Source organism: Engraulis encrasicolus, chromosome 20, assembly GCF_034702125.1.
Source record: "Engraulis encrasicolus isolate BLACKSEA-1 chromosome 20, IST_EnEncr_1.0, whole genome shotgun sequence".
In the NCBI taxonomy this organism is placed as follows: domain Eukaryota; kingdom Metazoa; phylum Chordata; class Actinopteri; order Clupeiformes; family Engraulidae; genus Engraulis; species Engraulis encrasicolus.
This window is the reverse complement of record NC_085876.1, coordinates 222,905-511,262: the sequence shown is the minus strand read 5'-3', so window position 1 is coordinate 511,262 and position 288,358 is coordinate 222,905. Positions and strand designations below refer to the sequence as shown.

Sequence of the window (288,358 nt, the reverse complement as noted above, 5' to 3'; positions counted from 1 at the left end):
GAGAAAACGTAATTTCATTTTTCCTTGTATGTCTTGTGCATATGATGAAAGTGACAATAAAAGCTGACTTGACTTGACCTGTAAGACATAAAAAGAATTAAAAAAATCTAGACCATAAAGATAATCAGATCACCCCAACATTCTGTTACGGACTTGTACAACAAATCCTACTGCTTACAAGAAAGCCATCAATACCATGCCCACTTTGTACATAAATTGACTCGCCCTCAAACCATCTGACAAACGCTATCACAGCATGGCACAGCTTGGAGGAGAAAAAAAATGTAAACAGAGAGAGGGAGAGAGAGAGAGAGTGTGTGTGTGTGTGTGTGCGCCTGCGTGCGTGCGTGCATGCGTACGTGTGTGTATGTGAGAGAGGGGGGGGGGGTGTTGTCTCTCTCTCTGTGTGAGAGAAGAGCCAGAGCCAGACAGTGAGAGAAATACAATCACCGTAGGTTGGTCTCCAGGTGGAAAAATTAGGCCTTTCATCCTACTGACATTTTCTCTGTGGATTACTGACCAGAAGGCTTATTGGAAGAGTATAAAACATGGGGCCACCTCAATTTTTGCCCAAAATTCAAAATGGTTGCCGTTTTCCAAAAGTTTTCCAAGAGTTTTCATGCATTATTTTAAGGTGATATTCATGAAAGATTAACTACTTGCGGCACTATTCTTTCCTATCTGCTTACACAAATGTTTACAAAGGTTGACTGAGCTAAAAATGAAAATAAAGTTGGCCTCCTTGAAATATCCAAAGGAAAGTGCTCAGAATAATGGTTGAATTGCATATAGAGAGTCCATGGCTATTAAAATAAGGCCTATTCTCCTACCAAGGTCTTTGCAGTGGATTACAGACTGGAAGGCCTATTGGAAGAGATTAAAACTCGTGGCCATCTCAATTTTTGTCCAAACTTTAATATGGCCGCCGTTTTCCAAAATGGCTTATTTTCATGCACTTCATACTGTAAAGATATATTCGTAAAACATTACCTATATCCAGTACTATTTTGTCCTATTTCCACACTTGTACAAAGGTTGACTAAACTGAAAAAGTGAAAATAAAGTTGGCCACCTTGCAATATCCAAAGGAAAGTGCTGAAATGAATGATTGAAATGCACAATAGAGAGTGGTAGGCAAATATCCCTTTTCTAAGGCCTCATAGTATATGTCAGTTAACACAGGGGCCAAAGTGTCAATAAATTGCTTGTAATACTCAACAGGAAACCCGTCTACCCCAGGAGCTTTGCCTGACTGCATTGACAATATGGCCTTTCTCCCTTCCTCCTCTGTAATATGAGTTTCCAGGAGCAGTGCCTGTTCCCGGGATAAGCTTGGGAGTTTAAATGGAGAAAACCAGTTTTCCAGTTTTTCTTCGTTTGAACATGTTTCTGATGTGTAAAGAGTTTTGTAAAAGTTTTTGAACACCTGGTTAATTTCTTTTGCTGTGGTAACCACTTTCCCATGGATATCTTTAACACACGATATGACATGTGAGGCTTCCTGCTTTTTTAATTGCAGTGCTAACAGTCTACCTGCTTTCTTAACACTTTCATAGAAACTACATTTAAGTCGAAACATGGCATACTCAGCCTTCTTACTGTATACAGTACAGTACCTGACCAAGCTAGTGTCTTACAAAGGCAAAATGCAGTAAGTACATCACCATTGAAACTGAGAAAAGGGCCTTCAAAGTATGGGTATTAGGTTGGATATTGTACTTACAGCAAATTTGATATAGCAATATCTGGACACATTTGCACCAGAAGGTTTTGCTCACAACATATAAGAGGTGACCATTTTCAGTCTTTTAACTCAATGTTGACAAAATACTGTATGTAGCTACTGCATTTTGCCGGAGTACAGTATACTTGACCAAGTTAGTGCCTTGTAAGGTAAGAAAGAGATGTGTTCTGGTAGTTTTGTCCTCTGTCTTTTGTGTTTTTCTTTTGTAACTTTTAACATACTGCCTCTTGGCCAGGACTCCCTAGAAGAGTCACTGTGACTCATTGGGACCTTTCCTGGTAAAATAAAGGTTACATTTTAAAAAGGAGAAAAAAACGGGTGGGGTGAGGATGAAGATGGCAAGAGGAGGTCTTGATTAGAGAAAAAAACCTCCTGGCCATGAACAACACATCGTCCATGAATCTCATCACTCAGGTTCAATAGGTTTGATCTCTGACCCTCTGAAGTGGTTCCAGGTGTCTCTCTCTTGCTCTCTTGCACTGCCCTGGTCCTGTAGCCTAGACCGTTGCCTATATACACAGAGTGTCCAAAAAGAAAAAAAGTTGGCAACAAAAAAGGTCACACACTAATATGTCGTTAGACTGTGTTTAGCCTTTGTTACACATTTGTTGTTGTATTGTTTCAATGAACCTCTGCAATGTATCACCCTCCAGTGCTGTATTAAGTTTTCACCAAGATATTGATCATGGTAAAGTATGTCCAGCATGTCCCAACATCTTTTCCATGGCGATACACCTTTTGACATTGTTGTTTAAAAATGAGAAGTGAGTCATTGCAAAAGTATAGAAATGTTAAGTAGGTATGGTGTCATTTTCCAATTTTCAAAGACATCATTGTTATTTTATCAGCACCTGTTCTTAAACTGGTCCAGGTACTGCTGCCAACACAAATCACTCACAATCTTCTGGAATTTTTTTGTGCTTTCACTTTCAACGGATGCATTCACTTTCAGTGATTATTGCAGACTGTTTGTCTTTATAGGACGGTGAAGGTGGTGGGAGAAAGAGAAGGGGAAAGGTTGAGCCAAGCCGGATTCAAACCTCCCAATTTATTATTTATTGGGTCCCAATTTACAGAGGTGTCACAAGTCAAAGTGAACGTGCATTTGTGGTGTAATTAAAACACTAGCACATGACATTACACACAACATGTGTTGTGAAATCCTGTCAAGGAACCACCACAAACATGATCCAAGAGTTAGCTGATCGTAAGCCAAGTATACGGGTCTACTGGTTACTCAGATAAGTTACTTGTGTTGGAAGGAAACTTTTTTTACTTTTACTTTTACTTTTGACACCTCTGCCAATTCATATCCTCCATTTTGGCCACGTTTAGCCTGTTGTTAGCCCATGTTCCAAACTGAAATATTTGATTTTACATTACACTTTCATTTAACTCCAAATTGGGAAGTGTTTACATGATGCGGAATTAAGTTTTATTCGGAATTCAATAGAATTCATTCGGAATCAAATCTCTCATGTAACCTAAACGAGGCCTATGTCAGTTGATGTGTTCTTTTGCAAATTGTGTAGGCCTATTTCAGGGGGTGATAAGGTTTGGTCGGGGAGGGAACAAAAAATTGCATTGTTAGGAACGCATTTTAGGGCTGGAACATGAATGTAAACAGAACTGAAATGCCTGGGGTTGGATGCAATTAACACGGGGATAATTAATACCCCATAGAGCCATACAGGAGGAGAGTTACACAAATGGAGGACCAGGAAATAAATTGCAGCCCCGCCTTTCAACGAGATCGAGGTCGTGCCTAAAGCGGCTGTCTTTCCATAGACTCAACATAGAACCACCACATAAAAAGCCAAAAATAAGGACTAACGAACTATACTGCGGGGTAATCACCACAAACATGTAAACTATCAACTGTCTCGGTAATGATAATCACAACAGTTTTACCATCTGTGATGTTTATCTGAAGTTATTACTACGAACAGCAAGTCTTGTCATATTCCCTGCATTGCATCGCATTGCATTTGCTGTGTGCTATGCCCACTTCTAGGCACTAACTTTCGCAACGCTAAGCAGTTGGGAGTCACTAGTTCGACGCCGTGTCGCCCAGAATGGGCAGAATTTGGGTTGTGCGTACTCGTCCATGAGAGCACTCGTGCACTTCGGGATTTGGGTTGTGCGTAGTCGTTCATGAGAGCGCTCGTGCACTTCACCACGAAACCGCGGTTTATGAGACGCTGTCAAGTGTCAAATGAACAATGACGAATAATGACGATAGTGAGTACTACTTTAAATTTAATCCATGTCTTTTGTTAGATCACATTATCAGGGCTCTAAATAAGCATCCACCAAAAAAACAAAAACAAAACATCTTGCGTAGGCCTATTCCGGCTATCAACCTCTCTGCACCAGAGATTGTTTAAATATATACTCTGCACCGTCTCCAGAGCCGTCAGCTGTCTGCGGGGACGGCGCGCACATCTTTGCTCTGCTCTAAATGACGTAAGACGTAAGTACAACCCCTCGGGCGACACGGCGTCGAACTAGTGAGTCCCCTAAGGAGTTCTGAGACGCTAAATTAGCTAATTTTGCTAATGCGGAAGTCGGCCCTAGGACACAGTGGAGATTGCCCGACTCTCCTTCTGTATGGCTCTGATTTAGACTTTTGATTACAGGTGTGGGGCGGGAAGAGGGGAATTGTGATTGGGCCACATGGGTTGGGGCAATGTTTTTATTTTCAGAGAGAACACTGAAGGAGAGGGCCTGTGGAGGAAGGAGACAGCGAGAGACAATGAGAGAGGGAGGCCCGGGAGAGTGAGCCATCCATAATGGGAAGCTGCTGCCGTTTTGAGGGGTGGAAAGCCCTTCGCAGTACCCCTACCCCTCTGTCTTAACGTGAATCGAGACGCCTACCCCTACACGTGGACGCGCAAAACGGAGGGGAAGTGGAAAGGCGTAGGGCTAAGGGGTGTAATGGGATTTAGCCATAGACAAAGCTTTTTGACTGATATGACAAAAGCAATTGATAACGTACGAAAAAAACTGAGAATTGTACACAACCATGGCATGGTGGATGAAAGCATTTGCTATATGCTGAAAACAAGGAACACCAGAAAGTGACTGAACAAAAACTTTTGAGAATTATTATTCTGTTGCGAGAAATGTACCGACCCCAGTGTTGAAAAACACTGCCTGTATGTTCATGACGGGAAAAATGTGTGCTTTGAGTTTTTCCCTGTGTGAAGCTGAGCGGTCATATTTGGTACGCCTCTGCTTGTGTTAAAGTAGGTAGCTGCTACATGACTGATAAATACCTTGACCAGACACAACAATGATCTGATACCTCCGGTGCAAGCTCTCCTTTGCACTTTAGCATTTTGTCCTAGATCAGGTTTCCTCCTCCTGCCATCCCACATTCCTCTGTGGCGGGACCTCGTTTGATCCTCTCTGCATCCTCTTGGCAGGCAAACAGCAGACAGCTCACCTGTCTGACTGACAAAAGGCTGCCTCCCCCCGTTAGGAGAGTGATCACTCGGATGTCCTCAATTGTTCTTCCTGACAGTCACTCTTAATGTGCGGACAGAGCGGAGCTCCCCCTAGACTCTTAGAGCTCAAAGGTCAAAGGTCAGCACCACTGGCGGCTGTTTGTGCTCCAGTGGCAAACGTTGCCTACATTATGATTTCACTCCATGCACAAATATTAATTCAAGCATAATATGCACAAATCACAATAAAACCTGAAGGTTAGCACCTCTGGTGTCTGTGAAACATGTTGATAATTTTAGTCTCTATACACATCTGTTTGTTCTTTCGTTTTTTCGTTCATTCATTCATTCATTCATTCATTCATTCATTCATTCATTCAATTCAATTCAAGTTTATTAGGACCATGTACAATTAAAACATAAATGTTTCCATTCCATGCACTATACCAGATTTAGCCTTTGGCTAGTTTGCATCTGTAGTCCCTGACATTGAAATTAAATAATACACAATAGAATTCTAAAGTAAAGCTGTCAAAAATAAATGAAAATACACATACAAACAATAAGCAAATCACTAATGTGGCATGTCCCCTGCCCTCCCCTTTTAGGGGCTCCTTGGTCATTTTTTCTGCTCCATTAGGGGTCCTGAAAAAGTTTGAGAAGGTCTGACAGAAATATAAATACATATATTATGTATAGTATAGTAATAAGTGACTCCAGCTTAGTTGTTTAAATGTTGTTTGAAACCTGACAACTGACAGATGTGGCATGGCTGTCGGTGATGGCATCCGTGTGTTTGTTTGGAGTAGCAAATTACATGTTGGTTGGCCTTGATGTTTGTGAATGTAGAGGTCAACTGCTCTGACCCTCAAGCTTCCTTTGTAGTTCTGACAACTAATGGGGGAGAGAGGGATTAATGTCGCCTTTCCAGACCCAATCCAAACTAGTGGGACAAGGGTGTGTGTGTGTGTAGTGGTTCACATGACGTGGCCTTTTTTGGTACCCTATGTCAAAGTTAAGTATTTTTTATAAAAATGTGCCAAAAACTGTGTTTATGTTGTTCAGAAAGTGCAGTTGTATATGTCCTTACAAATCACTTACAACATTAATCTTCAGCTCATATGGTGTGACAGTTCCAATTCATGTCCCAAAGTTTGATTTTGAATAAAAAACGGAAAATGTACTCCTTTTCTGTATATTCAGTCAAGTAATCATTGCTAAGACATACATTTCTTAGCCTATTTAGTGAAGATTTCAGGCATTATAAATTTGAAACCACCATTAACTGAAACATTTTGTGCCCAAAATTGATATCATATGGTGTGACACCAGATTTCAATATTTTTTTCATTTTTTCAAGTATCTTTTGGGGGCTTTTCAGCCTGTATTGGTTTTTGTGAGACAGGATAGTGGACTAGAGACAGGAAGTGAGCTGGGAGAGAGAGACGGGAAGGACCGGCAAAGGACCCGGACCGGGAATCGAACCCAGGTCGGCCGAGTGGTAAATGTGTGCCCTACCATATCAGCCACGGAAGGGCCCAGATTTCAATTTTTGAACAGGCAATTGTCTCGACACCTTTGCCAAGTGTGTGTGTGTGTGTGTGTGTGGGGGGGGGGAGTCCTCATTCTTTCAGGAAGAACAATATCACCTCAGAAGGAAATTTACAGCTACAAGATGAGTTTTAGCTCTTCATACTGTAATCAGGCTCATCCAACAGCGCTGCTCCAGTTCCATGTTGTATGTCTTTTGGTGTGACATTTGGTGTGATTTTACGCAAAAATAAAGACAATAGATTATTTTTAGTCAACAACCTTGAAAACTATCTTGTCACATTGCATTTGGCATGGTTTTACATGGATAACATGAATACACATTGCTTAATCTCATGAAATACAGCATGAAACCTCATGTGTGACAAAATATCATAAGATGTAATGGTTTTCATGTCACACTATATTACCATTTTGTCACACCATATGAGATGAGCTTCATTTGAATACATAAATAAAACCTCCATTGCATTTTTCATGGCTAATATTCAGATTTGTGTGATATTTTGATGCTCTTAAAAAATGTCAGTGTTGTATATGTATTATTCAGTCACCAATATATCCATAATATCCATGCATGAACATGAATTCATGATAACATGCTTCTTTTTATAATTTAAATGCTTTCCCTTTCTTTCATTTGTTTATTTATTTACTTTTCAACTTGATTAAAATTGTAGAAGGTGGATAGAGCTGGCAAGTAAAGAAAGAATAAGGAAATACAGGGAGAAATTGACTACTGATCCTATAAAGAGAGAGGCGGTATTAAAGAAAAAAAATAGTGAGAAGAAAATGCAAATATTTAACTTATTTATGGTAATGTATGCCTTAATACAGTATTTCTCAACCAGGGTGCCGAGGCACCCTGAGGTGCCCCACGCTCCCCTAAATGAAATTGACCTAAATAAATAAATAAATGATGCACTAATATACATATTAGTCTAAATTAATAAATTAATGCTTGTTGAAAAATGTACTAAGTTCTGTAAATAGCCACAAAAATAAAGAGGATAAATGAAATGAGAAGGTGAGTCCACACTTTTGGCCTGTACTGTATATGGACACAGAGTGTACTGTGGAGTAATTCATCATATGGCGTGACGCCATGTCATTCGGTGTGACATTCGGAATTAAGAAAATAAATAGGATATTTTGGTTATGAATCGTAAAACAATAGGTGTGATGGGTGGATACAAGCCGCATCTAATATTTGAAGTATTTTGGTATATTGCAACAAAGTATTCCCATTTTAATTTGAAGTACAAAGCGGATTCCAAAAAAGTTGGGGCACTTTCAAACATTCAATATGTTAATAAGGTAGAACATTGTGTACAGACAATATATCAGTTGTTAAAGTCAAGCAGAATTATTGTTTTGAGGTAGGCTAATTATGTGATCATTTAAAATGTTACCCTTGCAACAAATCCCCCCAAAATTGGGACAGGGCCAATTAAATGCTTTTTATGTTGGATAAGACTAAACACAAGGGATGGGACTTAACCCTCTATTGCATGGCGTTGCCATATGGCAATACATTCTTTTTTGGGGGTTTTAAAATAGAGTATAACAAATATCCTCCACTTTTCCCATTGAGAGTGAACATGGGACTTTAATTTTGAAATATTTATCAGTTTGAAGACATTACCTTATTAGGAAATCCTGTTTTCCCACCACTTTCATGTGGATGCGCCACACTATGAAGGTCACGTCATAGTGGGAATCTTAACATAGTTAGTTTTCAAACTTCAAGACATATTTTCATCATAATAATTCAACATTAATCTAGGATGTGTAAACTTTCATTCTTCATCATTTAATCCAAATATAAAGTTATACTTTCTCTGTAAAAGGCGAAAATTAATTTGTTGTCATATGGCAACAACATGCATACAGTGACACTCCTTCTATACATGCATCCCAATGGGCTCCCATTGAGTTACATAGGGCAGGGCTCCCATTGACTTACATAGTGCTCTATTTGCACTTATTATATAATTTTAACTTGAAAGCATGAACCTTCTTAATATTATGCTATTTGTATACCTCAATTCACAAGTTATATGATATAATATCAACAAATAAATTAATTTTCACATGCATACAGTGACACTCCTTCTATACATGCATTCCAATGGGCTCCCAATGGGCTCCGGGTTTTTATGTCAGTTTCGTCCACTTCTGATGCTATTAGCCATTCCCGTAATATGGCTGGTTTAGACAGTGGCAGTCGGTGAAAACGGTATCACGGCGGGGCCAATTATAGGCCTATTATTTTCTGATGTTTCCCCGCTATAAACAACTTCAAAAACGCTACACACTTCTCTGTGCCTCGGTTTGATTGACGAGACCTTTGTGATGAAGTGTGTAGCGGTTCTTACACCGGCTGCGACCGTAAAATGAAAAGCGTTTTTCGCCAAAAAGCTTAAAATTAGCTAACTCCATAACGGCGCGGCATTGCCCGGAATGGCTCATCATTAGATACATTATGTGGCATGGGAAATCGATGGTGAAACTTTCATTTTACGCCGGAACTATCCTTTAAGCTCTATGATGTTCGTGAATATGTCACGTTGGGGTTAAGAAAGGTTCTATAACGACACTTTCACTGAAACTATATGGCGACTTGCTGGGAAGAAGATGTGGAGGACCTGGCAAACACATTCAATAGAAATATTGGGCCAACGGCATACAATTTTGAACCGGTCAGACACAACATCAACAACAACACAACAACATCATGCCAAAGACCACCATCAAAGCCATATAGAGAAATGGCCAGAGGAGAATGAGTGGAGAGTTGCCGTAACGTCCTGGTGAGAGCCTTATTTCTAGGCTACTCATTTTAATGCTCTACATGAGTACCCAGACCATAACCAAGGCACCTCTGCACCCCCTTACCGTCATATATGCTGTCTTTCAGACTGACCACTAAATCAAGCTGAAGTATTCATTTTCTATATAGCCTGGAGGGTGCATGACTCCATGATTTAAAAAAAGGATGAAATATTTTCCATTCTGTAATCAGAGGACAGTTTCACATGTGTCCTCCATCTAGAATGAGTTTTGCTGCATGCAACACTGTTTAGAATAATGTCTGCATCATGTGCATTAATCAAGTGTTGTGTTTATGGTCATTTTTTTCAACAGCTCTCATTACTGCAGTGTCCGTTATCGAAAATTATTATATGGTGTGACGTCATCGGTCGAATGCTCCATTCATTTCAACTGGGCTCCCCAACGTTTGCACGTCTGTTATTTTTCGATAACGGACGGGTTGGTCTATAACAGACCGCTGTCAATGGCAACAAGACTTTTCACTGCTAAAGCGACTTTTCAACAAGACTCTAATCAGCTGCTGTGATAGACAACACCTGTTGTCCTGGCTACCTAGCTGTTGCCTAGCGGTGTTCCACAACGGCACTGTTTTGTTTTGCGCAGCAACAATCTTAACATTAAATAGGCCTAAAGAAATGTCCCCGCCATGTGTGAATCATTTAAGTATATCCATATATTAAGCGGGTTAACTTTCGGCGAGTCGGTCGCTTTGTGGAATAGCAGCACTTCAGAGAGAACAAGACCCCTCCGCTCCGCGTCGGGGTCTAAAGATTCTCTCTGTCGTGCTGCTATTCCACGGTAGCGACCTTCTCGCCGAACGTTAACCCTTACATAACAGACGTGCGAACGTTGGGGAGCCCCATTGAAATGAATGGAGCATTCGACCGATGACGTCACACCATATAATAACCATAGTTAAACCATGGGCAAATCATAGTCAAACCATGGTTGAACTATAGTCAATCAGTGGTTAACCCAGTCATAAGGACTATGAACTATGAGTAACTAAAAACCATGGTTCAGTTCTCATAGTAAAACCATGGTCCATTTTCGTCAGGGCTTATTGAATAATACTAAAACTTGGGTTGGGGGCATCTCAAATTTCCCCTATAATTCCATATGCCTGCCTTTTTCCAAAATAGATTTTTCAAATACATTAATTCTGCAAGGCCATTGTCAATAAAGAGGATTTTTTTTCACCAAAGTTCTGTCCTATTCCTTCAATGACATGTTCACATTAGCAATGGTTGATTAAAGAAGAAAAGATTTCAGATTGTTCCATGTCTTTTGGTTTGGGTTATTCTATTTTCTTCCATGTACAATAGTGTTGTGTGTGTGCATGAGAATAAGGAACAGCTATTTAATTCTTATTAGGACATATTGTATATGAAGTGACACACTCTAGAGAAAGGGAAAATGAGTTTAAGGAGAAATGATTACCTTTTAAATAAAGGCATACAGTAAGTGTCACTCAGGCTACAGAGAAAGAAAAAAAATGTCACAGGTTGTCTCACCATTTCGGCTATTCCACACCTCCCACTGCTTCAGCCCCCGAACACGGCAGTGTGCCGCCTACAGAAGGCACACTCAGGCACATGCACTACCCACTCTTCTGCACACACACACACACACACACACACACACACACACACACACACACACACACACACACACACACACACACACACACACACACACACACACACACACACACACACACACACACACACACACACACACACACACACACTGGTGCACACCACCTACGCAAACTTGACACATACACACATGCCTCCAGTGTGCACACACATCTAGCCAAGATAGGCTACATAATTTCACAAGCCAGACAAATAGAAGAAGAGCAGGGTGAAGAGGCAACCGCATGCCAAAGACAAAGGCTGTGAAGAGAGCAAGAGCAAGGCAAATATTTTGCCCTCAATCATGACCATCTACTAAATAGTTGCCTATCTCAGAATTTCAAGGAAAAGTGAACCTACAGTGTACAGCAGGGCTATTCAATTAGTTTTTCAATTGGGCCACATTTTGAAACCAACTGAAGGTGAAGCCGCACATGTCAGCGGCCGGTCACTAACAGATGGTAAAGGAACTTTTCAAACAATAAAAGCTTTTAATTAATCTTCACATTGAATGTTCAATGTAGCCTACAAGTTAAACCAGAGATCCACAACACAAGAGAATAATTTGTTGTCCTGCAATATCCAAACTGTAGTGTTGCCACAGCATTACTGCAATAAACTGCAGGGGGGCTATCATACACTGTGCAATGCAAGTCTAAAAACAATATTTCAGTATTTTACTACAGAAAAATACCCTCTTTAGTAAGTAGAACACTGAAGAAAATAAGTTTCTACTGTGTTTCAAGTTGAGTATAGAGTTTTACCTTGTGCATGTTAGTGTTCAATGGTTCACATAAGAGTGTATTAAAATGACTGCTTGTGTGTGTCATTTGAGAACAAAATGACCTTTTTAGAAGAGAGTACATTGTTTTGAGACAAGACGTACATTTTTCAGAGGTAGTGAGGCGTTTTGCCCGTTGTGTGTGAGGTTTGGAGATTTGTGTGTAGAGTTTTGAGAATTCGAGAACTGATTCCGAAAAATCTGTGTAAGCAATCGAGAAAAACTGTAAAGGGACACCGTGCAGGAAATGGTCAAAAAAGGTACTGCAACTATGCTGTTCATTGAAACTAGGCTCCCTATTGCCAAATTTGATCTTTACATGAACGTTTACTAAATAATAAACAAATATTAACTAGTATGGTCCAATTACAGTCATTTTTGCAGCTTAAAATGGCTGTTTTAGGACATTCAAAATGGCGGACCATGGAGAAGATCCCCCTTTTCATGTATGAAAAGTGAAAATTTTCCCGTCATAATGAATACTTAGAATTTCATGGTGGTGGTAAATATTCATGAAAAAGGTAACATTAGTGAATGGGTAGCATGAATTCTGGAAATAAACAACTAAAAATCTCACACAGTGTCCCTTTAAATTACACTTAGGCGACTTTTTACCCAACACGCATATTGGTGACAGTCCTTGGAGCAATATGGGGTTAGATGCCTTACTCAAGGGCACTTCAGCCATGGATGGAGGTGTAGGGAGAGGAAAATGTGGGATTCGAACCTGCAACTCTGTGATCTTCAGTCCAACTCCCTAACCATTACATACAGATGCCCACAAGTAGCTTTTTCATGTTTATTGGGTAACCATGAAACCCACAATTAACCATGGTTATTCACGGTCACAAACCATACAAAAAAACATGAAAACCATGAATAACCATGATCCATGGTTAGTTTCATTGTAAAACAATGGTAAAACCGGAGAGTAGAGGAACCATGACATAACATGAGGTCATCTTGCACCTGTTCACCCCCCTCGGGGATCGAACGTGCGACCTCGTCAACTACAACGGTTCGGCAATGGGAGACACAGTACGATACCGCTGGGCCAAGAGACTAGTCTCTCGGCCCAACGGCACGAGACTGTATGAGGCTATCGGAGGGAGGTTTTACCAACGTTCCACGCCAACTCTGTGCTAGTTAGCCTCCGTTACACTCTCCCCCTTAAACCTCACTCCCATCCCGGGTCATACGGCACCACTGTGACGGAGGTCATCTTGCACCTGTTCACCCCCCTCGGGGATCGAACGTGCGACCTCGTCAACTACAACGGTTCGGCAATGGGAGACACAGTACGATACCGCTGGGCCAAGAGACTAGTCTCTCGGCCCAACGGCACGAGACTGTATGAGGCTATCGGAGGGAGGTTTTACCAACGTTCCACGCCAACTCTGTGCTAGTTAGCCTCCGTTACACATGGTTGAACCATGGTTACAATAAAACCATGGTCGGTTTTTGTAAGGGAATTTTAAATATCTGTGACATGGTTGGAGCAAAAATATAACACAGCCGTTGCAAAAAGTTTTGTCGCCTATCCATGTGTTTGCAACAACAAATAACTTTCAATTAATCGCTAGGCAACGGCTGTATTCCTGACACACAATAAAATAGTTTGTAATATCGAAGCAATTTTGTCCTTTTTCCATTAACATTGCATGCGTTTTGACCCCCCCCCCCCCCCAACCCCCCCCACACACACACACACACTTCAATCATTAAGAAATGGTAATGAAATAAAATGACCAAAACATTGCAGTGAAGCTGATGCAGCTAAATCTACATGCAGACAAATTAAAAAACTTAAATAACATAATTTCTCCATAAGATAATCGGACACCTGTTTATCTGTGAGAACTGGCAGACTGTCATCGTGGAACAAAGCAGTGCGTGTGTGTGTGTGTGTGTGTGTGAGCGCGCGTGTGTGCATGTGCATGTGCGTGTGCGTTCCGCTCATACGTCAGAGGGGGATGGTATTTAAGAACCTTACCTCTCAATACTCAGAAGAGGTCTCTGAATCCAGCCTCAAGTGTTTGTGCATCATAAGACGCAAGGTAAGAAATCAAGATATTTTTATTCTATTGTCTGAATTTAAAGGAGACCTATTCCCACTTGTTGAGTAGAAATGCGTACAAATGTATTACCACTGGATTTGTGTTAATGATTCTTCTCTGTACCATTTACCAATGTGGTCACAGATTGTTTATTCCATCAAATGTGGGCTTTATGTAATGCATCTTTCTTCTGCATTAGGCTATTGGATAAAAACTAAACATTATCTTGAGGTGAGCAGGTGAATATAGATGGAACTGCCTTTTTTTACCCTTAAATGTTAATAACATCCTCTTAAACTGTAACCACGCCGAAAAAAAACATTCAATAACTCACACAATTTACTAATAATTAATAATTTAGTAATTAGTAATTAAAATAGTAATTTACTTGTACATTTCTTCGCCATGTGCCAGTGTCCCTGCTGTCTAGACCATGCGTATGCTCTGCATCTTATGTATATGCACGTTTTTTCGTTTCTCTTTGTCAACTAATGACTAACCAATTAATTAATTCTCCATAAGAAGCGCCCACATACTTTCTGATATTTCCTGTCTCTCACTTCACATTTTGTGTGGGTGTGTGTGTGTGTGTGAGAGAGAGAGAGAGAGAGAGAGAGAGAGAGAGAGAGAGAGAGAGAGAGAGAGAGAGAGAGAGAGAGAGAGAGAGATTATTTATTGTTGATGCCTGTATCCGTATGTTGTTTTTTTTAAAAATGCACTGGAGTCTGGTCAAACGCAATTTCAATCTTCTGTGCTAAAGCCTGTCACATAGCTTTTTGACAATGAATATACTTCTATCTAGACTTTGATTTTGACTTCTTCTCCATCATGACAGATGAAGGGCGGGATCTGCATGTGTGTACTTCTGATGACTCTGTGGACATTATGCGTCCAGCGCACACTGTGCACTGTGCAGCAGCATGAGGGATCTTTGTGCTGCCTCCCCTCTCACCGTGCCCGTGTGTCCCACCACGTACTCTCTGGGGATGCCACCGGCGCCACAGCAGCCACCAAATCATCCAATGAGCTGCTTGCCAAAATCATGTCTAGAAAAGGTTAGAATGCACAAGTCATAAAAACTGCTTGACTTACAAGGTATTTTATATTATTGTTGTTACACTGGGGACGCCACCGGCGCCACAGCAGCCACCAAATCCAACGAGCTGCTTGCCAAAATCATGTCTAGAAAAGGTTACAATGGACAAGTCATAAAAACTGCTTGACTTAGCCTACAAGGTATTTTATATTATTGTTGTTTCACAGGGGACGCCACCAGTGCCACAGCAGCCACCAAATCCAACGAGCTGCTTGCCAAAATCATGTCTAGAAAAGGTTAGAATGCACTCATAAAAACTGCTTGACTTACAAGGTATTTCATATTATTGCTGTTACTGTTAAAAAAAAAACCCTCTAAGAATATATGATTCGATGTCAGTGTTAAATTAAATCTCATAGTGTTGAATTAACACTGTGCAAAGTCATATATGCTCTAAAAATGGGTTAAATCCATATTTTCAGTGTTAAATTAACATGTATAGAGAGTTGGATTTAACACTGATTGGGACCATTCTGTATACAGTATTCTCAGAACAGACACGGCATAGACCGTCTCTGACACTGCATTTTTTACTGTGTAGATTTACTCTGTCATTTGCCAGTGTAGAATATATTTGTTGCTATGACGACAGTGGGCAAGCATTTGGGCTGGTGTCAATCCAGAGACGGCAAAAAGGCTTGAACCTAGATAATCTTTGCTTAAACCATCTCCGAACACCAGAGGTATTTCCATGGTAAGTTGGGGCCTTGAGCAAAAATTCAAAGGAATGAATATTCACAACAAATCGCTCATACTGTAGTTTAAAGTCTTAGGTGTTATTCACCATCTATCAGCTTGGGGGCCCCAAGCGGCTGCCTGCCTAGCCTTGTGACAAGATGTGCCTTTGCCGAAGACACACACACACACACACACACACACACACACACACACACACACACACACACACACACACACACACACACACACACACACACACACACACACACACACACACACACACACACACACACACACACACACACACACACAAATCTACACAAATGTTCTCTCTCCATCTATCTTTGTCCAATTGATTCACAAATTAGCTCATGTGGTTGGCTGCCAGTGTATTGCCCCTCCTCACAACACTGTGTTTATAAACAAAACAAAAAAACATGCATTGATGTTATTTCCTTTTTGTTTTCACAAATGCTCACCTGCTTAGGCTCAATAAACAGGAAAAAATCAAGAACAAATGGGATCCACAGCAGCAAGCACCAGCTGGAGGACAGAGATTACCTTGGCTGGATGGATTTTGGACGGCGCAGTACAGAAGAGTACACCTCCTGAAGGACAGTGGACATTATGGCTGGCCCTAAGGCACACAGGGCATTTGCCCGGTTGACTGTTGATGTTTCTGGCCTATTCCTCCCCTTAATGTAGTGGTATACATGTAAGTCCTCAGGCTGCCACAGCTGACCTCTCCTAGTCAGAATTAAATATTCATTTTGGCTGTTGTGTACAAAGTTACTTATAATATTGGACTACAAATGTTGTCATGGGCTTCATTGTCTCCCTAAAAACTTGGCGGACCGGTCTTGGCGGGAAATGCCGAGCCTGACTTTTTGTCCCAGTCCAACCCTGGTGGACATCCTTGGAACAATATAGAACTCAACCCTTTCATTAGTCTGTTTGCAGTGAAGGCTTATTTATTTAAAACACGCACATCGAGACAGACTACAGGTTTTTTTTATTGTAAAACAAAGACAAACTGATGATTTTTTTGAGAGAGAATACTTTACAGTATATAAACCATTGTATATCACACAAGATATGAGGAGAAAACACATTTTGACAGCAAATATGAAAATATAGCACCACTGCTGATTTACCCTCATGATGATGTATGTCAATAAAGATACAATGCAGACTTTTGTTGATTCAATGGAACTGAATAACACAACCTTACTGTAAGTTTGTCATAGGGTCCACTGTGGTAAATAAAAAATGTCTGAATAATCAATTATAGACCCAATTTAGGCTACACATAATATACTACATTGATGATTTTGTAAACATTCTTTTTCATCCGCTTGGGCCCTTCGTTAACACATTAACAGGTTATGTTAGGTCCTTAAAAAAATATTTATTTAAATCAAAGGTCGCAGGTTGAAAATTGCAGGTTGCAGATTTTTTTTTTAAAAATGCCTGAAATTATTTGTAGGCCTGAACAAGAAAAATGCTAGATATCTGCACGTTTTTAATAAACTGCCAATCCCATCACAAGTGAATCCATATTACCCCCTGATTTCTTTCTTTAACAGTTCTGATATCTCTTATCCACATCATGTCATGAAAACATTATCAGCAGAGCTTCAATGAGCAGCACAGTACAGCAGCAGCAATACCTACTCCACCATCCTACACAGTGCACCTTTAACAATAAGTCGTCGGCGGTGCAGTGAGGCAACGCTCTAATGCACCCCTCCATGAACAGGCTCACGGCTTGTGGGGACCCAGGTTGGAATTCGAATTCGGGGGCATTGCACAACCCTTATCTCTCTTGCCTGCACTCTTGTCAATTTTTGTCCTATGTTGTGTCCTATCTAATAAAAGCATTAAAACCCCATTAGGAATATATATATTGTTTATAAAGGTGTGCTGAAAATAATAGCAGTGTCTTTACAAAGGTGATTAAATGTCAAATTTCTTCAAATAAATTGTTCTTTCATGAGCTAAAAGGCATTGGGGACACTGCACATTCACTGCACATTCTACTGTATGTCCGCCCACAAGTTTTCGATGGGATTAAGGTCCAGGAATTGTTCCATGAGTTGGATGCTGTTTGTATGGAACCATGATTCTGCTCACTTGTTGGTGTGCTTGGGGTCATTGTCCCGTTGAAAAATCCACGTCAAAGGCATGTTCTCTTCAGTATAAGGCAAAATGACTTACTCGAGTATCCTGATGTACTCTAACTGATCCATGATCCCTGGTCTGCAGTAAGTAGGACCAACATCATAGTAAAAACGTAGTACATAAAACATAGGCTACCCATCATGATACTTGCACCACCATTAGATAAGATTAGATAAGTTGGTCTTTTTGGGTCTGGGTCACAGATAGTTTGTTGGACATACTGCAAACAAAGAATTCAAGCCATAGTGAAGACGGTTAGGCATGATGGTGCAAGCATCATGATATGTGGATGTTTTCGCACTACGGTGTTGGTTCGATTTTCTACATGCCGGGGATCATGGATCAGTTTGAGTACATCAGGTTATTGGAAGAAGTAATGTTGCCCTATTCTGAAGAGAAAATGCCTTTGAAGTGGATGCCTCAACAAGGTAATGACCCCAAACACACCAGCAAGCAAGCAAATTCATGTTTCCAGACAAACAGCCTGCAACTTATAGAGTGGCCAGCACAATTTCTGGACCTTAATCCCTCAGAAAATTTGTGGACTGACGTAGCCCCTTAATGCGCGCCGTACCTCCAGTGGCACGCTGTAATAGTCATTGAAATGTACCTACCATAGCACTACAATACTATGACACAACACAGGCCCTTTAGTAATGCACCACGACTTGGTCATTACCATACTGGTAACAACAAATGTATAAAGCCGCGTCTTAAGGGGATAAAAAAGGCCGTTGCACCACAGATGCCAAAGGGTTATGCAACAAAATATTACTTTAGGATGCTCAGCAAAAGGTTAATTGTCAAAAATGTGTTAGTTTGTACGGAACATGGGGCAGCTGTGGCCTAGTAGAGAGTTGATCTTTCAATCTAGGGGTTGCAGGTTCAAATCCCCCCTGACCTCTCCCTACATCTCCATCCATGACTGAAGTTCCCTTGAGCAAGGCACCTAACCCCACATTGCTCCAGGGCCTGTAACCAATACCCTGAAAAGTAATAAATGTAAGTCGCTTTGAATAAATGAAAGCGTCAGCTAAGTGTAATGTAATGTAATGTAATGTAATAATGTAACATCTTTGAGTTTCCAAAGACAGATTTACATCTTTTTGAACATGACATTTCTCCACTTTCTATGAAATACTATAAACTTGAATTACTTTTCCCAATTTTTTTTGCTTTGAAATAGAATGTGCAGTGGATGCATGTCCCTGAAGCATTTTTGGTGACAAAAGTGCAATTTATTTTGACATTTACTCATCTTTGTGAAGGCACTGCTATTTTTATGAGCACAACTGTATACGTATATTAAATATACTGGGCTGGAAACTAGGCAGGAAACAACTCAAATGAATTATAATCACTGCTCACCCTTTATTGAAAAATAAATTTGTCAGCATATTGCATATTAGTATAGGCTACAGTGAGTTGCATGGAAGATCTTCCTGAGGAAAAAAAGGTAATAACATCCATAAACAGGTCAGTAGAATAGGAAATTGACTGTTTTTGAGCAAAGAGTGGTGACAAGGGAGGTGTTATGTTACCTATTTTGAGGGTTGCTGTTGATTTAATTCCAACTCCTCAGATAAAATGTTCCCGGGGTATGCTTACTGTGAGACTTATGTGTGCAACCGTGTGCGACTGCGAACGAGTCGAGTGCACATACTTCTCTTCATCTTCAGAACAGTCAGAGCAGTATGTATGGTACTGATGGAGGCAGGGAAGCTGACAGACGGGGACAAAGGGGACAGTTGACCCAGGCCCAGGGACAGAGAGGGCCCAGAATTGGGTGCTCATTACATTGTATATGTATTGGGTGGGGGCCCTTTCAGATAACTTGTCCTGGGCCCGGCCAAAGTTGTCAGTAACTGTGGCTGGAGGGATCATGAAGAAGGCAGATAGCCAATGGGGCTCTCATGAATATTTTCCACTATTGTTTGGTTTTACCGAAACTTTAACATAGAAATTCAGAAGATAGCTCATCGCGGTTGTGTCAATATTTCACAGTGCGCACGCGTCTGCGTACCTCGTTTACAGTGTCTTACCGTGCTCAAAACTGACGCATGGCACTGCATTCGTGCAAGCAATGTGCATGTGTATCCTGCAGCAAGCATATCCCTGGCCAAAAACCAAAATATATTAAATTATATTGAATATTTCAGATAGTAGAAAAGTGAAAACAAATGCATCTACAGAGAGGACCACATATGGGACACACTTTAAATGCATAAATCTTGGAATTTACACCTGATAAGAGAGTAACAAATATAGTTGTTTTAAAAACTCTTTTAAAAATAAAATACAGAGAGGAACAATGGAAACAACACAGCAAAAGTAGACTTAAAATTGAGTTGGTTGTTAATGGTCAATAGACAAAATCCAATGAATAAATGAAATTACAGGGAACTACAGTGAGAGGAAAAAGTTTGCTTTGAAATTTCTTAAATTTCTGTCAAACTTGGTCTGATCTTCCTGAATATCAAAGGGAAGAACAAACATTGTCTGCTTTAACGAATGGCACTGAAATAATTCCATTTTTTTTTACTGACGATAAGAAAAAATATTGTCAAGAGAGGGAGGAAGAAGTACTGTACGTACAGCCTTGGCTAAGGATCCCTCAGAAGCTGATTGGAGAAGAGCAAGGAAACGTCTGGTTAAAGTGATACCACGCCAAATTTGGAAATAAGCTCATATTACACATCCCCTTGAGTTAAATGACTGAGTTTTACCTTTCTCCTGTACTTCCAACCATTCTCTGAGTATGGCAGTGCAAATTTTACCTCCAAGCCATCAATTAACATTGAATCCTATGAGACCAGATAGCTGCCAGCTGGTCTCATAGGAATCAATGTCATTTGCTAGCATGGAGGTAAAATTTGCATGATTGAAAGTACAGGAGAAAGGTAATACTCAGTAATTTACCTGAAGGAGAGGTGTACAATAAGCTTATTTCCAAAAATGGTGAAGTATCGGTTTAACCCAGACCGGGGTTTTTTGGCATTCCTGGGACCGGGACCTCATTATAATATTATAATATTGGTCATTATAATATTGGTGTGTATTAAAACCCTGTTCTCTGTGCTTAACAACATCCTTAAACCACCTGACTCTCTCCCTGCTCATATGTACTCAGTTGAGACTTGCAACTCATTACTGGACTTTTTTAATGAAAAAATCCATAAAATCCACCAACATCTTATCTGCAACCCCTCTCTTCCCTCCCCCACTGATCTCTTCCCTCTCCACCAGTTATTTTCTAGTTTTCATCTCCCGGACTCCTCTGAAATATCTGACCTCATCTCCAAATCCACGCCCTCCACCTGTCAGCTTGATCCCCTCCCCACAACCCTTGTCAAATCCTGCCTCCCCTCTCTCCTCCCCTTCATTTCTGCCATCATCCACTCCTCACTCTCTACTGGTACTGTACCCTCTCTGTTCAAAGTTGCTGCTGTCACTCCTATACTCAAAAAACCTGGCTCTGATCCCTCTGACTACAACAACCTCCGCCCAATCTCCAACCTTCCATTCATCTCCAAAATTCTAGAAAAAATTGTAGCCTCTCAACTCCATTCCCATCTAACTCATAACTCCCTCTATGAGCACTTCCAGTCTGGTTTTCGCCCCCGACATAGCACTGAAACCGCCCTGGTTAAAATCACTAATGACCTGCTCATGGCTGCTGACTCTGGACTACTCTCTATTGTCATTCTCCTTGACCTCAGTGCAGCCTTTGACACCATCTCTCATTCTATCCTTCTCCACAGACTCTCCTCAATTGGCATTAGTAACACACCCCTTGACTGGTTCCATTCTTATCTCTCTGGCCGTTCTCAATTTATTCAAATGAAGTCTTTTAAATCTAAGCCCTCCCCTGTCACCTCTGGTGTCCCTCAAGGTTCTGTTCTGGGCCCCCTCCTCTTCATCACCTACCTCCTTCCCCTTGGTAATATCTTCCGCAAATTCAAAATTAATTTCCATTGCTATGCTGATGACACCCAGCTCTATTTATCTGGCAAACCCTCTGACACTCTCCCTCCCCCCTCCCTCACCACCTGTCTCTCTGAAATCAAATCCTGGTTCACCTCCAATTTTTTGAAACTCAATTCTAACAAAACTGAAGTCCTACTAGTAGGCACCAAATCCACCTTATCCAAAGCAGATAGTTTTTCCTTCTCTATTGATAACTCTCCTGTCTCCCCCTCCCCTCAAGTTAAGAGTCTGCGCGTCATGCTTGATGGCTCTCTATCCTTCCTCTCCCACATTAACATGTTGTACACACGGTCTGCTTATTTCCACCTACGCAACATTAACCGTCTCCGCCCCTCTCTCACTTCCCATTCTACCTCCATTCTTGTACACAGTCTTGTCACCTCCCGCATTGATTACTGTAATTCTCTCCTCTGTGGTCTCCCTCAAAAATCTCTCCACAAGCTTCAACTGGTCCAGAACTCAGCTGCCCGCATCATTACTAAAACCCCTTCCTGTCACCATATTACCCCTGCACTGCAACATCTCCACTGGCTCCCTATCAAATATAGAATTCATTTTAAAATACTTCTCCACACCTTCAAGGCTATCCACAATCTTGCTCCCCCTTATCTATCTAATCTTATTCACATTGCTGTTCCCTCCCGCCCCCTCCGTTCCTCTTCCTCCATTCTCCTCTCTGTCCCCTCTGCCCGTCTTAATTCCATGGGGAATAGAGCTTTTAGCTGCTCTGCTCCTAAGCTGTGGAATGCCCTTCCCCCTGACATCCGCAATATTGACTCTTTGCCCCTCTTCAAATCCAGGCTAAAAACCCATCTGTTTCAGATAGCCTTTTCTTTATGACTCTTAAACTCTGTTTTATTTTATTTTATTTTATTTCATTTTTCAAAAAAATCATATTCATTTATTTATTTTTGTTTAAAATTCTGTTTATGTGTCTTGTTTTTATTTTTGTTTCTCTCTGTACAGTGTCCTTGAGAGTTTTGAAAGGCGCTTTTAAATAAAATGCATTATTATTATTATTATTATTATTATTATGACATCATTATGACATCCTCATCTGATTTTATTGCCCAAAATGTCACAATAATGTATTTTCCAACCAATTTAGACAATAAACATGATTTTTTGTGATTATGTGCATCAGACTTTTTAAATATTCACAAGGTGGTCTGATGCTAACGGAAATAACAAAAAATATGAAAAATTACCAAATGACGTTATAGATATGGCAAAATGGCTTCAGTTTCTTATAATAATGCAGCAAACATATGTCCTCACGAAGATGGCATAATATACATAAGACATGTAAGCAAAGAGAAACAAAAATAAAAAATTAAGTTGGGGTGAAATGTGCATTGGTAAAGATAAAGTCCGCCATTACATTGTAAATGTGATGACGTCTTCAAATTAGCATAAATTAGCATAAGTTAATGATAATTCATGAAGCTAATATTAGTATTGGGGCAGTCATGGGTGAGCGGTTAGGGTGTCAGACTTGTATCCCAGAGGTTGCCGGTTCGACTCCCGACCCGCCAGGTTGGTGGGGGGAGTAATCAACCAGTGCTCTCCCCCATCCTCCTCCATGACTGAGGTACCCTGAGCATGGTACCGTCCCACCGCACTGCTCCCCATGGGGCGCCACTGAGGGCTGCCCCCTTGCACGGGTGAGGCATAAATGCAATTTCGTTGTGTGCAGTGTTCACTTGTGTGCTGTGGAGTGCTGTGTCACAATGACAATGGGAGTTGGAGTTTCCCAATGGGCTTTCACTTTCACTTCTAGTTAAGGTTAAGTTATGCTCATGTAGCCTAATAGAATAACTATACTTTAAGTAGTATGCTATAAGGAAAGTTGTTGGAATAAGGTGAGTACATTGACCTCCATGAGGGGGTGGGGGGTGTAGTCTCCGGGCTGTAGTCATTTCTGATCGAGAAAAAAAAAAAAAATCCCACATGTGTCCACAGGGTGCCCCAGCGAAAAGCACATTGCCTTGGCTTGAAGAGCCACAACACCTCGCACAATAAGCACAATAGCTCCAGCTATGATGACCGCCACAGCCAGGACCGGGTATTCGAGGACCGTCAGTCCGAAATTGTGTGCTATAGATCGGCCTTGTGATGTGACTGGTCTCGGTAGGATGCAAGACATCCACATTTTTGCTGTTTTTACGTCTTTTCAGTGGATCCTTTGTCCTGGACTTTTAATAAGACTTGAGGCAAGGTTTTTTTTCTTCCTGTTTCATCGGGAGAACTGCTTTCAGAGTGACATTTATTTGTATTAACATTCATTTTCTCCTTTTTTTCAAGAAATGTTGTGTTTTATTCCAAGTAGATTTGTAACAAAACATAAGGTTGCTCTTTTGACTATACAGTGACAAACTCCAGAGTCGTAGCTTTCAAACAAAAGCACGGGTGTTAGTGTAGCACAAACAGGCGTAAAAGAAGCCAAAAATGTATAAAATGTGTTTGACGGTTAAGTGGTTAATATAAAAAATATGACACAATTTTCATGATGTTAGTCAAAGCAGACACTGTTTGTTCATTCAAGCAATCCTGGGTGAAGATCAGACAATTTAATGACCAAATTACATAAAAATGTAAGAAATTCTAAAGGGTGTACAAACGTATTCCTCTCATTGTATACAGTTGAGGACGATATTATTAGCTGGAATTCCTGAAATTAGACATTTCTCTTGATTTCTCAGTGAGAATGACCATTATTATTATTATGTTATTCTGGAAACAAATACACTGATGGAGATAATGTCCAATGAGTTTAAGTTGGATTTTTCTATTGTTACAATGAGTTAACACAAAAAAGGTAAAAAAAAATGACAAGGACAAAATTATTAGCCCCATGATCATTTAAAGTCAATATGGCGTCATTTATGAACCAAAACTGACAACAGGCTGTGATAAGTTGTTACCTAGGTTGTCACATGCCCCACTAGGGATTTTGGACCATTTCGTCACTGCAAAGTCTTCTAGCTGGTCCAAATTGCATGGATGCTGAGCATAGACATTTGCCACAGACTCTCAGTGGGATTGAGGACTGGACTATGAGCGGGTCATTCCAGTATCATGGTTTTAGTGTCCTTGAAGAACCTCTTAACTAATTTAAATGTATGCTTTGGGTTAGGCCTACAATGTTGTTGGAAGACCCAGCAATCCAGTTCCAGACCCAGACTCCCTGTGTCTGAGGCTAAATAACAGACTAAAAACGTGATGCCCTCACCACTATGTGTAACTGTGGAAACTGCTTAACTGCACCATAAAAACAGAAGATTATGATAGAATGTGGAAGGTGACCATGCAAAAATATGCTCATAGAGGAAGCTAAGATCTCCACTGCATCTTTCAATAAGATGATAACCCCAAACTTACATCCAAAATGGGTTCAAATGTCCTTCAAGGATACTAAAACCATGGTCATGGAGTGGTTCAGACCTCAATCCTTTAGATAGTCTTAGAAGAGTGCTGAAAATGAATGTCCATTCTTAACATCCATGTAATTTGGACCAGCTCAACTAATTGCAATGAAAAAATGGGGCAAAATCCCTGGTAGGACATGTGCCAACATAGTTAACAACTAATCAAAGTGCCTGGTGTCAATGTGGGTTAATAAATGGCACTGTATTGACTATTAATGATAAGGGGGGCAATAATTTTGTCCTTGCAATTTTTACCCTTTTTTGTTTAAACTCATTGTAAAAGTGGAAAAGTCCAAATTCAACTTATTGGATACTATCACCTTGGTGTATTAGTTTCCAGAATAACATAGATGTATTAATAATGATCATTCTCAATGATTAATCAAGAGAGATGTTTAATTTTAGGAGGTGGGCTAATAATATCGTCCTCAACTGTATGTCGATATCAACAGTCATTGACTTAAAATGTGAAAAGGGGGGGGGGAGCAGCATCCTTGTTCTGTGGGAGAAATCGCATTGGCAACAGATTAAAACTCTGTAACAATCATTTTATTCCAGAATTCCATTCTGTTCCCAAATTTTAATTCAACACATTTATTTATCTTACTCTGTCATTTGCCAAGCATTTAAAAATGTCCCATATTTTGGTCCACTGTATATTAAAGTGCTGATACCGTCCTAACATATTTTGTTTAGATCTATGGACATTACAGTACATTACATTAAGCGATTTAGGGTTATCACAGGGTATTGGTTACAGTCCCTGGAGCAATATAAGGGAACCTCAGCCAAGAATGAAGGTGAATTCTTTGAATAACATTTGTTGAATAGTAATAGAGTTTTTTATGTACAATGGACTACAATTTATAAACATTTGATTGTTATGATGATGTCTGCTTCATCAGTAATGGGTAAGCCGTTAGGGCCTCAGACTTGAAGCCCAAAGGGTGCTGGTTTGAAGCCCGACTCGCCAGGTTGGTGGAGAGAGTAATTAACCAGTGCTCTCTCCACCCTCCTCCATGACTGAGGTACCCTGAGCATGGTACCGTCCCTCCGCACTGCTCCCTTGGGGTGCCATTGGGTGCTGCCCCCTTGCACGGGTGAGACATAAATGCAATTTCATTGTGTGCAGTGAAAACGTGTATGCTGTGGAGTGCTGTGTCACAATGAGAATGGGAGTTTCCCACATGGGCTCAAAAAAGATAAAATAAAAAATAGGCCTAATAATCCAGCTTCTTGTACTACACTGCATGTACAACACAGAGAGCCTGGGCTTTGGCGCACAGAGAAACATTTTTTTCTCTTCTTCTGACAATTTTGTTTTGACTTAAACTAAAGGTGCTAAAACTTTTTTTAACAAGAAGTTTTTATGTAGTCAAATAGCTAATTGTTAATTACCACCACATCTCTCCGCCCAGACATAGTGGCGTGGTCCATAAAGGCAAGAGCTCACCGTGCCAATGGAGGAAGTGATCGAGGCTGCCTTCGAGCAGAAAAAGGCCAAGTACTCTGAGCTGGCTGCTGAGTGCCGAGAGGCGGGTTGGAAGACTACCATCTACCGAGTGGAGAAGGCAACAAAGAAGGCAACAAAGGAACTGGCAGAGGAGGCGGAGAAAGGGAGCTTTTGGCTCTGGCTGCGGAGGAAGGACTGAAACTGGGGGAAGAACACCTAACCCCCAGACAAGCAGCTGCAGGGAACAGCAAGCCTATCTCACAACCAATGTTGCCGCCCCAGCAACCAACGCACCCGAGCACAGCTGCTTGGAAGGGGTTAAAGCCAGCAGCCAACGAACACCAAACAGCTCAACTGCCTCACAAACAACTCGTCAGTAAGCCGGAGGAGGTGCGACAGGCAGCAATGCCCAGCAGGTATTAACAGCTATTTGTACAATCCTGCTAAAACCTAGTTTAGCGTCAGTTCTAGCCAGCTCATTGGAGTCAAGAGCTTGCCTTGCTCCTTATAATTAGTGTCAGGTGTTCTAGATCAGCTAATCAACTCTCCACGCTCATCATTGGTCAGTTTCAAAATTTGGCGCCTTTAAAAAGTTTTCTGTTTTGTTCCCAACTCTTGGCTGAGTGCTCGCTTCTTGACAACCCACCACCTCACCAGCTCCACCTTATCGTGTATGACATGGCATGAGCTACTCCTTGTCTTTTTGCCTGCTCTGTTCATGGGGGAATTGCTCTTCTAATCTTAAATTGGGTGAGCATATCCCTATGATGCTGCTGCCCCCTGAATCTCTGCTTTCCTTGGTGCTCATGAAAAACCAGGACTCCTCTGAACAGAGCCAAACCGCCAAATCTATAACTATTCATCAATAAAGAAATTGCATCCAGAATTCCTTGACCATAATGGACCTTACAGAAATGAGGGTTTAAATGGACAATTTCGTGGGATGAGAAAGTGCAAAGTAAAATTTTCTGTGTTAATTCAGCACATAGTCAACGTTAACCCTCATAGTGTTATTGTACTCCTTAAGTGTTGAATGAACACTGCAAGATCTAACTGTGTGAGAACTGTACAAGACTCCACGCATGATGAGCACAATGACATCTAGAAGCACAGCAGCAAGTACTACAAAATATGTTACATAGGGGGTATTTGCACAACACTTACCTCGAGATATTTAATTCGCAATTAACTCACTTTAATTCTGAATAAAACTTAATTCCACTTTAAAAACATCATGTAAACACTTACCCAACCGGAATTAAGTTTATTCGGAAAAAAACTCAATTCCTAAATAAAGTGGGTGGTTTACTGTATTCCTCTTTTAATTCCAAATAAACACTTTCCTCTGTCATGTAGCCTTTTATTCAGAATTACCAACAATTCCGGTTGTTCCACGAATGCTCATTGGCCACACGATGGCGCAAGACCCCATGTTCTTTGCTTCCGTGAGAAAAAATGTTGGACTTTCCTTAGATTAAAGTTTTTGCTCAATTTAAAGTCCCTAAGTGACTATAAATGTTGTGGCTTCCATATTTTGATTTAAAGATGCACTACTGATGTAGCACAACAAAGTTACTCCACATTACTCTTTGACCATTCGTTTTTTAAGCTAGCCGGGTAAGATAACGTTAGCATTGTAAATGATCCAGGGCCATAGAGCCATGTCCTAAGAATTGACCCAGGCTGAGGTAAATATTTGGGGACTGAAGATGACCAGCATCCCGGTGGTACTGGAGGTTGATGACCACGCCCCCATGCCTTATTTGGCTCGCTCAGCACTTGTGTCCTCTATCCCAGTGTTTCCCAACCAGGGGTACGTGTACCACTAGGGGTACGCAAGCACACTGCAGGGGGTACTTGGATAAATATAATTTTAACAAATGTATGGGGTTTAGTTACATTGGGACAGAGAAAGTGATATAGAACTTGACTTGGGGGGTACTCATGGCACAACAAAAATGCTTAGGGGGTAACACAAGACAAAAAAGGTTGGGAAACACTGCTCTATCCAATTGAAATGCTTTCTTTTTCCCAGTTGTTTATTCAGAATTAAGTGAAAGTGCCATGTATACACGTCGCAAAATAACTTTAATTCCGATCTATTTAATACCGATCTAATAATTTGGATTTAAAAACATCATGTAACCATAGCCATTTTGTTACCTGAAGTTACCTGGCTGTTACCGTACATATGAACCAAATTCTGAATAAAACACTTCACATAGTGCAATGGCAACTCCCAGTGAAAAACAATTTCCATTTGTTTTTAAGCGACAACTGGTAATAAGGACTTCATTTGAATCTCAATTAACTTGTCTTCGTTGTCTGTAGATGACAACAAACAAACAAATTTCATCAGATGGCATAATGACATAATTAGTATTAATCAAAATTGAAGACATTAAAAGCATTTAAGATTTTCAATTGTTTGACAGTCTATACAACTTACAATTGCTCAGACAGGGGGAAGCCCAACGACTTCACGCAAGCAAACTCAGGAAATCTTTGAATATATCTTTGTATACTAATGAATCTTAGTACAGTATGTGCAGCAATCCAGTCCGTTTAAACATTGTTTTTTGTTGTTCTCGTTGTTATTGTGCCGCATAATAAAATGGCTAAATGTGGAAATGCTGTAACGTTATCAAGACAACCTCTGGAGACATACTGGGATATTGCATGCATAGGATGTGTTCTTCAGAACATGGTGTGAAACATTAAATTTAGTAGTCAAAGTCCAAACATTAAAAATTCACAGGATAATCTGTAATTTGTGAACGTGACGCCAGTCCTGTGTAGTTTCTATATTGGCAGAGTTATGCACCTGTTGATTAATGCAGATTTCAGGTTAGTATTCCAAGCACCTGGCTAAGTAGTAAACCAGGTTAAGTAAACCATTAGGTAGTGGGAAATCATCCAACAAAAGAGCCTTGAGTCCTCCTTTTCTTAACTAAATGACACCTGCGGGCAATCTATTAGCAGGTTTACCTATAGGATAACATAACCAGATTTATCACTTCACCATGTTCTTGGAATGCACCCCCCCCCCCCAGTCATACAGCTAACATACAGGACTGAGTGAGTGTGTTGAAACTGTTGGGTTACAGCAGAGAGGAATGAATAAATTAAAAATAAATAAAAATAAAAGTATTTCCTCTCTGTTTACAGTACACACACAGTGGATTTATACCTACAGTACATTTAGTGGAAAAATCATGTGGCTGGGTGGTGACTTCAGGCTACTCTGGGCAGTTTGGGCTCCAGAAGCATATTCTTAGTACGAGTACTTGTGAGTGATATATCCAGCTTTCATGTCATACAGGAATCATTCAGGAGTTTGATACTGTGTTGAGGTACATTATGTGTGTTTATACTGCTATGCACTACATACACAGTGGATCTATACAGTTCTCTATACATGTGGGTGGATTGGTTCCTTTAGGCTACTCTTTTTGGATAGTTTGGGCTCCAGAAGCATATTTTCAGTACTTTAGGCTACTCTGTTTGGGCAATTTGGGCTCCATAAGCATATTCCGATTACTTTAGGCTGCTCTGTTTGGGTAGTTTGGGTTCCAGAAGCATGCTGTCATTCTCATTCTGGGGCCCAGGTCCCTTCATGGCCATGCTGGCGCCCACCATGACTGGGTAACTGCGGTTCCTCCGCATGCCCTCGTTCAACGAGAAGGGTGAACCGGAGCGCCGGAGCCCGCCGAGGGCCCCCAGGATGGGAGGAGCAGCCCGATGGCCACCGCCGCCCCCGGGCGACTGACCTCTGACGGGGCTGGCCAGGCCCAGACGCTTCAGCTTGTCCACCAGGTTGAGGTTGTAGACGGTGACGTCCGTCTGGCTCTCGCAGTCGCGCGCCGCCTGTGATGCCCCTCCTGCTCCTCCTCCTCCAGCCGCTACGTCCATGAGTATGGAGCGAGCGGGCCGCGATGCCAGGAAGTTCTCGCCCAGAGGGCTTTTGAACGAGAAGTCAGATGATCCGTCCTGCGAGCCAGGACTTTGAGAATCGTGCTCAGGAGAGTTGGGTGGCGTGGTCGGCCTCTGGGAGTCCACAGGGGCTACAACAGGAGCCACAGATGTAGAGAAGAGGACACCCCCTCCCCCTCCGGCACTGCGGTCCCAGCTCTGGTGCTGGTAGACGGCTGCCGAGATGCCCCTCTCCTGTAGGAGGCGCACCAGGCCCAGGGAGGTGCTGGTGGTCTTGGTGGAGTCGCGGAGGTTTGTGAAGGACTGCGATTGCGAGAGGCTCATGCGGCGCGGGGTGCAGGGTGTGGCGGCGGGGGTGGAGCGCAAGCTGGCGCTGCAGGGGCCGAAGGAGGAGGTGGGGATGGGATTCAAACTGAAATCACAAGGTCAGAATCACAATCATTATTAACATTAAATAACAATAAAAAAACTGTTTTATAAAGAATAAAAGTTAGGCATTAGACATTTTCTGGCAAAAAAGTGTCTTTTATTCTCCTAGGACAAAGGGGCTCGGTTTTGATCGAACTTGAATGCTTTTGCAGAAAGGAGCCCAAGAGTTCTTAAAGGAGCCGCTGCCCTTTTAAAGTCAGTGACAGATTGAGTCTCTCTCTCTCTCTCTGTCTCTGTCTCTCTGTCTCTCTCTGTCTCTCTCTGTCTCTCTCTCTCTCTCTCTCCCCATGTTGTCCAGGCCCATTAGAAATGCTTAGTCGTTGAAGCAATTTTTACATGTAGCCTACCACTTATAGCACTGTTCATTTTGGAAAAAGGATATGAGCCCTGGTCTAGTGTGCCACCTGGCTTAAGAAATAGCCTTCCCAAGACTTTGAAGTTGTCCCACCAAAGCTCAAATCAAACCTACGCATTGGAATACTGCACACAGCTGATGTAGGATAAAATTCTGGTAAATGACGTAAAATGACGTCTCATGCTCTGCGCATAAGCAGTGGGGCTTTGTAGGATGAAATTTCATTTAGGATAGTTTTACAGAACACCGACTCCCGCGCCGCTGACGCCTGACTACCGCCGGTTGGTGTGGAAGGACAGATATAGGGCTGTAGGGCTGGGACTCGATTAATTTTTTAAATCAAATTAATCTATAGGCTTTGAAATTAATTAATCACACTTTAATCACATTTAAATATCTGACTTGAGAACAGTGAAAAATATTTGTTTTCACATGGAATTTGAATAACTACAATAAATAAGCTTAATCTAAAAATATTATTCATTTTTAAAAGAAGAGAGAACTCTTATCAATTTCAGCAGGCTGTTCACCATCATTCATAATACTGCCCTCCACTGGTCTAATCCAGAACTGTAGCTACAGTATATTATACTGCGATTCATTTTTAAAATCTAATTAATTAATCGAATCGTGTGATTAATTAATCAAAATTAACTAGTTAATGTCCCAGCCCTAGTTTCCATGTATTTTCGCCACCACCGGTAAAAGTCGCTTCCATCCCACGATGCTTCAACGCTTTGGTGTGAAAGTGGCCTAAGAAGTGGTGGATAATGCTCACACTCACTCGCCTACAGTCGGTCCCCCTACAATGCACACCCTTTACCGAGGTAATGCCACGTCATCCACCTGTAATGATTCTCACAGTGGGTCCCACATAACCCACAAACCATAAATGAATGAAGGAAGCGAAGGACACCACTCTTCAATTTTTTTCTTAGTTTATTCACCAAAGAATGTTTCAGGCAGAGCCCTTCTTCAGCGTGTAATGGCGAATGGCAAGAAAAAATCTAAAGAGTGCCGTTCTTTGCTTCCTCAGTCAATGTGCAAATATTAAAAAAATGTTTAGATGCAAGTGCGCCGATATTTGTTCAATTGGCGAGTAATGACCAATATACTGTATGAATAATGTAACCTTGCAGACTTTGTGGGCTGGGAGGCTGGCTTTTTTGTGTGTTTGTGGTTTTCTGCTGTTGAAAGTCTTAATTCAACTACATTTTTTTCATTTAACCCATTGATGTCTGATGTTGCATTGCGCAACATTGGCCCTGGCGCCTGGAGCTGCATTACCAAACATTCAGGCTCATGAGATTTGAGACAACTTCATTAAAAATACATGTTTGTTTGAGATGAATGAACACAATCTAATGAAAGAAGATGAGGGTCTTAGCGGTTAAATGCATCTTAGTGCATATTTTTATGTGCTTCAGAAGCTGAGATATTTAGGTTTTTATAGACTTTTTTATAGAGGTCATTCAGCACCCTTTTTTGCAGGTGCCTTAGGCGTCAATGGGTTAAGCATCATCTGGCTTGTTGAGGTGATTAGTTGACTTGTACATATTGCATAGTGTCACTTTAAACAATGCATGAACTGCTCTGCCCTACAAAGGCAAAGTGCAGTAACTATGCCAACACTGAAACAGAGAAAAATGCCTTAAAAGTTTTGGCATTAGCTTGGATATTGAAGTCACAGCAAATTTGACATTCTCTAGCAATATCTCTAAAACAGGACGCATTTGGAATATAAAACTTGTCATAAGATAGAGGTGTTAGGCTGAGCATTCTCAGTATAAACTCAATTTTGACAAAATAGGTAGTTACTGCGCTTTGCCTTTGTACTGTATGGCAGTGGTGCTGCACCATTAGGGACAGTACAATTCCGACGTGATGTTGGTAATTGTGTAACCAAATTGCACACCAATTTTGGGACACAGGAGACCAGGGGTAAGACCACAGTCAGATAAGGTGCTGCATGCCCCTCTAGCTATGTGGTGCTGTTGATACTCAATGCACCTCAGGCAGAGAGAATACTGGAACAAAATGTAAAACAACATTGCTTTAGCCTTCGCTCTGAGGTGCAGTTGGAATCTATATTCAATTTTCTGAGCACACAACTGTTTCAACGGCTAAGAAGTGGTGATCAGATCTACTTAAGATATGGGCTAAAAGAAGGAAAGAAGCAAATCATTATGCGGCAACAAAAATCTATTGACTGACAGGAACACAGAAAAGCAGCGCAACATAGAAAAAAGAAGTGTACCCTAAAGAAATGGATCACAGAGAACAAAGCAAGACCACGCCATACCCAGATGTTACATACACTATAAGCTTGTGTTTCTCAGCTGTTTTACAGCTCCTCCAAGTGACGTTAGGGAGCACTGGCTGTAGCAAAGCTGTAATCAAACAGTTATTATTTGAAGCAAATGTATAATTCTAGTAATTGAAAAAAAACATCATCTGTCACGGGTAATGTAATGTGTCCCTATCAAATAAACGTGTTGATTGATTGAACCCTTTTCACATACAGTAGCAGATGGGGACATCTACATTGTTGACTGGATATTTGTAATTTAGTATTTTATGCCTATTCCCTTTTCATTAAATCCTGTGAAATGAAATGTATTTGTTTTTGTTTGTTTGGCTGGCAAGCTGGTAAAATAATAATAATAATGATAACAACAACAACAACAACTATATATACAGTTGAGGTCGATATTATTAGCCCCCCTCCTGAAATTAGACATCTCTCTTGATTTTTCAGTGAGAATGACCATTATGAACCGTTTCTGTTATTTTGGAAACAAATGCACTGATGGAGATCATGTCCAATGAGCTGAATTTGGATTTTTCCATTTTTATAATGAGTTTAAACAAAAATGGGTAAAAATGGCAAGGACAAAATTATTAGCCCCCTTATTAATAGTCAATAGAGTGCCATTTATGAACCAAAACTGACATCAGGCACTTTGATTAGTTGTTAACTATGTAAGCACATGCCCTGCCAGGGATTTTGGTCCATTTTTTCATTGCAAATAATTAAGCTGGTCCAAATTGCATGAGGATGGACATTCATTTTCAGCACTCCTCATACACTATCTAAAAGATTGAGATCTGAACCACACCATGACCATGGTTTTAGTATCCTTGAAGAACATTTGAACAATTTTGGATGAAAGTTTTGGGTTATTATCTTATTGAAAGATCCAGTGAAGATCTTAGCTTCCTCTATGAGCATATTTTTGCATGGTCACCTTCCACATTCTATCATAATCTTCTGTTTTTATGGTGCCGTACACCCAAACAAGGTTTCCTGTGGCTGAGGCTGCCACAGAATGATACTTCCACCATCATGTTTAATTGTGGAAACCATGTTATAAAATGTTAAGGACTATCCCTTTATTCACCTGAATTCATGCATCAAAGCAGGTGCAATTGAATCTCACCAAATGAATGCAGATACTTTTAAAACTCATTTTTGACTTTCAAATGTTCATTGGCAAAGCTCAATAACACTCTGATATCCACCGCCTTTAGTAAAAGGGTTCTTCTGTGATGATGGCCCCAAAGCCCAATATGATGCCAAGCCCTAACAGCTGTCTTTCTTGAAATAAAAACTCCAGGTGAGGCCAGGTCAATAACAATCATCTAGGCAGGTATCCAATGCTTATTTGGTCTAATGAGACTGAGCAGTTTCCACAGTTACACATAGTGGTGGGGGCATCAAGTTTTTAGACTGTTATTCAGCCTCAGACACAGGGATTCTGGGTCTGGATCTGGATTGCTGGGTCCTCCAACAACATTGTAACCCAAAGTAAACATTTAAATTAGTTCAGAGGTTCTTCAAGTACACTAAAACCATGATACTAGAATGACCTGCTCATAGTCCAGTCCTCAATCCCACTGAGAGTCTGTGGCAAATGTCTATGCTCAGCATCCATGCAATTTGGACCAGCTAGAACACTTTGCAGTGAAGAAATGGGCCAAAATCCATAGTGGGGCATGTGCCAACCTAGGTAACAACTGATCAAAGTGCCTGTTGTCAGTTTTAGTTCATAAATGGCGTCATATGGACTATTAATGATCAGGGGGCTAATAATTTAATCCTTGTCATTTTTGCCCTTTTTTGTTTAAAGTCATTGTAACGATAGAAAACTGCAAATTCAAACTCATTGGCCATTGTCTCCATCAGTATATTTGTTTCTGGAATAACAGAAACGGTTCATAATGGTCATTCTCACTGAGAAATCAAGAGAAATGTCTAATTTCAGGAGGGAGGCTAATAATATTGTCCTCAACTGTATATACACTGTTGGGAAAGGTACTCAAAAACTGTAATGCACTACTTATTACATGTTACTGTCATTTAAAAGTAATGCCTTACATTACAACATTACTTTTTTTAGAAGTAAGGCATTACACTACTTTTGCATTACTTTTAGTTACTTTAGCCAAAATGACTGGAAATAAGGATTTGGCAATCTACAGTGCAAATCTATGAGGTGGCATGACTTTCACCTGCTATCCACAAGTCGTTTTGGAAGCCTGCAGACTGAAAACCAACATTTTCAGGAATTGCGTCTTACCCACATACAATAAGGCCAAAGAAAAATAAAAGTTTGGTTCCGGTTGGTTGTCAGGTTTGGTCATCGTCCGGTCTGATTTTTTTTTTTTTAAATCCAATTTTTTTTTCAATTTCTTTTTTTTTTTTATGTCCGACCCCCCAAACCCCCCACATGCGCCAGATTTTGTCATAAACGTTGTTGAACAATGCCAAGGACGATAGTGGAGTTGAGGCTTGATAAGTAGGCCTACAGCTGAAGCTACAATGAAATATAATAAGCATTAATGAGCCAAGAGGCCTATAATATTTTAATTTCAAATTGATTTATTTCAATTTTAGTGAAAAGTGAGGGGGGTGCAACGTACTCATCCCCCCGTCGGATAGCCTACCCTGCCGTGTCCCTGTCTCGTGCGAATGGACCGTCAAATTGTTTGTAGGCTACTGTTTTCGACGTGGAAAGCGGTTTGGGTTTCAAGTACAGTGTGCATTTAACTTAAATGTTCTTGGCGTCCTTATTTTCAATGGAATCAAAGTAGTGGGCATATATCCATCTTGAAAACGAGCAAGCTGGATCTTCTGGATCGGTCATCCTTTGTCAGCCTGCCATTTCGAGAGACGAAGCGTGAAAGAGGAAGCAATGTTCTGCGTGAAACTTTAAAATCTCTGCGCGGACGTAGGCTATCATAGGCAATAGCTGATCTCACGGTGATCCGCGAACATTGTATAAAGAAAACAAAATACCCACACAAAATGTAGGTGAAAAAAATGCGTTGTAATGTGCAAGTTACTTGCATTGTAACGAGGACATATTACCGATTTTTTCCCCTGTAATCAGTTACATTACTGCGTTACTCAAAAAGGTAATGCATTACAGTAATTAGTTACTTTTGTAACGAGTTACTCCCAACACTGTGTATATATATATATACAGTATATATATATATATATATATATATATACACTGTGTGCAGAATTATTAGGCAAACAAGTTTTTTGACAATATCGTCCATTTTATGCATATTGTCCGCCACCACCCTTTATGTACATGAACACCTATTGGATTTAAGCATTCCAGGTCATGCATATTGGTATAATAAGAGACAATGTGATCGAAGGAGCCCAATACCCTATATCAGGGTAAAATTAGTGTGCATAATTATTAGGCAACCTTGTTTTCCTCTGGGAAAATGAGCCACAAAAGAGATCTAACAAACTCTATAAAGACGATAAACAATTTTGAAGTCTTCTAGAGGGGTGTGGCTGTCTTGAAATATTGGTCACATCCATCTAATGCACCGTTACAAGCCATCAGTGTCACATGACATGTGCTCACAAAGTAACTGCCAGATTGAGAAGAATTGAAGATGAAACTACCACAAAACTATTACCCTGCAGTGGTGGTATATTCCAGAACTGAAACCTACATCGACTGTCCACAATAACATTGTATTCAGCACTCAGAAACATGGCCAAGGTAAAACAGGCTGAAACCTGAAGACCACTCAACAAGTAACTTAAGTCAAGACTGGGTCAAGAAATATCTTTAGACAGTTTTTTTCAATGATTTTATGAACTAGTGAAAGTGACTATTAATGGACCAGGTTGATGAGCCTATGGCTAGATCAGTAATGTGCACACTCAGATCAGTTGCTGAGTTCCACTTAAATACCAGCAGATTACTGCATAAATACCATTGTCTTCGTAAAAGATGCAATTTTCTCCCTCTAAAAGATCCAGCCATGGGTTCATCCACCCTGCCTGTCAAGAGTCACTTTCCCAAGTCCATAAAACCTTTGAAAATTTTGTCCCCAGGTATTTTTGCCCCCGTTTTGACTTGATTAACTTGTTGAATGGTTGTCTGGTGTCATCCCTTCTTACCTTGGCCATGTCTCTGAGCGCTCAATACCCTGTTCTTCTGGACACTTTGTGTTGGTGCCTGTTCTGGAATATGATAGGACTGCAGGGTGATACTTTTTTTGTAGTTTCATGTTAAATTCTTCTCAATGTTTGGCAGTGACATTTCTTAAGAGACTGATGACTTTGTAACGGTGCATCTGATAGTTCTGTGCGAACGTGACCAACATCTTGCAAATTTCAAGACAGCCACATCCCTCTAGAACACTTCAAAATTGTTTATAGACATTTCAGAGTTTGTTACATCTATTTTCTGGCCCATTTTCCTAGAAGAAAACAAAGTTGCCTAATAATTATGCACACCTGATATAAGGTGTTAGGCACCTTCGACCACACCCCCATCTTATTATACAAATATACATGACCTGGAATGCTTAAATCAAATAGGTTTTCATGTTCATATAGATTGCTGTTGGAAAATATGCATAAAAAAGACAAAATGTTCAAAAAACATGTTTGCCTAATAATTCTGCACACAGTGTATATATATATATATATATATAATTATGATAGCCTATGTGTGTGCACACGTTTGTACCATGTAAGACTGACACAAGATAAGCAAGGAGCAAGGAGCAATGAACAGGACTTACATATTACAGTAAGTGGGACTTGCTGTGGCGAGCCCACTTGATAATAAAAATACTACTACTAACTAGAAGCACTCAGAGAGTGCAGACCTCCCGCCAAGGAAGCTGCTTGATACATTTGACTATGTTACGCCCTAAGTCTTTCTGCCTTGTTTTTGTGGTTTAATTTAATATATTTATTGTTTATTTAGCACAATATACAATTGAGTCAGATTATAGCCACACAGCGAATTTTCATCTGTAGTCTCTGGACAGTGGTGTTCCTGCAATTCAATTTCTGGTCACCAGGAGGCATCTAGATGGTGAAGAATCTTTTGAAAAGTCCTGGGGCCTCATTTATCATTTGTTCGTAGAATGCCTTCTAAATTGTTTCCTACGAGTGAAATATAGAATGGTCGAAAGTATAGAAAAATCGGGATTTATCAAACGTGCGTTGGCTACTCCTGCGCACACCTCTGCATGATAAATCCCACACCTTCCAAATCACTGTGCACGCACGCATTCGGGGTAATTTGCATCCCGAAACGCCTCCAAGTAACCATATATGGCATTATAATATATTCAAATGCCATGTTAATTCGAAGGCGCCACCCTGTTTGGACACACACACGATTTCCGCAGCAGAAATGGAGGTGCTTTCGACGGGGAGGACAGTGTCTCAAAATAAGTAAAAGAAGGAGACACACATGGAAGAAAACACTGTCAAATAGCACACTGTCATACTCCATTGCCATTCAAAGCAAACTGTACCTTGCACTGTCAATATTATTTGCAATTTCATGCGTTTCTTCCACTCGCACACTTGGTCTGAGGTGTGCGTAGATTTAGGCACATTTCTATGTTCAAGTACATGTTCATAAATCCCACACTTTGCTCAGGAATGATCGCACACATGCTTTACGCACAGATCTGTGCCTAAGAACGCTTGATAAATGAGGCCCCAGGTTCCGGTTTGTGATCCAGATCACCATCAGAATTTAATCACTTGTTCATTGGGTCATTACTAACAGCTCCACAAAGTTTCGTCCAAATCAGTTGATTAGTTTTTGAGCTATCCTGCTGACAGAATCTTTAAAAAAGTCCTGGTTCCGGTTTGTGATCCGGATCACCACCAGAATTTAATCACTTGTTCCTTGGGTCATTATCAACAAACCCACAAAGTTTCATCGAATTCCGTTGATTAGTTTTTGAGTTATGCTGCTTGGCGGAGGTAATAATAATAATAATAGATATAATTATGATAGCCTATGTGTGTGCACACGTGTGTACTGTACCTTGGTGTGACTGTAGTCAGCTCATCGGATGGGTGAAGAATTCGGCAGGTTGTGAAAGTGTAAGTGGAGCTGGTGTGGGCCATGCACTTGCCAGGATAGTAGACTGCCAGTTGTAACACACAGACGTAGGGCGAGAGAGAGAGAGGGAGAGGGAGAGAGAGACAGAGAGAGAGAGAGAGAGAGAGAGAGAGAGAGAGAGAGAGAGAGAGAGAGAGAGAGAACACCATGTTAATATGTTTTGTGCAACTTCTGACATACTGACGATCTGTTATAAGTGAGTAGATAAGAAGGACCATCCTCCTCCATGACTTCGTTATGTGAAGTGTGCACTGTGTGGTAGGCTACGGTATGTCACATTGAATATGGGAGTTTCCCATGTTGGCTTCCACTATATAAGTTCACAATTGTCAAAATGTGATTTGGGTACAGAATGTGTATCAAACATGTTTGATAAAAAATAATTTCTGTTATGTTTCATCACCTGACCAAACAATCTAAAAACCCCAACTCCGGTGAAGTTGGGACGTTTGGTAAACTGTGAATAAAATCAAAATGCTATCATTTTCAAAACATTCAATCCATTCATTAAATGGAGAATAGTGAAAAGACAACATATTAAGTGTTAAAATCGAGAAAAAATATTGTTTTGGGGGACATATGTACTCATTTCTAATTTGATAACTGCAACACGTCTCAAATAATTTGGGACGGGGATCAGTGAAATGTAATAAACATCCAAATAAGATAAAATGACAAAGAAGAACATTTAAAAATGAATTGTACTGATGGACAATATGACTGTTAAGGTATAAGACCATCACAGAGGGGCTGAGTCACTCAGAATTAAAAATGCAGAGGGAATAATTACTATAGTTGTTACATACATTTTTAATTCCCTTTGATTTACCATGATTGAGTGTATATAAGACATATTTTTGTCATTAAAATCATTGTTTAAGTTCATGACATCAAGAAATATATATTGGCTGTAGTCTCACTCTAGCACTCCAAGAATTACAGCTATTGAAAATTGACCATATTAAGAACACTTCATGTGTGCAAATGATAGAGGGGTTTAATATTCTCCCATGCATCCGAGCTCACTTGAAGTAGACCCAGAAGACATGGGAAACTGCCATTTGCTTACAGAAGTCAGCAGAAGTTGCAGAAGTCAATTCTTTTTGAAAATAATATAGTTTTGCACATCCTGTGCTACAGTGAAAATGGGCCATCCAACTTGTGTTAGTGCTAACTTCAAAAGTCAGCCTCCATGATGGCATGGGGATGCAGTAGTGCATTGGTTAAGTTGTTCTCACTCATTTGTAGAGTCAAATGCAGTGCAACAGCATGAAAAGCCACTCGTGCATTATATTGTGAAGGGAGATCTTCAATGAATGCCACATAGTAAGGACAAATTGCATTATCTACTATGTTTTGACAGTTTAACTCCATCATAAGGACCAGCAGGTGATAAAATGGTGGGCTTTTGGTCAAGACCTGTCACACTGTAAGCACTACAGAAAGGACAATACTGCAAAACAGGACAAGGAATACACCCACCATTTAAGATGGTGAAATCATGTCCAAGATAGGAATTAACACTGTTTTTAATATAAAATCATCTCATCGGTTAATGTAATTAACTGTGTAGCCCCTTAATGCACGCCATACCTCCAGTGGTACGATGTAATAGTCATTGAAATGTAACTACGATAGCACTACAATATTGTGACACAACACAGGCCCTTTAGTAATGCACCACGACTTGGTCATTACCATACTGCTGACAACAAATTTATGAAGCTGTGTCTTAAGGGGTTAAGTGTTGTCTTTTCTTTTGTTTTTAGTCTTCCTCAACATTTGCTGCCTTTTATTGTCCCCGTCCCAACTCTTTTGAGACATGTTGTTTTTACATAATCATGAATATCCCCACCAAAAATAATTTTGGTCAGTTTTGATAACTGATATGTCTTCTTTGTACCATTCTCCATCTAATGTAAGAATCAGACGTTTTGAAAATGGCAGTATTTTGTTATTATCCACAATTTACCTTGTGTCCCAACTTCTATGGAGTTGGGGTTTGTAGGTCAACAAACACTGTTGTATACCATTGTATTGACTGAGACAGGAAAAATGCAACTCTGCAGCTCAGCGCCTAACAATTAATCCTACCCCTTTGGTAACTGACAATTAAGTTCACCTGTAAAGCCATGATTAAAGGCATTATGAAATCTAATTTAACTGGGGCACATGTCTCAACAGTGTCGTTGCTAACTGTAAGAGCCAGTTAATGGGGAATTCATGTAGAGTAATAATTTAGGTTAAAAATGTTTAAAAATGCTTAATTTAATTTTAAGAAATTCATGATGATTATATTTTCTACAATGCATATATAAGTTAGTATAAAAAGATAGATAAAAGCATACTTTTATTGTGAAATGTAATTTTGTCTTCCACTACGTAATATGAATAATTGCCCGTATGCACTTTCTAGGTCAGATTGCAGCTGGATACGGTGGAAGCAACACAGTTTTTTGACAGATCTGAACCGAGCCTTTTAATTTCATGTAACTGTATTTTTTTGTTATTTTACTAAACATCTTAAAAGAAAACTTGAGTGATTCAAATACTGGTTGTTGACAAGCTGCAAAGGTGGGACAACGAACTTTGTAGACACGATGTGCCACTACTCTAACTAAGTTAGCAACTTACTTGGTTGCTATGCAATTTCCCATTGGCAACCTATAAAGTTGCTAAATGGTTAGCAACAAAACTTTTGAGAAACGGGTTCCTGATCACAACAGATGATTTTCTGAGCAATTACACCAACTTTAACTTAGCATACAGTAGAAGACCTGTGCCAGAGCAGTAAGAATAATGTAAAAGAAATAGAAATGCAATTCTACAGAATTTCACCTGAGATATCGGTGTTCAAGGCTGGCCCAGTGCTTGGGCAAAGAGAAGGCGAAGCCGAGGGAATGGTGGCGGTGGCATGGCTGTAGGTCGAAGAGTTGGAGGGCGTGGAGGTAGTTGGAAGGTTCTGGAAGTACTGCTCCCCGGGCTCGTCCTCGTCAAAGTCTCCGTAGTGGCACACCTCCTCCAGATCGAGGTTGAGTGGACGGAATCCCTTGGTGACCACACCTGGCCGAGCGTCAAGGATGCCGCCCAGGTTGGGCTGCGCCAATTGCTGCCAGTGCTGCAGTGTCATGGAGCCTGCCGGCCAGTTAGAGAACAGTGGTGCATTTCTCAAAACCACAGTTGCTATGTTAGCTACTTTGTTGTTTGCAATGCAATTTCCCATTGAAAACTATTCAAGTTGCTAACTGCTAACAACTACGCTTTCGAGAAACGCACCCCAGATGAGGTAGCGAACAGAGAAAGTATACTTGACACCAGGGTTCTGAATTAACGTTTTTCATCAACAGGCAAAATGGATTGCAGATGCTGATCTTACTAGTCAAACACACATTCACTAATGCGTTGGTCTTTTCCACCAGCCAAACTGAAATTTTATCAGCATTTGGCCGTTTGGCTGGTGTTGTTTCAGTGCCCTGCTTGACACCAATATAATTAATTCAATGTGCATTCAGGGGCATGCATCAATAAATTAAACAGTTGCACTGCAGTTTCTCTGACACCACAGACAAAGCATAGTATATGAATATGTGACACAAGAACAATTCAATGTGCTGTGGGTGAAGTGGTAGGTTACTGCATGCTACTACACCCCTACCATGTACAGTACACAGAGCTGGTCTGGGGGAGAAATCGGGCCCGGGCACTTTTGGATTAAAGGGGCCCCTCAAAATTAGTGGAGCAGAACTGACTCACCAGTGGGACTCAAACCCTTGTGGGTGTGTTATCACAGATAATGTATCCTCATTTTGCATTTTACATGAGAAAAATAAAGTAATTTGCATTATTGTGTTTAATTTAATACAATTCTGTGCTGAACCGCGATTGTCAAAGCTATTTTAACGTACTCAGTTAACCAGAATGCGGGCCGTTGTCAGGTTAACATGTCACTGATCTCAGCGTGAAAATTAATCTATTATTTTCGTGAAGACTTTACGAAAGGTGGGCAATAACGTGAATGCACCACGAAAATTAATCTATTTTTTTCGTGAATACTTCACGAAATGAGCGAGATACGGTTGGAGCACTGATAGGGGCCCTTAAGGGGGCCCAAGCACTGAGAGGGGCCCTTAAGGGGGCCCAAAATTCGAATCTTTCATGGGGCCCAACATTTCTGGCAGCGCCCCTGAGTGGCAGCATAATCTCCTGTGGTAATGTGGTCTAATACAGAGATAGAGCACAATATTGTTTGAAAGATGAATTCCGCTTTAAGTCACAGCTTAAATATGCTCTTAAAAAGAACCAAACATGTAACCACTAATATATAGTGATAGCAATGTCTTATGGTAAATGTTTTATTTCTTTAAAAAATAAATACATTTTTACATTTTATTTGGATGGGTGCGGGTGGGTGTGGGGGGTGGGGTACAGAGGACATGCCATATGAATGATGTTACAGTCCCAGGAAAAAGTTTGTACACCCTTTGAAATTTCTTACATTTTTGTCAAAATTGATCATAAAACATGGTCAGATCTTCCCGGAAATCTCAAGAAGGAACAATCAGAGTCTGCTTTAATTAATTCCACCCAAACATTGATATGTTATCATACTTTTATTGGTCATAAGGCCATTATATTCACAGGAGAGCAGGGCATAAGTAAGTACACCCTTGCATTAAGTAGGTTTTAACCCTCAGTTAGTTGCAATATCATCAACCAGACTTGTCCTGTAGTTGCAGATCAGATTAACAAAACAATCTGTTTGTATCTTGTCTCCCTCTTCTTTAGAGAACTGCCTCTCGTCAGCAAGGTTTGTGGGATGTCTGGAGTGCATAGCTTTCTTGACTTCATGCCATTTAATCTCAATTGTTTTTTGTCAGGGCTTTGACTGGGCTATTTCAGAATGTGTATTTCATTATTATGAAGCCATTCTAAAGTCGATTTGCTTCTAAAGTATGGGTTGTTGTCACATTTCAGGACCCATACTCTTGTGTGCTTCAACTGTGTGACAGACTTCCTCACGTTTTTTTCTGTAAAATATCACAATAAACTTAAGTTCATTGTTCCACTGATAATAGCAAACTGTCAAGGGCCTGAGGCAGCAAGGTAGCCGCATATAATGATGCTCCCGCCACCATACTCAGAAGAGGAGATGTAACCAAGAATAGCTAAAAATGGGATTCATTCTGCCAATCTAAAATAAATGGGGTTTCTGTCCAAAAAAATATTGCTGCACCTTTGAGGTTTGCGAAAAAGCATTTATATGCTTCATAGAATTACTGCAAAATATTCTGTAGACCAACGTTGAAACCAAAGTTGCATTTTTTCAGGGGAACACACAATGTCATATTTGGAGGAGAACTGGAGAACCACACCTTCACCAAAACATCATCTCCACCTTTGAGTATGGTGGCGGGAGCATCATTATATGCGGCTACCTTGCTGCCTCAGGCCCTTTTGAGTTTGCTATCATCAGTGGAACAATGAACTCAGAAGTTTATCGAGATATTTTACAGAAAAAAAGTGAGGTAGTCTGTCACACAGTTGAAGCACACAAGAGGATGGGTGCTGAAATGTGACAACAACCCATACTTTAGAAGCAAATCGACATTAGAATGGCTTCATAATAATGAAATACACATTCTGGAATAGCCCAGTCAAAGCCCTGACAAAAAAACATTGAGATATATGGCATGAAGTCAAGAAACCTATGCACTCCAGACATCCTACAAACCTTGCTGACGAGAGGCAGTTTTCTAAAGAAGAGGGAGACCAGATACATTAAGATTGTTTAGTTAATCTGATCTGCAACTACAGAAACATCTGGTTGAGGTTATTGTGACTAATTTAGGGTTAAAACCTATTGAATGCAAGGGTGTACTTACTTATGCCTTGCTGTCCTGTGAATGTTTACATCTTATGGCCAATGAAAATATGAAAACTTGTAAATGTTTGGGTTGAATTAATTAAAGCAGACTCTGGTTGTTCCTTCTTGCGATTTCCGGGAAGATCAAACCATGTTTTATGACCAATTTTGACAGAAAGGTAAGAAATTTCAAAGGGTGTACAAACTTTTTCCTGGGACTGTATATTGCTTTTACGTGTATTTTCTATTGTACTATACTATACTATAACCACTTGTAAACTTGTAACCACTAACATATAGTGATAGCAATGTCTTTTATTTCTTAAAAAAATAAATAAAAATCTTTTATATTTTATTTGGGTGGGTGAGGGTGGGTGTGTGGGTGTGGGGGGGTGGGGGTGGTTACAGGGGACATGCCATATGAATGATTTGTTTATTGTTTTTATGTGTATTTTCATTTGTTTTTGACTGCTTTACTTTATTTATATCCCCGAAACGCGGAGCGTAATGGTTTTGCGTGCACCGCCGCGTCCGCCGCGTCCGCCGCGTCCGCCGCGTCCGCCGCGTCCGCCGCGTCCGCCGTGTCCGCCGCGTCCGCCGCCACCGCCGCCGCGTAAGGTCTTTCGTGTTAACGCGATAACTTTTGAACGGATGTTTGGATTTGTCCCAGATTTGGTGTGTGAATGCTCTAGGCAGGTTCATGAACTGATTCGAGTTTGGAGGTCAACAATTTCAAGATGGCCGAATTCAAGATGGCCGAATTTTTGTTTGGCCCATTACTTCTGACCGGGTGGATGGATTTGTCCCAGATTTGGTGTGTGAATGCTCTAGGGTGGGTTCATGAACTGATTACAGTTTGGAGGTTAACACTTTCAAGATGGCCGAATTCAAGATGGCCGAATTTTTTGTTTGGTCCATAACTTCTGACCGGGTGGATGGATTTGTCCCAGATTTGGTGTGTGAATGTTCTAGGGTAGGTTCATGAACTGATTCGAGTTTGGAGGTCAACAATTTCAAGATGGCCGAATTCAAGATGGCCGAATTTTTGTTTGGCCCATTACTTCTGACCGGGTGGATGGATTTGTCCCAGATTTGGTGTGTGAATGCTCTAGGGTGGGTTCATGAACTGATTACAGTTTGGAGGTTAACACTTTCAAGATGGCCGAATTCAAGATGGCCGAATTTTTGTTTGGTCCATAACTTCTGACCGGGTGGATGGATTTGTCCCAGATTTGGTGTGTGAATGTTCTAGGGTAGGTACATGAACTGATTCGAGTTTGGAGGTCAACAATTTCAAGATGGCCGAATTCAAGATGGCCAAATTTTTGTTTGGCCCATTACTTCTGACCCGGTGGATGGATTTGTCCCAGATTTGGTGTGTGAATGCTGCAGGGTAGGTTCATGAACTGATTCGAGTTTGGAGGTCAACACTTTCAAAATGGTGGAATTTTTATTTGGCCCATAACTTCTGACTGGGTGGATTGATTTGCCCGGTAACTCCTTAATTTAATGGTTCACCATTTCAGTGAATCTACCATATCAGGTAGGTCTACAGTGTAATAACCAGTGTAACAATATTTAATACCATGTAATACTAGTGTAATACCAGTGTAAAATAGGCAATACCAGGTACAGACTAATAACCAGTGTAACAATATGTAATACCATGTAATACTAGTGTAATACCAGTGTACAAATATGCAATACCATGTAATACCACTTACACACAAATAGCCTACATGATATAAGTACAAAATTGGTACATGGTGTCACACTGGTATGACGTGGTATTAAATATTGTTACACTGGTTATTACACTGTACCTAATGTGGTATATCCACTGTAATAGTGAACCATTAAAACAGTGTTACCCTTTGCCCCATTTTTTCCTTCATTTTCACAATAGTCATTTGGTTTTAAGCCTATGCACGTCATTGATCTATGTATAGATATTAAATATATTGATTTTATATTTTGTATTTATCATCAACGTTCATGAAAAGGTGGACGGGAGTGGTAGAAATGATTGGGGACTGGAAGCGTCGCGTTTCGGGGATATACCTTAAGCAGTCGAAGGCGACTGCACAGGCAGTCTAGTTATTCTATTGCATATTTTTTAATTTTAATGTCAGGGACTACAGATGAAAACTAAATCTGGTGCAATGCATGAAATGGAAACATTTATGTTTTAATTGTACATGGTCCTAATAAACTTGAATTGAATTGAATTGAAAATGCATTGAGTTGCCACTATGTGATTGGCTGATCAGAAATTTGCCTCAATGAGCAGTTGTACCAGGTGTTCCTAATATAGTGGCCGGCGATGCAATGCACAATGCAAAAATGTCAATTTCCCAAACTATGGGATGTCATGGATGTCATTTTGCAACAAAACTCTTCAAATCCAAGGGCAGTTTAATTAAATCCCTCGCTAAACTGCATGTATTCAATACCATGCTAAGGCATCTACTGTCAGCAATTGGTAGAATGGGATAGAGATGGTTAAGGAGATGCTCTCTGAGTGATTGAGTTTTGTATGGTTATTTTGCTTTCTTCCCCCTTTCAGCTCAATTTTCATTTAATTTTTTGATATGACTGTTTTCTGTCAGTATGAACGGTCCCCCCTTTCATGTATGAAAAATGCAATTTTCCCAGTCATAATGAATACAGAATTTGATGGTGGTGGTAAGTATTCATGAAAAAGGTAACATTTGTGAATGGGCAGCATGAATTCTGGAAATAACCTACTACAAATATACTACAACTTAATTCAACTGATCCCAATATCCTGTAGGTAATGTCTTTGTCAATTCTTGCATACCTGCTCTAGATCTGTAAATCTTGGTTTACCACACTCAAGGGTGCCAGAACGAGTTGGCCTACCACAAATACTTTGGGGCGAGGGCTTTCATCTTCACAATATCCTGATGTAATGAGTGCAACAGGTAACAATTAATGTAAACTCACATTGTCACATTATCTCAGAAATGAATGAATCACAAAAAATAGTGTACTTGGATTTAAATGCGTTCTCCAGAGGACTTGACTTTGACTTTTTTGCTCACCGACCACTGTGGCTAGTGGTTTTAGCGAGCCACTAGCCGTTAAGTCTTTCTGCTAGCCAGGGTTTTGTTGCCAGTTTTTTTTCTTAGGAATATTCTTGCATACAAAACAATTGATGCAACTACTGTGATTTGTCACACCAAAGAACAAACTAGCTTTCAAAGTGGCTAGTGAGACTGAAATTTTTACTTCTCAGAGCCTAATTTTACCAGCATTTGGCCAGTTGACTGGTGCCAATGTCAAGCCTTGGTTCTCCATAAGGAATTCCTTTATGCAGATATATTCAGCCACAGCGCTGACTTTTAGTAAATATCTACTGTCTGATTTTAGAGTATATTTGATTTTTTTAAATAGCAGTAATGTGATGGGCCATCCCATGTGAACAGCCTTCATTCCTGTGCTGTGCAGCTTACACACAGCATTAATGAAATTCAATCAACCCCAACCGTCTAAATGGCAGAATCAGTTAAAATGTTCGCAATACTTGAATATTAAAGAGTAAGTCCAATAGAAGATGGCAACCTGGCCAAACGCTGTGGGCGACTTTGTTAATGTGCGTTTGTGTGTGTGATAATTAGGTATTGCCAATACATCAACAGGTGGAAAAACCTTGAGAAATTCAATCGTCATGTCTAGAGTGGGAAAAATCCAGGACAAAGGATTTTTTCCAGGACATTTAGTGAATTTCCAGGACATTTCCAGTACTGGAAAACAAACCTCTACATTTCCAGGTTTTCCAGGACAAGTGGTAACCCTGTTCATGTTTTCATGGCACGGTTTGTTTTCATGGCACAGTTGTTTCAACTGTTAAAGTGTTTCACAAGGCCTCACCCTGCCCGTCACTACTTGCTGGTATGCTGAAGTCAGGTCAATGTTTGAGAATATTTTCCCTCCACTTAGGGTCGCCATCAGCTCCTCAATGCGGGACAGGGGGTACATTTCAGTATTGGCAGATTGATTAAAGGTGCACCGTGTAATATTTTTTTGTAGTTTATTTCCAGAATTCATGCTGCCCATTCACAAATGTTACCTTTTTCATGAATACTTACCACCACCACCAAATTCTTATTTAGGCACAGCCTGTCTTTCGCAGACAGCGGGCAGACCGAGGGAGATTGCAAACGGCAAACGGACGTTTGCACACATTACTCACCCAATATCACAACACAGTGCACATGGCTTAAATACGATTGTGTTTTGGTCCTAGATAACATTTAATAATAATAATAATAATAATACATTTTATTTTGAGCGCCTTTCAAAATACCCAAGGACACTAGGGAAAATATAACAAAGCTTCAGTGAATTAACAATAGGAGAGTAATGAGAGTAATTAAAATGCAAAAATAAAATAAAAGTACAATAAAAATAAATGTTTTAAAATAACAAAAAGAAGTAGAATGCAAATTGAAAATAAACTAAAAATGAGGGAAAAAAATAGATAAAATATGTAAAATAGAAAATAAACTGATAATTAAAATGAAGTGGAAGTGCCTGTCAGTGAAATTGAAAAGCAGAAGTGAAAAGGTGTGTCTTCAGCTGAGATTTGAAAGTGGGCAGTGTAGAACACTGTCGAAGTGACAGTGGGAGAGCATTCCAGAGTTTGGGGCCAACAACACTAAATGCCCTGTCGCCCATGGTGCGCAGGTGTGTGGAGGGAACTGTAAGGAGGAGTGAGTCAGTGGAGCGTAGTGTGCGGGTGGGATTGTAAGGGGTGAGGAGACTTGTGATGTAGGAGGGTGCTGGGCCTTGTATACGGGGAGGAGAATTTTTTTAAAATGGATACGTGAACGGATAGGAAGCCAGTGTAATTGATAGAGGATAGGGGTAATGTGATGCCAGGGTCTGGTGTGTGTAAGTAATCTAGCTGCTGAGTTTTGAATGTATTGAAGACGGTTAATCAATTTAGTAGGGAGACCAGTGAGCCCCGCTATATCATTATAGAAGCACAGACGTAGTCTAATTTAAGCTTGTAGCTGCCTGGTTCTGGTAAAATGCTAACGTTAGCTTACCCAGTTAGCTCAAAACATTGAGTGATCAAATGGCAATGTGGGGTAACTTCTTTGTATTACATAAGTTCGTGGTGCATTTTTACATCAATCTATGGTAGTCATGACATTTATAAGCATTTAGGGTCTTTATATTAAGCAAAAACGTGATGTTGGAAATCACAGAAATCGCCGCACGCTTTTCTTAAAATTTTGTAACTCCCGCCCTTGCAACCCATACGCCCATCTGATTGGTTATTGGACCATCAAATTTGCATGATATAAAGAGCTCGTCTATATCAAATCGCGCCCCGCTGTCATTGACTTTGAATGGGGGCGATATCGCTTCACCTCCGCGCTGTTAAGCGCGATATCGCCCCCATTCAAAGTCAATGACAGCGGAGCGGAATTTGTCTGTGTGGGTACGGGCCATTAGACGAGACGCTGTTTTTTTTTTTTTCCCTCCGCTGCGACCAATCGACCAATGGGATTCGGTCGAATAGATTTTTTTTTTGGTCGACCAACGATTAGTCGATTATTTGCGGACAGCCCTAATACTCTATGTTATGCAAGGGTGAGATGAAGTGGGATATGCAATGAACTTAATGATGAATGATAAAAGGATGAGAGGTGAAATAATACTTTTTATTGACAACAAACAAGATACGGTATAACTGAGATAATACCAAATGAAAAAAAAAAAAGATTTAAGGTTTTTTTTTTAAAAAAGGAAACGGATGGCAACAACAAAACAACAGAATGAAGAAAATGTATGAACTAAAAACAAAACATGCAGGAAATGAATATTACAGTATACATATAGTATGTGTACAGTTGAAATCACAAGTTTAAATACGCTGTATGTACATAATGAACATAAAGACACACAATCATATTTTTGTGTCATTATTTCAAAATGCCAAAATCATTTCCAAATCCAAGGAAAATGACAAAGAAAATGTACAGATTTTGTTTTAGCATTTACATCAAAAGTTAAAGTTAAGTCAAAAGTTTACATACACTTCATTAGAATTTGGTCTAAATGCCTTTCAATTTACATTCTAATGAAGTGTATGTAATTTTTGATTTACATGAAAATACAAAAAACGTGTCTTCATTTTATGATTTAGGAATAATTTTGACATTTCTATATATTTTTAATAATCGCACATGACCTTAAACTGGCCTGGCTTAATCTCATTTCAAGTTAGATGAGTGAAAAAGCAGAGGGGGGAAATGACCATGTGTCTTTGCACACATTACACACAGTACAATGTATGTAAACTTCTAGAGGTAACTTGCAACAGATCTTACATGCCACGTAGTCAAGCACACACTCTGCGTACCGGTTATCATCCATACATGTTACACCATCCTTTTCTAATTTTTCATATACTTCCCAAAACACATTGGACCTCATTTATTAAAATAGCGTAAGCCGAAAAACATGCATACGTGATGCGTACATTCTTTTCTACGAAAGGTTGGCATTTATCAAATCTCATCATAAGGGCAAGAAAGATGAAATCACCACGACAGGTCTGAGACCGTGTACGCAGTCTTCAAGTTTGACTTGAGATGACTATGATCGCCAACTTAAGCGGCAGCTGTAGCGCAACAAGTCATTAATGTAAATACACACAATTAATGTAAATACACAGATTCACACAAATGCAGTTCTGGGGTGCTACCTTGCTACTAAACAGGCACAGCAAGTATGATTGAAATCCGTGTCGGTTGGGTCCCAAAGTGTCTGAATTCACGTGAAATGACCCTAAACCAGAAACGTAGACGCTTTAACCAGTTTGCGTCTCTCCCTGTCATTAACTCAGGGGTGCGGTCTCCTTCATGCCGTTTTAGAGAAGGTGTGATTATGTTCATTACGATGGTTTTCAGACGCTGGATTTATCAACAGCTGCTCATTCTCATGATGGGATTGGTGTGGTACGCATGTTTAGTAAATCTCACGTGAGCCTTGTCGTGCGACGAATTCTGTGCTCATGTCTACGATGGTTTCTACCATAGCTTGAAAAATGAGATCCATTATGTTCACTCCAGTCCTCACTTTGTAATTCTATGCATGTGACAAATAAACTCCTTGTACCCCATGTACTTCTTAATTTCCCCCCGGGGATCAATAAAGTTACTCTACTACTCTGTATCCTTCAAACAATCATACTTCATGCTAAGGAGGGGGTCTCAAACCCCAAATCACAGTGGCCCAAAATTTGGGACAAAGTTGTGGTCCAAACTCAATACTTTTTTATTTATTTATTTATTTATTTTTAATGGATGGATATTGTGCCTACACGCACTTCGTACTTAAATTTCGCAAACATTTGTTTGAATAGTACATGTATGGTTCAAATGTGCCTGCACACATTCTGTTCTATGTGGGTAGGAAATATCACTATGCACATGCTGTTACACTACGCCTGGACCTACTCACATTTCCTGAGTCTCATAACATTTTGTATTCAACTCATATTACTGTATACTAACTAGGCAAGTAAAAGTAAGGTTTAACCCCCTAAAAAATGATACAAATGACATACAAATAAAATACTACAAATCTAGTAAAATCTGAGATTGAGAAATGGGTTATTCTCAACATGGCTGCCAGAGGCTTATAAATAAGGGTCTGGAGACACTACAGGTGAATAGGGCAAACTTTTTAACTTGCAGGGCTTGATTTTGACATTCCTGTCCCTAAGGCATCTCCAGCCATCTACGGCCCTGTTTGTGCGCAACGTGTGTGTGTTTGCCATGGTGCATGGCAGACCAGAGGGAATTGAAGAGCACAAGAGAAAGGGGACGCTTTTGTGTCCAGTGAGGGTACCTTGTGGACCTTTGTCGAGGCCTATGGTTGGACCTCAGGTCCAGCTCCTTCAGAGCATTAAGAGATGGTCTGATATTTGGTTTCATACTCGGACTGCCAACATAAGTATTGACGTCAGTATTCCTACTAGGGTTCACGTTAGGACTGTTAACACAAATTTTGGTATCAGTGTTGTTACAACTGATATTAGCTTTGCCAGCAGTGCTGAGAACAGTGTTAGGAGGGTTATGAGAAGAATCACAGTCTGACACAGAACATGATTCAGATGGCCAGTGTTTACTTTTAACATGAGGAACATAAGGACTGTTGTTGTCAGCATTGTGACAACTGGTGTTAGCTTTGCTGGCAGTTTTGCCACGTGAAGTGTTGTTAGGAGGCTTAGGAGAAGAATCACCTTCTGACACAGAACATGATTCAGACGGCCAGTGTTGACTTTTATCATAAGGAGCACAAGGACTCTTGTCAGCATTGTTACAACTAGCATTAGCTTTGCTGGCAGTTGTGGGATGTTTGGCAGTGTTAGGAGGAGAGTTAAGAGAAGAATCATCACCTTCCAGGGGCTTCACGATCTGCAGTTTGTCGGGCAGGTAGGAGCGTCCGGCCCAGGACTGGTGGGAGCCCAGGGACATGATGCTGTCGCTGTGGACCAGACCATTGACGTAATGGGGGCCGTCCTGGGAGTAGAGACCACCGATACCGCAGCGTTCACGCTCCTCTTCAAAGAAGCGGCGCTCACTCAGGCAGTTCTGTCGCCTCAGAGACAGCCGACGCAATGCCAGTTTCAGGTCCTCGGAGCTCGAGCGTTTCTCTGGATTGTCCAGGCTACTGAACAATAGTAAAAAAAGGGACAATACGATAGAGGACAACCATGTTTTTACTGTGTTCTATTGAAGGCAACTGTTTCATACATTTTATTTTCATAGTGTTTTCTACAGACAAGTCACAAAGTGCTTTATAATAAGCTGTGGTAAGATTAGGATATATATACGGTGTATATATGAAGAGCTTCGTTTCAAAATGATGTATATCCATTTTGGAACATTTTTGGGAAATTGACATTTTTGTATTGGGCATTGTATTGCAAACTCTGAAGATTTTATTTTTCAGCTGGGCAATGCTCCAAGCCATGCAGCTCTGTCAATTAGTGTGAGTATAGAGGACCACCAGATCAAGACCCTGTCATGGCCAGTCGAATCTCCAGGCCTGATTCACATTGAAAACTTCTGAAATGTGATGAAAAGGAAGAGGGATGATCACAAGCAATCAAATAAAGCTCAGCAACTTGAATTTTTACACCATGAGTGGAATGAAATCATCCAAGAACAATGTGAAAGACAGGTGGAGAGCAAACCAAGATGCATGAAAGATGTGATTAAAATCCAGTGTTATTCAACCAAATATAGATTTCTGAACTCTTCCATTATGTTTGTATTGTATGTTTGTTATTTGTTTGTTTTCTTTGCCTTTTTGAGGTTGGAGAACATTGCCTCTTTTGTGTTAGTTACACAAAACACCTACACACATACACAGCTGTACTGTATATTAACAATAGTATACACTGAAAAAATCAAAATCAGGCCCTGCCGTGGCCAACCGGTAGGGTACTCATCTGCCATGCGGCCGACCCGGGTTCAATTCCCGGCCCGGGTCCTTGGCCGACCCCTCCCCATCTCTCTCCCCATTCGCTTCCTGTCCACCTCTCAAACTGTCCTATTATCAATACAGTTGAAAAGACCAAAACAATATCTTAAAAAAGTCAAAATCAAACTGTACGTACTTGATTGTTAAAAATATACAGGTATATACTGTATGAGGCATTAGGAACAGGCAGAAGGAACATCTGACAGGACTTGAACTTTTTCAACCCATTTGGTCCACCCCTCCATATATCCAGCGCAGTCCCATGCCATTTCGTAGTATGGTCACAAATATAATCTATAATATTATTTTCGTGACCATACTACGAAATGCACGAGACAGGGTTGATATCAGACCTACCTGAGTGGAGTGGACTCTCCCTCCTGAAGGAGACTCTGTGTACGGTTGTCCAGGGCAACAGTGCTACCACAAGAAGTCTTTGAGTCCCCCAAGCCAGACAGAGGGGTGGCTAGACCACTGGAGAAAGAAGCATTTAGAGGGGACCACAGCATCTGATTGGAGCCCGGGATGTTGGAGAGAGGAGGAGCTGGACTGCGCTGTCGAACGCTCAGATTGACGTTTTTCACCGTCTCAAAGACTCTTCTCTGATGCACCCTGGGAAAAAAATGAAAGGACTGTCGTGTGAAACGTCAAATGTATTTACATATCAGTTATGTGAGGGATAACGGCCAACGAGGTGACTGGTTCCACAAAGTTAATGGCGAGGTAGGGGCTTAGACCAGTTGCCTCCAACACTGATTCTGTCACTTTAACTGACTTTAACTGAATTGATTCTGGAGTTTTAACTAATTTTCAAATATGTGAGTAGTTAACGTAACAGCTGCTTAAAACAAGTGTTTCCCCTATCACGTGCAAGGATTTATGATAAAACCATGCCCTTGGAGACCTACGCCTATGGCAGGGCTCCAGATGGTTGTTGTGAAGCAAAGCGGAAATCAACCATTTGGGGAGAGTCAGTGTACCTTATTCCTATCTTCCATGATACCTTGCATGAAACTTCTGGTCAGTTATGCCCTGGTTACACTACTGAGTCCATACCACTGCTGTCTATGCTTACGGATTTGGGAGGATCATATGAAAAAGTGGTCTTGGGTAACATATATGTCATAATAAGAGATAAATAATAAAATAAATGTAAATAATAATCAAAATGTATCGATGCATCGATCCAACGGCCGACGATTTAATCAAATTGCATCGTATCATAGGGCATTCTTAAGAACCGAAAATAATCCAATGCCAAACCCAATGCCCTAGTTCCATAACATAATAGAAATGGAAAAATCATTGGAAAACTCGAATCAAATCGAATCGCATCGTATTGTGGGGAATTCTTTAGTATCGAAAATAATAGAATCCCTGCTTTAAAAAATCGATACTATATCCATATCGTATAGGCATGGAGGCTGTGATTCAAACCCCTCGTCATAATAAACACAGTTTTGTTTATTTCTACAGCCAAGGGATCAACTTTTTCTGAGCTCCTTAATGCCATTAATATTAAAATCATTGTGTTTAAACAGCTCATGGTTCACACAAAGGTGCTCATTTATTTTATGTTATAAGAGGAACAGCATTTAGTTTTGATTGGCTAAGGATAACCATTTGTAGAGCCCAATAAATGGCTATGGACAATCCCCTTATGCACACCATGATGTGCATATGAGAAAATCAATAGATGCTTCCTAGATAATCTCAATTGTGATTTTGCCTGACAATAGAATAGGCGAACAGTCTCATCATATGCATTTGGTTAGCTTTGTTGCAGCAGTCATGGGTAACTGGTTTGGGCGTCAGACTTGTAGCCCAAAGGCTAGCGGTTCGACTCCTGACCCGCTAGGTTGTTGTGGGCAGTAATTAACCGGTGCTCTCCCCCATCCTCCTCAATGATACCATCCCACCTTACTGCTCCCTTGCTGTGCTGCTTGGGGCTGTCGCCTTGCATGGGTGAGGCATTAATGCAATTTCATTTTGTGCACAGAGTGCTGTGTCACAATGACAATTGGAGTTTCCCAGGTGGACTTTCACCTCAGACCATTTGCACGAAGTGACACTGGGAAAACGCCTCAGGCAATTTGCTTTTTTTTTTTTTTTTTTTTTTTAAAGGCTGCCTACAACTACTGAACACAAAAAGACAATGTTTGGAAACGGTTGGTTACAAACGACGAGACTGAATGATGGCATGAAACACTGATCATCAAAAAAACTGATTCCAAGACAAACCAATGCCCATTAAAGTCTTGCATTTGGCTAAAGGCACCGGAAGTTGTTGAAAACACAAGCTGTTCAGGACAAAGTAGTATTTTGTGTGTTATGTCATGGTACAGCATGTAATCTTTCATTTGGAGAAAAAGAAAAAAGGTAAAAGTGTGTGTGTGTGTGTGTGTGTGTGTGTGTGTGTGTGTGTGTGTGTGTGTGTGTGTGTGTGTGTGCGTGCGTGCGCGATCCGCACTTTCTCTCTTTACACTCGGGGTCATCCTGGCTCATCTCCTTCCTCATGGATCCTTCAATCTCAGCAGCCAAGGAGTCCTGTTTATTAGTCAAAGGCACGCACGCACGCACGCACGCACGCGCGCGCACACACGCACGCACGCACGCACGCACGCACGCACGCACGCACGCACGCACGCACGCACGCACGCACGCACGCACGCACGCACACGCACACGCACACGCACACGCACACACACACACACACACACACACAAAGATAGTCAGACAGACTGTTTATTGAGCCAACATGCGCACACATTGCGCTATGTAAGGTGGTGAACTGCCTTTTCACAAAATCTGAATCCTAAGAGTTGGGGTTCAGCTCGCTCAATGTCACACGTTGTCACACACCTTTTCATCACCTCAGTGCAGCCTGCCACACCATGAAACCACGCAATGTCCGCCACAATGTCCTATTCACTTTAGAACATTACGTATTGCTCCACGCTACAGATCTTGCTCAACTGCTTCATGAATTGTCCATTTGGTCAGATGCAAATCTGATGTGTAAATAATAAATAACTAAATAGATCCAATACTTACTTTAAATTAAGTTAAAATCGAAGAATATAATTGGAGCTTGCGGTCATTCTCAATTCCATACTGAATTTTCTACAAACACAGTGTTTGTGTTTGTATATGTGTGCTTGTATTGTATCGGATTGTATTGCATTGAATGCACCATGTTTTATTGGATGCTGGGCTATACAGCAGAATTTAGTGCCATTGTCTGTTCAGTAGGTGCAAGGAAGGCAACTTTTGGATGCTGGCTGCCTTAACCCATTTTAGTCTAAGGCACCTGCAAAAAACATCTGCTGAATGCCTAAGCCCTTTTTGGGAAGAGGTGCCCTCTGCCTATTAAAACCTAAATATCTCAGCCTCCAAAGCACATAAAAGCGTGAAATAAGTTGCATTTAAACGCTCATCTTTAACATACCAAGATTTTTAATAAAATTGTCTCAAATCTCATGAGCCTGAATGTTGCTTCATGCAGCTCCAGGCACCAGGGTCAATGTTGTGCATTGCAACATCCAGCATCAATGAGTTAAAAACCTGAAGAAGAAGAAAATGAGCTCACCATGGGAAAGAGTCCAAGGGGATGGTATCGGCGAGGGGTTCCAGCAGACACACTCCTGTTCCTGAGGTTCTTCAGCTCCTCCTGTGCCTCGTGGAGCATCTCAATGCACTCCATGTACTTTTCTTCCAGATCCACCAGCTGTGTGTCCGTATGTGAAGGAAAGAGGACACAATCATTGTAAATATTAATCGATATGTATCCTAGGGATGACGACCAAATGGAATCGAACCATATTCTTTAGTTCTTCAGTATCGGAAATAATCGAATCGCTGGACCCTGTCCAATACCCTAGTCCATAACCTAATAGCAGTGGAAGAGTAATTGGAACAAAAGCGAGTCGAGTCCCATCGTGGAGCATTCTCAAATACTGTATTGAAAACAATCGAATCGCTGCCTTAGGAAATCGATATTGAATTGTATCGTCAGGGAGGCTGTGATCTACACCCCTAATAATCATAGCATAATCATAGCATACAACACTTGCAGATACAAAGTGCACAGGAAAGATACGGGTCATTTCACGTGAAATCAGACACTTTGGGACCCGACCGACCCGGATTTCAATCATACTTGGTGTGCCTTTTTAGTAGCAAGGTAGCACCCCAGAACTGCATTGGTTTTAATCTGACACTAATATTAAGGGAGAAACAGACTAGGAAAGGTTCACATGTGAGGGTAGGACACTATACATTCAGCCTTGAATATATCAGTCAGTGTTAGTCACAAAAAGATGCCTGTGGTGTTATTTGAAAGCTCTTTTCTGGCTCTACATATTACACAATCAGCTTGGAATACAACAACTCTCAGAATATGAATTATGATAAATTGAAAAATTAAAAATTGAATATCTAAAAAACCTATATTTTAAAATGGCCAGTTCCTTGTCCAAACGTAGCCGGCAATGTCATTAGCAACACCTCAAATGCTGGTGTTCGGTTCTTTATTCATTTCAGAGAGAATTTGACTCATAAATATGGCATCATACAGACCACTTACTAATAATATGGTAATACCATAGTAGCATCACATGACAAAACAAAAACAAAACAAAAACGGTCAGTTTCCATGGTCCCAGGTTTCAGAAACTAAGGCAGATGTCCATTTATACACACCAAATGATGATATGTGAATGTTTGAACATTCCTTCTCTGTGTACCTGTACTGTACCGTACTTTAAAGAGATAATCAATGGCTACACTCTCATTTTGTACTCTACCAGTGCATTTGAAGCAGCAGCTGTGTCTTTTGTAGATAATGTATAAGTACGTCCCGTTGCAGTTACAGGTTCCACTACCAGAAGCGCATCCTGATGATCCATGACAAGTCTATCTGGTCTGAAGGGAAAAGTGAAGGATGGAGATGGTCCATGAGGATGCAGGAAGTTCAGTTTCACCTCTCCAGTGCTCGACATACATTCCTCAACACATGCTAGCCACCAGTTGCCATCATATACAGCTACAACATACCCTTTGATGCTTGAAAATGTAACACATTCCTTTACTGAGCTCACTCTTGTAGAGCCAGAAAAGAGCTTTCAAATAACACCACAGGCATCTTTTTGTGACTAACACTGACTGATATATTCAAGGCTGAATGTATAGTGTCCTACCCTAAAATGTGAACCTTTCCTAGTCTGTTTCTCCCTTAATATTAGTGTCAGATTCAAACCAATGCAGTTCTGGGGTGCTACCTTGCTACTAAAAAGGCACACCAAGTATGATTGAAATCCGGATCGGTCGGGTCCCAAAGCGTCTGATTTCACGTGAAATGACCCATACAGAACAATACTAAGGCCCTCAATAAGCTTGCCGCGAGCCTTAAAGGGACACTGTGTGAGATTTTTAGTTGTTCATTTCCAGAATTCATGCTGCCTACTCTCTAATGTTAACTTTTTCATGAATACTTACCACCACCATCAAATTCTAAGTATTCATGACTGGAAATATTGCACTTTTCATACATGAAAATAGGGATCTTCTCCATGGTCCGCCATTTTGAATTTCCTAAAATAGCCATTTTTAGCTGCAAAAATGACTGTAATTGGACCATACTTGTTAATATTTGTTTATTACTTAGTACACTTTCATGTAAATATCAAATTTGGCAATAGGGAGCCTAGTTTCAATGAGCAGCATAGTTGCAATACCTTTTTTGACCATTTCCTGCACAGTGTCCCTTTAAATTACGCACGACACCGCATGCGACCGACTGCACAGGCTTGCTTGCGTACTGGCCACACGGAAATGTTTTTCTAAGCAAATGAGATCGTTCGCCTGGCCTAGCCATATGAAATCGGCGTTCTGGGTAGCCCAAAACGCGTTGCCATTGTTCCAGCCAAAACGGATTTGTTTACATCTGCGTCACAGCCACATGGCCAAAATCAGTGACGTATACACATACAATCCTGTTTGGAGGATTTTGATTGGCTGTCACGGCCAAACGGTACAAGATGTGATAAAACCCTTTTACAGATCTCTTCAGAGTGCTCCAGGGATGTGTTTCAAGTTTTGTGAAAATCCGACTAAATTTGAAGGATAAGGAGCATTTTATTGATTTTCACCAAATCCAAAATGACGGACATTCTATAACTGCAGATATGACGTCATATAGTGCGTTGGTTTCGTCTTGGCCCAAGGATTCCAACGGTCGACCAGATTTAATATAGGGCGTGCGGTTCAAAAGTTACAGGCAGAAATGTAGTTTTTTTTTTTTTTTAGACAGTATGTTTATTTAAGTTTTCAACGAAGTTATATAGGAACAGACAAGTTTTAAAAAAAAAAGAAAAAAAAGACAATGATTAGAAAATGAGTTGCAGGAAAATTGAAATGGCAATATAGAAACAAACACAAAACAGACAGGGCGTACAAACTAAGGCAATGACTTTTCTTGACTAGTGCAAAGACAACATTAACAGCAAAAATAAAAGAAAGAAAGAGGTGGTTAGCTTATCACATAAGTTCAAGGTCCCCTTCAAAGTCTTCAAGATGGTCTAAGAATGGCTGCCATATCTTATAAAATTCTCTCAGATTGCCAGACAGACTGTACTTGATTTTTTCCATATGCAATAGAGACGTGAGCTCAGACAGCCACGTCTTTAAGAGGGGCACTGCCTCTGATTTCCAAAGCATTAAAATTAGTCTTTTTGCTATCACCATTCCATACATTATGGTGTGCTGCACACGCATGCTTTGAGGCAACAGAAACATTGAGTATCCAAACAGTGCCACCTGTGGGTAAACTGAATGAGGTGGTGTCTAGCATTGATGGAGCAGTATTGTATTCTGTTGAGACCTTCCCCCCAGACAATATCATCAATCTGGATATTCAACTCCTCTTCCCATGCATTCTTCAGAGACTGGGTGACACAGTCCACTTGTTCAGAGAATATCTTAACAAAGTTTGAAATAAGGCCTTTTGAATCGGCTGCGCCAAGCAAGAGATTATGAACCTTACTTTCCTCAGGAAGGTTTTCAAAATTATCTATGTTCTGGCGTACATAGTTCCTGACCTGAAGGTACCTAAAAAAATGTGTTGCTGGGAGAGAGAACTTTTGTTGCAGTTGAGTGAATGAAGCAAAATGCTTATTAATGTACAAGTCTTTTAAAGCAACTATACCTTTTTGTTTCCAACTGCGAAAAGTTGCGTCAGACAATGAAGGTGGAAATGCATGATTATGACACACAGGGGTATAAACAGAGGTACCAGGTAGCTCACAACACTTCTTAATCTGTTGCCATATTCTCAAACAGTTCCGAATTATTTGGTTATTCACTTTGGAGTTGGGAAGACTGGGTGTAGAGAAGAGAAGAGCTGGGAGTGAAGAGTCTTTAACATCATCCTTATCAATGGCAACCCAGGCTGGAGTTTCTACTGTAACACCAGGTTTACAATCTTCAACCCAGTAAGCAAGAGCTCTAAGGTTTGCTGCCCAATAGTAATGTTGGAAGCATGGCAGTCCAAATCCCCCCTTCTCTCTTGGTTTTTGAAGATGCTTTTTGGATATCCTATGAGCTTTAAAACCCCATATAAATGGCATGACTATGGAGTCCAATAACTTCAAGAAAGACTTAGTTAAAAAAATCGGAAGGTTTTGAAACAAATAGAGAAATCTTGACAAAGAAACCATCTTTATAGCATTTATACGGCCCACCATTGAAATAGGGAGTGTGCGCCACTTCCCAATGTCCCCTTTTAGTTTTTCCACCTTTTCATGGAAATTCAATTTAAAAATTAATTTTGGGTCTTTTGGAAGGGTTACTCCTAGGTATTTCAACTTGTCCGTAACTTTAAATGGGAGACTATGCAAAAACTCTGGTTTAGTGTTTTTCCCAAGAGGCATGAACTCACTTTTTTGCCAGTTGATTGTGTACCCAGAAATGTCTCCAAAAGACTTAATGAGATCTAACAGAATAGGAATGGACAACTCAGGCTTTGACATGAATATAGCCACATCGTCAGCATATAAAGACAGATGGTGGTCCACACCTCCTAGATGGATGGGGCTAAAAGTTTCGTGTTGTCTAATACGGACTGCAAGGGGTTCAATACATATTGCAAAGAGGAGCGGGCTAAGGGGACACCCCTGGCGCGTCCCTCGCTGTAGCTGAAATGAAGTAGACCTATCTTGATTTGTAAGAATGGATAGAGGACGGTTTTGCATAGACAGTTTGAATCCAAGAGATAAAACGTTGACCAAGCCCAAATTCTTCCAACACCCTAAACATATATGGCATTTCTATTTGGTCAAACGCCTTTTCAGCATCCAGGCACAATACCGCGACCTCCTGGACATTTTTGTAATTATGGTACATTATATTCATTAATCTACGAACATTAAAGAATGAAAACCTACCAGGAATAAAACCTGTTTGGTCTTTATGAATAATGGAGGTGATATGTTTATTTAGCCTATTTGCCATCAGTTTTGTAAAGATTTTTAAATCAGAGTTCAGCAATGCTATTGGGCGATAAGATGAGGGTTCAGTCTCATCTCTACCCTCTTTTGGAATAAGTGAGATGTTAGCTTCATATAAGGAATTAGGAAAGGTTTGGTTTTCAAATGAGTGCTCAAACATCCTAAGCAGGAGTGGGACTAACTGTTTGTGGAATGTCTTGTACCATTCCATACCAAAACCATCCGGCCCAGAGGTTTTTCCATTGGGGAAAGATTTTATTGCCTCTAGGATTTCTTCACCTGTGATATCAGCATTAAGTGCTTCACAGGCCTCCTCACTTAATTTGGGGAGGTTCAAGTTCTCTAGCCATTTAGAAGTGTCACCTGTAGCTTTGGATGTGTAAAGTTGTTCATAATATTCCCTGAAGCGTTTGTTTATATCCATAGGGTTAGTAATAAGATCTCCTGTTTTAGATTTTATCTTGTGTATGGCTCTGCTAGCCTGCAGTCCCCTCAACTGTCGCGCCAGAAGTTTCTGGGGTTTATCTCCCAGTTCGAATTGTTTTTGTTTCAGTTTAAATAGTTGGTTCTGAACCTGGGCAGATAATATGTCATTATATTCATATTTAAGCTTAATTATGTTTTGTAAAGTGACTGAGTCAGGAGACGATTTATAAATAGTGTCTAGTCGTGTTAAATCTTTTTCAATTTCTACCAGGCGCTGTTTCTTTTCTCTTCTCATTGAATTTTCAAACGAAATAATGTGCCCTCTAATCACAGCCTTGAAAGCTTCCCATAAAGTTGAGTCTGTGACCTCATGGTTGTCATTTGTTACAAAAAAATCAGATATTTTAGAAGAGATAAACTGAGAAAAAGAGGGGTCAGAGAGAAGTGAAGGATGAAAGCACCAGCTATACTGTCGTTTCATATGGTTGAGGTCAAGCACCAATGATGTTGGGGAGTGATCTGAGATGAGGATATTGTGATATTTCGTGGAGATCACATTTGAGATCAGGTTTGAATCTAGCAGGAAATAGTCAATTCTAGAGAAGGATTTATGACGCTGTGAGAAAAAAGAATAATCCCTATCTGCAGGGTGCTGAAGCCTCCATATGTCAACTAGATGAGTAGACAACATCAAATTATTTAAAGTGACAGAAGCAGCAGAAGGTAACTGAGTTGGTTGAGAAGATCGGTCCAAATAGTTGTCCAACACAAGGTTCAGGTCGCCGGCTGCAATTACCTTTGTGTCTGAGAGATTAGGCAGTAAATTAAAGACCTTGTTAAAGAAATGTGGGTCATCGAAGTTGGGACCGTATATATTTAAAAGTGTAACATGGTGTGTATAAATATGCCCTGTCACTAAAATATACAGTATCTACCATTTGGGTCACAAATAGTAGATTCATGTCTAAATGGAATATTTTTGCTAATTAGGATGGCCACACCACGCGCTTTACTTGAAAATGTGGACTGAAAAATTTGATTGACCCATCTGCACTTCAGCAAATTTGCTCTAGTTGGCTTTATATGAGTTTCCTGCAGAAACATGATGTCTGCAGCTAAAGACTTCAAGTGAGCAAACACTTTTGCTCTTTTAATGGCGTGCCCTAAGCCACGGACATTCCAACTAGTAAAAGTAATCCCAGTGCCACCACCTCTTAAAGAAGAGCTATGCATATCTAAGCACAGTGAAATGTACAAATGACGCCCTTAAACATTGAACATAACATAAAAAGGAACTACATAAAAAACACACACGCAAACCCCCCCTACCCCCGTTCCACTTTCCCAAACAAAGTGAAAGCACTTTCCCTTGAAATAAGCATCGAGGCTGCCGGACCATATCAAAGCAAAACGAAAGTAAAGAGCCCTAAGCCCTCTCTCCAAAAAGCAATAATAGCGTCCATTAGGAGACAAAAATAAAATGTCCCGACCTGTAGAATTGTAAGATGTTACATACCAGGAGATCAATTTAAAACGCAGTACACACTCAAGCCAATGTCATTGCAAACTGCTCGGCTTCTTCCGGAGTGGAGAAAAAACGCACCGATTTTCCCACGGTAACCTTGAGCTTGGCAGGGTAGCGAAAGACGGCCTTGGCACCAGCCTCCTTCAGCTTGTCACGAACTCCTTCAAATGCCTGCCGTTGTTTGTTCACCTCAGCAGGGTAATCAGGGAAAATATGAATTGCTCTATCGTTGTGTGACAGAGGAAACTGCTGTTGGGATAGCTGTAGTATCTTCTCCTTGGTTCGGAAGTAATGGAGCTTGGCTATCATTACGCGCGGCCGTGCCTCGTCGTCATCCTCTGATATACCTCCCAGGCGATGCGCTCGATCCACCACCACAGGCTTTGGGAAATTACCGGCACCTAACAGTTCAGGGATAAACTTCTCCAAGAAATCCACAGCACTTGATCCCTCGATTTTCTCAGGTAGGCCCACAATTTTGATATTTTGACGTCTAGAGCGAGCTTCTAGGTCGATTACTTTGGCACGCAATGCGCGGTTTTCCTTCTGCAGTTCCATGCAAATTTGCTCAACTTTAGTGAGCCGTGTGTCTTGGCTGGAATTAGCCTCCTCGACCGAGGTTACTCTGTCATCAAGACTCACCAAAGATGCTTGGGTGGATGCCAAGGTTGCCTCTAATGCATCGAACCTGTCAGTCATCGTCTTGTTCATGTGCTTTATTGCCAAAAGAATGCTGCGGGGATCAGTGTCGTTATCTCCGGAACCCGCGGGGTCCTCGGCATCGGTTGTCGTTGATGTTAGCACGGTTAGCTGTGGTGAAGCACGGCTTGCACTTGCAGTCTCATCTTTTTCCTGTTTTCCACGTTCTGGCTTCGTTTTTCCCATCTTACTGCTCTTAATGGTCGATCAAATCAACAAAAAGTCTGGTAATCTGAAATAAATTTAAATTAAATGTCGAATTACATTACAATATGGAGAGGAGCTCAGAAAAACGTGTCTACTCCATCTGGTGCTCACTAGCGCCCCCCGGCAGAAATGTAGTTAAAACTTTGACCAGCTGGTGGCGCTAAAGAGTTTGGGCTAGCAACCTCAAATTGTTTTTGGTGGGTCATGGGATGGACAAGAATGTCTGCGACAATTTGCAGACGATTGTGACCATGGGTTGCCAAGATATGACTTCACTTCCTGTTTGGCGACTTTTAGGCCGTTTTTGATTGGCTGTCACGGCCAAACGATAAAAGATATAAAACATTGAATGCAAACATTTTGTGAGGCTCAGTCCAGAGATGCTATATACCGATTTCCAGAAAAAATGGTGAGAAATTGAAGGAGTAGATACATTTTTAGTGTTTTTCACAAAATTTAAAATGGAGGGAAAACTATTCAGGTGGAAAATGACATCATAGGCTGCGTTGGATTTGCCTTGGTACAAGGATTCTCTAGGGGTACCAAGTTTTTGAAAATTGACCCAGCGGTTGAAAAGTTACAAGCAGAAATGTACTTGCAACTTTGGCCTGCTGGTGGCGCAAGAGGGTTTGGGCTGGGAACCTGTAAATTGCTGTGGGTAATGCTGAGACGGTCCTGAACGCGTGTGCCGATTTTCAGCATTTTCGGCCATAGACATCCCTAAGGAGAAGAACGGTAAATAATAATAAGAAACAGTAGAAACACTATAAGGTGCCAGGCAGCTTCGCTGCTTGGCCCCTAAAGAAGGACTGCCAGGACGAGGAGACGATAATGCTACTGCTCCTGTATTTGCACGCTCCTTTATCAAAGTGCAATGGGTAAGTATGATCGCACAAATGCTTGTAATTTCAGACAAGCTCAATAAGAAGCTCTTGAAAAGTTGCCACCATCGCTGTTTCCACTGGAAACACTCGTGTGGAACTCTGCAGTCTTTCTTAAGACCGACCCCCCCAGTGATTTGATATCGCATGGAAGGCACGTGTATGGATGCAGTATATAACACTCGCAAAATTGACTTGAAATACACATGTTAACACGTTCCTACATGAAACGTGACCGCGCACGCGTATCCTGCAGCAAGCGTATTGCGGGCCAAAGTGCAAATGCCAAGTAGGATTGGAATATTTTTTATCTTAAGTATAGTACACCCCCTATGTTAAACTCCCATAGAGATGATCATGATCCACTTCAATAGTCATAGTGCATGTTTACAAGCATGTTTCTTTTGGTGAAATTCAGCCTCCTACTGTTGATGGCGCTAATACAGTCCCAAACCATGTCAGTCCCATTGCCTTGACTGTAAGCATTGGGCACTTTTCTTGTACAAATCACTTTTTACCACCACAGATGCTTGGCACCAGCATAATTTCACAGAATGGAAAAATATGCAATTTACATTATATTATTAAACTTAAAGTAACCTTACTATTAACCTAACATTACAGATGTAGTATTAAACTTACTCTTTTTTCCAGATAACTTTTGTGCTTACTGAAATATTGTTCAAAATGTTACTTTTCAACAGGGGTGTACTCATTATTGCAGAGCACTGTACATTAGCACAGAGTTAAGTGGAGTGGAAACACCCACACACAAACGCACGTCTTACTTTTCAGAAAAGACATGTCCTGTCTGCAAGTTGTTGAACAATCTTTTTTTGAGGGTGCTGATTCTGAATATTGCATTTACCAAGCTGGATTTTGAGTGCTAAGTGGTGATGATGTGTGTACAGACAAACCCTAAGTTAAGTTAAATAAATGAAAGGTAATCATGCTGAATGAAGGAATTAACTTAATGGTAAAATGAGTGACTCAATAATGTGGAAGTACTTTATATTATTCTCTTAAATTAATCCAACAAATCCTTTTTTGAGTGATACCAGGCGCTTATTGACAGATTGGGTGGGATTCGGCTGCTTGTTGCCAGCAAGAGTGTTACAAATTGTTAAAATGTTTCAATCATTCACCATTTCGTCACTTTCTTCAGAGACTTAAACTTTGTTAAAACAACTAGTGTACCCTTTGCCTTCTACAAGATACTTATTTGTACCCTACAGAGTGTCTACCCCAAAGTCATTCCTCCGTACTCACAAAACACAAAAGGGCCTTTGATCTATTGAGCAAGTTGTCACAAGCGTACAGCTAAGTTAGATGCCCTTAGAATGTTCGTTTGAAATACTGACAGTATGATTGTATAGCATTTTTGGTAGTTCATGCACATGATTCCTACAACTTTAATGTACAAATATGTCTTCTTCCTATTTCATTATAATTATGAGAACAGTTACCACCTAGGGACTGCAAATTTTGTGCAGTCCAGCAGTTTTCCAAGTGTCAAAATCAGCTGATGTCCCCATCCCACATTTTGTCCATGGCCATTGACAGCGTGCTGTTATAGATCAACATGCTGTTATTCCGAAATAACAGATGTGCGAACGTTGGGGAGCCAAATTCAAGTGAACGCTGCATTCTACAGAACGACATCGAGCCATGTAATAAAAAACAATATTATAGTGGTGGTGGACATAGATTATTATTTTGAATCTAAATTAATCTATCTGAAATCATGAAATTAATCTAGATGAATCTTGATTAAAATGGCTCATTCAGAATATGCTCGCTACCGAAATGATGACTTAAAGTGGGAGAGTGTGTCTTAAACCAGGTGGTGCATTAGGCCCGGGTCAATCTCCTGTTTGCAAAATGCATTTCTCATTGCATGAGAAAGCTACTTTGATATAGCCTCGCGACGCCATCCTCTGTACTCCACCCAAAGATTTTGGCTCCGCACATCGTCTGGCAAAAGCCTCGAGCTCGGTTCTCTCAGTGTTTCGCCAATCAGCAAACAGTTGAGAGTGGTGACGTAGAACTCACCCGCGAGATCCGTTTCTGATTGGTTAAGGTAACTATATTCACACTTTCGTTTTGTTAATTGTATGCTTTTGCGACGCTATAACGCAACAGGCATGCTAATAAAGTACAATATGGGTTTTAATATGAGTTTGGAACTTCAATTAATTTAAATGATAGAGTAAGATCAGACCATCTCCCATCGTCCACAGAGACGGATTCCTCATGGCTTTTGCCAGACTGATTGACGGTCTGTATCACCACAATATTTTTTAGTGTGTGTCGAATATGTTATTTACCATTTACTAAGTGCACGAGAGAGAGAGAGAGAGAGAGAGAGCGAAAGAGAGAGAGAGAGAGAGAGAGAGAGAGAGAGAGAGAGAGAGAGAGAGAGAGAGAGAGAGAGAGAGTAGAGAATCAATCAGCCGTTGACTGTTTTTAAAAAAGGGTGGCTGCTCCTTTAAGAAGATCTGCTTTCTTTTTTTGCCCTGCGAGAATCTGAAGATAGTGGGACATGAGAGTTTACTATCCACTAAATATCTAACTTGTGGACATGATTGTCCTTCTCAGAATGTCAGAATTAATTTCAAGTTGTAACTCCTCTTGCTGTTTGCCAAACTTTTTACCACACGCTGCAACCATTATACACGTTACCCAACATGGACCTTTTCACTCCGTGGTATAAGTGCTGTTACTCAACCAATTGCCACACAAACATTTAGGGAGAGTAGATCCGGGTTTGACAGTCTTCAAACTTTAGGAACAACACTGTGTTCGATGCAATGTGTGATGTGATGTGTTTGAAATTTTGCCAGGCTCTAGTCAATATCGCAGTGTGGGAGTCATGCATCCCTATCAAAATGCAATCGAAAACACCTACCATGGTGGAGATTGTTCAATGTTAATGTTTAATGCTAAAGCGGACTGGAGGAAAGTCTGCAAGCGTCTCTCGGAAGCCACTCGGAATCGGGTGCAGTGGTGACGCATGGAAGTCATAGTTTGCATACCCAACTCCCAACCAAACTTTGAGTATAGATTAACGGTGGTATTTTCTTTATCACCCGATAAGAGTCTCGCCATAACGCAGCATGTTAACCCAGATAGTGGCCCAACACTATCTGTGTTCTGTTTTACAGTATCATGACAGTGATGACTTACCTCGGAGGTGAGCTGCCTCTGGGCATCTTTGGCTGCACTCAGGTGCTGAGACAACTCCTCATTTTCCACTGCATGCTGTTACAGAGAGAGAGAGAGAGAGAGAGAGAGAGAGAGAGAGAGAGAGAGAGAGAGAGAGAGAGAGAAAACACACACACACGCACACGCGCGCGCACACACACACGCACAACAGAGGCCATATAAGACAATGAAGAGCACTATGATTTAGGGTGTGATAAGAGCCAATTGTGGTTCTAAACCGATTCACTCCCTGGGCAAGATGCTGTCCAGAATCTCCCACCACCCCGAAGAGCTCAGAGCGCCATGCAGTGTTGGGCAAGCTACTTGTAAAATGTAGTGAGCTAAGCTATCAGCTACTCAACCATAAAATAAGCTTCACTACACTAAAGCTACCACCATCAGAAATGTAGTGAGCTAAGCTTCAAAAATGTGGAAATGTAGTTCACTACACCAGAAGCTACATTTTCCCGACATATTGTCAGCTTGATTTAAAATAAAAGATAGGCCTACCTTCATTAAACAAAACTTTATTGATCTCATTATACTTAATTGATATTTATTATACATTCAGTGTGTTTTGAATATCATTATAGGACACAGGATAGGGTGATCCCAAGTCTAAGGGGGGACATGGATATGTTTTTGAGGGACAGTGTGGGGCACTCCCTGGCGTGCCCCCCCCCCACCCCCCCCCCCCCCCCCCCCCCCCCCCCCCCCCCCCCCCCCCCCCCCCCCCCCCCCCCCCCCCCCCCCCCCCCCCCCCCCCCCCCCCCCACACACACACACACACAATTCACTAACATTTTTCCTTCGTATAGGCCTACCTTACATGAGCTTGCGTTACTATCTGCGCATCGCATCGCAATTGAGAACTGCCGCTACTTGCGGTTAACTTGCATAATATAGAACGTAGGCCTAGCAAGGAAAAAACAGGTTTTCTGCTAAGGCGACGTGTTAAAAAGTAGCATGGAACAAAGTTACAAGTATATACCACCTCTGACTTCATTTCATGCAGGTGGGTCTTGGAAGGAACCCCTGTGTGACTGCCTAGATCTCGGGAAAGACAGTCATTTTTTTCTTCAAGCAACAAAATGTAGCTTTTGTGGAAGCTACGTCGCTACTTGAGACAAATGATAGCTTAACTACAGGGAAGTTACTCGATACATAAAGTAGGGGCGCTACGACCAAGCTACTGGGGAATGTAGTTAAACTAGTAGCTTGTAGCGAAGCTACTGCCCATCACTGGCGCCATGCATGCATACACGGATGTCTGCTCCGGTCCTGTTACACATATCATTTGACAGGGGACAATAAAGCTTTCCAACAATGTACGGCTTCCTTGTACACTAAAACATGGTTGAAACATAGAGACCATAAATTCATATTAACAGGTCCCATGAGGTTCATTCTTTCTGATGGCTAGAAATTCATGCGGCTACTTTGACTTGAATTTGTTGCCGAGGTGGCAAGGCAACAAATGCCATACACCAACTTATACCATTAGCTAGTCTCACACAAAATCTAAAGTAACATTTGCTGCCTGCTGAAAAGTATGGAACGCGAAATGAGCCACGCTTAATCAAATAAAGACACCAACAAATAACTAATTAAATGTGTCATTAATTAATTATAGAGAGTAGAATTAAGTACTTAAAAGGGGCATTAAATACATAATTTATGAATTAAATGGCAATTTAAATAATGTAATGTTAAATATTTCTTTCGCAATTCAATTAATTATTTAATTTTTCTTTTTTAAATAGTTCATGTTACGTGTGTTTCTTCACATCATTAATTAAATGAATCTGCCAATCTCACCCATCAAAGTCAGTGGGTGGAACCACTGACGCAAACGGGCGGGACTAGTGCCAATCTGGTGGAATCGACTGATTTGGTCTGAAGAGTAACACCTCCTACATGACATGAATAGATCAAGGAGGAAAGCTGCTTCTATTCGAAATATGACCGAAAAGGGTTGTGATTGGGACTGCAGCACTGTCAACATTTCAAGTCAAAGGCTTAGAGTTTTATCTTTAGGAAAATGTATTTGTAAAATTAGCTTGTTGGCAATGAAGTTTTAAAAGGAGTGGATGCATGTTGTCGAGATACATTGAGGATGACAGCTGCCTTCAAGTTCTTCCTGGCTTCCTGGCGGCCTATCCACTATAAGGGCTCCGGGAACCAAATCTCCTCCATCATCGTGTTTGTTGTTTGACACACTTTCTCACAGATAATGTAGAAAATGTTGAAAGGCATTTGCCGTTGTGTAACCTGACAAAACGTGGGAACTAGCTGACTACGAGGTCTCATTTTCACCGTGGTAATGCTAGTTGCATTTGTCTTAAGTAGCACAGAGTGACCGCAGACAACGAGTCATTTGTTGGCAAAACAAAGTAGATGGCATGCTAAGAAACATTACCAACGTTGTTCAATAACAATGTTGGTGGACGCTCCAGTTTTTGAATGGGTCGAGATGTCAACCAGCAATACTCTTCTAGGAGGGTGCTAGTGCTAGAAAAATAGTATTAGCAGGCATCACTAGACAACAAATTACCAGTTACTTATCACACCATAGAAAGCAAGCAAGTATGAAGTGATTTGTTTACGAGTTCAAGGTGGATAGCTTGGTCAATAGCAAATGGTATGAATATCAAGAATACATTAAAGGTAGAGTACCTAGTGCTTGGCTTACTAGTTCAACTTCAGAACATTCTGGGACTAGATCTGTCCAGTTACGTTCATGAGCGGTCCGAGACTATTTTCGCTCTCTTGAATATGTATGAATCCTGTATTGTCACGTAATGCAGTTAAATACGTTAAACTGATTTGGTATGTTAAGCACGTTTTAAAAATGTTGCATTTTGCCTTTGTAGGGCAGTAGGCCTACTGATGTTATCAATGTCATAGTATTCCACAATGTAACCTCACATGAGTAGCCTCAATTATTGTTTTATGTACTTAATGTGTTTATGTCTGTCATGTGTATACTAAAAAGTGCTATAGCGTTCCACACACACCTCCACCTTTTCCATGTTTTTCTTTTAAAGTTCTTTATCTGTTAAATGTTTTGTGTGTGCGGGTGTGAGACATGTACCACCCACTGCAAAACAATTGCCCATACTGGGACATATAAAGGCTACTACTACTATACTACTGTGCTATTTTTGGAAATAAGCTCATACACCTCTCCGTGAGTTAAATGATTGAGTTTTACCTTTCTCTAGCTGCCAGCTGGTGTCATAGGATTCAATGTTTATCACTAGCATGGAGCATGGAGGTAGCCATACGCTGAAAACGATTGAAAGTACAGGAGGAAGGTAAACCTCGATCATTTAACTCAAGGGGAGGCGAAATATGAGTTTATTTCCACAAATGGCACAGTATCAATTTAGCTGAGATTGCAACCTTGCACTGATCATGGATCATCTGACGTTATGTGTATTATTTACGCATACACTGTAACGATTTTTCGCAATTCTGGCAGTAACTTACTTTAAACCCTGCAACAATCTACTGTATATGAGTATACAGTACACTACTGGGCAGAGCAAAGTATTGTGGGTAATAAACGGATACTTATGTACAGTACTGATGTACTGTAAATTAATTTACAGTAGTACAATCCCCGGGAAAAAATTGACCAACCACAACGTAACTCTGCTTCTCAATTTTCTGACAAAGCCGCCATCTTTGTGCTGCAGGAAAGCCGTTTGAGATATTGGTGAAATTCAAACACTTTGTGAGGTAAGTTCGTTTCAATGTTTCGTTAATAATGTCAAGACAATGCCATATATACAGTGAATAACGAAACAGTTTCTTGTTCAGGATGGTAATTTGCAATGAATTTGTCTTCAGACCATACCTCCGCTAACAGGCCACTATTATAACTACCGGTATGCTAACTTAGCCCTAGGTTGTTTTCACAACTTTGTTGGAAAGTTTGTGTTTTGTTAGAAACAAACTCTACGAAATTTACAATATATATTTGCTCCGAAAGAGCTATAAACTTGTCCAGTGGTGCCAAAACACCCATGTCAGAGTCAAGACCTAGCTAAATGTCCGCTAGCAACATAGCTATCAGTGGTTTCTGGAGGAGGGCCGAAGGGAGTGCTTCCCCGCCGGCCAGAGATTGTTTGCGCCGGCCTCTTCACCTGAAAGAGCTAGCGCTGCATGATGAGGTGGTTCGCTAGCAACAATTAGCTATAGTCTAACGGTTAAATCATGTTGCCTTTGTTGAGGGATGTTTGAAATAGCCCGATGTATTCATAACTTAATATTGGTTTCTTGTTAGAAACGAACACATTTTGAATATAATTTTGTTCTGAAGTTACAACATGCCAAGTTAGTGTTGTAAGCCTGCTGGCGCCAAAGTTAAGAGCTAGCTAAATGTCCGCTAGCAACATTAGAGCTAGCCAAACTGAATAATGAATCTCTTGTCCGCTAGCAACATTAGCTAGCTAAAGTCTTTTTTTGTGTGTTAAAAACGAACTCCCTTTGAGTATAATTATGCTCTGAAGATATACAGTTAATGTACTTGAGTCAAAGTAAAACACAAATACCATAGAGAAGAGCTATCTAGAACTTCGTTAGCAACATCAGCTTATCTTTTCGCTGACTCAGAAGCTTGAAGTAGCCACAACTTATGCCTGATTTTTATTGTTAGAAACGAACTCATTTTGACTATACACTTGCTCTAAAGTATGTTTTAACACATGTGCCTTTCCCTGTTCGTTGTGTAAAGGAAGTGAGTAAGTAAACTGATTCTGAACTTGTTATTGTGCACAGTGTGCTGTTTTGTCCCATTCTGTTACTGCCAACTCTGGACTGTTCTCTCTGTTCAGGGAGAAACCACTGTCAGCCATCAGATCGTGTTCTTTTCAATAAATAGGCATTACCTATTTGACAGATTTCTCCTGAAATAATGAGCCCAGAAACACCCAGATGTGTAGGGTGCTTAATTTTTGGCTTGATCAAAGATACTTAGTTTGTATGTTACTGCAATAAATATTTAGATTGATTTGCCCATCCTTTTTGGATCTACTAGTAGGCCTGTGATGTTAGAGGTCTTAACAAGTGGGCTATGCATCAGATTTCATTTCAAGTGATGAGTAAAATATCCAGAGATATATATAATCTGTTCTTTGTGCCCTCTAGCTTAGCACACTGAATTCTTTGAGCCATCTGGTGTCAATCCGTGTGGCAAAATGATCAATGAAAACAATTTAAGAAATGCATCTTATAGATGTTTCATATTGTAGGTCTACAGCCTATTGTGTCATGGTGGTGTTATCATTTTTCAAACTTTATTTTTGTGTAATAATTAGGCATATTGATACATAATCATGTTCATGTTTTGTGCTGTCTTGCTTTGCAGATGACAGAATATTGCTGAAGGATCCTACATGGAAGCTGGCTGATTACACGGAGTGATTCCTCTGGTGTGGTGTACCTCAGAGAAATAAACACTGTTGCAAGAGGTGAGTTCAAGTTTATAAAGTCACACAAAACCTATCCATGTATTTTTAAAAAGTCAAAGTTCTAACTTGCTCTGTATTTCATGCTGTCAATATGAGATGCATTCTAATGTTGTGTGTTATTATTGCAGCTGAGAAGATGGCCAAGATATCCTTATTGCTGGATGGTAGCTCTGGTCGTAGTGGACCATATCTGCAAATGCTAAGTTCTGAACATTGACAGAATTTCTAAAGGTTAGCAACCATTCACAAATTTACACCACATGTATGTGTGTTTCAAATGTCTTAACAGTTTGAAGCACACACTGTTAATCAGAGATGCGTCCTGTTCATGCCGTGTGTTATTTTGACAGGATAGTTAAGGAATAATGGCAGCTGCCTGGTTACAGTACATTAATCCCCTTTGTAGCACCATGTCTAAAAATGCTGAGAAAAATCAGTTTGTAAATGTAAGCATTTTTTTATAACTCTGCACCAAATGTGTGTTTCAAATGTCTACTATCTAACAGTCTGAATAACACACTCATACATGACATGACCAATATGTTATGTGCTCGGAGCGGCCGTTTACAAACGCACCCTTAGTGCCTTCTGCTGTTAGGCCAATGACACTGAGCCCACCGTTTCATTGATTGGAGTATTTGGGTTACATTTTGTCAATTTGTTGTATTTTCCAGGATCGTTGAGGACTCCTCCTCTATGTTTGACATCTTAGATTAGATTTAGATTTAGATTTAATTTCAAGTGATGAGTAAAATATCCAGAAAGAGAGATAATCTGCTCTTTTTGCCCTCCAGTTTAGCACACTGAATTCTTTGAGCCATCTGTTGTCAATCCGTCTGGGAAAATGATCAATGATATAAAACAAACAAACAAAAAAAAACATTTTACATGTATACAGACATGTATCTTTTAGATGTTTCATACTCTAGGCCTATTCATCATCATATTGTGTCGTGGTGGTGACGGTGTTATCATTTTTTATTATTTTCTTGTAATAATTAGACCTATAAATGCATAATCATGTTCACGTTTTGTGCTGTCATGCTTTGCAGATGACTGAGAATATTACTGAAGGATCCTACATGGAAGCTGTCTGATTACACTGAGTGATTCCTCTGGTGTGGTGTACCTCAGAGAAAATAAACACTGTTGCAAGAGGTGAGTTTAAGTTCATGAATTCACACAAAACCAATCCATGTATTTTATAAAAGTCAAAGTGCTAAACATGCTATGTATTTCATGCTGTCAATATGAGATGCAAATTAATGTTGTGTGTTAATGTTGTGTGCAGCTGAGAAGATATCCTTATTGCTGGATGGTTGCTCTCTGGTCGTACTTGAGCCCCCTGGACCATGCAAATGACTGTGTTTGATATGAAGTACTATTTGTACATAGTTTGTTTGCACAGGCAAAACTCCTTCTTCTTGTGGACTTAGTTTTCGTTTTTGGAATATGACAGAACTGTAGGGTCATGCTTTTCTGGTAGTTTCATCAATAATTTTGGTTTCACTTTTATGATTGTATGTGAAGTAACTTGCTGTATATTTGTATATAGTTCGCTTGCAGAGACAAGACTCCTTGCTCTTGTGGATTTGTTCTTGACATAGGTTTCAGTTTTGGAATATGACAGAACTGTAGGGTCATGCTTTTCTGTATATTTGTATATAGTTCGTTTGCACAGACAAGACTCCTTGGTCTGGTCTTGTGGACTTGTTCTTGACGTAGGTTTCAGGTTTGGAATATGACAGAACTGTAGGGTCATGCTTTTCTGGTAGTTTCATCAATATATTTTTTTTTGTTCTGTGATTGCATGTGAAGTACAACTTCCTGTATGTTTGTATGTAGTTCGCTTGCACAAATAAGACTCCTTGCTCTTCTGGAAACTTGACGTAGGTTTTAATTTTGGAATCTGAGGATTATATATGGATTATAGAATATGAAAATGGATTTTTGACATAGGACTCTATTTCCTAGTTAACAAGGGTATTGTAGATTTGTGGGGACACTAAATATGTAGACATGCTTGTGTGTTGTGCAGTCATTCAGATAGCATAAAGAAAGTGTACAAATCATCCACTAGATGGCACTGTCAAACCACAAATGGAAGAGCAGAGACGAATGATCCTAAGAATTAATTCTGATTGGGAAAATTGCACTTTTCATACATGAAAAGGGAGATCTTATCCATGGTCCACCATTTTGTATTTCCAGAAATAGACATTTTTAGCTGAAAAGCTTAATATACCGGTAATAATTTGGTCATACTAGTAAACATTACTTCATTACCGGTATTTAGTAAATATTAATGAAAACCAAGATAGAATTTGGCAGTAGACGGCACAGTTTCACTGAGCAACATAGTTGCAATACCTATTCTGGCCATCTTTTTAGAGCTTCTTATCTACTAAAGATGTACCGTAGACATGCTTGTGTGTTCTGCAGTCATTCAGATAACATAAAGACATTGTACAAATCATCCACTAGATGGCACTCTAAGACCACAAATGGAAGAGCAATGACGAATGATGAATTAGGCCAGGGGTTCCCTTACATGGCAAGGTCCCCAGTATACTAGTGGATCTTAGCTGAGTCCCTCACCCTTAAAGGTGCACTGAGTAATATTTTAGTAGGTTCTTTTCAGAAGTTATACTGCCCATACACAAATGTTGCCTTTTTCGTGACTACTTGCCACCCCCATCACATTGTAAGAATTCATTGTGACTGGGAAAATGGCACTTTTCATACATGAAAAGGGAGATCTTATCCATGGTCCGCCATTTTTGAATTTCCAGAAATAGACATTTTAGCTGAAAAGCTTAACATAATTTGGTCATATTAGTAAATATTAGTTCATTATTTAGTAAATACTAATGAAAACCAAGATAGAATTTGGCATTAGACGGCACAGTTTCACTGAGCAGTATAGTTGCAATACCTATTCTGGCCACCATCCTACACAGTGCACCGTTAATATGGAATATTACTGCCAATAGGCCATCTTTTCCGCCCTTCACATCTCTATTGGCACATTCCTAAATCGTGGAAACATACTGTAAGACACATGGGTCTAAGAGGGTAGGCTATGCCTTTTCCCCCACACATATAGGCGTACACATTCTACATGAGGGGTGCTGCTCACAGGGCCAGTTTTTCAAAATTCCTTCCATTAAAAGGACTGAACAACATATTACACATTTATGTCTATATTCACATTCATTACACATTCATTTCTATATGCAGCCCGATGTCTCCTCTGCTGTGTCAAGGAAGGCCTGTCACCTAACTCATTACAACTGTAAAACAAAGCCTGGGGAATATTAGTACACTCATCCCAACTGTCCCTTCTCTTAATGTTTTTTTTGTATTGCTCCCAAACCCAAGTTAACTACAACAACTTGACTAGGCTTTTGATCCCTCTGTCTTTCAAGCACTTGTGGTTGTGGTTCAAGCACTTGATGTATTTACTCCAGGAGGAAAATGCGAAGGAAATTGTAATTCAAATCGTTTGTAACAAAAACGGAAATTGGTTAAAAAAAAATAATAATAATATTTTTTTTCCTTCTTTTTTTTTACTTTCTTTTTTTCGTAAACTATGGCGGCCAAATTTAAACTATGGCGGGCAGCCATAGTTTACTCACTGTAAGGGAAACACTGGTAGTGTGAATTCGTAGAGGGATGCGATTTGACATTGGTGAAACCCCAACATCATACAAATTAGATGGTCCCAAAGCTTTCACGAAAAGATCAAATTTGGCAGCACAGTTTCAATGAGAATCATAGTTGCAATACCTACTCTGGCCACAAACGTACATGGTGCACCTTTAAAACAACTGTGAATCCCAGTGTAATGTAATGTAATGCTGCAAGATGCTAAGTGTGTCTGTCTTTTTTTTTTAGGTCACTGCTACTGCAGCAGATGTCGCAAGTCTTTCTCTGCCCAACGCCCCAAGGCTGTTTGCACTTGGTAAGGTGAACACAATGGAATGAGTAATTAAGCTTAGTCAGATACTTTTGTCAGATACTGACTTAAGTCAGCACAGACTTTAGCCAACAATGAAACCAGTTGGAATGTCACACTTTTTTCCAGGTCAAAGTTGGAGCGTTCCTATTCATTTTTTTCTAGAGGGAGACATTAAAAGAGATACTAGGTGAATAGGCTAAAATTTGAGTAGTTTGAGTAAAACTTCAGTAGCTAATTCAAACTTTGACAAAGATTTTTTTTGTAGCCTATTGCAAGTTGTCTGAAAATGATGATTAAATATGCATGAGATGACAACCAGGCAAGTGTTGAGGGGGTGTTAGGAGACTGATGAGAGGAGGGGTGCTTAGTGTCATTTGGGGGCATTTTGGCCTATTTTATTTTTAATAGGCCTACTAAGGGTTTTGATGAGGTCAATGGGGTGTTGGGGAAACTTACTATGAGAACCACTGCTCTATCATGATAAAAACCTATTTTATCAAGCTATCTACCCAACCCGCCATCAGACATGACAGCTAAGTCATGGAGTAAGGTTGGCAGTTCTCATGTTCACTGTCCCTTGGTCGCTAATAACTACAGTATGCTCAAAATTCACCATTTATGACTTTTTTTTAGCTAAATCCTCTCCCCCCTAGTCTGAGACTGTTATACAAGATCATCCACTGCGCACAACACACACGTGTGCACCTGCGTTTGCGCGCTTGCACTGCGCCGCGCCGCCCCGCGCCGCGCCCTTGTCACCTTTTTCACCCCTGACCTGTTTGCATGCCTGCAGTTTCTACATGGCGCTTCGCGTGCATAGTAGGCTGTATCAACATGGTATAATTTCGCAACATCGGCAACCTCGTATGCATTTAAGATAGTGTTAGTCATGTCAACGTTATTGTTTTGAAACTGAAAGATGTAATTGCTGTCAATACCAACAGACAGTCAATTAGTTTCTAGTCGCTGAAACACCTTAAATAACAGCGACAGATAAGAGAGAAGGTGGGAGTCTTTGACAGTGAGAGAAGGCGGGACATATCTCATGCCTGGTTTTTTTTAATTGACAAGTTTTTTTTTCTTCTTGTAGGCCCATGTAGACCATCCTAATTTGAGTTTCTAATTTCTAATATATTCGTTTCAGTAGCCTACAATCTTAAATAGCCCTAGTGTAATATTGTATGCAATAATTTGTTTCAGTAGGCCTACATTGGATAGGCATAGCCTACTACTGTAGGCCTATACAATTTAGACTGATAGGTTGGCAAATAGCCTACATTTCCATTGTGGAATATTATATTGGACCTACATAGGTTATCTACACAGTACATATGCAAATTATAATTAATTATTTTATTTTATTAATTTATAAAATATTTTTATTTTATTTATTATTTATTATTATTATTTTTGGATTTCGCGCGCTATGCGATTAATCACAGAAAGTCATTGAGTTAATGCGATTAAAGATTTTCATTTTTGCCCACCCCTAATTGAAAGAAAAATGTCTGCACACTTAAATCCCCTTTGTGTTCTTTTTAATAGGCCAAGCTTTCGGTCTACTGACCTTCCTCAGGGCTCAGTCCGGCTAAACACAGATGCCCACCCCTAATTAAAAGTAATCCGTTATGTTACTACGTTACCCATAAATAACAGTAACGCGTCTACTCGTGCGTTACCAACAATTAAAACTCGTTTGGGATGCGTCTCCGCCTTCAGCAGCCGCCTGCAGCAGCCTCCTTTAGATGCACCGGAAGTGCTGCATGTTAATCAATCATTGTAACTGTGGGATGATGACAGGACATTGTCAGCATATTGCACGTTTGATTTGACATTGGACATTGGATAACAACAGGCATTCCCTAAACAAGACCGGAACTTGAATTTAAACTCGACAGTATATGTTTTTTGAAATTGTCCCTCCCTCCCCCGGCTCCGTGTGTGTGTGTGTGTGTGTGTGTGTGTGTGTGTGTGTGTGTGTGTGTGTGTGTGTGTGTGCTTGGTGAACAATGTCTGTCTGATCCCAGAATCATTGCATTCGTGGATAGGCAGCTAGCCGCATCACCGGGGGCTGAATGGAGGGAGCGCTTATACTGTGTTTACGCAGCATGCATCAAGCATAGAAATAGGAACAACATGAAATATCACTTCAATAAGACTAACCAAAATTGGGTGTGAAAAAGGCTGGATAGTGTAAGACTCACGAGAATTAAACTTTTTTCAGAATTCCTAATTGTATCCTATTGTGATTACAGGTTCATTCTCAGAATAAACCCAGAGGGCTCCAAATGCCAGGCCAAGTCCATCACCAGCAAGAAGACCGGTAAAAAGGTGCGAAGGAAGAGCAGCAGTGTCAACCCTGTTGTTGCTTCATTCATCAGGGAACTTGTTGATTTTGACTGGCTGAATTATTAATGCTTGACCTTTTGAAGTTCCAATCACTTGTTTCTTTTAAGTAGTTCAGTCCGAGCATTGCACCAAAGGCTCGAGGCCCTGTTGTTCTTGCTGTGTTTTCCCCCCTTCTCCCCGTTTCAAAACTTATTTGGCACAGTTTTTCGATATTGTGTCATGTATAAGACTTTTAAAAGAGTGACTCTATTGCGCACCCTAGCACAGAGATGTTCGGGGCTGGAATATAGTTATAGTTATAGAATATAGTTGAAGCTACGGACTCTGGACCTTCTTTGTGGTATGTACTTATCTCGTTAAGATGAACAAAAAAAGGTCAATACGAGCATATGGCCACGCCCAACAGGAAATGAGATATTGGACTGTTTTCCATTTTGCATACATTGGAATTTGAAGCACCCACCACAAACCATACAACAGTTTTGTCTTGATTAATGTTTGGGGTATCTCATTTTAATAGAATAGAATCTTTTTATTTGTCAATGTGAATGAAATAAAAAAAAGAAAAATATGTATACAACTGAAGAGTTCAGATGCAAAACCCCCTAACTCCATTTCTGAAGACCTGCACTTTTATATTTTTAGAGAACCCCATTGTTGGTTTGGTTTACATTCATGTACTTGATAATACATATGAATAGTTATATTACATAAATAAAATTTTAAAAATGTGGAATTTTGATAGCTTTGTATTAAATAAAAATGAAACAAGATTATGTTCTGAAATGGCACTTATGGGGTTTTGCATCTAAACTCTTCAACTATATACAAAGGTTATGGATTGTGCATTTGTGAGAAGCAGGACCCCCTTCCTACTGGAGTATGTTGTTAAATTGTTAACCAGTTTTAATTAAACATTTTGATTGCATCTCTTGCATTTGCAGCATTTCTTTACCTTGTAGCTTTTAAAAACTTTTTAATGTGTTTTTGATCTGACTGGTAACTAGAATATCTGAATTATAGGAGAATGTGATGCCTTTGTAGAGCTCCCTGACATTCTCTTGCGGAATGTTGTAAATTAAAATACAACAAAAATACTGTAAACAAACTACAGTAGTTGAAAAAGTTACTGGCAGCTGGATGCCATTAAAGTACTGTACTCCTTACAATAATTTGGATCAGTACTGTAAATCGATATACAGTAATTGGAATTGGTACTGTAAACTGATATACAGTAATTTGAATGTTACTGGCAGCTGGATGCCAGTAAAGTACTGTACTCCTTACAGTAGTTTGGATTGGTACTGTAAACTGACATACAGTACTTTAGATTGGTACTGTAACTGGATTAACAGTAGTGCTGATTGGTACTGTAAACCAATATACAGTAAGGGTACTGTAAATTATATTACAGTAATTTATTGGCATCCAGCTGCCAGTAAGTTACTGTAAAAACTACAATAATGTTTTTACAGTGTATAATCAACAAAGCCTGACTGCCCACAACACCTGGATCAGAGAGCCAGTCCAATGAAAACAGCAGATAAACAAGGCCTGTATCATCATTGTAGTCTAGTACTACACTTTTATTATACACGAAGACAGAACACGTCATGCTTGTATCATTGCAAAAAAACCTAACTATACAATCAGTCATGCACTCTCAGACACACTCACTTACTATACAACTCACCACACACATGCTTTCCATTACAATGTGTTCATTCAGCTCTAACATACCCACATTTTTAATTTGTAGAGTGAGTGCACTCATTCTCAAACTGGGCGCAATGTGGACAGTGTTCCAAGTGCGCCTTTAAATAATATTGGTTTGTGGGTTTTGTGATGTTTATTGGGTCAGAGGTGGGCCCCAAGGTTCAGTTACACCATTACGTGTAAGTGATCACCATTCTTAGTTACACCATGATTTTCCTAAATGTATGTATATTCCAGTTCAGTCTTGTTTATATAATTCTGCACAACTTGGTTTATCTTTCTTCCCATGTTTAACTGCAGTCAACCTGCCATCCAGGCCGATGCCAAACACATCATAGCACTGAGGTGGTCAACCAAGGTTGCAGATAGGGATGAGTTCCACGACGTGTCCACAAAAACCAGAGGAGGCTGCTGCGGACAGCTCCCCTGCGAGAAACCTTGCTACGCCCAGTATAGGCACACAACTCTAATTTCACTGCATGTTTTAGTATTTCTATGCATGCAACCTATAAATCCTTAAAATCCTTTAAATCTTGCAATTGATGTAGACTTGTAAGCCATCTTTATGCAACTACTGTAATACGTTATTCTAACCTCTTCACATTGATACACATTTTGTGCACTTCAGATCAATTTCCTGTATTTTGTTCTTTCACTTTCCCTGCAGAAACACGATTGAACAGATTTAATAAATGTTCCTCTTTGTAAAGAATTGTATCTTCTTTTCAGCATGAACTGAGCCAAGTTAACGTTCTAGTCAAAGTATCTATTGGAGGCATAAATAACAAGAGGAAAACTAGCCATCAATAATTATTAATGATATTTACAAGCAGTGAAAGAGGCATGGACTATCCAAATATCAGTCCCTCCAGGATTTTGCACTGGGATTTTGTGATTTTTGCGGTCAAAATGTCTGATTTTGTGGCGGCATTTTCTCATTTTTTGCAAAGATTTTGCGCCCCTTTCTGGGATTTACAGAATTAAAATTGGCCAAAACAATATCAAAATACATATACTTTACACCCCCACCAATGACATGTCATAATACCATAACCAAAAATACAAAGAAAGAACTAAATGGCAAAAATAACAAACAATATCGATCGCAAACTGCACGAGGGTTTGATTGACAGTTGAATATGACAGAAAAGATGCGCTCTCCCAGCGGAAGAGCTTTCGCTGTGGATGGAGGCGGAGCTGGTGTGTGCAGTGGACTGATGCTGAAAGTTTGTGCCGAGTGAATGAGTGGACTGGCGGGGAAACTGTGGTGCGTTGGGTAGTAGAACATGCTAGCAGGCGCCTCGCTAGATGCTGTGGATGTTATGGAGGGACTGTTTTAACGGCAAAGTGTGTGGAACATGAAATGCGCTAGCCTATATGAAATAACCTCGTGGTTAATGGCGTCGCCCGCGACGACCAAAACCGTCCAAACTTTCCCCCCTTAAGTTCCAAACCTTCCCCCCAACAAAACCCGACACAACAAAGTTAATTTTAGCCATGCTCAAGTCCAGAATCAGTATTGTATGCGTGTGCGTCTATGTGTGTGTGTCAACGAATGCGAGTGCTCCGTTTGCGCACCCCAAAGAGAGAGAGAGAGAGAGAGAGAGAGTCACTTTATGCGCTTGCTGTTGCCAATGCTGTCCGTGCGCATTCACAAACGGAGCGGTGAAGAGGGGAAGAGAATTCACATCCTCACAGGGACAAAGGGGAAAATTTGCGGGGAAAATGCGGCTTTACAGGAATTACGTGGCATCGTGAAATTATGCGGAATATCATTGAATTTGCATGAATCCACGCGATCGCTGAATCGCGAAAAACTGGAGGGACTGAAATATGCCACATATTTGTTACAGTGAAGAAGTTGTGATGCTGTACATGTTTACTCCATCTACAGGCTGCTATAGACTGTTAGTTTTCCACAAAGAAGCCTAGAGACTAGAGACCTTTGTTCAATCTTCTGACATGCTCTTACTCTTGATATATGGGTACTATATCAGCTTTATTACTTTATTGAATCCTAAAATTGTCCAGCACGTATGAATTGGACGTCGTATCTTGGATTAAATAAGATACTATCCTGAGTTAAAGATCAATGTGAGCTGAAAGATTTTTTTCACGTCCCTGCGCAAGAGGCCGAGAAGGTTTGTCAAAGGTAAATCTCTTTTTTTTCCACGACTAATCGTAAGTAGATCTATCGATTAGTTCAGTGTTTCTCAACAGGGGTGCCGGGGCACCCTGGGGTGCCGCGGGCCCCCCTCAGGGGTGCCACAGAAAAGTGGCTGATAAATAAATTATGTAATATAATACATATTTGTCTAAATTGATAAGTTAATGCTAGTCAGTGGAATCTTTCATCTGCCATTTACGCACAATAAAGTAAATTTAGGTCACCCCAGTAAGCTGCAACTTCGAACGTAGGTCGTGTGACCAAATGTGTTACTTTTCTAAGCTTGTGTGGTATCGGATGCGATGCCATGTTACTGCTTGTTGGTTTGGGGTGCCTTGACATTTTTCATGAATTGAAAGGGTGCCTCGCCTAAAAAAAGGTTGAGAAACACTGGATTAGTCGACTATTAAAATTATCGTTAGCTGCAGCCCTAGTAGGTTCTATGAATATCATCAATACAATATAGCTGGTATGCTACAGCTGCTGATAATAATTTGCCCCCTATAGGGCCTAGGGCCTACAGTATTTTCACTTCGATAAACCCTTAACTGTCATAGTAAGGGTTTGATAATCATTATTGGTCAACTGTTAAACAATTGAGACATTTATTGTTATATTATGTGTAACAATTTTGAGCAGAGGCGATTCTCTTAAGACTTCAAGGGAAGCTGAGAGTCCCTTGTCCTGCCGACGTGTTCATATTAAATGTTATATGTGTTCAAACGACATGAAAACGAGAGGTTCATTCATAATCAGTCGTTATCCTACTTTAGGTCTGGTCAGTGTGGGCTACCGCTTTCTGGTCAATGCATTTCCTCATAGACGCTTGAAGTCTCTGGGACTGCAAGGAGCATATTTTCCCTCGCCGCTAAACTCGACAGGCATTGGATGAAAATGCCAAAATTATGTCCCACCCAGACGCTTAGCTTCCCTTGGGGTGAATGAGCCTCGGCTGGACTGGACGCTGAGCGGCACGCAGGGTGATTGGAGAAATATGAATATGAATATGATTGACAGGAGAGTTGACGAATGCTAACCACCCACTAGCACTGTACTTCCACGAGCCATCATCATCATCATGACAAGGGCTTCAGTTGAATGAGTTTCACATCAAGTTATTGAGATGCTATTTATTTTACGTATTTATTTTATTTATTTTAAGTGTCAACACAAACATTTGGATTTAATCATAACGACAGGATCCCCACACGGACGTTTCCTTATAACTTTGCTTCAGTAAACTGGTGTAGGCTACCGTTTCAGAAAATGAATCGGTTTGATGTGGACCCATCTACTGTCAAAGACCGTAAAAAGTGCTCTGTTGTTTACCTGCAGTGCTACCACCAATCTGAACAAACTGGTAGACCAATGTATTACATTCAGAAGTTTTCAATTTGTCTGTCTGTGTAATCTGACGTAGTTTTGCTTGTGCATCTTGCTTTCGCTATAGAGCTCTGCTAGCTTCTTGTTGTTAGCGAAACTCCTGCCATGGGCAGAGTAGCTCACTAGTGACGGTGGGGACCAGCAGGATCATTTTTATGTCGAAACGAAAATAATTTCTGATGTGTTACAAACTCATGATTAAATCACTGTAGAGGTTTCATGAATTATCTTGACTTAGCACGTTGAGACGAGCTGTGCGTTCTATTTCATGATGGATGGGCGACAAAAGCATCTTCCAAGTTTGTCTGTCTGTCTGCCCTGCCCCGTTCCTTGTGCTTGAAGACGTGGTCGGAATTGCACAAACCACTCATTCATTGTTGGCGAACAAATTCACAAAGATGACTGACAAGTACTGCTTTCTTGCCAATTGTTTACATTTAGCCTACTGACAGTTTTTGGTCCGCTACTGGTAGCCTACTGGCTTTGGCTGCGGTGCCCTGCAGCTTCTATTCAGCATGTTGTGCTTGGAAATACACTGCATATCGAACTAGTGCGGATGATGTGGGAGAGTTGACGGTTCTTTGGATGAAGCGACATCTGTATGATGTGCCATAACCGAGGCGTGCATGTGTTTAGTCTACTCTAGCCTTCTCTACCGGCACACCACAAGTGGTTGGCAGCATCCTAGTTCTATCATGGGCACGTAACTTTTGTGTCTAAAATGATCATCCCAGTGGGGTATTCTGTTGTTGAGTGCATTACGGTAATTATGTGAACTGTTGCTGTAAGAGGTATCCTATTACAACGCAAACATTTGGATCTTATTTTATATTATAGATTAAATTAAGTGATGGAGTGAGTAAGGATGCAATTAACGCAGCATGGTAAAGACTGAGACCAGCAAGGAGTTTGTCTGAAGAGCTCAAAATTCACCACTTAGGGCGTTTTTGTAAAAAAAGAATCTCGTAAGCTATGACACGAGGTTCAGCGTCCCTTATTTCAAAGACCAGAAATCGCCACTGACTTTGAGTAACAGTGTCTGCCAAAGGGAGTGTGTCATTATGTTGTCTATGCTGTCTTTATCCACCATTCTATTTCCTACTATTCAGGGTTTTTTTTTTACTATTCAGCATTCTTATATTCAGCATTTTTTACTTTTCAGCATTTTCTTACCATTCTTTCAATGCCTCTATATATTAATTCTTTGTGAGTTTTACAATATGAACGTGTTTATACCTGACCCATGTGACTTCTGAAAGTTTATTTATTTGGCATCTACTACACTCAAGTATTTTGAAAATGGTGGCTTAGTTGATTTTTTCTGATTATTTTTCCATAAAATATGCTTATGATTGTGTCCTGTTTCAGAGTCATGTGACCTATGCACTAAATTTGACCTGTAGTACTTGGGCCCATTTATTTGGCATCTACTTCACTCAAGTATTTGGAAAATGGTGGCTTAGTTGATTTTTTTGTGATTATTTTTCCATAAAATATGCTTATTAAGGTCAGATTAGACTTCTGCAACTGCGCTCGTCAAAAGTAGTGTGGGAGTGGCCACAAACCAACATTGTATTCATGCATCTGCGAGTTCTGCGAGGTCCGAGGTCTCGTCGCGAGACACATTTGAAATTGTGTGATTACTTTAACTGCATTGTAAGCACTGCGGTCATTATTAAGCAATGTTGCTTTCTAGCCCGGTTAGCTAGGTATTTTCATACAAATTGCAAAGGCAATACACTGGTATCATTATTTGACATACCCAGTCTGTTTTCACGAGCAGAAAATGCAAGCATGTAAAGACAGTTGATTCTGCCGATGTGTGTTTACATTCGGTGGAGGAATCTACGGTAGTAAAACCACAGGCATTGTGCCACAAGTGTTCAACTGATGCATTGTTTGTTACTTAGCTTGTAGCTTCGTGTATTTACACACATTTACGCACAAGGCATTAATATAGTTTTTAACAGAATACAGCTCTGCTATCGCAAACTACTGGCATTGTGCTGCCACAAGAACAGAACAAGGAAGTGGCGAGACGACCAATCATAGCGCCTTTTTGTCTGCGTCCTCCGCGTCCGTCCGACGGATAGTTAGAATTTTTTCGAGGCGCTCAACGACGGGCGCAGAGCCTCTGCGAGGGGGGCGTGGACTCGCACAGACAGAAGACGGACGGACGCAGAGGCTCTGCGTCCGAAGCATAAATCTAGCTTTATTGTGTCCTGTTTCAGAGTCATGTGACCTATGCACTAATTTGTATTATGTACTGTTTCACAGTCATGTGACCTATGAGCTAATTGTGTACCTGCAGTAGCTAGGCCCATTTATTTGGCATCCACTACAACTATTTGGATAATGGTGGTTTGGATGAGTTTTTGTTTTTTTCCCCCCAAATAAATATGCTCATTGTCATGTACTGTTTCACAGTCATGTGACCTATGAGCTAAATCTGATCTCTAGTCAGGGCCATTTATTTTGCCATCTACCACACCGGTCTACGCTATTATGATTGCGCTTTGGTTGCTTTGTGGTGATAGTGCACAATTGATGTGATATTTGTTGACGGTCCCTTACATAGACCTTAGAGGAAGTGCAGCGGTCGAGTCACTTAACAGCGATTTTGAGCCAGAATTCGGCAACGGCGAAAGGTGTAAAATTGTGCATTGATACATCCGAGCAGTGAAAAGTAGGTAAGACTACATCAAGCAGTTTTGTCGTATTCGTGTGTGTAACCGAATACGGAAACATTTTTTCAGAATATCAAATCGAATATCGAACGTCCAGCTAAACAAACCGCATTTTGCTAAACAACATATCATGGGCTTTTAGTGAAAAAACCAAAAAAACAGATGAATATACTATCTGCCATAGCCCATTATATCTCAATAGTAGCACAACCACTATCTGGGAACACAGTAAGCTAGCTGGTATACAGCTGCTTGCTAAGGTTAGCCCTTCCGTTCAAATTGAACTTGCTTAACCTAGGTTAAAACATTAACCATGTGTAAATGTACACATTTTTATAAAAATGGACTTACCAGTTGAAATGTTGATCGCGGTGAATGAATGCTGGCAGGTCACCTTTTACCTCACCGATCTGGGTGATTCGCGTTACACACCCATTTCAATCTTTATGACAGAACGTCCGACAAAATCTTTCCTATGATCAGCTCTACGCTCTATCTGTTTTGACTTGATAGGCAGTGCAACCACTCAGATTTTAGGATACGCCCACAGTAGGGTGCATCAGTTGCCCCCTATGAAAAGATATTGCCTTGGCCCTATAGTAAAAATGTTCTACACCCAGTAAAAACACACTGTGTAAAATATTTTGAAATTTGGATGAAGTCTACCGGGGCCACCAGCCCCATGAAAATACAAAATAATGGTGATAGTCAGAATCTTGGAATAGAAATGGACATTTTGCTGCATAAAGCTACCCAATAAAAAACATATTGTCTCAGCTCTGTGATAAAAATGTTCTATGCACAGTAAAATCACTCTGTGTAAAATATTTTGAAATTCGGATGAAGTCTACCGGGGCCACCAGCCCCATGAAAATAGAAAATAATGGTGATAGTCAAAATCTTGGATAGAAACAGGGCTGGACTGGCCATCTGGCATGGCGGGCATTTCCCGGTGAGCCCCGCACCCTCGTGGACCCCATTTTTTTTTTGTTTACATTACTGAAAATAGGGGCCCATGAGGGTGCGGGGCCCACCGGTGAGTCAGTTCTCCGGCACTAATAATAATGAGGGGGGCCCCCTTAAATCCAAAAGTGCCCGGGCCCTATTTATCGCCCAGTCCAGCCCTGAATAGAAATTGACATTTTGCTGCATATTGTCTCAGCTGTGTGATAAAAAATGTTCTATGCACAGTAAAATCACTCTGTGGAAAATGTGTTGAAATTTAGATTAATTCTACTGGGTCCACCAGGCCCATGAAAATACAAAACAATGGTGATAGTGATGGGCAACCTGGATTCCAAAGTCCAGTGCCACATATTCCAAATATAGCCAATATAATGAACCAGCTGACCCACTGCCAGTATCAAGCAAGAGATTACGAAGTTGTATGACTTTTGTGTGCTTCACCTGTGGGCCTACAGGATTGTACAGGTAGCTGTTAATACCCGGTGGAGCATCTGTACTAAAGCTGTGAATGCTCCTTGGAATGACTTGTGTTTTTTTAAGAAATCCCTGCAGTAGTTCAATAGAGTACATACAATACAACTGTATGTGATGTTGGAAAGAGTGGCTTCCCAAAACCTGTACTTAAGTGGCTTCTAGGTATGTCATGGGTATCACCAGGTCCAGAGTCCATTGCCAAGGGCCTCTCAGGTAAGTTATGGTACTCATCTGATGGAGTAAAGTGAAATACTACCATAGGCAATGGGATAAAGAAGTAATGGCACTCTTCAATACAGTAGCACTGACTGCTTTGTAGCCTAGGCATTCCAAGGAACATTCACAGCTTTAGTACAGATGTTCCTCCATGAATTGTAGGCCCACAGGTGAAACACACAAATACAACAGTCATGCAGCTTTGCAATCTCTTGCTTGATACTAGCAGTGGTCCAAGGCAGCAGCAAGGAATTGATATTGTGTTGCAAAATAGCAAATTTGCCTAAATATAGCAGTTTGACCATCAGTCTGTCCTGAGACTGAAGTCTGTGTAAGTGGATCGACTGAATACACAACCTGCTTAGATATTCCTTCTGTTTGTGCTCCCAATACAGGTGATCTCACTAATTACCTCATCATCCTGGCTTAAGTGGTAATTAGGCTCAGCTGGTTCATTATATTGGCTGGGGCAAATGTGTCACGCGGTTTGTCCACCTCTGTTTTAAGACAATGGCAAACCTAGATTCAAAAGCTACAATCCAGTGCCACAGATTTCAAATTACCTGGTTTTACCTGTCCAATTGCCCTAACTGGAAAGGTAAAACTAGGTATGTCATTTGGAATATGTGGCACTGAACTTTTGGAATCCAGGTTGCCCATCACCATCACCATTATTTTGTATTTTCATGGGCCTGGTGGACCCAGTAGAATTCATCTAAATTTCAACATATTTTACACAGAGTGACTTTACTGTGCATAGAAAATTTTTATCACAGAGCTGAGACAATATGTTTTTTATTGGGTAGCTTTATGCAGCAAAATGTCCATTTCTATTCCAAGATTCTGACTATCACCATTATTTTGTATTTTCATGGGGCTGGTGGCCCCGGTAGACTTCATCCAAATTTCAAAATATTTTACACAGTGTGTTTCTACTGGGTGTAGAACATTTTTACTATAGGGCCAAGGCAATATCTTTTCATAGGGGGCATCTGATGCACCCTAGCCCACAGACTTTAATGGGTGAGTTTGATAGATAAAATTATTTCATGATGTGCTGAAACACACGGGTCATGAAATAATTAAATGAATATAATTCAATAATTACTTAAATGGTGAAAGGAATACTTTAATGAATTATATATTTAATGCCACTTTTAAGTATTTAATTCTACTTTAAATAAATGAATGACACATTTAATTAATTATTTGTTGGCGTATTTATTTGGCTCATTTAGCGTTCCATAGAAAAGGAGTGGTCTTCCCGCAAATCAAATCTTTAAAGGTGCACTGTGTAAGATTGTGGCCAGAGTAGGTATTGCAACTATGCTGCTCATTGAAACTGTGCTGCTGCCTATTGAATATTCACAAAGTAACAAACTAGTATGACCAAAGTACAGAAAGTTTTGCAGCTAAAAACGCCCATTTCTGAAAATTTAAAATGACGGACCATGCAAAAGATCCATCTTTTCATGTGTGAAAAGTGCAACTTTCCCACTCATAATGAGTCGTTAGAATTTGATGGTGGTGTTAAGTATTCATGAAAAAGGTAACATTAATGAATGGGCAGCATGAATTCTGGAATTAAACTGCAAAAAATATTACACAGCGCACCTTTCTAGTTCACTGCTCATATGTGAAATCCTTGTCAAACAGAATCAGGATTTAGACTCTCTCCATTCACTTCCATTCAAAATCTTGGCGAAATGTGACCCATCGTGCGGAAAGTAGCAGGCAATGGGTTTCTATGAATGTGTGGGACATTCTCACCATGTTCTAGACAGGGGCCAGGGTTTGTCAGGGCCCCTGTAGATTTCCTCCTGGCCCCTGTTGTGGCCCCTGTGCTGAACAGCCAATGACCCCGACATGATAAACATTTTTGTATATTATATATTTACAACATTAAAAAATGATTGATAAATATCAATTTATGTGCCCCTCTGAAAAAATAATGGCCCACCTCGCCCTCCCCTGTACTTTCGGTCAAGAACCGCCCCCAATTCTCACCATTTTTGCTTTCTTTTGCAAGTCCACAATTTGGGACAGCAGGTAGGTGATCTCTTCTTGCTGACGAGAGGCATCCTCAGTCTTCTTTGCAAGCTCCTCAGCTATTGTGGAGATCTGAAGGCTGGATTGCTCTGGTAATAAATACACACAAAACAAAACAAATCATTTGCTTGCTGCCAGTCAGCCAAAAGAGGTGACCGGAGTACTGAGATTCTTCAAGCCACATCCGTTCTGGCTTCTAATAGGGTTTTCACACTTGGTCCCTTTCAGCCATTTAAGCGAACTCAGACCTGTGACTCAGCATTTTCTGTGCATATGTGAACGTTCCAAATAAAAGTGTACCCAGACCACTTGGAAGTGAACCTTCATTGACGTGGTCTCAGTACGATTCGCTTATGAGTCCTGACAAGTTGCACTTGTGACTAGGTGCAATCAATTAAGGAGAGCTCTAGAGCAGAGGTTCTCAACCTTTTCCAACCTGGGGCCCACTTGAAATTTGCGTTTGGGGGCCCACAACAGGACCAATAAACAGTACAACTCAAAAAAATTCACAGGAACACACATGCAAAAATATGACTTTGATTTTTAGAAAATGATTTCAAGGCCCACTTGGAATATCTTCAGGGCCCATCAGTGGGCCCCGGCCCAGAGTTTGAGAATCACTGCTCTAGAGGACCGGGTGTGAGGACAGACACACCATAAAAGCCAGAAAGAGCAGTCAATTATTTTTGTAATACACTCACAATATGAGCAAAAAACAGAATTGAGTCCGTTCACCTTTTGGTCCACTTAAAGCGGACCAAGAGATTCACTTAAAGGGGACTAGAAGTGAAAATGCCCTTAATATATTTTTCGTGTCTGTATTCCATCATCAGAGCAGAATGTCAAACTTCATATTTTTACACTTTTAACATTTCCTGATGTTCATGGGGAAATCACAATGGAACTTAGGTGGGGCAGCCCGGGCAGCCGTGGCCTAGTGGTTAGAGAGTTGGTCTTTCAATCTAGGGGTTGCAGGTTCGAATCCCCCCTGACCTCTCCCTACATCTCCATCCATGGCTGAAGTGTCTTCACACTCTTCACACGGTATACCCATGACCTTCTCTCAAGCCATTACAACACCATCATCATCAAATATGCTGATGATACTACCATCCTGGGGCTCATCAACGAAGGGGACGAGTCAGGATACAGGTCTGTTGTGAACTACATCATTGACTATGGGGAGACAAACGACCTCATCCTCAACACAGACAAGACGAGGGAAATTATAGTGGACTTTAGAAAACATCCTCCTCCCCTACAGGCTCTGCATATTAAAGGGACAGAGGTGGTGAGCGCTAAAAGTCATAAATTCCTAGGCATGCAAGTAACATCAAACCTGAGCTGGAGTCTGAACACCACATCCATCGTGAAAAAAGCCCAGCAAAGGCTGTACTTTATTAGGATGCTTAGGAAGGCTGGTCTGAATTACTGCCCTCTTACCCAGGCCTACAGAGGACTTATAGAGAGCATCCTCACAACAGGCATCACTGTATGGTATGGCAACATCACTCAGGCTGAAAGAAAGTCTTTGCAAAGAATAATCCAGACTGCTTTATAGGCACTTATAGACTGCTTTATAGGATTATAGGCACAGCACTTCCCTCCATGGACTCCATATATGTACAGCGCAGCCATAGTAGAGCAGAGAGAATCATTAAAGACCCACTCTATCCAGCTAACTCTCTGCTCAAACACAAGAACTGCACATACAAACTGAGACACAGTAGAGCGGACAGCATTCCTACCAGAAAAGCAAGGTTTTTCAACAGTTTCTTCCCAGCAACAGTGAGGCTGATGGCAAAAAAAAGAACATTTGATCCTCATTTTTTATTATTCTTTTGATCTCTTTGATTTTTATCACTTTTTAATGTATTTTGTCTTCCTATTTTTCGATTTAATTCTATTCATTAACTCAGAGGGCCTGCACAAGAGTTCCTATGTGCTTGGACTACTAGTTTATGCACAAATGGCAAATAAAGTACTTTGAACTTTTGAACTTTGAAGAGCCCTTGAGCAAGGCACCTAACCCCACATTGCTCCAGGGACTGTAACCAATACCCTGAAAAATAATAACTGTAAGTGCAATGTATTGTAAGTATGTAATGTAATGTAATAATGTAACTTTACTCAATACCAGATTGAGTTGTACCTCCAACAAATCATATGTGTGCACGTACCAGAGGCTTGGCGGCCATACTGTATTTACAAGTACATATTGGCCCTCATTTAAGTTCAAGTTCAAGTTTAGTTAGCCATATCAACAGTATAAAAATACAGTTGTTAGGAATGTTACTTGGTGTGCTCACACAACAACACAACAAAAGACACTAAACGGGGGGGGGGGGGGGGGTATGAAACAGGGGGGTACATAAATAAATAAACAGGGAATGGCATACAGAACATTGGAGATGTAGAAAAATGCAATGGAATATTTAAAGTGCATGGTATGTACAGAACAGTAGTAGCATTGTGCACAGTAACAAAGGAGGTAGGAAGGCCAGGTAGTGGAGTAGCTGTAAAGTGCTAGTGCGTATTTAAGTGACGGATGGCTTGTGGGTAGGTACTGTCCCTAGAGCGTGTGGTGTTGCTTGGGATACTGCGGTACCTTTTCCCTGAAGGCAAGAGTGTGAATAGGTGGTGTGCTGGGTGTGTAGGGTCAGAGGTGATGTTTTTGGCTTTCCTAGCAAGTCTGGTGTTGTAGAGTGAGGCTTATCAAACTAGCGTAGAAACCATCATAGAAATGAGCGCCGAACTCGTCGTATGACAAGGCTTACGTGAGATTTACTAAGCATGCGTACCATGTCGTGCTCCACTGTGTCATGCGCACACAGCTTCTCTCCTGCGCTACCTGGGGTTGTGTGCACACCACCGTTGTGCAGTCCTCCGGCCCTTTTGCCACCTAAATGGACGACTATTAATTGTTTTACTTACAGTATGTGTGTATTTGGATACTAGCCTAGTTGCGTGCGAAATGCAGCCAGGAGATTATTATGTATTGCTTTGCCTTTGTCACTGGAATGCTGTGTTAAACATTGAAATCAATGACAGTGGCATTGCATGGATTTATGGAAGCCCAGATTTCCTTCATGCTTTGCTGTCAGCTGTTTTCGTTTGTTTGATCCGGTGACCCACACTTAACTCTTCAATATACCCGTAGATTTACATGCCACAATAAGGTGCTTTGGTGGTATCGACATTCTAACTCACCAGACATAACATCCCATTCATTTTCAATGGGGTTTTTAGAATGGAAATCTACAGGTATATTGAAGAGTTAAGTGTGGGTCATTGATCCTTTCCTAATAATTTTCCAGCAAGTGATTGTTCTTTTCCAATCTACTTTCTCTGGTCATGCCGTACTAGGCAAGACATGAGTGAAACGTTCTCTCTATCGTCTTTGCTGGTAACGAAGACTAGCCTGGGCGAAAGCCGAATTAAAACTCATACTGTGCTTCATTAGCATGACTGTTCCGATAAAGGTGTCGCAAAAGCATACAAATAACAAAACAAAAGTGAGAATAGTGTTAGACTGCGTCCCATTACTACCACTTCCACTTCCACTTGAACTTCACCTCGTTTGGAGTGAAATTAAAAAGCAAGTTATTCCCTCGAGAATAAAGAGAAGTCAAATTTTCCACTATAGATTGGGACAGACTTCAGGTGATGACGTAGAGCTACTCAAGTGCACATTATCTCATAAAATATCTTCCTCCAATAGGACTACTGTTTCGGTCGTTAGGGGGGGTCCTACCCCCACTCGGTGAAAGTGAAATTTTAAGTGTATTTTTTGCACTTTCACTCTCCTCCCTAAAGAAACGGGACACCCTACACTTTCACGGGAACGCGCAAAAGCGAGTGTTAGGGGTCAAAACGAGTGGAAGTGGTAGTAATGGGACGCAGCTTTACCTTAACCAATCAGTAATGGGTTTCGCCAGACTATGTGCGGAGCCAAAATCTTTGGGTGGAGGACATAGGATGGTGTTGCCAGGATAAACCAAGACACACACGCACACACGCACACACGCACACACGCACACACGCACACACGCACACACGCGCACACGCGCACACGCGCACACACACACACACACACACACACACACACACGCACACACGCACACACACAAAAACTCACTGAGCTCCTTCACACAGTCCTGAACCAGCTGCTGCTCCTTTTCTTCGTAGCTCTCTGTCTCTGTTTTCAAATGGGATGCCTAGCACAGAGAGAGAGAGAGAGAGAGAGAGAGAGAGAGAGAGAGAGAGAGAGAGAGAGAGAGAGAGAGAGAGAGAGAGAGAGAGAGAAAGAGATCTTTAGAAACGCCTAATTAAAAAAACTCAAAAATATAATATAATATAATAAAATATAATATAATATAAATATAATTCTTCCAATGAGATAATAAGTGTACCTCTGTTCTGAGTGACAGGTTTTCCTCCTCCAGTTCTTTGAGCTTCCGCTGCATTGTGTCCATGGCAGAGCCACTGGGAGCTGCCACACCACCGTGGCCATGCCTACTTGGTGCAGATAGCGGAAACAGCAACAGTTTGATCAATCAAACAATCAATCAATCTGAAATATAAGAATGTTATAGTCCATACAGTATTTTTTCACAAAACACGCATATACTAAGTTTAAAACAATATCTGTTGACTTTACAACAAATAAGTAAGGTTAATAGCATAACTTGAATGATATTTGTCAAATTACGGTGGTGTAGAAATGAGCGCATCCCAGAGTGATGTTCAATTTGTATCTTGACAACTTCCCATGGATGTTTAAATGAGTTCATAATACTTTATCACTGAATCACTCTCACATCTTTAGAAACGAACAAATGGCCTTAGTTGTGTCTTTATGGTTATTGTCCATTGCCCCGAGCTGGTGTGTGAATGTGGGAAAGTGTATTTGCATGTGTTTTTTAAAAGCGCTTTGAGACAACTTTAGTTGTGATATTGCGCTATATACAGCGCCAGGCCACTTTATTAGAATAGCGTGAAAAGTTGATCTATTTCCATAATTCCATCAATAATGTTAAACTGTCATGGATTATAGATTCATGGCCCAGTTTTTTAACAATTCCAATCATTCAATTGTTTATTTTTACATATTTTGGCCTTCCAGCTCAAAAAACCCATGAATTGGGGAATTCGCATCATTAGAATATTGTAATAAAATCAAAATTTTCTTCGGCAAAATTCGGGTCACATCAAATCAGTTGAAATTTGGTACTGTCCACATAACATGCAATGTTCAATACTTGGTTGGTACTTTCTCTGTCTTAATAACTGCCATGATGCGTCTAACATTGAATTCAATGGCAAAAACAGTGCATGGGAGTTATGGAAGCCCAGATATCCTTGATGCTTTGCTGTCAGCTGTTCTTGTTTGCTGACCTGGTGACCCACACTTCACTCTTCAATATACCCCGTAGATTTCCATATCACGTTTTGGTGTTAACTCACCAGTTTAATTCTAAATCACCAGAAATGAAACCCTATTGAAAATGAAATGAAATTAAATGAAGAGGACTGACACACCATAAAAGCCTAACAAGACCAGAAAGATCAGCCGATTCTTTATTCAATCGCAAAAACAGAACTGAGTCATTTTGCTGTTGGTTCACTTGTTGGTCTTCGTAGCTCTTTGAGTGCCATGGACTTGAAAATGAGTCTTTTCAGAATGTATGGCACAGTGCCAAAGACTTGATATCAAGTCAATTGCGTTTTTTTATGGGGGGTGGGGCCTAACACGTTGATCTGGTATGTTTGTTGTTCACATGGACAAAGAACTCAATTTTTTATGGCTCTTGAAAAATCACTCAAACGTTGAAAAAAGCCTGGCAACCCCCCGGTCTGAATTTGAAAATGGCTGGCACTCAATGAGTTAAAGATGACTGAGTCTGGTTCACTTAAAGGTGACTCAACATGATCTCCAAAAATTCCGTGCTCCTGGACACGGAATTATTTTCCGTGATGGACACACAGAAGTGCTCTCTCTATACTCCCACAGCTCTGTTTCCACAGTCTTGTGTTTTCTCAGGATTTTTCTAATTTCAAATATTTTTTCTAAAAAAAAAAACATTTCTTACTGACAGGTTAGGGTTAGGGATTGTTTTGGTCTGGGCACAGCTAATTTTCTTTCATCCATTATATGAATTTGATAGCCTAGCAACCAACTGGAAAAGGTATTTCTCAAAAATATGTCTTTAATGACAGGTTAAGGTAAGGGAATGTTTTGGTCAGGGCACAACTTAAATTGCTATAGCATTATTTTGTTTAGGATTAACATTTGGTGTATTTTCTAAGGATAGAGTTAACACAGTGCTGTGGTAATAGCCTATAGAAAGCACTTCCGTGTGCCCATCACGGAAACAATTCTGTGTCCAGGAGCACAGACACGGATTTCCTGGACACGGATTTCGTGTCCTTAACATCTGTGTCCAGGAGCACGGAATTTTTGGAGATCAGGCTGGGGGACTAGGTGTGAAAATACACATAGATTGTTTTAAGTTTTGTGTGTGTTGTTCCTACTTTGGCGAGCCACTGTCCTCCTCACTTTCTTCCGCTGCATTGGTGTAAAACTGCAAGAGCTCATCCTTCAGGTTTAACTCGTGATGCAGCTGAGCAACCTGAGATCAAATGATGGAGAGAGGTGGATAGGACAAATCAGAGAAGGGGGATGGCCACAGATGGCAAAAGAGAGAGAGGAATGGAAATTATACTTGTGCGCTGTGCCTGAAAATGTGACATCACTATGCAGCACTATAGATTTCAAACATCACATTAGATCGCATTTGAGTAATAGTAGTGTGTGTGTGTGTGTGTGTGTGTGTGTGTGTGTGTGTGTGTGTGTGTGTGTGTGTGTGTGTGTGTGTGTGTGTGCCTCACCTCTTCCCGTATTGCTAGCACCTGCTCCTCCAGGTAATCATTCTGTTCGGTCAGTCTCCGGTTCTTCTTCAAGAGGGACTGGCCAATACGGGCTGCTAACTCTAGATCTCGTTCCTTCTGTTAGTTCCCATAGAGAAAACATGAAAGAGCTTCGTTGGAAAGGAGGGAGTGAAACATCTATAACCCTCATCATCCTTTATAAACACCATGCGTTACATTACATTACATTGCTACATTTAGCTGATGCTTTTATCCAGAGCGACTTACATTTTTTATTACATTATTATTACATTACATTACATTACATTGCATTTGGCAGACGCTTTATAACCAAAGCGACTTTCAAAAGAGGACATAATCAAGCCAACATCACAAGCAAATACAAAGTGTACAGGAGATATACAGAACAACAAGTGCAGTTGCAAAGAGGGGTTAGTTGTTTTTTTTGTTTTGTTTTTTTTTTAAATATAAAGAGTAAATAACGAGTACACACACACACACACACAAACACACACTCACAAACTAAACTAAACTAAACTAAACTAAACATCATGTCAGGAGTCTGCCCTGGGGCAAGGCCAGTTCAAGCATTAGTCTAGTAGATTCTCTCGAAAGAGGAATGTCTTTAGTTGTTTCTTGAAAGCTGCAAGAGATGTGCTCAGTCTTGCTGCCTCTGGGAGACTCTGGGAGACACTTAGACATTTACTATTACTAAGTGGTTACAGTGCCTCAGCCATGGATGAGGGCACCTCAGCCATGGATTTAGGGAGGTGTAGGGAGAGGTCAGGTGGGATTCGAACCTACAACCCCCTGATTGAAAGACCAACTCCCTAACCACTAGGATACGGCTGCCCTCAGTATGTGCTGAATGAGTACATGCATGCTCATTACAAATGGCTTCCTCTCTTACCTCTTCAAGTAGTCGTGTTACAGCATCAATATCATTGTAGGTTTTAGTCATCTGTCCAACTCTGTCAGCACATAGCACTGTACAAAGATACAAAGAGATTAGAGGTTACTTTTCACCTCACCTGGCACTGCTGTGTATACAGTGAGAATAAGTATTTGATCCTTTGCTGACTTTGTTGATTTGCCCAATCGTCTATTTGCATGGGGTTGCCATATGGCAACTGTAAACTTTCTCCAGGTTTTCTAATAGATGGTACACTATGACCTGTTTATTTCTACTTATTTGTGATAAGACAGCCTTTTACATTGCAACCAAAAAACTTTTCAGGTTACATGATTAAGAAATAAACACAGGAAGCCCTTTTTCATCACCTACTTTGGTGCTCAAGGTTTCCATAAACCAATGTTTTACTAACATTTCAGCCCAAGATATTGTTATAAAAAATAAAAGCACTATCTGTAATATGTAAACTGTTCTTTTTCATCTTTAAAACAACTTAAAATGCAAAGATTTTTTGTAAAGCGGTAAAATATTGTGGTTGCCATATGGCAACTACATGCAGTTATGGAACAAAATTGTTGGCCATTCACCCCAATCAACCCCATTGGAATGACTTAGAATTAGATTAGTATGAGGCTATTTTTACGGATATTTCTTATAACTTTTGTGCCAAATTAATCATTTTACTTATATTTGTAATATTAGACAAGTTTAATGTGAAAATGGATTGTAAATGTTTGCAAGTAAGTGTAAACAACCTTTTCGGAAACTTTCATGTAAATGTGTGTACATGTCTATGGGCCGTATTGTAGACCATTGTTCTGATTGGCTGACAGCCGTGGTATATCGGGCGTAAACCCACACCTTCCAACTGAAGATTCTATGCGCGTATAAGTTAGACCCGACGCGCATCTACATAGGTAATGAGAATATGTTGCAGTTGGGGTAGGGAGTCCGCAAGAGTAGCACATCTTTGCACCATCTGTGGCTGGGGTATCAGTGTGATCACGTTTCATTCCTGCGGAGTTTTTGTAGCGAAGTGTGTGTCTGGCAGCGTGACGAACACATGCACGCTCAGTAGTGGTTTACGCCACTCCGCTTCGCATCATGCCCCACTCTTGTTAGGGCCAAAACATACCAAAACATACCGGAACGGAACGGTCGCGGGACGAACGCAGTCTTTCTGCTTAGTTTCGGCCGGTGTGTTTTTCTCTGCCTTTCACACTGACAGCGTCGGCGTGCGCGGCCAGTCCTGTTCAAAACCCTCTCCACAGCCAAAGCTAGCATGCTACTTTGCCATTCATTTGAATGAAACACCGCCGGTCGCTGGCGTGAAAAATACGCTCGAGTTCTATTTTCCAAATGCAGCGCGGCGCGGAGCCAGCTCCCACGCCGCTGACGCTCGACTACCGCCGGTTGGTGTGTAAGGGGACAGATATGTTTCAATGTATTTTCACAGACGCCGGTAAAAAACGCGGCTGTTCCGCGACACTTTATCGCCCTGGTATGTAAGACCCCTTACCCGTGGTAAATGGAGCACAACCCACTGCCTCTCTTGGCTTATTGCTTAAATACCCATAAGAAAAAGACATACAGTATCAAAACATAAATAGCTATAACAAATCTTGTAATTTGCTGTTTCCATCTGGAACTAGAAGCACTCAGAGAGCGCCAACTCCGCCAAGGAAGCTGCTTGAACATTTGACTATGCTTCACCCCAAGTCTTTCTGCCTTCTTTTTGTGGAGTTTCTGCAATTCAATTTCTGGTCACTAGAGGTGTCTAGATATAAAGGCCATCAATGGTGAAGAATATTTTAAAAAGTCCTGGTTCCGGTTCGTGATCCGGATCACCACCAGAATTTAATCATTTGTTCCTTGGGTCATTACTAACAACTCCACAAAGGTTCGTCCAAATCAGATTAGTTTTTGAGTTATCCTGCTGACAGATTCTTTTTAAAAGTCCTGGTTCTGGTTCGTGATCCAGATCACCACCAGAATTTAATCACTTGTTCCTTGGGTCATTATCAACAACTCCACAAAGTTTCTTCCAAATCCCGTTGATTAGCTTTTGAGTTATGCTGCTGACAAACAGACAAACAGACAAACAGACAGACAGACCAACATGAGCGAAAACATTTCCTCCTTGTCAGAGGTAATGAATCAGTGTTCCTTAAATGAGAAAATGAGAAATGGGCCACATTGTAAGTGGTATGTTCCATATTGTAAGAAATGTATAGTCCACATGAACAATTTTGTAAGTTTTGTATACAGTGTATCTTTCACCTGTGCCTGTGGGTCACACAAATATATATTCCACCAATACTCAGCACCTAGCCGGTGTCTTCAACCATCCCTTACTGTTAACTTCACATTGGCCACTTTTACATTACGTTTTTAATTCCCGATTAATAATTCCAAATTAATTAGCTCGGAATTAAAATTATTCTCTGAAGCGATTTCATTTCATTCTGAATAAATCTCTGGAGATCAGAGAGCATTTCGATTGGACAGAAGATGCTCGTGCTGGGTCTAGTCTGCGTCGTAGCAACGAGCATGCATCGAACGACCAGAGTTGTTCAAAGCGGATTAACTGAATTAAAAGTGGAATAAACCACCCAATGCATTCGGAAAACAACGTTTAATTCTAAATAACTTCAATTCAAAATTGTGAAGTATTTACATGATGTTTTCAAAGTGGAATTAAGTTCTATTTTCAATGAAATTGAGTTAATTCAGAATTAAATGTCCCATGTAAAGGAGACCACTGTAGACCAGTAAGGCAAAAAGAACAGAACTTATGTAATAACAACATGAAACCACACACACACATTTAGCAGTCAGTAAAAAAATACACAATTGTATGAGTTAAACTTCATTTCATCAAAGTATACTGTGTACCACAACAATACATCGTATACTTTGCCCATTACTACCATGTCACTCAAAAACATAACAACAAAAGTCACCAGACAAATACTCCCACCTCCTTTGTGCGCACTTCCATGTGCACGCACGCACGCACACACACTTTCAAGCTAAAGAACACAGCACACAGCACAACACCACAAAAAAGACCTGTGAAATTCACTGAACCTGGAAGTTCACTGCCATCGCTGCACTGCGACTGCTCCAGCGGAAAGTAGTCCATCCCAAAGACACAATGCATTCTGACTGTTATACTCTCATTGGAAGAAACCTCAGTCTCTCAGGACACACTTGCAGCACAGGGAGTAGTGAAGTGAAGAGATGGCGAAAACAACAAAGAGTGTACACTCCAACCCAGTCTCATGCCATTTTGTAGTGCGGTCACGAAAATAGTATAAAATAAGATAGAATAAAATATAGAAAAAGCCTGTATACTCTCACACTTTGCAGCACAGGGAGTAGCGAGGTGCAGATATGGCGAAAACAAAGTAGAGTAGACAGAGAAAGAGCGTGTGCATTCATGAGGAAGAGGGAGACCAATAGCGTGTGTGCATTTACAGTATGAGGGAGGGAGAAGTGACCAATCAGGAGAGCTGTGGTCATTATGTATGACAGTAATGGGTGGATACCTCATGTTTGTAAACAAGATTGTTTATGAAACTGTTTTCACTGCTATTTGTTAACAGTAAATAAGACTGGAGATGGATGTTATTATGGTGAATGCCTTTGCAGACAAAATCCATTAAATCTCCCTTCACATATGGTCTGGTGGCAACAAATTACTCGTCTTTTGTCTGCCACTTAAAAAAAAACAGGATCAATAGAACATGAAAAAGATCAATTTTTTACTTTAAGCCGCAGGCACATACAGAGATCACGTGGGCAGGCAATAATCGACCAAGGTCAACATTTGTACAACACCATGCTCTTTTAGGTTTGATAAATTAATCTGCAAGCGTAGAAATAGCACTACAATATTGTGCTATGCTGTTATATTTCAGGGAAGATTATAGTGAACAAAAAATATACTGGACTGAATTATGCAATATTTAAGTTATCTAATACTCAAGTATTAGACTATTCTCGACAAACAGAGGGTTGTTTTTCAGGTTGTTGTTAATTTAGTTTTTCCATTACTGTATAAAATAACCATTACCTGGCTGGATCTGAAGAAAGATTCTGCATAGATTGTAGTAGAGTGAGAAACAACACTCACGTGCACAGGTACGCACAGGTAGTAGCCTATGCCACTATTCTGCGGGTGCACTACAGACTTCTGTTGGCAGAGGCTGAGACATTAATGGCCATATTTGGAAGTATTTTGAGTTGCCAATAAATGTTAACAGTTGTATAACCTGTACATTGACTACTTTGCATTGTGTCAAAGTTGAATTTATTTGGTGTTGTCCAATGACAAGATATTCTTAAAAGGTGCACTGTGTAGGATGGTGACTTGCCAGAGAAGGTATTGCAACTGTATGCTGCTCATTGAAACGGTGCTGCCTATTGCCAAATTTGATCTTTTCATGAATATTTGCTAAATAAGGAACTAATATTTAGTAGTATGACCAAAGTACAGTATGTTTTGCAGCTAAAAATGTCTATTTCTCGAAAAACTAAAAAACTAAAAATGGCGGACATGGAGAAGATCCACCTTTTCATGTGTGATTTCATACAATTTTCCCAGTCATAATGAATACTTGGAAATCGATGGTGGTGGTAAGTATTGAAAAAATGAAAAAACTAACATTTGTGAAAGGGCAGCATGAATTCTGGAAACAAACTGCTGAAAAAAACATTACAGTGCACATTTAAAATTCTGCAGAAATGTGAGAGGTGTACTCACTTTTGTGATACACTTTTGTCACAGACCGGGGTGTGACTGCGCCCGCTAATACCTGGATAACCTAGTTGACGTGTGTTTTTTGTGCCACAAAGGTCATCACCATTTCAGACCCATGCATTTTCTATTTTCAAGTTGCAGCACGGGTTTCAGACGGCTGCCCAGATGGACAATGTGGTTGGTGTGCAAGGATCAATCTGTGTACAAGAATTCTAAAGTGTAGCAGACACATCCCACAGAGATAATGCATGCGATTGAGGTGTATGCAGGGCTCTAAATTAACGCCCGCAAACACGCCAAATGCGGGTGAAAATTCATTTTGGCTGGTAGAAAAAATCATCCACTAGCCAAATTGGCCGGTAGCGCGCGCCCGACTGAACGTTAAACAGCTGCCCGCACAGATCTGTAGCTGCCATCTGATGAACGTCAAAACGACGCCTACATTACCCATGAACATTAGTCCTACTGTCATGATGTAGCCCACACCCATTGGCTGACCGTTAATCACAATAACCAGCCTCACATCCATTGGCTGCGTGTTTGATACCCGCGCGCTGGAACTAGTGTTGCTAAAAATATTTTCAATGAGCGGACTAGCGCGGATTACTTCGGTTTTGTAGGTTTTGGTCAGGTGAAAAAGAATGTGGCAGTGGTTAAAGCAAGGTTATGTGCCGTAATAGCAGCGTAACTGTTGTGACGGTGAAATAGAGTATTGGTGGAGTGAAAACGGCGCGAGTGAGTGGAGGAACAGGACAGCTGTCTGTCAAAACAGTGTCGTTGCCGTCAGAAGCCGTCTGATATTTGCGAGGTCCTCGCAACTACAAACGATGGAGTTGTCGTTTCCTAATAACGCCCACGCCATCGCAAAGACCCTGCACGAGTTTGACATGGGTATACGAGTAAGTTAAAAAAAAGATAACTAAATAAATAGATAAAACTAGCGACGAAAGTAACAAAGTAAGCATGGTCTCCGTGGTGTTATTGGATGTCTAGTTGACATAGCGTACCGGTAATTGTCATTCCCAGCGCATCGCAAATAAAGCTAATCTGACCTGGAAGAACTTGAAGGTGTCATGCAGCAGCAGCAGCAGCATAAACACACAATGCAGACATCATTCACGCACTGTGTAGGTGTGTGTGTGTGTGTGCGCATGCGTGCGCGGGTGTTCTCTCCTGTCCTTCTCCTCTCCGTCTCCTTCTCCTTCCTTCATCTCTTCTCCCCTTCCCCTCTCTTCTGTGCATTGTCCATGGTATTTGGCTCACTGTGTGTGAAGTGATGCTGTGTAGGGGATATGAGGTTTTGCAGTGTTTGTTTGTGTGTGTGTTTGGCTAGTGTATGTTGAAAGTCTGGTATGTGTGTGACATTAGTGTTGAAGGCATGCTGTGTTGTAGTTGTAAAGGGCCGTACACACACGTCGCTGCTATTTACTCGCTACTTGCTCACTCGCCTACTTGCCACTCGCTCTGGGTGATTTTGTTTACTGGTTGTCATGGTTCCCGCTGTCCGCGCCAATAACGTCCGTACGAAACAAAATGTAGGCCTACGCTATTTAACGTTGATCGTGTGCTGTGCACAACCATGCATATGAGCCTTTGATTGGTGTACACTGTATGTATTTTCCTCAACACCTATAACCAAAGTGTGATGGCGTGCAGAAGTTGGGTGGTCAGAACACCACAGGGGCAACGTCACCTGTCAATAATCTGTATTCTGCATTCCAATTGGTTACTCGCTTAACTCGCGTCGCTCGAAGATAAAATAAGTTTATCTCGGAACCCGCCCACATAGCATCGCTTGTACTCTCCTCGCCTACTCGCCAGCGAGACTCGCTGGAACACGTAGACATTCTATTGACTTCATCCGCTGAGCGAGTAACTAGCAGCGACGTGTGTGTACGGCCCTTTAGCCTATACTGTATGTGAGGTTTGGGTGATGGTGTGTGAGGTAGTAGGCTAGTGTTTGGCTGTCTGTACAGTATATGGAAATGGAATGAAAAATAATGAAATGCAGGTAATAAAAATATAATTACTAAATAATTATAGAATAGACTGAATTATATTGAGTATAATATTTATATTGTTTATCGGTGTTGAGGACATGAAATAATTAAAAGCAACGCATGGTTTATTTTGGTGAGAAAAAAAATGGCTAATTGACCTTCCATTTGGCTAGTAAGAAAAAATGTCTACTAGCCAAATTGACTGGTGGTGGAAAAAGTTAATTTAGAGCCCTGGGTGTATGAAATATTTTCTTAGTCCCAATAGAACGTCTCTGCTTAAACCACATCACTGCCTTGAACACGCCTCTACCCAGGGCCATTGGAGCTGCTCAAAGTTGATTGCTTCCCGACAAAGTGGGTGGAGTTCCTGAATTTTTCGGAGCACAGAAATTATATTTGTATTGCTCCTGGCCTGACAGGAAGCAACACCGAAGGTGCTGCGTCACTAGGAGGGCCTGGCCTGGCTAGTCAGGGACAACAACCAAAGCTTTCCTGTTCAGACTGTCAAAACAGAATGCGAATAGAAGTAGAGTGATGAGTCACGGTTGAATGTGTTCATTCTCTCTTGCTGTCTGTCCCGCACCACGTTGACATTGATATTGATAAACGTCTGGCATTCATAATGTAACAAGGATTGAATGTGCAAATATTAGGTGTTTTGGCATTTTTGTGATGGATGATGGCGTAATTCATTCTGGTTGAGTCACACCATCATTTTTGCCGGTATTTTTACAAGTCCATGAACAGAAGACGACCTCCATTTTTGAAGCCCATCTTAGATTCGGACCAATACGGTATGCGTGTGTGTGTGTGTGTGTGTGTGTGTGTGTGTGTGTGTGTGTGTGTGTGTGTTAGAGTGTGGCTTGGGCCGTTTTTTCCTGTCCGAGCCCGGCCCTCAGCCGACAGAAAAGTGATCGACAGCGACCCGAGACCGAGACTAATTAAAATGTTTGTGTCCGAAGCCCGAGACCACTGAAATAACAACAGAACCTGTGCGCAAGCAAGATTTTCTATGTGGGCTCCTCCATACTCAAAATAGCACGTGATAAATAGCCAGGATAGGCAAAGACGTTAGGATGAGGCAATTTGCAGTAGCCTAATTTAGTTACACACGCATAGTAAGTATAAACAGACACACACGGCGCACCTTAAGTTTCTTTCGGTTAGACTAACCAGAGGTGTTGGGTGCAGTGATCGAATGCATGGGAGGGGTGTGAGAAGATAAGAAATGCGAAAACTAACAAATACGTTTTGGATGCAGTCAGCGCGGCTACTGAAACATTTGTTACGTTACTGTTAGTGCAAATAAATACCCGCGAGCTGACAACTGTTGATTTGGCGCTTATTAAGAAAGCAAGTTGACTCGGCATCCCTGCTGACTCGGAGTGGGCGTCCAAATGCTGCCACTGGTAACTGGCGCGTGCATACAGCCAATAATAATAACTCGCACGAGTAGCCTACCAACATTTTCATTTATGCATCTTCAATTACTTATTTTTTAATCACAAAACTGCCGTTTGCATGAACTGAAACGTTTCCTCTGGTTGCTTACAATTTTCACAATGTCTGTTTGCTTCAAGCCCGAGTCCGACCCGATAATAAGGTTTTTGTGAACCAAGCGCTGTTTCAGAATGTCACGCTTTTAGAAGGGGATTAGTTGGTATTGATATGAAATATAGCTGGCACAAAAGCTCAGCTTCGTGTTGTCCTGCTCAGCTGTCTTGACACACCTCCTGTCTGACTACCTTGGCCAATCAAAACACGCATTTACGTCCAGGGCTTCACAGGCTCACAGCAAAGTTTGCTCTGCAAGTTATAGCCGAATGCCTTTGCATGAAAGTGCCGCGGTCTTCAGTAACACGCAGAAAGATGAACAAGGAACAAGTTCCGAAAGTAATTTAACCCAAGCTCGGTAACAAAATCCAATAACCCAATGCCTGATCCATAACTGGTGATCCATATGGGATGCAGTGTTTACGTAGCCACATAGCTAGTAGGCTAGCATCTGGCTGACGGCAAGCTCCAGAAAATTCATTTTCATGGGGGAGAAAACATAAACAGGATTACAATTCAACTTATCTTGCCGGCGATCAAACTTCAAAATCCCAGGGTATTGGATCCGATCACAGTTTGGGGGTCATTTGTAAGGATCTAGCCAAGGATCTGGGTAAGGATGTTAGCCTACTCAGGCTGCCAGACACGACTATTATCTTCCTGTGTGTTTATTGCGTGAAGGACACTATAAAAAGCGACAGAGTGGACGCCGATCATAAACGTAAGTACACAACTGGCACGATTCTTGACGACAGCATCATAGTCCACCACCATAGAGAATCACAAGTTGTGATTCTCTATGGTGGATTCACAAGGCTAACAGGGCTGCAAGCTGAGCTGGATCAGCATGGTGTACACACAAGGCAATGCGGGTTACTTTACCCAAAGGTTCTTGTAATTCATAATAGACCGTCTGCTTTACCTACGGTTGCTGCTCTGGTGTTGTGATTAAAATGAAAATGTCCAAATCATGACACAAGCTTTTGACTACCATTTTTGTCACTTGTATTAGTCACAGACCTCCCGAAATCACAAATACTATGTATTGAAGGATGTAGATTCCAAATATGACCAAAAACGTATTTTTACGTTGTTGGTATACAACGCATGGGCGTGAAAAACATTATTACGTTGTTGGTACTCAATGTGTTAACAGGGGTGGGGAACCTTTTTCATTCGAGGGGCCACTTCAAATTACTCCAAGGGCTGTACTATGAACACAAACCAGGATTTCCTCCTGCACTTTAGGCCTATATTGAAGGCAACCACCTTTAAAACAGACCCCACCTTCTGTAGGTGCCCTGAATATAACTTAATTGTATTCCAAAAGTAATTTCCAAGATTCCTTTACAAAATATGTCATATTTCATGTCAAGCTGAATAACAGGGTCGCAAATGGCCCTCCAGACATAGGTTCCCCACCCTGATTTAGAGGGATGATTTCATGGGTGCTGAAGCTCACAGAAATAGCTGAGGGTCTCCTCTATCTGCTCGACGGTTAGTTCAACGTGTGCCTGCGGAGAGATGATGGGCGTGTGGATCCAGTCGTCATGCTCGTAGCCGTACAGCGTGTCGGCTCGCAGACGATACACTGGAAGCTGCTCGTCCAGAAGACTGATGATCTCCACCTCATCGAGCTCCGTGCTGTTGCACACATCTGAAACAAAGTCATGGGTAAGTGGTTAGGGCGTCAGACGTGCTGCCCCAGAGGTTTCTAGTTTGACTCCGGTTGGTAAAGGGAGTACGTGATTAACCATGTGCTCTCCCCCATCCTCCTCCATGACTGAGGTACCCCTGAGCATGGTACTGTCCCATTGGAGGTTTCCCCCTTGCATGGGTGAGGCATAAATGCAATTTCATTGTGTGCAGTGTGCACTTGTGTACTGTGGAGTGCTGTGCCAAAATGGCAATGGGAGTTGGAGTTTCCCAGTTGGGCTTTCACTTTGAAATAAGCAGAATAATTCATTAATCCACATTATTATACTCAGTTGTCTTTCAATATGCTTGCAATACATACAGTATATCACGAAAGTGAATAGACCCCTCACAGTTTTGCAGATTTTTGAGTATATCTTTTCATAGGAAAGCATTACAGAGATGTAACTTTGACACAATGATTAGTGACCTTTTAACAACATATTTAACCGCTTAAATTTCTTGTTCACTCAGAAAAAAACAAAATACAGCCATTAATGTTTGAACATGTACTCACAAAAGTGAGTACACCCCTGATTAAAATCCGGTAGAGAAGGGGCTATGTTGGCTCGAATCGTCTCGAAATGAAAAGGGATGACAAGGGAGGTCATCAGTGTGCGTTTCAACCTTTCTTTGCATTGAACTTTTAAATTTTGAGTCTGCATCTGGCTTAAATAGATTGGTGTGAGATTTGAATGCAATCCTATGGAGAATATCATGATCTGCTTCAGTAGTCACAGTGCATGTTGACATGCATGTTTCTTTTAGGTGTATTTCAGATTGCCAATGTTGACAGCATTCATGCATCCCCAAACCATGTCAGTCCCACTACCATGCTTGGCTTATGAGAGGATACACCTTTTTTGTAAAACTCACTTGTTTACCACCACACATGCTTGACACCATCTAAAGCAAATGTGTTTATCTTGGTCTCTTCAGATCACACAACATGGTTCCAGTGATCCATATCCTTGGTCTGTTCATCTCTCTTGAGACCAAGATAAACAAATTTGCTTTAGATGGTGTCAAGCATGTGTGGTGGTAAACAAGTGAGTTGTACAAAAAAGGTGTATCCTCTCATGAGCCAAGCATGGTAGTGGGACTGACATGGTTTGGGCATGCATGAATGCTGTCAACATTGGCAATCTGAAATACACCTAAAAGAAACATACATGTCAACATGCACTGTGACTACTGAAGCAGATCATGATATTCTCCATAGGATTGCATTCAAATCTCACACCAATCTATTTAAGCCAGATGCAGACTCAAAATGTAGAAGTTCAATGCAAAGAAAGGTTGAAACGCACACTGATGACCTCCCTTGTCATCCCTTTTCATTTCGTTTCATTTCGAGACGATTCGAGCCAACATAGCCCCTTCTCTACCGGATTTTAATCAGGGGTGTACTCACTTTTGTGAGTACATGTTCAAACATTAATGGCTGTATTTTGTTTTTTCTGAGTGAACAAGAAATTTAAGCGGTTAAATATGTTGTTAAAAGGTCACTAATCATTGTGTCAAAGTTACATTTCTGTAATGCTTTCCTATGAAAAGATATACTCAAACATCTGCAAAACTGTGAGGGGTGTATTCACTTTCGTGATATACTGTATGGGTGGTTGACGCGGCGCCTTGTTTTTACGTAACATTGGTTAAAAACCTACAAAACTGTTATTTTTCCTCTCAAACAACAAATGTAAATGAAAGAAGATGTGGTACATAATGTTTCATATTAGTCCTAGATGAGAAGAAACATTTCTGTTAAGGTTTATATGTCAAATGTCCTGCGGAGTGACTGTAACATTAATGAAACCTGGAATATAATATATATCAAACTAATCAACAACATTTTGAATAATATACAGGTCCTTCTAAAAAAAATAGCATATTCTGATAAAGTTCATCTTTTTCCATAGGCCTAATGTAAAGATACAAAAATATCTTTCATGTATTTTAGATTTGTTGCACACCAACTGAAATATTTCAGGCCTTTGATTGTTTTGATACTGATGATTTTGGCATACAGCTCATGAAAACCCAAAATTCCTATCTAAAAAAAATAGCAGATCAAGAAAAGGTTGTCTAAACAAGCTAATAACCTAATAAAAGCCTGAGGAATCTTTTACCAGTGTTTAAAGTTAATTCGTTGATTCAGCTTGATTACTGTAGGTTAATAGCTTGTTTAGACAACCTTTTCATGATATGCTACTTTTTTGAGATAGGAATTTTGGGTTTTCATGAGCTGTAAGCCAAAACATCAGTATTAAAACAATAAAAGACCTGAAATATTTGAGTTGGTGTGCAATGAATCTAAAAGATATGGGGAAAATTTGAACTTTAACACAATGTGCTAATATTTTGAGAAGGACCTGTATGAAGCATTTGGCATGATTGCATATTAACCTTATATTAAAATATATAAATGTGAAAAAAAAAAACTCAAGACAGTAATATTAACTACAAGTTCAAATCGCAAAACACAAATTGCATCCTGCGGGGTGACATGTATGTCAGGTTTGTGGACGGGCAGCTGCAAGGCCAACTACAAGGGTCTTAAAAACAGGCTCCTAACCAGTCAGTACCTCAGTTATTGGAGAGTGGTGTGGAAGTTTAAGGTGACTATCAAACTCTTATTATGTATACATATTGCAAAGTTTCTGTCACACAATGCTTAGGTTCATTTTATGGTATGGTATGTCCTGTGGTGTGACAGCTCTTATAGAAGGAAAAAAGAGTTTCTTTTTAAATAAATGAAAACACTTAAGATTAAACACAATATCATTATATCTGTATACCCACCACTGATAATCAGTTTGGCTTTAATCCCAAACATAGCACTGACCAATGTATCTATGCACTGAAAGAGGTTGTTGAGGCATATAGAAGTCAGGGCTCTACTATGCTTGTAGGCTTCATCGATGCGTCCAAGGTGTTTGACCGCATTAATCATTTTAAATTGTTTAATAAACTCATGTGCAAGGGTGTTCCTAGCAGTCTGGTATGAATCTTAGCCTTTTGGTACTCTAACCAAAGTGTGCAGGTTAAGTCGGGGTTAACACTATCTAAACCTTTTTATGTTGGTAATGGGGTACAGCAGGGGGGAATTTTATCTCCAGCTTTATTTAATGCCTACATGGATGACCTGTCTAGACAGTTGGGGGCATGCCAAACAGGCTGTATGGTTGGTATGATATTAAATACAATGCTAAGAAATGTGTGGTTATGATCTGTAGAACAAAAGATGATTTGAAATTAAATTCCCTTCTTTTTATCTATCTGGAGAAGAGCTGGGAGTAGCTAACACAACTAAATATCTGGGGCACACCTTAACAGATAAGCTGGAGGATGATGCTGACATGAGCAGACAGATGAGGGTACTTTATGTTCAAGCCAACATGCTGGCTAGAAAATTACATCACTGTACTACAGATGTTAAAGTCAATCTGTTTCGAACCTACTGCTCCACCCTTTACATGGCTCCAATCTGGGTCAGATACAAAAAGGAGAGCCTGCTCAAGCTGAAAGTAGCTTATAATGACTGTTTTAGGATTCTCCTGAAGAAACCAAGGAGTACCAGGGAAAGCCAGCTGTTCTGCAGGTTGGGTTTAACTACTTTTATGGCTCTGGTGAGAAATCTCAATTTTAAGTTCATGAATAGGCTGGACCGATCCACAAATGAGCTTATGGCTCATATAGTAGATCCAAGTTGTAGCTCTGTGAGGTACATGTCTAAAATATGGGAACATTGGTATATGTGCCTTCAGTAGCTTTCTTTTTCTTTTTGTATTGCTGTATAAAGTGTGTGTACATAAATGTGTGATGTATTTCTTACTGATCTGTGTATTGTATTGTCTCTTTTGGGCCTTGAGCCTGTAATAAAGTTTATATATTATCTAGTTAGCATGAGCTAAGAGTCATGTATACAAAAGGGTTAAAATGGCCACAATGCAGTGAATTTCCTATGGTGTGACTTCATGTCCTTCGGTGTGACATGCTTATACAATGTGTTACTCAATCCTTACTTGTTTTTCATGTATCATGCAAGGATATAAGGATACTATACCAGGAGATGAAGCCATGCAGTGAAACACAGTTGTCTGGCTGTACAATGACGTGTGTGGGTGGGGGTGAGGGTGCGTAGTAGTGTGTGTGTGGGGTGGGGGTTAAAGGAACAATAGTACAAAGAGCATGGGGGATATAATAATAATTAAAATAATAAATAATTTTATTGTATCTTACATAAATATCACACCAAGTATGTCACACCACAGGGCACATTTTCCCAAGAATGGCAAAAATTAGGCGAAATTCCACGGACCACCAAGAGCTCTATTTTCTTCATTTTTCCCTCCAATTTTTCCCATCCTTTTTTTCAGGAATTCGCATAACTTTTTTTGTTTTTTAGTTGCGTTACGCCCTTAAACGTCAACTACCCATAATATACATGCAAGGTTTATTTCTATCTAGTCTTGCAGTAATGTTTCATCAAGATCTTGCATTGATGATGTTAGAGTCTAACCACTGTGTAAAGCCGTCTCCAGCACATAATGTAATACATAGCATGATAGTATCCTAGTAGATCAGTAGTTTCTGAAATATTCAAACTAAGCCCTTCTGGCACCAACAGCCATGCCATATTCAAAGTCATTTTAATAACCTTTCTTCCCCGTTCTGAGGCTGGAATTGAACTGCAACAGATCATCTCGACCATGTCTACATCACTGTTGGGAAAGTTACTCAAAAACTGTAATTCACTACTTATTACATGTTACTTTCATTTAAAAGTAATGCCTTACATTACAGCATTCCTTTTTTTTTATAAAGTAAGGCATTACACTACTTTTGCATTACTTTTAGTTACTTTAGCCAAAATGACTGGAAATAAGGATTTGGCAATCTACAGTGCAAATCTATAAGGTGGCATGACTTTCACCTGCCATCCACAAGTCGTTTTGGAAGCCTGCAGACTGAAAACCAACATTTTCAGGAATTGCGTCTTACCCACATACAATAAGGCCTAAGAAAAATAAAAGTGTGGTTCCGGTTGGTTGTCAGGTTTGGTCATCGTCCGGTCGGATTTTTTTTTTTTTTTTAATTTTTTTTTTTTAATTTTTTTTTTTTATGTCCGACCCCCCAACCCCCCACATGCGCCAGATTTTGTCATAAACGTTGTTGAACAATGACAAGGACGATAGTGGAGTTGAGGCTTGATAAGTACAGCTGAAGCTACAATGAAATATAATAAGCATTAATGAGCCAAGAGGCCTATAATATTTTATTTCAAATTGATTTATTTCAATTTTAGTTATGTTTAGTTGAACAAAAGTGAGGGGGGTGCAACGTACTCATCCCCCCCGTCGGATAGCCTACCCTGCCGTGTCCCTGTCTCGTGCGAATGGGATGCATCCCCTCCTTTCCTGACTAATTTGGTGGTGCTATGGCACCTCTTCAAATCGTCAAATTGTTTATAGGCTACTGTTTTTCGACGTGGAAAGCGGTTTGGGTTTCAAGTACAGTGTGCCTTTAACTTTATGTTCTTGCCGTCCTTATTTTCAATGGAGTCAAAGTAGTGGGCATATACCCATCTTGAAAACGAGCAAGCTGGATCTTCTGGATCGGTCATCCTTTGTCAGCCTGCCATTTCGAGAGACGAAGCGTGAAAGAGGAAGCAATGTTCTGCGTGAAACTTTAAAATCTCTGCGCGGACGTAGGCTATCGTAGGCAATAGCTGATATCGCGGTGATCCGCGAACATTGTATAAAGAAAACAAAACACCCACACAAAATTTAGGTGAAAAAAATGTGTTGTAATGTGCAAGTTACTTGCATTGTAACGAGGACATATTACCGATTTTTCCCCCTGTAATCAGTTACATTACTGCGTTACTCAAAAAGGTAATGCATTACAGTAATTAGTTACTTTTGTAACGAGTTACTCCCAACACTGGTCTACATGCACAAATGCACGCACAAATTCAGTTGCGCCCATCTGCCAGAGGTATGCCCAGGGTGCGATTTGTCAAAAAAACAGAGGGGGGGATGTTTTTTTTCTTCATGAAACGTGACGTCACAAAATGAAGTTAACACGACTAACAGCTCAATATTGGATGATACCAAATGAATAGCACTTAATGCAGTCAAAAACAAGGGGGCAAGGTGTTTTTGTTTTGTTTTTTCCCAACACGGACACTAAGACAACATCTTCATTGAGAGGTTTTTTGTAATGCAGTTGGACATCTCTTGCGCAAAAATGTTACACTGAAATCGCCATGGGGGAATATTTGTAGGCTACAATTCATGTGCCAAAGACACTTCAGCGCACTAACCCTAGAAATACCCACCGAGTGTAAGAGGGGGCTACTTCAACGTGTCGTCCTCATGCGTTGCAACTTTCTACAAACTTTTAGTCGGGTCATACAAATTCATTGCATGTTCAGGCGCTACTCCACCCAATCCGTCTGCCTTGACACTCGCCAGATTTACGATCAAGGCCCAACGGTTTCATAGTCTAACGTGCAGACAGAAATAGCCTACTTGAAAAATGTCAGTTTTCCTGATGGCAACTACGCACGTTTGCACACAGGTTTCCTACCGTAGTCTTAATTCAAGTAGCTTAGTTCATGCCTACCTGTTGGGGTCTTCCATTTGCTAGTGGTGCACGTACAATCCTTTTATGCTCCGTTTTCAAGCATCTCCCTTCCTAAACAGCGTAGCCTATATTCGGTTGGGTTCGGATTAGAGGATGACATTTTTCAGGAATTCCCGCGGGTCCTGCGGGATTCCCGCGGGATGGGAGTCAAAATTTTAAAGATGAACGGGAGCGGGCAGGAGCAGGAATAAAGATGAATGGGAGCGGGCAGGAGCGGGAATAAAAATGAATGAGAGCGGGAATGCTCGCTTATATTTTCATTAAAAAAGCCTATGAAACGGGAGTGGGATTGATTTTGAGTGGGAGTGGGCAGGATTGGGAAACATTCTTTTCAGGACGGGACGGGATGGGATTTGTTTCTTTTACTCCAGTCCGGGATGGGATTTTTTTTCTGGGACCGGGATGGGACGGGAGTGAAAATCCACTCCCGTGTCATGCTCTAGTTCGGATCACATTTGCCAGGACGCACTTTTGCACACAGATGACTTTTGGTTTAGTTCCAGTGGCTTAGTTAATTCCGACCTTTTGCAGTCTTTTATTTCATTGTGATGCATTAATTCAACTTTTCTGCTCCGTTTTAAAGCACCTCCTGAGCACCTGCTTTTTAGCCATTTGCATTCTGCATCCAAATACAGCACCTCATCAATTAGTGAGAGGGCGCAAGGCGCATCTCCTCAACTCCGAGAAAAGTGATCAGTACAGGACGCCTGTCGCAACATCTGTCTACTGTTGGTGTGTCTTTTTGCATAGCCACTCAAAGAACAGTCGGGAGTGGAAGCAAAAGTATTTCAAACCGAATGTCTTTTTTAACGTTTTCATTTGCTGCCCCACTGACGATGTGCTTGCAATGCGCCTAGGCACTAGCCTAGCCTACTAGTTGGGGGTCAGTTATTTTTTATTTATTATATGGTGTGACGTCATCGGTCGAATGCTCCATTCATTTCAACGGGGCTCCCCAACGTTCGCACGTCTGTTATTTTTCGATAACGGACGGGTTGGTCTATAACAGACTGCTGTCAATGGCAACAAGACTTTTCACTGCTAAAGCGACTTTTCAACAAGACTCTAATCAGCTGCTGTGATAGACAACACCTGTTGTCCTGGCTACCTAGCTGTTGCCTAGCGGTGTTCCACAACGGCACTGTTTTGTTTTGCGCAGCAACAATCTTAACATTAAATAGGCCTAAAGAAATGTCCCCGCCATGTGTGAATCATTTAAGTATATCCATATAATAAGCGGGTTAACTTTCGGCGAGTCGGTCGCTTTGTGGAATAGCAGCACTTCAGAGAGAACAAGACCCCTCCGCTCCGCGTCGGGGTCTAAAGATTCTCTCTGTCGTGCTGCTATTCCACGGTAGCGACCTTCTCGCCGAACGTTAACCCTTAGGCCTACTTGATGGTCCACCAAAAAAGGAAGAAATGCTGCTTTGGCGTTTCATTTTCGCAGGTCGTTTGCATTAGCGATAGGTGAGTAATTCCCGTAGAACTTTGTTGCATAGGCTATTTGCCGGAGTCGGGGACTTCCGTGAACATGAAAGATTCCACCACGTCGGGCAATTTTGAAAGTGAGTGCAATGTAGACTGCAAAAAACGGTCACAACATGCCTGTCATGTCAACATTTTTGTTAGTTTATTTTGATAGGCCTATTGGCGATGATATTTTTCCAGCAGAGATAAAAACCAGAGATAATCCCTCCCATCCCCCCCGGCAAATCGCACCGACACTCCCCAAAGACCTGGCCAAGACATCAAGTGGACTAACCAGTGATGGTCTCCGCGTCCCGGTAGCCGTGGTCCGGCAAGGGATCCGGTTCCGGTTCCGCCGCCTCACTCACATACTGTTCCTCGAGGGTGGAGCTCAGCTGGGGTGGTTCTGCAAGGGACGTTCTTCGCTCAGAATCATGTGCAGCCAGCTTGGCCCCTTCTCAAATCATATCCTAGAGGTGTGTGAGGAAAGAAGAACAGAAAGACAGGCTGGCATACAGTACTGACTTGTGGGTGTGCTGTGCTCTGAATGGGCCAATGAGCCTGGCTCTTTGGTGTCGTGGTCAGGGCAAGTTTGGCGCCTTAGGATCAGGAAGCCTGGATTCAAGTTGCAGTTCCCATCAACAGCACCAACAAAATTGCATACCACTATACATACAGTAGACATCCCATGCTGCTTTTGGGAGGCTAACTAGCAGAGTGTGACGTGGAATGTTAGTAGGCCTAACCCACCCCATGGATTGGATACAGTACAAGAAGGTTAACTTGTACTTGTACTAGGCCTACAAGGCATTCGTCTACTAGGATCACTCCCTCATGAAAGTGAAAGCCCATTGGGAAACTCCAACTCCCATTGTCATTGTGACACAGCACTCCACAGCACACAAGTGAACACTGCACACTGCACACAACGAAATTGCATTTATGCCTCACCCGCAAGGGGGCAGCCCTCAGTGGCACCCCATGGGGAGCAGTGCGGTGGGACGGTACCATGCTCAGGGTACCTCAGTCATGGAGGAGGATGGGGGAGAGCACTGGTTGATTACTCCCCCCACCAACCTGGCGGGCCGGGAGTCGAACCGGCAACCTCTGGGATGCAAGTCTGACGCCCTAACCGCTCACCCATGACTCATCTCATATCATTCACATGAACATTCACATTACCAGGACTCCCTGGCAGAAGAGACTCTAGTCTCAATGGGACAATCCTGACTAAATAAAGGATGAATGAAAAAAATGAAAATAAGAGCTGGGATCTCATAGCACAGCAAGAACTTATAAACACTTCACGATTTAAAAGTAGCGTTCCTGACACGGAGCCCAGAGACAGACAGGTCATTTTGGATGAGAGATGATCAGGACCGTAACTAGGCCAACCACAGCCACAACCACTCAAACCAGAGGTGTGTCTAAAATGCCTCATGTAGCCTACGGTCAGTGACGATGCGATCGGAATGGGTGTGTCTAAAATGCGCGTTGATGCCTTTCATCATAGTAATTATCATTAAGGCAATTCTCACAAGAAATGTAGCCTAGGTCTAAAATGGAAGTTCAGACATCACACAATCCAAAAGCGTTATCGAATGGTTTTTGCTATTGTAGCTTACACACTAAAGGGAATCATCAGGCCCACTCAATTGTCCTTCATCATCACAGGTAAAACAACATAGCCTGCCGCGGTTATGCTTACTTAGAATTAGCCGGTCTGTTGTTCTCTATTGATCCGGTTGCACTCAGATTGTCATCTTATCAAATGCAGACAAACAGCAGTTTGGTGATGTAAACTACGATACCACCTCCTTTACAACGTGATCGCGCGATTGTCCTTTGCAAGGTTGAGATGATGCCTGGTGCCAGAATGTCCTCTCGCTTGGCACAACCACGGTGTTGCACAACTTGTCAGGACGGAGAACGGGTACAGCTGCAGCATCAGGCTATTTGGTCCACCACTGATACAGTTCATCCTGTGGTTTTGAATTTTTTTCCCCCCCTGCACATCGCTCGGCGCAGCTGTAAAGAAATTCCGCACTGACCTCTTTGACGTCGCTCGAGAAGGTATGATGTCAGCGTGACCCGTTGCTCCTGCGCTCTCGGGCAACCTGGGACTGGGGATGTACCAGCGCCGGCCGCCATATTGGTACAGTAATGGGTCGCTAAACAGAGAGGGTCTTAAGAAAATGAGGACTCCAGCCTCTGCTATTTGATGATTTACCCTTTAACTTTACCTGGTTGACTCCTGAACCTGTGTCTTAGTATAGGCCTAGGCCCCCGGTTTGATGTTGTAGGCCTAAAATAAAAGGCGGAGGGGGGGGGGAGAGACAATGCTGTGTGTGGATGTTCATTAACATCAGAGAACACAGGGCCATCCCAAGCCTTTATGGGGGCCCCAAGCGAAATTTCAATACCCCCCCAAATACCATCACCTCAGCATTAGATGCTTAATCATCTTATAGGCTGCATAGCGTGTGTACCATAGGTTATCCATTATCATGATCATAACACATTGGATGTAATGTGGTGAAAAAATATATACCTTTGGCTTTAAAGGGACACTGTGTGAGATTTTTAGTTGTTTATTTCCAGAATGCATGCTGCCCATTCACTAATGTTACCTTTTTCATGAATACTTACCACCACCATCAAATTCTAAGTATTCATTATGACTGGAAAAATTACACTTTTCATACATAAAAAGGGGGATCTTCTCCATGGTCCGCCATTTTGAATTACCAAAAATAGCCATTTTTAGCTGCAAAAATGGCTGAACTTGGAACATACTAGAAAATATTTGTTTAACACTTAGTAAACTTTCATGTAAAACTCTCAAATTTGGCAATAGATAGCCCAATTTCAATAAGCAGCATAGTTGCAGTACCTTTTTTGACCATTTCCTGCACAGTGTCCCTTTAACTATTCCCAAAAATCACATTTTGTATGCCTGATCAAACAATCGTTTGTGGCAGATATTAATTTGCCTTTTTGGCACAATATTGACTATATTGAACATCTGTCAGAACCAGCCTAGTTGGTGTAATATAATTTATAAATTGGCCGTCATTTTTAATTCACTTACTTATGCTGTAAACATGTCTGCAAGACGAGCTTTATCTTTTGCCAAAAAGCAATCTATGTTTTAAAACTAAAAATAATCAGTTATTTGTTTAATACATTTTGAATATTATATACCTTCAGTAAGACCTGTATAGCCTACTTAATAGTGGTATTAAACTGAAGCTTTTGTTCAGTCCACTTGAGGGCAGTGCATACCAGTCAATGACGCAGCTCTAGTGCAGGTAGGAAAAGGCTACAGCCCATAAACAGGTTGTTAAACCTGCAATATGCAATCAACTAGTCATTATGGACATTGTTTAGCTTCTCACAATCTCACAGTTAGCAAGAAGGCACTTTGAGATGTTAATGTGCTTTAAAAAATGTTGAGGCAAACAGCTATATCAAAAAATAAAACTTACAGCTTCATTTAGAATTTGGATGGAATTGTCCATTTCGGCTATTTGTTGTTGTTTATAGTGCAATATCACCATACACCATGGTCTCAAAACACGTGAAAACAATAAAATAAAATAAATACAAATAATTAGATCAAATGAGTTAAGTAAAATTGATTGGGAAATTAACCAACAAGGAAGGCTAAATTAAGTGAGCTAAATAATAAAATAGTATAGCAAAAACAGAAGAACAACAAAAAAAGATTTGGCAACTTAAGAATGAATAATTAACAATCAGACCACAGTAGTCCTGCAGTAATAAATTGAAAACAAAAATCTGTATTTGAAAATCTCAACAGAGATTGCCCAACATGCAGAGGAAGATTATTCCACAGGTAGGGTAACACAGAGTCTGAGCTGGTATATACGTTTATTTGATAGGACAGTGTGAGAGGTGAACAGGAAGCGAATTGGGAGAGAGACGGGGAGGGGTCGGCAAAGGACCCGGGCCGGGAATCGAACCCGGGTCAGCCGCATAGCAGGCGAGTGCCCTACAGGTGGTTGGCCACGGCAGGGCCAGCTGGTATATACACAGGTTCACAATGTTTGTAAACATGATGTTGTGAGGAGGGGCAAGACACTGGCAGCCAAACGTATGAGCTAATTTTTTGACCGACAGCGGTTTTCAATAATCAGAGGTTGAGTTGTGTCGCGCTAGAACCCATGTATAAGGTGTAAGAAGCTCAGAAACACAAAATAAAACATTAAAAACAAAAATCTATAAATGAAAATCTCAGAGATTGCCTAACATTCAGGGGAAGATTATTCCACAGGGAGGGTAACGCCTAAGGCGAAAGCCCTCTGGCCAACTGACTTCTTCTGCGCCTCTGGGATGGCCAGGAGACCAGCATGCATGGACCGCATAGTCTGAGCTGGTATATAAGGTGTAAGAAGCTCAGAAAGACATGTATGTGCTACTCCATGTAGGGGTCTGTAAGCGAACAACACAATTTAAAAAGTCAGGTCTAGCTTAGGAGGGCGAGATGTGTTCAAACTTCTTGCCCTTTGTCAAAACCCAAGCTGAAGCGTTTTTGCACTGGCTGAAGCCTACTTGTAGTGCTAGATGTAGCAAATGCATTAATTAAGGTTTCAGATTTTTGCAATATTACACAGATGATAAAAGGCTGATTTCGTTACTGCCTTGATATAGTGCTGAAATGAGTTCGCATTGGAGACGACGCCAAGGTTTGGTTCTCAGTGATGGTGCCGTTACCAAAGGCGAGAGACAGATGTTACATTTAGGTGGTCTCGCTATGAGGAGCTCTGTAGTATAGGTGTCAGCAGTGATTTGAATGTCTTAAATTGAACAGCGTCCATTCAGCACTTATGATTAGATGCAAAACTGCATCCTTACTATGTACTCTTACCTATGCTAGCATGGTAAGAGGTGGTGAGTCTAAACTAAAGATGGTCACATTTGTAAAAGAAAAGATGAAGTGGGCCCTGCCGTGTCCTGATGGTAGGGCACTGGGTTGATACGCCGGCGACCTAGGTTCCATTCCAACCCGGGTCATTTGCCCATCTTTCCCCATCTCCCTCCCCCCACTCATTTCCTGTCTCTCCTCCACTGTCCTGCCCTATATATAAAGAAAGAAAAGATGGAGTGGACACTCAAAATATATCTGGAATAAAAGTGTCTTTATTGTTATGACGACGTGTCAAGGACCCATTGTTGGCACAATAGAGTTGAAACAAGGTACAACAATGTTGTATCAGTTAATAGTCTACATCAGTGAATATAAAAGAATAACTTTCCCCATTTTTTTTATACCCTTAACTATTCCTACCCCCTCATCACCCATAGACTTGGTGAAACGAGACTTACAGAGTCTCATACTCAACTCCAGTGGTAAAGCAGAATGAACAGAACTTAAATCTTTCTGTGGATTTATTGCATGTTTATAAAAGCTACACATAATTACACATTTTTAAGTCAGAATACAGAAAACCGATGTTAGAATTCTATAGTGTTACTTGATATCATGTAAGAAAAACAACAACAAATAATTCACATACCTTGATTGGAACATAAGATACAAAAAATATACTAAGAAATAGGAAGGTGGACGTAAAAGAAAGGAAGAGGCTATGAGAGTTAGTATGAATTGTCATCAAAGGGGTGTTTTAAAAAGAAAGGAATATACATATAAAGCATAAAAAATAAAAGACCAGGCAAGGATAAAATGTTTTATAAATCCATCTTATATATCCATCTTTTTCTCACTCATCCTTTTGGCAACCGCTCCAAATATCCTTTTATTTGTACCTCTAAACTTTGCCAGAACATGAGCCCGTGTACATATTCTTCATCCGACGTGTCCGGGCTTATCGACCGTTTTCCAGCGGTGTTGAATACAATGTCGTCAGGCACTTTCTGATCCCTCCACTCCACTCTCATCACCCTCATCCAACCTTCATCTACTGTACTGAACCGTTAATTCTTCAATAGCTCACCACACTCCCTCAGATTATCCAGCTGGAGAGGAGGATAGAAAAAAATGAAATAAAATAATTGAAAAATGAGAAAGAGAGACATAGAGAATGAATACAAATGCCTTCATAGATAGGACTTAACTTTGCCTGGTTACCACCAGACCTAATCACAAGTGAGATCTTTGAGATCGTAACGATTGTGTAGAACTTAAGGCAGTGTGGGAGTTCCCAGGTTGGACTCAACTATATACAGACACTGCATTGGAACAGCAGTGAATGGGCACCACCATGTACAGACACTGCATTGGAACAGCAGTGAATGGGCACAGGCATGTTTCCTACACTTCAAATCAAGGAATTATTCATTTTTTTCATTGGAATATCTAATTTCATTTATCCCCAATGAATTTATTCCCCCCCCCCCCCAAACAAACAGCGAAAAGTTCAAATCTACTGTTCCAACTCTTCCAAATAATTATGCAAAACAGTTATAGTGTTGTTAAGTCCTGAATAAAAAAAAGACCATTAGCTGATATTAATTAATGAGATCAAAAGCCATTTCTATCCAAGAAAATCATACAATTCATGTTACATTACTAGACTTGTAGTTGATTCAGAGCTTACACAGGTTTATGCTGATGAAGGCAAATTAAGAAAACATTTTAGTCTTCTATAACTGAGAATGGTCCTTTGTGAAATTAAAATTATTAGCAGGTCTTAATTAAAGGTACACTGTGCAGGAAATGGTCAAAAAAGGTACTGCAACTATGCTGCTCATTGAAACTGGGTTGCCTATTGCCAAACTCGATCTTTTGATGAAAGTTTACGAAGTAATTAACTAATATTTTCTAGTTTGGCCCAAGTACAGTCATTTTTGCAGCTAAAAATGTCCATTTCTGGAAATTCCAAATGGCGGACCATGGAGAAGATCCCCCCTTTTAATCTATGAAAAGTGCAATTTTCCCAGTCATAATGAATACTTAGAATTTGATGGTGGTGGTAAGTATTCATGAAAAAGGTAACATTAGTGAATGGGTAGCATGAATTCTGGAAATAAACAACTAAAAATCTTGCACAGTGTACCTTTAACAAAATCAAAAGCCATTTCAAAAATAAAAAAATCTTATGGTCAAGTTGTATTACTAGATTTGTAACAGTTTCAGAGTACACACAGGTTTGTGCAGATTAAGACATTTCTGCCAAAAAAATAAATTGGAATAAGGGAACGTATGCTAAATACCATTACAAAGACACAAACTCAAACATATGACATTTGAAGCTGCTGGTAGCTCTGGAATCCCTCAAACCGTGGTTAAGGAGATGGGCTTTAGATCAGAGGGTTGCCGGTTCAAATCCCACCCTTCCACTACCCATCTCACTCGATGGCTCAGGTGCCCTTCAGCAAGGCACCGACCTAACCCCACACTGCTCCAGGGACTGTAACCAATGACTGTAAGCAAGTCGCTTTGTTTTAAAAAGTGTCTGCTGGCTGTAATGTAATGTAATGGTTGGTGAATGGGTACCATGTCCTATTAAGGCTTCGTCATTAGCAAAGAGGTGGCAGGTGGAATCGTAGATGATGTTTGATGACTGATCACTTTCCTCCATGACAGAAAAATCAGGACCATACTTTCTATGACATCCTCTTCATGCATGGCAATGCATCATCTCATACTTCAAATACCTGGCACCTATGCACATGGTTTTCATGTATTTCTAGACCAACAAGAGTCGTTTCTCCATGTGGGCATTGGCCAAGGTTGGCAGAATGCCTTGTTCACACCAACGCTACCAGAGCGAATTCACCCGGAGCGAAGTGAACTGAGCGTCCAGAGCGAATTTTAACAATAAAAAGTCAGCTAATATTATGGTAATGAGCTATGACGCGGTTCGGCAAAAAACCAATTGGAATGTTCATAACAAAGCCGTTATGTGCTTAGCTAAATCAAACATGTCAATGCCGCGTCCAGAGCCAATAAAGCGAATTAGAGACGAAACTTTCTTCTACTAACTCCGCTACTAGGCAGCATAGTTCGCTCTTGATGTGGGCAAGGCATAACTGCATACACCTTGGTGTTTGTTGGACTCCAGAGGTACCAGCAGCTTCCAACGTCACCTGCTTCACCCATTAGCATAAGCCCTCTTAATCTGATGTATTTGTTGCAAAAAAAAAAATCTTATTGTGCCTTTATCTCGGTGGTTCAACCTTTTTTGAACAAATGCCCCCTGCACCTCACCCTAAGCCGGTCAACAAAACACTTAAATGGACTATTGCCCCCAATGACAACTAAGCACCACATCCTCTCAACTGTATCCTTCTCACTGCCCCCTGCCCACCTGTGTGTACTCTGAAGCAGCTTCAAATGTAGTACGGTAATAAAACTTCACCAATTCGATTTAAAAAAAAAAAAAAAAAAAGCTTTTAATTTCATTAAGAAGTGCAAATAATTCTAATGTCAGAGGACCATTTTCAGATATGTTGTACACACAAGACTAATAAGTTTTAAAACTCTGTTTTGCCTAATTATTTGGAACAGACCATTATTAGTTTTTGACTTATTCATATTTTATCACTGGAAGGTTCATTTAAAACATTTGATTTGTACTCAAATGCCTGATGACATGAAAAATGACATTTGCATCATAATTTGGAACACTGCATTATTATTAGATACATTGAAATTAATATCATTACCTGCCGTCACCCAGATATTGCAATGGGCCAGGTATTGCAAGGAGCCTGTGTGTATATTTGCGCACCCGCATATTGGAGTCTCTTATGGAGGGGACGCCAAACACACGCACACCATAACATGCATACAGTATAGTGTCGGCCAGGAGGGCCAGGTTGTCATCTCAGAGTGCTCATGATCATTATAGAGCTCGAAAGCGGACGTGATGTAGTTTCGTGTTCACGGGACCTTAGCCGACTATCCAACAGCACAGTAGTGAGTAAATATCATGATTTCAGTCATTATATGCGCTGGGTTACAAATATGCTGTTTTAGGAACTTAACATTATTCATGCAAAAATATTGATATTTTGTTCAGATGTCGTCTGCATGAAAAATGTGAAAAAACACGTCCAGCTAAATCGTTTGGTGTTTGGTACAAAAAACAGTGGTACCATTCTTTTGTATCTTTAAAGTATTTTTAGGGGCCTTTGCTATATTATTACAGGACAGTACAATATGAGAGTGGACAGGAAACAATTGGGAGAGAGAACAATTGGGAGAGTCCCCGTGGGCATGCAAGCCCAAATGTGGGGGGGCTTAGCGTGCTGCGCCACAGCGCCCCACACCCGTGACAATTCAATGGGGAGAGAAGTATTTTAATACCGCCATTGGATTACATGCTAATTTTTTCAGCTAAAATGTCCTGATGTCCCATGAAAACGGAGGAGATGACGTCACTTTCAAGCTCTATACCCACTTACCGGTATGAGCCCCCCCTGTCATTTAGAGAACCGTGTCAAACCACGCCACCCACATGTGTGCGTCTCTTATGGCGGGGAGACCAAACACATGCACACAATAACAAGCATTTAGTGTTGTTGGCCAGGAGGGCCAGGTTGTAATCTCAGAGTGCTCGTCATCATTATACACACTTACCGGTATGAGTTCACCCCCGCCCCATATCGTTTAGAGATCCGTGTCGAACCACGCCAGCTGGTTGGAGTCCTGGGGTGGCAAGCCGTCCATCAGCTCGGGGTTGTGGCTGAGGTCTGGGAGGCCGTCCACGGGGTAGTCGGCCGGGTGGGGCACAGCCAAGTCGTGCTCCAGCATGGCGTCCATGCCCAGGCTGTCCTGACCGTAGCCGGGGTAGCCACGGAAGCTGGGATCTGGACGGACAGACAGACAGATGTGTAACAGCGACCAACTAGCAGTGTGGCGAGGAATGTTAAGTTAATGTTAAGTAAAAAAGTTTGCGAGGCCAACTAGCAGTATGGCGTGGAAAATTAGTAAACCTCCCTCCCGAAGCCTCATACAGTGCGGTAGTAATGTGCTATCGGACCGGCCCTTTAGCTCAGCGGTATCGTACTGTGCCTCCCATTCCGAACCGATGCGTTGACTAGGAGGTGGCAAGTTTGCAGCCTTGAGGGGGACGAATTGTGCTGGAACACCACAGTTACATATTTCATGCGTTTGGAAAATTGGCACTGTACTGTGCAATAAAATACAGTACGTCCAAGGGTGAAAGTAGTTGTCTTGTCTTACGGGTACCACCCCCAAAACCCTGTAGTAACTAAGATGCTTTGGATAAAAGTGTAGTGTAACGTAATATCATGCAACCCCCACCCCCACACACCTTCAATCAAAAGACAATTTTCAAATATGGCAACATATTACACTATAAAAGCTTCAATAAACATGAAGAAAGCAGATTCTACTCTGCCTCTTACCGTCAGGTCTGTAGGCCAGTGGGTCCCCTTGGGCCCCCATCTCGAGAGTCATGTCACCAGTCTAAGACACAAACACATTGGCCTCGGTTACATGGAACATTCAATTCCAACTTAAAACCCTTTGAGGAGTACTATCATAAATATGTGATTAGAATTTTGCCAAAATGTTGTGTTCTCATTATTACCAAAGTCACTTACAATAAGTCCTTTCACTGAGCGGCCATCTTGGCTACGCCTCAGGGTTGCAATTTCAGATTAGTAAGACCATGGGCGTCCCAAAAAGAAAGATTACACAGAATTGGAACAACGGGGCGACCCACAACCCATATGGTTGGAATCGCAATGAAAACTAGTTTATAATGGCTCTCTCAGATTGGCCGTATATATGAAAGCAATGCTGCAAATCATCATTTTCTTACTGATGTGTTGAACTGTACATGCACCGAATTTCTTGACACGTTCTGCGTCGCAGTCTGTGGGATCAAGTGGGCGCGGATTCTGTTGCAACCTGACGAGTAGCTACCCGATGTGAAATGCTAATGTCATCAGCAACCGACCAGCGGAAGCAGATTCTGAGGGCATACCGATTGGGTTTGGGCACTCATAAAAGCTTACGCGTTGAGGCGTTAGATGATTTGATAATTGACAGCGCAGCTCAGCAAGCAATTCGATCTTGTTGCCGGAGAGGTGGGATATGTGCAAGCACGCACCATATTAGTGTAGCGAATTGCCCCAGTTCACTCCTATGGGCGCCTTCTGAAGTTTTCCGTGTCCTTATACAGACTGTCTCTTATGATGTCATAAGGACATTGCAACATTTTTAACACCGACTTCTATGGGGTCTGTAGAGTGAGTAAAATTTAAGAAGATCTGGAGGAAAATCCTTATTCCTCAAAGGGTTAACTCCATTAAATTCTGAATAAAGCTCAATTCCCCTTTGAAAACATCATGTAAACACTTAACAATTCGGAATTAAATGAAAGTGCAATGCAAGTGGAACTATTTAATTCAGAATTACTAATTCGAAATTAAAAACATTGTAGTATTCTATGCACTCATTCAAGAAAATAATTCAAATGAAAATGGTTCCGATAACATATAGGCTAGTGAAAAATGTTGGACACATGCTTGTTATTGTAAGGATTTAAAAAAGCATTTACATTATTTGAACATATTGACATTTCTTTGAGTCATTGAATGGTTCAATGTCATTTAGTATCGTCTTTTTACACGTTTGTCATCAGATAACTGAATGGATGCAATACAGAATTAGTTTTTGTTTTCAAAATTGCTAATAATTAATTTTAGCTGTTAATGTTGATGTATGCCCAATTTACAAACTTGTTCTTTTCATGAATATGTCCCAAACAATAAACTAATATTTACTATATTTAAGCACAGTGGGTTTTGCACCCAAAGATGTCTATATGACTATCAATTCAAAATGGTGGACATGGAGGAGATCCCCCTGTTCATACACGAAAAGTGTACATTTCCAAGTCAAAGAATACTTTGAAATTGATGATGGTGGCAAATATTGATCAAAAAGAAAACATCTGAATAAGCAGCTTACATTCTGGAAACAAACTACTGAAAAACCCTCCAGAACAGTCCACCCCTGTTTCTCATATTTGCAGTATTTCCAAGCGTTAAACATTAATGTGCATATCATTTTATTCTCAGTGTGTTCAGTAATTTAGCATTGGCATTACAGTATTAGCATAGTGCAGCACAATCACTCGAATTAAATGGTGCCATTAGCATCAAGTTTCAAGTGATCAATGGACAGAATGAAATGGACTTCTTGCACTCTGGTGAACTTTACATTAATTCTAAAAGTGCTTTATAAGCACATTTGATAATGTTTTGTTTGGAACCATAGACTTCTATTGCTATGGCTATACTATAGGCATTGTAAACACATACAGAAAAAAACGATGTATTTTCATATTACATGTGTGACTGCAACAACAACAATATCTGCAAGCAGCGAAACGGGGCCAAGCAGGCAAGTCAGTCTGTCCCAGCCCAAGTCGCCACGGCAACAGACAGATCTGACAAGGCAAAATGTCATAGGCACGCACAGTAAGGATTCTAGGCATACCAAGACTTTGACAATCGGCTGTACGGTTCACAAGATACAGGCATAAATATAGTTAAAACTTTGACCTGCTGGTGGCGCTAGAGAGTTAGAGCTAGAGACCTGCATTTTTTGTGCACCAAGTATGCACCAAATAGGCTTTAGTAAATAATCAATGTCCATATGCTGAAATGCATGACATGTGTATGCCTTGCTGAAATGCATGAAATGTGTAGGCCTATGTGTGATGGGCATATGGAGACAATGAGCCATCGCTATATGCTCCAGAGTGTCTCATTGCCCTCTCCCCCAGCCTCCCAGCCCCTCCCAACCCCATTACAACTTTAAGGGGTGGGGGACCTGGATTTTTTTGTGGGAGGTCATGGGATGGACCTCTGTGTGTGTTAGAAATCTTAGCAGATTCCAAAAAAAGTTGCTGAGATACTTGTATGACCTCACTTCCTGTTTGACGTGTTTTAGGATGCGTTTAATTTGCTCTTATTGCCAAACGATTTAAGATAATAAAAAAAAGCATACATTTTGTGAGGCTCAGTCCAGAGATGCTATACACCGACGTCATAGGGTGCGTTGGATTCGACTTAGCCCAAGGATTTTAGGAATACCACAGTTTTGAAAGTCGGAGCTACGGTTACAATTTGCAAGCAGAAATTGTTTGGCCTGCTGGTGGCGTTAGAGGGTTGGGGTGGAGACCTGGATTTTTTTGTGGGAGATCATGGGATGGACCTCTACATGTGTTAGAAATCTTAGCAGAATCCAACAAACAGTTGCTGAGACATGACCTCAATTACTGTTTCACAACTTTTAGGATGCATTTGATTGACTGTCACGGCCAAACAATAAAAGATATTAAACATTAAGGGCATGACTTTTGTGAGGCTCAGTCCAGATATGCTATATACAGACTTTCAGAAAAATTGGTGAGAAATTGAGGGAAGAGATCCATTTTTAGTGTTTTTCACAAAATTCAAAATGGCAGAAAATCAACATAGCGGAAAATGACGTCATAGGGTGGGTTGGATTCGTCTTGGTTTTGAAAATTGGACCTACGGTTCAAATGTTACTGACAGCGATGTACCTGCAACTTTGGCCTGCTGGTGGCGCTAGAGGGTTCAGGATGGGGGGCTATAAATTATTGTGGGGGATGCTGAGGCTGTCTAGAATCTGTTTGCCGATTTTCAGCATTTTCCTATGTACAGTTCTATGGGCTGCCATAGACTCCCTAAGGAGAAGAAAAAAACTAATAAGATAAGAAAAAGGTACAAACACTAAAGTGGCCTTCGCCAGCTTCGCTGCTTGGCCCCTAAAAAAACACTCAAAATGGGGCTGCCCCTGTCCCACTCCCAACGTTGCAGATATGAACTGTCAAGTAAAATTATTACAGTGAACAGGAGACATTCGATGTGTGACCACGCCCCCTGCCCTGTCAAAGGTCCATTGGCGGACACTGAAATGTCCTGGTTTACACAAAACATGATCAAAATGTCCTGGTTTCAGACATTCCATAACCATTGTCAAGGTGTTGTACCTTACAATTGAATATAGCTTCCATTAATCAGCATGTGTCTGAAGTTGGTGTACACACGTGGCCTATGAACCGCAACCCAAGCGTGTGCCGAAAGAATCATATAGGAGAGAAAGATACTTCCGGCTCGTTCTTTTCCGTTATCCATGTGATGTCGGGTAAACACCCCTTTAGAGGAATTTCGGTTAGGAGACCTTCGGAGTCTTGAGGTTGAGAATAAATGGGAGTTCCCTTGCCGAGGTAGCTGGCGGTAGCACACTTCTTGTGCAAACACCACACAAAAAAAGTAGTAGTAGTAAGGGACAACTAGCCTGGTACTGACCATCCCATAATACTACCATTTCATTTCGTATTTATGGTCTGGCATTTGTTTGCTCTGAAGCGATTGCAGGAAACAGGAAGTTTGCACTCAGTTATGGACTTATTGGAATTATTGGACATTATTGGACACCTCTCACCCAATTGCCGGCAGTGACTCAACAACAACATAGCGCAGACCAATGGCTCTGGCGCAGATGTGTACATCATTGTCACGGGGGGGGGGGCGGGGGGGGGGGGGGGGGGGGGGGGGGGGGGGGGGGGGGGGGGGGGGGGGGGTGTTTGCGATCAAAATCCTACAGCTCCAGGCACTCCACAGAGAAGCACAGCCAGACTACCGTAGTGGAGCCAATCCTTTGCCGGAAGTACGTAGGATGGCTCGCGAGGCTAGGGGACAACACCCCCTTAGGAGACCGAATTTGAGCACACTCCTTTGCATTAGACGGGCAGAGTATGGGATATCTTTCTCTCCTATACGATTATTTGGTGTGCCTAGTTCTAAGTTTTTAAATGGACGACGTAGCAACAATAACTAGGGGGCGTGGCTTTTGCCAACGGTCAATTACCTCGTTCCATGTCATGGGTTCCGTCCTGAAGAGGGAGCTTGTGAGCTCTACTGACAGCCTCTTCTTGTAGTCTTGAGGTTTGTCTTCGGACATGCGGAACAACACGGCAGCTGCATAGGTGGCTATAAAACATACAAACACATAAAAACATGACAAACTTGTTCAAAACTCTGCAGCACGAATCACCCCCTGGACAAAATGCTCCTCCCATTTTACACCTCTGCTGCGTCAATTACACTGGCTTCCAATAACTTAAAGGATTAACTTTAATATGCTCTGTTTGACTTAAAAAATCTTTTTGACTTAAAAATAGTCATTTCTACAATAAGATGGTACGGTAAGAATATCATATTTACAGTCATACGTATATATAGACAGCTCAACATGAGCTCGGCCTCGACACTATTTACACATCAATGCCTGACAGAATCAATCTATTGCTGAGTCAATTATTTTTTTGTAAAAAACGGTGTCTGTGCCTATTGGCCAACGCGTTGTCTTCACTCTCTCAAAACCCTGTCCGCTTTGCATCCAAAGATGGAAAACAAAATCAAGAAGAAAAAAAAAGTCTCCCGTGTTGTGATTAGCCAGCCAGTTTCAGGGCCTGGGGCATTGTCCGAGGCTAGACCCACTCACAAGCAAAAATAATTTTGGCCGCTGGCAGGTGGGGCTAGTTTACTAGGCTAATTGTATACAAGAATCAGCTCTTGTAATATAATGCTATGTATAGGGCTGTAACTATACACTCAACTCACAATTCGGTTTGTACCACGATTTATGACCTACGGTTCGATATACCCCACGTTTGCCAACAATAGAATATTAAAATGATGAATGAAAACTGATAATTAACTGGCAGAATAGGTGACAAGAGTCCACTAATAATTTTCAAAAGTTGGAATATACAGGTACTGGCCATATAATTAGAATAAGTAGAAAAGTTGATTTATTTCAACAATTCCATCAAGAATGTTGAACTTTCATGGCTTGTAGATGCATTGCCCACATTTTGAACTATTCCAATCATTCATTTGTTTATTTTTTACATATTTTGGCCTTCCAGCTCCAAAAAAATCATGAATTGAGGAATTCACATCATTAGAATATTGTAATAAAGTCACAATTTTCTTCAGAAAAAAACAAAACAAAATTGTGTCACATCAAATCAGTTGAAATTTGGTACTTTCTACATAACATGTCAATGTTCAATACTTGGTTAGGATCGTCTTTGTCTTAATCACTGCCATGGTGTGTTTAACATTGAGGTCAATGGCAGAGGCATTGCATGGGCATTATGGAAGGCCAGACATCCTTGATGCTTTGCTGTCAGCTGTTTGATCTGGTGACCCACACTTCACTCTTCAATATATCCCGTAGATTTCCATGCCACGTTTTGGTGCTAAGTCACCAGCTTAATTCTAACTTAACAGAATTGAAACCCCATTGAAAATGAAGGGGTTTTTATTTCTGGTAAGTTAGAAATAAACTGGTGAGTTGGCACCAAAATGTGGCATGGAAATCTACAGGGTACATTGAAGAGTGAAGTGCAGGGATTAAAGTTAAAAAAAAAGTCATCTGACTGAAGTTTTTTACCGGTTAGGCACCTGATCCGAGTATCACCCCGTAATTCTACGAAAACCAGTACCCAGGCTCTGCCCTCATAATGAAACATACACTGGTTCTATGCAAGAAATGGTGGCAGGGCCAGCGCTAGGCATAGGCAGACAGGGTAGTCGCCTAAAGCAGAATATGTATTGGGGGCACCAGTAATACCAAAAACTCACACAAAATTAAAATTTCAACTAACATAAAACCTTACACTTCACATTAACAATGAATATTCATTATATACTCAGTAGGCCTATACACTTAGTATGAATGTAGGTAGTAGACCAGATGTGCTCAATCAGATGTAACATGCTATGTTTACAGATGCCAATTTCTAAATACAAAAAAGGACAGAGGGAAAGGGAGTGCAAGCCTAGGACACCAGATTGACTAGAACTGGACGAGAATGGAGGGATAATGTAGATACTAGATCAGACTGCAAACACTGGACTGCAATTTGGGGCATGTTTTGGTTATTTCCTCATATTTCTACCCATTGCTTATTAAATGTTCACAGCAGTATGCAGAATAGATTCACAATGAGTGTTACTTCAAAATGGACAAGCTGATATCACATAATTATTGACTTGGAATTGCATTGGGTTGATACAGTGTTCCCTTTGTGCTTTTTTGTAGTAGTATATTTTATCTTTCACATCAGAATGGGCAAACACTGTTCTGGTGAAAGCACTGGTGCGCATTGTATGCAGTTGCATTTCTGATATTTTTTAAAATAATGCACTGGTGATAGCAATCAGAGGGAGAAAACTACTTGTTGGTTATTTGTAGTGTGTTTCACCCTTCAGCATATTCATCCTGTTACAAACAGGGTGCTGTAGTTTTTTACTCTTAGCCTTCTGTGTTCTACCGTTTTGAAAACCTATTGCACTTGCTTCTCGATTTGCATGCAAGACGTGGCATAAAATATTGGCTCCCTCATAGCCTATTCGTGACCCCGTGAAACCTTTTTTTTTTTTTTTTTTTACTTATTTTAAAATATACATCTGCAACAACAAAGTTAATCTGCTATGATTGCAGGTCAGATTGTAAATTATCCGCCACCAGAAAGACAATGTGGTTGTTTTCTGGGCTAATGGGTAACAAAACTTTAAAAGGGCGTATCACGATACTGCCTCCTTGTATCGTGATGCATAATGTTAAGTAATGGACACCATACCGACTCCTTCGTTCCTTGAGTGGAGCAGCTCTGTCAGGGGGGCGGTGGCTCCCTCTGCCTCAATGGCTTCGGCGGCCTCCTTGTCCTGCGCCAGCTCACACAGCACGCCGGCCGCCACACGCTGGATGTTCTCAATGGGGGAGTACAGAAGCTGGTGAGCAGAAGGGGGCAAAAATGGGTCTCAACATCTCTCTACATATTTAGTAATGCGTTTGTGTTATTGGCAAACACAGTTTTGCAAAAAAAATAAGACCCTGCAGTAATTAGACCTGCAAACTCGTCAAAGAAAAAAAAGTGACAGTCTAAGCGCCTCGAAAGTTTACCGCTGGCAGCACACACAAACTAGCGCTCTGATTGGTCTACATTTAGGCCTATATAATAAAATCTGAAAATCAATTTGGACCAGAGTGGGATTCGAACTCACAACCTCCTAGGGATGCACCGATACAGATACTGCTCATTATACTCGTACTCGTACTCGTCAAACACTTGTCGATACCAGGCACGATACTGCTATTACACGAAACAATGCAAAATCTCATCACTTTTTGTGGACTTGAAAGCAGCATGAAAAAAAGTGCCACCTCATACATTTACTAACATTTAAATCTACATAGAAATGGACAATAAAAAATATCACAGGTAGAAAAAAAACAAGGCCATGCATTTATTTTCGTTGTATTTGGTGGTAATAGGTATCGGTACTCTGTATCGGCAAGTACATACATTAATGTATCGGTTTTCAAAAAAAGTGGTATCGGTGCATCCCTACAACCAAATGAGATTTAGATAGATCGGATTAAGAGTTATTTTGCGACGTATACATGGCACTTTCACTTAAATCTGATTAAACGTCTGGGGAAAAGAATCACTCTCACCTCTTCAAAAAAATCAACTTTGGCCTTAGGTGTATGTTTAGGGTCATTGTAATCATGTAAAGCAACACAATGAAAAACAATCAAGATCAATGAGAGATGGTGACATATTCGCTATTCGTAGAGCAATACATGTTTAACTTAATGATTTATACAATGATAAAAGCCCTCAAACACCATGCATGCAGCTCCTCATAAGAGCTATATCAATACCATGTTTCACTTTATGCACCATTTTTCTTTTTTTCATATTCTTCACCCCCAACACCATACAGTTAAACATGTATTGCTCTACGAATAGCAAATGTCACCATCTCTCATTGACCTTCATTGTTTTTCATTGTGTTGCTTTCCATGACCCTAAACGACCCTAAACATACACCTAAGGCCAAAGCTGATTTTCTGAAGAGGTGAGAGTGATTCAGTGATTAAGAATGACAACCGATCTGCGTATTTGAAGTGTTTTGATGTGACTTATCTGCTCATTTTCACATTATGTTCGATAGGCGACAAAACTTTTGTCCATGAAAATATGCCCTGTGTTTATTAAAGATGGCCTCTCAACGTCATTTAATTAATATTGCTGTGTTCCCCATTGTTTTTGAATGTGTTACGCGTTGGTCCTGTTTTAAAAAATGTTCTGGTTACTTTGTTTCAAGCCGTTTTTGCAAGCCAGCAAGGTGGCTTGTGGAGAAACGAGAGGGTGTTCCGTGTTTCTCGTGGAAATGCGTCTCTGATTGGCTCACTCTTCCTGCTCTAGTGGAAATGAGTCTCTGATTGGCTCAGTCCTCCTGATCTTGGAGAGAATGTAATGGAAAACGCCATTTCCCCGGGTGGTACTGCACTATAGGGGCGCCAACGGAGGCGTGCATGCTCCATTCAGGTCTGTGCTCTTTCGACAGCGACCCCTAGGCGAGCTGCAGGCACGGAGCAACCAGAGTGGGCTTGCTGTATGGATGAGGCTTTGTACTGTGTGTGTACCTGAGAGTAGCAACCAGCTGATAGCTAAGCTAAGCTAGGTTTCGGGCCACCAGACGTTGCTTGTATTGAAAACAAGCAGGAAAAAATTACTCAACATGTTTTTAGAAAAATGGGTCGACATTAACCTTTGTGGGCAACGCCTTCTTTCGAAGTGACGAAACTCAGAAAGGCTTTCATGATTCGCTCGTTTCTCTGCATTATTTATGTCAATTGGGAAACACCGGGAAACACAGCCAGGCGAGGTGACGCACCGCTATGAGAGCCTTGCAAGTGAGTTTAACTTGGGGTGACCGTCCGATCTTCAAAAGGAGTGAGTAAAACTGTGTTTTATCGGAAGTTGGCCTTTAAAGGGTAAATCTTTCTTTGGTGTATGAAATTTATTTTTGTACATACATTTTCATTCGGGAGGGTTGTAGCTTTCATATGAGTGACTTCTGAAGCCAAGTGCAGTGTTTCCCATACATTGAGGAAACTATGGCCGCCATAGTTTCCGAAAATGTAATTTTTTTTTTTTAACTTTTTTTTTTTTTTACGATTTCCGTGTTTGTTTAAAGGCGATTTCAATTACGATTTCCTTCGCATTTTCCTCCTGGAGTAAATACATCCTATAGAGAAAACCACAAGTGCTTGAAAGAGAGAGGGATCAAAAGCCTCGTCAAGTTGTTGTAGTTAACTTGGGTTTGGGAGCAATAAAAAAAAAAAAAACCTTCCGAGAAGGGACAGTTGGGATGAGTTTACTAACACTCCCCAGGCTTTGTTTTACAGTTGTAATGAGTTAGGTGACAGGCCTTCATTGACAAGGCAGAGGAGACATCGGGCTGCATATAGAAATGAATGTGTAATGAATGTGAATATAGACATAAATGTGTAATATGTTGTTCAGCCCTTTTAATGAGAGGAATTTTGAAAAACTGGCCCTGTGACCAGCACCCCTCATGTAGAATGTGTGTGTGGGGAAAAGGCATAGCCTACCCTCTTAGCCCCTTGTTGTTTATGCGTTAACAATTTCACAGCAATCTTAAATTCTTATCTCTGCTCCTATTTTGTTTTATTATTTTTTTCATTACATAGACCCCTGCATGTGTATTATGTAGCCTTATTTCTCAAAATATAAATGGCTGAAATGTAGGCGTAGGCCTATAGTTTCTCCATGCGCCAATGTCATACTGTAGTCATTGTTTTGCCATTTTGCATTTACACTGCGTGAATAACCCCCCCCCCAAAGGCCCGTGAAAAGACACCCCCCCCCCCGGAACAAAAAAAAAATCCCGGCTGCCCCCATAGTTTCCAAAATTTCTGTGGGAAACACTGAAGTGATTAATTGAAAGTCAGGTTATTAGCTGTTATTCCAAACAAATGGATAGGTGACAACACTTTTGGAGACGGCTGTATTTAACATGCCCATGGAGGTAGATGCTCATCCTACCCAAGTAATTTAGAAAACATTGAGTCTACCTCTACACCTGCCTAAGCACAACAGTCCAAAGTGCCTGTAAGAATGTTTATTGTAATTTGTTGTGGTCGTTGATGGAGCCAAAAAAGGTGGAGAGAGTGCACTGCTCGTGGCATAGTGTGACGCCCACTCAACGAGATGCGACAGTGAGCATCGTTTTGTGTTGCAACAATCTGACTGAAAAGTTATGTGGCTTTGTTTCAAATCAAACTGTTTTGGAGCTGCCTCTTATATTTCAAAACATTCGCGTCATGCCGACATTGGCAATTGTTTGGCTCGCGGTCATCCACACATACTGTACGGATTCCATTAACCTCTCAGCGCAGCGGACAAATTCAGTCGCACCTTTGCTTCTCAATATCAATATGTCGGGGCTTACCGAAAACATAAAAAGTTCACTTGGAGCTCTATCTGGCACATTAGCGCACCATACATGTCTTAGGGTTGTATTCCTTTTGGCATTAGCTAAGTTTTTGTGGAACCGCTAATATACCGCTAAAACGCTTATAATTGCTAACCTGTTTGTAGCTGGAGGCAACTGTATCTCGCCCTTCAGGTGGCTGACAAGTGGCACTTCACAGTCGGACACATGAAAATGTTCGTCCTCCTCTTGTTAGCCATTGTTGATAATCTTTAGAAAGTCATGCGTTGTTGAAGTTACAGTTCACGGCAAGCCGTAACATCGTTATTAGAAGTTTAGAACTCAGCTCTCACCACGCCTCACATAGCCTACTACATCTAGCTCGTGCGTAATGAGGAGTACTGTTGCCAGATGTGACTGATTTCCAGTACCAAAAATGTATGAAAACCGCGTGGAGCCACTACAACCTGCCTTATTTGAAAAACACTCAATTTGGCAACAAAGGGTTATGCATGCGCAAACTGCGCAAGACAACATTTCCATGACAACTCATGGCTATTTATATTTTATTACGGCGCGGCATCAAGTTCATAAAGATAATTGATGAAACATAACTTTTCTAGGCCTGGAAATTTGAATTTTTAAATTCCATAACTTTTCCAGGTTTTCCATGACCATACGAACCCTGTATGAGCTTTTCTAATGGGGGCAAGTTTTGTTTACATTTTTAAAAAAAATGAGTATAGGCCTACTCCAAATATTTTCCCAAAAGGTATCGCTGTTTGCTAGCTGTCTGCTGATGTTGCATAACCTTTTGGATGTTTTTTTGAAATGTAAACAAAACTTGCCCCCATTAGAAGAGCTCATATCTCGGAAAGAGCTGAGCCAAAAAATGCAGCGTCACCGGGTACTGTCAAGTCAAGGGTAGCTTGAGCAATACAAAAGCACATTGAAATTGGCAGGAGTTTAAAATATTGTTCAAAATGTTACTTTTCAACAGGGGTGTACTCATTATTGCTGTGCACTGTATGCACACCCTATATCAGACAAATGGGCTTTATGTTTGAACAAAAGTAAACCAATCATTAAAAATAAAAGGACTCACATACAAGACAAAAAAGAACAACATGCACATTACCTGCACAAAGAGTGGAATGGTGTTGAGGCCTCTGATGACTATCCTGTTGTGTACATCCCTGGCCAGGATGTGGAGCGCTCCAGTGCAGCCTTCAACAATCTCCTCCATACGTACACCTTCCTGCAGGCAACAACACAGACAAATCCCATCTTGAGCCATCTTTCTCATATGCCCATATGCCATAGGCCCATGGTGGCACGCACAGGGATGCGGATAGTTTTGCAGCAGGGCGCACGCGGTTGGGGGGGTAGATAGATAGCTAGATAGATGGCAAGCCATTTTGTTTAATATTAGGATGGGTTCTGTACAGTCTCACGGTTAACTAGCCACAATCACTATCAATTACCGTATTTTTCGGACCATAAGGCGCAAATAAAATCATAAAATTATGTCAAAAACTGCCAGAGCGTCTTTTAAGCCAGTGCGTCTAATGTGTAAAAAAAAAAATCATGGCCGCGACACTGTCAATATTTGTCGATATTTTAGAACGACTTCGGGGAAAAACGGGACTGCACGTTCTGAAAAAAATACTTGTGGGTAATAAAGAGCGTTGCGGGCTACAGTAGCCAGGTAACTGTATGCAAGCGCTACAATGGCACCTGTTAAGAAGACCTCTCTCTCGCTCTCGTGCGCGCATTGCAAGCTGTTGCATATTATTTGATCGATGCAGAGTTGTGATGGAGTACGCGCTCTCGTTGACATGGTTGTGTGCATGGTTGCATGCATTCGCAAGACGTTATTGCAGTAACGCACGTGGAAGGGCCGTTGAATTCCATTTCAGTGTCCTTGACTGAAACAAGTTGCAAGACTCCACACTTCAAAATCCTTTGCGAAATAGCCTCAGCAATACAGTGATTCTTATCAGAAGGCTACTTGTGCCTACGCATAGACCCTGTAGTTAAATTACAAACATTAGCGAACATTGAAAAAAGATCAGACAATGACCGTCGGGTAGTTATGAAAGCGATAAGTGGAGAAGTTCCGCGAAAATGCATCGTCAGAGGAAGATGTTTGCTACTGTGCGACAGCACCACCACTAGGGCTGTTCGATATTGGGAAATCAATATCACAATATTTTCATTCAATATTGATATCACGATATGTCCAAACGATATTTAAAAATATATATATATATTGTTGCACGAAGTTGAAATATTTTTCATTAAACTGAAGTCATCCTATAACGAGGCAGTGACTGAGGCGCGAGGCGTAAGATCCTTTGTCATGTCGCAAACATCAGGAAAGCAGAGCTGAATGTGACAATAATTTTTCACTTGAGAAAAAAGTGGGCTATTCGTTGACAGCCGAGCTTGCTGAGCCGAAGTAGAGCTCTGCGTTGCAAATTGAAACAGCTGCCTGTGTGGTTGGTGATGCTGGCTAGGCCAATGTTTCGAGACGGGCTATCGTCTTTTTATTTTCATGATAAATCCGAACACTGTGAGGAGTGGGTGAAGTCGCCACTGCAGGGCTTATTGTGTGCATGGTGAAAGAGGCGGCATGTATTTTCCTGTATTGATGATTACACTTGCGAATGGAAGTCAAAGCAAGGAACATTACATTACATTACATTACATTACATTGCATTTGGCAGACGCTTTATAACCAAAGCGACTTTCAGAAGAGGACATAATCAAGCCAACATCACAAGCAAATAAAGTGCACAGGAGATATACAGAACAACAAGTGCAGTTGCAAAGAGGGTTAGTTTTTTTTTGTTTTTTTTTCTTCTTTTTTATCATAAAGAGTAAATAACGAGTACACACACACACAAACACATACACACACACACACACACAAACTAAACTAAACTAAACTAAACTAAACATCATGTCAGGAGTCTGCCCTGGGGCAAGGCCAGTTCAAGCATTAGTCTAGTAGATTCTCTCGAAAGAGGAATGTCTTTAGTTGTTTCTTGAAGGCTGCAAGAGATGTGCTTAGTCTTGCTGCCTCTGGGAGACTGTTCCACCACTTGGGTACCACAACGGAGAACAATCTTGACTGGGAGTACCTAGAGCGACTGGATGGCAGAGCCAGGCGGCTTGTGCTGGATGAGCGCAGTTCTCGTCCAGTAACATAAGGCGTTAGTAGGTCCTTCAGATAAGCTGGGGCCGTTCCTGTGATGGTTTTGTAGGCAAGGGTCAATGCCTTGTTACCTGTCCTTGTTTTAGATTCAAAAGCGGGAGGAGGCGTCTTCAGTGGATTATGCATGATGCTATTATATTATGCATGATGCTGAATGCAGGTGATACAAAGTTGTGACTGTGCTGTGTTTGTTAATGACTTTTATCCATGATTATATTATATTCATAGCCTACGTTTTTGTGTTGCATTGTAGCCTATAGAAGATTGTTATGGAGATAAGGTTAAGGAGATAAGGTTAGCTATGGTTTGGTTCCAACCAACGAAACTATAGCCTATTAAGGACACGGAGAGCCCGTGACTGAAATGAAAAGGAGTTAGATCGGCAGCAGAGCTTAAAAATGAAAGCAGGCAGGCACACACTATATACAGCTCCAGGCCTTTTTATTAGAATACCATGAAAAAGTTGATTTATTTCCATAATTCCATCAATAATGTTAAACTGTCATGGATTGTAGATTCATGGCCCAGTTTTTTAACTATTCCAATCATTATTTTTTTTCTTTTTATATACGTTGACCTTCCAGCTCAAAAAACCCATGAATTGGGGAATTCGCATTATTAGAATATTGTTATAAAATCACTTTTTTCTTCATCAAAATTTGGGTCACATTAAATCAGTTGAAATGTGATACTTTCTACATAACATGCAATGGTCAATACTTGGTTAGGACATTCTCTGTCTTCATAATGGTCATGATGCGTTTAACATTGAAGTCAATGGCAAAAACAGTGCATGGGAGTTATGGAAGCCCAGATATCCTTGATGCTTTGCTGTCAGCTGTTCTTGTTTGTTGACCTGGTGCCCCACACTTCCCTATTCAATATACCCGAAGATTTCCATGCCACGTTTTGGTGTTAACTCACCAGTTTAATTCTAACTCAACAGAAATAAAACCCCATTCATTTTCAATGGGGTTTCATTTCTGGTTATTTAGAATTAAACTGGTGTCAACGGCGTCTGGGGAAAAATAGGTCCGCCAAATGCTAAACAACAGTTAGAAGGCATATTTCGCTGCAATTTTTGGGTCAATTTATCGCTGTCTACCACTGACCACACGGTGAGTTCCATGTCTTTTCGAACGAAAGTTTAATGCCATTTTGTGATTGATTGCTTGAGTGCTCCACTGTAGTCAATGTAAAGGTGGGGGGGGGCTGCAGTCCTGAATATCCAAATGCTCCGTTCAGCACCAAATGTCAAAATTGTAATGAGAACATCTCTACTTCACCCCAGAAGTCACACAAACAGGGCTTACTGTCTAAAATAGCGAACCACCACTTTAAGCTATATTTCGGAAATTTGTACACAAACCCTTTGCAATTTGACGATATCTCAGCGTCAGTCAGGGAAACCGTTTCTACCCCATTTTTGCATTTTTCGCCGAGCTGTGGTCAACTTGTTATTGACCGCTGCTCTCTTGTGGCGGTTTCCGTGTACTGCAGGACGTTTGGAAATGACAGGCAGGATGTTTTTTTTTTGTGTCAGCAGGGAGAGGGCTTTGAATTTGATGAATCAAATATGATGCGTCCGGTGCGATAGGGTTAAGAACAATTCAATGTCTGTTTAGCTTTAGTTAAAAAGTGCCAATAACCGGACTTTGGGCGCTTGTTGTAATGAGCACAGGCCTATCACAGGCCTCGAGCCTGTGATTAAGTTTATATATGTTATTGGAAATTATAGTACAGGCCGTTTCTGACATGCATGAATGAGGGTTAAACTATAAGCAGCTCGCGTTTCTGGCGTTTTGGGCAGATAAGCACGCGACAGGTGGCAACAGGCTGCGCATGTTTAGGGCTGTTGCTTCCCTGAAATATTAGCAAAAAAACCGTGGTTATGGTGTTCAGTTAATGTCGCTGACCTGCGTAGCCTAATCATACTTTCAGAATATTTTCATTTATACATTTTTGGCTGTCCTGGCATTGTGTCTGAGATGATAACTTTGTTATGGCCCCGGGACAACAGGATAGCGGTTTCGAGCGCTGCGCTCATTGAGTAGTCAGCCAACGCATGCAAAGCTAGGGCCCTATGAAATCAGTTTTAATTTTTCTCAAATTCCGTTTTATTTTTTCCCAAATTCCGTTTTTTCGGATTTATTTTTTACATTGATCAGATTTTTTATTTTATTTTTACATTTTTGAACTTATTTTCACCTTTCACCCCCCCAAGACATGATCAAAGCATTGCCTGTTCACAGTTTTTATTTTCCAGCGGTCACATGTGTTGTAACAAACTCTAAACTCGTGTCTCGCATCGGATGATTTCATTGTTGATTAAAGTAGTGTAGTGGAGAGCTGCCTGTCCTTTCTGTGTTTCATCGCATAGTCTTGGTAACAGACAGTCAGAACAGCAACTGTTTACTTAAAACTTGCCTGCTCTTGACATGTTGAGTTTTAAGATTTCTTCAATGCTCTGACGGTCAGTGCTAGGACGGGAGACAATCGGAAATGCCGCGTGGGAGATGAGTCTTTGGATGGGTTCACTGTCAACATGCGCTGTCATGGATGGATCTAGCATAGAACTTATGCGCATCACCTCGCGTGCGCCAGATTATGATATCGCGATCATGTTTTGTGTTTGAAATGTCTTTTAGACTGGTAAATGATGACGAAAATAATGGATTTTTAATTTTATCTTGAGAAATGAGCAAATTCCGTGCAATTCCGCGTTTATAACCAAATTCCGTTTTAATGTCTACATTCCGTGATTCCGTCCGTGTTTTCCGTATCGCGGAAATTATAGGGCCCTACAAAGTTTAGCTATTGATGTAAGCAGCGCTCGGCCAGTTTATGGAAAATAATATAAGATTTATTTATTTTTCGGAACGTTGGCGAGGCGGTGTCGCTGCGGAAAACACTGTATATATAATATACAGGGGGTGGACAAAATAACTGAGACACCTGTCATTTTCGTGTTGGAAGTTTAAAGGCTCAAGTGGACCAGCCAGTTGGCCAATCTTCATTAATGGCACATTGCACCAGTAAAGTGAAGTGTGAAGGTTCAATAAGCAGGGTAAGAGCACAGTTTTGCTCAACATTTTGCAATGCACACAACATTATGGGTGACATGTTAGAGTTTAAAAAGGAGAAATTCTTGGTACGTGTGTAACTGTTGCATCTTTGACCGAGACAGCAAGTCTTTGTGATGTATCAAGAGCCACAGTATCCAAAGTAATGTCTGCATACCACCAAGAAGGATGAACCACATCCAACAGGATCAACTATGGATGCAAGAGGAACTAAATGACACTAAAATGACAGGTGTCATTTTGTCCACCCCCTGTATATATCAGGGCTTGACATTAACTTTTATTTTCACTTGCCGGCCACTGTGGCTAATGGTTTTCCTGAATCAATAGCCATCCAGCTATTCTACTAGCCACATTTTTTTTAAATCATGATGCTATACACCCAACCTCAGAAGATGAGGTGCTTAAAGCAAGAAGATGAGTGCATGGGTTTCAACATGGAAATAAAACAAACTGAGTAACTGAGCTTTTTCTTGAACTTAAATACAAACAATTGATACACAAGGGGCAAAGTGCAGAATATACACTATTGTGATGTCATATCATAGAATGAGCTACCTGCCAAATTGGCTAGTGACACTGAAATTGTTACAAAGCAGCCACAGTTTTACCAGCATTTGGCCGGTTGGCAGGTGCCAGTGTCAAGCTCAGCAACTTGATATGTTGCACCAGGCCTGTAATAAAGTCATCCAAAAACAATGTGATGGACTAATGGAAAGCATACCAAAACGCATGGAAACCGTGACTACAAATCAGGCTTATTCCACCAAATATTGACTTCCGAACTCTTCCTAAGTTGATACATTACTATTATGTTGTTTTTAAGTTAATATCAACCTTTTTTCTTTACATTTCAGTGCCAATAACAGTATCAAAGGCAATGATGCTTTCTGATTCTTCTGTGTCAGGTGGGGGTGGTATGAATGTATGCACCTATGGCTGGTCTCATCTTCTGCATTTCAGTTTTGCTTTACCTGCCCTGGGACTGGGGATTAAGTTTATCCTAGTAAACCAGCGCCACACGCTGGACACCAATTTGTTTTCCCTGCGAGTGGTCTGGCCTCGGACGGTCGAACATTTTGAACACATTGCCCTGAATCTGGCAAACCAATCACAATGCAGAGATTTGTTTTGAATCAAAGCAGGCGGGGTTTTGAGGGAGTGACGACGAAGCTTGCAACGCTGGGAAAGCACATCAACGAGAAAGATGGCGCAGAGCGTTGGCCTATAGGCACAGGCACGGTTTGAAAGACAACGGGTTGTTCTCATCAACAATCTTCGGATATACTATTCATCGGGGCCAGACTAAATTACACATCCAATCTCACATTTAGGCTGGTTTATCAGGCTAACTGCAGATAGCTGTATTACCTATAATCTGGCACAAGCCATCTTTCTACTTATGTAAACAATGACTTGTATGTAGTCCCTGTTTAAACTAAATAAACTTAATAAACTAAACATGCCACAAGACAGAGACGCCACAAACACGCACACAGACGCACAACATGCCATAAATGCAGACAGACAACACAAACACAGATGCACAACATGCCATAAACAGAGACGTCACAAACGCACTCACCACAAACTGATGGACAACATGTCATAAACACAGACAGACAACACAAACACACTCACCACATGCCAAGACAACACAAACACACTGACCACAAACCTGCTGGTCCCTGTTCAAACTAAACTAAATAAACGAAACATGCCACAAACGCAAGACAGAGACGCCACAAACACGCACACAGAGATGTACCCAGACGCACAACATGCCATTAATACAGACAGACACCAGAAACCCTCAAACATCTTCACCTTGTTAAAGTCCTGTGGACGACTGCATACCATCCATGCACGTACAGAAAGACTGAGGAAGGGTTTTTAACCCCAGGCAGTGAGACTGCTGAACACTGATCTTGTTAATAAAACCTTTTTGTTTTTATTACTTATTTCTTTTCACTTTACTTCTTTGGATGCAGAGCTGATGACCCCACCATCATTTCACTACAAATAAAGTATGTGACAAATAAAATAACTTGAACCACACTGACCACAAACTGCTGCTGAGTGCCCCCCATGGAGGTTCGTCTCTGGGTGTCCTGGTGCGCCCTGACCAGCAGCTGCACCAGGCGTGGAATAGCTCCCTGCTCTCGCAGCGGGGCGTGGTTAGCCGGACACAGGGCCAAGTTACGAATCAAACCAACTGTGGCCTGGAGGGGGAAGAAAAAAAAAATAAAACAAGCACATAAGAGACAATGACACCAGGGTTGGATTTCTCAACATGGTCGTTCTTTGCTAACGACAATAGCAATTTCCTTCTTAAGAACGATTCAACTATTTATTGACAGCAACAGTCTTAAGAACGACGTTCCAAAGTTTACAACTAAGGTCGTTAGTCGGTCGTCCGACGCTGAAGCAAACGACTCAGGTATTTCTCGAAAGGGAAAAAGGGGTTGCACAAACAGGACCAAATTACGAATCAAACCGACTATGGCCTGTATGGGGGAAAAATAAGCACGAAAGACACAATGACACCTGGATAATGCCGATTTGTAATCTCAAAGTTTTCATATAACTGTAACCATCCAATGAAAGCCACTTTAAAAAATTGTCGTTTCCACCATATGTCCAGCAAGACATGAAAAATGTTCATAAAACTGCATATTCAACGAAAAAGTTCTATAAAAGAGTTGTACAACAAATGCAAAAAAAAGACGACGAAATCCAAACATGGAATCAAGCTAAAATAACAGAGAGCAAAACCAAAAAAAAGAAGGCAGTATTAATTCCAGCAATACAGGTTACTCAGAAAAGTGCTCTTTTCTCAGTCAAAATGAATACTTGGAAGTATGTAATGTGAAGATCGTGGTAAATATTCATGAAAAAGGTCATATTTGTGAATGGGCGATATTACACGGTGCACCTTTAAACCTCAAAAACCATGACCTGGTGCAACTTCCGTCATCTTCTCTTCTTGCTTTTGCTACAGTACTCACTTTGATCAGTGGCCAGTGTGAGGGCGGGTGCAGGAGTTTCACCACCACAGGCAGGCCATAGTGCAACCGCACGGCATTCTGGGCCATCTCTGCATCCTGGTGACGGGAGGTGAGGTGCCGAAGGGCGCACACTGCAGGCTCCGTGATGTCCTCTCGATCACCAGCACGCAAGACCGTCCGGACCAGTGCTTCAATGCCCCCGACCTAATAAAAATATAATCACAATATATGTATGACGTTCATTATGTCTTATTGGTTATATTAACTATTCAAGTTATTTTGTTTCAGACATGTTAAAGTTATAATACGTGCATATATTATACTTTGATTTGGGTCATGTTAGGAATTTGTTCCCTCGGATTCGGACAAACACTAATTTTTACTGGCCCAATTATCATCTTGAAGCTTGAAGGTTGACTTTTCGGAAATGCAGATTTCAATAGCTATGGCTGTGTGCTCCTGCTGTTAGTTGTGTGCGTGTGTGTAAGTGCTACCTAACTTGATGTGGGTCTCTTCCAACTGGCATTTTGTGCGGCACTTGTTATGACTGGCTATTTGCATGCATGTCAACATTGGACATGATGCATCTATTTTTTTGAAAGTGTAGTCATGTTGTTGCCTGGTTCTTGCCTGACCTGTAGTTCCGCGCAGCTTCTTGAGCTCCACTACTACGTCTGGGTCTGTAGCCTCACTCCATTTCTCCAGTCAAAAAATAATCGGAGCATTTATTGCTTCAATATCAACAAATTCCCTCACAAATGTTTTCTGTTGATCTCTAAAGCGTCTATACAGTCTACAGTAAGTCCTGTGACTCCTTAATGTGAGCTGCCATTGATATTGAACACGTCATGTTGGGCACTTGAATAAAGAACAAATAGATTAATATTAGGGATGCAAATTATCGATTAATTCATTAATCATTAGTTGATAGTGTTATCGATCGACTTTCGATTAATTGATAAGCGGCGTTTTTTCACCTGAATTTCATAGGGCCTTTTAAAATATCAGCTAAATAGTTATATCACTGAGTTCAAAAAGTATATTGTTATATTAAATTATATTATGAGAATTATATTATGATCATTAAGCTCATATTGTATTTTATTGTAATATTGATATTATATTATTCTAATATAATTATAATTATGCATTAGGAAAAGAAAGCTGTTTTCTATGGCATCTCCAAACCACCTTTGGGGAGGCATTGCTTTCATCCAGGAGCAAGGAGGTCTACACAGAGTGAACTCAGAGCCGTATATAGGCTCTGAGTGAACTAGTAGCCCCACGCCCCCCTCTGTCGCCTTGCCTATATGACAGACAACGTTGAGTGAAACGTGATCAGACTCAGGACTTGTCTGCATGTGTCAGCCAACCACAAGCATTTTAATTTAATACGCTTCAAAATAAAGAAATGCCATATGTTGGGTAGTGTGTTGTTGTCCATAATGGATAGTAATGTCAACAAAGTTCGTTTCTGAACAACAAAAAGTTATTTCCTGTGTCAGTAAGGAGAGCTAATAAGCTAACAGGCTCCATTGAGAATGAATGGAGCTATGACAACACTTACAGCTACCATGGATTCACCTGAAATTGAACAGATGGTGCTCCTCTTCATGCATGGTCATATATGTTCATGCCCAGTTCAGCTAATACTATTCTTGATATCTGACAGGGTGTAGTGATTAAAATTACAGCTCACAATTTGAAATGACTACGTTTGTGATTTCGCTAGTTAGCACGCTAAGCTAACCTAGCAAGCTTAACCCTACAGTAAAATGCTGCTTGCAGTGACATGTGCCTGTCTTGAAAGATCGTTTTTCTCATAATTCAAGCAGTAACAACTTACACCATTGGACTTGGCATAATCACAGATTCAAGTACACATCTCCAAAAGACTCATCGCTATTGACGATTTAATGACGATTTAATAGATAAAATCTGCGCACCATGGATTTGAGTAGGACTAGAACGAGAACCACTCAACAGTCTCTAGCGCCCTCTAGCGGTTAATCGCGATTAATACATTTTAATCGAGCAACCTCTTGCTCGACAACTAATCTAAAGTCGATTAATCATTTGCATCCCTAATTAATATCGCTATCGTAATGATCACCAAGCCCTAGGCAAGTTTTTTTTTCCCTCCACCACCCTCGTTCAGGCTCGTCCGATAGGTGTGAAGGCGAACAACTAGAAAATGATGCCTAGAGTCTTCTTTAAACACCTTTTCAGGGTGTTTCAGGATACACAGGTTGAGCAAAGCAAGCACACAGTTCAACAGTTGAATGCCTCTCCAGAATTATTATAATCGTTAAGCCATGTTTTTAGTCCCTTCTCATTTTTTAACATTCTACGTGTATCATGTCACTTCAAGGCAATCCTTTTAGGATACAATGATTACGTTGACTGCTCATCTCTCAGACAATCACCATGAGGAAGCTCATAAAAATAAAAAATGACTTGGACCGTTTGATGGAGGTGTAGGTACCGTTCCTGCCACTTGTCTACGCAGAGAAACTCATGACAAAGTTGTGAGAATCATGTGACTCAAACTGATGATGGAGAAGAAGGTCATCAATAATCATTAGTTTAAGAGTTGCTTCCCTGATGAACACTATCTTACTTCCCCTCCGATCACCAAATGGCTGGGCCCAGGGTCCCTGTCCATGTTGTCCTCAGTCCTCCTCCCTTAGGAGGCGCTGTGATCAAAGTCCCACTCACAATCACCTGGGCAACACCAGAGAAATTAGAACACAGGGAGAAGGCTCAGTCTCATTGGTTCCCATTGTAGCCAGTTAGCTTTGCATGCATACTGCAGTAACGAGCGTAGGCCAGTCCTTCATGTGGGAAAATGTATGGAATGGAAAGGGGAACCCATGCTAAATACATTGCTACTGCGATTTCCAGTCACAAATATCATCAACAAAACATTCCTGGTAAGCACTATGACTGTTGTTTAACAATAGGCTGTATGGGGCACCTAAGTCACGCCCTTCTACTTCCGATACATGGGGCAGGAGCTCGCAAAATTTTGAATGCGAGTCAATGGAGCGAGTCAAGCTAAATCCTCATCCCGTTTGGCATGTGCTCTGGATTTCACATATGATGACAGTGAATTTGAAAGGTTTGGATTTGCGTCGTAAGACCACTCATTTTCGGCACGCAAGAAACGTTATTTTAGCTTTTGTGCAAAACTGTGTTGGAGACTACACTTGCGCCTCGCATATCTGACTTGAACCGAGGCACAGCCAACCCTACCGCTGCACCGTGGCTTAAGTGGCTGCACGTCGGACATGCAACGTCTGTTGTGTAGTCCAAATAATTACATATTTTTGCACATTCACAACTCAAAAATGGCTTGCCAAGTGAAGTCAACAATCACACCATTGGTTGTTATTAATTCTGAGGCACAGCATGTGTGATCCACGGGGAAATGCGAGGTGGGTTGGAAAATAGCTTTGATCAGTCCATTACAACCCAGTCAAAAGTTTTTCCGTTGCCAGCCCAAGAAGCCGCCCGGAAGGGATGGAGACTTAGGTGCCCCATTGACAAATCGTTCAGGTGTGTAGTTTTACAGCAGGTTAGAAGATTTCACCACAGTGGGTTTACATACAGTGTTGAATCTCGCCCTCAAACCCGTGCCTGCAGTTCACCTAGGGAGCGCTGTCGAGACAGCAGAGGTCATAAGGCTGGCGCTAATAACTGACAATTGTGCTCGCTGTCTGCTGAAACTTGACAATATTACTGTAAGTTCTGAGAAACCAATGTGGATTTCAATGAAATGTACAATAACCTGGGAGTTATGTCCTTCTGATTTCCTACAGCTTTGGCATTTATGAGTCAGGCTCCGCTAGCATCTTGCTAACAAAATTGCTTTACGGCCGTCGTGATCACAGCAACGCAGCCGGCCGACCAATCCAAACGCAGTGTGTGAAGCCACTCGTGACGTCATATTGACAATAAAGACGTATTTTACAAAGATCCAGCAAGTTTAAACATTCAAACTAAGTGCTGTTTGAAAGGATAATCTATCCTGCCTTTTGGAAAAATAAAATGAAATGATGATACCAATTCTCTCCCAAAGCAATGGCAGCATCGTGGTTGAGCTCCATGGGACCCCATTCATTTCAACAGCCTCTGCGCTCCTTGGCGCTCCTCTGCGCTGTCTGGATGGCGCCACTTAGTGGACAGTACCACCCGGAAAAAGTAGCGAGATTACTCTCTCGTACTACCCATAAACACTCTCTGATTTCACCCTGTACTCGCTAGCATCGCACTAATGTTTATGGGTTTGGCCCCATAAAAATTGAGCTTTGTGACCCAGTATATAATAATCTAGTGGTGCAAAATAATCGAAACGCTACTCAAATGGGGTCTTATTATTTCTAGCTTCGAACTTAATATTAATATTTCAGGACAAAAAATTATAAAAAAACACAAAAATTATAATGGTAGAAAACTCCATTGACACCCATTCATTTTGCACTGTCCCGTGGTTAGGGTTAGCCAGTTGTGGCTAGTAGCTATTTCCATGAGTGAACACCCCCTGGCAACACCTTAAGTGTTTCCCTAGGGCCCTTTGTTCCTCACTCTGGTCTTGGCTGCTGGACGGACAGGACACTAAAGAGAGACTTGCGCAACAACTTTGGACAAAGTATTGTTTGATATCCGGCCGAATAAAAAACAGACTGCTTAGTTCATCTTACATACACTGTAAGCTTAAAACACCTTTGCAAAGAATTCCTCACTTCAAGTCTGAGACCTTGCCTGGACATAGCTCAACACTTTATCCGGACACTGTGAGCTAAAAGCGGGCTCACTGCGAGAAATAGCCACGCACACCTCCGTGGACCAACTTCTCGCATTTGGGATTCAACCGACGAATCTCAAGCTGCAACAAAGACTCCTTTGCAGCCCCAAAACCCTTGAGAGGACGAGAACTTGGACTGCAACCCCAACTTCTAGAGGGACGCACCGAGCCCTTTGGAAAACTGGACGTCTTCCCCTTCATCTCACACAGTAGGCACTGGGCATAGCTTATGTACTGAGATAGATGTGTTTTTGAACTATGACTTGAGTTATTTTTCATGTGCACATGTTTGTTTGCATTTCTCCTGCTTCTCTGTCTATCCATCTGCTTAGCTAAGGTTACCCTCTGCTAACTCATTCTGTATTACTGGCTACTAAGCCTAGTGACCCCGCTTGTGGCGTTCGCACAGAATAGTTCAAGTATTGATTAACCATCAATGTTCGGAACTCTCTGAGGATCGTCATAACGTGACCGTTTTGCTTACTAGTCCAGAAATACACGCGCTGCGCCTTTTGTAGTAACAGGCCGTATCCGGCCCTAGGTTAGCTCAACGCGACACTAACCATTTGTTTACATAGACAAACAATTCAATCAATCAAGAGTTTATTGTCATTGTCAAAAAGGCAACGAAATTGTGTTTCGGGTACAATACTTAGTAGCAGCAAAAAACTAATACAAAGTTTAGTACACCTGGGACGACTGCGCACTGCGCGCATCCACCTTCACAAATCTTGGTTTTAGACAAGTGTTAGACAACATTGGGTAAGGATGAGGAGAAAAAGATTCCATAGCTCCACATTGCAATATATATAGTGCAAACATAGCCACTAGAGTTCCATCTCTCTTTCCCTTCTCTCTCTCTCATTCTTTCACTCTCTCCCCTTCGAGATACTAGATTCTCAGAACCCTCAGAGCATTTCAGTACACTTTTAGTGCATAATCTGTAGTAAACCATTCTCTGAATAGCCAACTCTGCTTGGAGCTCTCTGCAAGTTAGCCATAGCCACGTTGGGCTTGCAACGTTTACACAAGCACGCTGAAACCCCACTTCCTGTAGTTTTACAACTCGTAATGGCTGCGTAGACGGCAACGTCTCCCACTTGCTATTTCTTTTATTTCGTTTTCTTTCTCTCCCGGTTCTACTCAAACTTGTTATCGTTAATTCCAGAACCTTTTGATACATTTGCGCGTCCACTACAGGACTTGAAGCGCCTGAAACCACACGGTTTACTTGCTACATAGCTGCTAGCTATCTCTATTGTTCACGGTTCTGAAGCTAACGTTAACCTAGCCGAGCGGACACCATTGTTGCCCAGCAACAGACACGCACATAGTAATCAGCGCGAGTTCCGCCCACTGACTACACTGTCATTCCCCTTCGTTTCTCTCTCCATTCCACTCGGAGTTGTGTGCATTTATTACAGAAACCCCAGACATTGTTGTGGACCCTTTGGGCCCTGCCTAGACGACATTAGGCCTTTGCTGAGCAGCTACTTATCAATAGCCTTTCCATTGTCTTTGCTTTCTGTAGCTAATGCTAGCTTAGTCAACCACACACACACGTGGTAGCCTAGCAACCAGACCTCTGCTACACACGCACGCGCGCGCGCGCGCGCACGCACGCACACACAGGCTGAAAGTCTGTCCCCCCTTCTTTCTTTTCCCCCCCTTTTATTTTCTTTCTTGGTTTATACTATTGTGCCTTATAATTGTTATTATTCCATTTAAGCGATTTTGAATGTAATGCATTTTATTAGATTACTTAGTAGTTAATAAAGTTATTCATTTGATTGCATTTTGTTGTCCTTGTTGCTTTGTACAACCAACCTACTATAGAACTTTCAGAACTTCAGATCTACTTTTCTGCTTGTGTACCCTAGCTGATCACAGAGAATAGGCCTTACTGTTCAATGTGCCCTGCTGAGTAACCCAGTACAAAACTTATTATTAATTCTGTGTTTAGCAATTTATTAAATTAATGAATTAATTAAATTCCCATACAAGACTTTTGCCTTCAATACCTAGTATAGCCGCATGAGGAGTAAATCCACATAACGTAACTTAGGAGTTGCTTATTCTCGCTTTGTCCGAACAGTAATAGTAATGTTAATTCAACTCTCTCAGTGTAGGAGTTAAGGTGAATAACTAGAAAATGGTGCCTGGTGTCTTCTTTAGACATCAAGACATCCCATACCTGGCACACCATCATTTTGTTCTTGTAGTTGTTGCACGTGAGATTGGAGAGAATGCCAGCAGCACACGTCACCACGTTGATGTCGTCAGAGCCAAGCAGCTGCACCAGGGTTCCCAGGAGTCCTTCCATACCCTCCTATGGATGCACACACACACACACACACACACACACACACACACACACACACACACACTCGCATTAAGGCACATAAAAAAATGAACATGCCATCACTCATTAAACTGACATTCAGACCCCATTTCCTAGTTAGTCAGTCTTGGAACATGCCATCAACCAGGTAAACTTGTGGGGGCGTCCCAAAGTCCCTACTACTTCCTACGCAGTATTTTTATTTTAAAAATTTTTAAATCAGGAATTAACTATGTAGGACGTCAAAATACCTCACTAGGCATAGTATAGGTGAAGTACTCGGATGACTTTCTATATCCGGAATTCAAATAGGTTACTCCACATTACCAATTGTTCCCTCAATGTTTTAAGCTTACTACGCAAGCTAAAATTAGCAAGGCAGCTGTAGTAATGAAACGAACATCGACAGGCAAGCAACTCAGATGGTAAGCACTACAGATTTTATTACTAATGGCCGGAGAAGTTTCTATGTGAAGACGCCAAGTATTCCACCAACCCAGCAAGCTCTGAAGTCAAACAGAAAGCAACCCTATTTAACCATTTCCTTCCCCCACAGTCCATGGAGTGAGCTTCTTTGGTGTACGTGGTGGCTGGTTGATGTTGTGCATCGCCGCCGAATGGTCGAAATGGTCACCTTTGTTTCGGCCCCTATCAGTGAAGGGCCGCGGGAAAGACATGTTCAACAAACACAAGCTTGTAGTTTCTTAATAGATCCACTATGGTGGAAACATAGGAGTCATTAATGTTTTTATACTTCCAGATGTCAAAAGTGTTGCAGCCACAGCTAATGTATTGTATGAATTAAATGATTTTTGTTCTAATGAACCTAATAAATAAGCATATGCATTGCTTGTACTTTAACTAGGGATGTGCACGAATATTCGAATATTCGAATGTTCGAATATTCGTTAGTCCTTCGAATTTAGAATAGTCCTGTCGAATAAAACAAAATCGAGACAGTCTCAAAATCCACATTGACATTCATATAAAATGCAGACCCCACATTAAAAAACGAAAACGAAATGAAAACTACTGCAGGGTTTCATTCATCTTTCATTTCCAACACAAGGCCAGTGTGTCTGAAAGCGTCCCGCCCCCCGCCGACACACACTGTTTACAGCAAAGGAAAAGCATGCATCTCGTGCATTTCAGGAATGGGCATTGGGCATTTATCAATAAATAGTGGACACTGTAAATCTGCAATTGGTGATTGGTTTGTAAACATGGACTGTCATCTGCAACTATTTGTGAATAATGTCACGTCAATTTGCGTCAGATTTGTCCAGCGTAAACTTTTGCAAGGTAAGTTACCCTTGTAGCTGTTAGCCAAATGTCGGTGTCAACAATGGCAGGTTACCGTATTTCAATATCTCTAACGCTAATAATAATAAGCTAACAAGCTAAGTAAACATGGCACTCTTAGCTGAGGCGATTTTATCTGGCTCACTACACTATAATCTGCAACTATTTGGGGTCGTGGAGTTGCTTCGGATTTGGAAAACAAACTTTTCCGAAGTAAATACCACCCCTGTAGCCGTGCAAATCGGGATACTGTCTAGCCCAACTAGCGAACAACTGTTCTTCAGTGGGGTTTATTTTGCAGTGCTACGAGAATGGAAGGAGGGGAAGGGAATGAGAAATATTTCACGTCACGGACGCACAGACTCCCTCTTCCAGTGAACGTGCTGCTGGACGTTCAGAGGTGTACAGTCGACAGCATTTTCTAGCGATTGCTCCCCCCTCGTGCTGTAGATGGAAGGCCACAGTAAATAAGTATTGGACTCTTTATGGTACGTCGGCGGAATTTACATGTTTTCAAGCAGTGTCAGCAGACGCACGTCTTTTTTTTCTTTTCTTTTTTCTTTCGATTTTCGAATAACATTCGAATAGTGGCCATCGATTTTCGAATAGTGTTTTTGCCCGAAATGCACATCCCTAACTTTAACCCATTTTAACCAGGACATACACCTGTGTGGTTTTACCCTTCATACCGGCTGCCGCATGTGTGCGTATTTACCATTAAAGGTGCAATGTGTAAGGTGGTGGACATAGTAGGTATTGCAACTATGCTGCTCGTTGAAACTGCGTTGTCTACTGCCAAATTTGATCTTAAGGAACAGACCACCCTTTTTTATTCGCACATATTTGCAGTATTTCCAAGCATTATTCATGAATATGCATATCATTTTTGTCTACGTGTTTGCATTGCCTCGTTTAACAGTACAGTCAAATTAAGCATAGCAATGCAAGTCTATGGTACAAAATAAAACATCATCAAAAGTACTTATAAACCACTTTAAAATGAATATAAAATTCACCAGAGTGTAAAACAGCAATTTAATTTCGTCCAGTGATCACTTGTGGCTTGATGTTAAAGTTACCAGTTATTTCCAGTGATTATGCTCAGCTATGCTAATAATTCTGATCCAATAATCCCAGTACTGAATCTAATAAATCTCAGTACTGAAAACACTGAGAAGAAAATGATATGCACATTCATGAATAATGCTGGAAATACTGCAAATATGTGAAAATCAAAAAAGGGTGGTCTGTTCCTTTAATTCATGAATATTTACAAAATAATTCACTAATATTTACTAGTATGAATAAAGTACAGTAAGTTTTGCAGCTAAAAATGTCTATTTCTGGAAATTCAAAATGGCGGACAATGGAGAAGATCCCCCTTTTCATGTTTGAAAAGTGCAATTTTTTCAGTCATAATGAATACATAGAATTTAATGGGGGTGGTAAGTATTCATGAAAAGGGTAACATTTGTGAATGGGCAGCATAACTTTTAGGAATAAACTACTACAAATATTACACAGTGCATCTTCAACGCTGAGAGAGACATTTACGCGGCTTTTAATGATGAATGAAGCATTTTAAAATGAAGCATTTTAAAAGTACATGGCAAATGTTATGTTTCACAATCCCCCCCCACTTGGAACCCGGACCTCCTGGGGTAGTAAACTGGGGCACTGACCGCTACACCAAAGAGCCAGGCTCATTGCTGGGACAGTCAGAACACACCCACAACCGTAGCGATGGTCACTCCATCACAGCGGGGCTGCGGAAGGGTCAATTTCCACAGTGCACAACGAGCGAGCGAGCGTGTGTGTGTGTGTGTGAGAGTGTGTGTGTGTGTGTGTGTGTGTGTGTGTGTGTGTGTGTGTGTGTGTGTGTGTGTGTGTGTGTGTGTGTGTGAGTGTGAGTGTGAGTGTGAGTGTGAGTGAGTGAGTGAGTGAGAGAATGACAGAGAGAAAGTTTGCCAACCTGTTTGGTGGCAGCATCAGAGAGATTTCTGAGAGTCCACAGGCAGTTCTGCACTAGGCGCTGACTTTGGTCCGTCAGATGGAGTCCCAGAGCCTGCATTCCTCCTGCACACAGCCGTAGATAAAAAGAGTTAGTGATACTGTCCCATTTTTGGAAATAGTAGAGTAGAGTAACATTTATTAATACCAAAGGACCAAAGGAAATTTAGGTGTCTACTAGTAGCATACATACAAAAAAATGATTATTTAACATTAAACATTCAGATATAAAAAATCTCTCGTTGCAATAGCTGTTACTGATTGTTGGAGGAGGGATGGATGGGGGATGGAGGGGGCTTAGGGCAGGGGGCTGGTTATGCGGTCCAGTCACCTATAACAATCTCCTTCAGTGTGTTCTTCTGAGTTGTGCTAAATAGCTGGATGGCCCTGGGGGAAAAGGACTTACACAGCCTGTCAGTCTTGCGGGGAATGGCGAGGAATCTGTGGCTGAACAGACTTCGCTGGTTGGCAAAGACTGAGTGCAAGGGATGGTGGTCATTGTCCATTATAGAGTCCAATCTGCCCAATGTCCTCTTTTCAGCTGTGGTACTGAGAGCCTCCAATTCTGTACCACCAACAGATCCTGCCTTCCTCACCAGCTTGTCCAGGCGTCCAGCATCTCCTCCTAATGGTCCCGCCCCAGCATGCCACAGCATATGAAAGCACACTAGTCATGACAGACTGGTAAAACATCTGGAGGAGTCTGTTGCAGACAATAGCCTTAGTCTCACTGCAGGGCCAGCCCCGGGCTGGCCCGGACAAAAGGGGGCTGACGGTGATCTCATCAAAAGGGGGCTAGGTGCTAAAGATGGCCGCCGGGCCAGGTTGTGGGGCTAAGGGCCGCTTTCCCTGGCCCGTCGAATTCGATGGGCCAGCAAGCCCCGCCGAGGCTCGGAGGCGGGGTCAACCTCGGGCGATATAGCCCACGTGCGATATAGCCTACCAGACCTTCGGCGATAATAGCGCAAAAGCTAAATAAGCCGACATAAATGTCATGTGTGAGTATTTGTGAGACACTTTTTATTGGTGTCCAGTGGAAAGCATGCCAAATCACGATAATGGCACAAGAGTTGGCGGCTAAAAGCAGAAAAAAGCCGACATGACTTAGCTATGACATGACTTAGCTATGACATCCCAAGTTTAAGTGTAGTGGTGCCCATGATGCCCTGATAACAACAAAAAAGTTATGTTGGCTAAATAACTTTAAAAACACAAACAGAAGTGCCAAAGTTGCATCTTATGAAATTATGCCATAAGAAAGCCAAACACCCCAAACTAATAATTTGCCCAGAATTTAGCGATAAGTCCCCCATGCAGCCACATTATTACACAGTAAAGCACAGCTGTTATTGACTTAGGCCTATTTAAAATCATCCTCACTCTGCTGCCCTAGTGTCTCATGTTTTGCAGACATACTAAACCATAGGCATACGTTTTGCAGACATGTGCCATAGTGCGCACACTTAGAATTCCCTGCAGGACACACACCGATGTTATGCAGATTGAACGACTTGTAGGCTACGCTACTTCCGTGGCTACTTTAATAAATAGTCGCTATTCCCCTGGCTCATCATTTTCTATAGCAGCTGATGAAGATGCTATGTCTCCGGGATTTGGTCTCTTTTCACATGGTCACTTATTCAATTACCTGCACATTCACCATGAATAGACAGGTGGCACGCCGCAACGAGGGGGTGTGTCGCTATGTCCGGGGCTCATAATTTTCTATAGCAACTGATGAAGGTGCTATGTCTCCGGGATTTGGTCTCCTTTCACATGGTAACTTATTCAATTACCTGCACATTCATGTCTCGCTATGTCCGGGGCTCATGCTTCTGTGCGCTATTGGGGGGATTAACTGGGCATGTTCGCACGTCTCCTTCTGTTCACTCTCTCAGTTGTCGAGCTGCTCGTATTTTCATGCGTCTTTGTCTTCTTAACATGCGCTGCGTCCCATACAGCTTCTGAATCGACAACTTTGCCATGTAATAAAACTGTTCTTGAAAGGCAAGCCATTTTCTTTGCAGTTCTTGTCGTCTTTGTCCGTAGGCTACGAGCCAAACGGCGACCTGCTCCAGCAGAGTTTGCCCCGTTTTCTTCTCCTTCTTTGTCGTTGTTCTGTTGTTGTCCTTCTGTGATTTGGGGCGAAAGTGGGCTGTGCCCGACTGACGTTTCACAAACAAGGCGTGTACCTGAATGTGCCTGGGGTCGGCTATGAGTCCGATCAGGCAAAAAATGGCCCGGGGCCGGCAGCTCCGAGCCGGCCACTCTCCTGAGCCCCGGGCGGCCCCGGGCCACTGAAGCGCGGCTAATGAGACCAAGGCTATTGAAAGATCTTAGCTTCCTCAGAAAGTCTGCTCTGTCCTTTCTCGTAGACTGCATGTGAATTAACTGATCAGTCCAGTTTACTATCCAGATGTACCCCCAGGTATTTGTAGGTGCAGACTGTCTCCACTGTCTCCCCCTCAATAGAGACAGACATAAGGGGTTCCGAAAAAAATGACGTATATTAGTTTTTTTTAAAAAAGAGTGAAAGCCTAGTGTCTAGAGCCGACGGCGAGCCACCGCCAGACTTCAGTGGCCTCATTGCATTCTAGAATGTTGCACATAACAGTGTGAAACCAAACAGTCTCTGGCGAAGCGTTTTAGGATAACCAGTAAGAACCAATGTTATACACCAAACAAAAAAACAAACTGCTTTTACACAACTGTTAAGAAAATTCCATGACATTCCATGACTGTGCATGCAAAATGGTAAAATTCCATGACTTTCCATGACTGGAAAAACTTTTATGAAATTCCATAATATTCCAGAAATTCCATGACCCGTGGGAACCCTGTCCTTTGTTTTGGTGGTGTTCAGCTGCAACTGATTGGTCCTACACCAAGTTCTCCACCAGTCTCCTGTACTCCCCCTCCTGCCCATCTTTAATACGTTCAACAATGGCAGTGTCATCTGAGAATTTCTGCATGTGGCAGGTCACAGAATTGTAGCTAAAGTCAGTGGTGTACAAGGTAAACAAAACCGGGGAGAGCACCGTTCCTTGTGGAGCTCCAGTGCTACTGATCACAGTCTCTGATGTTAAGTTACCCAGTCTGACAAACTGGGGTCTTTCTGTGAGATAGTCAGTAATCCAGGTAACAAGCCCTGTCCCCACTCCCATTTGCAGTAGTTTGTCTCTTAACAGAAGTGGCTGAATAGTGTTAAAGGGGTCCTATTATGCTTTTTCATGTCCACTACCCATTTATTGGGTTACACAGCATCTGTTGTATGTAAAAGCTTGGTGAAAGCTGCATTTCACAAATTGGCCTCTTGGGGGAGAATTTCTCTGCCGCAGGAACGCTATTTCTCAACTGTCAGAGAACGCGTGGTTGGGTTTTCAACATTCTATAGCTTTTGTTTCCGGTACGGGTCTACGTCATGCTGTACCTAACATTGCTGCTTATGGGATGGAGTGTTGACGATGTCACAGACCATTTATTAATTGCAGAGACAGTAGACCTAATGCGCATTTGTTCATCGCAGCCACATAGCCTAGGCCTATCTGAATTTGACAGTATTGTGATGAGATGTATCCTATTTGTGAATACACCACTCAGTGTACAAAATAGTGTACAAGAATAGTGTAGCCTACAAGGATAGTGTAGGATTTCGCCATCCACAAGTTTATTCCATTACGCATGTTTTTTTTTTTTTTTTCAATTCATAAATCGGCTCCGTCAATAGGCTACAGCATCGGTCTAGACTGGAGGCTACACTCACCTGTGGCCCAAGTTATATATTTTTGTTTCATTGTGATATTAAAGCTGCATTTTACATTGATAAAATACCGGTTGGTAGGCCTATGGCTAACGGGTCAGAAACAGTTGAATGAGGAAGGGCGAAAACAGGCAGAACGCGTTAACGCAGTTGCGCACTGAGAATCCAAAACACTTCCAAGTGGGTGAAAGACTCGAATCTCTCCTTTCTCTCTCTATTCGCTTCAGGGCCGTTTTGCATATGCTGTTGGCAAGACTAACTTTTGTTTGGTAAGATGTGAAAACCCTACACTTGTATTACCGCTTGAAGTATAACATTAATGAGAAGACGTGCGCTGATGTTATCCAAATAGGCATCACGACATGACCAGCAGCCGTTTGCATCAGCAATGTTGGCAAGGATTAGCCAGTTAGTATAGGCTATGCGTAGGCTACAATTCAGTGATTAAAATGCAACGCAGTTTTGTTCATCATATCTGCAAGAGCAACGTGGATATTGGCTTGACGTCGTTTAAAACTGGTCGAGTCGTCGGGCGGCATGCCAAAAATAATGAAACTGAAACGGATAGGGCCTATTGTTATATATAAAAAAATCCTGTCCTGTCGATAAATGCTAACAAAAAAACACGAAACCGAGACTAGGCCTAGGCGTTATTATAAGACCCAGTATGAAACCAATCCATCGAGGACTGCCCATTGCGCTTCCAATCCAGTGGGCGCATCATTTCTGCCGGGGACTAAATAGAAATGCAGTTACTAAAATGAAACCATGCACCTGAAAATACCTTGAAATGTATTTTTATGAAGCATAGCCTATCACCATTGTGCATTAGGCCTAGCCTACAGACAACGAGCAAACAGGAACTCATTTTTAAAAGCCAACAACGCGTGCGCTCAGTAGCCTATTCAGTCTGGCTTGCAAATAGACCACAGGACGAATTTGAACACGGAGTTCATATCACAAATAGGGTGTCACGATATCACTGACAGACGTTGAATTGATAGGTTTGAGTCCGACAAGTCGTGCCCTTGTCTTACTGGGCGCACTCTTTCAATTTCGGACTGCGTCTTTGACAGCCAGATGGGGGCAGCCGCGGGAGCGAAGAAAATGTCCACAACTTCGCTGAATAAATAGGCCTATCATTTGAACTGTGTACAGCAATTGCAGATGATTAGCTTATTGGATAGCCTATTTTGTGAAGGTTAACTTGTCATTAACAAGGGAATGTGATCTGATTTCAATCCCAGAACATTCTTTGTGTCTTCAAATTTCCACCTGTCAACAGCAGATCTAGACTTCTCCCACCTAGACCAGCGCGACACTTGTCTGTTTGCGAGCAGTAAACTTGGCTGATAACTTCAACTTTAGGGCTACAGTAGGCCTATGCAAGGCTAGACAGCGGGTTAACCAATCAGGCCCCTACTGTTGCGTTAATAATGTTTGAGATAAAGATTCTTCAGCGCAGGATATCAGAAATAAACAAGACAGCGCAGATGGCTATTAGTTTTTTTTTTAATATGGTCACAATCGCGTTATTATGCATCATATGCAATATGCGTATTATTTCATGAAACCTCAAATCGGAAGCAATAGCCTGTACCCAGCACTTTCAACCCTTTCTCAGATTAATGGCAGCCTAATTGTCCCAAGCGATTTTGAAATCAAACTGAAGCCCATGCACGGAAGACTCGCATTGGATAAGGACTCGGTTTCAGCAAATGACACAGCAAGGTGCACAGATAACAACGTGGGACTTATGATGCGTCCTTTTCAGATTAATTGTGGACATTGGGTGAACTATTTGGCTGTCAACTTTAGACATAGGCTACAGGGTTGGATTCCAGGTCAAAAACAGCTGTGCTGCTGACGTAATATTAGTAATAGAATGCTTGATGAAACGCTCCATGCTGCGTCGAGATTTCAGAATGTTGAAGGGTCTAACATTCTGCACTTCCACGCGTTTCAAACAGGCGGCGTAGGGTGCATGTACACAATGATAAAAAATAATGGACATGAAAACAAGTGATCATTCAAAATTAACTCCACTAACCACAGTAAAGCAAAATATTAACAATGAAAGTTATTCTAAATAGCATAATAGGGCACCTTTAAAGGCACTGGAAAAATCAAAGAACATAATCCTCACCGCACTGCCTCTTTTGTCCAGGTGAGAGTGTACTCTATGTAGAAGATACAAGAGAGCATCCTCTACACCCACACTGTCCTGATAGGTAAACTGGAGGGGTTTGAGATGGTTAATCAGCAGCACGCGTTCAAAGGTTTTCATGAGGTGTGAGGTGAGGGCAACAGGTCTGTAGTCATTTAGTTCTTTTGGGTGTGGCTTTTTGGGTACTGGTATAAGACATGATGTCTTCCACAGTGACGGGACCTTGCCTAGCTGTAGGCTCTTATTGAATAGGTGTTGGAGAGGCTCAGCTAACTCCACTGCACAGGTCTTCAGCAGTCTAGCACAGACGTCGTCTGGGCCTGCTGCCTTGGGTTTGAGTCTGCACAGGGCTCCTCTCACCTGATCAGCAGTGAACCTGGGGGTTGAGTGTGGGGGGTCAAGAGATGAAGCAGTGGATGTGGCTGGTTGGTGGTGGTGCTGGTTGGTTGGTTGCTCGGTTGGTTCCCCAGGTAGAGCAAGACAGGGGTGAATTTCTCAAAACCAAAGTTTTTGCATTTTCCCATTGGCAACTACCGAAGTTGCTAACAGGCTAACAACTTCTCTTTTGAGAAACTCACCCCAGGTTGGTGTGGAGTGTAGAGTATGAAGGGTTGGTAAACAGCTGTGGGGACTGGGAAAGTTTGTTGTCCATAGGGCTGGGTGGCGGAATGTTGAGGGTGAGATGGGGAGAGGGAGAGGGTGGACGGGGTGGTGGGGGTGAGGAGAGGTGAGAGTCGGGGGGGAGGGTTGATTGTGAAGGGTTGGTAGTCAGAGGTGGTGGCTGGGCTTGTGTGTTGTCCATAGGATGGGGCGGAGGGAAGATAGAGAGGAGAGATAGGCCTCGGCTAGATGACACCGCAACGCGATATTTTTTAAATCCGAGTTGCAATCGAGTTGCGACCATACAGCATGTTTCAGTGAAAAAATCAGGTCCTGATGACAACGACAGGCTTGCTTCAGAATACACATTTCTTTATGTGAAGTTGTTGAGAACAAAGTATTCGCTAATGGCCGTGATCGCCCATACTCTTATCATGCAAATGACCTGTCACGCAGGGACCTTACACCAGTCTCTGACAGTGCCAGAAAGTTTCAATTTTTTTTTAACAGACCCAGCTGTTTTAGATCTACAGACACATGCCATGGCTTGTTTAAAAGCTGAAGATCTTAGCTTTTTATTGCTAAAAACGATACATTTCTAGCCTCTCCCATTCCGAAGTTGTGTCCATTTTAAGCGACGGATAGTTTAACAAAAAAAATGCGTCATTTCCCCCCTTTGTAAAAAACGAAAGACGGTTTTATTATGCGCTTAGGGCCTACTCTCCGCAAGCGCGTACAGGTTCAGAATATCAGAATGTGCAAGCTGCATAATTGAACATTACTAGATGCCACAGAGACAAGTTAGATAAAACAACAGACTGTGCTGAATCATGCTGCTTAGCACCATGCTTCGTGACAAAGTTGCTCTTACAAGAATAAGCATGCTTGCTGCAACTTCTGGAATATTTTGGAAGACATTACAACAATCACCAGGGAGTTTACAGTCTACATAACTGGTTGGCCCTCACGAAGTTGTAAGTCTGATGTCTTTACTCCTTTCATTAGTTAAGTATGTTTTGTATGCAGGAGGAGCATGTCAAGTTACTAAAGGAATTTCTTATCCCAACATGTGTAGGCCTACTAGCATTTGCTGCTAGCCGACTTATTTTCAAAACCAGCATCGCATAGTTGTTATTTTTCATTATGCTGAAGTGAGTGCTACGTGGAAAAATAGGCTACCAGCTTTGCACATGTGGCACCTTGTGTAGCTTGTGGAGTGACTAGAGTAGCGAATCATTGCCATTTAGGCATCTGTTGATTGTGTTCTACACTTTATGCTGCTTTTTTTTAATTTGAGAAGTTTAAACTAAAGGTCAGATTAGACTTCTGCAACTGCGCTCATCAAAAGTCGCATGGGAGTGGCCACGAACCAACATTGTATTCATGCATCTGCGAGTTCTGCAAGGTCCGAGGTCTCGTCGCGAGACACATTTGAAATTGCGCGATTATTTTCACTGCATTGTAAGCACTGCGGTCATTATTAAGCAATGTTGCTTTCTAGCCCGGTTAGCTAGGTATTTTCACACAAATTGCAAAGGCAATGCACTGGTATCATTATTTGACATAGCCTACCCAGTCTGTTTTCAAGAGCAGAAAATGCAAGCATGTAAAGTTGATTCTGCCGATGTGTGTATCGGTGGAGGAAGCTACGGAAAACCACAGGCATTGTGCCACAAGTGTTCAACTGATGCATTGTTTGTTACTTAGCTTAGCTTAGTGTATTTACACACATTTACGCATATAGTTTTTAACAGAATACAGCTCTGCTCTCGCAAACTACTGACATTGCGCTAGCACAAGAACAGAACAAGGAAGTGGCGAGACGACCAATCATAGCGCCTCTTTGTCTGCGTAGTCCACGTCCGTCCGACGGATAGTTCGAATTTTTTCGAGGCGCTCGATGACGGGCGCAGAGCCTCTTTGAGGAGGGCGTGGACTCGCACAGAAGCATAAATCTAGCTTTAGGTGTTGAATACCAATACCGGGCAGGTTTTTCTCCCTCCTCTGGAGGCTGCTGCGCGCTCACCGCTTCTCCTCCTCTTTCTGCCCATTACGCCTGTTTCAACTAGTCTCTTAAGACATATAAATAATATGCATTGCTGATAACTGTTTGGGTGCGCAGTTAAAAGATAATATGAAGCTTTGCTTCGTGTTTGTCAGGGTGTTTTGGTCAGAAAACCTAACCTACACGGCCCCATTAAAATATGGACTGGGGATTTTGAACACGAGTGACCCACACTGGGCAGTTTGAAAAGTAAAATATTGACCGTGGTAGAAATGAAAGAGTCTCCACAGTCCACACAAACAGTTGTCTGATGATGCCATTGTGCATGGAATTAATGTTGTGCGCAAAGCTAGTGGTCACTGTGAGGATACCTCACTGGTTTAGGCCATGTGGCTGTGACGCAGTTGTAAACAAATCCGTTTCGCCTGGAAGAATGTCAACGCAAACGCCTGCGTTACTCGATTTTCGCACTCGAACCCATTATTCAAAAAACTCGTTTTGGGCCACGTTTCTGGTGGGTTTCATATGGGTAGGCCAGGGGAACGTTGTCACTGGCATAGAAAAATATTCCCGTGTAGCCACCCCTATAGATGAGACATTAGGTAGCTGTGAGGGGAGGGATGATGACATGGCAGACAGAGAGTAGTTCATGTAAGAGGCAGGTGGGGAAGGTACTTGGGGCGTGAAACTTAAAACTCACACTGTCCGTCCATGTCACTACTAGAGGTCACCCCAAAGCCTGAGTTACTGTCAAACCTGTTATAAAAACAGTTAAGCTTGTTCGCTCTGGAGGCGTCACCATCAGCTGCTTTCCTGCTTTTACTCCACACCCAGTCATCTTATTCCCTGCCATACCTCATTCATGCTGTTGTTATGCATTTGATTTTCTACCTTCCTCCCATATGCCTCCTTTGCTGCTTTAAGGCTGTATTTCAGTTCATGTTGTACAGTCCTCAGCTCAGCCAAATTGCCCCCCTGAAAAGCTTTCTTCTTTTTCTTGAGTAGCATCTTGACCTCACTGGTCACCCATGGCTTGTCATTAGGGAAGCAGCGCACTGTTTTTGTGGGTACAGCAATATCAAAATAGAAATTCAGGTAGTCCGTAATGCATTCGGTTGCCTCCTCCAGGTTGTCACTACTCTGTAATACTCCCCAATCAGTGCACCCAAAGCAGTCCCCTAATGCCTCCTCTGCTTCAGGGGACCATTGCCTGAAGGTGCATGTAGTGACCGGGAGTCTCTGAACTTTTGGGGTGTAGAGTGGCTTAAGATGTACAAGGTTGTGGTCAGACTTACCAAGAGGAGGAAGTGGGGTTGCACTATAAGCATCTTTTTCATTTGCATAAAGGAGGTCAATTGTTTTGTTTTTCCTGGTTGGACAGTTCACAAACTGATAGAAATGTGTGAGGGTGGAATTCAGCGTTACATGGTTAAAATCCCCCGTTATTGCGAATAAGGCATCCGTGTGTTGTGTTTGAAGCCTCGCAACAGTAGAGTGGATGACGTCACACGCGCTGTCTGGAATGCCTCGTGGAGGGATGTACACGCAGATTACAATTACATGAGAAAATTCTCTTGGAACGTAATATGGATGTACACTCAGTGCAAGAAGTTCCAGGTATTTACTGCAGATCGTCTCCTTCACTGTTATATGTCCAGGGTGACACCATTTATTGTTGACATTTTAACCAGTCCGCCTCCCTTCTTTTCCCCCGAAAGCTTTTCGTCTCTGTCGAGTCGGGCAACACTGAAGCCAGGCATGTTGATATTTGCATTTGGGACGTGACAATTTAACCAGGATTCAGTGAAGCACATCAAACTAGCTTCCCGGTATAGCTTTTCATTCCTTACAAGGGCATTCAGTTCATCAATCTTGTTCGCCAGCGAATTTACATTCCCCATTACAATCGCCGGAATAGATGGTTTGTACCTCCACTTTTTCTCTCGTCGCCTAGCTCTCACGGCAGCTTCAGCTCTGCATCCTCGAAAGCTGAAGACTTCTTTGGGAATATCCACATAAACATCGGCCGCCGCACCAGCGAACTTCCGCAGAGACATCAGCTGGCTGCGCGAGTGAATGTTGCAGCGTCCATAGCAACGCGCACACTCCATTGGAAAGAATAAGATAAATAGCTCCTTGTGCGGGTTTAGGAATTTAAAAAAAACTAATCAATAACATACAGGGAAACAAAAACTAGGAGTTAAGCTAAAAACTGGGAAAAATAACAAATGAAAAACAACATGAAAGACGAATACAACAGACATAAAACACGGAGCTACTAAACTTGCTGCCATTCTCGCTGGCGCCCTACGACGAGAGCTGGTCTCATAGGACTCAATGTTAACTGCTAGCATGGAGGTAAAATTTGCACTACCATACCCAGAGAACGGTCGAAAGTAAAGGAGAACAGTAAAACCCTATTATTTAACTGAAGGGGAGGTGTAAAATAAGCTTATTGCCTGCCTCCAAGATGGCGGGTTCCAGGGCCAATGGTCTGCAGTATAAACAGGGCTAATTTGTGCCAACTTACCGGCCTCCACGATGGCGGGTTTGTTGCTGGAGCAGACGGAGAGCACCTTCAGTACTCTGCTGGTGGTCCACAGGAGCTTCTCGTAGGTGTAGGTCCTCATGATGTTCACCAGAGCCTGTGGGCCTCCACTGGCCAGAATGATCAACTATGACAAAACAAAATCCACATACCGGGCACTATTAGAAACAAAATTTACCATTAGTTGACACTTTTATCCAAAGCGACCCTCACATTTTACAGCAGGGATGTCGAACTCAGGACCGGGGGCCAAATCTGGATATTTGAAACAAAATTTACATTACATTACATTACATTACACTTTAGTTGACACGTTTCGTCCACAGCGAGCCTCACATTTTACAGGGTAATGGTTACAGTTCCTGAGGGAATAGGAATAGCCTGAGGGAATAGGAATAGTCTTACTCAAGGGCACTTCAGTCATGGAGGGAGGAAGGGATTGGTAAGGGTGGGGATTGAACCTGATTGAACCATATCAGAGAATATGTAAGCTATGAGAAACAAATGTACCATTGGCTCCCATTAAAGCCACAGTTCCACCTAGCTTCCACTAGATGGCAAACGCGGGCAAGTGAAAACAGAGCCGTCCGAGTAGAAAGGAATGGATTGGAAAATGGAGTCGATTGGGATAAATGCTAAAAAAAAAAATCCTGGTGAGAACTATGGCTCCTGTTATATAAGAGGCTGTATTGTCATTACTGTCAGGTGTCTACTTTTTCCAAGCAGGGCAGAAGATTTCGACCTGTACTCGCCAGCATTCAGCATTCAGGGGCATCAGGATACACAAAATACAAATACGGGAAGATATTTTACCATACTAGCTAGGGCTGTAATGATACACTCAACTCACGATTTGGTTCGTATCACGATTTATGACCTACGGTTCGATACACCCCACAATTTCACATTTGCCAACATTATAAAATAAAATTGTGAATAAAACTGACAATATGCTACTAATAATTCTAAAAAGTTGAAAATGTTGAAGCTTGGAAGCACTATCACTTCATATCATGTGGTTGTTTTCCGGGGTAATGGGTAACAAAACTTTAAAAGGGCGTATCACGATACTGCCTCCTTGTATCACGATACAGTATCGTGACTCTGTATCACGATTTCTCGGGTTCGATACAATAACGTTACAGCCCTAATACTAGTTGCAGAATTTACTTAACAGTATACCACACATACTGCCTCAACGAGGTCCACTGAAAACAATGATTTTGCACATTACATTTCTGTCCGTTTTGCAAAAAAAAATCATGTGCAAGGGTTTGTATCATATTTCATATGAAATTGCGCAACATAGCCCTTCCAAACAAGCTAGTTACTGCTACATGCTAGGCCTCTGATACCAGTTAACCCCCCCACCCATTATGACTAACAAGTAATCAGCACAAGTTGAGGACGGAAGTACGCCTATTGGAATGCACCCCCTGACACACCTTGCTTTCCTGGTTTCCATAAGCCAGGATCTGCAAACAGTCCGTGGTGATGGCCAGGAACTTGACGTTGGTCTTGTTGAGGAGCGCCACCATCTTCTGCAGGCCGCCGGCCAGACGCACGGCCATCTTGGCGCCCTCCTGGTGCAGCAGCAGGTTGTGGAGCGTCGTTATGGCGTAGAACAGCACTGAGTCCACCGGGGAACTGAAACCAGCACACAGCACAGTCATTAGAATGGCACCGCACACTAGAAGAGAAGCGCAACTGTCAATCTTATCCCTGATTGCAAACACAGAGACAATACCCGACGTTCTATTTCGAATCGTAAATATCAAACAGCGTTTCATTTCTACGATTTGCGATCGGCGCCTCTTTGAGCTGCCAAAATTCTATCTTAGAACGTCGCACACGATGAGGAAATGTTGCCTGACAATCGCTTGCGATGCGGGGCGGGAACATTCCACTGATTATTGTAAGTATTGTAAGGGTTTTCAGCCAAGAATCGGGCCGATAGTCGTGTAGTTTGAGCCTAACTATTTTTTTAAATGCGTCCACGTAATGACGTAATGTCATCACCCCATCCCCTGAAGTACGTAACCTGGGTGTCATCTTGGATTCATCACTTTCACTTCACTCCCACATCAAAAAAGTCACCAAATCGGCATTCTATCATCTCCGAAACATCTCCAGACTCAGGCCTTCACTCTCTAAGACAGTTACGGAGACGCTCACTCACTCCTTCATCTCCTCCCGTCTGGACTATTGCAATGCCATCCTGCTTGGTCTACCCAACAAGGCCCTAGACAGACTGCAATATGTCCAGAACTCTACTGCCAGGATCATAACAGGCACTAGACCCTGGCAGCACATCACCCCCATACTCAAGCAGCTTCACTGGCTCCCCATCAAGTCACGCATTACCTACAAAGTCCTCCTCCTAACCTTCAAGTCCCTCCATGGTCTGGCACCCCACTACCTCACAGACCTCCTTCACCCCTATGACCCCTCAAGATCCCTGCGGTCCTCTTCCAAGGGTCAGCTGATCGTCCCTCGTGCCAGGCTCAAGGCCACTAGTGACGGAGCCTTCCATGTTGCTGCTCCCATTCTTTGGAACAATCTGCCTGACCACATCCAGAATGCCCCTTCACTGGCCATGTTTAAGCAACACCTTAAGACACATCTCTTCCTGGAGGCTTATGGCTGCTAGTCCCACAAGCACTTTCACTTACATGCATTCACACACACACTAACACTTTCCAACACAACACTCTGTGAAGCGTCCTTGGGTGCTTTGAAAGGCGCTATATAAATCGAAAGTATTATTATTATTATTATTATTATTATTATCTCTATAAGAGGCTTTGTATGTCCGTTGGTCCGTCACGCGTTTCTTAATTGTAATTCCCTCATGTATCCACAAGGTGGCAGACTTGAGTTGTATTTTACTATATTTACTTTATTTACTTCATTTTACAATTTTTTATATAAGAGAGTATGTCTGTCCGTCCGCGCGATAACTCCACGACATGGATCCGTAATTAAACAGTTGACAGATCTCAACCAGCAGTGCGTACAGCTCTTCCTCTAGACGTGGGCATTTAACCTTTTAACCATTTAGCTTTTTTTCCATAACACTCACATATTCCTCCGCTTTTCTCCAGTCCACAAACTCGGGCTCAGAAGTCTGCACGAGCCTCCCTTTGAATATTCCCAGCGAGTTTGCAAACATTCAGCCACTAAGTTTCAGTGAGCAGTCAGTGTGCGCTGCGCACTGCAACATGGTGCTCGAACTACAACAAATGCGCCATGATGTTCTCGGACATATTGCAAGGGAGGTTCATTCATGTCCTGCTGGTGGGCGTTTGGACCGCACAGGTACTTTCCGTTGCGCTCAGAGAGAGCACCGGAGAGAGCGCGTCTTTTGAAAATTGCTTTGCAGTCGTTTGAATTTGGTAAACTCTAGCACTCTTACAATGAAGCTGACTGTTTTGTGATTTGACAGTGAAAAGCTGGCATTGAATCATAAAGCGCATCCAAACGGTTTTATTTATTTATTATTTATCGATGTTTAGATTCTTTCCCACATGTAGATGATGCTGACATGGCGTGATACTAAAGGTTGATAAATACTAACAATGTCTGATAATTTGTAATAGCCATAGGCTAAGTTACTTGATCTATTTGAAATTTGAAATCATATGGTTCTTTTCCAAATCCAAGCATGGTAGGCTTATTATAAATTGCAAAAAAATGTCCTCGTCTCGCCATTTCGCTGCCTGCCACATTATTTGGACTTTCCATGGGCAATATGACCAATAAACAAAAAGCACACTCTCAGGGGGACATTGAGGGGGACAATGAGGAGGCCAAGGGGCGTTTTTGGGGGGGGGAAGCATCTGTTGTCCGCCTGTCGGACTTGTTAATTTATAATAGGACAGTGACAGAGGGACAGGAAAATAGTGGGGGGAGAGAGAGACGGGGAAGGATTGGCAAATGACCCAGGCCGGAATCAAACCTGGGGTGACGGTATAGTAACCTAGTACCCTACCGTTAGGACACGGCAGGGCCAGAATGATCATTTATATCACAATGCAGAATGGCACAACAAAGTTTGAGTGTGTGCAGTGGTGGTGTGCTGTACATCACGGCATCCAGCACTTTGCATTGCCCACTGGTGATGTATGGCTTGGATGCAGCTGCTCGGCCTGGGAGAACCATTCTCTGTGTACCGTATTTTTTCGGACTATAAGTCACACTTTTTTTCATGGTTCGTCTTCATGATGCATTTTTTGGCTGCCTTAAACTTCGCAGGTACCACGCACTGACGAAGGCTTGATAGCCGAAACGCGTTTGCTTTTTGGACATGGTGGTAATATAAATAAATAATGAGACGCAGTTTGTGAGTGTGGATTTTTCTTCCTTAACACATTGACTACCAGGCGCTTTTTGAAATGTTGGCCCAAGACTGCCAGCCAGTTTCATCATTTTGTTGTCATCTTCGAACAGCCACCGAATATTTTGTCTTAGACCTACAGACACATGTTAGAGCTTGTTCGAAAGCTGTTTTTTATGGCACCCTTCTATCTTCTTCCATTCCGAAGTTATTCTTCTTTAAGCGGCAGCTACTTTGGCGAAAAATGCCGCTTTTCCCCATTCGAACCGAGAAAAAGCCTTTTTTTTGTCACGGATGTGCTCTTTGACTCTCCGAGTTTAAATTGAGGATCTAAATGTATTTTCATGCCCCAAAGAGAAGACCAGTCGCTTCCAAGTTAAGTTAACTATTTTCATGAAAAAACACATGGATCACTTCTGTTTACTGCTAATATTATCACTGGAACAGCCTAGTTACTAGTGTATCCTGATGGACATGTCTGTCATTCAACAGCAAAAAGTAGATACGCCGAAGTACACTCACCAACGTCAGTTTCTGCTGCTGTGTTGTGCTGTTTTTTCATTCCAAACTTCCATTTCCATACCTAATTTGATGACAGCAAACCTCCTTATCCTTCTGTAGGTCTGTGTTTACGATAAGCTAGCAAAGCCCTGACAGGAAGCTAGGTATGTTTTGATTACCCAGGCTCCTTGATGTGACGTGAACAGGAAGTGTGCATGACTTCATTCGCTGTAATAACACTCAAAAATACTGCATTGTGATAAGTTGCACAGATGAAATATCCAAATAATGACTGTGTAGGAGTTTTGACTGTAGACATTTTCATGATCTATGCGAGTTCTATTCATCACAATTACGAAAATCACACAGAATATGCATTAGAATGTGTAGATTCAGAATTCACTAAAAACCTCAAAAACGGGCCGATTGACTGTGAAGAAAGTCTGCGACACCTTTGCTCTAGGCGCCTAAGCATCCACTAACCCCTCTCCGTCAGTTTTACGTGGCCCATCACTTTGTGGCAGAGTTTCTGCTGTTCCAAAATTCTTCCATTTTTTTTACAATAAAGCTGATAGTTCAATGTGGAATATATAGGAGAAATATTCATGACATCCTATGACCCATGTTCCGCACTGGAATTCATTGAGCTCCTCAGTGGCCCATTCTTTCACAAACGTTTGTAAAAACGGTCTGCAACAATAACCAGGCATGCAAACAGGTCAGGGGTGAAAAAGGTGACAAGAGTGCGGCGGCGCGACGCGACGTAATGCAATGTGTGCACGCGCGTGGGGGGTGGGGGGTGTAGATGGATAGATAGATAAAATAGGCTTTTAAATTACATCATGATAGAGCAGTGGTTCTCATCGTAAGTTTCCCCAACAACTGACCTAATCAAAACCCTTAGTAGGCCTATTAAAAAATAAAATAAACTAATGCCCCCCAATGGCAACTAAGAACCCTCCTCTCAGCAGTCTCCTTCTTAACACCCCCTCAACACTTGCTTGGTTGTGATCTCATATGCATATTTAATCATCATATTTCAGACAACTTACAACACAAAAAACACTTTGTCATAGTTTGAATTAGCTACTGAAATTTTACTCAAACTGCTCAAATTTTAGTCCATTCACCTAGTATATGTTAGGCCTATAGTGTCGCCCTGTGGAAAATAAGTAGGAAGGAAAGCTCCAAAAAGTATGTTCCACTATAAATCAGTAGATTTTAAATATGTCATGATTTACTAGGGATTACACTTGGAATGATTATGCCTACTGTTGTAATTTGTCCCTCGTCAAACGCTAGACTGACTGGATAGGCTTCTCCCTCTCCCTCTCCCCCTCTCGTGCGCATTAGAAACGGCCTGCAGTGAATGCACGAAGTTGGATAGCTCGCGTACATGCGCTTCTTCACCTGGTTTACCTTGTAGCTACTTTAGCCTTTCTTCCTGTAGCGCACTCACTCGTTAAAACTCTGCAACCGGTTGGATTCACTCGCGCAAAAATCAGATGTCATTTGCATCGCCTATAATTCGTATACCGGTAGCTAAACAATACAACGAACGGAAAATGAAATATTCTACTGTTGACGTGCATGGACATTTCAAACCATTACCCGAAACAGCAGAATAGGAGGAACACGCAACGTGTAAGCTTAACCAAGCTTTCATTAACGGAGCTCTTTTGAGAAGAAATACTTTTTAGGAAAAACAACTAAACCAACTGTCGGTGTTACATCCACTCATTCACTTCTCATCGAAATGCTTGCGTCCCGTTTGTTGTTAGTTGTCATACAAGAAAAGGCCTGCCAAATCATGATGTTAAAGGGACACTGTGTGAGATTTTTAGTTGTTTATTTCCAGAATTCATGCTGCCCATTCACTAATGTTACCTTTTTCATGAATACTTATCACCACATCAAATTCTAAGTATTCATTATGACTGGAAAAATGGCACTTTTCATACATGAAAAGGGGGATCTTCTCCATGGTCCGCCATTTTGAATTTCCAAAATTAGCCATTTTTAGCAGCAAAAATGACTCTACTTGGACCATACTAGAAAAAAATTGTTTATTACTTCGTAAACTTTCATGTAAAGATCAAATTTGGCAATAGGCAGCCCAGTTTCAATGAGCAGCATAGTTGCAGTACCTTTTTTGACCATTTCCTGCACAGTGTCCCTTTCAATAGCATGCAGTTTATTAATATTAGAACAGAGAGCGGTTAAGCCATTTGATCATGAGAGGTGTGGAGTACCTGTTCGCTAACCATGCAGACATCCACTGTTAAGTCCAAAGACGGCACATTTCTGCATTTGGAACAGGGGAAATAGTCGGACACCACTCTCTCACACCTCTCTGGGAAACTTTATCTGTGACAGATCGCCTGGGCATTTTCATATCGAGAAAGAAACTCCGCCAGCCCAGCCGACCGAAGAGACCTCGGTCACAGTGGGTTTACATACAGTGTCCAATCTCCCCCTCCAACCCGTGCCTGCAGTTCGCCTAGGGAGCGCTGTCGAGACAGCAGAGCCCATAAGGCTGGCACTAATAAATGACAATTGTGCTCGCTGTCGGCTGAAACTTGACAATATTACTGTAAGTTCTGAGAAACCAATGTGTATTTAAATGAAATGTACAATAACCTGGGAGTTATGTCCTTCTGATTTCTTACAGCTTTGGCATTTATGAGTCAAACTCCGCTAGCATCTTGCTAACAAAATTGCTTTACGGCCGTCGTGATCATAGCAATGCAGCCGGACGACCAATCCAAACAGTGTGTGAAGCCACTCGTGACGTAATATTGACAATAAAGACGTATTTTACAAGGATCCAGCGAGTACAAACATTCAACTAAGTGCTGTTTGAAAGGGTCATTTATTCTGCCTTTGGGAAAAATAAAATGAAACGATAATACCAATTCTCTCCCAAAGCAATGGCAGCATCTGTGGTTGGGCTCCATGGGACCCCATTCATTTTAACAGCCTCTCCGCTCCTTGGCGCTCCTCTGCGCTGTCTGGATGGCGCCACTTAGTGGACAGTACCACAAGGAAAAAGTCGCGAGATTCCTCTCTCGTATTACCCATAGATCCTCTCTGCCTCAGTTTTAAACTTTTGCGCTGTTTTTCAGAAGTATGAAGGGCGGGAGCGGGACTTAGATTGAGCTCGTTGTTATTGGCTCTGCCGACAAACACAAATACTGTGATTGGTCAAACGTTGTTTTCGGTTGTGGCATCTCCTCTCATTACAACAGCGTGAGAGCCAGGCTATAATGACATTTTCTGCGGTACTTTTCTCCTCGCTCGAGACCCCCCCTCCTCGGATCTGCACGATTCACAGAAATGACCTATTTTAATTTCAAAATGGCGAATTTCGCCGAAAGGTGGCAAGATTGCATGCCTGAATAACACTGCCCATACCCACCCCTACTTACCCCAACATTTTGACAAGGGCAGGGATGCCGCCAGACTTGAAGATGGCCAGCAGGCCCTCCCGGTGGTGGGAGAAGTTGTGCAGTGTGCCGGCCGTGCAGCGGGCTGTCTCCATGTCGTTGGTGTTCTGCATGGTGCGGACAACGGCCGACACCATCTGGGGCGAGCGCATGATGGCGTGGCGTGACGCCTCCTTCTTGGACAGCTGGTGCACCATCACAGCTGCCTTGTTCACCACCACCTGTGAAGGCACAGTTGATCAGTTTTTTGTTTTTTTATTTTATGATACTGCACATGTAAGACAGGGGTAGGAAACGTATGTCTCGAGGGCCGTTTATGGCCCCTAGTGCAAGAGTCAACTTGGCGCGCACACGCCTATGGCTAAAATTGGGCGGGTTTTTCTGCTAAATGCCATTTTTACCCGCACACGACCATCCTAAGCAGCCCAATTGGGCGGGAAACAGCCCAATCTGGCAACACTGGTCCCGTGAGTGGCGAGTCCTTGTTTCCTACTGTGTTGGCAATGTCTGGTAAATAATTAAAGATTTTGCGACCTCTAGTGGTAAGTTAAGCCGTGCACCCAGTAATGAACAAAGACAACGAAGGCAAACTCAATCACATCATTATGTGGCGGAGGTAGGCCTAATGATAATAATAATAATAATAATAATTAAAAAAAAAAAAACATTTCCCTATGAATAGGCTACAAGGGGGATAATGATTAATGATTAACAAATTTGTTTCAACAAGAGTCCTTTAGTGTGTGAGGCCATATGTGGCTCAGGACCAATGTAAGATGTGTGTCAAAATTGACACCCCCCCCCCCTTTTTTTTTTTTTGCGTTCTGGACATATTGTAATTGAACAGCCTCCCCTGTTTGACAGACTACCAGCCGCCACTGGTACAGAGAGAAACAAAAATAAAACAAGACACATAAACAGAATTTTAAACAAAAATAAATAAATGAATATATTTTTTTAAATATGAAATAAAATAAAACAATTTAAGAATCATAAAGAATAGGCTATCTGAAACAGATGGGTTTTTAGCCTGGATTTGAACAGGGGCACAGAGTCAATATTGCGGATGTCAGGGTGAAGGGCATTCCACAGCTGAGGAACAGAGCAGCTAAAAGCTCTATTCCCCATGGTACTAAGACGGGCAGAGGGGACAGAGAGGAGAATGGAGGACCTCCATCACACAGACTCCATCCTCCAGTGAACATGCTGCTGGACGTTCAGAGGTGTAGCCAGGCCTACGCTCCCACCTCGTACTGTAGATGTTTTCAAAGGATGTAGGTGGGAGTCCTTAAGTCAGCAAACGCACATCTTTTTTTTTTCTCGATTTTCGAATAATATTCTAATAGTGGCCATCGAATTTCTTATGAGGTTACTACCTAGGCTACCAAGGCTACCTCAAAAATACCAAAATGACCACTGAAAATAATATTAAAACACCAGAGGACTGGAATGTGGCAGTGGCCTTCACTTTCAAGCGTGGGGAAACATAGGCTATTAAAAATCGCACCTTTCACTTAATGCCGCAACAAAATCGCAACAACACAGTAAGAAGCTCCCAGTGTTTCCCATACATTGAGGAAACTATGGCGGCCCGCCATAGTTTAAATTTGGCCGCCATAGTTTACGAAAATGTTAAAAAAAAAAAAAAATTCTACTTTTTTTTTTTTAATTATTTTTTTTAAACGATATCCGTTTTTGTTAAAAACGATTTGAATTACGATTTTGAATTTCCTTCGCATTTTCCTCCTGGAGTAAATACATCCTAGACTCTGTATTGGTTAGATAAGTAGTCCCACCGTAACACAGAATGAGGGGAAAGCATTAGGAAGTGACCGTAAGGGTATTACAGTTGATTCATGTGTGCACACGTGTAACATCGGGTGAGTAACAGAACATGTGCGCAACGATGCGTTATGACACGCCGATATGCGAGGATCTTCGTCCAAATCGCTAGTCGCATGCATCATCGCTAACTGCGTTTACATCGCGTGTAAGGGAAATGTTAGTTGTTGACATGTATGGAATTCACTTCAATTTGTGCTGTTTCTTGCTTCAGTTGTGGACAAAACGATTGCCCAAACTCACAATAGAAAGCCTTTGCTGTGCTACTGTCCCAGAGAGCTGAAAAAAAACCTTCATAGAAGAAGTCACACTTAACAGGGGTGTTAACCAATCCAATGAGTTCTCTCATTGCTCTCTCTCTCTCTCTCTCTCTCTCTCTCTCTCTCTCTCTCTCTCTCTCTCTCTCTCTCTCTCTCTCTCTCTCCTCTCTCTCTCTCTCTCTCTCTCTCTCTCTCTCTCTCTCTCTCTCTCCTCTCTCTCTCTCTCTCTCTCTCTCTCTCTCTCCTCTCTCTCTCTCTCTCTCTCTCTCTCTCTCTCTCTCTCTCTCTCTCTCTCTCTCTCTCTCTCTCTCTCATAGTAGGCTAGCCTACTATTTACCCATAACAAATGGTGAATTTCTGAGCCCTTTTTAATTTGTAGCCTATACCACTGAAGGCATGATAATGCTTCATCATATTTTAGAAATAGGGCCTATGTGCCTTTTATATACCAAATGTTTATCATTTTGAAAATTGTTTCAGTTGTTTATGACTTGTGTATGACTGAAATTATCTCTGCATACTATCAGTGCTGCATTGCTTTGTAAAGATAGGCTATTCAACACACTTTAAAAACACACTGAAAAGATACGGCCATAGTAGCCTACTGAAAACATTTTGTTCATAATAATGGTGATGAATTTGACTTGGTAGATCACGGCAGACCATCAACTTCAAAAGTAGATCTTGGTTAAAAAAAGGTTGGGCACCCCTGCTATAGAGAGAACCACAAGTGCTTGAAAGACAGTGATCAAAAGCCTAGTCAAGTTGTTGTAGTTTACTTGGGTTTGGGAGCAATATAAAAAACCTTCAGAGAAGGGACAGTTGGGATGAGTTTACTAACACTCCCTAGGCTTTGTTTTACAGTTGTAATGAGTTTGGTGACAGACCTTCATTGACACAGCAGAGGAGACATCGGGCTGCATATAGAAATTAATGTGTAATGAATGTGAATATAGACATAAATGTGTAATATGTTGTTCAGCCCTTTTAATGGGAGGAATTTGGAAAAAACTGGCCCTGTGACCAGCACCCCTCATGTAGAATGTGTACGCCTACAGATATGTGTGGGGGAAAGGCATAGCCTACCCTCTAAGACCCTTTTTGTCTATGCGTTAACAATTTCACAGTGCTCTTAAATTCTTATCTCTGCTCCTATTTTGTTTTATTATTGTTTCCCAGACCCCTGCATGAGGGACGAATGAAACTGTGTTGTAAACAGAAATTATTCACTGTACTGCATTTTTTGACAATGACAATGTACTACTATTATACAAGTCATGGGTAAAATCTTATGTAGCCTTATTTCTCAAAATATAAATGGCTGAAATATAGGCCCAGGCCTACAGTTTCTCCATGCGCCAATGTCATACTGTAGTCATTGTTTTGCCGTTTTGCATTTACGCTGCAAGAATACACCCCCCCCCCCCCCCCCCCCCCCAAAAAAAAGGCCCGTGTGAGAAGACACAACCCCCCCACACCCCCCCGGACAAAATAAACCCCAGCTGCCCCCATAGTTTCCAAAATTTCTGTGGGAAACACTGAGCTCCCCAACTTTTAGCGCGATATTCTGGAAATCCTCATGCACCATCTGCCAATTCAGATCGCAAATTTTTGAGAAAATGCCCGCGATTTCCTGGTGGGACTGAGTAGGGAGTTGGGCTTTAGATCAGAGGGTTGCATACTGCTCCAGGGACTGTAACCAATACCCTGTAAATAACTAAGTCATTTACAGAAAATTACACTTAGCTGATACTTTCATCCAATGTCATTTTTTTGAGTTAACAAACCTAGTTAAGAAACTAAACTTTCTTTCTGGACAACACCCCTGTAACCCGTTTGAGTTCATTCAATGTGTCAAACATGCTCCTTGTAATTTAGCAAGTTGGTGAGTTCTGGGATGGTATGGGGGACCAGGTAAGAGGGGACCAAAATTAAAGGTGCACCGTTTAAGATGGTGGCACAGGGTGGCCAGAGTAGGTATTGTAACTTTGCAGCTCAAGAATACCTGCCAAAGTGGCTAGTGAGACTGAAATTGTTACTAGCCACAGCCAAGTTTTACCAGCATTTTGCTGGTTGGCAGGTGCCAGTGTCAAGCCCTGCTGGCCAGGGGAAGTGAACCTGGATATAGTGGTAAAAAAGGCTCCAAATTACCGTATTGGTCCGAATAAAAGACGTGGTTTTTGTCATAAAAATAGTACTCTAAAAAGGGGGGTCGTCTTATTTCCGCGCACTAGACTAAATAGCGTCAATTTTTCTTCTCTTTTTTTTCCCTTAACCTGAATGCGGCCATTGCTTCACAACAAAGCATCCAAAACTTATCCATCATTGAGTTTTGTGGCAGTCATCAGCCAATGCTGTGTGCGCAAGAGAGCGGCGCCTTTTGACAAGCGGTGCCTATTTGAAGATATGCCTCACAACAACAACACAGAATGCAACAACACAGAATAATGGTTAGGGCAAGAGATTGTCCTTTTCATAATAAATCACTTAGAGCATGGGTTTCAAATGCAATGCGTCAATCTGCTTTTGGTCACATTCAGTTTTTACAGTCCAACGGAAAACTTTGGATGCATAAAATGAACGGCAATTTGGCGAGACGGCTGCTGGTTAGATATTGCTGTCAATTAAGCATTTTGCAAAATCTGTGCATTGCACAATAGGTAGCCTATCTCTACTGGACTGGTTGCCTGGCTGGCGCAGAACAATGCTCTGAGTGTAGGCTATGTTGCGTCGCACTTAGAACAGGCGCGTCCAGGCGGCTGTAGCCTATTGGAGCTTGATAGGTAAAGTGAGCTAAAAAAGGAAAAGGGTATGAGTAGCCATCTGTGGTCTTTTATCATGAAAATGTCATGAAAATTATACTGTGAAATTTGTTCTATGTAAAAAGCCTCAGATTGTCCAACAAATTAAAAACTGCATTTTGAATGAAGTTAGCAATGTGAAACAAAATTTAGTCTTTAAAAAAACTTAATTCCCCAAAACATGAGCCTGAAAATAGGGGGTCGTCTTATATTCAGGATCGTCTTATATTCGGGCTAATACGGTAACACCAGCCAACCAGTCAAATGCTTGTGAATTTCCAGTTTGGCTGGTCCAATAGACCAACTTCCTAGCCACTTTGACCCATTAATGAGTGTGTGTTTTGCTAGTAAGATTTACATCTACTAGCCATCTTGGCTGGTGGTGAAAATATTTAATTTAGGGTCCTGGTGATAAATCATATAAAAAACCAGCCCAGAGCACAATGTCCTGCAATCATAAAAAAAGCTACAGGGCCATTTAAAAGACGATTAACCACAAAAGATAGCATAACCCCGTCTCACTCTCTGCATCTGTAAGCACAAGCTTGTTTATATGTGTCCAATGTGATCATCATTTGCTACGTTTACATGAGACATTAATTATTATTATTCAGCATCAAAGGAAAGATCAAAGTAAACGCGATTGAACTATTTAATTCCGAATTAAAAACATCAGTTAAACGTAGTGATTGAATAGGTTTGGTGTGTTTGGGGATGGCGTAGGTAGGTGGGCCTGTGTGTGTTTGTGTTTGTGTGTATGAAATGTACCTGGTCCTCGTCATTGAGCAGCTTGGTGAGTTCTGGGATGGCGCGGGTGGCCAGCTCGGCGTCATCCTGGTAGTTGATCAGGTTGACGACAGCGTGCTTCAGCATCTGCGAGGGCTCGGCCAGCTGCTGCACGTTGGTGGGGTGGGCAGAGTCAAACTGGGCTGTCGGGATCTGGAGACCCTCCTCCAGAGTTTCAGGAAACATGGCGGCGCGCACGCGCTGCGCACGGGTCATGGCATACTGCCCATCCATATCTAAAAGGGAAAAAAGGAGACACCCCTCCTGACTAATACAGCTCCTTACTAAACAATGCACGTTTTGTGTCAAGTTCTGCAATTACATAATTTTGTGTTTTTAAATAAAGATCGTTTTTTTTATGCCCCTCACACAACTGTAGGTGCCAGCACATTATCGGACTGTGCCTTGGTGTTTTCTCGTGCAGAACAGTCTCAAACTCTGGCCTGGCACACTCGGCCTGGCAGTCACTAAGGGTAAAGGAGACAATCGCGGACAGAGGCACAACACAGCATCGTATAGATATGTCTATTAATGCTGTCGGTTTCACAGTATTGACCCGTTCAGAATTGACGTCCTCACTGAATGCATGCGCATTGTTGACTCAAACACACCAGAGATGTTTTAAGGGTATTACGAGAGACTCCACTCTTCCGGGTGGTACTGCACTCTAGGGGCACCAACGGAGGAGTGCAGACTCCATTCAGAATAAAACTGGCTGTGAACACACTCAAGAACAGACAGTGCAGACCCTAAAGAGAGAAGACCTGCCGTCCTGAAGCAGGTATGTTGATAAAAAAAGTAAGTTAGAGATTCTGAAAAGTACACTTGTTATGCTACTTGAGAGGGAAGATGCTGTTCCAGAAGCATAAGAGATGTTTGTTGTTACAAGACATTATTATATGGTTGTGACGTCATCGGTCGAATGCTCCATTCATTTCAACGGGGCTCCCCAACGTTCGCACGTCTGTTATTTTTCGATAACGGACGGGTTGGTCTATAACAGACCGCTGTCAATGGCAACAAGACTTTTCACTGCTAAAGCGACTTTTCAAAAAGACTCTAATCAGCTGCTGTGATAGACAACACCTGTTGTCCTGGCTACCTAGCTGTTGCCTAGCGGTGTTCCACAACGGCACTGCTTTGTTTTGCGCAGCAACAATCTTTTGACAAACTATAATAGACTTCATATGGCCTAAAGAAATGTCCCCGCCATGTGTGAATCATTTAAGTATATCCATATAATAAGCGGGTTAACTTTCGGCGAGTCGGTCGCTTTGTGGAATAGCAGCACTTCAGAGAGAACAAGACCCCTCCGCTCCGCGTCGGGGTCTAAAGATTCTCTCTGTCGTGCTGCTATTCCACGGTAGCGACCTTCTCGCCGAACGTTAACCCTTACTTAAACTACTGACTGAACTGAGGACATCATGCCTGTGTCTGTGGTAGCCACTGCATATCTGTTATCGTGACCATCCGTTTTCTTATTTCGGAAAAACTTGGCTAGTTTCTATACAAATGAATGCATGGTCGATTCTGCTCCAACGATGTGCACGCAGCCAAATTATGTCATATCTGTTTACAAACCGTAAACGGGTCAATGGTGTAGGGCTGTAGCCTAGAAATCTAGATGCCCCTAGTGGCCGCAAATTGAATTTGCTCCCGGGGGCAGTCTGGCCACCCCTGGTCGTTCTGCGAGGCAAGCCGACCCAAGGAGGACCAGGCCATCATATAACTTGTCTGCTTACTGACCGTATGTTTAGGCCTTAGTAAATAGCAATATTTAACCTCTTGACTGCCGGAAGACCTGGTACCAGGGTTTAGACCGCATTGGTTCCAAAACTCCATGTTCCCACATTTCCGTGTAAACTAAGAGAACGTGCCTTTCTCTCTGCCTAAATTTGAATAAATTCTTAGAAATGGGAGAACATGGAGCAGCAGGAATATGCTGTGGGACCAATGGGCTGTGGGACCGATGGCCCTGAAAATGAATGTTAAAAATCTTACTGATGTGGGACCAATGGCCTCTGGGACCAGGGGCTGTTTGAACATACGTACACATGCTCCCAAGAAATGACCCAGAAGTGAGTCATACCCAATCTAGCCTATCTGCTGGACCTTTTAGCATATTCACATACTTAGCATTGTTAGCATGATTATCATAATTGTTAGCATGGATGCTAACCCTCCTTAAAAAGTGAAAATGAAATTACCAGTGACAAATGTAATATTAGTGGAAAATTAGCATATTAACATGTTAGCATTGCTAGCCTGTCTGTTAAGCTAAGTATCCTTGGGCTTGTTTTTGATGGAGCAATGCTGCTTTTGCTCTGCAGTATGCATGCACACTTAACCAGAGTGCATTGAAATGACTTAGAATTCTCAGCTTTTGCTCTGCAGTGTTCATGCACACTTTGCCATTTCAATGCATTCTGAAAGGATTCAAACCAGAATGCATTGAAATGGCAAAGTGTGCATGCATGGTGCAGAGCAAAAGCAGAACTGCTCCATCAAAAACAAGCCCCTTAGTTCAAGTTCAATGACCTCTTGGGGTCAACAGAGGCCAGAAAGAGCTCGGCATATTGCAGATTTGAATTCGGCACACCCAAATTGACAAAGTAGGACTATATGCCGACTTTGTCTCTCAAATGCCTTGAGCTCCTTAAATAAGCCCCTTTTTTGGAATTCTTGTATTAGTCTAGTGAGAGAAGCAATGAACAACCATCTTCAATTAGAGTAAGATAACTAATTCCACCCACCCAATAAAAAAAGGAGTGTGCTCAAGTTTTGTCTCCTAAGGGGGTGTTGTCCCCTCCTTCTTCTTGTCTTTCTGTGGCATTTGGTAACGGCACAGTGGGTTTACATACAGTGTTCAATCTCGCCCTCCAACCCGTGCCTGCAGTTCACCTAGGGAGCGCTGTCGAGACAGCAGAGCTCATAAGGCTGGCACTAATAACTGACAATTGTGCTCGCTGTCGGCTGAAACTTGACAATATTACTGTAAGTTCTGAGAAACCAATGTGGATTTAAATGAAAATGTACAATAACCTGGGAGTTATGTCCTTCTGATTTCCTACAGCTTTGGCATTTATGAGTCAGGCTCCGCTAGCATCTTGCTAACAAAATTGCTTTACGGCCATCGTGATCACAGCAATGCAGCCGGCCACCAATCCAAACGCAGTGTGTGAAGCCACTTGTGATGTCATATTGACAATAAAGACGTTTTTTACAAAGATCCAGCGAGTTTAAACATTCAAACTAAGTGCTGTTTGAAAGGATAATCTATCCTGCCTTTTGGAAAAATAAAATGAAACGATGATACCAATTCTCTCCCAAAGTAATGGCAGCATCGTGGTTGAGCTCCATGGGACCCCATTGGCGCTCCTCTGCGCTGTCTGGATGGCGCCACTTAGTGGACAGTACCACCCGGAACAAGTCGCGAGTTTCCTCTCTCGTACTACCCATAGATCCTCTCTGGTAACGGCTTGCATGAGATGTGCGCTACCAAGGGAACTCCATTCATTCTCAACTATACGACGTTCACCTGACATCACATGGATCCAGGAAATGCATGGGCTCGAAGCATCTTACTCTAATAGAACATGTTTGACTTGACGTACCTGAGACCTGTTCAGGGGTGAAGGGTTGGTTGAATCCGAGCTCCCACTCGTAGAGCTGTGGGTCCAGTGGCTCGTCCTCCGGGTTGGGTTTACCGCTCAGGGAGGGGGCGGTGGTGGTGGCCCCGGAGTGGATACCCGAGTCCAGGTAGTTCTGCTGCTGCCACTGACTCACTGCCGCCTTGGCGTCCGGCTCAATCGCCATGTCCAGCTCCATCAGATCAGCTGAGGAAACAAAACAGGAAGTGGAGGGAGGGAGCACAGGATGTAACAACCCATTACATAATCACAAAGTGCGTCATTTAAAGGCGCACTGTAAGATGTGGCCAGAGTAGGTATTGCAACTACGCTGCTTATGTGATCGCCTGGGTTTGTGTGCTGTGTGTGTTCGTCCCCTGGACCTTGTGTGTTCGCATGCTATTTTACAGCCTGCCACAAGGTGGCCCGCGGTGAGCACTGAGCACCAGCGAATATTCCACACCGGTGTGCCTGTGCCCCGCGGTGAGCACTGAGCACCAGCGAATATTCCACACCGGTGTGCCTGTGCCCCACGGTGAGCACTGTATAAATAAAAAACAAATAAAAATATTACACAGTGCACCTTTCATAATGTAATAAATTAATACATAATGCGGTGACAATTCACACAATTTATTTAAAATTTTACACATGAGCTTAGCCTGTAGGGTAAGGCCCTCGGTAAGCTTGCTGCAAGATACGCATGGGCGGGCACAAGTCGTGCATGAATGTGTTAACATCAATATCGTGTGTGTTAGACACTGCATTTATACGCCTGTGTTTCGTGCGATATCTTCAAACTCGCTGGGGGCGAGAAAGTCTGTGCGTCTCATTGAGCTTGTCCGAAATTAGAAACATTTGTGCGATCATGCTTCCCTGTTGTACTTTGATTAAGGAGTGTGCAAATGTAGGAGCAGTAGCAGTATTGTTTCCTTGTCCGGAGAGTCCTTTTTGTTTTGTTTTCCTTACAATCTGTGTAACTTCTGATTTCCACATCACAATGGTGTGCTTTCTCTCTGTCCCCTGGATGATACCGCCAGCATTGTGCATGTTGGTCTACCATTTTTTAAGCAAGTATGTGCATACTTCAGTATCGAAAAAAATCAAATTGTTGCCCCCCAACAAATTGATATTGAATCGAATCGCCAGGAAGGCTCTGCTTTACACCCCTAATATGCTTCTGTGAACTGCAGAATTCACATTACACGGCATGATGGATATACTGCACAATATTGATGGAGACTGGCAGAATTATTTTCTTTCAACACTGCCGAAGTCGTTGCCTCACTGAAAAGTCGCTAGATGACGTCATGACGTTATGCATGACGTCAGTGTCACGCACACCACGTTGATCTGTAGAAAACGTGCCCGCTCACCTCATAATACAAATGGGCAGTGCTAGCTACTTTTTACAGCTCTGCTTCACCATGTGAAATACGGCAGCGTAAGGTTACAATTATGTTGAAGAACAATGATTTTATCAATGAGAAGCCATGTTTTTAAAAGTCACCAGATTCACCAAAACTCGGTAAAGTCACTAGATGAAGTTTTTAATCGCCAGGGACGGTAAAAAGTCACTAAATCTAGCGACAAAGTTGCTAATTTGGCAACACTTTAGAAGACCGGACAGAAGACTCACCTTGGGTGGCCATCTTCTCCTCTCAAGGTCACTCAGTTGGCTGAGTGTTCACACCTGGAGAAAAAGAAGCTTGGTTATTATTACTCATTATTATATGGTTGTGACGTCATCGGTAGAATGCTCCATTCATTTCAACGGGGCTCCCCAACGTTCGCACGTCTGTTATTTTTCGATAACGGACGGGTTGGTCTATAACAGACCGCTGTCAATGGCAACAAGACTTTTCACTGCTAAAGCGACTTTTCAACAAGACTCTAATCAGCTGCTGTGATAGACAACACCTGTTGTCCTGGCTACCTAGCTGTTGCCTAGCGGTGTTCCACAACGGCACTGTTTTGTTTTGCGCAGCAACAATCTTAACATTAAATAGGCCTAAAGAAATGTCCCCGCCATGTGTGAATCATTTAAGTATATCCATATAATAAGCGGGTTAACTTTCGGCGAGTCGGTCGCTTTGTGGAATAGCAGCACTTCAGAGAGAACAAGACCCCTCCGCTCCGCGTCGGGGTCTAAAGATTCTCTCTGTCGTGCTGCTATTCCACGGTAGCGACCTTCTCGCCGAACGTTAACCCTTACTTAGGACCACAGGAAGCCTGGTAGAGAAATGAGATTACACCATCTGCAGTATTCAAATGACACAATCAGTTGATTACACAGTGCACCTTTAAGTTGAGGTGCGCGGTTGACCTATTATTTCATCCCCAACCGCTTTTCAGAATCTCTCATCCACCCGCCCTAACGTTTTTTCTCCAATTTTCAAAACCAAATCCGCCCACCATCTGCCTACTAGTTCTTAGTATTTAAGATGCCTCTATAGTCTATTGTCTTTTTCAAGCAGTGCAGGTCATTTACAGCTTGCCAGCCTATGATCTTAAAAAATCTCTAGCTATTCCAAACTCCACCCATTGCACAACGTGAAAGTTGAAACGTGTGTATGCTTACATGCTGCCTAAATTGTAACAGTTTAAATGCCTCCTCTCCAAGCAGCAAAATCGAAACTATTGGCTATCTAGCTTGCGAGTTTGGCTGGTATCCAACAAGACGAGTCAATATTAAAGGTCTTGCGAAGAGTGCAAAGAGTTACGTTGCACGTGTGTGTGGGCGAGAGAGGAAGAGAGAGAGCGAGCGAGAGAGAGAGAGACGCTTCCCAAAAGCACTCGGCAGAAAGGGCAAGGCGGTGTCTCCAAATATTAGACAAATGCAGCTTATTTTAGTTAAGTAGACATTAGGAAAGCATTTTGCTTCATAGGAAAGCCGACCTGATTGGTTCATAATTGCATGTTCTGTATTTAATACTTTTTAATGCCCCGCGGGGACCCAGTGATAATTCTGATCCAATACACTCACCGGCCACTTCATTAGGAACACCTGTTACAACTGTTCATTGAGGGAAGTTTCTGATCAGCCAATCACATAGTGGCAACTCTATGCATTTGTGCATGTAGACATGGTCGAGATGATCTTATGCATTTCAAACCGGGCATCATAATGGGGAAGAAAGGCTATTTAAATGACTTTGAACTAGGGGTCGACCGATACAAGTTTTTTAATGGCCGATGCAATACCGATTTTTTTTTCATCACCCTTGGCCGATACCCGATTTCCGATACCCGATATTTGGGGCCGATATGGGTTAAAAAAAAGGTCTCAAGTTAAAAATAAACATTCCTTTAACATTATCAAATTGAGGTAGAACTTGTAACATTTAAACACCCACTCTAACAATCAAGTAATGTAAGCTTATAACAATCAAGTAATAAAAAAATCTTGGTGCTTTAAAAATAAAAAACCCGAATGACATAAAATAATAAATATTGTGTATCGGTAAGCCTGTCACGATATACGATAAGTCAATAAATCGGACGATAACTTTTTACAAGAACGATCACTTTTCTGGCCCCGCTAAGTAAAGATAAGTTATTTGCGTGATGCTTTGTTTTCCCTCTCTCCCTTTCTCTACCGTAGCCGTAAGACTACTGATGGCGCGTTATAGGCCAACGCAGCGCAATGACGCTTAAATGTTGGTGTAATTTTAAGTTTCAGTGCAGTTCTGGTTGGAAAAAAGTGCATTGATCTGGCTACTTGCGTCTTTGAAATAGAACGCTGGTGTTCCCGCGCTTCGCTTCAGCCTCGACAAAGAATCAGCGCTAGAGACTAGGAGCGCAATATTCTTCCAGTCTCAGTCAGCGCATCTGCAACGTTCCTCAGAGAGGGGAATGAACAGCTCCAACACGGAGGCAAACGTTCATTTTGAAACATGCGCAGCAACCCAATATCCACGACGAAGACGTGTTTGTGCAAACATGAAATAGTGGTGCCGTCGCGACAAACTTGCTCTGAGGCTGTTATTTTAAACCTCGCAGAGTTTCAACTATTAGGCCTATTTCAATGCGCCTCCTACCCTGACGTTCGTTGTCTGTTCTTTTTGTGATTTTCGCTATATTTCTTGTTTATTTAGACCTAACAATATGAGTAGGCAGTCCGCAAGCAAATCATGAAGATAAGATTTGTGGATTCAAATCTGTCACACCAGGAGAATGTGAACGGTTGAGCGCGCTACAGGGGAAACAGAGGCATGGCGACTCATAACTCATAAGAATCAATGTATGGGCGTTCATAAAGGACTTTAAAGTGCGCAGAATTGCAACTTGTTCCAGTCGAGGGTATTGGGGAGGGGGAGAGAGAGAGAGAGAGAGAGAGAGAGAGGACTTGTGCATCTGTTCATGCTCTTTTGCTTTTTGCTGATGTTGAAATGCCTTTAACAGGGCTGATTTGGGTTTTGACTGACAATTAGCTAGTAACAACGTGCATTTGTTTGAAATAAGCTGTCTAAGTAATAATTTGTGAATTACAATACCCCACCAGTAGGTTATTTTACATCACACCATGGATAGGCCTATAAGCCATTCAGTGTGCTTGAGAAAGATAAATAACAGAAAATGTTAAAGAAAGACTATATAACTTACCTTAATAATGAATACAAAAAAGCCTATTTAGAACCTATTGTGCTCCATGAGGATGTATTTAAAAACATATAAGCTTATATCCCCCGCCGTGATGCTTTAAAAATGTGAAGGGGTGTAGTCACATTTTTACGTCATTATATTGTTTGACACATTTCTTCTTGGAGCAGGCGTCAATCTTAATTATTTAAACCTCTGAGTCTGCTGGCCCAAATGTTAAGCTTACATTCAATGTTTCAAGAAGGAGGCCGCACCTTGCATAGCAGTGTTTTTTATTGCACATTATAACTTATTGTTTGAAAATGGCGAGAGAGACAATATTATCGATTATCGCCATAATTTCTTGTTATCGTGACAGGCCTACGTATCGGCTACCACACGCATCGGCCGATACGATACACTTAAAAAAGGCAAATATCGGCCCGATACCGATACCGATATATGTATCGTCTATCCTTACTTTGAACATGGCATGGCTGTTGGTGACGAAAGGCTTGATTTGAATATTTCAGAAAAGACTGATCTACTGTGATATTCACACATGACCATCTCTAGGGTTTACAAAGAATGGTGTGAAAAAAAAAACACAGTGAGCAGCAATTCTGCCTTGTTGATGGCAGAGGTCTGAGGATAATGGCCAGACTGGTTGGAGCTGATACAAAGGCAATATTAAGTCCGATAACCACTCATTACAACCGAGGTATGAATAAGAAAATCCTCGATTACACAGCACATCAAATTTTGAGGCAAATGGGCTACAGCAGCAGAAAACCACATTTGGTGCCACTCCTGTCAGCTACCAGGAATATGAGGCAACAATTTGACCAGGCTCACCATAAACGACGCTAGAAGATCTGAAAAATCTTGCCTGGTTTGATGAGTCTTGATATCTACTGCAACACTCAGGTGGAAAGGTCCGAATTTGGCGTCAACAGCATGAAAACATGGGTCAACCCTGCCTTACATCAAAACTTCAGGCTGGTGATATAATGGCATAAGGACATTTTCTTAGCACAATTTGGGCCTATTAGTACCAATTTATCTTTGTTGGAATGCCACAGCCTACCTGAGTATTGTACTAATACTAGTCAAACCAATACAATCAATGAAGATGGACAACAATGATAATATATCTTCTCTGTAGAGGTGCTCCGATCACCATTTTTTGGCCCGATCACCGATACCGATCACCAAAAATCTTTATCTGCCGATTACCGATCATTGTCGATCACAAAAATGATTCCCTATTTTTTTAATAGCCTATTAATTATGCTTATTGCTACCTACCATTTCTGCCCATAAACCAATCAATCTTAATTTGCACATGTCTATTATTAGGCTATTATTATTAGGCCTATTATTATTTTATTTTTTTTTATTATTATTATTATTATTATTATTATTATTATTATTATTATTATTATCTTTCAGACTAGTGTTGGTAATAGGCCTACAGTCTACAGTATTAATCAATGTATAAGTTATTGCATAGAATAACTAAACTATTTAAGATTGAATTGAAACTGAAACATTACATCAAATAGTCTTCCACATACGAGAAAAAAACAACCTGTCGCTTTAAATGAGCAGCCTCGTGAGGAAAGCCCCTCCCCTCTCTGTCACCGTCCACAGTTGCAGTGCTCCACTACCGTTCTGAATCTCTCTCTCAAGTTTTAACCACAACTGTCGCCGTTTGGTGTTTCAGCGACTATCAAACGAATCGACTGACTGCCAATTACAACTTTGAAAACAATAATTGACATGTTTGTGCTGACAACGCGAAGTTGTCGCGTGCTGACCGAGGCAACTACACAGGTTATAACGTAAAATGGCTCACTGGCGAGTACTCAATCGCAAATTACATTGTCAGGTAAACGGCGCATGGATCGGAAAATCAGATCATTGTTGATGCAGATATGGTTATGAATGGTGGAAATGAAGGGGGGGAATGGCGAAAAGTTATAGACAAGCAAAGATGCCTTCTTTTGGTGCAGTTGCAGCTGCGCAGAGCCAGCGCCTACATGCAGCGCCAGGTGTTAAGGCAAATGGTTGCGTGAGGAATTTAATATCTCTCGATCGGTTTTTTGATCGGCATGTTTTTCCGATCACCGATCAGGCTATTTTTGGCCATTATCGGCCGGTCATGATCGGCAGCCGAGCAATCGGAGCACCTCTACTTCTCTGGAAGCATATTTCGCAGTGATTTTCGAGCCAGCGTATCGCTGCTCCCCTCTGACCACTCGGTGAGTTTCATGTCTCTGCAAACGAAAGTTTAATGACATTTTATGATCGATTGCTTGAGTGCTCCATTGGAGTCAATGTAAAGGTGGGGGGGCTGCAGTCTTGAATACCCAAATGCTCCGTTCAGCACCAAATGTCAAAATTGTGATGAGAACATGTCTAAGTTACTTCACCCAGAAGTCAGACAAACAGGGCTTAAAGTCTAAAATAGCGAACCACCACTTGAAGACTTAAGGGACAAAAATGCCAGTAAGGAGTGATATGCCGTTTGGTCCAAGAGGGAGGTTCAGGAAAATGGGAACTGCTGCAGGTCCTCAAAACACCCCGACACAACTACTTATAGTCTCATCTGGAGTGCATTTCTTGAAAGCATAGTTGAACTTAAGTATTGCATTGCAATGCAAACAAAGCAGCTAATGAAGTTAGCAACTATGGTTTCGAGAAGAGCACCCCTGATTTGCAGAAGCACCACAGTACATCACATCACAGGTATCCTCACAGTGACCACTAGCTTTGGCACAACATTAATTCCATGCACAATGGCATCATCAGACAACTGTTTGTGTGGACTGTGGAGGCTCTTTCATTTCTACCATGGTCCATATTTTACGTTTCAAACTGCCCTGTGTGGGTCACTCGTGTTCAAAATCCCCAGTCCATATTTTAATGGGGCCGTGTAGGTTAGGCAATCTGACCAAAAAAACCCTGACAAACACGAAGCAAAGCTTCATATTATCTTTTAAGAGCGCACCCAAACAGTTATCAGCAATGCATAACTTATGTCTTTAGAGACTAGTTGAAACACGATTAATGGGTAAAAAGAGGAGGAGACAGAAGTGGTGTGTGTGAGCGCGCGGCAGCCTCCACAGAAGAGGGCAAAAAACCTGCCCGATATTGGTCTTCAACACCTTAGTTTAAACTTCTCAAATAAAAAAACAGCATAAAGTGTAGATATCACAATCAACAGATGCCTAAATGGCAATTCGCTACTCTAGTCACTCCACAAGCTACAGTGCCACATGCTGGTAGCCTATTTTTCCACGTAGCACTCTCTTCCTATAATGACTGGCTGCAGGCTTGCAGCCGGGTCAGTGGTGACGTTACCACTGACCTGCTCCGGGACCTGCTCCGGGACAGTGTCGACGTCACACGCGATGAAGTGGACGATGTGGCAGGTTCGCGTCCCCGAGGGGGAGTTGTGTTACTTTGGCAACTGAGATAGCAAGCTTGCACTGCACACAATGTGTTTTTTATTATTATTATTATTATTTTCTTTTTCTTTTCTTTATCGTCTTTCAGAAAAAGAAAAAAAAAAGGCCTCGGCTATCTTTGACAGACGGCCACGTCATGTGTCGTTAATCTTTAACTTTAATTAACCCAAGGAAATGGCTCTGGTCTACATATTTTCCATACACCACCGGCAACATTATAATGTTAGGAATGTGGCAGAAGTATGATAACACAACTCGTCCCCCTCGGGGACGCGAACCTGCCACATCGTCCACTTCATCGCTATCCCAAAGAAAAGCAAGTCACGAAGTTAACTCGCTGAGCTACGACAACGCTTATTTAAATGGTGTTGCCTTCCATATTTCAAGCACCAGCAAAGAGGTGTTGGCCTGTTTTAATGTTCCACGTGATACTCTGTTACTGTTAGTTGGCCTTTCGTTTCTTTCCCGGCACACACTGCAGTTATAACGTTACGTGGTGTATCAATAAACCACGAAAAATGCCATATAACCTCGGCTACTCGAACAAAACAAATGTTACAGAGTACAGACAGACTTTCAGCGAAACAAGCCTTTAGCAAACTGAAGGGGGCGACTACTCCACGCAACGTGTTGCACATGCGCAGAGCGGGGACACACACCACAAAACATAACATTCGACATTAAGCAACATTATAGGCCTACGTGTTGAAAACATGCCTTCTCAATTTAAAGTCTGAATTTCAAAAGACGAGACCGAGGATCGGATTGTTTACATTTTAGCTTGATGTCGCGGTCTTGTAGGCCCACAGACTGTCGTGTGGCTCACGTGTGACGTCGACTCTGTCCCGCAGTTCAGTGGTGACGTCACCACTGACCCGGCTGCAAGCCTGCAGCCAGACTCCTCTCCTCACTTCAGCATAATGAAAAATAACAACTAGGCTATGCGATGCTGGTTTTGAAAATAATTCGGCTAGCAGCAAATGCTAGTGCACATGTTGGGAGAAGAAATTCCTTTAGTAACTTGACATGCTCCTCCTGCATCCAAAACATCATACTTAACTAATGAAAGGAGTAACGACATCAGACTTAAATAAACTTGTTGAGGGCCAACCAGTTACGTAGACTGTAAACTCCTTGGTGATTGTTCTAATGTCTTCCAAAATATTCCAGAGGCTGCAGCATGCATGCTTATTCTTGAGCAACTCTATCACGAAGCATGGTGCTAAGCAGCATGATTCAACACAGGCTTTTGTTTTATCCAATGAGAGTAATGAGAGCTTGATGAGAGTAAAGCGCATAAAAAACTGTCTTTGGCTTTTTACAAACGGGGGGAATGACGCTATTTTTCGTTAAACTAGGCCTATCCGTCGCTTAAAGATGGCCTCTCAACGTCATTTGATTAATATTGCTGTGTTCCCCATTGTTATTGAGTGTGTTACGCGTTGGTCCTGTTTTTAAAAACGTTCTGGTTGCTTTGTTTCAAGCCGTTTTTGCAAGCCAGCAAGGTGGCTTGTGGAGAAACGAGAGGGTGTTCCGTGTTTCTCGTGGAAATGCGTCTCTGATTGGCACACTCTTCCTGCTCTCGTGGAAATGCGTCTCTGATTGGCTCAGTCCTCCTGTTCTTGGAGAGAATGTAATGGGAAACAGAGTCGCCACTTCCCTGGGTGGTACTGCACTATAGGGGCGCCAACGGAGGCGTGCATGCTCCATTCAGGGCTGTGCTCTTTCGACAGCGACCCCTAGGCGAGCTGCAGGCACGGAGCAACCAGAGTGGGCTTGCTATATGGATGAGGCTTTGTGCTGTGTGTGTACCTGAGAGTAGCAACCAGCTGATAGCTAAGCTAAGCTAGATTGAGAGAGCCTTGCAAGTGAGTTTAACTTGGGGTGACCGTCCGATCTTCAAAAGGAGTGAGTAAAACTGTGTTTTATCGGAAGTTGGCCTTTAAAATGAACTGAACTTCGGAATGGGAGAGGGTAGAAATGTACCGTTTTCAGTAATAAAAAGCTGAGATCTTCAGATTTTAAACAAGCCATGTCATATGTCTGTAGATCTGAAACAAAATATGCTGTGTCTGTTCAAAAAAACGAAACTTCACTGGCACTGTCTGAGACTGGTGTAACGTCCCATACAAAACCTGCTGGCTGAAGGCTATTCAATAAAAATAACACACCGACCTGTTGCGCATAAAACAAATGTCAGGAGGGGTAAACTCGACATTAATAAGATAGTCGGGAAATTTAATTTGAGACCTACAAATAACCTGAATCTCATCTAGCCTACTTGCTGCATCCACTGAACAGAAGTGTAGGCTACCCTGCGTGACAGGTCATTTGCATGATAAGTAGGCCTAGGGGTGCACCGAAAATTCTTATAGAATTAAGCAATATTAAAGATTTAAGCAATATTTAAAAATAGTGAAAAAACTAACTTTTGATAGCTTTTAACTGAATTGTAATATTCGGTTTCGGTATTCGGCCAAGTGATTACTTATTTTTCGTTTTCGGCCCCAAATTTTCATTTCGGTGCACCTCTAATGCTAATGATAAGAGTATGGGCGATCACGGCCATTAGCGAATACTTTGTTCTCAACAACTTCACATTAGAAATGTGTATTCTGAATGTGTTCGTCATCGTTTTCAGCAAGCCTGTCGTTGTCATCAGGACATGATCTTTTCACTGAAACATGCTGTATGGTTGCAACTCGGTTTTTTTTATTTTATTTTATTTTATCGCGTTGCGATGTCATCTGGCCGGGGCTTCCAGTAAGTTATAGAAGCCGGGTATTAGTGAAACATGGATCTTCTCCTCGATTGTCCATGAGAATGCAGGCCAAACAAACTGAAGAATGTGAGCCGTTGGGCCCTGTTTAGAAAGCAGAAAAGACTGAAGAAATGTTGCCTGCGGATAGGATGTAGCCTCCGAAAACTAAACATGAGGCCTGGGAATTAAAAGCAAAACGTCATCATCATCACAACAACGACGGGGATGTTATTCACGTACGTCAACGAGTTGCCTACTTTTCCCAAGCTGTAAATAACACTGCACATGAGCGGTGTAGTTCTAGCAGCTTCACATTGATAAACAAGAGTCTGGTGGGTCACTTCACAAATCACGTTAGCAGCTAACTAGTCTTCCTCCACCTAGCACTTCGATTTGCGTGATGATGAGGGGTAACTAACGATTAGCGACCCAAGTTTAGATTGACCCTCATCTCGCCGTTTTCATCCTACATCAATCCGGTCATATTCAGACGTGACTTTATGAGGCCTACCTCCCTTCCCAATCAAACGTGGATCAACCGCATAAAGCGCAATGGTCACAAAAAACGACATTCATACGACTACTAACCTATAGCTACAAACTGCAGTTAGCCTTTCGGCCAAACAACTTGTAGTTGCTAGTAGCCAAAGTACTAATTGCTACTGGGTGAGCAACAAAAACATGCAGTTTTCCTTATGCAGTTTTGAGATATGCTCCAAGTTATCAAACCGTGATGAAAGAATCATTTAAATGTGAGTCCATCGACTGCTTGCCCATAATCATGCGACCCATTCATCTCTACAGACAGATGCAAACACTATCTAATGGGCCAATATCCATTTCAACTAATCTACAGACCAACAGGATCCAGACATCAATGTTTTCCCCTTGGTGGGTAGTACAGCTGCTAACATGAACCGAATGAAATGCAGCCAGGTAACCCATCCTTATGGTCACTGTGGCGGAAAAAGACCCTACCTGGAGATTGACATGTATATCAGTAAACATGGGTTAACACGTTGCATCCAAAAGGCCTACATCTTTTATTTTAGTTGTAACACTGACTCTTGGGGGTTTTTTTTGTCGGCGTTTCCAGAATGCATCAAAGAGTAACCTCCCTCTGCCCATTTTTCACGGTGACTATTCCTTAGGAAGAGACAAATGTATCCTCACGGGAGACACAGCATAGAGGTATGTATGCACTTAAACACTTACAATGTTGTCGTCTTTGTCCGCAGTAGATGGTTACTTTGACCGATGAAGAATTAGATTGAACAGGTAAATCGCCGGGATACAAACGGGTAAGCTATTCCTCTTATCAGCGTACTGGGGTGACGCTATCGTTAGCTTTGCCCAGTATTGTAAAATGGCGTCTTGCGAGGCAGTTTCACCAAGAATGTAGCTCATGTATTCCGGCGCATTCAGGGAAAATAGATCATGAATATTATAACTGTCCAAGAGAAAGGACATTGAACTGTTCCATATCAACTCTCTTGCGTATGATGTGACACTTTTTAAAAGACTGACGATGTGTATGTGTCTGCATTTTCTTGTTTGAGGAAATTGTATGGAAAATGGTATTCGGCGGAAGAACATAAAGTTGGAGAGGGCGAGGTAGTGGTAGTCGATTTTGACTGTGAAAACTTGAACATGAAGAGAAACATCAGGCCATCCTGTCATCAATAGGCCTACTACAACGAAGTAATGAGTTCTGTTTGACACACGCCTCTGCAGTGTGTTGTAAAACTGTTCAGACGGGCCATTATTGCAATACCTCAATTACGCCATGCATTTATTTATTTATTTATTTGTTCTAAGTGGGCTGCATTCCATGCATGCCACTCTGGGACTGCAGAATAGTTTACATTGGGCATTTATCCAAATTAACTCGATTATTATTATTTTTTTTTAAGAATTCTGCTTTGAACATTGTGTAAACATTTCACAATTCAGAATTTAAGTGAATTAGAATCAAACTTTATTCTGAATAAAGTGGGTGGTAGGGCCTGTTCTTTTATGCACTCTTCCTCATAGAGGTCTAATGTTCTACCTCTATGACTTCTTTTTGAGGCACGGCTGAAGAGATAGCCAAGCATTTCTATCATAAGGTTTAAGTTGAAATGTCAAGAATACATTATAAAAGTTGGTGTAGCATTGTCCCAATGACTTGAACCCAAACTTTCTGTGGCATCAAGTACGGCTCTGACCATAGCCTATTGGCCAAGAGCCAGGCTTGTTGATGTGACAGTCAGAGCAATCACAGCCGTAGTGATGGCTACTCCATCACACTGCTTTCCGCTTTAGGAAGTTCACCCTTGCACTTCACAGTCAAGTATTCCTCACACAACGTCCACCCTACTTCTCCCCCCAATGAGCAGTCTCCCAACGCCCCTTGACTTCATCATAATAAGTCTGTCAACGCCACCCATAGTATTGGAAAATAGACTAACCGGACAAATAGACCAGCCGAGACGCGATTGAAGCGACAGAGAATCGCTTCTGTGCAGCAAGAGCGATACGAGCGATTGAAACGACTAGCGTATGTCCAGGCAAAGCATTCAAACATTCCCATTGGCTGTGGTCACTGACAGGGCCGCGTTATCCTATGGTGCAACCGGTGCAGCAGCACCGGGCCCCGCCACTAGAGGGGGCCCCGGACGTCGTGAGATTGGAAAATATGAAACGATATTTTGAGACAATCAATTGTATTTTTGATGCATTTCGCCATCCGTAGGCAAGCAGAGGCACATGCATATCTTGTCACCAGGCTAGACAGGCAGCGTGGGCCCCCCAAGACTGTAGCTGGGGAACAGAAGTGGCGATTTGTTACAAGTGTTCTTTCTTTTTAATTTTCACGTGGCCCCCCTACTGAGCCTAGAATCGCCTCTGCATGCACGCAGGAATCGGAGGTCTTCGGAATAATCATTTCAGTCAGATGCTTCTGGTTGCCACCAGTGAAAACGGTGGTCAATATTTTTTGAGTTTGATGATGGGATACTGTCTAAAAAAGATGTGAGAAACTCGGCGTCAGCACTTGCTTCAGATTGTACGGATAAACTTCAGCCCGGCATGGATTACCGCATTGAAGAGAAGGTTGGCAACGTTAGTCATTTTTGTAAGGTCAGTGTTATAATCGCTTTTTGTAATGGTTGCATAGCGATCATAGACTTGTGTTCATGTAAGCTAAGCAAACAAGAGCACAGCACACCAACCTAACTTTATCTTATTCTATAGTCAAAACATGGGGAAATAAATCACGCACCCAACTGCGTTCGCGAAACAAAAGTCTTGCATGGCGCGGCGAGGATCACTTCTGAGGTGTTATTAAAAAAGTGTTCACAATAATGCTGCGTAAAGTGCACCAACCAGCACTCAAAGTTCTGACAGTCTGACAACAACAGGGCAAGCCAAGGATTTAGCAAACACTAAAATGATATAGTCGCATTTTCCAAAAGCACTGTTATGGCCATTTCCCTAAAGCACTGTAATAATGTCGATGCTCTGTCAGCGTAGCCTATATCGTTGCGTTCGGGTTTGTGTTCAGTTAAAACATGCCTGGGTACCACTCGCAGATTGTTCAGTTAGCAAGTGGCTGTTATCTGGAAGAAAAAAAAACGTGTGTGATATATCCACATCTAAACATTACGAATTTGCACCGTAGTCTACTGTAATGATTGCATGTAGTGTAATGCACCATCTAGATGAAAACCGCTGACTTCTTAATTGGTATATGGCAGACTACATTTTGAGGGGATTTCGTGACAGCTTCGCTTTGCAGTGGTTCGCTGCTTAGGGGATTCCCTCCTTGCGACAAGCGACACAGCTGAGTAGGCTAGGCTACTTTCCTTTGACAGTCAGTCAGTCTTTCCAAGGCCATTGGAGGTTAAATTATTTAACACGTGTTTACCACGACGGTTTCGATTCGACAAATTGGTCGGCAGCAACGTAGCAAAAATAAGAGACTTTTTGGTTGTGCTTCTGTTTGGAAGTTCTAGCTGAGCCTACAAACGGCAGTGCACAGAATCTCCTCCCTGTCAGCTGGCTATGCTTCCTGCGTTGTGACTAGTGAACTCAGCAGGGGGTTCAGCGCACCCTTTTTTGTGTTGGAGTAAACCGTGTAGCCTGCGTTTCATGCGTTTTGAATATGGCTCATTATAATGTGGTGTAGGGGCCCCGGATTGCGTCTGCCCCGGGCCTCGGCGAGGGTTAACGCGGCCCTGGTCACTGACCTCTATACAGTCATTGGCTGTCGCAGCTGGTCGCTGAACCGCGTCATAGAAAGATGAAAGGATTTCAACTTCAAACTGTCGCACTCTGCGTGCAAATCGCTCTAGTCTCCAGAATCGCGCGACTCAATACAAAGTCAATTACTTCCGTCGCTCCCCTCGCTCTTGTCGCGGTAGGTGTATTTGTGCGGTAATGGCGCTCGGGAGCTCTATAGATGGCTGATGACACTGCTGACGAGACAACCTAGTTCTGGGCTGTGGCGCATGAACGGCAAAGATCCTGGAACAATCGGAAATAATGTGTGTTTTGTTTTGGTTCTCTTCTCTTTTTTTCACCTCCACTTAACCACTTAACTGTCACACACATTTTATACATATTTGGCTTCTTTTACGGCAGGGGTTGCAGTCATATCCCTGTTTGTGGTACACTAGTGCTGCGATCACACCGAAGGCGTTGAAAGAGCCACAACGCTGCTGACTCCTGCCTGGAAAGCACTGGTCAGGGGCGTTGAACGAGGCAAACGATTCAACCTGAAGCGTTCGGCCAGGAATCTCGACCAATCAAAGCTTGTGTTAAGAAAAATGTGAACATTCCAGTGGCTGCCACCCTGCTGCCACCGAGCTCATTACATATTTTTAGATGAAGTTCAACTTCTGCCGCCCTGGGCTATTGACGCTTTCGATGCCCTCGCCTCTAGAAACGCTCCCGACGCGTTTGCCTCGTTCGCCGCCTGCTCTCCCATACAAAGTCAATTACTTCCGCATCTTTCCAGGCGTTCAACGCTCGCAGTGTGACCGCACGGTGACACCTGTGCTCTTGTTTGAAAGCTACAAGTCTGAAGTTTGTCACTAAATAGTCAAAAGAGCACTCTTCTGTATTGTTACAAATCTACTTGGAATAAAACACAACATTTCTTGAAAAAAAGAGGAGAAAATGAATGTTAATCCAAATAAATGTCACTCTGAAAGCAGTTCTCCTGACGAAATAGGAAAAAACAAGTCTGACAGGCGGACAACAGGTGCGTCCGTCTATGCCCCTTCTGAACCTTTTTTTTGCCCAAACTCCCACTTGGCCCCCTCATAACCTGTCAAGGCAATTTATCAATAAGCCTACCATGTACTGGATTTCAACAGTGTTGGGCAAGTTACTCAAAAACTGCAATGCAGTGCTAATTACATGTTACTGTCTTTTCAAAATAATCCCTTACACTACATTTAGCAATTTGGGGACCTAAGGCGAATTTAGCTAGGGGGGGCCATCAGCCATCTCATATCACGTTTTTTTAAACATAAAATCTCTATTTCAATTTTTTTTTCATTTTAAAAAAATATTTACCAACATAAAAAACAGGCAATCTTAGATTTACAACCCTTTCTGGACAGATTTCAATGAATAGGCTATTTGCAATTTTGCATGCAAACATTAAACAAACTGTGTAATCCTCTTTTCACTTTAATATGAGAGCAGTGATCCCCCCCCCCCCTCACTGAAGTGTTATTTCATGTGTGCATGCTTGCTGTCACCTATTTGAAGTGATGTTGATGTTGGATTTCATGGAATACTTTTAAAAGCCGCTGTGGGAAGTAAGCCTACACAGAGTAGCCTAGACGACAGGTGCACACTCTGTCAGAACAGCGGTTTGCAGGCGTTTGCGTTCTCAAGTGGATAGGGCCTATTGTCTTCGTGAACCGTTACAGACACCCTAAATTTCAAAAACTAATCAAGAGAGACGTTTACTGCATAAAACGAAAAGCGCGCTCTCTGTCAAGTGGTCGCCCCGAACAAACCCCTTAAAGACGCGTGTGCGTAAGATAAACAGAAACACAGCCTTCATGGGACATCTTCATGTGCTCAACAGTCATTGGGTAACGCAGTCCGTCAGCCGCTGCTAATTTGCATAACTTTCAGGAGAGCTCAACTTTTTGACGTGCCACCGGACCCACGCTCGCCGTGCCGGAATCCCAACATGCATTGCGAGTCCGGTAACGACGATATGCCGCATTTCATTGAAAATGAATTGAATGCGTTGGTACGGCTTGCGTCAAACTGACAAATGGATGGGCACCGTCACTCTCCCTGTGCTCGCGTGCCTGTGAAATCTAATCGAAGTATCGAAGTAACCTACTCCACGCTCAATGCGCGAGTTGCTTTCTTGCCGGCACTTCTTACAGCATTGTCAACAAAAAAATCAGGGGATTGCCGGTGTTGATCGGGCTGTTGTTTTCTTCTATGCGTGTTGTTTCTTTTGAGTGATGACACTGTGTAGTGTGTAGTCTAACAACACTGAACATAGCAAACGCTATCTGCAAATGTCTCGTGTGCCTTCCTATTTGTTGTCCTCCGCTTGATGTTACTGACCTTGAAGAGTTTGTTGAGTGTGGCGCTTGACAGTTATCCTCCTTATCTGAAGGAACTCGCCTAGCGCACATGGCACACATTGATGGAATATGCATACAGACCAAGGAGATACAGACTTATGTGCTTCTGCAGTTGTGCCAGAATGCAATCAATCAGCTGCGTAGCCGCTTTGCTAACCATTATGATAGACGTTTTGGCTTGCACGCATGAGCTCCAGACCAAGGAGAGTAGAGACAGGAGAGCTAACTGACGTCATAACGGCGTAGTACGAAATGATGGCGAGGGGAGTACGGAACTTTTATTCTTCTTCTACGGTCAGTATTGGACGCATCAGGGAAGCATGCAATGCCACTTCCGCGAGGGTCGGAGTGTGGAACAGGTCATAGGACAGCGTGAATGTTTGTCAGCTGTCCTTAATTACCCCCAGCATTTACTGCTGACCAACAGCTGCAATTAATTTGGCCACAAATTATCCATCATAGTGTCGCCCCCACTAACCATGCGCAAGGGAGTACGGATATTGTATCCATCGCACCCACTGACCAATGACCATGTGCAAGGGAGTTAATTTTCCATGCACTCGTGTCCTCAGGCAACGCCCCCGTACTACACCGTGGCCAATGCATTTCCCCCCTAGAGATTGTTCTTCTGTCGAGTTTCTTTGCTCCATACCAGACCAAAACTGAGTTTTGCCACCCTACTGAACGACTGCCCCCTTGTGGATACAAGAGGGAATCACAATTCAGAAACGCATCACGGGCGGACGGATCACGGGCTGACGGTCCGCGGATACCCGATCCTGGTTGTGGTGGTCATCAGAGCTGGAGCTATTGTGCTTATTGTGCGAGGTGTTGTGGCTGTTCAAGCCCAGGCAATGTGCTTTTCGCTGGGGCACCCTGTGGACACATGTGGGAATTATTAGGTATGGAACTTCTTTTCTTTTTTTCGATCAAAAATGACTACAGCCCGGAGACTACACCCCCCCGCCCCCCTCATGGAGGTCAATGTACTCACCTTATTCCCCATTTGCCTGGCCTTTATATGCCAGGACTTGTAGCAGTTCCTCGTGGGTACCATGCACAGGGCAACGTCGCATGTGGTGTATGGAAGTGGTGTCTTCTGTTTACAATTCACACACTGTCGCCGTCCTTCTGTGCCATCTTCCCCGAAGTGTGCGGGCATATGCAAGGCATCAGGTGGTGGTGCTCGTGTAGGAGAGGGGACAATTTCACCATGTCCAGCACGCCGGAGCTCCAGAACCAGCTTCTCAAGGAAGGCCTTCTGACACAAGGGCTTTCCCCCCTGTTTTCCATCATGTCTTTGTGGAGGATGAACGCGTTCGCTATGGCAATGTCAATAAAGTGGTAAAAGAAAGATCTGTACCACCTCCTCGTCTTGTGCAGAACTGAGTAGTAACTGATCAAACTGTCACTCCAGTCAACTCCTCCCATGTTGTTGTTGTAGTCTTGTACTGCAGGAGGGACCGACAATTGTTCCACATTCCATATGCCATCTGTCTTCACCCTCCGCTGTATCGTGCTGCCTTCGCTGTGGGCTTGATGAATGCTGGAACACATCCGAACTAGACGAGTGTCTTTCCATTGTACGAACAGCAGACTTCCCTCCCGTATCCAACGTATCGGACCCCTTGGGTGGCGATTGTTAATGGCATCGGATCTGTCTTTTGGGAACCCGATCCTGTGTTTGTGAATGGTACCGCATGTTCTGACAAATCTTAATGATGTCCAAAATAATGAAGGGAGACGTCTTTCCGTTTCAAACATTTATAGAAGTAACAAACTTAACATATTTACAGCGAGCGATTGGCTCGAATTGTCTGCGTCCTTAAACTAATCAGAATCATGATGCATGGCCGTCGCACGACCTTAAGAAAGCGCTGCGTGTATGACGTAACACGCACAAGGTCCCATGGGTAATGAAGTCCATTTCAAGTCCGTTTCCTATGCAAATTCCCAAAATACATTCTCTTTTTAATCCAATCATTTATCTGACACATGAACTGTTAATCTTAACACTAACTTATGAAATTTAACTTATTAATGTTGCTTTTAACTGTTCTATTAAATCATGTATTCTAAATAAATTCTCTTCCTAGCAAATAAATTCACAACATCCTCCCCCCATAAACAATTGTTTATACTATTTCCAAAGGATATAAAAGCTGGATGGGCCTCCGCAGGACTGCACACGACCTCACCAGGTCGCCACGACCAGGAAACAGCTCCTCGATTCTCCCCAGCTTCCAGCTCTGCCTGGGGGCGTTGTCTTCTCCGATGAGCACGTCCCCAACCTTCAGCGAAGTAGGCTGTGGGATGTCGCAGCGACGGGCTGACTTCAGGTTCAGCAGATACTCCTTCTGCCAGCGATTCCAGAAGTTGGTCATGAGTCGTTGTCTGTAGCGCCACCTCTTGGTCATGTCCTCCTTGTTGGCTGTTGGATGGTTAATCTCAGCTGGGAATGACTTTGGGGGCAAGCAAGTCAGTCTCTGACCCACCAAGAAGTGGGCAGGCGTCAGTGGCTCTGGCTGATCCTCATCATTGGACACATACGTGAGTGGCCTAGAGTTTATAATGGCTTCAGCTTCTGTCAGCATGCATAGCTATTCAAAGTGGAGTTTAGCTTTGCCAAGCACCTTTCTGAGTATGATTTTTACTGATGTAACAAGCCTCTCCCAGAATCCGCCCCACCAGGCTGCTCTTTCAGCGATGAACCGCCAGGTGATGCCCTTCTCCGAGAAGAACTCTCGTAGCTGTGGATCTTTGATTCGTTGCTTGAGCTCTTTCAGATCTTGATCTGCCCTTTTGAAGGTCTTCGCGTTATCGGAATAGATTACTTTACATAATCCTCTTCTGGATACAAATCTTTTCAGAGCTAGTACGAAGTGTTCAGTTGACATGTCCGACACCAACTCTAAATGGATCGCTTTTGTCACGGTACATGTGAACAGGGCTATGTAAGCCTTCGCCATTGAGCTCTGGGTCTTGACATAGAGAGTGCGTCTTAATATGCGACCTTGCCTCCTCCACTTGCGCTTGTCTCCTCGTTCCGCCTCCTGGCCCCTCCTCCGTGGAGAAAACGATAAAGTTTCCCAGCTGTCAGCCTAGCCACAACAACTTTTGAGGGACTGTTTTTCATTCACCATCCCAATTGCAAAAGAGAAAAAGACTCTACAATTGAGCTTTTGCAAGATATTGAAATATAATGCTGTTGTCAGTGATGTCATCATGACGAGAAGCAAGTGGAGGAGGCAAGGTCGCATATTAAGACGCACTCAGAGTGGTCCGGCGAAGTCCACACCGGTAACTTCAAATGGTGGTTGTAAAGAACCCAGTAGTCAGTGGTTCTATAATTGTTTTGTTCTATTGTTTGGTTCTATGATTCTATTGTTATGTTTGTTGCCGCTGTTATGATTTCAAGATTCTAAGAGGAGTCAGAGCCTAATGCACCCGTAAGTGCAACCAATTGCTTACGGTGGTACCAGATTATGTACATTGAAGATAAATAAACTACATGAACTCGGACCAGCAGTTGTTGGAAGGCCATTATTTACAGGGACATTACAGTAAGGAATTGATCCACACCTGCCCGACTGGATGATCGCAACAAAGTCGCAGAGCAAAGAAACAGCGAACACCAGGGTCGACGCAAGTGTAATGGTCACCGGAGATTGAGGAAAACAACATCACATCGGACAAGTGTCATCTCGCACAGACAGAAAAGGGAGATCAAATCTCAAAAAACGCAAGATGGACACGGAAAAGGCTATCAGGCAAGTTGCTGAAATTGCTGAAATGCCAAAGGATGATGATGTAGTAGGCCTAATCTCAGTTAGACGCTCTGAACGTGAACACATTCCTACTGAAGAAATGCTATACTGTAAAGAAGAACAAAACAAAAGAGAAACGAAACTGTGTAGTCTTTTTGAACAGTGGAAGGTGGCAGCGCGTACTACCAAACAAGAACTTAAGCATGAAATGACTGAAAAGCGTATGGTAGCTCTCTCAGAAGAACTAGAGAAAGGAAAAACTGATATTCTGAAAATGTTTGATGAAATGAAAACGAAAACAGACAACATAAACAATGTAGTAAAACGGAAAGCAGAAGCTTGTGAAAGTGTAACAAAGGATTTACTGAAAAGCTTAAATGAGAGACTGGTGGAAGAACAGAAACGAAGGGAGAAAATAGAGGATGAAAGGAAAGAACAAGAAACATTCAACGCACTATTGGAACAGGACATATCGGACGATGAATACAACCGGGTGTTACAAATACTGAGAGAAAAGATTAGAATGGCACAGAAGAAGTATAAAGAAGCGTCAGAAAAGCTACAACAACTAAGAGCAGCTTCCAAGATCGCGCCAGCTTCGCATCCACTGAGATCACACTTCGTCGCCAGAGGCTACGTGGACGATGGGGTGGCCAGTGTCGACAGTGAGGACAGGGCCATTTGTCTCACAGGAGAGGTTCGTGAGCTGTGTGCGAAGGAAGATCTGCGCAAACTTGTATCTGACAACCACGCTGATCTGCAGAGCATTCCCGCAACTGAACTTGCCACAAACACCAGGGCCAAGAATCTTGCAGTCAATGGTGGAGCATTGGAGAGACCGCTAGGAATGCACTGGAACATCAAGAATGACTGCTCCACTGTCAAAGTTGCACCAAAACATCAACCAGCAAGACGGTGGGAGAAGCCACGGTGGGAGAGATGGCGAGCTGACCTAGCTAAAGCTCAGCCGCGTCTCTTCGTCTCAGACGACGCCACACTCACGGGCATGCACCTGACAATACACAGCAGTGACAGCACACTGACTGCAATGGCCTGTTGCCTACCACACACATAGGAGAGAGCAAGCCCAGAAATGTACTACTGGACTTGCAATTCGACAAGGGTGAGGCGGATCGCTGCCCTTACAAACACACACACTGATAAGAAAAAGGAACTCGAACACTTTGATCATTGCAAAAAAAGTCAGCAAAAAGAGAGAAAAAGGCTTCCAAAAAAAAAAAAAAAAAAGGAAAAGAAAAAGAAAACAACGAAGCCAAAAAAAAAAAAAACACAACGAAGCCAGCAAAAGAAAGAAAGGCTACCAAAAAAAAAAAAAAAAAAAATGTTACTGTTATATCTTTGTATTTTTGTTGTTGAAATTATGTTTTAAAGTTTGTCTCTCACCCTTTAAAACTTATAATTTGGTGGGAGTGTAAAGAACCCAGTAGTCAGTGGTTCTATAATTGTTTTGTTCTATTGTTTGGTTCTATGATTCTATTGTTATGTTTGTTGCCGCTGTTATGATTTCAAGATTCTAAGAGGAGTCAGAGCCTAATGCACCCGTAAGTGCAACCAATTCCTTACGGTGGTACCAGATTATGTGTACATTGAAGATAAACAAACTACATGAACTCGGACCAGCAGTTGTTGGAAGGCCATTATTTACGGGGACATTACAGTGGTGATCGTGTAATTCTATCCTTTGGCAACGGTGCAGTAGTCTGTTGTCCCGGCCTTGCCTTGAATTTTCTGCAGAACAAACATCCAGACACCACCTTCCTGACTATCTGCCGTGCCTTCAGTATCCAGTATCGCTCTCTAGTTTGCAATAAAGTGTCTTGTACACCTGCATGGCACATTTGCTCATGTTGGTTTTGCACCACCGTCTCTGTGTACTTGTGCTTGCTGGGCAAAATCCAGGGGTGTTTTTCTCTGTAGGAGAGATCCGAATGCTGTAGCCGCCCTCCAACACTAAGCAATTCGTCTTTGTCCAGGAAAGGTTTGAACTCTCGGATTCTGGAGTCAGTGTTGGGGCATTTCCCTGCTATCAGCAGATCAATTTCGGAGCTGAAACTCTCTCTGTATCACCTTTGTCCAATATTTTTCCGCTTCGTTCAGCTCTGCCGCTGTTAGTTCACCGCTCACCTTGGATCTTGAGCATGTGTTGGTGATAAATCTCTTGATCCAGGCTGTCACTCGGAACACTGTTTTCAGTTTGCTGTACTTCTCTTCAAGACTTAAGGCAGGACTTAGGAAGTCTGACTCTTGCTGAACGGCTTGTACTGCAATCTGGTACTCGGATCGGAGTTCAGATTGAATCCTCCTCTTCCTGAATATTTTCCTGAGGACTCTCTGAGTGATCAGCTCTCATTAGAACACAAGGTCCGTTTCACCACAATGTGCTCTTCTTCAGGTCCTGCACAGTTAGGCCTCTGGTGGGAAGGTCAGCAGGGTTAAGTTTCCCCTTGCAGTGAGACCTGGGCCCGGTTGCACAAAACACCTTAAGTTTTCTCCCTTAAGTGTGACCCTTAAGGGCTCATTTTCCCTTAGCTAAGGGATCTACTTAAGGAGGTTGCACAGAATGCCTTAAGTCCTTCCCTTAGGTAAGGGAAAGCCCTAAGGGATTTACTACAGTAAAGAGGAGTTTACAACGGTAGAATTCTATTGTTTCCAAGGAAACTTTTTAAGTCATTCTTGAATATTCTTCTCAAAACATCGTTAACCATTCTGTAGCTATTTATCTATAGCCTAGGCCTAAACATGGACAATGGTAAGGCTAGAAAGCCAAACTGGTCAGAGGAAGAGAAAGTGGTATTATTAGAGGAATTTAACAAAAGAAAAAACATAATAAAAAGCAAATTCAACCCTCAAATAACGGCCGCGAAGAAGCAGCAACAATGGGAAGAGACCACCGCGACCATAAACTCGAGAAATATGGTGAAGAGGACAGTGGGGGAGGTCATTTTTTTTTTTTTTAAACCTTGCGGTCCAAGCGAGGAAGGAACAACACCATATGTCCATGGCTTAGGCTAATTGTCGAACCAGATGTCTGGTTATGGAATAGGCTACTGTGCTCCAACAGTTGTGTGCGTGCATAGGCTATGTGTTTGAGTGGTTCAAAGTGTGATTGTGTGCTCTGATCGTCGCATTGTTGCGGTTGAAATGACATCTTCTTGCATGCATAGCCTACATGAGCCGGGTGCTTGGGATATCGCAGGCAGCACCTGAGCATAGCGTTGTTCGCAACATGTGCCCCGCCCGCCTCTCTTCACCGGAGCCACTCCGCGCTCCGCGACCTCCCTCTTTACAAATTAGCCTAAGCACCGCTCCAAACGTTCTCCTCTCTTCTCTTAGCAGACGTGGGCTCTACTCCCCATGCATTATTTTGTATTTGTGATACCATTCCATGTATCTTTAGTTTCTTCCGCGTTGTTTTGGAAGTGTCAAGCGGTAATGCGAATTATAAGAATTATAATAGGCCTAATAGGCTATGGCGCAAGCACTGGAGAAGTGCTGTGTGTCTCACCTGCATTTTCGAGCTCCTAAAACAACTCCCAAACAACTCCAGTGTCATAATTAACACAGCGAGGATCATTGATCATTGTCATCTTCATGCATGTTAGCAAAATAAATGTGGGGTTAAAGGGCAATAAAAACATTTGGTGATGGTGGGACAATGGACGAGACTGTGAGGGAGGAAATTAATGAATGGGCTACCCTAACGCGGCCATAACTTCATCCGAGAATCTTCACAATGAGGAAACACTGAATATACGCACATATTCGAGTAAAAATTAGACGTTTTGTTATGAGGACTTGATGTTATAGGTCTAATGAAGTGCCACCCAAAAATGTTCTGGCCCATCCAAAGCTGATTTTCTGGCGCCGTGCCTGGCGCAATCAGCAGCAAGACGGCAGGGAGAGCACAACTCCTGTAGCATGGTCCAATTCGAGACGGTCGGATAATTCATATATGGATTGTCTATCAAATCTATAATTAATAATTAACGGTTCGTCGGTAAGCGTGCCTATCCATTGGGTTCTCCCGGTCGCGGAAAACTCTTATTTGAATCCGTTGATCACGTTGCTGAATGTGCATAAACTCAGCCATGTCTGACTTAAGGCGACGATATCGGTCCCTCAGATATTTTCCCTTAACTTGGTTGTTAAGGTCTTTTGTGCAACGATTTTAAAGAACTTTAAGGGATTTCTTAACTTTAAGGGAAACTCTTAAATATTTAAGGGGAAACCCTTAAGGAAAACTTAAGGGGACATTTTAAGGGTGTTTGTGCAACTGACTTTCACTTAGGGGACCCTTAACTCAGACTTTAAGGGAAATACTTAACTTAAGGTGTTTTGTGCAACCGGGCCTTGGACTGTGGGTCGGTTAGAGTCTGGATTTCTGTGACTCTATTCGCTACGAACTGTTTCCACTTGTGAGCGGAGCCGCAGATCCAGTGCAGAATAATAATGGAATCTGTCCACAGTCTGAGTTGTGTCTTGTCTAGTTGCAGCGCTTTCATGAGTGTGTCCCCCAACCTGGCCACTATCACCGCACCCATCAGCTCCAGGCGTGGCAGGGTCATTCTTTTAAGCGGGGCCACTCTGGACTTGGATGCGACCAGGCTTATGGTCACTTCTCCTTCCCTCGTTTCTCCTTCGAGGTAAGCGACTGCACTATAAGCTCTCTCACTCGAATCACAGAATACATGCAGCTTTAGCTCTTGGTTCTGCTGTGCGCTGTGCGTTTTGTACCACCGTGGGATTGACACCTCGTGCAGTTGAGGGAGCTCTGAACACCACTGTTGCCACTTCTTTGTCAGATCGGATGGCAGCTCCTCGTCCCACTCGAGCCCTCTCTCCCACATCTCTTGGAAGACGCACTTGATCCTGATTGTGAATGGTGTCAAGAATCCCAATGGGTCAAAGATTCGAGCAGAAGACTGTAGAACACTTCGTTTTGTGTTTTCTCGTTCCTTCAGGATATCTAGCAGTCCTCTGAGGTCGAACACGAAGTCATCAGTGGCTGGTCTCCACACCAAGCCTAGCACTTTCAGAATGGACCCTGGACCCTGGGGGTTCTGGATGAGCAGCGCAATCCATGGAGCTCTCCTGCCATTTTTCTTTGAGCTCAGAAGAGTTCGTCATCCATTTGCATAACTCCATGCCTGCCTCTGACATTATGTTCTTGGCCGTTTTTGTCACTGTATAGGCTTCTGTCACCTCACTTGAACTTGAAATGAAGTCGTCGACATACAGTGAGCTGCTGATGATTTCTACCACTTTTGGGTGTTCTGCTTCGTACTGTCTCAGATACTTCCTAATGGTAGCTGCGAGTAGGAATGGGCTTGACGAAGCTCCAAACACCACCCTCGTCATTCTGAGCATGCGCAGAGTCGTCTCCTTCTCCGGTGTTGGTGGACCTGTGAACCACAGGAATCTCACGGCGTCCCGATCTCTTTCTGTGAGTGAAATCTGCAGAAACGTCTTCTTGATGTCTGCCATGTAAGCGACTTCATGCAGTCTAAACTTGATCAGAACACTCATCAGATCTGGATTCAGATTGGGCCCAGTCAAGAGACAGTCGTTCAGTGAGGGAGTTCCCTCTTCGTGAGATGAAGCATCAAATACGACTCGCAGTTTTGTTGTCGCCTTGTCTTCCCTTAGTACAGCGTGATGGGGTAAGTAGTAGGTTTGACTGTCTTGCAGCGATGCACACTCCTATGGCACATCCTCAGCCATTCCTTGCTTTAGGTAGTCTTCCACGACTTCGTTGTATCTGCTGCATAGTGCGACATCTTTGCTTAGTTTCCTTTTCAAACTCTCCAGTCTCTTTTTGGCTATGCGGTAGTTGTCTTGCAGTGGTGGATGTTCTTGTCGCCATGGCAACTCCACTTGGTAACGCTCGTCCTTGAGTATGGAGGTTTCCTCAAACCGCTGCAATGCTTCTGCGTCCTCTGGGCTCTCAGGCTTCTCACTTGTGATTCCCAAGGACTCGAGCTCCCAGAATGCATGCAGTTGTTTGTCCATCTGTTCATCGTTGCAGTATGTTCATGCATGTAGACTCGGTCATGCTGGACACTGCCATTGGGCCTTGCACTGCCCATCCAAATGTGCTCTCTGCAAGGCTCTTGGTCAGTCTTTCCACTCGGCCTGACACTATCTGCCAGTAATAATCAGAGCCAATTAGCACAAAAAGTTCAGGTTTATGATCTCCATCACAGTCAGCTAACTGAAGACCTCTTCTTTTCATTTATTTCTGTATGTGTTCACCTGGAACCTTCATCAGTGCTGTGCACACTTGTGGGGTCACCACAGCTTCTATTTAAATTTTCTGCTGCTTATCCCACACATTCTCCAAGCTGAGCTTCACTATGTTGCGACTCACTGTGGTTGGAGTAGAGGAGCCAAATATGTGAAGAGTAAGCGTTCCTTGTCTGGTAACAGGTAGCTGTAGCTCCTTCACTACATTCTCATGCACGAAACTCCCCTGACTGCCTCCATTTAGCAAGCAGCGGACCATCTTCTTGCTTGTGGGCCCTATAGCCCATGCCTTGGCAGTCTGTAGCAACACTGTGTTCTCTGTTTTCTCTGCTTGGGGAATTAAAGTTATGAGTGTGTCTGTGTTGGTTGACACATTAGGTGGGGGTGCCTGATTTTTCTCACAAACTGCTGCATGATGATTGCCACCGCATGTGGCACATGACACGCCCTTTGTCTTGCAAAACTTGGCAATGTGTTTAGACCCCAGACACACAAAGCACCTGTCTAGCTTCTTCAATTTTTCTTTGCGCGCTGGCACATCATTTTCTTGAATTTTTTTCTGATTTGTGTTCAGCACTATCACAGAACAAGCAGTTGTGTACTTTCTGTTCAGTAACATGTAGTGCAGCTGCAGATGTCATGTTTGGTTTCTTTACTTTCATGTCACTAGTTGAATATGATTTGCTGCTTTGTTTGTTTGTGAACTGGTTTTCTCTTTGATTAAATGACTTGCTCTCTCGTGTCTGAACCTCTATCTGGAGGAATTTAAGCACATCGGCCACTTTCCATTCATCATTGTCACCTCTTTGACGGCTGTATTCAAGAGCCATGTCATCTGGCATCATCTGGAGCAATATTGGGGCATAACATTCCACCATAGGTGTCTGACACCACTCCTAATGATTCTAGGCTTCTGGTTTGAACTTCACATTCATCATACAGCTGTCTTAAAGGATTTATCCGGAGTTGGAACAAGTTTGCCTCATTTTTGCATGTTTGGGATGAAATACAGTCACTCTAGAGCAAAATCAAGGCAAAAGGATGCGTTTTGAGAAAGTTTGATAATATCACGTTAGCCTCGTTAGCCATATCAGCTATGCAATATGAAATATGCGGGCATCGTTTTTCGGCGGTTACACACATTTCAAAAACACCACATTTTAACGTCTTGCACAGCTCAAAACAACGTCACACTTACCTCGTAATATGTTGAGGGTATCCACACATAAACCGAAGTGTCCAAAGCCCTTCATGTATTCTTGAAAGGTCTGCAGAATGTGTTTTGTGAAGCTACTACCTTGACAATATCTACAATTACGGCCATGTCAACTATTTGACACAAAAGTCCACAAAGCTGTGGTTACTCGCTATGGAAATAATCATAGCTGATGATGCGACGCACTCGGCAATCTCCTTTGTGGACTTTTGTGTCAAATAGTTGGCATGGCCGTAATTGTAGATATTGTCAAGGTAGTAGCTTCACAAAACACATTCTGCAGACCTTTCAAGAATACATGAAGGGCTTTGGACACTTCGGTTTATGTGTGGATACCCTCAACATATTACGAGGTAAGTGTGACGTTGTTTTGAGCTGTGCAAGACGTTAAAATGTGGTGTTTTTGAAATGTGTGTAACCGCCGAAAAACGATGCCCGCATATTTCATATTGCATAGCTGATATGGCTAACGAGGCTAACGTGATATTATCAAACTTTCTCAAAACGCATCCTTTTGCCTTGATTTTGCTCTAGAGTGACTGTATTTCATCCCAAACATGCAAAAATGAGGCAAACTTGTTCCAACTCCGGATAAATCCTTTAATGCAGTGACGTCAGAGGATTTCTTTACAGGAGTGAGATTCAGTAACTTTGTCATGTGAGCATTGATAATGAGATCTTTCCTTCCAAATCTTTTTTGGAGTAAATCAATTGCAGCATCATAATTACTGTCTGACGTGAGCCCTGCTACTGACTTTGCAGCTGTTCCAGTAAGATACGTTTTCAGGTAGGTAAACTTCTCTTTCTTGCAGAGTGCACTGTTGTTATGAATAGCAGTCTCATACTGGCTCCAAAATTCCTGCCATGAGCTTACATCTCCGTTGAATTTATCAATTTGTAACTTTGGCAGTCTCATTGTCTGATTACGTGCATTACTAGCATCACTTTGACGAGTGGGCGGAGGGTTACTTACAGTCTCGCTGATCATTCGGTGAGCACGCGCCTTTACCTCAATAAGGGCGTTCATGACAGCGTCTTCCCTGCGAGGTTGAACATTTGCTAGGCAGCGAGCATGCTCAGTGTGTCCGCGTGAAGCATCCTGGTTAGAATTTGCCGTTCACGACGCAGTTGAAGGGAGTGACCTCTGCGCGGCAGTCGTGTCACATGGCGTTGAACCGTCGCGGGAACAAAAGTTTTGTCAAGCTGCCACACAGTAACAAAAACCTACTGCGCTGGGCAGAAGACCTCCTCCATGATGTGAGGAATCTGCCGTGATTGGTGTTCATAGCTCATGTGATTCATGTGTGTGTAGTTGAACGTGCTTCATTTTCTACATGCTGAAATGCATTTCATGCTCAAATGCAGCATACTCAGAGTGGTATCATCCATATGTATGGTCGCACAACCCACTTACAACAGTAAAAAAGAAATAAACCACCCTGTCGTCAGATGCTCCATCTTCGCCACGTTAGGAGTGTATGCCGTAGGTTACAAAACCAGTATTATTCCGCGGGCCGCCTGCTCAACGGTTAGAGTAGTGGTTGCGCGCCTGACTTCCATTCATGAGGTCCCCGGTTCGAAACTGCACTGAAACACAGGAAGTCTTTAGTTGCTGATGGTTAATGTGGAAACAGACCCGTTGCGAGCGACTTATCTTGTCCTTTATGTATGAGAGTGCACGAAACAGAGTGGCCTTTGTGGTTGGCGCTCCATGGTAAAGCTACATATTGAACACCTGGGTTCAACCCTCGCAGGATGGGTTGGCGCTGTTAAGTGATTTTAAAACGGTCCTATCTGAATGACGACTTTGGTCCCAAAACACAAAATGAATAGCCTAAAGTGAGTACTAATTAACTGAATTATTACATGGAAGTGAAGCCAAATCATCACAAATTTAACTAAGAGTTGTACCATGATTCACCGAGTGGTAATCTGTGTCTCTACCTCAAGACCATCCGATTTCTCTTCGAGAGGCAGAGAGAGTTTCGGATTTCAGAAGCATGTGCCGACATTGGTAAGCGAGTCATGGAATTAGCGCCATGATGACTTAATTCCACGAGAGGGCGCCCTGGTACACCCGCTGTCAAAAAAGGTAGATCCACCCACAGACCTATAGATCGTCCTGATGTGTCCAGCTTGGTTGCGACGCAGTTATCCCCTCCTTTTTATGACCAAGCAAATCACGTTTTGATCAAATCTTTTGCTGCGTGGTTGCAAACGAGCCTAATGACACGGTCTCTGTAATCTTCTGCGAGTTCAGTCTCCGCCCCCACATCATCTAGTGGAGTGTGTTCCTCCACTATCTTGTCAAGTTCGCACAAACTTTCCTTCTTTACAGACAATACTGCCAACATCTCCCGTACACGGTTGAAATCCCTCTGTGCAGCTTTCTTTCGCAATTCAACGTCGATTTGGTTGATCAGTCTCGTAGTGGAGCTACGGATGGTCCGGCGTTTCCTTCTTGCCCTCTCGGCTTGCTCCACTTCCAGTGGTCTCTCTTCAGGATTGTCGTCAGGCATCTCTTACATGTTTGAATGACAAAAAAACACTTGAGTAGCCTAAACACAGAATAAATGAACAATTCTCTTACCACTCCCCTGCACATCCCAAGGCCCAGCGGGACAGGTAGCTGTTTACTTGCTCTACTTCCTGTCCCGCAGTAGTACCGGCACCCTCAATATATTTTCCACTCCAAGCAATCTACAAAGATCACAACATGGCATTTCAACACTGACACCATTTCAACACTAACACCTGAAATGAAATCAATTGCCATTTCAACACCCGTACACGACAGTGTATTCCACAGTCAATCACTCACACCCCACAGCTAATTTCGCTTACATGCTTACATACATATGCATACATACAAACATAAATACATACATACATACATACATACATACATACATACATACATACATACATACATACATACATACATACATACATACATGCAGTACCAATTATAACTATAAGTTCAATAGTTTCCTCGTTTTTTTATGCTCATCTATAGCAGAACGTGTAGGTCACTCACCTCATATATAAGGCTTTTTCGTGGACTATGGGAGGTGGCCATTGTTGATGATGAAGAGGCAGTGTTCTAGTCAGGAAAGACATTGAAATATAAGTATAGGTCACATGTCAGTTATTACAGCATATAAAAAGATGAAAATGTCATAGCTTACTGATTGCATTGTCCAGGTGGGAGCCAGGACAGCTCTTTTGTAGGCCTGTAACATTGACAACACAAACAGATTTCTAAATTACTCTTTCAAATACAGCATAAATCACTTGTCAGATTTTACATCAAAGTCAGTATGTTATGTCACAGGGCATTATAGACAGAGAGTGCGTTGCAATATGCGACCTTGCCTCCTCCACTTGCTTCTCTCCGAGTACCAGGAAGTAATATGTCATGATGACATCACTGACAACAGCATTATATTTCAATATCTTGCAAAAGCTCAATTGTAGAGTCTTTTTCTCATTTGCAATTGGGATGGTGAATGAACAGTCCCTCAAAAGTTGTTGTGGCTAGGTCAGTAGTAGTAGTATCAGTGTAACTTTACGATAAAGTTAAATAGTGCCCTATCAAGATAATTACCAATACCCCCAGAAGTAGTAAAATACAGTGAATAAAATAAACAGTTTAAAATGCAACACAGTTGCTGGCGTTTTTCAACATACCTGTGCCTATATCACGACACACACACATGCAGGTGAATGGCTCCGTAGGCAACTCTGCTACCCCGACCACCAATGGCTAAGCAGAGAGAAAGGACAGGACATTACACCACTGAATGAACACACATACGTATACAAAAGACGTAGAAGACAGGTAACTGGGCCCCGGTCACCAGCTGCACCACTCGAGTAACAACCACGAAAAACGGGCAATAACGTGAATGCACCACGTAGTTTGTAGTTATTTCCCCATTTTTTTTTCGTGAAAACTTCACGAAATGATAGAGATAGGGCTCCACGACGGGCATGTCCGTCTTCAGTTTACAGTAGCCTAAAAGATCGGCTAGGCCTACATGTTGAAGCAGACCACCCCACGCCAGCGTCCGCTGTGCTGTGTTGTCTTTTTCATTCTAAATTTTCATTTAACATTTAATTTGATAACAGCAAACTCGCCATTGCCATACGGTATGTCTACTGTAAAAACTGCCGGCATTAATGACACATACCCCAACTTAAAGTTTACAATGGAGTATAGCCAACAAATTATACATTTTTTGGATTTGCTTATCAGTGACGGAAGGCTAGATACCTCCATATTTTGTAAAGAGACAGACAGAAATTCTATCTTACATGCCAGTAGCTTCCACCCTGACCACCTGCTTGATAATGTAGGCCTACCCTATGGGCAATTTATCAGACTGAGAAGAACATGTAACAATGAAGAAGATTTTACGGTGAAAGCACAGGAAATATCTGAACGATTCCAAAGAAGGGGGTATAGCCAGTCTCTTATTGATAAAGCCCTACACAGAGCCAAGCAAAATGACATAAATTCTCTGTTACATCCTCAGAAAATACTGCCCATCCCTACAAACTTTGAAGCAAGTGAATACAGGGAAACAAATGTGACTCTGTTATCTTTGCGGTGGTGGGAAGGTTGAGGATGTGTCATTAATGTAGTCCTTAAATGCCAGGAGTTCATCTTCACCACCTGAGAAGCCCATTATGATGTCATCAATAAATCTTCTGTAGAACAACACATGCCTCTGAAAAGGGTTGTTATTGAAAATATGTCTTTCCTCCCACAGCCCCATGTACAGTATAAATTAGCATTATTAGGTGCAAACGGTGAACCAATGCTAGTGCCTTGACATTGCAAAAAGTATTTCTTGTCAAACATAAAATAATTTGATTTTAAAATAAACTTGGTCAATGTCAACAAAAACTCAACAGGCAAATACTTTGTTCTAAAGAATGTCATTACGCAATATGAACACAAGATGGTGCTGTAGGTTAAAAAGTATACGGATGCCCCTAGCTGAATTGGAGGCACATGCTTGGATTTCTTAGGCCTTGACTGCACAGGAAGTTCAATTTGGTTCAAGGTGAGTGGCTAATCATTTAATTCATTCCTTAATGATGTGTTAATGTTTTCCCCATGATGTCATTAAAGCTTGCTTTCAGGTTGCCATTTAGGGCCTTTTGTGTAGAATTGAGATATTACCTATACATATTGTTTTAAAACTAGCTGTAGCCAAAGAGCCAACCAGTATAGTTGCAATACCCACTCTGGCCACCATGCTATACAGTACATGGGTTCTAAATTTTGTTTATAACATGACTGTGCAAAACTATCAGCGCACAACTCAACCTCTGAGCACAGCCTACAGTGTATCTCCCTTATAAAGTATTATTCAACTTTTTGGTCTTCAGAGGTGGAACGTAACTAAGTATTTTTACTTCGTTACTGTACTTAAGTATTTTTTTCTGGAATTTGTACTTACTTGAGTAAAAATAAAAATGCAGACTTTTACTTTTACTCAATTACATTTTTTGACAATTACTTGTACTTTCTACTTCTTACATTTCTAGGAGAAGACTTTGTTACTAGTTACATTTATCCTAGGTTTTCCTGTTGTGTTTCGTGGATATTTCAGTAGCCTCAGCTGCGGGCAGGGAGGCGGGACCAAGCCCCTCTTCCAAATTGACACCCAGACAGAAAATATACTTTAAAAAACATTAACATAACTCCATGGTCATGTTCAAATAGAACCGAAAACCGTTGCAGACACTTTTTCCTATTAGATCAAGTAGGTAGACATGGAGAAAGACAGCCATTGCGCGAGTAGGCATACTTGTACTTTTGTACTGAAAAGTACATTTAAAAGTGAGTACTTCTGACTTTTACTTAAGTACGTTTTTGGTGTACAACTTTTACTTTCACTTGAGTAATTTTTTCGCAGGGTACTTCTACTTTTACTTAAGTACACAACTTCAGTACTTCTTCCACCTCTGTTGGTCTTGTGTTTGTATGTCATCTTCAGTATTTTTTTGCACAAGTTGTACGTATGTCCCTGCAACACATGAATTTCCCGACTGGGATGCTAAAGGGCATACATACTTACTTAGCCTACAGCAGGGCCTCTTTCTTTCTTGTTTGAGCTTTTGTTTGTTTTCTAATCATCATTTCATTTCTCAGAATTTAATTGTTCAATTATTTTTATTGAGTAAGTAAAATTGGTAGTTTTTGTACACAATGGTTTTTGCTGTATTTTATTGTGTATTTTGTGTGTTGAAAATACGAAATACTGTATTTTGATATTAGATATTGTTACAGTTATGTATTTTGTATCTTATTTGCAACACTTTTTGCTGGGTATTTTGTATTTTGTATCTTTGCCCATCTCTGAACTTCAAAGCAGGTCAAAAAGATAATTAATAAGCATTGTAAAATACTGGAGTGTGACCCCAACCTGAACCATCTAGCTACCAGCAAACCACGCTTCTGCTTTAAAAGAGGTAAAAATATTAGAGATGCTGTGGTAACCTCCATGTACCAGCAACCCGCACACCAAAGTTGGCTCTCCCAACCAGTAGTGGGAAATCACAGATGCGGAAGATGTGCACATTGTGCAAATACAGTGAACACTAAAACATTTGCCCATCCTCACTCAGGTATGAAATACACCATTAAGGACTTCATCAATTGCTCTACCACTCATGTCATATACGTATGTGCTCACATGCCCTTGTGGACTCATGTATGTTGGTCAGACGAAGCGAAATTTGAAATTAAGAATAGCTGAGCATAAGGCTGCTATTAGGAATAACAATTTTGATTATGCAATCGCTTGTCTTTATAGAGACCGTGGTCATGGTTCTGCTATCTCCCTTAGGTTTGTGGGCATTGAAAAGGTGTCACCAAATGCTAGGGGTAGCAACAGAATGAAGCAACTTCTAAGGAGGGAAACATACTGGATTAATGAACTGTCAACTATTGAACCATTGGGACTGAATGAAGCACAGGACTTCAGTTGTTTTTTGTAAATATTGTGTAAATATGTTGGTGTATGTAAATTGTGCAGATTTTCATCTTGTAACATTTGGACTAACTTAAATGAAATGACTGTAATTGAATATGGGTTTTACTGATGGTCTTTTTTGATATAATGTTGTCCACACTGGATGGGATTGCTCTGTTTTTCTATTGTAGATAGTTATTATATGTAACCATGTGACATGATGTTATTTAAGCGGCACCTGACAGAGCTCAGGTAATAGCTGAGCGAGCCTGATGACGCACTAATGCGAAACGCGTTGTTCACTCTAATAAAACGAGCATAAAGTCAAGAAAGTGTGCGGTAGACTTTTGATGGATTCTGGCCATTTATTACAGTGTAAATCAAGCTCATGAGTCATGACTTTTTCACCTCCCATCCAGGACGTGTTTTTGGCAGCATGCAGACTAAAAACTACCAGGTTCAGGAATACTTCTTTCTGACCCGCCACACTGAATAGCATTGTAACAAAGTAAATATTACAGATTTTTGCCCTGTAATGTCTTTTATTACTGCATTACAGCAAAAAGTAATGCATTACAGTAATTTATTAGGCCTACTTTTGTATGCATTAGGCCTACTGCCCAACACTGACTACTAAAATTATTACACAGTGCACTTTTAAGATACAGTAGCCTATCTCTGGTTGCTCAGTCCAGAGAGCCATCTAGGCCTACCGGTTGCGAGTTTGCGAAACATAGGGGGTGCATCCCAATATGTGACCTTGCCTCCTCCACTTGCCTCCTCCACTTGCTTCTCGTCATGATGACATAACTGACAACAGCATTATATTTCAATATCTTGCAAAAGCTCAATTGTAAAGTCTTTTTCTCATTTGCAATTGGGATGGTGAATGAAAAACAGTCCCTCAAAAGTTGTTGTGGCGAGGCTGACAGCTGGGAAACTTTATAGTTTTCTCCACAGAGGAGGGGCCAGGAGGCGGGACGAGGAGACAAACACAAGTGGAGGAGGCAAGGACACATATTGGGATGCACCCAGGGCGTTGTTGCCGGTTATAGGCTATGTGCGCCTGTCGCTCAGTCGTAGACGCGCCTCATCGGGTGGGGCTAGCCTACTAGTCGTGGGTGTGGCCGCTTGTCCGCTACGAAAGAAGCCGGCTTGTCATCCAACAACAGGGACTGGCTTGCAGGCGTTGGTCAGCTCGGACAAAGGATATTTCCTCAAGAAGGATCTTAATAAAGATAAACTAGCCTATTCGCCAGGATTTAAGGTAATTATACGAATAGGTAACTATGCCTTTGCGTTGTGGTGGTGATTCCTTTTTCGGCTATGCAAGCACTAGCGCGGTTGCATGCGCAAGAATAATGCCGATCTGGAAAACATTACTTGCGATGATAATGATAGGGTATTGACAATATTAATGCACTAATTAGCTCTGGGTGCCTTTTGCCCTTCCTCGGTCAAGACCGGCCCACATTCCCTGCTCTAGCCTACATCTCTCGACGTTTTAAGGATATGGTGGTGGACATTGGCGTAAATCTGACGCTGTTTATCTCCACTGACCCGAAATCTAGGCTGAAAAAGAATGTTCGCGTTTGCGTGTGGTCATGTTGTGGATCGCCAGTGTGTTCTGGAAACATTTGAGCGCAAAACATTAGGCCTACAACTAGCCCATCTCACTTTCTATGTCAGTTGTCTTTTGTCGAATTCATGTTGGACCAGATGGTCGTTTGAAGCATCTCCCTAACAGGGCATGTATTCTAAAAATGAACGCCCGCAACTGCAGCCATCTTCTGAAAATAACCGTTCTGGAAGGATGCAACTAAAAATAAAGCGTAAACACGTCTAGAATAGCCTGGTCATTGCTCGTCGTTCGTCTGCATATTGCTGATGTAGCCTAAATATAGTTCTAGCCTATAACATTTTTCTTCATCATCTATCCTATTGGTAGACTAGGCCTATTCATCCATCCCATTACTAGGCAGTCATTGGGTCTTCATTTGTATTAATCTACTGTATTTATTATCTGTAGATGGCATTTTTGGAGACCTCAAACAACCAATATGGCTCCTTCGCGTTCTGGAGGCAGCCCATCCCGCAGCTGGACTTGTCTGAGCTCGAGGACCTGGGTCTGACTGAGAGAGCCGAGGCAACCACCATGACCATCCCACAGAACCAGAACCATAACCCTCATCAGGCCAAGATGTCGAAATCCACCCAGAAGCCCAAACCATACGAAGTTCGCAATGAGCTGTTGGAGTACAGCTCCTTCAATTACTGGAGAGAGCCAATTGTCAGCATCAACACCATTGACTTCAGCTTGTTCTTGTGAAGGCCATATAGCCTACTCTCAGTGCCGGTTTTAAGATCTTTTTTTGTTTTCAAATAGGCCCAAATAATTTGACACGTTTTACAAGTGCCAATATTTGACACATAATTCTATGTATGCCCGCGAAGGCCTTTGTTGGAAGGAAATCCCTATAAGAAATAATGACACTAGACAAATGTAGGCTAAAGTTCTGTTTCATCACTTTCTGCCAATATTCCTCTGTACGAGCAAGGCGTCTGTGTTGTATGAATGGAGAACTATAGAAATATTTTTTCCCCTGTAATATCATTATTATTTTTTTCTATGTTGTGTTGATCGAAACATCCCCAACACCCAGTGTGATGATGCCTTTCTAAATATTTTGTTTGTAATATGAAACGATAACTTAGTAGCCTACTGCTGACTTACTTTCTCACTGCAATCTCAGCCTGGAAAGGTTTGGCCTTCACATTATTGTCACTGAAACAAAATGGATGTGGTACTGTACAACCAGATATAAACATGTGAGTATAGTATTTCACGTATCCATATAATAGAGCCTGCAATGAACAAACATGTTTTGTTTTTTAACCATTCTATTTATATATTTATTTTTAGAACACAAGTATTTGTGTATGCTGCTTTTGGTCAGTTATGAGCGGGGCTCAGAAAGAGGTTGGCCACTATGAATTGTATTTTATTTACTTATGCACTTTTCAGTTGTTCATTTTGCACTTTTCAGTTGTTCATTATGCACTTTTTCAGTTCATTTCATGTTTTATTTCAATGAATCAGACAAAGAAAATGCATTGTTGATACAGTAGTACCGGTAAATGTATCTGGGACACCCAAGGAAAATATTTGCTTAATTGTGAAATAAAAATGTTAAGGGATGCAGCTAAAGCTGAGCCTTTATAAATAATAATTTAAGTTCTACAAATACATTTTGTGTTGTGTGTTTTTTTTCCCCCAGCATTTTTAGACTCCGTTCTAATAGTCTGACATTCTGACACATTCTATGAAAGGGACTTTAATCTGAAATGTGGTGAATATGAATGTTACATTACATTATTACATAACATTACACTTAGCTGATGCTTTTTATCCAAAGCGACTTAGATATTTATTTATTTACACGTACAGGTATTGGTTACAGCCCCTGGAGCAGTGTGGGGATAGGTGCCTTGCTCAAGGGCACCTCAGCCATGGAGTGAGATAGGGAGTAGAAGGGTGAGATTCGAACCTGCAACCAGCAGCCATCTGATTTAAAGTCCCATCTCCTTAACCACTAGGCCACATCTGCCCCCATGTGTTTGTCAAAATAACAAAAGCCCCCAAGTAATGGGGTGTTGGGAAATCTGATATGTGTGAAAATCCCATGGAATGCAAGTCACATGCTGGTCTGTCATTTAGTTTTCAGACCTTAAAAAAAGAGCCAACAAAATTATATTCACTTTTAAAGATCAGGGTTATTCAACCAAATATTGATTTCTGAGCTCTTCCAAAATTAAAACATGCCTTTTGGGATGCTCTCTACCAGTATTTCACATTGTGCTTAGATTACTTTATTACACTCCACTTGCAAGAATTCCAAGTTGCTCAGCTTTGGTTGATGGCGTGTGATCATCCATCTTCCTCATCACATTCCAGGGATGGATTCCAATATGCGGACTCCCCGTCCTCGCTTCCTCACTTGTGAGCTCATGAGGATGTCACTGATGATAATTCAATATCTTGCAAAAGCACAATTATACTGTCATTTTCTCATTTGCAATTGGGATGGTGAATGATAAACAGTCCCCCAAAAGTTGTTGTGGCTAGCTGGGAAACTTTATTTGGCGCGGGCGAGTTTGTTGCAAGCGTCGATGTTGCGAAGGCAACGTGAGCGAGAACTATGTGGGTGGTATTAAATACAGCACATTTAAAGTCGGCCACAAATATGCACGGGACGGTGATCTCGCACCAGTTTGATTTACTAACACACCACGTGTGAGGTGTGGGGGGACAGGTGGAAAGGAGGAGCTGAAGTGGGGAGCAGTGCAAACTTGAGTAGGGGTGTGAGACAAGACTCATATACACACATGAACTGGTTGGTCATCAACTCACTCACAGTAGCGTGACCTCGGAGGCGGTCTGCAGACGAGCATGGACGGGGATAAGCAACTGCAGGGGTTGCAAGATCCGACTGCAGTCGCATTCATCCCGCGATAGTTTGACACCATGTGACATGTCACAGCTGCAGGCGCTGTTGGAAAATCGAATAAGGCTATTGTTTTTTTCCATGGAGGCGGGACCAGGCCACAAGCACAAGAGGAGGACGGGAATGTGCCTATTGGAATGCACCATCTTGATCTGGTGGTCCTTCATCCACACCTTACTTTACTGAGCTTGTAGAGAAAACAAACAAAAATGCAACAGTCCTCAGAGTGGGGGGACAGAGGGAAGCAATTAGAATGTATATGTGGCTTCAGTGATGTGTCCTTCTCAAAGACGAATCTGTCCAATTCCTGCCTTGCTGAGCATCCTTAGCCAGATTATTATCGACTTTCAAATCTCTTCGAGAATTGAAGGTGTTGCGTCACTAGAAGGGCACGGCCTGGCTAACCTGGTTCTCACGCAGATGGATCACCAATCCTTGAGCAAATTTCACATCCAATCCAAATCATGGTCGTCTACTGGGGCCTATACTACAAAGCTGGTTCAAGATAACTTAAAGGGACAGTTTGGTCAATTTCAACATGCAGTTGTATTGCTCACGCTACCCTTGACTTGTCAGTACCTGGTGATGCCACATTTTTCGGCTCAGCCCTTTCCGAGATATGAGCAATTCTAATGGGGGCAGCGTTTGTTTACATTTTTAAAAAATGAAACATAGGTCAACTCCAAATATTTTCCCAAAAGGTACTGCTGTTTGCTAGTTGTCTGCTGATGTTTTATAACCTTTTGGATGCTTTTGGGAATAAATAAAAATGTTTTTTTGAAATGTAAACAAAGAGCTGCCCCCATTACAATGACCAGGATCTCGGAAACGGCTGAAGAAGAAGAAAAAAAAATCTCAGGCACTGACAAGTCCAGGGTAGTGTGAGCATTACAACTGCATGTTGAAATTGACCAAACTGTCCCTTTAAGGTTAAGTTAAGAGGTAAATCATCTAATAGAAGAGCCTGGAGTCCTCATTTTTCTTAAGAAAAGCTCTTGCATTAGATAATTTACATCTTAACTTAACCTTATCTTATCCTGAACCAGCTTTGTAGTATAGGCCCCTGGTTAGACGTAAGCCTTAGCCCGATTATCATAGACTTTCACATTTCGAAGGTGTCATGAGGAGGGCGCAGCCTGGCTACGGTCGGAAGGCTACAAGCAAGTGTCTCGCACCTGCTCTGCTCTCTTTGGCAGAGAATATGTGATGATCTGAGGGTGCTTCAGCGAGGCTGGCATTGGGCAGATTCATCTTTGCAAGTCACATACAAATTATCTTGAAACGTTATTCCCTCTACACTGCCAATGTCTCCCAACTCTGAGGATCTTTTCTATTTGTTTGTGCTGGTTGTCCAAGCCTCAAAGCTCAATCAATTAGTGTGAGGATGAAGGACCACAAGAAGACCCTGTCATAGCCAGCCAAATCCCTGGACCTGAACTCCGCGGAAAACCTCTGGAATGTGATGATGAGGAAGATGGATGGTCACAAGCCTTCAAAGCTCAGCAGCATGAACTCCTACACCATGAGTGGAATAAAGTCATCCAAGAACAATGTGAAAGACCGTTGTTCAAGTGAATGTCATTTTGATTTCTTTGCATTGTTTTAGGTCTGAAAACATTGCACATTTTGCGTTAGTTTGACTTTGCCATTTTCCGGGAAAAAAAAGCTCTACATGACTATTTTAATTAGCCTGATAAACCAGCTTAAATTGGCGTCCAGCGGGTGGCACTGGTTTATTATATTTTAATTTGATTGGGATGGAATGTTGTCAGTTCAGATTGCACATATCATGACGCACTCTTGGAAGGCAATTTGCATGCATTTAGCTGCTTATTCAGTGACTTGGAGGTCCACTTGAACTCCATTTGTGTTTTTAGCAACAAGAACCATCTTATCTACAAGGGAAAAAGTCATCAGCTTTAACACATAGCCTAAGATTGACGCCTAACTGTTATTCCCATGAAACGAAACACGTGATGAATAGTTGTGAATTGTTACTAAAAACGAGCTGTATGCATGTGGTCAAACAATTAGGCTGTGAACCTTCAAGGCCTATTTTATTCCAAATAAACACCTTGCGGATTTACAGGACAAAAGGAAACAATGGGAATATTAGATTTAACCTAAACACCGGCCAGTTCATCACTCACAACCACTGATTTCTCCATCATCTATTATATGTAGCTATTACAGGCAAATTTAATTTAGTTCTAGACTCTAAATTAGAGGCGAACTACCAATAGGCTATGCGTAATTTCGTCTCTTCGCACCAGGTGACGCACTTGTGCCCAACTCTCTGCCCATTGATCGAGTTTACCCTACAGCTGAACATAAATAAAAGTTCAAGTACAAAACTCATTAAATATAATTTAGACCTTAGTCGTGAGCCATGCCTCAAATGAAAGTGGTGAAAAAGAGAAATATACGAAATATTTATAGTAGTAGTAATGTTATGAATCTGTGATGGAGCTTTTGAGAGGAAAAAACTGCCTTGACCCCTTCTCCTTTTACTTCCGGTGGCGTTTAGCTGCCATCTTCAAACGAGGGAAAATCTAAATTTATATTTGTTTATTGTTGTTTCAATTTGTGAGTTTAGAGATCAACACATATAACAGATGTTGATATAGAGTTACAACACAAATACCTGCCAACGACAGAAGAAGGTAAGTTACTAGCTCGCTTCAGCGCAGCGTAAAAACAAAACATTTTCGCTGCAGTGGCAGTCATGTTATTATTGGTGAGCACGCTACACGCATGCTATTGCTAAATCGGAATTTCACGTGGATATTTAAGCCACCATAGCCGTTTCATCACAAAACATAAAACTGTATGATACCGCCAGATGAATTCAACAATTCAGTCTAACGCAACTGATGTTGACTTGTGCACAGCTTGCGTGGAAGTTTCCAGCTAGCCAGTGATCAAGTCGGGCCAATGCATGAGCAGTTGGGGGAAAACGTAGCATGAGTTACTGAAGTAATGGACTAGCATCTCAAATAAGCAAGTACGTGTAGTTCAATCAATCTAACGCTCTCTCGTTTTATGTCACAGACCTGTAACAATCTGACAACCCTCGCTGATGGCTTGCTATGCTGCTCACCGGATGTGGAAGTAGTTTTTTTCTTCTAAAGTTAGAAATTCAGACTTCCCCCGGAAAGTCTGCAAGTTATACCACTGAGTTTCCTGTTCTGTTCCTTCCATGGATGGGTCGCTTGTATTATTAGCTAAATTACTGTATGAGATTATTTAAAAACAGCTTGGCGAGAGATCTGCATTTCGTAGCTGGTGCGCCTCTTCTCGCCATCGCTCTACCGTCCTACTTGTATTTGGGCCGGGCCGGAATCGGAATCGAAATGCCAATCCCCCCAAATTTCAATCGTGTTACATTGTTTTAATATATTCACTTCTATCTGGAACAAAAAGTAAATGCACTTGTGCATAGAGCTCGCAAGTGGGTGACGGCAGAGAAATTAGAATAGAATAGCGGAGAAGCTATATATTGGGACCATTGTAGCCAGTTAGCTTTGCAGTTCCTCTTGGGTGTCCACTAGTTGGCGAACGCGGGCATGTAGAAACAGAGTGGAACATGAATGGAAAAGGGAGCCCATAGGGCTAAATGCTAAAAAAAAAATGCTACTGCAATTTCCAGTCACAAATCGCAACAAAATATTCTATGTAAGAATTATAGCTGGTGGATAGGCTACTGTCAAAGCTAGCATTCCGGGGTAATGTGTATGGGTTTGGCCTCGTAAATTGAGCTCCCAGTATAGGCCTAACGAGATTGCATTTCCTCACAGAAAATGCTGGAGTATGCTTGCCCGTCTTGCATTCGTTGCCCTTCATGTATGCCTTGCCCTACACAACATACAGTTAACCATCTAGATATGAGCTAACTTACTGTTTGGAGTAGTACTATATTGACCAAAACACATTTTCACCAACTGTAGCGCCCCCCAGTGGCCGATTTGCACCAAAGTCGGTAGGTACCCTCTGGGTGTACAGAAGATCATGTGTAAAGGCGGATTCATACTTGGCGTGACTGGCGCTAACCTCCTTCATACCTCACTCGCGACGATGGCGCGCGCCGTCACGTGACCCAAAATTACGTCACACGCCCCTGTCGCAGCTGGCGTGGCGCGAGTTCGTGCACCCCACATTTTTTGTAACTTGGCGTGCGCCACCAGCGACCATGCAGGTAGGCAGACAAAGCAGGAGTTGCGAAGAGAGGCTACAGCTACTGTAGGCTACTACAGAATGGATCCTGCATCATTTTGAGGATAATAAAATGTCCTAGAGAGTTATTTTATCTTCTCCCTAAAATGTTGTTCAGTGAAACAATTGTTTACTTTGTTCAGAAGCACGTTGTGTTCGGCGATCTATTTATAAATTCTGCAACCAGAACAATGCTCTCACATGGTCTTGGAATGATCTGGTAATGTAGGCTACAACAAAAATCTATGTTTCATTGTGGTAAGTCATAAGTCAGACGTTCAGTAGCATTACAGCAGTCGTATTTGGCTTTCTATTTTTATACATCTGTAGAACTCATGCTGCGAGTTTCTGCCATTTCTGCGACAGAATCTGCTGTTTCTCTCATGAACAGCAGAGGGCACACTTCCGAAAATGCAAGCAAAAGCCTGTAAATGGCGCTTTTGACTATGAATGGTCTGCCACATTTTAATGGTTCTCGCGCCAAATGCGCCAAAGTGCGCACGTGAAGTATGCAGAGCCCTTAAGAACTTTCGTTAAGATCCGTGAAGGTATTGCTGAGATATGAGCTAACTTCCTGTTTGGACGGTGTGTTTGTCAATATTGATTGGCTACTGTGCACCGGTGCTTTCAGCTATTGCTCTGTAAATTACAGCGTAGATGCAGAATAGTGCAATGGTGGTGTGATAAAAATTGTAGGAGGATCAGACAAAAATGTGTGATTTTTGTTGATTTTTTAAAATGTCAAAATGAGGAGAAATTCATAATGGTAAATATGACATCATAGAGTGCGTTGGATTCGGCTTCACCCAAAAATTCCAGCGATACCAAACTTTTGATGATCTGAGGTCAATACGGGCAAAAACACTTTTTTGCTTATGCCCCCTAGTGGCAGATTTGCATTAAAATCGTTATGTGACCTCTGGGGATAGTGTTTATTATGGTTATTAATTTGTGTTGCGATGCGAGTAAGTTAGGCATTGCAGAGATACAATAGGCCAAGAGTATTAGCTCAAAAATAGGCCCAACCCGGAACAAATTAGTAACAAGCTGGATTTCTCAGAATATGTTCAGAATACCTTTAGGAACAACATACTAAAAGTCCCCGGGAATCCACTTCATTTATTGATTGCTCGTTATTTCTTATTTGCGGGTGTGGTCCTTTGTTTAAAACATGTCTGTCTGCCTTCCCTCACACACACACACACACACACACACACACACACACACACACACAAAGTATTTCAAAAACTTAAAATAACAGCTTAAAAACCCATTGGCTTTGGAGGGATACAGCTGTCAAAGTAGCCTATAAGTCATCAAGACTATACTGTACTGTACGTAAGGGATAATGTATTGTCCACACGTGACTATAGGAAAATATTTTCCCGACGAGGCGAATAACACCCGCTGTTATTCCGCTTCGAAGGGAAATATTTTCCGATAGTCACGTGTGGACAATACATTATCCCGCTTATTATACAGCTTTTACCAACATTAGAAAGCATAAATAGTTAACCAGTAGTTTAAAATTACATGTTTATTGCCATTTTATAGCGTGCGCAAAGAAAGATAGTTCGTGGAACGCTCATAATTTAAAAAGGTTACCAAGCAACAGAGTTTGGCTACTTTCTAACTTGTTACAGCCACGCTGCGCTTCAAACTGTTTGCAGGCTGCCTCGTTCACTGCGCGATATCTACTAAACTCGGGTTCATAACAGGAATATTTCTATCTAATCGGCGACAGTATTCCAGAAAAAAAGCATAGCAACCCAAGCACTGCTGTGCGCCTTGACCATCATTATCGATCCTGCTACAGCAGGCAGAGCACTGTGCGCCGGATGGTTGGCTGGAGGAGGCAACTTCTAACCTACAGGCTACACCCTTAAGGAAACTGTCACTGGCTGTAACAAGTTAGAAAGTAGACAAACTCTGTTGCTTGGTAACCTTTTTAAATTATGAGCGTTCCACGAACTGTTGCGCACCAAAACGCTCAGCTGAGTTCCCGCCAAAGGTACACATTGCGTTTCCATCTCATTATCTCACCTCCACTACTCGCCTTGTGTTTGTGAAAATGAGCTGAGGTTAGATTTTGAGATGCTTTTGCACGAGGACTTTTGGCTCGTGGTTCTAAATTCAAAGTTAAAGTTCAGTTTTGGATCGCAATGGACTGCCGAGGTTTTCACATGGTTGATCTGAAAATCCATGCTCCGTGGTTTCTTTGAAACCACAACTGATGAAGTTGGGAAGACTCATCCCCCCATTGAGCATATATCACGCCCATGCTGGGCTACGCGCTGTTAAGCGCGAGGGGTGTGGTAATATTTCAGAGGGGAGAATCCGCGCAGGATCAAAGCGCGTAAAAAGTGCGTGCGTAAAACCGACTTAAGTGGAGACAGGAGAATTTCGCCCTCAGTCATTTACAAATCTCCACCTTTCAGATGTCGCTGGTGGATTTGGGGAAGCGGCTTCTGGACGCTGCACGGAAAGGAGAGGATGACGAGGTGAGGACACTGATGGCCAATGGAGCGCCGTTTACCACAGACTGGGTAAGATGACCCCCCCCCACACACACACACACACACACATTTGGGCTTGCATGCCCAGGGTCATTTCCCCGCCCTCCCCCATCTCTCTCTCCCAATCATTTCCTGTCTGTTCTCCACTGTCCTAATAAAGGCCGGAAGACACCCCCCCAAGAAAAGAAAAAAAGAAATAGAAGTTGTGCCAGTTGACATTCCCTTGCTTTTGAACAAAACATCACTGAAAAGACCAGGTGCAGTCCTGGACATTGAAAATGATAAAGCTACAATATTTAAGCAGCCAGTGAAACTTGAGGTGACCTCCTCAGGTCACTATTGTGTTAACATAAAAGCAAACAATAATTCAGCAAAAAATTACATAATGATGAGGAAGCTCTCACTGTAACAGAAAATATGACGAAACCGTTAAAACTGCACAAACAATTTGGACCTGCCTCAGTGGAAAAGCTTAAAAATGACTGGACTCTACAGCAACCATGATGATGACTGCCTTGTAATTCTCAATGACATTGTAAGCAAATGTGACACATGCATACGATACAGCAAGCCAAAGCCAAAGCCTGCAGCGGGCTTACCCATGGCCTCAACCTACAATGAAACAGTGGCTGTGGACTTACATGAGTTGGAACCAGGGCTGTGGTATCTCCATGTCATTGATCACTTCACACGTTTCAGTGTAGGGAGTATTGTGACAAACAAGAAACCCAAAGACATCGTGAAGCATCTCATCCGCTGCTGGATAAGTGTGCATGGCCCCCCACATAGACTGTTAAGCGACAGCGGTGGTGAATTTAACAATGAAGAAAGGAGGGATATGTATGAAAAATTCAAAATTGAATTTAAACACCACTGCAGCATATAGCCCATGGAGCAATGGCCTTTTGGAAAGGCATAAGCACACCCTGACCAACATCCTGTTGAAAGTGAAAAAGGAAAATGAATGCAGCTGGCCAATGGCTCTAGACTGGGCCTTGGTGGCAAATAACTCATTGCACAATGAAAGTGAAAGCCCATTGGGAAACTCCAACTCCCATTGTCATTGTGACACAGCACTCCACAGCACACAAGTGAACACTGCACACTGCACACAACGAAATTGCATTTATGCCTCACCCGTGCAAGGGGGCAGCCCTCAGTGGCGCCCCATGGGGAGCAGTGCGGTGGGACGGTACCATGCTCAGGGTACCTCAGTCATGGAGGAGGATGGGGGAGAACACTGGTTGATTACTCCCCCCACCAACCTGGCGGGTCGGGAGTCGAACCGGCAACCTCTGGGATGCAAGTCTGACACCCTAACCGCTCACCCATGACTGCCCGTGTGCATGGCTACAGTCCATACCAACTGGTGTTTGGACAAAATCCCAACATGCCGTCAGTTCTAACCAATAAACAACCAGCTCTTGAAAGCCCTACGATGAATACAGGCAGCGCTCGAAATTAACGGTGTCCCGACGTCCCGGGGACCATAAAAAATGTTGTGGGGACACAAAGTTATCATTTCTGGGACAATGCCGGGACCGTCCAAAAATATAAATGAAAAGATTCTAAAAGGGCTATTATATTTGCTAAGCCATTACAGAGGGACATTAACTCAACACTAATCATCAGCGAAAATAGCAACAGAAAACTTTCCAATAACCCTCCGCATTGTGTTATAGAATGTTGATTAAGATTTCGCAGCTGCGACTGCAAGCGCGTTGTTCTTCGGACTGCTGCTGAGAGGTTGTCCCGTTGGTTATGCCATTTCACCCTGAACTAGAAATGCTCTCAGAGAAAACGGGCTCTGGACTGTTGATTTTGCAAGCCAATAAGGATATATTCCAGTAGACATGGTTAAGCTGTGAGAGGAATGGAGTTCGGTTTTGCTAATATTTCAGGTAAGCAAGCAACAGCCCCAAACAAACAATGCGCAGTAGTTTGTTGCCACCTGTCGCGTGCTTATCCGCCCAAAACACCAGAAACGCGAGCTGGCTCTAAAGTAGATTAACCCTCATTCATACATATCAGAAACTGCCTGTAAATGACTTTCCAGTAACAAATAGTTAGGGAAACGTAAAGCAAGCTAACAGAAGTAGGCCTAGTTGTTAACCAAGAACGTCAAGCAGTTTCATTCAAATGTGGCTGGAAATTAAGGCGCGGCTATTCTGAACATTGTCATACAAACGCAGTTATTTAATTGATGTTGATGTATCCGTGTTATTGTTTCTGTGCTGGTAAAGGCAGAAATGCCTAGTAGCCAAGGTCAAATTGAAAAGGGAAAAAGTCCACCTTGACTTCTATGATTACAAGCACGTAGAACGCGCTTCAATTGTAGGGCCTACAGCATTGCCAGCGCATTGTTTCTCTCCAATCCTCTCCCCCTCCCCTCCCTCTCCATGCTAGCCTCTCTCCCTCTCTTTCTCGAAAGTGAGGTAGGCCTAAGTGTGCGGTCGTAGTTTTTTGTGCATTTATTTTTAGGTTATCAAAATGTCAATGTCATGTGAATTTAAAGCGGAAAGGAAACGTCTTGCAATGCGTTGTCATACTCCTAATGCGGCCCAAAAACCTACCGCATCTTCTTCCACCTAGCCTGATTATCATCGACTTTCACATCTCTTCGAGACTGGCTGAAGCTGTTGCATCACTAGGAGGGCACGGCCTGGCTATCTTCCACCGGCATGCCCATCACAACCAGTGGCCAAAGTCAGACTAGGTTAGACTATTGCCACTTTTTAACTAAAGCTAAACAGACACTGAATTGTTATTGATATGTAGTAGACTAAATGAAAGCTGTTTTTTCTGTAGGCTAAATAGGCTACAACAGAGTAACAGGCTGGCTGCAATAGAGTCTATAATAGCCTACATTATGGGTAGGCTATATCGGTGCATAAGCAATCAGTTTGACAAATATAATGTCATTGAATGCAGATTTCCTCATATCACCATGCTCATATATTCTTGAAAAACGAAGTGCACGGTTACTCAAGGCATTTTTCTATACAAGGCACAGATGTTTTAACACACCCTCGTTTTTTCTTAAAAACCTGAATTCACAGTTGCACTGCAAAAAAAAAAAATCATAGTCACACATGAAATTTAACGTGGACATAATTTACCACTTATTTAGGCGCAAAAAAAATGGGGACACTTCTGGTTACATTCGGGACAATACAAAGTGGAATCCGGGACCATTGCGGGACACAAATGAAAAAAGTTAATTTCGAGCCCTGACTACAGGTCCTTCTAAAAAAATTAGCATATTGTGATAAAGTTCATTCTTTTCCATAATGTAATTAAACTTTCATATATTTTAGATTCATTACACACCAACCGAAACATTTTAGGTCTTGTATTGTTTTAATACTGATGACTTTGGCATACAGCTCACGAAAACCCAAAATTCCTATCTCAAAAAATTAGCATATCATGAAAAGGTTCTGTAAACGAGCTATTAACCTAATAATCTGAATCAACAAATTAACTCTTAAAACCGGTGACCCACACTTCACTCTTCAATATACCCTGTAGATTTTCATACCATGTTTAGCACTGATTCTTGAGAAAGTGGCTAAAACAGGTTGTAATCTTGAAAGAAAAAAACGAAGTGAATTACTAAATAATATGGTATATCCTCGTAAACAAAGGTCTTAACTTTTCAGAAATGCACAAGGCCAATCTCCCCATTTTTATTTTTTTTCAGAAATCAGGTTTTTCTCCGATCATACCTTGTTTTTTGTCAACACCGTCAGACACAATTAAAAGCAATAAAAAGTGTATTGATTTGGTTGCATATGTATCTAGNGTTTTTAAGTGATTGTNTGTGTTTTTTGGTTCACACATACGCCTTGAAATGTTGAAAATTCACTTACATTCTATTTTAATACTGCTTCATGTGTTCTAATTTAAAAATATGTGCTGTCAGACAATGCTTACTTAATGCCTAAATAGATCAAACAATTTTTTGTAATTTCACAAATATTCGTGTAGGCTTAAATTTGCTATTACTTTGATAATTCAACAACTCCAAAGGAACATTTTGTAAGCACATTCATTTAAAATGTCCAAAACTCCTTCTTACGGTGGTGACTTAAGAACTGACGGTGGTGACAGTAATCTGAAGGTGGTGAAAGTTACCTAATTATTACCTACATTTAGCAAAATAAATAGCCCTCTCAAGTCAATGACATCTAGCATAAACACTTTATTTTTCTGTGTGCACAGTATGCTTGTGCATGTGTTTTTTCTTCATTTGTTAGATACTGTAGGAAGTAGGCCTAGATTATTGAAAATGTGGCATAAACAGGTTTTAAGTTGTTCAAATCCAAAATATAGAGGTGTATTATCATAGATTAAGGTCTTGGCTGTGCAGTGAATGTATTGGCCAAGCTCCCCATGTTTTACATTTTTCAGAAAATGGCCTCTTTCTTGGTTTTGTCACCAGCGTCAGACAGAATTAGAAGTAAAAAAAAAACATGTTTACTGTATTTAAGTGAATTACTTTTACAATTCAACATAATTGTAGATACTTATTGGAAGCATATTCTTAAAACTTGTCAAAAACATGTAAAACACATGCTTTTTTGTGAACTACATCAGATGTCACCACCGTCAGGTTTTGTGACAAAAAACCCTCCAAATGCACCTCAGTGGAGGCTAGAGCATAAGTTTGGCTCACAATTATTACTAACATGTCTGGTAATGTTTCATTAACCAGTACAATTTAGTAAAATATGGAACAAGATGATGAGCGGAACAAAATCTGACGGTGGTGACATCTGACGGTGTGAGACAAAAAAACACTCTTTTACATATTGTGCACTTTTTGCTCACATTAGCCACTTCGTTTTCGCTCTGTTTCTTAGGGGCTTCATGCCGCTTCTGAAAAAGTATATATAATTAACATTAATGTAACATAATACTATTAAAACCCCCGACGGTGTTGACAGTTTATGGTTGGGACAGTACCAGTGTCCAAACAAATTAACAAATTGAGGAGAAATTAGTAAATTTACAGGAGCTTCAGTGATGGTGAAGTATTCAGTAGAGCTGAAGGTTTGAAAAGGGGTCCTAAGTAATGACAATGACCTTGTCCATCCCTGATTTTATTGTCTTTTTAAAAAAATCTGACGGTGGTGACCAATATGCTGGACACACTTTGAGCAATCAGAAAATAATAGTAAATATTGTTTTACACGCACTATGTGCATATCTGCAGAACCACTTCAATATGGACTTTCACATCATGGTGATATTATTCAATAATATCAGTGATTTTTACATTTTAAGTCAATTGAAATGATGATGTCTGTCCTTGGGACAGCTGTTTTTACAGGGTGTGGGCAGCTTTATAGCCATGAAAAGTAATGAAATTACACTTAAATATTTCAAACGACTGTACATTTGTGTAACAGACCCCTGGGTCTTTACCTGGATTCATTTTGTTCATGAAAATGTAGTTTATTTTCAACAGAATTGGCAGTTTATTGCAGAGACATGTTTTAGCCGCTTTCTCAAGAATCAGTGTTAGGTGATTTGGTGGTTATGAGCATTCTAATTCACCTGAAATAACACCCCATTGAAAATGAATGGAAGGTTATGTCTGGAGATTTCTGGGAAATTAGAATGCCCATAACACCAAAGCACCAAAACGTGGTATGGAAATCTATGGGGTATAATGAAGAGGGAAGTGTGGGTCACCAGATCAAAAAACAGAAAACAGTTGACAGCAAAGCATCAAGGATATCTGGGCTTCCATAACTCTCATGCAATGCCACTGCCATTGACTTCAATGTTAAACGCTGTCAGGTCGGCACTCTTACCCCTGATTTTGAGTAATGAACCAGGCTGGAGTTTTTAAAAGCTTCAGGAATCTTTTGCAGGTGCTTCGAGTTCATTTGTTGATTCAGATTATTAGGTTAATAGCTCGCTTACAGAACCTTTTCATGATATGCTAATTTTTTGAGATAGGAATGTTGGGTTTTCATGAGCTGTATGCCAAAATCTGTATTAGATCTGTATTAAAACAACAGAAGACCTAAAATATTTCGGTTGGTGTGTAATGAATCTAAAATATATGAACGTTTAATTTGTATCATTACATTATGGAAAAGAATGAACTTTATCACAATATGCTAATTTTTTGAGAAGGCTCTGTACCTGGTTGGCTCAGCATATTACATCTTTGCATGCAGCACGCCAAGCATTCACAGAAGCAGAGTGTTCTGAAAAAAATCCAACGAGCCCTTCGCAAACAACTGCGAGCCAATGATAACGGATAAGACACTAGGGACAAAGTATACTACAAACGAGCTGACTGCCCACACTGGAAAGGTCCAAGGGTGGTTATCAGCCAAGATGGTATGGTAGTCTTTGTAAGGCACGGGGGCACCTATGTTCGTGTGCCTCATACCAGACTGAGAAACATTGATGCCCAACAAACAGTGCTAGAAGATATGGACATTCAGCCAGAGGTGACTGACAAACAAATACTGCCAGACTCTGGACCTAACTACGAGAATGACGATATGGAGAGTGGGGAAGAGACCAATGCACATGACTCGACTGAATCAGAAAAGCTGTAGCCACTCCACTTGCTCCTGAAAGCATCCCAAATGCTGACACAGTACAGACTGAAACACTCACAAAACATGGAGATTTGTGTCTAAAAGCTGGACAAAAAGTGACATACACAGACAGAGAAAGCGGACAAACATGAACTGGAACGATTCTAGGTCGTGCATGGAAGGCCACTGGAAAACACAGAAATTGGTACAATGTACGGTTCCATGGATCTGGGGTTCTTGCTGGCTCCACAGGCTCAGTAAATCTGAGTGAAATGGACAATGTTCAAACAGTACCAGCAGAGCACACCGACTTATGTGAAGAAAGCAGTACAGAGAACACTCTGGTCAATGATGATATATTTGATGCTGCAAAACAACCAGAGTTATGCAACTGGAAGAAAAATGCTGTCTTTGAGGAAGTGAAAGATGAAGGACAGAAATGCATATCCCAAAAACCCAAATGTATAATTTTATCATTGTATTTGACCGATACCTTCAATAAACATATATATCCAAAAAAAAAATTGTCGGGCGATATTGATCTCAATAGTTAATGCACCGTTAACGCGTTAACGATTAGCTTATCAACTAATGTGTAATGAATGAATGAATTTCTTTTCTTTTTTCTTTAATGTTCTTTCAACAGTACTATACTTGAGTTTATTTTTCAGTTTGATAACTGTTAATGCACATGTGCGCCCCTGGGGGCGTAGTCGTTTACATCAAGAAGATTGGAATGGCTGTAATGTGAATATGGCTCAGTAAAGTTTGAAGTTCGTTTAAAGCAATGGTTCGGAGTAGATTCACCCTAATCCCATTTGAACCATGACATCCATCCAGTAGTCCACCCAAAGTGTTTTCTGGCTTGGGCTCACATTAGCAGAGATACAGAGTTATTCAATGTTTATTTTGCATAGCTTGGCACGAGCGCAAATGGATCCCGGGCAGTATCTTTAAACTTACCCCACAAAAATCACGTCATGAAACCAAACTTCTACAGTAGTACAAATATGGTCTTTACTAACAAAACAAAGCATTTAGAAGTTTGTAAATAGTCCATGAGTTTATTACTATCTACACAAGCCGAAAAGCTTCTCTGCTGCTAGAGCTGCGTCAATGTTACTTCCATCATCTAAGACTAGCCCGTAAAAGTCTTCAACGAAGCTCAAAATATGCACAATGAAAAGTGAAATCAGCATCAGTATTGATAGGGAAAAATCTTTTCTAATTGATGGTAGGTAACATTTGAAATATCTTTTAAGTGTTGCCTTGAAAATAGATTGGACACTGGTCTATAATTTTGCAGCTTTTGTGGGTCTAAATATGGCTTTTTAAGTAATGGCTTGATAACTGCTGACTTCTAATCTAATACATGCAGTGGTCTTATGTTAGCAATCTTATCCCTGATCTGACTTATGTAAAAATAAAAAATAAAATCATCTGCAGAAAAAGTGCTGTCAAGGGGAGGAGAATTGGGTGATCATACTAAACGTATTAAACAAAACTCGTGGGTTATCCTTATTGGAATTAAACAAATCCGAAAAGTATGTTTATCTTGTTGTTAAAAGAACACACTTATAGTCCTTATAGTCCTAAATGATTGAGTTTTACTGCTCTCCTGTAATTTCAGCTGTTCTCTGGGTATGGCAGTGCAGATTTTACCTCCAAGCTAGCAGTTAATATTGAATCCTATGAGACCAGCTAGCCGCCAGCTGGTCTCATAGGATTTAATGTTAATTGCTAGCATGGAGGTAAAAATTGTTCTGCCATACTCGGAGAACAATTGAAATGTACAACAAACTTATTTCCAAAAATGGCACAGTATCACTTTAAACTTATGGGTCTGGGAGGGGCAGTGTACACACTGATTAACATTTACCTTGAACATCATGCCGCTGTGTCTCTGTGTCTCTGTAGCTTGGCACCTCTCCACTTCACCTGGCCGCGCAGCATGGACACTACTCCACGGCAGAAGTGCTTCTCCGCGCAGGCGTCAGTCGGGACGCCCGTACCAAAGTGGACCGCACTCCTTTGCACATGGCTGCCGCTGAAGGACACTCTGTTATTGTTGAGCTGCTTGTCAGGGTACGCTACTCAATTACTTTTTAATATTTTTTGGTCTTGAACACTATCATGATTTATGATATCATGATACATTTTTCATTACTTATGTTCGATGCGATTTTTAAAATGTATCTTTTTAGGAAATGAATGTATTAGCTTTTTCATATTTTCCAACATTGTAATATAAAATATTAAATAAAATAAAATAATGAATAAAACCTATGATGATTTATAGGTAGAATAGGTTACAAGATGCTACTAATAAAATTAAATACACTGTTAGTGTTGAGATGCTTGTCAGGGTACGCAATTACTTCTTCAATAGTTTTGACTTTTACACTTGCATTATTCAGAATGGATGGTTAGGTAGAGACAGGAGAGAGAGTGGGAAGAGAGGGGAAGGATCTGACAATTGCATTGGGTCAGAATAAAACCCACTAAGTGTAATGGTTTGGTGTAGGGGTGTCACGGGGTGGGGGGTGGTGGGGGTCAAGATGTAACAAATGGCAAATTTCATAAGTTTACTCGAAGTAGATTTTTCTGTAGATGATTGGGGTATATCCTCTAAATAACCCTATGTGCATGTCTCTATATTAACATATTGAGGGCCACTCTGTTTTCAGACTTCTGGAGTAGAGTACCAGCAATGTCTAGACCAGTGGTTCAGCCATTAAGACTTAGAGAGAGGAATTTGTTTTAATCAATTTAATGTTAACATAGTTTGCCGTAGGAGCCAGTAGAGCCTGCCGTAGCCGTGCAGCAGGAACTGGACCTTTAACCCCCACTGGACCAACGTGGTGGTGGTGGGTATGGAGGAGGAGGTTTTGAACCAACCACACCTAGGCCAGCAAGAAAGGAGAGTTAGACACATCACTATGAAGGAAATGGCGGCCACTGATTGGCCATGAAAACGCACACGTGACTGAGTTTTCCTGGCAGAACTAACGCAGGCTAAATTTCTCAACCTCTTTTGAACCTTATTCTAAGCCTCCCAATGCCCCCTTTAGTATTAAAAAATAAAATAGACTAATGTCCCCCAATGATGACAAAAGTCCACCCCCTCTCAGCTGTATCCTTCTCAACGCCCTCGCTGGATACTTGTTTGTCTTGTGTAGATTGCTTGCTTCAAATTATTTCATACGTTTTCAATGATGTCAAGATCTCAATTGGTGTTGATTTGTATTGTTAATTTGATTTGTATTGGTATTTTGATCAATGCAATTAAATATTGTTCTTGCTGGAAACTAGAGACTTGACACAGCTTTGTGACTGAGTCTTGTTTGAAAAAAATCTGCTGATTGTTGTAAAAATGGCAGAGGCCCTGTACAGTACGTAATCCCAGTTTTGACTGTGAGACACATCTGTGTGCTTTTACCTTAAAGGGACACTGTGCAGGAAATGGTCAAAAAAGGTACTGCAACTATGCTGCTCATTGAAACTGGGCTGCCTATTGCCAAATTTGATCTTTACATGAACAAGTAATAAACAAATATTTTCTAGTATGGTCCAAGTACAGTCATTTTTGCAGCTAAAAATGGCTATTTTTGGAAATTCAAAATGGCGGACCATGGAGAAGATCCCCCTTTTCATGTATGAAAAGTGCAATTTTTCCAGTCATAATGAATATTTTAGAATTCGATGCTGGTGGTACGTATTCATGAAAAAGGTAACATTAGTGAATGGGCAGCATGAATTCTGGAAATAAACAACTGAAAATCTCACACAGTGTCCCTTTAAAGACCGGCTGCTGCATCTATTTGTATGTGTGTGATTACCAGTTAGCCTGGGAGTGATTCTCATGCGATTTTGGCCTATATCATGATTTTTGACTTATGTTCAATACTCCCCACGATTTATAAAATGTATCTTTTTAAATAAATGAATTTCCTTTTTCATATGTGCTAACATTGTAAATCATCATAGGTTTTATTCATAACACTATTTTATAGGTAGAATAGGTTACAAGATGCTACTAGTATTTTTTAAAAGATGAAAAATAATAATGATGATGATTTTGGACTATCATACCATGTCTTGTGTGGTTGTTTTCTTGACTGAAGTATAACAAAACTTTGAAAGGGTGTATGACGGTACTTCCTCCCTGCATCACGATACAGCAGTGGTCTCCAATCATTTTTTCCCCAAGGGCCAAATTACGTAGTGCAAATGAGGCTGAGGGCCAAACAAATCGCCTGACCGTATGGCCACAGATAGCACACATACCTTTGTTATATGCGTCTTTAAATGTCCATGTGGGCAGTATGTGTATTAGGGGTGTGTTCAAAATATCGGTGTCGGGATACATCGTCGTGGGCCTCATCGCGATACACGCATCGATACGGAGGCATCAGTATCGATATTTAATTTGCAATAAATAATACGTTTATCAAGGTGCTGAAGTTACTCTACTCTCCACTCTACATGCCAAATGTTTGCCGGAGACCACTGCGATAGAGTAGTGTAGCGTAACGTAGCGTGGAGTGCGTAACGCGATTTCTCTGTTCCATACAATATCGTTACAGCCCTATTGTTCATACCACTGTATTTTCTGTGTCCATAGAGTGGGGCAGACATTAACGCCAAAGACATGCTGAAGATGACAGCACTGCATTGGGCCGCACAGCACGGCCATCACACTGTGGCAGAGATGCTGCTGAAGCACGGAGCCGATGCGCATGCCCTCAGCAAGTTTGACAAAACGCCATTTGACGTCGCCGTTGACATCCAAAATGCTCAGTTGATACTGCTTTTACAGGTACTTAAGAATGACTTGGCGCCATGTTACAATGTTCGGAATGTACTTGAAAGCATTGTCTGATACATTGGGTTTTTTATGTAAATTATGCATGTATTCTATTTCAGGAGGCGATGCAGACTCAGGTGAACATCAGTGCTGAGGCCGGTATCCCTGGCGGTGGCTCCGCTGGGCCTCAGTTCATCATCCAGGGCATCCCAGGGCTGCAAGGAGGCGTCATGAACCTGGCGGGCCTCATCAAGGGTAACGTGGGGAGGGACTGTTGCTGGATCTCAAATGGCGCCCTTGTGCACTTCGGGCACTATGTTTCAGTGCGTAAATAATGCGCCATACGTACTGAAACATGAACACTAAAGTGCGCAAGTGCACCATTTGAGATTCAGCATGTGTGTGTGTCTCAGAGGGTGCACTTGTGTCTGGTGCACTGACAGTTAGTGCATAGTGCTCACAGCTGGCTGGCCTCATCAAGGGTAAAGGCACGAATAGATCAAGCACAATATGACGTGATATTCCAGCGACGGAAGTAATTGATTTTGTATTGAGTCATGTGACAAAAGCGATACGGGCAACTAGATGCGATTCGCACGACTTGAGCGACAGTTTTTAGTTGTACTTGAGCAAATATTATGCAAATGAGCCACAGCCACAACAGCCAATGGAAATGTTGGAATACTTGCATTCTATGGATATAATCTGGTGCTTCTATCGCTCTTGCTGCACAGTCCGGCGATTCTCTGTCTCTTGATCTTGTCGCAGACGGTGTATTCGCCCGGTAACGCGGGTAGGGACTTTGTGTGTCTCAGAGGGTGCACTTGTGTCAGTGCATAGTGCTCACAGTGCACTGGGGTCTTTAGTGCATACAGTAGTGTCGTGGAAAAGTTTGAGCACTATGCACTGTGCCCTCACTGGAAGTGACGGGTGAGCATAGCATTAGCTCACCAAAATATCAGTTGGCTACTGTTTACATTGCACAATGTCTCGTGCTTGTGTTTACATTTCCTTCATCCCAAATGGCAGCTGTTTCGCATATATTACCTGGCTTGGCATGAAAAGGTTGGTGTCTCACCAACATTACATACAGAATTAGGAGACTGTTGACCAAACTTTTCAACTGAACTGAACTCCACGTTTCTTCCATTTCATTTTCAACATGGCGACCGTTTAGTGCAAGGGTCCCCAAACTTTTTTCTCTGGGGGCCACATTATCGTTCCAGACTGTGATCAGGGGCCGGGATCAATCATGTGGGCTGTGTACTAGGCCCCTGCCTGTTATAGCCAAGTAATAGTTTATCATTTCAAGTGATTTGCAAAAGAAGTGAGTACTTCACATGTTTTTCAATTTGAAATACCACAGGTAACTTATTCCTTTAAATTTCTAATAACCATGTAACAATAGCAAGGAAAGGTTAGAAAAATATGGTGATTGGCAGTTTCTGAGTGATACAATAGAAATGGTAGGCTTGTTACAATGAGATGAGAAACTATCAAGAAAAGAAACTTCTGGTGATTCACAGTAGGTTAGTGAAAATTAAACTGTAGGAAGTCCTGTTGATAAAAAAATTTAATAAATAAAAAGTATATTTTATCCTTATTTTTTCATGTGAGGATAGCTTCTTTGGGCCAGTTCAAATGGTGAGGTGCAGATGTGGAGGGCCGGTCAAAGGGGCATGGTGGGTCGCATCCCGCCCCCGGGCCTTAGTTTAGGGACCCCTGGTTTAGTGTGTGCAGTGTTCATCGTTCAAGCACTGCGTTTTTTACACCTTTGTTAAGGCATCTTCCAGGCGCTTTCAGTGCACCGAATTAACAGATTTTTCAGCGTGAGCACCCTACGCACTGAAACATAGTGGCCGAAGAGCTCAAGTGCACCATCTGAGACACAGGGAGAGTGTGTGATGGAACAGTGAAAATGGCTGGGAATGCACATATTAGTTTGTCCGTGATTAGTCATTGCATTGACAACAAAAGTGTTCTGTCAAATTTCCACTGAACCTTTATACTGTGTTGCATTTTTACACTTCTGTCAGGTCCATTGATGTCAAGAAACATGATACATGAAAATCTGAAAGCAATTTCCTTATTGAATTAGTTCTGAGTTCAGTTTAGGGCTTGTGCCAAAAAAACATAGTCGAAATTCGTTTCTAAATTAAAAACTAGAGATGCACAGGATCCAAGATCCGGTTCCGGATCCGTCAGGATAATAGGGTTTTTCACAGGATCCGAATCCGGCAGGATCTTAAGCAGTGGATCCGGTATCCGGCAGTTACCTAAAAATCAGGATCTGGTGCAATATTGTTATTTGAAATTATATTATGATAATTATATTATGATTATTAGGCTCATATATTTTATTGTATTATGTTATGTTATATTATACATAGTATGCATTAGGAAAAGAAAGCAGACATGTTTTCTATGGCATCTCCACGTCACCTTTGGGGGGGGGGGCATTGGTTGGTTTCACCACAGTGGGTTTACATGCAGTGTTGAATCTCACCCTCCAACCCGTGCCTGCAGTTCACCTAGGGAGCGCTGTCGAGACAGCAGAGCTCATAAGGCTGGCACTAATAACTGACAATTGTGCTCGCTGTCGGCTGAAACTTGACAATATTACTGTAAGTTCTGAGAAACCAATGTGGATTTCAATGAAATGTACAATAACCTGGGAGTTATGTCCTTCTGATTTCCTACAGCTTTGGGATTTATGAGTCAGGCTCCGCTAGCATCTTGCTAACAAAATTGCTTTACGGCCGTCGTGATCACAGCAATGCAGCCGGCCGACCAATCCAAACGCAGTGTGTGAAGCCACTCGTGACGTCATATTGACAATAAAGACGTATTTTACAAAGATCCAGCGAGTTTAAACATTCAAACTAAGTGCTGTTTGAAAGGATAATCTATCCTGCCTTTTGGAAAAATAAAATGAAACGATGATACCAATTCTCTCCCAAAGCAATGGCAGCATCGTGGTTGAGCTCCATGGGACCCCATTAATTCTAACATCCTCTGCGCTCCTTGGCTCTTCGCTGTCTGGATGGCGCCACTTAGTGGACAGTACCACCCGGAAAAAAGTCGCGAGATTCCTCTCTCGTACTACCCATAAACACTCTCTGGTTTCACCCAGGAGTGAACTCAAAGCAGATGTAGTAGCCCCACGCCCCTGTCGTGCTCAAAAGCGACTCCCTGCCAGAAAACGAGTGACCCCCCCCCCCTTTGCAATCCTGACTTAAGGGGGGCAGTCACCTTTTGGCAACTGCTTAGTTACAAGGCGTTGCCAGAATGCGACTGCCCGTTGTAAGTCAGGATTGCAAAGGGCAAAATTCACCAAAATATCTGGAGTGACAGTGGAGGGTGCCAGGTGTATGTACAGTGACTTTGATGCAGCTGACCCTCTGTTGTCCAGAGTTACAGGGGGGCAATCGGTGACAGCCCAACTGTCGCCTGGCCTAAGATATGACAGACGACGCTGGGTTCCAAACGTGAGCAGACTCAGGTGCCGTTTCCATGTAGCTGGATATTTTTATATGTGGATATTTTTTTCTCCTGGTTGTATTGGTTTTGCATTGGTTTTGGCCTTCCGTTTCCACGCAGCAGATATTTAAAATCCAGGTATAAAAAGCAGGAGAAAAAAATATCCTGTTTAGGGGGCTGAAACGCATTCGTTACAATGGAGGATTTATTTTTATCCAATGTTGCGTTTACACCTAACAGGAGAAAAAAATACCCTGCTAAAAAATGTTCTGCTACGTGGAAACAGCACCTCAGTCAGGACTTGTCTACATAAAGGGCTGTGTCAGCCAGCATGATCAACCACAAGCATTTTATTTTAATAAGCTCCAAATTAAAGAAATGCTATACTTTGGGCAGTGTGTTTTTGTCTATGGATAGTAATGTCAGCAAAGTTTGATTCTGAACTGTAAACAAACCTATTTCCTGTGTTTGTAAGGAGAGCTAATAAGCTAACAGGCTCCATTGACAATGAATGGAGCTATGACAACAACACTAAACGCTAAGATGGATTCACCTGAAATTGAACAGATGGTGTTCCTCTTCATGCATGGTCATATATTACCATGCCCAGTTCAGCTTAACAGTTTAAAATTACAGCTCACAGTTTGAAATGACTATGTTTGTGATTTCGCTAGTTAGCAGGCTAAGCTAACCTAGGGAGCTTAACCCCTACAGTAAAATGCTGCTTGCCAGTGTCATTTGCCAGTCTTGAAAGATCGTTTCCTCATAATTCAAACTATAACAACTTACACCATTGGACTTGGCATAATAACAGATTCAAGTACACATTTCCAAAAGACCCACAAGAACTCTAGAAAGTTGCAATGACGATTTAATAGATAAAATCTGTGCGCGCCATGCATTTGAATAGGACAGTCCTTAGAACTACTCATCAGTCTCTAGCACCCTCTAGCGATTAGTGTTAGCTGGTTTAGTGTTTGAAGTTGACTTTGCGGTGAGGCTAAACTAAAGTCGAGTGGAATTCGGTGCGAAAAATAGGTAGGTTGGTGGGGGAGTTAGCCTAGCCTGGTCCTGACCATCCCATAATACTACCATTTCATTTCGTATTTATGGTCTGGCATTTGTTTGCTCTGAAGCGATTGTAGGAAGCAGGAAGTTTGCACTCAGTTATGGTTTGAAATTATTGGACACCTCTCACCCAATCGCTGGCAGTTACTCAACAACAACATGGCGCAGACCAATGGCTCTGGCGCAGATGTGTACGTCATTGTCACGAGCGTCCTCCCCCTTTCGCCCCCACGTGGGGGGCGTATTCGATTATTGGCTGTTTTCTGGGAGGGGCGTTGCGATCAAAATTCTACTGCTACAGGCACTCCACAGAGAAGCACGGCCATACTACAGTAGTGGAGCCAATTCTTTGGCAGAAGTACGTAGGATGGCTCGCGAGGCTAGAGTTAGCCTATGTGTTTGTGTAGTTGTAAGAGTGAAAACAAAAGTAACACAAATTGCTTTAGTCGTTAGGATAAGTTAGACGAAAAACTAGAGTAAAACCTGGAGAAGTTAATTTTTTTTAGTTGTTCCTTGATGGGGACAGCTTGGATCCGGAGCCAGCTTGGATATTGGATTGAACCGAGAAATCGTGATACTCAGTCACGATACTGTATCCTGATGTAAGGAGGCAGTATGGTGATACGCCCTTTCCAAGTTTTGTTATCCTTCATTCCAGAAAACAGCCATATAATATGATGTGATCGTGCTTCCAAGCTTCAAATGAGATACATTTCAGAAATCGTGGGGTATATCGAACCGTTGGTCCAAAATTGTGATACGAATCGAATCGTAAGTTGAGTGTATCGTTATAATGAAAAGACAACATGACAAAGAGTAGACGAGGCCAAGTTATACTGTACATAACAAGTATCTGGTGTGGTGGTGGCTTGCAAAGAAGGAAGCAGCTAGAGTTGGGAAGAACTGGAATGCTTTAGAAAAGGTGCCTTGTTTGAATATGACCATCAGAAGTGAGGAAAGTTAATTAGCTAATGTCTAGGCCAGGGGTGGGGAACCTGTGTATTATAATATAATACCGTTAATTTGAATGTTATGCAGCTTCACATGAAGTATGACATATTTTGTAAAAGGAATGTTAGGAATTACATTTGCAATACAATGAAGTTATAACTTGTTCAGGGGACCTAGAGAACGTGGGGTCTGTTTAAAACATGGCTGGGGCCTCAATATAGGCCTTAAGTGAAAGGGGAAATCCTGGTTTGTGTTCATAGTATGACCCTTGGAGGAATTGGAAGTGGCCCCTGGTATGAAAAAGGTTCCCTACCCCTAAGAAGCTGCTAATATTTGACTACCTGACTGCCATGGCAGCTAACACCATGGCCTGGTCAACAACCCAATGCTTGATTTTGCATAGTTTGAACCATTATGTACATTACACTGTTGCCGTACTCCATATTTACAGCTCAAGGCCCCTGCACATTACATGTGGTAATACGAATCCGGTTTGACCGTTAACCATTCATTGTCTATGGAGAACCGCATTCCGTATGCGGTTGGGGTCCGGACAGTCCGGTGCGGAAGAAAGTCTGCATCCCAGAGCCTCTGCATACGTTCAAATATTTCAACTCGTCCGGAAGATAAAGAGAGCTGTTGCTATGGTGATGATAAACACTTTAGGATTTCCCGCGGATCTTCTAAAGAATGAATAGACAAGCTGTTTTAAGCAGTTAAAAACGGCGACAATGTTCAAAATTTATCATTATATAATCCACACTAGATAGGTGGAGAAAACAACAAGAAAACAAGCAGTTATGATTTGATACGAAATTACGAAAACCAAATTCATCACCAAACACAGTGGGCCTGGGCAAAAAATCGATGTGATTTTAAAATCGAGTTTGAAAGTCAAATCGATTTGTTTTTTTTAATCATCTGTCAGTTTATGTATCCAAGCGCACAGCGCATTGCATTACGTTCGCCACTTGGCGAGGACGTATGTCTACCTAGTGCATTCTCTGTGTCTCCTCCCCCATTACATGCACAAACAAACGTGGTGAGTGAAATGGTTTGACAGAAATATAGTGAAACGGGTGAGGAATACGGGCTCCTGTTCAAAAAAAGGTGACACTGCCTCCTATCGTTTTGCCAATGATGAATACCAAACAACCTACCACTTTGTAAATTGTGAATGACAGTGTTGTCATAACGTAAGCTGTACGTCTAGCAGCCGGACTACAGGCATGTTTGAATATTTGAAACGAAAACATCTCGCGGAGAAAATGCTAAACAAACTACTCTACCCCTAGCCAGTGGCGTAACGACACAGCAATAGGCCCGTAAGCAACATTATCTGTGTGGGCCCCATATAAAGTACAACACGTGATAAAGGTCACATAAAGGAACATAAAATTATGCACTTCTCTTAGTAGTATTGATCACACATCACACACAGAAAAATGGTGACAGCGCACCTTGAACGGAAATTTGATGACAGCGCATCACCACATAAACAAAAACATGCTGACGGCACACCATGCATGTCCATGAAAACACATTTGGTATACCGCTACACATCCACGAAAACACGTAGGCCTAGGTGACGGCAGACGTAGGCAGTAATCATAAAAACCCGAAAAAATCAGACGAGCCAAACCTCAGTGTATTTGAGTGCATTTAAAACGTTCACTTTACACCTGCAAAGTGACCACACAGACGCGCGACAGACCAATCCAGGAACCCACTAAAACTATAGTCCTCCTATGTTGCCAAAATGAAACTCAAGAGACTAATTGTTAGTCTTTCAGATAGATATGCAGTCATTGCTAGGCACAGTACTAATCATTCAAATACATTGACACTAGCTGCAAGCTTGTGTCTGAAATGTAGGCTATGTGAAACATTCACGCAAATGCATAACTACAACCGATCTCTTTTCAAGCACCACCCCTTCCTTCAACGAATGTGCAGTAGCCTACTCCTCTGTCGTTTTGGCATATCTGCATTGAAATGCCATATATGGAGATTTTCCAAAGTCTTCATGAAGACATGTAAAAGCAGAACATGACGAGCACAGGTACAGATTTAAAGCGCACGAAATTTGAAAAAAGAATGTTACAACATCCGAGTCCGTCTACATAGCGCAATAACATTTAGCCAAACACACTTCAAAACGGGCTTGTGACAACTTCAGGCTTGTGACAACAATCGCACCAGGCAAAATAAACCCAACTCATTATGCCACGGCCGGCAAAATTAATAACCAAATGTCCTTACCTTACCATAAAACGCTGTCTTGATCTCAGGGCTTCTCGCAATTATTCCAATTGACTTAAATCCACAGTTCAACACACGCACCGCGGCTAGCAAGCTGGATATGTGGCGTGCTAACATTGTTTTGCTTGTCCTTTCCCCTTTTCACGTCTGCATCAAGGCTGTCGGGGAAATGTCCCATATCAGTTGGGTGCTCCCTCGTCGGTGTTGAGCCGGCCAGGTTGTCATCTTCTGTAAACGAGCTGTCACTGTCAGAGTCAGACCCCCTGCTTCTAGCACAACAAGGGGGCTAGATACTTTCACAGCCCCCTCTGTCCATAGTTCTCTTCTTGGTCGCAATCTTCACTGTAGCTAGCAGGAACAACGTCCACCTTTCCCTCTGCGGCTCTTTGAAAGGAGTTTATTTTCGGAAGTTTTTTCAGTTCTTCCAGCAGCTCCTCTTTCCATTTTCTTTTTTGAAATCCACTCCTGTGCTTCTTTTTGTTATCCATCGTCGCCAACACATTGTTAAAGTTTAGATAATATGATCAGATTTCTTCTATGTCGTGATGTGACGTCTTGCACGTTGCACCAAAGTTCTTCCTGTATGCACGCACGTTACGTAGGCTACGTAACATGTTCAATCAGTTCATCATAACCCATAACCCATAATTCCAAGCCATAGTGTAAAACAATAAAATGCTGAAATACATCGTTCTTTTCAGATCTTTATTGTGGTTTGAAACATATTATATGACTGCATTTTTAAAGAACCGTCTAATGAACTAAACACAGTTATTAGCACAGTATTAATAGTAGCATGGCTTTGCCATTGGTGTCGTGTTTTAACGGCACACCATCATGTTGGACGGTGGCATCTGTTGTGATATAAATACGGTCCGGTCAATGCCTGTTAATTGGAAGAGTTAACGGGGAATTTTCTGCGTGTGCAGAGACATTCTAGTCCCAAGTACCAATGGGGGCCCACTAGGCGTCCGCAAAGGGGCCCCTGAGAACTCGTGGGCCCGTAAGCAACTGCAGTCCCTGCTTACCGATAGTTACGCCACTGCCCCTACCACAAGAGTGGAGCAAGGTGGAAAGCAGTCACGGATAATTAGCCTAGAACTACCTACTACGATATGCTTCCAATTCATTCGGCAGAGAAGATAGGTTTTCAACATGTGCTTAAAGTTTTGGATGCGCTGCTTCCTCGTCTGTATAATCCTAACCATCATGTGAGTTGAAAGGAATCTCTCTCCCTCCCTCTCTCGCTCACACACACACACACACCCAAGCACCCGGAGCAATCGGTCTCTCTCGCGCTCTCTCTCTCCCTCTCTCTAAAAAGCCCTACTCGGACGGGACTAGTTAGGAGACTTGTGGTAAAGTAATAATAACCGCGTCTGAACGCGACATGTCAGTAAAGATAGCGTCGATATCGGTAAACTTCGCCGAGAGTTTTACCGCCTGTTAAGCAGTCCGGAGAAATTACCGTGCGAATGCGCTGATGTCTGATTAAATGCATGAAACGCGATATCTAATCTACTCTGGCTTGCAAACGTTACAGTCTTGAAGTAAGCATTGTTTTAGGGTGTTGCTCCAAAATGTTTTCTCTGTGTTAATGCAGCAGTGTTCAGATGCATCGACATGTATTTAGACGCATTACTATGGGCTCTGATGGGAAACCAGCAGGCAATTGCTAAATTTGTTCACCTGGGACAAGAGCCTCCATACATCTGCACTATAATGCATCATTAATATATTGTGGGGATGGATGGCATGTCACAAATCTCAACAGTGCCTGAGGGTTTACCCCTCACATTTTTTTTTCTTTCTCTGAGATGTTTCAATGTAATCCCAATTGGTCATTTCTATTAGCAATGTTCTGAGATAAAATTACATTAGGCTATTTTGGCCTGGAGTTCCCAAACTTTACTATGAGCCCTCCACATACAGGTAGATTCCAGCCAAGCCCCCCCTGACATGGGACGTGCCACACTATTTTTTTCTGTGCACCCAGTTTCACACCTTGATAAAGTTTGTGTATTCCTAAGACCATTCAGGTACTACAGAAAGCACAATACATAAATATTGTAAAGAACAAAATGATTCCACTGGGATTTAAGCCTAATTTTGGTTTATTTTGGCTATTATAAAACTATATTTTCCCTGCCAATCTGCCACGGCCCCCCTGGCATCCTCTCACGGGCCCCCAGGCGTCCCCAGGCCCCACTTTGAAAACCCCTGCTATAGGCTACCCCATGTCCATATAAACTGGTCCAGTCCGAGTAGACTTCAATCACACACACCAGAGGCACCGCCACACAAACAGAGCCTACTTCTCTCTCTCTCTGTCTGTCTCTCTGTCTCTCTCTCTCTCTCTCTCACACACACACACAAACACACAACCACGTAGGGGCCTAGAGAGCTCAAGTTTTTTTTTCTTCTTCTTTTTTTTTGGGGGGGGGGGTATTGAATCGAATCGTGAATCGTGAATCGAGTTTGTTAATGAAAAAAATCTAGATTTTTTTTTTCAGGGTGAATCGCCCAGCCCTAAAACACAGCAATACTTTTCACACATGATCAGAGGTGGAAATAGTACTGAAGTTGTGTACTTAAGTAAAAGTAGAAGTACCCTGCGAAAAAATTACTCAAGTAAAAGTAAAAGTTGTACACCGAAAATGTACTGAAGTAAAAGTCCTAAGTACTTTCAAATGTACTTCTTGAGTACAAAAGTACAAGTAGGCCTACTCGCGCAATGGCTGTCTTTCTCCATATCTGCCTACTTGATCCAATAGGAAAAAGTTTCTGCAATGGTTTTCGGTTCTAATTGAACATGACTATGGAGTCCTGTTTATGTTTTTTTAAAGTATCTTTTCTGTCTGGGTGTCTGGGTGTTAGGAAGTGGGGCTTGGTCCCGCCTCCCTGCCCGCAGCTGAGGCTACTCAAATATCCACGAAAGATAACAGGAAAACCTAGGATAAATGTAACTAGTAACAAGGTCTTCTTCTAGAAATGTAAGGAGTAGAAAGTACAAGTAATTGTCAAAAAAATTAAAAGTCTGCATTTTTATTTTTACTCAAGTAAGTACAAATTCCAGAAAAAACTACTTAAGCACAGTAACGAAGTAAAAATACTTAGTTACGTTCCACCTCTGCACATGATCTTTATCAGTAACACACTACAAAATAGTGAAACGAAGCGTTTCTAGTGTTCAAAGAAAGAAGTTTGGTGGCATTTTCTGCTCCGTCCGCCATGTTTCAAACCAGCCACTACTAGACCTTGCTTGCGGGAGTTTTTCTGAGGTAATATGGTGTCCACTAGGTGGCGACCACTCCAGTGATGTGGTGACCGTATTGCCCAGTGTGCAGCCGGCATAAGTGTGACCAATCAGAAGTGAGGAAAGTTAATTAGCTAATGTCTAGGCCAGGGGTCAGTAACCTTTTTGGTGGAGAGAGCCATAAAGAGCCATTTTTTCAAAACACATTTTTGTGAGAGCCATACCATTTAAAAAACAATGAATGTGAATACAATTAAAAGCGTGTAAAATTGGAGTGTACTGTCAAGTAATTACTTTTATTGATAACGGGTAGGCTTGCCAACTGGCAGGGGTCTGGGGTTTTTATTTCTGAGATTTAATTTCCTACATTTTAATGCATTTCAATCCTTTGTACACTACAGTCTAATGTTTTGTGTTCTCATCAGGGGAGACGGAGGAGACCATTGCAGCCAACACATTGGACTCCAGCATCCAACAAATGGTCGGTGAGGGGGGTCAAAGGGTCATCACCATAGTAACAGATCAGCACGGAAACCTACAGACAACTGGCGGCTTGTCACAGCCTTTCCTTGTGACTATGCAAAATGGACAGCAAGGTAAGACCACAGTGTTTTCTCCCAAAAGACAAATAGTTTCAAGTGCAAAAAAAACCCAATTAAATGAAATGCTGGTCAAAGAGAGGGATTGAAAATTGAAAAATGTTTGGAGCTTGCAGAGGTGTCAAGTAACGAAGTACAAATACTTTGTTACTGTACTTAAGTACACTTTTTAGGTATCTGTACTTTACTCCAATACTTCTTTTTCTGCCTACTTCTGACTTCTACTCATTACAATTTCGCACAATTATCTGTACCTTCTATTCCTTACATTTTCAAAACATTCGTTACTCGTTACTCTTGGCTTCAGTTTCTACTCTACTACTCTTCTCTACTCTAAAATGTTGGTCGCCCTGAGACATCCCTGAGATCTAGGCAGTCACACAGGGGTTTCAAGACCCACCTGCTTAATATCAAGTCAGAGGTGGAATATAACTTTGTTTCATGCTACTTCTTCTAACACCTCGCCCTAGCAGCAAACCGACCGATTCTTCCTAACGTGTTTTATGAAAGCTAACCATGAGTAGCGGCAGCTCATACCAAGGCGATGCGCACATTGCAGCGAGGGAAATTTCAGATGACTTTTAGTCCAGTTAGGAGAGTGCAACAACACTGAGCCACCTTGGATCAAAATATGGCATGAATAGCCATCACTGAATTTTACGCATGTTTTTTCAAAACAAACGAATGTTTAAGCACATTTAATATGTAGGCTATCCAGTAGGCCTAACAAATTCATAGAACATTGAAAAAGAATCGTGTGCTATTTCTTAACTCTCATCTCTCTGCTGCTCCGCGTCTCTCCCTCCTTCCCTCCCTCCCACACACAGATGCAGGCACAGCGTCGGTGCCGCACACCCGTGACCCCTTTTTTAACAGCAGTAGCCTACTTTTCAGTGCAATCCTGGCAGGAAAAAAATATCTTGTTGCTCATTTATCCATGATGAAGACGTGTGTTTAGGCATGAAATAGTGGTGCTGTCGCAAAGTAGCAAACATCTTTCTCTGACGATGCATTTTCGTAGACCTTCTCCACTCTCTGTTGGTTTCATAAGCCTGCTACCTGAAGGCCGTTGTCGGATCTTTTTTTCAATGTTCACTAATGTTTGTAATTTAACTGTACGTGGGTGGTTGACGTGACGCCTTGTTTTTTCGTAACATTGGTTAAAAATCTACAAAACTGTTATTTTTCCTTTAAGAAACAAATGTCAATGAAAGAAGATCTTGTACATTATGTTTCATATTAGTCTTAGATGAGAAGAAACATTTTTGTTAAGATTTCTGTAAAGGTTTATATGTCAAATATCCTGCGGTGTGACTAACATTAATGAAATCTGGAATATAATATATATATAAATTAACCTACAACATTTTGAACTAGATTGCATTTCCTCACAGAAAATGCTGGAGTATGCTTGCCCGTCTTGCATTCGTTGCCCTTCATGCATGCCTTGTCCTTCATGCATGCGTTGCCTTTCATGCATATGCTGCCCTTCATGCGTACACAGCATACAGTTAACCATCTAGATATGAGTTAACTTCTTGTTATGCATCTACTATATTGACCAAAACACATTTTCGCTAACTGTAGCGCCCCCCAGTGGCCGTATTGCACTGAATTCGGTACGTACCGCCGGGGTGTACTGGAGATCATGTCTGAGAATTTTTGTTAAGATCCGTCAAGGTGTTGCTGAGAAATGAGCTAACTTCCTGTTTGGACGGTGTTTTTGTCTTTGTTGGCAGTTTTGATTGGCTGCTGTGCGCTGATGCTTTCGGCTATTGATCTGTACATTTCAGCATAGGTGCAGAATAGTCCAATGGTGATCTGATTAAAATTGTAGGAAAAACAGCAAAAAATTGTGGGCGGAGCTTCATTTTTATTGATTTTTGAATATGTCAAAATGGCGGGAAATTCATGATAATAAATATGACATCATAGTATGTGTTGGATTCGGCTTGACCCAAGGATTTCAGTGATACCAAGCTTTTGATGATTTGAAGTCAATACGGGCCAATATGGTCAAAAACACATTTCTGCTTATTATAGCTCCCCCTAGAGGCGTATTTACACGAAAATCGTTATGTCTCCTCTGGTGATAGTCTTGATGATGTATATAAAGTTGGGTTCTGATACAAGTAGCCGTTGCTGAGATATAAGCTCACTTCCTGTTTGGCGTCTTCGCCGCCATATTTGATTGGCTCCTGTTTGGAGAGGGTTTGATCAATCGTTCCAGGACCTTTAGGGTAGATGTATCTCAGTCCGAAGATGCGCTCATAAAATTTTCGTGACGATCGGTCAAAATTTGTGGGCGGGGCATCATTTTTATTGATTTTCACAAAATTCAAAATGGCGGAAAAACTTTCCAGGCGGAAAATGACGTCATAGGGTACATTGGATTCGGGTTGGCCCAAGGATTCCAGGGATACCAAGTTTTTGAAATTCTGACCAACGGTTCAAAAGTTACAGAATGTAATGTACTTGCAACTTTGACCTGCTGGTGGCGCTACAGAGTTTGAGGTACCCCTGTGAAAAATACAAAACCTGGTCGTCTTATCAAGCCGAACGTTTCGGTCTTTGAACGGATTTTCTACCTTGAGCGGTTCTTCAAAACGAATGGTTCGTAGACGGAAGAATAAAATAAAAAAAAATAAAAAGGGGAAACGGGTCGAATAACAATAGTATGCTTGCCGCATGGCAAGCATACTAATAATGTATTTGGCATTACATTTGGCATGATCGCATAAATATTAACTTTATATTAAGATATGTGAATGTGAAAAAACTCAAGACAGTAATATTAACTACAAGTTCAATTTCGTAACACAAATTGCGTCCTGTGGGGTGACATCTATGTCAATGTTTGTGAATGGGCAGCTGCAAGGCCAACTACTGTAGGGTCTTAAAGACTGGCTCCTAACCAGTCAGTACCTCAGTTATTGGAGAGTGCTGTGGAAGTTTAAGGTGACTATTAACCTCTTAAAGGGACAGTTTGGTCAATTTCAACATGCAGTTGTATTGCTCACGCTACCCTTGACTTGTCAGTACCTGGTGATGCCACATTTTTCGGCTCAGCCCTTTCCGAGATATGAGCAATTCTAATGGGGGCAGCGTTTGTTTACATTTTTAAAAAATGAAACATAGGCCAACTCCAAATATTTTCCCAAAAGGTACTGCTGTTTGCTAGTTGTCTGCTGATGTTTTATAACCTTTTGGATGTTTTTGGGAATAAATAAAAATGTTTTTTTGAAATGTAAACAAAGAGCTGCCCCCATTACAATGACCAGGATCTCGGAAACGGCTGAAGAAGAAGAAAAAAAAAATCTCAGGCACTGACAAGTCCAGGGTAGTGTGAGCCTTACAACTGCATGTTGAAATTGACCAAACTGTCCCTTTAATATGTCTTCATATTGCAATGTTTCTTTCACGCAATGCTTAGGTTAATTTTATGGTGTCCTGTGGTTTGACTGCTGTTATAGAAGGAAAAAAAGTTTTTTTATAAATGAAAACACATATTAAGATTAAACACAATATCATTATAAAGTTAGCATGAGCTCAGATGTCAGTCATGTATACAAAACAAAAAGATTAAAATGGCCATAATGCAGTGAATTTCCTGTGGTGTGACTTCATTTTCCTGCAGTGTGACATGCCTATGTAATGTGTTGATGCAGGACACATTTTCCCAAAAATGGCAAAAATGAGGCGAAATTCCACGGACCACTAAGGTTTATTTTTTCTTTTCTTTTTTTCTTTTTTTTCCAGCATTTTTTCAGGAATTGGAAAAACTTGCAACTTGTTTCAGTCAAGGACACTGAAATTCCAAGGAAGCCAGCCCTTTCACGCATTTCACATGCGTTACTGTAATAACGTCTTGCGAATGCATGCAACCATGCACACAACCATGTCAACCAGAGCGTGTACGCCATCACAACTCTGCATCGAGCAAATAATATGCAACAGCTTGTAAAGTGTGCACGAGGGAGAGAGAGAGAGAAAGAGATAGACTTCTTAACAGGTGCCATTGAAACAGGTGCTTGCATACAGTAACCTGGCTACTGTAGGCCTACCCCGTGACGCTCCTGATTATACCCACAAGTATTTTTTCATGACGTGCAGTCCCGTTTTCCCTCAAAGTCGTTCCCTCAAAGTCGCGGCCATGATCATTGTTTTTACACATATGACGCACTGGCTTATAAGAGGCTCTGTCAGTTTTTGACAATATTTTATTATTTTAAATGCGCCTTATCGTCCGAAAAATGCACAGGCTAGATATGGCTGCAGCCTTGGGGCCTCCACCTGCCAGGGGTCCCCTGATTGGTCATAAGTGAAAAATTACTGAATCATGACAAGATGCAATATTAAAAATTCATCTGTCATGTTGAGTAGAGTTGTTGGTTATCCTGAATGCCTATCACATAATTATGACACTGTATGAATACATTTGTTGTGAAATTTTCTTTCCGGGGCCCCCACAGCAGCCTGAAGCCTAGGGGCCCCAGGGCATCTTAATGCGGCCCTGCTTGTAGGGGTTAAAGAGGAGGAATTAAAGATTTTGGTCGACTGTATTTCTGGACTGATCAAAACAATTGCTCGAAACGTCATAGGTTGTATTGAGAGCCATGACATTTAAAATGTGACGTTCAACAAATGAACAGAATAGAAATCATAGAATAAATACTTTGAAGTGAAAGGCAGGTAGCCAAACCTTGATTGTCAAGGAAATAACACCACTCGATGATGTGCTACAGCAGCTGAAGAGCACCCTTGACTTGTCTGTACCTGCTTTTTGTGTTAAGCCCTTCCCAAAATCTTGGCCATTCATGGACAGCAAAGAGGCAACAAGAGTCAATCACTGCACATATTTGGAGCAGCAAAAAGGCACAGTCCCGTTTTCTGTTCAGGGCATGACCGAGCCACATAATGAAGGCATTTATTAGTGGATATAAGCCACATGGGTCCAGAATAAATTTTTAACGTATGTGATATAGGGAATGACTTGTCCCTGTGCTAATTTTAGACCAAAAAAATCTGGATCTTTAATACTCGTGGGAAGCAAGTGTAAAATGGGGCCAGGACAGGAGTGATGCAATTCTGACTAGCTACCTGTCTAGCAGTTGCAGATACATGATTCAAGATTCAGAAAGATACATGATTCAAGCTGTATTGTATATGTTGCCATATTAGAAAATTGTCTTTTGATTGAAGGTGCGTGTGAGAGTGAGAGTGAGAGTGAGAGAGAGAGAGAGAGAGAGACAGAGAGAGAGGGAGAGAGAGAGAGAGAGAGAGGCTGTGTTTCAGCTGTATGTATGAGGTATGGTGTCACAAAGTCACATTTGGCTAGGTTGACTGCGAGAGACGCTGCGGAGAGCCGTCTGAAAACCTCATGCAACCAAGCCAAATGTTCAGACCATGTATGGTCATGCAAACAACGTTGTCTAGGTAGGCATCGCAGTTAGACACGTCGGACAAAACCAGATTCACGAGACGTTGGAACGTAGCACCAACATTACGCATGCCAAATGCCATGACATTGTACTGCAAAAACGCATCAGGGGTCACAAAAGCAGAAATTAGTCTTGCTCTGGGGGTGAGGCCCACTTGCCAATAACCCTTCAGCAAGTCTAATTTGGAGACAAACGTGGCAGATCCGATCCTGTCAACACAGTCATCTACCCGAGGCATTAGATAGCTGTCGTTCACTCGGCGGTAGTCGGTACAGAAGCGATACGAAGAGTCACTCTTCAAGACTAAAATGCAAGGCGAACTCCACGGACTGACACTTGACTCGGCCAGCTTGTTGGACAGGAGATAGTCGGTTTCCTGGCGTAAAATGGCACGCTTTGTTGGATTAACCCTATATGGATGCTGTTTAATCGGGAGACTACTCCCTACATCGATGTCATGCAGTAGTACATTTGTCCTGGAGGGGACATCGCGAAATATCTCTGGATACTCATTGACTAATGACACGATGTCACGTTGTTGTTGCGCAGTTAAATGTGACAAATTGGTTGGCAGCGTTGCCAACATCTCTGAATTCTTTAGTCGGCCCTGGACAATGCAGCGTAAGGGGGCCGTGTCAACATCCTCACTCTCAGCTACTGCGGAGAGTAGGACAACAGGTGAATCACGCGGCGCATGAGTGTGATAAGGCTTCAGCAGGTTTATGTGGCAAACGCGAGAGCTGAAGCGCTTAACAGGGATAGCAATCACATAATCCTCATCAGACAGTTTCTTTTCGACACTGTAAGGACCAAGGTATCTGACCTGGAATACAGAACCCGGAATTGGCATTAACGCCAGAACCAGAACCACCAGAACCAGAACACCAAAACCGGTTACGAGACTATCATCAGCTTTCTGCTGCTTAATCAGCTCAGATGGGGACAACGAGAAGTCAGGGCCGTCGTGCAGTAATTTCGGGATTGCCGGGTCTAACACAATTTTGCTTTTAGGACTTTTTTCCTTGAGGCTAACGCACGCCTCTGGCTTCAACATGAATGTGTCAGCTAGAATGACGTCTGGGTCCGCTTTGGACTTTGGACACGCGTCACTACATTGGCGGAAAACACATCAGGATGCTCGCGCTCACATTGATCGGGTGTGTCGGATACCAACGGTGTGGTCACTACTTCGAGCGGCGCATCACAGCTAAACACGTTACCGCGGCCAATGTCGTTACCCAGCAATAGTGTGACACCCGGAATGGGCAGAGAGGTATGGACAGCAACAGTTGATAAATTCCTTGAGAAGAATTAACTCGCGTAGTTTTGCTCGGTCATCTGCTTTGACTACAGCACACCAACGATCAAACGAAGTTTACTTCTTACGGCCAAACTCGACATATGTCTGATCTGCTTTTTTTCGGAGCTTACGGAATGTCTGGCGATACGCCTCAGGGGTTAACTGGTAACCGCGCAGAATGGCATCTCTTACATCGGCGTAGATGACACTATTCGCAACTGGGAGAGACGAGTAGATTTCCTTGGCTTTCCCAGTCAAAACACACTGGAGGAGAGAGGCCCACTGATCTTCTGGACACGCAAAGTTAGTTGCAACTCTCTCAAATTGCGGAAAATACCGCTCAACGTCGGTCTCAGAGAAGGGGGGCACCAATTTGATATTCTTCGCCACGTCAAAGACAGTTTTGTTTTTACATTTTTACGCTTCTATTTTTAGGCGGTCACGCTCCAACTCTAGTCGCTGTTTTGCAAGTTCTGTTTCTAACTCTAAACGTCGCTGCTCGAGGTCTAACTCTCGCAGACGGACAGTTTCAGAGGGACTAGTCGGAGTGGATGGAGAAGTTGGCAACGTGCCTTTGACTGGTGTACGTGGTGGCAATACCCCAGTTTCGGCAAAGACGTCGAAGAGTTTCCTTTTAATACTATCTTTGGTCTTCTGCTCCTCAGTGTCTAACGCAACGTTGTACTGTTTGGCCAATTCCAACAATTCGGGTTTGCTAAATCGATGCAGTTTAGTGCGTGACGGGGATTCAACAAAACCTTTGATGGCGGCCATGATTAAACTAATGATAACGAACAGCTGATTAATCACGGATAGTCGTAACGATTCAAGTGTGCATAACAAACCGGCAGAAAACAGGCACACAGATTGACGAAATGTTCCCGAGCCAAGTAGCAGCAAGTCAAGGCCAAATAGGCGTTGAAATGGAGCTACAATCAAGCTACAATTAAGTAGCGACAGGTGGTCAATTCAGACAGGCACAGACATGCAAACAGGACCACAAAAACAGACTTCCCAAAAAGACAGGCAGTTTGGCACATGCATTGGGGGGACAAGGGGTGAGTGAAAAAAAACCTGGGCAAGGGTAGGTCCTACTCTACTCCTACTCTGTAAAAGGAGAAAACAAGAGCCTATCTGACTGCGTTTCTTCTGTGGCATACCCAGCTCGAGGCTTCAGGGAGCCCCCTCCTGGGATAGCCCCAAAAACGACTGAGAAAAGGAAAAGAAACCACACCCAGCCCAAAAGCGATACGGGGACCTCTCCACGGGGGAAAACGCAGCACGGCCAAAATACGACAAGACTACAAAAAGGGTGCGAGGGGATGCGAGTAGGGATGCACCGATACCGATACTGGTATCGGTATCGGCTGCCGATACTGCTCATTATACTCGTACTCGTCAAGCACTTGCCGATACCAGGAGCGATACTGCTATTACACAAAGCAATGCAAAATCTTGTCACGTTCTGTGGACTTGAAAGCAGCATGGGAAAAAAGTGCCACCTCATACATTAATAACATTTAAATCTACATGGAAATGGACAAAACAAATATCACAGGTGGAAAAAAACAAGGCCATGCATTTATTTTCATTGGATTTTGGTGGTAAAAGGTATCGGTATCGGTACTCGGTATCGGCAAGTACACACATTAATGTACTCGTACTTGTATCGGTTTTCAAAAAAGTGGTCTCGGTGCATTCCTAGATGCGAGAGGTCTAGGGGGGGAAATATCCCGGGGACTGGGGAGCGCCCAATATTTTACAAACGTAACGTAAGGGGGACTCGAAAACTGAAAAAACGGTACAAAAAGGATATTTATTAAACAAAAAAGAGGAGCCGAGCTCCTATATGAGTCTAGGGCATTGATTGAAAATAAGGGGGCCGAGCCCCCTGTCTTAAACAAGAAAAAGCTTTACAAAACAGAAATGGCGTCAAAAACGCAAAGATTCAAAAACAGCTAAAGTGCACAGTACTCAGGGCATCAACCGGGGAAGTGACAAGCCGGATGCTTGGAGGAGGAGAGAGAACTGTCGTCCTCCCTCCAGTTAAATACGCAGCGCTCCGCCCCAATCCACAGGTGTCGCCACTGATCAGCACTGAGAATCTGTTGAGGACAATCATTAAGTTAAGGGTCCCCAACAAGACAGTAATTGACAGGGGGAAAAAACAAACTAAACCTGGCGGTAACAACAAGATGTCCTGGAGACGGCATTTCTTGAAATGTTCAAAAACTCAACTCACGAACGGTGTAGAAGTAATTGCCTGTCGGTCTTTTGCCCGCCTCGCAAAGTCTGCCTCCATTTGACTTCCCGATCCCGTCTCAGTTATTCTTCCTCCTCGCCTATTATTATTAATTGGGAGAGTTCAGATTCAAAACCCTCTAAGTGCCATTTCAGAATATTATTTTGTGATAGTATTACCCATGTAAAAAAGAGCCATTTAAACTGTATTATGAAGTACAACAACCAAATCAGCAAAAGGTGGACTGATTGTGAAGTTAACTAACTTTTTATTTTTAGAAATAAAGCCCACTTCTGTATATTCTTGACATTTTTCATGATTGCACAGACTTTCAGGCAGGCATCTCCGCAGGCGCGTTTCTCACAACTTAAAGGTGCACCGTGTAATATTTTTAATAGTTCATCCAGAATCCATGCTGCCCATTCACATATGTTACCTTTTTAACAAAACCACCACCATCAAATTCCAGGTTTTAAATATGACTGAGAAAATTGTCCTTTTCATACATGAAAAGGGAGATCTTCTCCATGGTCCAGAAATAGACATTTTGGTAACACTTTATGAAGCCCATATCTAAAGTGCATTATAAGCGCATTTATAACAAATTATAATTACTTACAACATATTATGACTACACTCATAATGCTTCTTGATGCTTTATATTAACAGCTATGAATAACCATGAATCTAGCTTAGAATGCTTTATAAGTCCAAAGGTGTTATGAGTGCTCATGACTAGCTATAAACTACAGTCTGCCTGATAGGGCTTATAGTACATTACGAGTACTTATACCACTCTATGCACAGACCTGGATGTTAAACTGTCATAAGGGCTCATAATGTTCCATGTGAGATCATAAGTAGTCAATGTGTGCTCCAAGTAAAGTTCATATGGATGCATCTGTAATGCACTGTATAATGCACATCTATAATGCATCATAATTTTCTGTAAGCCCCATCAGGCAGCCTGTAGTTTATATTTAGTCACCAGCACTCATAACACCCTTGACTTTATAAAGCATTATAAGTTAGATAGTTATTCATTACTGCTAACATAAAGCATTAGGAAACATCATGGGTGTAGTCGTAATGCGTTGTAATTAATTATAATGCACATTATTACAATACAATTATTGTTATAAATGCGCTCATAATGCGCTATAGATATGGGCTTCAAAGAAAGTGTTACCGACATTTTTTGCTGCAAAACTTACTGTGATTTGGTCATACTGTGCTTTGGTGTGTGTGTGTGTATGTCCAGTCCAGTCCAGTGCTGTCCAGTCGAGGTGACAGATTATAGTTCAGTTCTATGGAAGTGGCACAGTGACGTCATAGATGTGAGAATTTTGAAGACGGGCACGAGATCGGGATGTCGTAGAGATGGCATTATTGAAGTAGGCCTATTCAAAAAAAAAAATTGATTTATTTTGCTGCTGGTGCGTTGTCATGGCCAGCAACACAATAAAAGTCACTTAAATCCGGTGTTAGGGAAAACAAGACGACACAGACAGCACTTGTGGCATGAGCACCACAACTCACGAACTGAACAGCTCCCTGTCCGTCTCGTCCACCTCGCAAAGTCTGCCTCCATTTGACTTCCCGACCCCGCCTCCATCCTCCTCGCCTGTTCCCAAATCCTCCTCCTCAAACGCACCAGAGAGGTTTTAAGGATATTAAGAGAGACTCCACTCTTCCGGGTGGTACTGCACTCTAGGGGTGCCAACGGAGGAGTGCAGACTTCATGCAGAATGAATGGGCTGTGCTGTCTCGACAGCGGCCCCAACTGCAGACATGGGTAAAATAGGGAGTGGGGAGGCTGTTTGTAAAACTGGCTGTGAACACACACACATGAATAGACAGTGCAGACTAGAGCTGGGCGATATACCGTTAAAAGAATGCGATCTCGGTTCACACCTACACAAAGTTCAGTTCAAGTTTTTTTTTCTCCATGTAGGCTACTATGAGTTTTTCATATAGGCTACTATGTTAAGGTTGCTATGAGTTTTGTCATAGCCTACAATTGAAGTAGCCTAGCTTGCAAATGCAATGGGCAGATGAGATACATTGCTACATCGCTGTTTGACATGATTTGAGATCAAAATAGGAGTGAAATACATCGCCATATGAAACAAACTACCAGACAAAATACCTTCTACATTGGGTTTTGGCCTTCAAGTCAAAGAAAATATTCACACAGTCACTGCGTTTACATGAGACACTTAAGTCCGATTTAACTCACTTTAAATCTGATTAAAACTTAATTCCGCTCTAAAAATATTATGTAAACAGGATTTAAGTTTATTCTGATTTAAACTTAAGTCCGATTAAAGTGGGTGGTTTGTTCCTCTTTTAAATCCGATTAAACACGTTCCTCTGTCATGTAACCTTTTAATCAGAATTACAATAAATTCGGTCGTTCCACGCATGCTCGTTGGCCACACGATGGCGCCAAGACCCCGTGCTCTTTGATTCAGTGAGAAAACATGGCGGACTTCTGGTCCACTTCCTACATGAAAGTTTTGCTTAATTTAAAGTCCCTAAGCGACTATAAATGTTGTGGCTTCCATATATTGATGTACAAGTGCCCCACGAAGTGATGAAGCACAACAAAGTTACTCCACATTACCATTTGACCACTCGTTTTTCTATGCTAACAGGGTAGCTAATGTAGCATTGTAAATGATCCAGGGAGAAAGGGGGAAATGTTGTGATTTCAGTCCGCCTGAGGCAACGATTTTCGTGGGGAAGAGGACCTGCATCTCGGTGGCATTGGACCACGCCCCCGTGCTTTATTTAGCTCGCTCAGCAAGTGTGTCCTCAGTCCAATCGCAATGCTTTCTGTTTCCCAGACGCTTAATCAGATTTAAGTGAAAGTGCCATGTATACACGTCGCAAAATAACTCTTAATCCGATCTACTTAAATCCGATCTATTAGATCCGATTCAAAAACATCATGAAAACGAAGCCAGTGTCAAATAAATCCGTTTGTTTTCCGTGTCTCTTCAGTCCGTTTCATTTCTGTCCCACTGTTTACTCACTAGTAATGTGCAACATGCAGGACGACCTAGTAATCAATGTTTTCAGGTGTAGAACGAGAAATAAGCAATTAGTGTTGCCAGGTGTAGAATGAGAAATAAGCTGTTTTGGGCTGTCTTGAAAAAAGCCCAAAACAACTGCTTATAATCATTTAACCCTTCTTCCTTGAAAAATCTGTGGCACTACTGTCTGGCGCCTGGTGGAGATAGTAGGCTATTTTATTTGAGACTTTGTTGGATAGGGAAATATAAACTATAAATTATAAAAAATATTATTGAAATGAAAAAGTGATAAAATGGAAATGGAGATTGATTTTTAAATTCATGATTTTATCTCATTTGTAAATTTGATTTCAGTCTTTTCGTCGGAAAGATTAAGATTTGGGGAAAATCGCTGCTTATCAAAAAAACATACAGAAAACCGTGATATCAATTATCATGATTATCATCATTATCGTGATGCACATTTTTTCCAAAACTGCCCAGCCCTAGCGCAGACCCTAAAGAGCGTGTACGTTGAGAAGAAATAGAGATTCTGAAAAGTACACGTGTTGTTCCAGACGCATTTGCGATGTTTGTTGTTACAAGACATTAAACTACTGACTGGACTGAAGACATCATCATGCCCGTGTTACCACCAGGTGCTGTTAATTTGTTCCCCCAATTTTGGTGCTTTGCCGACCCCTAACTTTTGTTTGTTGCGCATGCCTTTAACAGGATCCTGAGATGCGTGAAGGTGATTATTGATTCCCCCTGCGCCTGGAGGCGGTGCTGTATTTGTAGAGGCGAAGACCATTCATCGCTCTTCTGTTGCGCTTCTGGCTGGCCACTTAGGTGCTGTTTCCACGTAGCAGGATATTTTTATATGTGGGTATTTTTTTCTCCTGATTAGGTGGAAACGCAACATGGGGATTAAAATATCCTTTTTAACAAATGCGTTTTAGCCCCCTAAATAGGATATTTTTAAAGCCTGCTTTTTATGTCTGGATTTTAAGAATCTGCTACGTGGAAACGCAAGGCCAAAACCAATGTAACCAGGAGAAAAAAAATATCCAGATTTCAAGTCAAGTCAAGTCAAGTCAAGTTTATTGTCAATTTCTTTACATGCACTGGTCATACAAAGAATTTGAAATTGCGTTTCTTGCTCTCCCATGCAGACATAGACTAATCTAGGTAAGGACATAGACAGTATAGACATAGACAGTACTCATACATGGACATAGACAGTATGGACGTAGACATTGCTCATACAGACATTTAAAGTGCAAGACTGGACAACAGAAGACTTGTAGAGAACATACATTAAGAGGAGGTATTTTGTTGTTCTTTTTCCTAAAAGTCCTTTATAGCGTTCTGACATAGTAATAGTAGCATTTGAAGAAATAAATAATTAAAAAAGGTTTTTATTTAAATACACCAGCAGCAGTATGTGTTTGTATGTGTTTTGTGTGCGTGTGTGTGTGTGTGTGTGTGTGTGTGTGTGTGTGTGTGTGTGTGTGTGTGTGTGTGTGTGTGTGTGTGTGTGTGTGTGTGTGTGTGTGTGTGTGTGTGTGTGTGTGTGTGTGTGTGTGTGTTTCAGTGCAGTAGAAAGTGCGGTGTGCGTCTGTGTGTGTGTACCTGTGTATGTGTGTGTGTGTGTGTGTGTGTGTGTATGTGTGTGAGTATGAGTGTGTGTGTNAGTGTGTGTATGTTTGGGTTTAGTGCAGAAAGTGCAGTGTGTGTGTGTGTGTGTGTGTGTGGTGCGTGTGTGTGTGTGTGTGTGTAAGTGTGTGTGTGTGGTGTGTGTGCGTGTGTGTGTGTGTGTGTGTATGTGTATGTTTTGAGTTAGTGCAGGTTGAAAAGTTCAGTCACAGATTGTAGTAGTGCAGGTGGAGTGTTCAGTCGCAGATATGGTGGTGGGGATGAGGGGGGAGAGCGTTGTCAGTGGCCTGGCTGGCTAGAGGCTGACAGTGAAGGGAGAGTGGGTTGAGTGTTCAGTATCTTGATTGCTTGATGCATCGTGTGCTGCTTGTAAGCTGGTGGTACGGAACGGAGGCGCCTGTACCTCTTTCCAGAGGGCAGGAGGCTGAACAGTTTGTGTGCAGGGTGGCTTGTGTCTTTGATGATCATCAGTGCTTTTCGGGTGAGGCGTTGCGGTGTAAATGTCCTGCAGGGAGGGGAGTGGTACTCCAATGATCTTCTTCGCTGTGTTCACAACACGCTTGGAGTGTCTTCCTGTTTTTCTCCGTGCAGCTTCCTCCCCACACTGTGATGCAGCTGGACACGACGCTCTCTATGGTTCCTCTGTAGAATGTTGTCATGATGGAGGGTGTAGCACTTGCCTTCTTTAGTTTGCGCAAGAAGTAGAGACGCTGATGGGCCTTTCTTCGCCAGTGATGTAGTGTTGGTGGTCCAAGGAGAGGTCGTCGCTGATGTGCACTCCAAAGGAAACTTGGTGCTGCTCACTCTCTCCACAGCATCACCGTCGATGGTCAGTGGTGGCAGTTGTTTTTGGACCCTCTGAAAGTTGACAACAATCTCCTTGGTCTTGTTGACATTCAGCAGGAGGTTGTTGTCTTTGCACCATCTGGCCAGGAGGTCTACTTCTTCTCTGTAGTGAGTCTCATCACCCTTAGTGATGAGGCCCATCAGTGTTGTATCATCCGCAAACTTCAACTAGATGGTTAGTGCTGTGGGTCGTTGTGCAGTCATGTGTCAGCAGCGTGAACAGCAGGGGGCTGAGAACACAACCTTGCGGAGCCCCCGTGCAGGGTCAGGGTGCTTGAGGTGTTATTCCCTACCCGTACTGCTTGTGGTCTCTGCATCAGGAAGTCCAGCAGCCAGTTGCAGAGGGAGGTGCTGAAACCTAGTTTGTCCAGTTTTCTGATGAGTTGTTGTGGTATTATGGTATTGAATGCTGAGCTGAAGTCAATGAACAGCATTCTCACATATGAGTCTTTATTGTCCAAGTGGGGTGAGGGCTGGATGGAGGGCAGAGCAGATTGCATCCTCCGTGGATCGCTTGGCTCGGTATGCGAACTGGTAGGGGTCCAGGGTGGGGGGTAGGGGTGGCTTGATGTGTGACAGGACTAAGCCGTTCGAAGCACTTCATGATTATGGGCGTCAGTGCTACAGGACGGTAGTCATTGAAGCATGATGGTGATGATTTCTTCTTCGGCACGGTATGATGGTAGCAGCTTTGAAAAGTGATGGGATGACTGCTTGCCTCCAGAGAGATGTTAAAGATGTCTGTGCAGACATCCTTCAGCCTCTTCTGCACAATCCTTCAACACTCGGCCAGGTATGTTGTCTGGGCCAGCTGCTTTGCGTGGGTTGATGGTGGCCAGTGTCCTCTTCACACTGGCAGAGGACAGGTACAGGGGTTGATCATGGGGGGGAGGGGGAGTTTTCTGTGGCTGAGTGTCATTTTGTGCTTCAAAACGGGCAAAGAAACTGTTCAGGTCGTTTAGCAGAGAGGTGTTGTTGTCACAGCTTCGTGGTGCGGGCTTATAGTCCGTGATGGCCTGTATGCCCTGCCACAGGCTCTGTGCATCTCTGCTGTCTTTGAAGTGTGTTGTTATTTTTGTCCGAGTATTCCTTTTTTTGCTTTCCTGATGCCCTGGGACAGGTTTGCTCTTGCTGCTTTTAGGCCAGCTACGTCTCCTGCTCTGAAGGCTTTGTCTCTGGCCCTCAGCAGTCTGTGAACGTCTCCTGTGAACTATGGCTTCTGGTTGGCCCTGGTGGTGATGCGTTTTATTTCTGTAACATCATCAATGCATTTTGTGATGTAGGAGGTCACGGTGTCTGTGTACTCCTCAATGTCAATGTGGTTGCTGTGTGGTGCAGCTGTTTTGAACATGTCCCAATCTGTGGTTTCAAAGCAGTCTTGTAGTCGTGACACGGCTCCTTCTGGCCATTTTCTCACCTCCTTCAGAGCTGGTTTGGTGAGTTTTACCTTTTGTCTGTAGGCTGGCAGTAGCAGAATGGTTAGGTGGTCTGATAGGCCGATGTGGGGGATGGGCTTTGCCTTGTATGCTCCTTGTTTTGGGGTATAAACAAAGTCCAGGGTGTTTTGTCCTCTTGTTGGAAAGTTAACATGTTGGTGAAATTTTGGAAGAACTGTTTTGAGATTTCCGTGGTTGAAATCTCCCATGACCACTGTGAAGGCATCTGGGTGTGCATCTTGTTGTTCACTGATTCCCCGATGCAGCTCGTTCAGTGCCTCGCTTCTGCGCTGGTGGTGTATTGCTAGGAGCGAGGTAAACTGCGACCAGTAGAATGGCGGATATTTCTCTTGGTAGATAGAAGGGTCGGCACTTGATGATCATGAACTCCACTAGTGGAGAGCAGTGTCTCTGTACCACCGTAGCATTTTTGCACCAAGCATCATGTGTGTAAACACATATTCCTCCCCCTCGTTTTTTCTCTGCAAGGGCTCTGTCCGCTCGGTGGCACGTAAGTTGCTCCAGTTGTAAAGCCGAGTCGGGTATGCCGTCGTTCAGCCATGATTCTGTAAACACGGTCACACAGCAGTTCCTCACAGTTTTGTTCGCTGATCTTAGTAGCCGTATGTCATCCATCTTATTGTCCATAGATCTTACGTTTGCCAAGAGAATTGATGGTATTTAAGCGGAAACAGCATTTTAATTCCCACTTGGCTAACCTGTCTGTTGACCTGCGCTTACTGGCATTTTGCCTTTCTGATTTGATTCTGCCTTTTTGGCTTGTATTTTGATTTGGATTTTTGCAACTGCTTTATTGCCTTTTTCGTTCTGTGCCTTTGCGGCTTTGACCTCTTTGTATTTTGACATCACAGCATCACGGCTCCTCTTTTGGTTCTTTGAATTATTGTAACCTTAGACGTCATTTTTGAATCATTAGATATTATCGAGCATCCTTTTTCCTTGCGTTTGGTCCCTTCTATGTTACCATTTGTAAGAGCCCGTGTCTGTGGTACCTACTGCATATCTGAAGTTATTGTGACCATCCGTTTTCTTATTTCGGAAAAAAACACCTGGCTAGTTTCTTACAAATGAACGGTGCATGGTCGATTCTGCCCCAGCGATGCGCACGCAGCCAAATTACATCATACCTGCTTACAAACAGGAAAGGGGTCAATTATCTATTAATCTATTAATGGCTGCTGATGTATTAAAAAGCAGTTCAAGGGTGTGCTGTGGCACACTGCAAGAATGCAGCCTTACACAACATTCCAAGTTGTGATGCAAATAATCCTCAATAGTCGTGACAGTCATCATAAAATCATGAACTCTTTTTGAGTGTCTATGTTTTTGAGTGCCTCTGTTTTTGAGTGCAACTGTCTTTGACCTTTCAATAACAGCTTTTTTCTTTAAAGGTACACTGTGTGAGATTTTTAGTTGTTTATTTCCAGAATTCATGCTGCCCATTCACTAATGTTACCTTTTTCATGAATACTTACCACCACCATTAAATTCTAAGTATTCATTATAACTGGAAAAATTGCACTTTTCATACATGAAAAGGGGGATCTTCTCCATGGTCCACCATTTTAAATTTCCAAAATTAGCCAATTTTAGCTGCAAAAATGACTCTACTTGGACCATACTAGAAAAGATTTGTTTATTACTTAGTAAACTTTCATGTAAAGATCAAATTTGGCAATAGGCAGCCCAGTTTCAATGAGCAGCATAGTTGCAGTACCTTTTTTGACCATTTCCTGCACAGTGTCCCTTTAAATAAAAACCTTAAAATGGCCTGTTCCAAATAATTATGCAAAACACTGTTTATACAATATATTATATATATCATATGTATAGTATAATAATAATGTTCTTGCATTCAAATACAGGATATATATGAATAATAAAATGTCCATCACAATGCTGAAGACAGCCAAGGCACTTTTTTTCTCGCTCTTTTACACACACACACACACACACACACACACACACACACACACACACACACACACACACACACACACACACACACACACACACACACACACACACACACACACACACACACACACACATTTATCTTTTCAGGAGACAAAATACAAGGAATTTCTCTCTCTAGACCTACAATGAAATGTAAGAAAATAAATCTTGAATCTTCAAATGTTTATGAGCGAACATAACCTCAAAACTCTTGACTAAAGTTTAACCCATATTATCCTGATGCTGCGTATACGTTGTTTGACCTTTGGCGCCTGGAGCGACATATGCGCTGCATTCGGGCTCTTGAGATTTGAGCTTTTTTTATTAAAAAATATGGTTGTGTTAGAGCTGAATGAACACAATCTAATGCAAGATGAGGGTACTAGCTCTTAAATGTAACTTATTTCATGTTATGTGCTTCGGAGGCTGAGATAGTTGGGTTTTAATAAATAGTCTGGACAATAGAGTAAGCACTGCAGAACTGTCTGCCCCTGATAAATATCGGACATTTACTGCTTCAGAGTGCAAGTTTGCGCTCACTTTCTGATCTCTTATCTCCTCAGTGCTGGCGGTCACATCCAATCAAATTGCAGAGGAGATTGTGGAGGAGGAACCCCTGCCACCCCCGGCCAGGAAAAGAAAGATGGAAATCTCAGACAATCACACACTGGAGGCTGATGACACGGTAATGCTGCACTATGACCTAATGATTGAGAACAAGCAAGACTGTTATGGCAGAGACATTGGGCACGATCGTGATGAAGCAGGGCTGCATACTTTACCTTTACTAGGTAGTGGGCATGCATACTTTACCTTTTCCAATGGGCACGATCGTGATGCATCAAATTGGCAGAGACGAATCAAGCCTGTACTTTTCCGGGATCCATGTGACGTCAGGTGAACGCCCTATTTGGAGACCGTAGGTTTAGGAGACTTTGGGTGGATTCCAATATGCGGACTCCCATCCTCCCTTGCTCACTTGCCTCCTCACTGTCAGCCTAGCAATTGTTGTGGCTAGGCTGACCGTGGGAAAACTGAATTGTTTTCTCCACGGAGATGCGAGGCCCCAAGCACAGATCGAGGACGGAGTCCGCATATTGGAATCCACCCTTTGGGTTGACAATAAATTGAATTCCCTTAGTGGTGTAGATGGCGGTAGTGCACATTCTATGCAAGCCACCACCAAGCACCACAGAAAGAGAAGAAGGAGGGGACAACGCCCCTCCCCCTTAGGAGACAGGGGGGGCCATCTCAATGGCAAGCGTTCTAGTCCTGCTGTGACGTGAAACACCTGGTGATTGGATTTCACCAAAGACTATCCGATCACTGGATGTTCGATGTCCTAGCAAGGCTAGAACACTGGGCATTGAGAAAGGGCCTGTATTTGAGCACACTCATTTGCATTGGGCAGGCGGGGGTTGATCCATCTTACTCTGTAATCTTGGGTTACGCCTCATTGCCAATGTTAAAATTGTTTGACTTGGCGTGCATTCCAATATGCACACTTCTGTCCTCCACTTGTGCTTGACGTGGCCTCGCTCCGCCTCTGTGGAGAAAACTATAAAGTTTCCCAGCTGTCAGCCTAGCCACAACTTACTGCATATTGGAATCTACCCTTAATGTTTCATGCTCTACCTGCCGTAACCGTAATCGTACCTGCTGTGTTTTTGTTTGCCGTAACTAAAAGTGCTCGGCGCATTTAGAGTTGCAAAGGGGCCGAAAGTTTCAGTCTTCAAAAATAGGCTTCAAACATGTGTAAACAAGTAAGTATGTAGTAAGTATGCAGTATGTAGTAGGATATTTTATTGTCATATAAAGTCCCACAAAGACAACAATGTAGTGAGGAGGTAGAACAAGTCTGCTCAGTAAAAAGGTGGCTTAACAAAAAGAGATGAAAGGTGGAGGAGAATTCTGTGAGAGAGACCTGACTCTTGTCTATGGCACTTCACCTTAATGCATCTTAAAGCATCTTAATGACCTGTGGGAAGAAACTCCCGTAGTCTGCTGGTGTCGTGGCCAGATGGCAGCAGCGTGCAGTGTGTGTGCCTGGGGTGGCGTGTATCAGACATGGGCTATCATGGGTTATAAAGGTTGTGAATGCTGGGTAGTGCAGTTTTTAATGTTATAAAATGCACACAAGTTGCAGATTTTTAAAAAGTATGACGATGGTTGGTAAGTCCAAAGCAGAACCATAGCTGTCACCTGTGCTGTAAAAGCCACCTATAAATACTTGAGTCCGGGACGAATAGCATTTGGAATGAGAAAAACAAAATTTTATCTCTGCTTGTCCGTTTTGACACATACTCCATTAAGTCAAAGGGATTCATTGAGAGTAGTTTCTGGGCAGTGCTACCTTTTGTGTATGCTGATGAATTGTTTGCAGTTGCCATCACTCCTGCAGGACTGCTATCACAATCTTTGTAAGACCAATTATGACTTGGGAAACTCATTCATTCATTCATTCATTCATTCATTCATTCATTCTTGTTTTTGTGAAGGACTTGCTGCGCCAACTACAAGATAATAATAATAAATGAGCAGATTATAAATTCTGTTCACTTGAGCACTTGAATAAACCGATTAGTTGAAAAAATGGTTTACTGATGTGCATGTGAATGGGCTCATTGATTGATTGATTGATTAATTGGTTGAATAGTAGCCTGGGAACTCCCATACTGCCTGTAGTTCAACACAATCGTTCCGTTTCTCTTTTAGGGCAACCAAAACATGGAATAGTCTACCCAGTAACCTAAAATGTGCTTACTTGTTTATTTGTTTATGTTACTGTATTTTTTTTGTGATCAATATTTTATTGATTTTCAACAGGGGAAAGGGGGGGTGGGGTGTGGTGTAGGGTTACAGACATATTGAGGATCATCATACAACAATAGTGAAACACTAGAAAAGAAAGAAAATATAAAACTGGACTTTTACATGGCAGAATGATGGATAAGGCATGGTAATATGACCTAACATCTCATCCAAGAAATTAACTTAAATGAAAACTGTTTCCAGGATTCCACAGTAGCAGGTCGAGCTTTGTTCAGACGTGCAGTTGTCAGTTCCATATTGACAATTTTAGTAAGGCTGTGTATCCAAAAGGACTTCTTACAAATATCAGGAGTGAACCAGTGTTTTGTAATTGTTTTCTTTGCAGACGTAAAGCCAGCGAAAAGCATTTTACATTGAACAAGTTTAAGAGGAATATCAGACGTATCATTAAGGAGACAAAGAGCAGGGTTAGGAAAATAGGAAATATCAAACAACTGGGATAATACAGAATTTACATGAGACCAGAAATCGGATATGATGGGACAACTCCAAAACATATGTAAGAATGTTCCAGGTGAGGAACAATTGCAAATATGACAGTCATATGAAGCCTGCAGTTTCATCTGAAACCTTCTATAAGGTGTAATGTATGCTCTGTGAATGGTTTTAAAGTGGATCAGTTGATGTGCAAGGTTCTTAGAAGTCAAACTTAAATTAGACCAAACCGAGTCCCAGTCTACTCAAAGATCTAATTCCCCCAGTTCCCTATTCCATATAGATTCCACTGATAGAGCCCTCGAACTGTGTTCAATTAATTTTCTGTAAATGATGGAAACTGATGATCTACCTAAACTACAAACCCCAACTCCGGTGAAGTTGGGACGTTTGGTAAACAGTGAATAAAATCAAAATGCTATCATTTTCAAAACATCCAATCTATTCATTAGATGGAGAATAGTGAAAAGACGACATATTAAGTGTTGAAAAAAGTGTTGTAAAAAATATTGTTTTGGGGGACATATGTACTCATTTCTAATTTGATAAATGCAACACGTCTCAAGTAAGTTGGGACAGGGATCAGTGAAACTTAGGAAACATCCAAATAAGATAAAACAACAAAGAAGAACATTTCAAAATGAATTGTACTGATGGACAATATGAGTGTCCAGATATAAGATCATCACAGAGAGGCTGAGTTACTCAGAATTAAAAATGCAAAGGGAATAATTACCATAGTTATTACATATATTTTTTAATTCCCTTTGATTTACTGCGATTCAGTGTATATAAGACATATTTTTGTCATTAAAATCATTGTATAGCTTCATAGCATCATGAAATATATATTGGCTGTAGTCTCACTCTAGCACTCCAGGAATTAGAGCTATTGAAAATTGACAATATTAAGAGTGCTTCATGCATGCAAATGATACAGGGGTGTAACATTCTCCTATGCACCTGAGCTCACTTGAAATAGACCCAGAAGACATGGGAAACTGTCCTTTGCTTACAGAAGTCAGCAGAAGTTGTAGACGTCCATTGCACATCCTGTGCTACAGTGAAAATGGACCATCCAACTTGTGTTAGTGCTAACTACAAAAGTCAGCCTCCATGATGGCATGTGGGTGCAGTAGTGCATTGGTTAAGATGTCCTCACTCGTCTGTAGAGTTAAATACAGTGCTGAATGGTATAAATGGGTTTTAAACAGCATGAAAAGCCACTCATGCATTATATTTTGAAGGGAGATCTTCGATTACTGCCACATAGTAAGGTCAAATTGCATTCTCTACTATGTTTTAACAGTTTGGCTCCATCATAAGGACCAGCAGGTGATAAAATGGTGGGCTTTTGGTCAAGACCTGTCACACTGTAAGCACTACAGAAAGGAAAACATGGCAAAACATGACAAGGAATACACCCACCATTTAAGCTGGTGAAATCATGTCCAAGATAGGAATTAACACTGTTTTTTTATATAAAAGCATCTCATCAGTTAATGTATTTAACTGTTAAGTGTTGTCTTTTGTTTTGTTTTTAGTCTTCCTCGACATTTGCTGCCTTTTATTGTCCCCGTCCCTACTCTTTTGAGACGTGTTGTTTTTACATACGTATTCATGAATATCATGATTTTTTTTTATTTTTTTTTTATTTTTTTTTTGACCACTTTTTAATGTATTTTGTCTTCATATTTTTCTATTTAATTCTATTTATTGACTCAGAGAGCCTGCACAAGAATTCCTGTGCTTGGACTACTAACAAATGGCAAATAAAGTACGTTTGAACCTTTTTTTTTTTTTTTGATAATCTGGCACAAGCCATCTTTTTACTTCTGTAATCAATGTGTATTGTGCATGGTCCCTGTTGAACTAAACTAAATGAACTAAACTAAAGACAGTATGGAAGCTTTGCTCAGAAACGGACCAGATCATGGTCCCTGTCTCTGTCCAATCAGGAATAGGGACGGTGTGTCATAATGGCAAAGTAGTCTGACCTTTGTCTCTATCCAATCAGAGAGCTTGACAGGGTGTCATAATGGCCAAGTATTCCGACCTTTCCTGGTTACCACCAGACCTAATCACATGGCACATTCCAGACCCAATCTAAACTAGTAGGAGGTTGCACTTATTAAACCTCCTACTACGAAAAATGCTCTGGAACGCCAGTCGAAGTGGAAGCTCCAACTAGCGAAGTCGGCGGGACTCACACTACTCTCACATCAACAAATCTAAGTCGGATGATAATGGCGGTGCCCATTGAGCCGTTATTTAAAATGTCAAAAAATTGTGAAACTTGATCTCTCTTGTGTGCAGCTGTTCCAAACACAGTTCTTCATGTTATTACATGATTGTGTCAACATAAATGTAACACATGGCAGAATATTAGATATTATGGCTTTTGGCTTGTATCAAAACACCTCGCTGAAAGTCAGCTAAACCGCAGTGGTTGCCATGATTGTACAACTCCCACTTCAACTGTCAGGGACAGGAGCGGAAATATTCAGGTAGGAGAAGTGCAATCTCCTACTAGTTTGGATTGGGTCTGGAATTGGCTGACAGCCCCCTACGGAATTTGCAGTAACCAGGCAAGTTGAATAGTAGATTGATTAGTTGATTGATTTCCTTGTTGTTGATTCTGTGCAGGTGCTGCTGCAGCGTCAGCTCCAAGAGGCGAACCGTAAAGCTCAAGAGTACCGACAGCAGCTGCAGCGGAAGGAAGAGGAGGCGGAGCAGTATCGCATCAAACTGGAGGCCATGAGCAATGGCAGCAGTGGCCATAGCAACGGCATTGCAGTCCATGCTGAGGAGGAGGAGGAAGAAGAGGAAGAGGGAGTGGGCATTCCACAGGAGGTGGTGGTTGAGGAAGAGGAGGTGCTTGACGGCAGCACGGCACACGATGAGGAGCAGCAGCAGGAGTTGCTGGTGCTGTCGGAGGAGGGGGAGGGGACGGTGATCGTCAAGACAGAGGAGCTGGACACTGAGCAGCAGCTCACGTTTGTGGAAGTGTCTTCCTCCTCCTCCTAGTCCTCCTCACTCAGAGACCAGGGCCCTGTTTCTCAAAAGCATCAACTTACTTGGTTGCAATGCAATTTTCCATTGACAACCTACTAAGTTGCTAACTGGTTTCGAGAAACGGGGTCCTTTTGTCGTAGATCCACTACTCATGGACAGTCACAGGCCCACCGGTGAGGCGGTGTGTGTTTGGGGGCGGGTGACAGAATTGGGTCCCCATTACATTGCATGTATTGAGAGGGGAGACCTTTCAGATGATCTTGTCCCAGGCCCGAAAATAGCTGTCAGCGGGCCATACAAATCAATGGAAAAAAGAAAGGAAAGCAAGAGAAGTTTCAAAGAGTATTGTTTTTTTGTTTTTTTTTCTCCCTTAATTTTTTTTTTTGCAGAGACATGCTGTTTGTCTTTTGACGTCTTTAACAGGTTTTTTTAGTACCAGAAGTCTAGTGGTACAATCACAGCTAATACCACTATAGTAAGGATTAAAAGTATTGTTATTGCTGGATTAGATTAAAGAAAAATATTCGTTCCATGGAAATGTTGTACAATTTCCGGTAATTAATTTGACATTAGCTGTCTTTGCACCACTTGACCCCCACATACTGTATTTGCTTTTAAAAACGTCAAGGATTCCACAAACCCACGGCAGTCGTGGACACTCGTATAACCAAATGGATCAATGGCAGGAAGGAAAGATAGACATTTTTTGAAAGAGTAAAGAGTTGTCTTTTTCCTTTTTTGTCAACTTAGTTTTAAACTTTACCCATGGTGCCTCAGATTTTCCTCCTTGATAATGGGTAGATTCTAATCTGCGGTCTTCCGTCCTCCCTTGCTCACTTGCCTGCTTATGACCTCATGATGTGACTTACGACAGAAAATTAATTCAATATCTTGCAAAATCACAATTCTAATGTCATTTTCTCATTTGCAATTGAGATTGTGAATGAAAAACAGTCCCCCAAAAATTGTTGTGGCTAGGCTGACAGCTGGGAAACTTTATTTTTTTCTCCACGGAGGAGGGGCCAGGAGGCAGGACGAGGTCACAAGCACAAGTGGAGGACGGGAGTGTGCATATTGGAATGCACTCTATATCTCTCCTCAGGGCCAACCAAAAGCTCTCAGCTCTCCACCTGCTAATTGTGTCACTGCTAAGCCTTATAATGTTAAAGAGTCTATTGTTCTTTGCTATGATGGTCTTTGCCATCCCCCCCCCCCCCCCCCTAAAAATGTTGTTCAGGTGAAATCTCTTGTTTATAATGACCTGGTCCAAAATGGCAATGGAAAATGGCATTCTTATTTTATTGTCTGTTTTTTTAAAACTTTTTTTAAGGTATAATAAAATGCATTTGTGCACAAGAGGGGAACGCCATGTCCAAAGTGCATCAAATATGAAATTACTTTGTATTAATAAACAGCCCAGGGCATTTAAAAAAGAATCAATAACCACTGCTTTTATTTGTCTGAATATATTCACCATTACACTTGCCACTTCTCCAGCTATCGCTACTAAGTTCGCTATTGGGCAGTCATGGGTAAGCGGTTAGGGCGTCAGAATTGTAGCCCAAAGGTTGCCGGTTCAAATCCCGACCCGCCAGGTTGGTGGGGGCAGTAATTCTTCAGTGCTCTCCCCCATCCTCCTCCATGACTAAGGTACCCTGAGCATGGTACCAGAGATACAGTGAGTCCAATAAGTATTTGATCCCTTGCTGATTTTGTTGGTTTGCCTACTAACAAAGACATGATCAGTCAATAAATGTTATGATGATATGTATTCTAATATGGAGAGAAAGAATATCAAAAAGAAAATCCAGAAATTAACTTAAAATAGTATATATTAATTTATTTCCATTTCATCGAGCAAAATAAGTATTTGATCCCCTGCCAACTGATTACAGTTCCGGGCCCACAGACAAGATGGGCACTTCCGATCAACTTGTCATCTGAATTAAAGACACCTGTACATACTAACATGCATAAAAGACACATTGAATCAGCAGAATCAGTCCATAGTATGAGTGAATCAGTCACACTCCAACCTCACCAGCATGGGAAAGACCAAATAGTGGTCAAATGATATCAGGGACACGATTTTAGACCTGAACAAAGATTAAATGGGCTGCAAAGCCACAAGAAAGAGACTAGGTATTAATGACCCAGCTGTTGATGCATTTCTTCCAAAATGTAAGGAATACAAAATTACCATCCATCAGCCTGTCTGGGGTTCTATACAAGATTTGACTTTTCGTAGGGATTTGATAATCATGAGAACAGAAAGAAAGCACCTGATCAGTACAGGATGAACCAGGCAATGATATCAAATCTTTTGGGACCAAAATCATCAAGAAAATTATTGGTTTCACTTAATGCCACAGAGGTTTAAAATCCTGTAGTGCACACATGGTACCTCTACTTCAGAAGGAACCTGTGCAGTCCCACTTGAGGTTTGCCAAGGGACATCAGACTGGTTTAGGATATGATAAGGAGGTGCTGTAGTCAGATGAAACCAAAATCAAGCTGTTTGGCATTAACACAATTCAATGTGTTTTGAGAAAGAGTACTGCTGTCTATGATCCCAAGAACACCCTCCTCACCATCATGCATGAAAGTGGTATCATTATGGTTTGAGGGTGTTTGTCTGGCCAAGGCACAGGACAACTTCACATCGTCAATGAATGGATGGAGGGAGAGATGTAATGTGCAATCCTGAGTGCAAACGTCCTTCCCTCCACCACTACACTGATGGGTGGGCCATTTTTGGATCTCCCAACATGACAATAATACACAACATACAGTCAAAGCAACGAAGGAGTGGCTCAATAAGAAGCATATTAAAGTCGGGAAGTGGCCTACTCCAAATATTAACCCTATAGTAATTCTATGGAGAGAACTGAACCTCTCATTTGCCAAGCCACAGCCTCAAACTACTAATGTTTTAGAGATAATCTGCAAAGAAAAACGGGCTAAAATATTTTCTACTATATGCACAAACATTGTCATCAACTAAAAGAAGCATCTGACCTCAGTGCTAGACAACTAGGGCTTTGCCACAAAGCACTTTATCTTCTTTAGCTAGAGGGGTCAAATACTTATTTGCCTACAGTAAATACAAATAAATTAAAATAAATTATTTTAATTTATTTTCTGGAATTTCTTTTTGATATTCTGTCTCTCCATGTTTGAATACATATTATCATAAATTTATAGACTGATCATGTCTTTATTAGTGGGCAAATCGGCAAAATCAGCAAGGGATCAAATACATATTGGACTCACTGTACGTCATTCCAGTTCTTTTCAGGTTAGGAGACCTTCAGAGTCCTGATGTTGAGAATAAATGAAGTCCCCTTAGCGCTGTAGATGGCGGTAGCGCGCTTCTTGTGGAAACACCTCAAAAATAGAAGAAGGGGGGGACAAAGCCCCCTTAGGAGACCCAACTTGAGCTCACTCTTTTGTATTGGGTGGGCGTGTTTTGAATCCTCTTTATCAAAATTCCACCGTCTTTGATGGTACTGTCCCGCCGCACTGCTCCCTTGGGGCGCGCCATTAGGGGTGAGGCATAAATGCAATTTCGTTGTGTGCAGTGTTCACTTGTGTGCTGTGGAGTGCTGTGTCACAATGACAATAGGAGTTGGAGTTTCCGAATTGGGTTTTGACTTTCACTTCGAAAATACAGAGGAATATGTAATGCAACATCTACTCCATCTCCACTGTTGCTATTTACATACACTTAGTCTGTAAAATTGAGAACTTGTAAGACACAAGGCCAGTCAATCTAGCTCAAAAAAAGGGGAAAAACATGGGACGAATTCCAATAGTAACGGTTCCAAATTGTTTGTGATCGTTAACCCCCCTTGCATCACAAAATCTACCAATATATATTTAGTGGAACATATTTTTTCTTAAGGTCAAATTTGGAGATTTCACATTCTTTTTTTCCATAGGCAGACATTATGGGAGATACTAGCTGAATAGGGTCTAATTTTAAACTATGGCATATATTGATTTGAAACTTTTACAGTTGATATCCCACATTGAGGCAAATATTTTTGTATCCCAAGTTTTCCGAAATATGATGATTTAATATGCAAATGAGGTCATATGTACTGAAATATAGGCCAACCCAAAAGGACCCATGTTACTCCTCTGTTTATTGAGTTGCACTGGCTACCGATTGCCGCCCGGATCAAGCACAAGGCTTTGACCCTTGCCTACACAACCATCGCAGGAACGGCCCCAGCTTATATGAAGGACCTACTAACGCCTTTTGTTAATAGATGA

General features: G+C 41.9%; 3 protein-coding genes and 2 long non-coding RNA genes across 7 annotated transcripts; 2 read left to right on the top strand and 3 right to left on the bottom strand.

The window, feature by feature from the left end:
• Positions 1-29,955: 29,955 nt before the first annotated feature.
• Positions 29,956-111,948, bottom strand: trak1b (trafficking protein, kinesin binding 1b). Its single transcript, XM_063185126.1, has 15 exons — positions 111,879-111,948; positions 102,095-102,171; positions 101,185-101,301; positions 100,828-100,925; positions 98,706-98,811; positions 98,432-98,510; positions 94,252-94,382; positions 70,831-70,905; positions 58,992-59,129; positions 57,873-57,949; positions 55,760-56,014; positions 54,312-54,586; positions 42,847-43,143; positions 39,931-40,033; positions 29,956-31,222 (listed from the first exon to the last, which is right to left on the bottom strand). Exons 2-15 carry the CDS (start codon positions 102,143-102,145, stop codon positions 30,415-30,417), a joined length of 2,610 nt encoding a protein of 869 aa, XP_063041196.1. The 5' UTR covers positions 102,146-102,171; positions 111,879-111,948; the 3' UTR covers positions 29,956-30,414.
• LOC134436099 (uncharacterized) lies at positions 74,504-82,621 on the top strand. The gene is made up of 6 exons (XR_010032152.1): positions 74,504-74,592; positions 76,223-76,325; positions 76,454-76,556; positions 77,378-77,483; positions 80,223-80,289; positions 82,542-82,621. It is a non-coding gene; the product is annotated as an uncharacterized LOC134436099 (long non-coding RNA).
• A 13,424-nt stretch (positions 111,949-125,372) lies between the features above and the next one.
• LOC134436097 (catenin beta-1-like) lies at positions 125,373-202,195 on the bottom strand. Its single transcript, XM_063185125.1, has 17 exons — positions 202,033-202,195; positions 191,642-191,695; positions 189,988-190,209; positions 186,356-186,609; positions 180,667-180,905; positions 173,847-174,048; positions 172,384-172,528; positions 161,284-161,387; positions 157,863-157,997; positions 150,862-151,065; positions 149,917-150,075; positions 142,689-142,808; positions 137,881-138,031; positions 135,096-135,217; positions 130,589-130,649; positions 129,798-130,027; positions 125,373-126,229 (listed from the first exon to the last, which is right to left on the bottom strand). Exons 2-16 carry the CDS (start codon positions 191,652-191,654, stop codon positions 129,828-129,830), a joined length of 2,331 nt encoding a protein of 776 aa, XP_063041195.1. The 5' UTR covers positions 191,655-191,695; positions 202,033-202,195; the 3' UTR covers positions 125,373-126,229; positions 129,798-129,827.
• Positions 202,196-221,859: 19,664 nt separating this feature from the next.
• Positions 221,860-235,545, bottom strand: LOC134436105 (uncharacterized). Its single transcript, XR_010032153.1, has 3 exons — positions 233,217-235,545; positions 222,360-222,435; positions 221,860-221,902 (listed from the first exon to the last, which is right to left on the bottom strand). It is a non-coding gene; the product is annotated as an uncharacterized LOC134436105 (long non-coding RNA).
• On the top strand, positions 231,278-285,516 carry LOC134436101 (GA-binding protein subunit beta-2-like). 3 transcript variants are annotated; one of them, XM_063185132.1, is made up of 8 exons: positions 231,278-232,826; positions 236,814-236,921; positions 245,375-245,542; positions 248,082-248,276; positions 248,384-248,519; positions 259,707-259,877; positions 278,362-278,483; positions 283,712-285,516. In XM_063185132.1, the coding sequence occupies exons 2-8, from the start codon at positions 236,814-236,816 to the stop codon at positions 284,090-284,092; spliced, it is 1,281 nt and encodes a 426-aa protein (XP_063041202.1). In that variant the 5' UTR covers positions 231,278-232,826; the 3' UTR covers positions 284,093-285,516. The 3 variants fall into 3 exon arrangements, with proteins under 3 accessions (XP_063041202.1, XP_063041204.1, XP_063041203.1); XM_063185134.1 differs by lacking the exon at positions 231,278-232,826 and adding an exon at positions 232,845-233,167; XM_063185133.1 differs by lacking the exon at positions 231,278-232,826 and adding an exon at positions 235,922-236,386.
• Positions 285,517-288,358: the final 2,842 nt, after the last annotated feature.

Coding starts and splice junctions, on each gene's coding strand:
- trak1b (XM_063185126.1), bottom strand. CDS start 102,145: ATGACTAAAACCTACAATGATATTGATGCTGTAACACGACTACTTGAA. Junction 59,130..70,830: donor AGAGGCAGCTCACCTCCGAG/GTAAGTCATCAC, acceptor ACGGACACACAG/CTGGTGGATCTGGAAGAAAA. Junction 57,950..58,991: donor CCCTTGGACTCTTTCCCATG/GTGAGCTCATTT, acceptor ACTAATAAACAG/GACTCCTTGGCTGCTGAGAT.
- LOC134436097 (XM_063185125.1), bottom strand. Junction 174,049..180,666: donor GCCCTTGTCAAAATGTTGGG/GTAAGTAGGGGT, acceptor TGCTGGTTTCAG/TTCCCCGGTGGACTCAGTGC. Junction 151,066..157,862: donor ACAAAATGATGGTGTGCCAG/GTATGGGATGTC, acceptor TATTTTTATTAG/GTCGGGGGCATTGAAGCACT.
- LOC134436101 (XM_063185132.1), top strand. CDS start 236,814: ATGTCGCTGGTGGATTTGGGGAAGCGGCTTCTGGACGCTGCACGGAAA. Junction 236,922..245,374: donor CGCCGTTTACCACAGACTGG/GTAAGATGACCC, acceptor GTGTCTCTGTAG/CTTGGCACCTCTCCACTTCA. Junction 248,520..259,706: donor CCTGGCGGGCCTCATCAAGG/GTAACGTGGGGA, acceptor TGTTCTCATCAG/GGGAGACGGAGGAGACCATT.